Source organism: Gymnodraco acuticeps, unplaced genomic scaffold (assembly GCF_902827175.1).
Source record: "Gymnodraco acuticeps unplaced genomic scaffold, fGymAcu1.1, whole genome shotgun sequence".
Taxonomy (NCBI): Eukaryota; Metazoa; Chordata; class Actinopteri; order Perciformes; family Bathydraconidae; genus Gymnodraco; species Gymnodraco acuticeps.
The window spans coordinates 799,297-1,087,654 of record NW_022990037.1 but is presented as its reverse complement, the minus strand read 5'-3'; the positions used below and the strand labels follow the sequence as shown (position 1 = coordinate 1,087,654).

General features: G+C 41.4%; 6 protein-coding genes and 1 long non-coding RNA gene across 12 annotated transcripts; 2 read left to right on the top strand and 5 right to left on the bottom strand.

The window, feature by feature from the left end:
- The first annotated feature begins 86,268 nt into the window (after window positions 1-86,268).
- On the top strand, window positions 86,269-87,065 carry LOC117545397. The gene is made up of 4 exons (XR_004568827.1): window positions 86,269-86,286; window positions 86,405-86,516; window positions 86,727-86,795; window positions 86,890-87,065. It is a non-coding gene; the product is annotated as an uncharacterized LOC117545397 (long non-coding RNA).
- Window positions 87,066-99,579: 12,514 nt separating this feature from the next.
- Window positions 99,580-154,170, bottom strand: sdc2 (syndecan 2). Its single transcript, XM_034215130.1, has 5 exons — window positions 153,740-154,170; window positions 106,726-106,840; window positions 105,857-106,029; window positions 103,946-104,075; window positions 99,580-102,029 (listed from the first exon to the last, which is right to left on the bottom strand). Exons 1-5 carry the CDS (start codon window positions 153,797-153,799, stop codon window positions 101,866-101,868), a joined length of 642 nt encoding a protein of 213 aa, XP_034071021.1. The 5' UTR covers window positions 153,800-154,170; the 3' UTR covers window positions 99,580-101,865.
- A 3,990-nt stretch (window positions 154,171-158,160) lies between these two features.
- LOC117545402 (protein phosphatase 1 regulatory subunit 36) lies at window positions 158,161-166,848 on the bottom strand. Of its 3 annotated transcripts, none has more exons than XM_034215159.1 (11): window positions 166,760-166,848; window positions 166,422-166,486; window positions 166,175-166,316; window positions 165,364-165,500; window positions 164,893-164,962; window positions 164,686-164,784; window positions 164,323-164,463; window positions 163,940-163,982; window positions 161,887-162,116; window positions 160,211-160,411; window positions 158,161-158,640 (listed from the first exon to the last, which is right to left on the bottom strand). In XM_034215159.1, exons 3-11 carry the CDS (start codon window positions 166,273-166,275, stop codon window positions 158,364-158,366), a joined length of 1,299 nt encoding a protein of 432 aa, XP_034071050.1. In that variant the 5' UTR covers window positions 166,276-166,316; window positions 166,422-166,486; window positions 166,760-166,848; the 3' UTR covers window positions 158,161-158,363. The 3 variants fall into 3 exon arrangements, with proteins under 3 accessions (XP_034071050.1, XP_034071049.1, XP_034071051.1); XM_034215158.1 differs by having other exon boundaries at window positions 166,239-166,316; XM_034215160.1 differs by lacking the exons at window positions 166,422-166,486; window positions 166,760-166,848 and having other exon boundaries at window positions 166,175-166,378.
- A 728-nt stretch (window positions 166,849-167,576) lies between these two features.
- Window positions 167,577-170,794, bottom strand: LOC117545392 (probable thiopurine S-methyltransferase). 2 transcript variants are annotated; one of them, XM_034215144.1, is made up of 9 exons: window positions 170,467-170,773; window positions 169,770-169,895; window positions 169,365-169,457; window positions 169,062-169,194; window positions 168,684-168,736; window positions 168,524-168,598; window positions 168,193-168,278; window positions 168,063-168,107; window positions 167,577-167,884 (listed from the first exon to the last, which is right to left on the bottom strand). In XM_034215144.1, the coding sequence occupies exons 1-9, from the start codon at window positions 170,547-170,549 to the stop codon at window positions 167,766-167,768; spliced, it is 813 nt and encodes a 270-aa protein (XP_034071035.1). In that variant the 5' UTR covers window positions 170,550-170,773; the 3' UTR covers window positions 167,577-167,765. The 2 variants fall into 2 exon arrangements, with proteins under 2 accessions (XP_034071035.1, XP_034071036.1); XM_034215145.1 differs by having other exon boundaries at window positions 167,637-167,884; window positions 170,552-170,794.
- A 2,124-nt stretch (window positions 170,795-172,918) lies between these two features.
- Window positions 172,919-250,244, top strand: ext1c (exostoses (multiple) 1c). 2 transcript variants are annotated; one of them, XM_034215135.1, is made up of 13 exons: window positions 172,919-173,100; window positions 173,870-174,094; window positions 183,519-184,909; window positions 233,478-233,571; window positions 240,257-240,364; window positions 242,047-242,166; window positions 244,188-244,320; window positions 244,699-244,817; window positions 245,220-245,315; window positions 245,758-245,844; window positions 245,941-246,101; window positions 248,927-249,098; window positions 249,188-250,244. In XM_034215135.1, the coding sequence occupies exons 3-13, from the start codon at window positions 183,963-183,965 to the stop codon at window positions 249,371-249,373; spliced, it is 2,223 nt and encodes a 740-aa protein (XP_034071026.1). In that variant the 5' UTR covers window positions 172,919-173,100; window positions 173,870-174,094; window positions 183,519-183,962; the 3' UTR covers window positions 249,374-250,244. The 2 variants fall into 2 exon arrangements, with proteins under 2 accessions (XP_034071026.1, XP_034071025.1); XM_034215134.1 differs by lacking the exon at window positions 173,870-174,094.
- Window positions 250,245-250,688: 444 nt separating this feature from the next.
- Window positions 250,689-255,221, bottom strand: zgc:114119 (uncharacterized protein LOC619273 homolog). 2 transcript variants are annotated; one of them, XM_034215136.1, is made up of 5 exons: window positions 255,059-255,221; window positions 253,871-254,110; window positions 252,680-252,838; window positions 252,342-252,431; window positions 250,689-251,545 (listed from the first exon to the last, which is right to left on the bottom strand). In XM_034215136.1, exons 2-5 carry the CDS (start codon window positions 254,096-254,098, stop codon window positions 251,450-251,452), a joined length of 573 nt encoding a protein of 190 aa, XP_034071027.1. In that variant the 5' UTR covers window positions 254,099-254,110; window positions 255,059-255,221; the 3' UTR covers window positions 250,689-251,449. The 2 variants fall into 2 exon arrangements, with proteins under 2 accessions (XP_034071027.1, XP_034071028.1); XM_034215137.1 differs by having other exon boundaries at window positions 250,689-251,542.
- Window positions 255,222-272,806: 17,585 nt separating this feature from the next.
- Window positions 272,807-278,992, bottom strand: zgc:101785 (uncharacterized protein LOC450032 homolog). Its single transcript, XM_034215122.1, has 13 exons — window positions 278,792-278,992; window positions 278,445-278,484; window positions 277,779-277,875; window positions 277,541-277,629; window positions 275,988-276,101; window positions 275,816-275,906; window positions 275,596-275,675; window positions 274,707-274,745; window positions 274,229-274,319; window positions 274,024-274,119; window positions 273,871-273,926; window positions 273,312-273,419; window positions 272,807-273,135 (listed from the first exon to the last, which is right to left on the bottom strand). The coding sequence occupies exons 2-13, from the start codon at window positions 278,469-278,471 to the stop codon at window positions 273,076-273,078; spliced, it is 948 nt and encodes a 315-aa protein (XP_034071013.1). The 5' UTR covers window positions 278,472-278,484; window positions 278,792-278,992; the 3' UTR covers window positions 272,807-273,075.
- Window positions 278,993-288,358: the final 9,366 nt, after the last annotated feature.

Here is a 288,358-nt window from a genome sequence, read left to right as displayed (position 1 = left end):
CAGGAAGCCAGTGTAAAGACTTCAGAACAGGAGTGATGTGATCCACTTTCTTAGTGTTAGTGAGGACTCAGCAGCGGCGTTCTGAATCAGCTGCAGCTTTCTAATAGATTTTTTAGTGAGACCTGCAAAGACACCATTACAGTAGTCCAGTCTACTGAAGATAAAAGCATGGACAAGTTTTTCCAAATCCTGCTGTGACATTAGTCTTTTAATCCTAGATATAGGGCTGTGCGATTATGGCAAAAATCATAATCACGATTATTTGGGTCAATAATTGATATCACGATTATTTTGACGATTATTCATTGACCATTTATTGAACTTTAAAACAAATAATATTTTACCAATAAACAAGATCAACAAATATGTTGGAGCGCACTTCCAAAACCATACTAAACATATATTATTAATATGATAAATAAAAATAAATTAGACCAAAATAAATGAAATCAAACATGTTGCAGTGCACTGTCACAACCTACTGAAAACTCCTTAACATATAGCCAACATTTTGGTAAAACATATTCAACATATTCCACTCAGTTAAACGTTGAAGACTGGCCAACCGTCATGGTCCAGAAGTAACAGGAAATAAATACAATAAATACAATTTAAGACTAAATAAAAATGTTTAGGCCACCATGGCAAATGCTGGTAGGGCTGCTCATGTCATCTCTTAAAGATTGTTCGCAAGAAACACCAGCCTGTTGACATGGTCTGGTTTCAGAGATGAGCGCAGGCAGGTGACAATATTGCCACCTGTACTGAAGACCCTCAGCCACGCCCCGACACATGGGGTGACGCCGGCCAATCACAAAGCTTTGATGCATTATTCTGGCACAGGAAGATTATGTTACAGGACATTAACGATAAAACAGAATATTGTTGTTCTATTTTTAGACACATCTCGCGATCGACTGGTTGGGCACCCCTGGGCTAGACCATAGGTCTGTTGTGGTAGCAAAGTAGTCAGCTGAAGCCACATCTCTCTCAACTTCCCCACGGCATTTGTCATATAGCGCAGGCAGCGCAGACCTGCTAAAATAATACCGAGACGGCATCGCGTAACGCTTGTCCAACGTGTTGACAAGTTGCTTAAAGCCCTGGTTGCTAACAGTGCTAACTGGGCACATATCTTTAGCGATGTGAAATGTAATGGCACCTGTAATATCTCTGTGTCTCTGCGAGCTCGTCGCGTAGGCCGTTGCTCTGTACAATGCGTCCAGAATCGATGACTGTGATGATGTGGTGGATGAAGTCGAGCGGGCATCTGCTTTTTGTTGTATTATTGCCTGGTCGTATTGCACTTTGTGGTTGTATTTCAGATGATTAAAGAGATTGGTTGTGTTAGCGTGTGGTGCCAACACAACCTGGTAACTAATCCTGCACTGTACTTTGTTTTGCTCCACGTCGGACTCCTGAAAGCCAAAGTACTTCCAAATAGTGGAAATAGTTGTACCCTTCTTTTTAACGAGTTGCTGCTCTTGATCTGACATCTTCGCTCGCGCTGAACACTCACAACACATGTCACTCCCACGTGGCCGAGTGGGCTTTTAGGGAGGGGCGAAAGCGCACCCAGCAAAAATAATCGTATTTTGTCAATTATGCTGTTTTCATAATCGTCGCAAACCATAATCGTAATCGCGATTAAAATACGATTAATTGCACAGCCCTACCTAGATATGTTCTTTAGTTGATAGTAGGCTGATTTAGTAACTGTTTTAATGTGACTGTTGAAACTCAGGTCAGAGTCAATAGCCGCATTCACACCGCAGGACTTTCCCTGGTACTTTGGTTCTTTAGTTCCGTTAGTACCAATAATGTCGCGTTCACACCGCCGGGACTACTCAGTGCCGGGAACTCTTTTGGCCATTTTCAGTCCCTGCTAGAGAGGTGGTACGAACCTGGTGATAAAAGAGTGCCAATTTCTATTCTCTTTCTATTGGCTGGGCGAATTGTAAACCACGCCCCGTTAGACTCTGAATTGTCTTGTTTTAGGCAGTCATTTTTTTCCTCGTTACAAAACCACATCCACACCTGAGCGAGTAGTTTTGTTGTACTTTAAAGCAGTTATGACACACGTACTACAACACCGGAGCGGTGGAATGATGAGGAAGTGTCGGCGCTTCTGGCAATTTACTCTGAGGACGGGATGCAGCAGCTTCTACAGAAAGCAGTTCCCAACTCCAAATGTTTTGAGCGATGTTCGCAAAAGCTACTTGAGCTGGGAATCGTGCACAGTGCACACGGATGCCGGGTAAAAATAAAGAAACTCAGGCAGGACTATAACAAAATTAAAGACCACAATAATAAGAGTGGTAACGATTTTCTATTGTTATTATATATATATATTGCCACTGTTTTTTAATACTGACACCTAACTTGCACTAAGGTGTGTCTGCTGCTATATATATTGCCACTGTTACATTGTTTTGAAACTACTTACACTTTATTTTACATTTCACACTTTTATTTAACTTCAATTTACATGCATACGACACACCTGGAACAGCGTGATGCCGTTATTGTTATGTCTTGATTGTGCAATAAAACAAACAAACTGGCGAAGCTTTATTTATTGTGTCCCACCCCAAATTTGCAGAATAGAAGAATGTGAGAGCAGACAGGTGTCGTTGGTTGAATTTATCTACAATATTGCAACCTTGTGCAGCAATGGCAGGGGCAGAAACACAAGTCTTACACACATAAACACAAGTAATTTATCATGTCATTTGTTTTAGATAAATAAGGGAAAAACACCAAACAAGGGTTAATGTCCTTTTCCAAAATCAGCCTGAGGAGGTAATATATAATAAATACATACAGATAAAGTACATTGTTATAATGGGGTATTTTATTTGTAAATTACCCTTATGAACTCCATCATGTCTGAGGTCGGAAAGTAAACAAACGCCTCATACAGCGGGTGGGCTTTATACCCCCTCCCCCGTGTAGTTCTTCTTCTCTCTTTTTTTTTTGTACTCGCCGTGAAGTGGTTTTGCGGCCTGCCAGTAAACCCAGAGAAGAAGAAGACGAAGTGACGTCAGCGTAATCTTGCCTCAGGGAAAGTACTGCGGTGTGAATGCGATTGGCACTAGCCCCATGGCGGATTCAGTGCCGTGGTACTTTAGTGCCGGCACTAAAGTACGGCAAGTCCTGCGGTGTGAAAGCGGCTCATGACTACACCTAGATTTCTGGCTTTATCTGTTGTTTTGAACATTGCAGGCTGAAGCTCAGCGCTAACTTTTATACGTTCTGCCTTGGCTCCAAAAACCATTACCTCAGTTTTATCTTTGTTTAATTGGAGAAAATTCTGACACATCCAGTCATTGATTTGTTCAATGCACTTACACAGTGTTTGAATTGGAGAATAGTCTCCTGGTGAAATTGTTACGTAAATGTGTGTGTCATCCGCATAGCTATGGTAACTTATTTTGTTGTTTTTCATTATCTGAGCCAGTGGTAGCATGTAGATGTTAAAGAGAAGAGGCCCCAAGATGGAGCCTTGAGGTACCCCACATGTCATATTTGTCAACTCAGATTTGTATTTACCTATAGAAACAACGTTTTTTCCTGTCCCTTTAAGTAGGATTCAAACCAATTTAGAACTGTTTCCGAAAGTCCCACCTAGTTTTCTAGTCGGTCGAGTAATATGTTGTGGTCAAGAGTGTCAAACGCAGCACTGAGATCTAATAATACTAACACTGAAGTTCTGCCACTGTCTGTGTTTAAGTGGATGTCATTGAAGACCTTTACCAGAGCAGTCTCAGTGCTGTGGTTTGGACGAAAGCCTGACTAGAACACATCGAAACAACTATTTAAATGTAAGAAATTACTCAACTGTTGAAAAACAACTTTTTCAATGATTTTACCTAGAAATGGCAGGTTTGATATGGGCCTGTAATTGTTCATTACTGAATCATCTAGATTATTCTTTTTTTAAGAGCGGTTTAATGACTGCAGTTTTCAGGGCCTGTGGAAAAATACCTGAGTGAAGAGATTTGTTTACTATATGAAGTAGATCTGAGGCCATGCAACGAAAAATATCTTTGAAAAATCCTGTTGGAATAATATCAAGGCAGCAGGAGGAGAATTTCAGAAGTTGAATAATGTCCTTTAGGTTTTTATCATTAATCTGATGGAATTGTGTCATGGTGTTTGAATTGATTTTAGGTGGACACAGGGACAACACATTTGCTGTTCCTGATGCAGAGGCACTGACTGCTTGTCTGATTTTCTGAATTTTGTCAGTGAAGAAGGAGGCAAAATCATTGCATGCCCTGGTGGATAGAAATTCAGAGGCTACTGACACTGGGGGGTTAGTTAGTCTGTCGACGGTAGCAAACAAGGCACGTGCATTGTTTTTGTTTTTGGTAATGATGTCAGAGAAGAAAGACTCGTGCGTTTTTCAATTCCAAATTATAAAGGCCAAGTCTCTCTTTATAGATTTCAAAGTGAACCTGGAGATATGTTTTTTGACACTCTCTTTTTCTGCTCTCACGGTCATGGCCTTTCTCCATGGAGATATTTTCTTCCCAGTCACTTCCTTTACCTTAGTTGGAGCAATGGCATCTATAACATTTTTAATTTTTGAATTAAAATGATCTACTAGCTCATTTACTGAGATGTTAGCAGGGGCAAGTGTGGAAGAAAAATTCTGAGTAAACATTTCCCTAGTGTTTTCAGTTAAATATCGCTTTGTGGTTACCTCTTTTTGAACATTCTTGTGAACAGAAATATAGCTCTCAAAGAACACACAGGAATGATCAGAGAGTGAAACATCAGTCACCACAACCTCAGAGATATTCACACCCTTTGAGATGATTAAGTCCAGAGTGTGCCCCTTATTGTGCGTGGGCTCCGTCACATGCTGAGTCAGTCCATAGTTATCAAGAACACAAAACAGTTCTTTAGCCCCTCTGTCCTGGGGGTTGTCAACATGGATGTTAAAATCACCAACAATGACTAGACGGTCAAAGTCAATACACACTATAGACAGCAGTTCAGTAAAGTCATCAAAAAAGCTTGCACAGTATTTGGGTGGTCTATAGATATTTAGGAACAGAGCTCGAGAGGAGCATTTCAGCTGAAGGGCCACATATTCAAAAGAAGCAAAGTTCCCATAAGATGTCTTCCTGCATTGAATGGAATCATTGAACAAAATAGCAACTCTACCCCCTTTCTTATGCATTATTTCCTGACTCATAAAACTAAAGTTGGGAGGGGTTGATTCGATAAGAACAGCTGCACTGTTATTTTGTTCAATCCAAGTTTCCGTTAAAAACATAACATCAAGATTGTGCTCAGTGATAAAATCATTGATTACAAATGTTTTACCTGCCAAATACCTGACATTTAATAAAGCTAGTTTAAGTTTGTTAGATACACTATCAGTAAGATTGTTTGTGACAAGCTGTGGCTGACATGGAATCACTGCTAAATTTGATAAACTCACACAAACGTTTGAGCATTTCCTGTTTCTAAGATGATTCACCGCTCTTAATCTATTACCTATCAACACAGATATCGGCAAAGCTACTGGCAGACAGGGCCCTGGCATGTCCTGGAAAGAGTTGAGAGTGCCATACGCCCTTGAGCCTGGACCCATCACATATCAGTAAGAGTTTGTTGCATTTTGTACACACACATCATTATCAGGCTTCGGAGACTGCAGATGCTTTCTTGATGAAGACGGGGGAGATGGTGATTTTGGTGGGCGTCGTTGAGGAGCGGGGGTAAAGGACATGCTGCCAGCCCTGCGTATCGCCTTAGTTTGGTTATTGAACTCCAGGAAGGAATCGGTGCCAACCCTCTGTATCTCCTTCATGTGTTCAACAATCTCCAGGAGGGTGGGCGAGGGTGAAAGGGTGAACGGAGTATCCTCAAAGGCGTTGACAGGGGGGGTGACGGGCAGTAGAGACTCCTCCATGTGTCTCATAGGTCTCCCATAATCAGAACATTCCTCAGGCGGGTGCAGTGATACTTCTTCAGGGTTTTCTGCGCGATGTGTTGTGTCTTTCTCCTGTTTTGATTCCTCTTGCCGCTTGTCCTTGGCAGAGGGAACAGATTGATGACGCAGGCAGTTGAATATGTTAGAGATAAACAATTTCACTCCTGACTTGTTCAGGCAAACTCAATTTTCCTTGAAAAGATGTCTGCGATCCCAGAAAAAGTTAAGTAGCCTACAGTCCGAGGCACTGTGAGTGCAGACGTCGATGTGTCCCATTATCATTCGTATCACATCATATCACATGCATCATAATGTCCTTATCTGAGTCAGCCGAGCCGTATCTGGCTGTGCAACACTCACAGTGTCACATACTGTATGCAGAAGTATTATTTTAAGCAACACATTAAGTTGACGAAACACTCGAGTCAAATGTAATTAAAGTCAGATCCACTCGGGTCTTGGACGGGGCAGTGATATCATAAACCTGTTAATGTACGCATTCAAACACTTGTTGATTTACCAGAGCATATATTCACCTTGCAGGTGCAGCTATGTGGCTTTGATCCTGGATAAAGTGTTTATGTCATGGATGTTTAAAGTTGAACTTCTTCATATTTGACTAATATTATAGGCCTAGTTGACTTTTCATTCAGGAAGTATGACGCTGCGCTGTCAGTGCGCTTCTCCATGTTTGTGATTGGTCGAATGCTCCAGATACCACCCCTTTTATGTGAACGCGCACCTAACTAGATAGGACACGGCTGGCTTGAGCGAACGAGTTGATAGCCAGCGTTGTAGGACAGTTTAGCGAGAGCGGCTTTGTTTTGGATTAAGTCAACCGGATAACTCAAAACATATCCAGGATAGGTTGAACTAGATTCGTAGTATACCCCCCTGGTCGGGACCAGGTTAGGTTGCAGGCTAAGCTCAACTCAGTGAAAGCACTGCCTGCTGACCAATCAGAGCTCAGTGTGCGGAGTTTAAAGCGATCAAGTCATATTACAGGAGAAAGGAAATACAGAAAAGCTGCCGTCGCAGGAAAGACGGCCGGCAAAAATCACCGACTGTGTGAACGTGAACATTAATAGAATATCACCTCCCATCTTCAGAGCAATCTGACTATTATAACATTAGCGTTAAGAAAGCTTCTGCCACAACATAAGTAACCGTATCAGAGTAACATTAAGTACAGTCCGCGGCATATCACATCATAATGTATCATATATTTCCTTATCTGAGTCAGCTGAGCCGTATCTGGCCGTGCAACACTCGCAGTGTCACACTGTATGCAGAAGTATTATTTTAAGCAACACATTAAGAAACACTCGAGTCAAATGTAATTAAAGTCAGATCGTGTCTTAGACGGGGCAGTGATATCATAAACCTGTTAATGTACGCATTCAAACACTTTTTCTTTTACCAGCTGTATTCACCTTGCAGGTGCAGCTATGTGGCTTTGATCCTGGATAAAGTGTTTAAGTCATGGATGTTTAAAGTTTAACTTCTTCATATGTCTAATTCTTTCACACACACATACGGGTATTGGGCCGAGCGCGACACCGTACTTCCGGTCTGCGCCGTTTTACGCGAGGTGCAAGCAGCCGTACACCGTCTAGGTGTTGCTAAGCTTCCTGTACTGAATATCATAGTCTATTGCCTTAATCAATATCTAGTCAACTCTAAAATACCACATATATGCAATGGCATGATAATATTATTGTGACAAGTGGGGTATTCACCTGGTGTTTCCAGAAATTAGACGTAGATGCAGCCAAAATCGACGAAGGCCACTGTCGTTTTTCCATACATCTGCAGGCAGTCTGTAACAACCCACACAGCTCTAGTTTACGCTGGTAACGACCTAAAGCACACCCCTCAAGTCCAGAGATGTAATCCGAAGACATGCAGCGATTTCTTCGGTCGTTAATTCAGAAAAAAAACCTACTGCGCTCTGCCTGGCTAGTTAGCTAGCTGTTTATATTTGCACTTCCAGGATATTAGCACCTCCAGGAAAATGGCGCATTTATATATATTTATATGGCGCGTGTTGCATTGTGGGTAGCTCGTGACGTCACTGTGTGTGAAAGAAAATTATAGTTGACTTTTCATTCAGGAAGTATGACGCTGCGCTGTCAGTATGCTTCTCCATGTTTGTGATTGGTCGAATGCTCCAAATACCACCCCTTTCATGTGAACGCGCACCTAACTAGATAGGACACGGCTGGCTTGAGCGATCCACTTGATAACCCGCGTCGTATCGTTTAGCGAGAGCGCATATGTTTTGGATTAGGCCAACCGGCTAACTCAAACATATCCAGGTTAGGTTGAACCAGCTTCGTAGTACAAGCCCCTGGACTGTTGAAGAAAAGAGCGTTTTATTGAGTGTATGAAATGTACAAGAGCAGCAGCTGGCTTTGTTACACCCAGCAAAGTCAGACGGGATACAATTTGTCTTATTGAGAGGAATTAAATAACAAAGGAGCTTAAACAGTCAAGAAATACAAAATAATTTACTGCAAAAAAACAATGTAATTGCACAGTGTTCTCACAGAATCGTTTTTACAACCGCAGATGCATATAATGTCGGTATCGGAGTTGACACACACAAGAATCGTTCCTTGTTCTTAATAATGTGTATAATATGTAATACAATGTTGTAAACAAGGTGTACCACATGAAAGTCAAGTGCCTTTATCAGAGAGAATGTATTCAAGGCTCCATTATGATGATGAAATCATTGGTATGAAATAAAAAAAGGTTTGCACAAAGGGGAACAGTTTGCTCTGCCAATGTTAAATAGTCAAAGATCCGACAATCCTGTTTTTCTTTCCGCTGCTTCTCATAGTGAAAATATCACTCCCTTTACCAAATGTCATGACCCAAGCTCAACTCTCTAATCATGAAGCATGGGGCCAGCTATGGAACCTATCTGCTGTCATAGTGGCTGACACAAACACATGCTGATAAAAACTAAAATAACTTCCCCAAAAAGATAGACAAACTCTATCTTGACATAAACGAAAGCAACAAAGCTTTCCCTGTCACAGGTTTTCTTTGGTTGCAAGAATAAAGAGAGAAAAACAAGAAAGTAAAATCAATGACCGCAACAGACACATTCTTGAAGTGTCAAGGGTTAAGAGGAGACCTTTGGGTTGAGTGCACATGCTTCCAATTAGCCCTCAAATAGGCAAGAGGAAACAGTTGATTTAGGAATATTACTAAAGAATGACTTTAATTAGCTGAGAGACTGAGGGGCCCTGCATGCGGGCACCACTGTCGGCACCAAACAAGGCCAGACAGCATTAATCAGCAGCAGCAAGCTCATTGGAAACAAGACCTCTAGGGCTGACATTTGTTTATCATCGCCCTCCTGATAAATCCTATTCTTTGACAATAAGTTGAAGGAAGAATGATGAAGGTAAAGCAGATGGAAGAGTCGGTGTTGAATGAACAGAACAAAGGTTCAGCCCCGCTCGTTGCTTTTTACTCTGCAGCAGATTGTCCCTTCCAATTCAAATTCTGCAGAATCGAATGTCAATATATTGCTCCATGCAAAGCCTCGTGTTATTAGGTCGCGAAGGCTTTGACTCCCTCGCTCTGAATATTTTCACATGAAGTGTCGTGTTGATAATGTTGGGTAAACTAGGCTCTCAGATTTTGAGTTTCTCAGAAACTGAATCTATTTGCCTATTAGAATAAAAACATTTTTTCTTTTTTTTATGTTTTGCTATTGAACTTCTAATTGTTTTGAGACGTAAACTAGGTTATATAAAGTACGGTACGTTTAAAATGGTTATTAATCTGTCTTTACCGTCACGCCTTTTACCTACCTTACTTAAATGAATGAGATTCTATGTGGTTTCAGTTGCTTTTGTAGAAACATACTGGCTGTTCTATTGGTTCAATGCAGGAAACTTTGATTTCACATGCAAAGCATATAAACAAACTGGTTCTACAACTTTGATTTGGCAAATGATGTATCAGCTTCTTAAATCTAAGGATTTGTTGTTTTTCTCTTATATTTCAGTTAAAATGAACTGAATCTCTTTGCATGTTGGACTATTGGTTGGACAAACAAGCCAGGTAAAAGTGCCACTGTGGGCTCTAAATTATTATTTGCACTATTTTAAGTTTTGTTATAGGAGAGATAGCTACAGATTTCACTCTATAATATCGAATATTTAAAAAATACATCTTCAACCAACTAACCGAATACAAGAGTAAAATGCTTGATTTGTATGGTGAATCTAATAGTATAATATTCTAATATAGTTGTTATGTCTTTACTCAAATCATTATACAACGCAGGACTTATAATCATGTATTTTTTAGCTTGGTATTAGTGTATTTACTTACTTACACTTAAGTAAAGGTTCTTCCTCCAACACTAAGATCTCAGTCACAAATCAACTCTGCCATCCATATATAAAGCGCTTCACTGACTTTCTTCTCTCCCTCCTGCAGGTGTAATGCTAATCATGACTTTATCAATTCAGCTTTTTAATATGCACTGCGGCAGTAGCTCCCAGAGGAGTGGTTTGCTTTCAAACAAGCCATCTGAAACTAACTTCCATGACATTTATATTCAGGCGCCGATGTAACCAGGTAAAGATCTACCTGAGATGACTCAGTGTAATTATGTAGCAATTATCCAGCCAGTGGAAGAGGCGGCACATTAAAACCATTATGAGGCTTTGGCAGCTTCTCTTAATTGATTGATGCACACGAACTAGCAGGAGATTACCATGATGCTGTGTGCTCACGTGAAAATAAAATGCTCTAGGCCACACACTGCACTTTAGAGAGCCGCTGGCATGAACATTTCCAAGTAGCTTGGATTGTTAATGTATCCATGAATGTTCGAATATTATCATCATGACTGTGTGTGGGTGTGCATGCAGGTGTGTCTTTGTGAATATGCTTGTCCTTAATGTAAAATGAGCACAGAGAGTCCTGTCTGAACATCTTTTGTCTTTGCTTGATTCATACTATGACTATTTTATAAAGACATGCAATTTTCTTTGCATTACTTTAAGAGGTTTTGTATCGGAATACTGATTGAAGTGAGCAAGGAGTAAATGATTACAGAGGCGCATCAAACGTAGTTAAAATTGATGATCACATGCATAAAACAGGACATGACATGAAGAAATTGCTTTAGACGGTCCACTCCTTCTGATGCTGAGTGTGTCATTTTCCTTACGAGAGAATCAAATATGATCGTTTAAAATGTTATCAAATCTGACAAAAGGTCACAAGACTGTTTAAACCTTCGGAGGCCCTGTTGTTTCAGCTCTGTCATCAGGCTGACGGTTCAGCTGAAGTGCATGTGGTCAAGCAGGTCAAAGTATCATGTGATACTGTGGCATTCTGCCGTCAAAGGAATAGTTCAAATGTTGGGAAACAGTTTTTGCTTTTTTTACCGAAAGTGGGATGACAACATTTACACCACTCGTCTGCTTTATATGAAGTGACAGGCAGGAGATGGTTAGATTACCTACGCCTATCTATACAAATAACGTCAAAAACAAAAGATAATGTTTCATGGGGAAAAATGTGCCCCTGCTACTACACTGCCCTAGCCGTTTCCAGTCATTATGCTAAGCTACGCTAACCCTATCTTGCTTTCAGTCAAACGGACACAAGAGATGTATCTAAGACCTTAAACAATTCCTTTAAAGGCCCAGGATAACATTTTATAGCATTGCAAATACACTGTATGTTTGCTGTCCTCAAAATGAAAAACCAGTAGGTCTCATACATATTTATAGCCCATCAGGACAGAGTTAGATACATTGGTGTACAGTTAGGAGCCATATCCTGTCTATTCATGTGCACTTTGTCCTACATATTTGTATATTCCTCAGAAGACGCGGCTACTCGGAGCTCAACTGCTTCCATATGTGGAATGCCAGAGATAATCTGTCGCTTTGGATCTCAATGAGAGCAGGGTGTCTCGCAGAAGCTGGAGATCCGGCTCCCAGATTGTAGACATCCTACACGTGCATATGGTAAGAACAAATGCATACACGGAGGCACACACGCACACAGACGCACACACACATGTACAGTACATACACTCAGCCCTTAAGTCCCCAAACTCGGTTAATAAGTGAAAGCTATCAACTTACTTTAACTTAATTAGGGTTTACCAAAAGAGGAACCATGGATATTTACATTATCACAGGGTCCTAGCAAATCAAGGTCTAAATTATAGAAAGGAACTACACCAAATATTTCTGATCAAATGCGAACACAAATAGGGACTGGCTCCAACTCACACACACACCACACACACACACACACACACACACACACACACACACACACACACACACACACACACACACACACACACACACACACACACACACACACACACACACACACACACACACACACACACACACCAAATTCAACATGGCATTCGTTCACAACCAAACAAATGACTTCCTCATGTTTTTCTTTCATAGCGAAAAAGTCAGAAAATCTCCAAACACTGTCATGATGGTAAACAAGTGTTCCTTTTCCCAGCTATTTTATGCTTTGATTACTATTTATTCATTTCAGTCTAAAGCTTTTGAAGTGTCGATGGCTAACAGATGCTAAGGGAAGGACGGGGAAAGATAGGGAAGCTCTGAAAACTGGATGCCATTTGAACACTGCCTGTTCAATGTGCATCATCAACACACACACATTACAAACATGTCTCTATGAGCGATGTGTTGGCCAGTTCTATTTGCCAATAAAGCAAACATCGAGAATGCAAAGGGACGCAGAGGAAGGATTTTTGGTTGTTTAATATTGACATACTTTTTTACTTCATCTGAGGGGAAATATTTAGAGTAGCGTTTCATTACAGTTCCAGGGCCTGCCATGTCTCCCATAGCCTACATAAACATCCAGTACTGTAAGTCGGGTGCCAGCCATCACAGCAACCCAAAATGTGTATGGCAACATAACAGAGCAGAGGCCGAGCACTCTGGCATCTCGTCATCCAATCACAGTAACGGGGTCCAGACTGGAAAAAGTGTCCGACACAATAATCGTAGTTTAGAGAAAAGCAATTTAGCAGCAAACTGAGCAAGAATTTAAGAAAAACGGTCATTTGCAAACTTAAGCGAGTAGAGAATTAATGTCATTACTGTGTTTCTGCCCGCAAAAACAAAAGCTTGGCTTTGTCTGAAGGATGTTTCATGTTCAAATTTCCCCTGGCTCCAGAGCACTCATTACAATGTTTGGCAGCAGCCGGACTTTTGGACGAATGTTAGAGCAAGATCTAAAGATGGGAATACCACTCATCCCAAAAAGCTGAGCTGGAAACGTCCTAAAGTAGCTTCTTTAAAAAAAGCTGAGCCTGAAAATATATCTTCGGCCTGGACCAGCTGTATACCTTCGAGGCTGCACGGGACGTTTGTTATTGAAGGGTTCTCTTGTGGTAGAGATGGCAACGTGTAAATAGGACACCAGATTGCAGACCATAAAGCATAATAATCTCACATTTCAAAACACTCTGCTTCTGCTTGAGGGGAAATGGGAGCGTTTAGAGACGGACGAGGGGGGAAAACATATTCTGTTGGATGTTGGATTCCAGACCTCATGGCTCATTGTTGTCTCTGCTAGAAAGCATAGCAAGATTTGGGGCCCTGTTGCATAGTTACCTCCAAAAGACCAATGCCAAATAGTTGGTGGGAAAGTGTCCAGAACCAGAGTAGATGAGGTCTGACGTACAGTAAAAATGGCTTCCTCTACATTTTCCTGTAGTTTACATGGTAGTTTTGACATGGCTCTTAGCAACTGACCCTCACCCTTCTTAGTTGCCGTTGCTACGCCTTTAAAGCTTTCTCTTCTCCCACGGCATACTGTATGTTTTAAACAGTGGCAGATTAATCATTTACATTTTCACTTCTTGCATCTTCATTAACAGTCTTTTAGACAGATGGAAACACAAGTGGCTTTGCATCTGATCATTGCATTAGCATATTTGATCAGCTATAGATAGCTATTTAACCTCGACTTAACACTTTATTTTGCTGACATGTTAACTGTCGAGGTTAAACCTGGGTCTTGGCTATGCACTTGATGACTATATACATTATATTGTGCTAAAAGACCTCAACTAAAGCTACATGCCCGAGACCACAGCTGGTGCATAGACGCTGAACCCATTAACCAGCCTTGTTGTTTCCTTTAAGATACTTAGTCCTAGTATTATAAGTGATGATAAACAAGACATACATTAATTAATTCTATCATTACCCTGCTTTGTTTCTCAACTTCATTGTAAGTTTTCACTTTTAAAATAAGTCGTACAGGGAAAAGACGATATATTAGACAAACTTTACACCATCTCTGGAAACGCATTAACTCAATATTGTCTTTCCTGCATTCATTCCCTGTTTTTACCTCCTTTCACCTTACCTATCCCTGCTGCAATATATTTCAAGCCGTCTTGTAGTTCTTCATCTTTCCCCCCACTCTCCATGCCTCCTCTCTTAGAAGCCTTATCCTTAATCATCCCTGTACTCTCACTTTATTTTCCTCTTTTCTGGCTCCTGCCCTATATATTTCTTGCTCCCTCAACCCGTTTTACATTCATGCTATCATGTCTAGTCTGGTCTCATTTTATTACTTGCTCTCCTCCCTCTCCTCCCTCTCCTCCTTCCCTCTCCTCTCACAGAGATGTGAGGAGCACTGCCCCAGGTTCTGGCCTTAGAACAAGCGGCTGCCTTGTGAGGCTCTGTTTGCTTTGCGAGGTGTTTTCTCACATAGCAGCGTTTCACCGCCTTGCCTGGCAGATCACACCTCTGTGTGTGTTTGTGCGTGTGTTTGGGAATACTACTCGAAGTACTCCAAGCTTGTGAATTCATCTATAGTTTGTGCGTGTGTGTGAGCATTTGTTTACCGTACTGAGTTGTGTATGTTTGGAATGAGAGCTGTCCCTCGGGCGGTGCGTACCTAAAGCCTTGCTCACCGGGTAACTAATGAACCGAGGCATGCCTACCTTCCTGTTTTCTTAATCAACAAACATTAAAGGGAAATCAGCAGGTCTTTACAAGGCTTCATTAGAAAGACTGAGAGGAAAAACACCATCTACCTCAAGTGCTCTCAAAGGAATACTAGGACAAGTTGCTCGGGGAGAATGTGCTGCAAAAAGTGATCATATCTCATGCTCTCCAAAATTGGATTTTGTGCTAAAGAAAGAAAGATTACAATTCTTATTTTCCATTGTAAATGAGTTAAGCTACAGATAATAAATATATAATTCAAGGAGAGCTCCATTGAATAGATGGGCTGCCACGTTTGGTCCTGCTGGAATAGTTGATAAAGCTATGATTTAACATTCGAAAATGAAAGAAATTCTCGCAGACCTCACATGTAGGAATTCAGTGAAGTCAGAAAAGTGTGGTTTTCACTCCGAGGTACAGCATGACCCCTGCTGTTCATGTTGAGGTGACCATTAATGATGTGGATTAGCACCATGATATGGTATTAAAGAATGTTCTTTGGTTGTTCTGTTTTCATGTTGTTTAATACACTTATTTTCACAACAAAGCGCTGCAAGTCGAACAGACTTCTGTTAGCCACTGCTCATTAGACATTGCTGAACTCGGGTGTTATTCTTGTTTTGATCATTCACCCTGAGCTTGTTGTTTGGTGAACTCATGGATAATGGTTAAGCCGTGGTGTGTTGGGATTGAAAACCACATGAAAGACCTTTTATTCTTTCTTAGAGCCAGTTATAAGACATATTTGGTTTATTTAAACGTTTGGTCGGAGACAGCTCTATTATTGATTTTGCTCTTTTTGCTAACCCCTGTCCGGTTGAAGGTCATGCTGCTTATTGATTGTGCCACAAAATGTTGCCACAGGGTATTGAACAGTGACTCAGATGAAGACATACTGTGCTAATTATTATAAAATTGAATTTTGTACTGTAAACCACTGACCTCATCTTTGCTCTGGAATAAAGATACAGTGTTGAAGAAAACAGAGAGGAGGACATTGCCTAATATTTGCAGCCAAAATGTCTTCATATGGTCCATTTAACTTGAATTCTTGAAGAAACTTTGATTTTATTTCCATGGCTATATTGGGAATGAGGAATCGGAAAAAATGCAGATAATTCTTGAAGTATTGAATTAAATTGAGGATGTGTTTAACAACATCAAAATGTCCATTTAAAAAAGAAAAAACTATTCTCAAGCTCCCTATAGCTTATCGGGGTATCTGATGTCACATGTCTCCATTATGTCTTAAGATTGTACTTGTATTTTTATTTAGACTTGTAAATAAAAAATGCGCAGTATACTTTACGGTAGTACTTGTAACACAACACCTTTGTGGCCGCTAAACATGGCTGTCGAATCACAGACATTATTCATCGGTCTGGGCTGAACATACCAGAGACCCTAAGTGAGACAGTCATGTTAACAAACATAATACTGTATATGTCTCATTGAGCAAAAAGAATAACACATGACATCATTCCCAAGTCAGGACTCAGAGCCAAGGAGGCCTGTATCTTACAAAATAGCATTCCTGTATTAAGTTTGTTTATCACACCTGAGCGATCGACAGCGCTGGCCTCTCCTGAGAGGTCTGAGGCGATGCATTCAGCGATATTAGCATTCCCAGACTCCACTCAATCTCAGGACGTTGAGCACAACATGACCTGAGGGATGGGATTTCCCCAAGATGATTTTCGAAGCAGCAGAAGAAGCGTATATGTAAAAAGGCTTTTGCTCATCTCCATAAATGTTAAATACCTCTTATGTCAACACAATCCACTTTAAGAAGTCTCAATTCGATTTTTTTTTTGTGGTAATCTTTCATAATTTTTGCATTTTAAGAGATCAAAATGTTTATTCATCCCTGCACCCAAAAAGTGTTCCCCCTTAGACAATCCAACAAGTGCTCCTCCGATGTTATCACTGTAGCGATAGTGTCACGGTTCTTATGTCATGTCACGGTTTTAGTTTTGTGTCTGGTAATGGGTTTTGTTTTGCTGCTCCCTGTGTTTTCCTCCCTGTCGTTAGTTTCCCTGGTGTGTCTGATTGTCTGATTGTGTTCACCTGTTGCCCTTGTGTTTCTCCTCCCCTGCCCGGCTGTTTCTCGTCTCGTGACTTACCCCTCCCTGTATTTAGTCTTGTCTCTTCCTGTGTTTGGTGTCGGTTCATTGTTTGTCTTTCCCTTCATGTCACGCTCCATGTTTGTCCTTGAAGTTTTGGTCCTGGATTATGTACTCGTGCTCCCCTGTTTTGGTACTACTAAGTTTGTCTCTTGTTTTCTTTTGTCATCGGCTTTTTTTGTAAATTAAAGCTTGCTTTTTGTTAATACTGCATTTGGGTCCTACCTTTTCCACACATCCTGACGGATAGAGTTCATTGAAAAAGATAAAATCACAGACACTCTCAGCACCTCATCATCACAATCTCCCTCTCTCCTCTTTCATCGCCACAAAGAATGGCTAATTTGAACCGGACAAAGAGGACAAATCTGAGACTGGAAAAACACATCACATTGCATGTTTTTGAGTTTATCCCGATACCAGTTCATGCTCAGTTGAAGGTTAAAACGGATGGGCTTATGCAATGTCGAGTACAGAAAACATTGACTGCAAACATTGACTGCTGCTCAAAGTCTGAGTACCAGCACTGTTGGTCATATTGCAAAGAGTTTGCATCATATATTAACCTTGTGTTTTGTCGATTTTGGCTTCACTTCCTCACTGAGAAGCCAGATAAAAAGGCTCTGACAGAAGATGGAAATCCATTAAATCTAACCATGTTTTACAGCTGTCAATCCAAAAAGTAAATGCCTAGTTTATAGCAGACTTTTGAAAATAAGTTTTTAAGCAAGTTTCCATTGGAGAGGAGACTTCTGATCCTAACTGTGATCAACACATACACTAGATGTGACAGCTACGTACAGGTTGAGGCAACACATGTTCCCGTTTTAGAAACTCCTGCCCACACATTTTCCTTCACTCCTGTCTCACACTCTTTCTTTCTGTCTGTCTGCTCTCTCCTTCAAGCCTCTCCCTCTCTTGAACACACACATATATACACAGGACTTTTCATGTACTCAACTCCCCTTCCCCAGCAGAGTGAAGCAGCTTTGCTTTTATGAGATACCAGAGTTGGGGCTTGCAGCAGGATGACTGACTGACTTGTAGAGGGGACAGAGGAACCATTTTGTGCCCACCACGAGGGCTGAATCCCTTTTAAAATATTCATTCATAAACTCCAGGAGCCTTTTACTCCACAGCAAACACTGGACCCATAGGAAAAGCACTGAGTTGATTCATCCAGAGAGGAAAACAAAAATATAGGGTAAACAGGACAGAAATTCATCAAAATATATATGTGCTGCTAAATATACTCTGATGTATTCATTGTGTTTTCAGGGAAATTGTTTGGATAACAAATCAGTCAACAGGATTTTAAATTTGGGGAATTATGCAAAACCTGTTAAAAACTGCTTTCTTCATTTTGCAGAGCAGCTGCGTTCGTCTCCTGTGAAACTGTCCAAAACAATTGGTGTTTTCTTAGCAATACATCTGCATATCAAATAACAAAGCATTACTTAATGGAACAGTGAAGTTAAGCTGATAATTCATCACCATTTTTTATCAACAAGATTTGGTTTGAATAGTGCGTTCTATTTAAGCTGTCCAAAATGTCAACTTAAACGCAATTTGCAGTCAGTTTTCTGAAATGGAGGACCTCATTAACATTGACCTTCCAGTTAGTTTATCCCAGAATAAACAGAAGCGAAGCTGTAGTAATATAATGTTTAGCTCTTCTGTCTGATCATTAAATTGGAAGACATACCTTCCCACTTGCTGTCTGTGTTGCTATGGTGTTTTTATCAGCAACAATACGTGTAATTCCTTCTTATCAACTGGTATTGCTGGTTAATTGGATATAACCGGTAATTCTAACTTCAAGACTTGTTAAACTGAAACAGGGTCAACTCGGTTGTTGCATTATTCCCAACTCAGTATTTCAACTACCGACGGAAAAGGAAACTTGCATAAATTCATAAATTTTTTGTGTACAATATTTAATTATTAAAACTAGTGGTTTGTCAAAAATGATTGCACCATTACAAGTTGGGAAAAATGTTAGCGACTAAAGACCCGGGAAATGTCTGCAGTGCTTTCAAATCCAAAAGAATCAACTAAATAGGAGGTCACTATAGCCTAACTTCCAAAATGTTAAGTTTCAGGGGGGGATATGAAAAAATGAACTACAAACTTTTATTTGCAAAGAGAAACATTTGTTATTTAGTATATTCATCTAGTCTAGAGTACAGTATCATCAAGTGTCTAACATATCCATATGAGCCCTTTTACTACTTATTCTCAACGGGTCATTAATTAGCATGCTTTTCAATGTTTTGTCAATTGAGCCCATTAGCTTAGCAACACTTTTACCTGGCAGTGAAATTGTGGAAGCAAATGTTCCTAGGAATTTCCTAGGAAATAGTTTTCTTTTCTACAACATACAGTATTATGTTTGTTACCTATGTACAGAGCTAGGTTTCCCCCCTGTTTACATTTGTATGCTAAACTATAAGCTACTGGCTCAAATGTAGGGTTTACTTTACCCATAATTAAGATTAGTTGTTAGATGATATCAGAGAGATTCCTTTTCATGCACCTATGTATCGTGTATGTGCAGTCAATTTAGCTTCACTGTAGTAAATGTAGTCACTGTAGACTAAAGCGTTAAGAAGAGAAAAGTAAAAGAAACAACAAAAACAAACCCACTCTTTTTTACTCTCCGCCAGCTTCTCTGACATCTCGAATGTCCCCCAAACTATCTTCACGGCTGTGCAAGTGTAATGCCTCAGTAGGATCTCTTCACAGGAAATATTTCAATTTCTGTACTGAGTGTCACAACTAATAGACCTCGACATGACAGATTTATGAGCATGAGAGCAGGCCAAAGACAGAGAAAAGAAAGGAGGAAATGGGGAGGAAATCAGGAGTGATTGTAATTAAAGCAAGGCCTAAGATGAAAGGAAGTAATGCATGAGTGAGGGGAGCACAGCAGGGTGGGCACTGAACCTGACTTTTAAAGCGCATAAATTCAAGTGTGCAATTAATTAATTGTGCATGTGATGGAGACTTGTTTAGAAGTAAATGGTACACTTTATTGTCATGTAAAAGAAGAGAAAATAAAAAAAAGTGGGATGCACCCTATTTAAAATCTTCATTTCTGTATTTCCTTACATTTCCGTGTTCTTGAAAGCACCTTGGCCTATTTTTTTTATCCATGGCGTCAACAGAGTTTGTCACGGCAGGGGCACCGAACATACAGGCTGCCAAAACATCCCATTCTGGATGGGGTGTTAGATGGACTCCCCCCTCTCTGCACCCCTTACTCATCCCCCCCCCTCCCTCCTGCAGACACCATAAATCACTCTGCGAGGCTGACCTGCTGATGAACCACTCGCTTTAAAAAAAAGTCATTTGAATAGTTAAAGCAGGGGCCACACACACATACGTGCTAGCACTTCTGAGACATCTGAAGTTTAATATTTCATACGTTTTTACAGATACTTAAATGGAATCAATTTAAAGTGAAAATCTGGCAACAGAGACACAAATATAGCGCGCAATGCCATTTAGTTCACATTTCAATCAAACAGTATCTTTTCACGCTTTTTTATGAAGGCAATGTCTCGTAAAATGCTACATTATATCAGTTATCATTTCCTATGACTAAATCATTATTTATGCCGGTCAGGAGGGACTTGAGAAGTTCAGGTGGGTCAGCATCAGGTCTAAACAGAGAGCAGAGGAGTTACAAACAAAAGGTAAACAAAAGACAGACAGAGAAAGAAACATCCACAGAGACCAAGTGAGGAAAAGAGAAGGAATAGAAAACCAGAGGAGTGAAATAGCAGACATAAGTGTCCTGGGGCGAGGCCTGCAGGAAATGAAGTCAACGGTCTAGAGAAATGAGAATGGGAAAAGCAGCTGTGGGGCCGCCGTCTTCTGCTCCCCCAACCTGCAAGGCCTCTGAGGGCCAACTCCACTCACACCGCATGGGTAATGAGTCAAACCAGAACATTCTATAGTTGATGACAGAGTGAAACTAAATGCTGATTAGAGTGTGATTCAGGCTCTCCTTGTGCTACAAGTGGCTACAAACTGCTATGGAAAGTCAACCCATGTTAAGGACTGCAAGGTGCTCCTCATTGTGATGTTTTCTATCAAACATGGGAATGATTTTAAAATAAGAGCCTTTAAGGAATTTGAACAAGATGTATACATGTGGAAACAAATAGATTTGCACACACTTCTGGGTGGGGATAATTGGATTATTAGACTTAGTAGCTGTAAATCCCTGCTTAGGAGTTTTAATGTATCACACTGGAGGCAAACACTTCAGCAAAGTTCAATGTTTTCCAACTAGATTAAAGTCAAGTAGTCTGTCTCTTGGTGTAAAATCAAGCAGATTTATTTTTGCAACATTCTCTGCCCTTGATTCAAAAATGTCCAAAGAGGATTAAAAACACTGTTTGTAGCATAAAGGTAAGGGTCTTTTTGGTCGAGGATGAGCACACACAGATGGTGCTGGGACAGAGGGAGGACTGATTAATAATGAATCTACCTTGGCCACAACAGAGAAGATGCAAACATGGCCCCGGGAGGAGAGCCACTTCAAACTCTGGCAGAGAAAGGAGAAACACGGGCAAATATTCCATCATTCAGCATGCTCACTGGACCTTGTGCACAATGTATCCTTAAGTGATGGACCAGTGAAAGAGAGCTATTTAAGGCTGTACAGAAAGCATGCTTAAAGTGAGTGAGTGGCTGGGTGGGTGGGTGGGTGGTATATGTGCGTGGGTGTATATGCATGTGTGTTTTTGTGAGAGAAATTGAGAAATAATCAACCCAATGGGAACATACGTAACAGAGCAAGGTTGTGTTTTAATTATGCTTCCTCTGAGTTGCTTCCAACTTGATTGAGAGGCTGTAAATGAGAGAATATGTTCAATGTCAATTTAGATGTTCTGATATGATACAATTACATTTGTACCTTTTTATATTCCGTACAATACTTTACAGAATATCAAATGTTTAATATTAGTTAAAATAATACAACACTTTTACTATGTGCTGCTGTGAAGTTATGTTATAATATAATATCTATTCATCAGAAGAGTAAATTAATACCCAGTGAAGAAATACTCGTTTACAATCAAAGGTCCGCATTTTAAACCTAATTTACTAGACTAATAGTCAAATAAATATTATAATATTGGAATATTATAATGGATGCATATATATGTTTATTGCAGCTGGCATATGACCTTTATACTGCTGGATAGAAAAACCTATTATTATGATAAAACATCTATTTGTTGATTCTTTATAGTATTAAAAGTCACAAATGTTAATCAAACAAATGTCCCAGAGTAACTGTTATTTGTATATATTGATTGTTGTGTTTTTATTAAGGTCTTAATGTGTGTACATGTAAAAATGTGTCTTTGATTCTGTGTATATATATACACATATTTGCACACATATTTTTACATACATTTGTTTTATATTAGGGATTGTGGGAAACGGTATTTCGATCTCTGTCTGTACACACAAATTGGAAGATTGACAATAAAGTTGACTTTGACTTTGTAAAAAGTATAACATATCAAGTTATAGCATAATATTGATATAATCAGGTAAAGTATCGTATTTGTATTCAAGTTGCTCTCATCTCTTGTTGTTGTACGGTTATTTAGTCGTGAGTCCAGCAGGAAAAGAGGATAAGACTGAGTGTATCCATCGGTATCAATAAGCTGATTGGGTATTAAGCGTACATGACGGTGACAATCAATGTTAAATTAGAGCTGTAAAACTAAATCAAATAATGTCAAAACATTCTCTTGTTTCAGCTCTCAAGTATTTGCTGCTTTTCTTGGCCAACAATATAACAATAGAATAAAATATAAGGTATTTTTGTTGCTATAGGTCAAGCGTTAAGGTCAAGAGTGCAGCCCTATAATAAATACTTGAATATGCCAAGGTTGGGTTCTATTTCACTTGTAGGGTAATGAAGCCACTGGTGCTTCATATTGTTCCTGTATCATTCATCTGACACCACAGTGTTCTACAGCCGAGCTGAGGTGATATCCTGCCTAAGAGACGGACACAATCTGCAGATCATGAAGTGGCCCTGCCAGGTTAGGCTAGCAGCAGTGGGGAGTTGAGGGTGTTTTGTGTGTGTTTAAATGCAGGGTGCTTATACATGTGTGTTGATGTGGCGGCAGGGGCTTTCATATAACAGATTAAAATCAAAACAGAAAGACATTCAAAATGAAGCCGAGAGGATCAGTCTCCAGCGGGTGTTTGTGGTTTGATGGACTGTCAAAACACTTTGCGTGAGATTACCCACCTGTCACAGGAATCCTGTCATGGACGTTATACAACACTGATAACATAATAGGATTTCTGTTATGAGTTATAGCAATTCCCCCCCTCCAAAAAAAATGTTCACCATTATTTGACTGTGAATTTCTTAAATGAGACAGCCCTTTCAGGACAAACAGCAGCTGAGTCTCTCTGCTTACCTGCTTGAATCCCAACAAATTGCAGTTTATTCATACTGATTTATAACACCTTTTCATCACTTATTAGATCACCACAGCTCTCAAAATATAACTGCAGCTTTTTTTCACCTTCCTCTCTCTCCTTCTTTCTTCTTCCTCTCCCTTTCCATCTGTTCTCACCAGTGGCTTTGATCAAAGGGAGGAAAAAGCTGTTAAAACCAATATAGTCGCTATGTCAGCCCAGCGTGGAAAATGCCAGGAGCCAGCATCTCTATTAAGATAGCGTGGCAAGCAACTGTCACTCATAATAGTTCTACATCCTAACTTTGAAGGAGACATATGCCAAACTGACAGATGTAAACGTGGGAAATGTTGTGGGACTGAAAAATATGTAAACTGTTGTTCGTCGTCCCAAACAATCTAGAACATGTGGATTTTTATTTTCTGCTTTTCATTTAACATTCTTATTCCAATAATATGATTTTACAGCAAAGTTAATTCAAGAATATAAACATTGGAAGCAGCTATTATCAGTTCTTGTCCCATGTATCTCTGTTCTGTAGCTAGCAAAGCACTGATGTACCTATATTTACCTTTGGTTGCTTCATTGGAGTCCGTAGCAACAATTGTATCCCTTAACATAAAACAAAAAAATCCAGCAATACTGCTCAGTGTAGTAAAAAGCTTATTTATTTGGATTGTTCATGCCATTGTCAATACCCTATCCACTAAATAAGGCAAGGTTCTGAGATGCCAGTCTTCTGTTACCTGGCATCTGCATTTCCTGCGGCTAGTATATTCCCAACGCACTCACATAGGAACCTATTCAGGCTCCATGTCAACCCATGATCCCTATTGTGTTCTCTCTGAGGTTCCCATTGGCCTCAGCAGGTGCCTTCTATTTTCATTATTACTCAGCATTTTAGATCCAGTACCTCTAGCTTGTTAGTTGTTCTGCTTACCTTTCAATGATGTGCTTCCTACCTGAACATATGTGCTCACCACTTGGTTTCGGTCCTTATTACAGCTGCCAGCAGTGTTGGGTGTAACGCGTTACAAAAGTAACGGAGCTACAGTAATATATTACTTTTTGCTGTAACGAAGTAATGTAACGCATTACTAATGAAATGTGGGTAATATATTACCCGTTACAATGCTCAGTAACGCAGTTACAACACATTTTAACCCGAAATTAAATGGTGATTTGTTTTTTAAGAATGTACTAACATCGCGAGACATTCCGACACCATACAAATTGTGCGGGTAGATTAGTAAACCTGGTATGTTTACCCTTCAGGCGTCGCGTCGGGATCTTCCGGGCAGTTGAATGTTATGCACCCTCTATTCAAAAAAAGAGAACGGAGCGAAAAATACTAACAACAAATTGTGTCAGGTGCGCGTGACCTGCTCCGCTGCGTGTGCATCATTTCCAAGTGCTTCCACAGCAGTGACACACATCTGATCTGTGGATAAATCATTTATACGAAAATGGTTAAAGCAACCATCACTAAACGCCAGCAACACTGCATCTACTGCAGACAGTACAGGCCCGGTTCTACGGGGGTGCATAAGGGTGCATTGCACCCTCAGTTGAGTCGTTATGCACCTGATTTGAAAATGAAAAGTGAAAATAAATAAAAGTGAAAAAATAAATAAATGAAAAGTGAAAAATATTACATATATAATAATAATAATAATAGTAATAATAATAATAATAAAATTGAGTTGAAACAAAAAATATTGTAATTGTGGTTAAATAACATTGTCTGCTGCCTTTATTTGGTCAATTTAAACGGTAAGTAACGTTATTATGTCAGGTGTGCGTGACCTGTGCCACTGCGTGTTCGTCATCTGCAAGATGCTTACACAGCAGTCAGTGATGGACATCAGAACATGGTTAAAACAACCAGCCCTTATCGCCAGCAGTAACACTGCATCTACTGCAGGTAATAACAGTTCAGATCATGGGGACATTACGTTACCCGCGGCCACTGTCGTGGACACTAACACCCGTCTCGCCGGCTTTGCCCGCCTCGCTCACGGAGGCGGAGCAGCCGCAGCTGTCTTCGTTGCCCCAATCACCGCCACCCCTCAGCGGCCCGCAAGTGCCAGAGGACCTCGGCAAAACAGAGCCTGCCCAGGTATATTTAAAAAAGTACCCAACTCGCCTGTACAGTTGGGTAAGGCGCTCATTTTGCAGCTCATGGTTTCAAAACAGAGATTGGCTGGAATATAGAATAGACATTTCGGTTCAAGTAAGTCAGATGCCTTCACCACAACTGGCTACAACAACTAGCGCCATGCTCTCATAGGCTACGTGATAAGGGACTGGGAAGGCATGAATCAAGCAAAGAGCACATAGATCCATCGATCTCTTAATGTTGCTCTCAAAGTGCACCAGATTGATGCTTTTAACTTCAATATTTAAAAAAAAAAATCTTCCGGGGGAGCATGCCCCCGGACCCCCCTAGAGGAGCTGAGGACCCCCCTAGAGGGTGTTAGGTCCACTCCACACTTGTAAAAATAGCCCTTTACCACTGCACCCTCTCTAATCTCAGATGCACCCTGAGTCACTTTGTTCTGGAACCGGGCCTGAGACAGTAGCAACAGGTCAGATGGGGACATCACGTTGCCATCCGTTGTGGACACTAGCTTACTCCCGCCTGACTCGCCGCCCCTCGCCCCCGGAGCAACAGTCTTCGTCATCCGAAACTACGCCGCCCCTCTGCGGCCCGCAGGTGCCAGGATACCACGGCAAACAGAGCCTGCCCAGGTATATCTTAACAAGTACCCGCCTGTACAGTGGGGTTAGGCAGTCATTTTGCAGCTCGTGGTATAAAAATAGACAATGGCTAGAATATTCATGTGAAAATAGTGCCATATTCTGCCATGCCTGTAGAAATGTTGGGTCAAAAATAATGCATACAATAGCACAGATGCCTTCACCACGAATGGCTACACAACTATCTCATATCCCAAGCTTATCAACAAGCTAATGTTGCAGCTGAAATGTTCTCCAGGTCACAAAGTCAACCTCACATGATGGTAAATATTCTCTTCCCAGAGTATATGATGGGACCAAAGTGATGATGTAGTACATGGTTTTAATAATACTTTTTGCTTTTCAATGTTTGCCATTTCAAACCATGAGCTGGTTCAAATAATATTTGCCTTGATTTACAATATGTTCTCATTTGTTTTATCAGTACAGTTTTGAAGCTTTTGTGCTTTTCTTTGCCGTAGTCCACTTTGGACCAGCGGCGCCGGATTCATTTCAGAAGTGGGGGGGGCAAAAAGTGCGTGTGTATGTGACATAGCCTACTTGCCAACCCTCACGATTTTCGCGGGAGACTCCCGTTTTCCTCCCGGGGTCATATTTATCCCGCATTTCTCCCGATTTCTGACTAAATCTGATTTGTTTCATTCTAACATAATGCACCAAATGTTACTGTTTCCACTCGGACTTCAATACAGCTACACCATTGTTTGGTTTCCATGGTAACGTGTCTCTTTAGTAGCGCGAGCAAATTAAAGTCTGAGAGGGTCTTCAGGAGGAAGATAGTCAGAGAAAACAGAACAAGAATGGACAACTCAACCCTCTGCTCACTCCTTTCCTGTACATTAAACTATACAGACCAGCCCACATATGACAGCGCAGTTGCTCATTCCATCTCTTCTTTTTTCCTGCTATACGCTCTTGTTTGACAAGCTGAATGTTGACTGGTGTTTGACTGAAGTAAGCTCTGTGAAAAGTTCCAGTTATTAACTCGGTATTTACAAAGCTGTCATCTCCACATTTGGAGAAAGTTACAAGCCGTTTGACAGCATCACATCTGCATATTTCACAGAAGGCTCGTTTAGTGGTTTTGCAAATAATTAACCACTCTCTGTTTTTGTACCATTCTGCATTGAAGTACCTTCTCTTTGCCCAAATAAGCTTTTATTGGCCCGTCACAATGTCCCGACAACAAACCTCCATGCAGTCGGAACCAGCCTGTTTCGGTTCAACGATGCCGGCGGCGGCGGTTTTGACAGCCTCTGCGGCCGCAGAGCTGCTGCTGGGGTTCATCTGGCTGCGCTGGTTCTATGGTTGAAGGACCAGGCTCCGGAGCTGGTTCTATGGTTGAAGGACCAGGCTCCGGAGTTGTGGATGTCAGCGATATGACATTCAAGTTGTTGAATTTCAGCTTAGTTTGACTGTATTTTGTTTTCTTATGCGCCGGTTCTTCTGACATGTTTGCAAGTTTATCTATCTAGGTTAACGGCTGACACACACTGAACAACGTAACACATAACGTAAACAACGTAACAAATAAACACATCTAAGCTTTGTTATTGGTTGTAATGTACATGGATACATTTGAATGGTGTGACAATGTCCTATTTGATTGGATTAAAATGTACATATTCTTCCTGTTATGTCTGCCTGCTGTATTTTACCTAATGCAAAGTGACCTGCTCCATCGAAATCAGTCGCATTGATCCGAAGACACATTTTGAGTTGTATACACTGTTGGAAAGAGGAGATTCCTAGCTTTCTAATGATATCAGGATTGTTTTTGTACTATATTAAGCAAAATATGTCACATTATATAATGACTGTCACCGAGTCATCATTTTGAGAAAAAGGCCTTAGTTTCCTCTTCTCTGGATCGATCTGATTGATTATTAGCGGAGCAAATGATCAAAGTAGTACGGAGGGAAGATATTTTCGTTTGGATTGTGTTTGTGTATTTTTGCGTTTGTTTCCCGGGGAAAACTTTCAGGAGAAACACCGGCTGTTGTTATGCTTGCTGTGACGTCAAATTACTCCGTTCTCCGCTTGTAATTATGCCGTTAAAAGCTTCAAAGCTGTATTTATCATCTGAATTTGCCGAAACAAGTTTAATATTCTGAAAGCCAAGACTTTGTTTATTTGAAATCAGATGAAAACAAACTGTAATGGACCCTGCGGTGTTATCTATGATTACTATGCCTTACATTCATAATGTCAGCGGAGGGAGGGGAAGCGGCGCTGTAGAAGAAGCAGAGTGGCGAGTGAGAGGCGAGCTGTGTTCTTCCTTTACAAGCTTCAAAAATGCCTGTAGCTAATGAGATTGAATATAACAATCAACAATAACAAAATATACACAGCTAGATCAGATGGCGTTCTTTTTAGATGCGACTTTAGAGTAGAGGGGAATTATTGAAACGGGATGTGTACAGGGTTCCGCGGCATCCGCTGCTGCGAAAATGTGGGGCAGGGCCGTAAAGTTGGGGGGCCAATGGCCCCCTGGCCCCCCCGCTTCCGGCGCCCTTGCTTTGGACTATATGAAATATTTCAGGATTGCACTTTTAACTCACTTGAAATGTTCTCACTTGCTTGGTTTCAAAACATAACAAATGAAGCTTAGCGCAAGTTCAGACAGGAAGACCTATCACTCCGTATTGCACGTCATGGCAATACTCGCTCCCTGCATCTAAATGAGAGGGAGCGCCACTCCTCAGCTAACTTATCACTCCCCTCCATTTACAAGCCTAATCATCGCACCTGTTAATCCCTCTATATATGCTCTCCCCTTTCCTATCAGCTGTCTTCCAGGTGTCAACGCGCAAAAAAAACATTATATCGCAGTCTTAGTGTCGCAACTCGTTTCTAATATGCAAGACAACAAATGCGTCTATGATGTATTTTCGATCAGACGAGATCTCTCCCCCGTCCGTGTGCGAGGGGGCGGGGCAGTTTACACACACGCAGCTGCTACATGCAGCGGAGCACACTGCGGAGATGGCGGAGAGAACGCGCTCCGAGGTGTGGTTAAACTTTACCCGTCTCGATGTGGAGAATACTTGTTACCATAAGTGCAATAAGAGTTTAGCATGTAAGGGCGCACGAGCAATTTGTCTAAACATTTAGCAAAAGTGCACCGCATGCAGACGGAGGAATGCACCGGGTTCGACCGTCTTTCTAGCAGCTCTGTAGCCCCATCCACGAGTAACGTTTCCACGTCAGGTGTTATGTATGTTAGCAGCAACACACGGAGTTAACTACATTATACAAACATGGGTTAATGATTAGAGGAAACTGAGTTATTTAGTTTGTTAAAATGTCAGCTATTCTGTTTACTGTCTGTCATCATATTATTTAATACGTTTTGTTAAAGGCTCAGGGCAATCTCGATGACAAAGGTCAATGTTCCACCCTTTCTACGCACGGAGATAATGTAATCTTAATAGTGTGCAGGCCAAGGCTGGCTCTTCAAAGCAGATATTAACGACGCGCTTTAAAGTTCCCATCATCGTTCAGTGGAACTCTTTCAGCCTTAAGCGGCAGTCAAGTAAGGAGAAACTACGTGTGCACCGGCTATTCAGGTAAATAATATGAATAGCTGTCTCTCCCCAGTTCAAATCACCCACTGCTCAGGGAGATCTCCTCATGCGTTGCCTTTACGCATCTAGTGTTCAAATACAACATTACTAACCTATAACTCCGCTCAACTGGGAAAAGAGAAGAAGAAAGAAGAAGAGAATCCTCCAGGAGCACAGCGTTCCTAATCATGAGGAACTATAGGCCCAGTCACACACCTGGAGTTCCTAGGCATCACATCAAGCTCATGGTATTAACGTTCCTCTAACCAAACTGCGTGCATCCACATAAACGTCTTCAACGACAGTTGCTCTTCCTCATCGGGCAACCGTACTTTACATGCGGATATTCTTCGGCACGCCATCATCTCCCGTTTCCTGGACGTGGCATCCGTCGGCCTCACGACGACTGCGTTTTCCCCGACTTAAGGACGTGCACCGCACATCCTCTGTTTTGGGGGGGACATCTGCATGAGATCATCCGCATAGCGGCACACTCAGATGTCCACTATTGCTCCACATTTATTATCACACTCGCTGGATCTAACACCTCGAAAGAAGAAGTCAATCTAAAAGCATCCGGGGCCTCTTAGCAGGAGTGCAGTTTAACGTTCGCTGTTCCGATCCCGGCTTTCCCAGCTTGTTCGCAAACCAGTCAGTCAAACTCATCCTCAAAGGTCTCATTAGAACTTCTCCCCCCGTCTTAGACCGGAGACGCCCTATTACACTCTCCACTTTACACCTCATGCTCTCCAAACTTAGAAGTGGGGTATTCTCCCCTTATATCGATTCATTACTCGACGCTCTATTTCTCCTAGCTTTTTATGCCTTTCTCAGACCAGGTGAATTTACCACAGCTTCCCTTACATTCGATTCCAATCGAGACGTCAGCTTTTCTGACATATCCTTTCACGCTAGCCACTTTAGCTTATATCTTAAACACTCCTAATGCGGCGGCGCCTGCTCTGTCATCGCCGCCCGCATCGACTCCCAGTTCTGCCCTTATAAATCCATGATCAAATTCCTACAGCTTAGACCTACCTCTAATCCTCTCTCACCATTATTCCTTATCTCAGGGAATTTTCCTTTAACTCAACGACAGTTCAATATCTATTTAAAACAAGTCCTCATTAAATCCGGGTTATCACCCCTTCTATACACGGGGCATTCCTTTAGAATAGGCGCAGCTACTTCCGCTGCTAATCAAGGTGTCTCATCCTCATCCCTGCAACAACTCGGACGGTGGTCCTCCTCCGCCTTCTCATCCTACATTCGCCCTAACCTCAATGCCGTGCTGGCTATCCATAGGTCTCTCCAACCTTAAATTGGTACGTATGCATATAACTGGTGGTGGTGCATGTCAGCACGTATGTCGCCCCGCGGCTCATGTTTATTCTGCATATCTAACCCTGTATGTCCAGGTCGTAAAACCTTCGGGTCTGTATAATGTGTCCCTGCTAAGGCAGGTTGCCCCGCACGTTCCGGGCGCCCCGCACGTCGGGTGCGTCCCGCACGTCGGGTCGCCCGGTGCGTCCGGGACGCCCTGTATGTCCAGGATGCCCCGTACGTCCGGGACGCCCTGTATGTCCAGGATGCCCCGTACGTCCGGGACGCCCTGTATGTCCAGGATGCCCTGTATGTCCAGGATGCCCTGTATGTCCAGGATGCCCCGTACGTCCGGGATGCCCCGTACGTCCGGGATGCCCCGTACGTCCAGGATGCCCTGTATGTCCAGGATGCCCTGTATGTCCAGGATGCCCCGTATGTCCTGGACGCCCTGTACGTCCAGGATGCCCCGTACGTCCAGGATGCCCCGTACGTCCGGGAAGCCCCGTATGTCCGGGTCGTTAACCTCCGGTCCGTATAATGTGTCCCTGCTAAAGTCAGGTTGCCCCACACGTTCGGGAAGCCCTGCACGTTCCGGGCGCCCCGCACGTCGGGTCGCTCGGTGCGTCCGGGATGCCCCGTATGTCCGGGACGCCCTGTACGTCCAGGATGCCCCAATCAGGGATGCCCCGTATGTCCGGGACGCCCCGTACGTCCGGGAAGCCCTGTATGTCCAGGATGCCCTGTATGTCCAGGATGCCCCGTACGTCCGGGACGCCCTGTACGTCCAGGATGCCCCATCCGGGATGCCCCGTACGTCCGGGATGCCCCGTACGTCCGAGATGCCCCGTACGTCCAAGAAGCCCTGTATGTCCAGGAAGGATGCCCGGGAGGCATCAGATGTTTAAATTCTCACATGTATTAACTCTCATTTCCATCCATAGATTTCCACTGCATCCCACAAGGTAAGATCCTTCACGTTCAGTACTTCATACTTCATTCTTTTGGGGGTTGATCGGAAACGGTTCTTCCCTTCCCGATTGATATCCTACAAAACCTGGGCCTAATCGCCAAAACACCATTTCATTCACTTGTTATAAACTGTCATCATTATGTTTCATTTATATAATGTGACCGATAATAAATATGTATTCCATACATCACGTCTCTCCTGATTGAAATGCCATAGTCTGTTCATTGGGGACCATCAATGCTATTTTTCATTGCTGTTGCCGGCCACTATTGCTCATGTAAACCTGCTACTGCTGGGCCCCCTGTAAACTCAGAGGCACCCTGAGTCATTTTGCTCTGGAACCGGGCCTGTACATGGCTATATACTAAACACACTACGGAGCCCATTCCGTGTCCTGTTAGTGTTTACTTCCTCTCTGCCTTCTTCTGGTGATTTATCTGACGTCCAGCGCTCCGTCTTTTAACCTCTTTTCCTTTCTCTTTCTTGATCCTCCTTAGCAACCTTCATTATAATCCTTGACAGTGGTCTGTACTGCTGTATTAACAACGTGTCACATGTTAAGAATTTACAATCAGAATCGAGTATTCAACTAAGCCGTGTAATACAAGTTGTTAGTAGCCTTAAGGGCCTACACAGTTGTTATGCTATACCACATTGCCCTTTACTGGATGTCTAATGAGCTGCACTAAACTACATTTTAGCATTTAAAATACCTAGCCATTCTTTTGCGGTTATTTTGGTGAAAGTAACTAAAAAGTAGTGTAACTCATTACATTTCAGAGACAGTAATATTGTAATGTAACTTATTACTTTCAAAAGACAGTAATAAGTCATATGTAATATATTACATTTTGGAAGTAACTTGCCCAACTCTGGTTGCCAGTAAGGTGTTTCTTCCAAGTATGATTATGGAAAACATTCTATATGGTGCCTACAATATTTGTCTGTAATTCTGACCATCTCAGTCTTTATTTACCAATGATTTATAAATGGAACCAGCGCTAACTTAATTGAGTTGACAACTTCACTTTGAATACATAATGTGATCTTGAATCAGTTGCTTTCATTTTAAGTATTTTGTAATCCACGGAGCACATTGGTCCTCATACAGTACTCCTGCTCGTCTGCAAGGTATCAGTAAGCAGGCAGGAAATTGGAAGCGACAGAAAGGTGTGTTTGAGTCGTTGCAGGACATTTTATCGATGTCAGACATGGAATAAATAGGGAGGCAGACATAGGCCCCTTGGGATCCCTTTTTGGTGGTGTCGATTGAAGGAAGAGACACACGGCAGATCTATACACCAATACAGGAATATGTGTGTATGTGTGTAGTAAACGGAAACTCTTAAGCCTCTGAGCTCCCATGGGGTCTAAAGGATCAGACAAAGGAAACCAATGGTACCCAGGACACACACACACACCTCTGTTCACTGGGTTGTGCAAGGGTGCTGGAGGCAGACATGATGTACTAGACATCCTCCTTTTCATGGTCATTGTACTGTGACAGCACATTCACACATGGACACACTAACAAAAATATTGACTTGATCAATAGCCTAATCCTCTATCTAGACTTTGCTCCTGCAGCCATGACCAAAATCTGCGGTTTAATATAAAATATTGTCTGCTGGCTTTACAGCTGCACTATAATCAATAACTTCATATTAACAATGGATCACATGACATGTGGGGGCGCTATGTGCAACTCTGCCAACGACATGTCATTAATGAAGTCTCAAACTATTCTGTTTAGTCCTAGTAGCATGTTGTTAACAGGCATACTGTATGTTTTAAGTGAAAAACTTCAGTTGAGAGCACAGCTTAAAAGAAAGAGAATATTGGCTTTATAATGAATGAATATATGGTAATGAAACCCAATGTTGAGACATATTCTGACATGAGAGCTGTACCACACAGACTCAGTACACACCCTCAGAAGACCACCCTATATTATCTTAATGAAAAGACAAAAGCCTATTGATGCTTGAGGACAATACCCTCCATGTGGTGAACTCGTAAGCCAACCCCTGGCGGTGCAATAAGCCCACATCCCACATGTGGCATGAGGCGGCAGCGTCAGATCAAATGGGGATTCTCTCTATTGAAATTCATAGATTTAATATCTTCTTTTCTCTCCATGCTGCACTAATACCAATACTCAAAATACGACGCATTATGCCTCCCAGTGCGACATAAATAGAAGAAGAACATTCTGATAGAAAAAAGCTGTATTGTTGTGAGGCGGTAAATTGATGAGTCATGGGTCTGGGAGATTAGACAGGAGGTTCAGTGCTGCTCCAGAAGGGTTTATAGAGGATACATTATAGGTTATTGGTAAGAAACAAATTATCATGTGTAAAGCAAGACAGGCCTCTGCACTCTCCGTCATGACCCTTGGAGCTGTTCGAAGTGTCACCTTCCTGACAGCAGTCGCCCCTCCATGTGATTTACCTCACTCACCAAAACATATTTGACGGCAAAGTTCAGTTGGCGAAATTCAATCCTGCAAATCAGCCCTCCACCTCAGCTGCGCAGGGACACCGATATGCATGTAGGACACGTATACAAACATCCACGTATGCACACATGCATGTACATGTACAAATGTCACTTTCCAATCCCACACAGAGCTTTCACACCGCTACTTATGGAAGTGTTAACGTCTCATATTCAGATTAGCGGTGCTGCTAAATTGTGCTACTTTATTAGCTTATTCTTGCTGTATGCACCTCTCTGTTTTTAGCAACCAGCAGCACACCAACGGTAGAATGACAGCCCGGAGACAAAATAATCCGCTGTTATTAATGAGGACACTTTTCACCTCACTTACAAAGGTAAATATACCCTCTGAGTGTTAAGCCATATGGGCTTCTTCAGAGAACTCAGATCAAAGAGGATTCAGTGATTCGGTTTGACATCAGGACAGCCCTAAAATAACAGCAGAGAATAAACGCCCACAAATTGCACTTGGTTCAGTCTGCTTGCCACACTTCCCTTTGGCAGCTGCTAAACTATAACATTGTATTCATGGAGATGTATGATTATTTAAGGCAAACAAACTACAGTTAATATCATAACAGTTACTTTTAAGTCTTTCATTTTTCATGCAAGAACTGGAATAAATGGTTCTAAGACCATTTACTCAGGCAATCTGGTGGGTTCTTGAAATGTATTATGCATACTTTTATCATCATGAAGGACTGAGGATAATGGTTTATATTATCTCATGAGGAACCTTTTTAGGATACCTGTGGTAATCCAATATTAAAATATTCTCTGGGATATATGCTTTCTGACTTGAGGCCATGTGCTGTGAACAACCGACACAATGTACTCTAACCTGTTGGTTTGTCCTGAGCTGACTGTCGTCTGTCTCATGGGAGCGGGCTCCAACATGTTATATTGCGTGAGGCCCTGACTGCACACTTGGATGCATCTGTTTTTTTCTGTTATACCCAGAGACCCCAGTGTCTACAGAGTTTCAAATTCAGGTCTCTTTATTGTACCCAGTGTCTACAGAGTTTCAAATTCAGGTCTCTTTATTGTATATTGGATTTCTATGAAATATGTGAAATTGTAGGCACCACGGGTAAAATGATACAAGAACTGAAGCACAATAAAAAAGAGAAAAACATATTTTTGCCAGAAGTCATACAGTAAGTGGACATAACTGACAGTTGACAGTGGGACATAAAATGCCCCAGACTCTGCAAAGAAAGGTGAAAATGTCAGGCAGAACAAGGTGGTGTTTGTTATATATTCAGGACAAGTCACCCGATCTATTCTGAACATGTGCTTCACTGCACAAGGTAGTAGAAAAAAGCACATATCGATTAAGAGTTGTCATACTTGTATTCTCTGAGGCTACTCCAAATGTCCTGCTGTTTGTCAAGGGAGATTGTGCTTTTCTGGGAAGAGCCAATATGTTTCAACAGAGCACAAAGGCATGATTGAAAATATTTGATAGAATTGCTAATAAATTCCACTCCACTTATTCTTTTTGATGAAACTAGTACATTTGACATGTGAACTGCATTTAATAGCTGTAAAATGAAAACAATATGTAAAAAAATAGTTTTGAGTTACCTCTAGTGATGTCAGCTCCTGACTGTATAAACTGAAGCAGAGAACACACAGTGGAGCTCCAGGCCATGGTGACATTTTCATGTGTGCCATGTTACACATGGCACACATTGACCAGATCCATCTTTAAAGCAGCCCACCATCCCCACCAGCCCAAGGCCACATGGCTTCTCAACAATGAGACGCCTATTACAGCTGGGGACGGTAATAAAACCGTCATGGTTGTTAAATAGCTGGGGTAAGAGAGAATAAATGTTGGCTACAAATCTGGTAATGATGATGGTTTTCACTGTTTTTATTATGTGCTCCGATAACTCCTTGTAAATTGAATCAATTGAATTTGACAGTTGTGGACAATTACGTCAATGAGTATTGCAGTGAAAATTCGGATGGAAAGATATGCAGACAAATGCTGTGAGGGGAGTTGGAGCCAGATCAGTGTGGTTCTAGGAACAGACGATAACAGGATTGTGTGTTAGGTCGCTTTGACATTTCAAATTGGAAAATGTCGATGGAGTTTAACTGCATTTTGATGCTTTGTGATGAACAGAACAACACGACTTTAGGCTGGATATTTGTTCTATTAGTTGAGGAATGTGTTCTGCTTTTGAAACAGCCATGCCCTTTGCCAATTAGTACTTGAAATAGGTACATTTTCAGTGCCTTTCCAAACAACCCTAAACTGTTCCAAGAATAACCTACATGAGTCTCTTCTTAATTTTTGCACCTTAATTGTTAAAGGGGCCCTATTATGAAAATGTTCAGGTTCATGTATCTTGTGCTTCTACTGTGACATGTTGCATGCTTTAATGTTCAATACAAAGTGTGGGACATCTAACCAATAGGAGTCCAGTCTGCTTTTATTGGTTGGATGTCCCGCCCCTTAGCCTATCACATACAATCTGTTGGAACATTAGCCAATAGAAGTGCAAGTGTTACAAAATGATCTTCACTAAGTTACAGAAATAAAGTCCAATTGAGGCGTCTCAGGCAGGGGGGGAGTGTGTGAGAGGGAAACTACCTCTGGAGGGAACTTGGGGATTTTAGCCTTTGCAGACCATTTCCATGCACAAAAGCTATATAATATATTACACTTACAGGAAAAAAAAAAAAAAACAGTAACCATAATAGGGCCCCATTTTAAAGTTGTAGCTTCGTAGATCGTTTCAGCGTCTTCCAGCTCATTGTTTTGGTTTTACAGCCCGTTTTGGTTCACTCTCTCAGATCTTGTAGCGACATCTTAAACTGTGTTGAGTGCACATTACCTGCTCAGAAGCATTTGGCTGCAGAGAGACTACCAATGCTTTTGGTTTTCTTGTAGTCCTGTTTAGGATTTATAAATCTTAGAAGCCGAAATTCCGACAGGATTTTACATCTCTGGAAAATGATCACAGCAGCAAATATTATATTTCCTATTTTAGATCAGTTAAACTGTTTAACAGTTAGAATTCTGCAGCACCTTGCAGAATGACATCTTGCTGAGGGGGGATCTACTTTTTCAGCAAAAGCCCCGCTGGGTCATTGGACTGAGCTCATTTAAATACATTTCACGCAGCGTTAAGTCGGTCTGGAAGTGGCAGTCATGACAGCGACTGAGTAATGCATCGCAACGACAGACACGATCAAAATAAATAACACTCTTCCTGTTCTCCATCTCTGTCTCATGATCAAGAAGAAACTAAAATCCTCTCATTGCTGGTGATGACTAATAAATAATTAAACAAACAGCTGGTACCCACACAGAGTCAACCACGATGTCAAAGAGGTCAAAGTTCAAACCGGCTGGAGCCAAGAAGACACCCGGAGCCGGGGTCATCATTAGTCACAGCACAGGAAGGACTAATCCACATCAGCGAGCCATTTGTCGGTCTTTAAAGGTGGGGTTATTGGAGGGAAAATGAGATAAAGGCATGTGTCAACACAATGATTTAATATGATGATAGATCAGTCAGCCACACAATGATATCATTCCTCTAGTATATCCAGGGACAAAAAAAGATACAATGTGTTCTTAAGGCTTTTTTTTCAAAGAGTTAATCATTTGCTTGCATTGTAAAAGTTTCAGGAAGCTTTTGTAATCAGATGCCACTTCCATGTTGCAATGATTTTTAAGTTATTTTGGGGTGTTTTAGTTAAAAATACCATCTACTACAGATGGTACTACAGGCTCTCTTTTGCCGTTTGAAGATGTGCCACGGCAAATCCAATAACCTATTTTTTCCCAAGGCGCCACCCTGAGTTATGTTTATATCTTGAGTTGAAGTCATCCAGAGGTCGTGACCCCGGGCAGACGGCGGGTCACAGCCTTTCGTGACCCGTCTACATTTCCTCCATATACATGTTATTATTCAGGTATGCGGAGAGGAGACGGCGATCGGGTTACAGTGGTCTGCCCATTCATCAAGACGGGCAGCGAAGAGAGAGAGAGTGAGACAGCTATGGAGACAGAGAGACCACGGGATGATAGATATCAGCTGGAGCTATCCATGAACCACAATTGCAGCAGGGACCCAAAATACACAATGTTAAACACACAGAGGAGAAAGAGGGATACAAAACAGGAGTTTCACTAGAAGTAGAAGGAAATGAGAAAGCGATGCGGTGAAAAAAACACAGGTACCCAGCAGAGGACCAGTTGGATCTGAGACTTATTGGCACAAATCAGTGCCGTCAGCCTTCCACAAGACCTGCAAGCTAATTTATAGATCGGGTTGGGTTTTCCTTCCATGCCTGAAACCGCCGTCTATTATAAATTCCTTTGGGAAGCAAGCAGTTGTGATTGGAAAGTTATTAGCCCACTTTTTTTACCATACGAGTTGCCGCCCTACATTGTTACAGAGTATTCACATTGAAAAGGTTTTATATTCTTTAGTCCAAGCCACTATATATGTGCAAGTGATAAAAACCCATGAAATCATCATTTAAAGTGGTTGCTTATCTGTAATGCATATGAAATGCAATGACTTGAAGCAGTTTGGCTTCATCTCCGACATTATTGCAGTGCCTTTGAAAAGCTCCCAAGCTGCATATTCAGTCGCAGGTATATGAATATTCACGATCTGAACAATTGAACACTTTATGAATAATGCTGGCTATATAGAAAGCCTTTTCCTGACTCGTTGCCATTTGTCATACCCCCGCAAACCGCTCTGCTCTCTCCGCCTGCCTGTAGGGCAGATCCAGGGGCTACAGGAAGAGAACGGACAGATTTGATCACCGCTCACTGTCCTGGCTCAGTGCCCAAGCCCCAGGATGACTTCAGGGGCTGGAACTCAAAATCCCATAATAGAGACAGCGAGAGACAGCGAGAGACAGCGAGAGACAGGGAGGGGAGGAGGAATTAATGTCAGGTGCGAGGTAAAGACATAAGTGACAGAAGATGGATGACAAGGAATACAAATGGGGTAGGAAAGGCTTAAAACAAAAGGCTCTTTATGACACTTTTGACTGTAGCAGAAGTTTTAATATTAAAGTATATTTTAAATGCAGAATTTTGGAGCACAGCAGCAGTTATGCTTAACTCTTTTTTGTGAAGGACTTTGGTGAAAAGTGAGAAAGCTTGAAAAAAGGAAATAACTTCTTCCTCTCCACTCAGCTTCCTCTATCTCTGCGTGGTAGCAACATGTAACAATTAACAATGCACCCATCTTTCTATTCTCAACCCTATATCTCTTAACCCCTCTGCAGTTCATCCAAAACAATTGGAGTTTAGTTTCAGTCAAAATTACCTTTATGTTTTGGTTTTCTGAGGTGTTCCTCAAGCTATCACCATACTCGATTATAGTATGCTGTGACCCTATCCTCAATGTTCTCTGAGCATTGCATTGTGGGGGAAAAGTGTGTCCAGTAACAACACATTTTTTTTAGTAAACTCATAGACTCCAAAGCTGCTTAGAATTGGTATGTAGTATTCTAGTGTAGTAATGGTGTGACTTCATTTGAACGTCGTCCATGTTATTCTGGATAATCCTCAAAACACATTCATTTTTATGGAACTTTTTATTTAGTAGAAAATAGTTCCAAGTAGTTTGGGTGAACCAACACTTAAAAGTGACCTCAGATGGAGTTTATGACTCCACTTTCACGTACTGCACTAACAAATGCAGACAGAAACACAACATATAAATACATGGCAAACTGCACTACAAAGATAAACACAGTCAACAAACTGACATGCTAGTGGAGACAGAGTTGCCATGTTCTTTTTTCATTGCACAAAAATGATTACCTTACTATTTTCTTTAGAATAATATAAAGCTTGATTTTCTTATTCAGGTGCTTAGCTCTGGGATGATAGTATTAGCTGTTTACACACCTGCTGTATGAATCCTATAGCAGCATACTTTGCAGTACCTCTGTGCACAAGCGTTTCTATAGTGATGAGCATGCAGCGCCAACTAATTATCCATTGGAGGAATTATGTTTCCCCTAATGAATGTTTTCGTGTGTGTGCGTGTGTGTGCTGTCTCTCTAGGTACACTCTCTCCAGCTAGTGGTCCCTTGCAGTCTCATTAAATGTGGTCTCTGGCATGGAGTGTAGCACTGCACATTCTCAGGGTGTGGTGGTGCTGGCTTAAATTTCACATTTATATCAGTGTGTGTGTGTGTGTGTGTGTGTGTGTGTGTGTGTGTGTGTGTGTGTGTGTGTGTGTGGTGTGTGTGTGTGTGTGTGTGTGTGTGTGTGTGTGTGTGTGTGTGTGTGTGTGTGTGTGTGTGTGTGTGTGTGTGTGTGTGTGTGTGTGTGTGTGTGTGTGTGTGTGTGTGTGTGCTTATAAGCCGTAGATGCCATTCTAGGCCGTGATTGATCCCATAATTGCCCACTCTTTGGCCTTTCACCAAACTCTGGTTTTAATAACATTAATTTGACTGTGTGCATCTACAAGAGTGTGTCCTGCAAAGTGTTACAGTGTAGAAGGCACAGGTCTTTAAATAAAAATGTACAGCACAGTAAAAGGAAGCCAGGACATTAAGGTCAAGCAATGCAGCCGCAATGAAATTGAAAAAGCAGCGGAGGTAATTTGAGACTGGAGGCTTTGTGAAATGTTGGCAAGTGGGGAATTATTTAATACAATCCTCTTCCTGCTTGTGATCTCAATGATTTCCACTTCTGTTATTTTCCCACTTGTGTCTCTTAAAAAACCTTTCCCTCTTCTCTATCACTTTGTGCCCTCTCTTCATCTCTCCGTCTGGTGCACCTCAGTTGAAGTTTGTATTTTTCATGTGTCTGTGTGGAGACTGCCACTCCAGCGCTACTTGTTGGGAGCATCTTACAAAATGGAGACACAGCTGTGGGTGTCAAAGTTCTGTGATGTCTGAAGCAGCAGAGTATAAAGATCTCGGAGAGCAAGACATAGTTTGGCCCGTGACAGTGACACACTCAGAAATACTCAGTTTAGATAGGACAAAGTGACAAAGTGCATCCTGCTGAAATCTGGGTTATGAGAAAGTCAAAAATGGGCTTCTCTGATCTCTCCATTCAGTGTCTGCAAAAAGTTCGAAGCCTTTCAGTCACTTTAGTCTGCAGTCACGAAGGTTAATATTAGTGATATAACAGGCTGGTTGTGTGCGATTAAAGTACTAAACCTCCCTTCTTAAGTATCATTGTACAAGATGTTGACTCCCTGCCAGAGCCCTGAGCTGAAACCTCAAACAATTATATGAATAATGTGTTTTCTTTCACATACCACATAACCATTATGTTATTTTTGGAAGAGTTTAACATCAACTAATTAAAACCAGTGTACCATAGCACAACTTCAGAATACCTTACCAATTACCTAACCTTTGTAAAAGAAGAAAAAAATGAATCTAAACAAGCAGTGTATTTAAATGGCAGATTGGATCATTACATCTAAATATAGTCAAAGAAATGCCTCTAGCACCATGGGTACATAGCACAGGGGTGTCAAACTCAAATACACAGTGGGCCAAAATAAAAATAAAGGGTACTAGTCGAGGGCCGGACTGGTTCAATGTTTATTGCAAAACTTATTGAAATGAACTTATTGCACATATTAAACCTGGAACTAACAAAGCTTAAATTATTGCCTATAAAAACAACATTAAACGTGAAATAATCAGTTGCATTCATTTCTTATGGCTCTATCCGGAGTCATTTCTTTTGATTACATTTTTCCACAGGCCAACAACAGCTTCAACAAAACAATTTCCCTCAAAGAAAAAAACAAACATGCGGTGTTTACGCAAGAAAAAAAGTGCAAAAGGAAACATCCATTGAAACTCAGTTTGCTGCTCTGTGATGCTAGTTCAAGCAGATACTTTGCATCTCATCTTGGGTGCAAGTTCATCAATGTTTGGGCTCAGGCTCTGAGCTGAGGAGACCCTCAGGATTGAGAGAAGGTGTGCGTGCAATATATCGGCGGGACAGATCTAATAGTAATTAGAAATTATCCTGCGGGCCGAAATTAAATCCACTACGGGCCGGATTTGGCCCTTGGGCCTTGAGTTTGACATGTGTGCTCTAGCATGTGCATGACAGAGATGTTCATATAATAGAACACTGCATTGTGAATAGTGCAGATTTTTCCCAAAACCTTTTTGTCAAAAAGCAATATCCCGCTGTGAGCCATTGTCATTAATTACTGTATTTCAAAGGGTTATAACCAGAATTGTTAAATAAAAAAAATGCAAAATCATCCAGTATCCAGTGAATCCCAACCCTGTTTTTAGAACCATAGATACAAACTAATAATTCCAATGTGTTGTTTAATCCCACACACTGAAAATAAAACATTAAGCAATACACCAATAGTTGCTACTTTACACTCATTCTTATTCACCTACTATATACATCTGAATATAACAACTTAGTGCTGTCCTTTCTGTCACGATCTGTCTGTGTTGTGTTTTGTCTTGTCTAGATCTGTCTTTGGTTTCCTGTCTGTGTTCCCTCCTACCTGATTTCCTGATTGTGTTTACCTGGTGCCCCTGTGTTTTCTCCTCCCTCCTCACCTGTCTCTTGTTTCTTTGATTAGTCCTGTGTGCATTTATGTTCGTTTTTTCCTGTTAGTCTTTGTGAGATCCTTGTTTGTCTTTGACTGTGTTCACGGGGAAGTGTTCTGTTTGTTTCTATGTAACCTTGAAATAAATGTATTTTCTGTGAAATCTGCATGTGGGTCCTGCCTGCTTCACTCAACCCTGACACTTTCATTATATTTGTAATATATTTTTGAAATAATACTGGTATTTTCTTTAAAAAAGACAAATGTTGTCTTTCAACATATACAAGTCGTATCTGTAATATTTCATTTTAGGTCACTATATATACTGTGTACATCAGTGTGGGTGGTATGCACAGATGTTTGCACCCTTGAACTAATATAAACATACAGTATCTCATACATACCACGCATACAATCCTTGGTTAATTACGGTAGAGCAGAGGGAGTATTTTCATTATGGAGGATGGAGCAGTTAAAAAAACACATGAGCACCTAAAACAAGCTGGATTTGGTTCTGACTAAAGGAAGACCCAACGGCAAACATTATTAAATGAGGAACTGCAAGTTTGTTAGTTCGTCAAGGTCATACTGTACGTGAAGACGGAAATCAGTTTGTAACAGACACAGAGAGACGGGGGAAGTGCACTGCAGGAGTGGTTTCAGTAGTTTTAATTGACATGCATTCAAGATGATGGCCATTGAAGCAACTTGTGTTTAAAACTTTAAATGCAGATTTGGTGGGAGTATACCTACGAAAGGATTCAAAGTTGTGTGTATCAATCACTTCTATCTAAAAGCAGGGTTTTGTGTAAAACGGGTTAAAGGGGCCCTGTGCCCTATTAATTTCAGTGCGGGCCCTTGTACCAAAATGCAGTTTTCCCCCATACATTTAAAATAAATGCCAGTAAACCATTTTTTTGTTCGTCAAAAACTTTATAATTACAAAAAGACGGCTTTATCTTTACGGAGCTGCGAGGTTGCGTTGTCTATGTCCGCAGTGCCATATTTATATATCTTACAAGATCAGCGCCACAGTATTGCCCTCATACTACATTTTCTATAAAAACCCCTGTAAAAGCACACTAAGTTGCAATTTTGTTAATTACACTTAGCTAAAAGTAATGCAGTCTAGCACACCGTATTGCAACCTTCGTGAAGTCTCCCGTCATTTATATAAATGGGGACAAAATGTTACACTTCACATATAAAAGCAATGATCATAAATTGAATCTTGACAGTTCATGAAGGTAAGTCCTACTGCAGGGATGTTGACCCTGTGTACAATACATTTTTGTGTATCTATGGTATTATGACATTAAGACAGATACAGTGTCTGTGTGCGGCAGGAAATGCAGCACAGGTGAGTTGAGCTGTACAGGCAAGGTCAGTGTAAACAACCAGTGAGCAGCTGTGGCAAAAAGCTAACATGACTAAGAAGGTGAGGGAATGATGAGGTGAGACGACAGCATCAGGGCACATACACACATATAATTGGACACCCTAACCCTGAACAACCACACGTACGTACACATGCTCGTATCTGACGTGCACACCCACACACACATACCAGGTGTGCACTTGACACACGGTGATAATGGCGTGCAGGCATGACTAATACACAGAGCCATGCTGGTGAGAATGGGGCTAAGCCCGGGCATATGGCGATCATCAGTCACACCTAGAGAGCCAGCGATAGAGGTGAGAGAAGATCTATGGTTTTCAATGAGGGCCTGGGGCATATCACAGGCAATCACTTACTTTAAATAAGCACACCAAGAACTGATTAAAGGAGAGAGGAGGGAAAACTCTGATGGATATCTAAGAGCTGGAGGGAGTAAAACTCAATGAATCACTCTGAGGATTGGTAGGAAAGAAACTTCACACCTTTCGTTAATGGTCTGGTCGCTTAGTCATTTCACCCAGGAATCGAAACGAAGCAGGTAGCGTCTGATGGGACCAGAGCGGTGTCGTCCCAATTTATTTGACAGCGCATCGGCTGAGTCACCAGCATTTTAAACTTGCCTTTTATCTTCGGATCCGTCCTTTTCACATTGAAGCCCCATCGCTCACGACCTCCCTGAATAAGATAAGCAAAGGAAGATCAGAGTCAGATGAACAAGGGAGAGGCAAGGATGAAAGGATTAAAGGAGTGGAAGTTTTGGATCTATCTGTATAGGAAAGGTGCTGTCATAACACTACAACCCCAGATAGGAATATTGAGGGAGAAGGCGCTCTTACACCGCACTGCCGTACAGGTATAGCTTTGATTTCAAGGCATGAGATGTAATGCACTTTAACAAGCACTCTGCATACGAGACCATTTTTGCATGCTCATCATCACACAGCGAGATTATGTCCCAAGAGGTCTGTTCATGTGCAAATATTTAGATGTGAGAAAATATGCTTCTGCGACACTAACCCCAACTGTGAAATATCTTTAGATAGCCAGTAACTGCGGTTACTGAGTCGGAGTTTATATTGATCGTATCCATGCTAGCAGTGTGGCTTTATGGATCTCCATGTCTCTCAGTCCAACCATTACTTTGTTTAGACTGAGATATCTCAACAAGTATCAAATGGATTACATATAATTATGATATCTATGGTACTAAGATCATAAACTCTATGTATTTAATCATTTCCTGTTTCTTCCTCTTTTGCCATAAGCAAGTTTTCAGTTATTTTATACAATGCCTCAACATCTTCTAAATGCTTGAGCACAACATTGTATAGGTGATGTGTACGTAGTAATTGTCTCGTCACCTATTGGTTTGTGAACTATGGTTTTGAAGCCTCAAGTTTGGCATTTTGTCCGTTGCCATCTTGTTTTTTGAACTGACACGAGGGAAGGGAGGTTATTACAACAGAACACTAAATGCTAACAACCATACTGGTAAACACAATGGTAATGACCTGTCAATCCCAATGTTGCCACGCCCACCATCTTTTACAAATTGAACATCATGCTGTATTTTAGACTTGAACTAAATATTGAGATGCGATAACAATGTTTAAAGAGGTAATTAATCAAGTGAGAAGTAGGGTAATTTCTCATAGACTTCTACACTATCGCCTGTTGGCTATTAGAGAGAAGATCAATGAGAACGGAAGGGGAGCTAAATCTATTAGCTCCCCAACGTTCCACATCTGTTGAGTCAGACTACCATGAGTTTGACAGTTGTGCACAAGATTAAAATGTTTTGATTTTGAAATAAGCTAAACGTTGATATGTTAGAGTGGACATTCTGAGCATGTTAGAAAGCTGAATGTTTTTTTTGGGGCAAGAGAGTTCCGCAAATGGGCCACAAGCTGAGAGCTATCTGGCAGCCTAAGAAAGCTAAAGTTTGCATTTATAATCACAAAATCCCTGTTTTTATAGAATGACCTGCATCAACGTTTTTTTAATACTGTGTATGTATGCCGTGGCATTTTGGATGACACAATAGTTTCAACCAAAATAAGAACTTTTGAGTTAAGTTGAACATGCTTTAAAAGCAAACAATGTGTGTGGGTGGAGGGTTCTGTTTTTCTGCAGAAAGTACATTAACGTCTGTAATAAGTTAAAAATGACCTTTTCATGACACCTCATGTCCTCACACAACTAAAGCACATGCTTGTTCCTTACAGTATACTGTACATTATTGTATTAATAGCGGCCAGCCTACTGAGGGTCATAATGTGGGCTATTCACCATTTCCTCATTATCCATTTTGCATTCTGCTAGCCTTAATCTAATAGCACTGGCTTGTGAGTTTGTTCCGTACTAACTCCATTGCTTTAGTGCACACAACACATCATTCTTCCTTGTGACACACAGTCTTGATTGGTGCCATAAACCAGCAGCAGCATAGGCCCTGAGATGACGGTAGTCTTAATAGGAAACATCATTCTCCATCCCTGTGTTCAAGGGTGTGGCTTTTGTAAGCCAGTTGGCCTTAATGGAGTAATTGCATTTCTCTGACTCTCTTAACAATCGAGGAGTGAAATGGCTAAACAAAGCTGCTCTATTTGCTCTCCACAGAACTACTGTTACTGATTACACTTCTCATACTGTGAGTGTAGAGTATGAAATGAAAAAATAATGCTGCCAATTCCAGCATTTTCAGTGACGCATTATTCAGACATCAATGGAGCTTATTCCAGTAAACAGCAGCTTGTTATTGTGTTTACCTCATCTTGGCACATAATAACAATAATATACTGTTTTTATCTCTGCACTCTTCCATGAGGATGCTGTAAATGGCATACATAATGATGCCTGGTGATGAGGGTAAATAGTGTTTCTTTTCACAGTACACCCACTCAATATACACACAGAGATAGGCTGTACAACAGTTGTGTACCAGTTGTTGCACTCACTTCACTTTATCTTTAGCCTGTCTTACTTGTTTATCTATTGCCATCCTGTCATGTTTCTCAAAAACAACCTTGAAGTGTTTCTTTCTAGCATACAATCTGTGCCACAATAAAAATTACAGGGGTTATTTTCTGTGTTTCTTGTTGAAGAATATTTCTGGTATTGCTACTACGGTAGCTGCACATCTCTAAGGAGTCATGAGAGTAACACCAGAATAATTATAGACTTTTTAATTATGAATAATCAGTAACATAACAAAGACCCAATCTGAACGTAAAACATTGAATTAAATCCAATTCTGAAACCTTAATTAGATGTTTTAATTAAATTGCTTTCTTTCACATGTTAATAATCGTCCAAACATGTAGTTAAAGGTTGACCTTCTCATCTCAAAGATACTTTTCCAACTGTTGCAGTATTGAGATTGAGAGAACTCATTTAATAAAATGAGTCCTAACCCACAGAGTGATACATACTGTAATACCAAAACATGGTATGACATATATTTTTAAAGTAACATTTTAGTCCGTTTTAATTTTAAAGTCTATTATAACCTGTAAGCAGGAATTCTGAATTGTGTGTTTCCCTGCTGCATTATTTCAAATGTTGAATACAATCTATAAGAACAAAATGTAAGAAGCGTTTGTTGTGATATATACAAAACCACTGGAACTCTAATTCCAGGTGCTTTTGATGTGTCTATTTCTACAGGTGTATCACTGCGAACAGAGAGAGGGGAGCTGGTGGGGATTAATGTGCTCATTATGGGGAGGATTCACTTTATTACAGTTTTGACACTGATACATGTAATCCAGCATTCTGCTAAACTACCACCATCCTGATCCAGACACATGCATTTCCTAAGATTCGGTCTACCTATGCTGTAAAATGTATTATCTCTTCGATTTACACACGGCATCTATTGCACGTCTGTCCGTCCTGGGAGAGGGATCCCTCCTCTGTTGCTCTCCCTGAGGTTTCTCCCATTTTTTCCCCTTAAACTGTGGGTTTTCTCTGGAAGTGTTTCCTTGTACGATGTGAGGGTCTAAGGCAGGGGTGGGGAACCTGTTTCCTCTCAAGGGCCATTTCAATTTTTACAACATCCTCAGAGGGCCGTACAAATTATTGACCTCTACTTAAAAAAACTAAAATCATAGCCCATTCATTTCATTCTGTGCAAAGAAAAAGCAACCTCTGAATCCAGATATCTCACCATGACTCGCGTATGCATGCACGTGCATGGTGTGGCGTGACCACCAAAACAGAAAGATTGGACACAAGATGTGTACAAATGTATTTAGTTTCCTATCCATGTGAACATGATTTAAGTGGGGGGGGACCTAACCTCCTCTAGGGGGGTCTGGGGGCATGCTCCCCCGGGAAGATTTTTTTTTAAATGTTGAAGTTAAAAGCATCAATCTGGTGCACTTTGGGAGCAACATTAGGAGATCTATGGATACCTCTCTCAACACCCAGATGAAACAGAACTGAAGCAGATTTACTTTTCTTTATGAATATGACAAATCACTCCCCTTTCAAACTTTTTTTTACTGTCATATAGTATTTTATACCTGTTTACTTTATTCTCTTATTTTTTTTATAACTATAATGATCATATAAAGATGTGCCTTTACCTCACTGGTTGTAGAAAAAGCTTCTTATATTCGTTAGCATAGCTAGCTAACCAGATGCTAATAACAACAAAGTTATTGACTGTATGATCAGTATGACAGATGAACAGATCGCCACTGGGCTTTCAACTAAAGACACAGACACGCAGAAACTGCGGCATGTTTAAGGCTCCTTATCGGTACTGCAATTTCTGAAGTGCTGCGTTTTGGTGCTCTCCGTAAGAACTGCACCCCTGTCAGTCGAGACATATACCACGTGATGACACGTTAGGCTCGTGTTGTGTTCAAGGACCCTGACCTTGGCCAGGAAAAACAGGCACTCGCTTGTTTAATTTGTTTGCGGTCTAGATTTCTTTAAAAAAAATCTTTTTTGCGTGTGTTTATAAATTACCTTGAGGGCCGTACCAAATTGTCTCGCGGGCCGTATACGGCCCGGAGGCCGTATACGGCCCGGAGGCCGGAGGTTCCCCACCCCTGGTCTAAGGATAGAGGGTGTCGTATTGTCATACTGATATTCTGAACAATCTGTGCTGTTGTATTTGCTGTAAAGTGTCTCTACTGTAGGCTATTTTTATTATATGTACAGCACTTTGGCTCGACCAAAAATCGTTTATAAATGTGCTATATAAATAAAACTTGATTTGATTTGATTGGCTGTTTTTAATTACTCAGAAAACTGTAAGTACAATGTGTTCTAAAGCCTGCTGCTGTGTCACAGTCCATATCTGGCATCAATAAGAATGTAGCCATGAATTAAATGTGTTTACTGCTGACAAACCAAAAGACAATTATTGGGATTAGCTGCAGGAAATTGTGGGCCATAATGAATTAAATGTGCTAGATTCATGGTCAGAGTTTTAGTTTAAGGAGGAAAAAGAAAACGCTTTATGGGTGAGCTGTTGGTGGATGAGCTGCTACTTTATCAGTCTAGACAAGTGGATCATTGCTAACATAATGAACAAAAGGGCAATAGGAAATGTACAATAAAGACATATAAGGTCACCTGTAAGAACAATGAGCAACTTTTGAGAACATTTTCAAATAAAAGACCACAAAATGTGAGCTTTTTAATACACAAATATCACAGAATAAGTTGACATTCGCTATCGACAAAAATATGCTAAGTCTCATAAAAGAAAGATGCAGTAATAAAGAGAAAGTGCTGCTGACACATCTGGTATTTCCCTGATGGTGCAGTTTAACAGCAGGGTGATAACAGGGGTGGCTGTGGTGAAGGGGAGCGCCGCCGCCGGCAGTAGTTTATCAAGGGTTGAGGGGGAACAGCGGCAGCGATACAGAGGTGGTGCTGAGATTTGGAAGACAGAGGATGCAGTAGGAGTAAATGTACAACACGAGCACAAAGGCGAAGGAGGAGGACTGGAGTGTTGCGATAATAGCGGTGATGGTGGTACGGTGGGAGCAGGAGAAGAGTTTATCTCCGTCGCTGAATGTTCTCCATTGTTGGGCTCCTGGCTTTCTGGCCTCCACAAAGATGTGCCTCTGAGAACAGAGGGGGGGGGGGGGGGATAGGGGAGGAATTCGACAATCTGCAACGCTATCTCTTAATCTTCACTCGCAGCTGCTACCAAGCAGCAGCCCTCCTCCTGTCCCTTCACTCTCTGTGAGCTTGTGAAGCCATTTGAAGTGTCACTGCATTGACGTAGTTAAAACAAAGCACCCACAATGAAAAGAAAAAACTATGGGTGCTCAGAAAGGTTAGAATTTATTATTGCTATTTCATTTTTAAGGAATCCTAATGTCAAAACATCTTACATTTTTACAACATGTTCACCCCAAAGTTGTTTAAATTAAAGTATTAGTTAAAAGTTAAAGGTAAGTTAAAGCCTTTTATTGTCATTATAGAAAAAGTACAACGAGATTCAGAGTGCAACTCTGTCCCAGTGTGCAAAAACTAGACATACATAACATTAATAACACGGCAGTAGGACAGACAACATAAGCAATCATACGGGGGGAATAAATAGTTAAAAATATTGATGTAAAAATAGTATATCATTTTTAAAGTGCATTCAAAGTGTGTATATGTGTGGAGATGGCTACGGTTATTGCATTAAGTGTGGTGGTTAAGCAGCCTGACGGCCCAGGGGTAGAAACTGTTTGTCCGTGACTTGAAGCTCCTGTATCTCCTCCCAGAAGGCAGGAGAGAGAACAGTCTGTGACCTGGGAACTGTCCTTTAATATTTGATTTGCTCTGCTGAGGCAGCGGGAGGTGGAGATGTGTTCCAGAGAGGGCACGGGGCAGCCCACGGGTTTCTCTGCCATCCTGATCACTCTCTGCAGGGCTTTCTTTCATTCTTTCTGAACAGCCAGCATACCACACGGAGATGGAGTATGACAGCACGCTCTCGATGGTCGCCCGGTAGAAGGACACCAGCAGCTTCTTGTTCAGTCGGTTTCTCCGAAGCACCCTCAGGAAGTGTAGTCGCTGCTGGGCCTTCTTAACTGCTGCAGCGGTGTGTGCTGTCCAGCTGAGGCTCTCCGAGATGTGAACCCCCAGGAACTTAAAGGTGGAGACCCTCTCCACACTCTCTCCGTTGAGGTGAAGGGGGGCGGGTTCTGGACGGTGCTTTCTGAAGTCTATGATGATTTCTTTTGTTTTGCTTGTGTTCAGATGTAGGTTGTTTGCTGAACACCACGCAGACAGCTTCAGGATCTCGTCTCTGTATGCCGACTCGTCGTCTCCCTTATATATTTGACCGACCACAGTGGTGTCATCCGCACATTTTATAATGGAGTTGGAGGATGTGAATGGGAGAGCAGTCGTGTAGAGTGTGTAGAGTAGAGGGCTCAGCACGCAGCCCTGCGGGGAGCCAGTGCTGAGGTGCGGGTGGAGGAGCAATAAGGGCCTATTTTCACTGTCTGAGGACGGTCTGTTTGGAACTTGTTTATCCAGGCGCATATGATGGGGGGGGGGAAACCTAGGCTTGACACTTTTTCCACTATGTCAGGTATGATGTAAAGAGTTAGTTGAGAAAAAACCATCACGCTACACAGTAGGAAGCTAAATAATTAGGTTAACTTATTAGCATAACATAAATAAATAAATAAAGCACACATCTTTGTAAAACTGCATACATTTTGTTGTAACATTTTGTTTTGATTAAACATTAGGATATTGTGTGTCACCTAGTGAGCTTTTGAGGAGGTTGTGTACTTTTGTATTATATCTAGCTGTTTCCCCCAGCCTCGAGACGTGCTAAGCTAATCTAATCAACAGCTGTAGCGTCTACTTAACACAAAGATTTTGACTTTTTTCCTCCGTTTGATTTTCTGGCATGAGCTTGTTGAAATGATACTGTTTGTCAGCCAACTGACATATTTTCCTTTTTAGGACTTCACATATGAACACATCATATCCCCTATTATACAGTGATTAAAAAATTCTGCTGTTATGAAGATGCATCATTATGTTGGCTTTGCTTTTTTTAACTGAACCCAACAATGGCGTAACGGTAGCGCGCAGGCATTCTGGGCGCAAAGGAACCAACACGTGCAACACAACAGCTTTGCCATCTAGTGTGTGTGCATGTAGACCCACCCTGCTGTCCCTCTTTAACACAGACGTACATTTGGCTCCGTGACTAACTCCATTGTCGGCTTATTAGTGGAGTAACTCTGTCCCTCCATTCTGTGCCTTTGTATAAAGAATTACCTTGCAAAAATGTTGTTCATGTTGTACAAAAGAGGACCATGAGCAATAGTTTCAAAGAACCACTCAAAGTTAATAGTCAAGTGTAATTCAATATATTAGCCTTTGAAAAAAAAACCTCTTACGTTTGAGCACCAGGAAACAAATAGTTTCTGTAACAGAACAAAAGAAAACTCAAATTTCCTACAACTGGCAGCCTCAACCTCTGACTTCCTGTACCTCATATGCTGTCAACCTGTTTGGAAGAGGATGTGACAAATCCCATTGAAAAACCACCTGCCAGCTGAGTCCCTGTCCTATAATGAGAAACTTATTTTGTCCAGTTGCTATGGACACAGATGGCAGAGAGCAGGGCAGTGGTAATACACAGAGCAGGTTGGACGGAATGTGAATCTGTATGTGTGGATAAAGGCCTCGCACTGTGACACTGTGGCCACTGCTCTACTACAGCGAGAAGCTGGCTGCCTCCTAAAGACTTGTTGGAAACGGAAGCTTAGAGCTTTTTTTCCCAGCATCATAGTCAGAAAATAAATGTTTATCTAACAGAAAATGTACACTTCACTGGGTCAAGAGACAAGGAAAAGTCACCGATGATTTACTACAAAAAAAGAAAATTACAGTTCATTCAACCTGATATTTTGTATGCATATTTGTTACTAAAGGATGTTTATCATCACATTATCTGAACCAACCCCATGATCTAATTTTGAAAAAGAAAATGAAGAAAATTCTAAATAATCCAAATGATTAATTGTGCATTTAATATAAAAGTTTGAACTGTAATTGGCAACACTTCCAGTTGTTTATCACACACTTAACTGAATTGCTTAAACTATTTGACAATAGTTTATTTGCTGTATTTTAACAGTTGTATAATTTATGTCAACGAAATACAATCGTAGAACGTCCTTCTCTGCGATACAAAACAGTTCACTTTACAATAAGGGATTATCCTCTACATACTGTACAGTATTTGGTGTGTTCACTTTACAAATTCACTGATAAGGTACTATGTCTGAACTGTTGACTTGTATACAATCTGTCTGAGTGGCTTGCCTGTGTGTTGTCCCTTGAAGGACACTTGTGTGCACCCATTGGGAAATCATACTTTTAGCCTAATTCCACCTGCAATATCTGTGATCATTTGTAATTATCACAGGCTAATAACTGTGTCACCCCACCCCGAGAAATAATAAATTCTCCGCCTATGCTTTGTACCTTTTTTCTTATTCTATATTATCTTCTTCTCTCTATTCTGAGCTTTATGTTCATTTACTCTGCACAGGAAACTGTGTGGTTACAGCTGTAGAAGAGCATTGTGCTCCCTATTCCATATCGTTGTTGACTGGAGGAAATGCTTGAAATGAATCGAGCTTTGTAGCATGAGTGTCACAGAGTGTTGTACTGCAGGGATGATAGTGCTTCTCCTCTCTATTATACATGTGAAGTGCTGCTGAGAGGATTGAGAGGAAGCAGCATAATGGTACAATGTAGTATTGTTGTTAAATATTCACAGAAGTTATGAATATAGGTTCAGGTTATTTATTTGTACCCGTAGGTAGATTCTGTTTGCAGAGAAAAAGACAAGGGTTCCATCCTGACACTAAAAATAAACACAAACAACAGACACATCTCTAATAAAGGACTAGTAAAAGTACAAGTACAAGTATACCCTGCTCAACCAAATCTCAAAATATAAAAAAAAAAAAAAACATTTTAAGAAGGAAAAACACTAGTACAAACATGGACATTCAAAATTCACAATTAAATAAATAAATAAAAATAGGCATCTGTGTGACGCTCCTATGATGTGTTAATTTGTGCAATAGCTGCTGGGATAAAACTGTTTTTATACCGCTTCGTTCTACTCCTTGGGACAAGTAACCTCCGGCCCGAAGGAAGAAGCTTGAATTCTGAGTGCAGAGGGTGGGAGTCATCGTCTAATATGGAGCTGGATAACCGCTGTAACTGCCTGAGGTACAGGGTCTCCAGGTTTAGCTGTGGCTCACCAATCAGTCTGCTGGACCACTTTATGATCTGACTCAGAGAGTTTCTGCTCTTTAAAGTCAGGTTACCAAACCATGACATTAGTGAAAAATACAGAATTGACTCGATAAAAGCACGATAAAACATGATCATCATGGTTTTGTCAATGTTAAAATAGGACAATTTATATATATACTAAACATGGAAAGATTGATTGTTTCCTTTTTCCTATTTGTGCATGTATGATCATTTGTAATGGTGAGAACAACTGCTCAAGGAGATAAAGAAAAGGAGGCATTGTTCCTGAACTAACCACTGTGATTTAAATGTAAACCAGGAAGTGCCTTGGTCCTCAGAGCCCGTCACATGGTGAGCACAGTTGTTCCATTTACACGCTGTGGCCTCAGCGGAGGATTAGCTGTACAACAACAGACCCTGTGTTACGCACACACACATAGGCTACACCCAGCAACACACACACCGACACACCGACATAGGCATATCCCATAATGAGAGGAAAGGACAGACGAAGCATTGCCACCTGTTAAAGATCATTTCCAGTCACAGCATCACTCTCCCAGCAGCCACTCTTCCTTCTCTCTCTTCACATGGAGGAAAACAACTATTACCAAGTCACCTTGAGATTTGACACGTTCATAGACTCCAGTGATTTTAACGCTGACCTTGTGGCAGCACAGCTACTGTTGAACAATCCACACAAGCAGGCACTCGGCGGCATACGGTACGCACACGCTGAAAATTGGAGAACGAGTCGCTTTCACCTCCCAGCTGCTAAGCCTCGCTGTGTACATTACATTAGGGCTAATCCATGAGAAGCATTATGTTTGTGTGTGAACATACATCCACATCCACGTGTGTGTGTCATGCCACATGTTTTTAGCCTTGTTGCCACAGCTTTCAGAAGCAATTGACTGCTGCTGTAGCATGTGAGAGCACAGACACACAGATACCCACTAACCACACACACAAATAGTTAGAAAAATGAGAAATGGAGGACGATATGGAACAAAGAGAGGAGCAGATTGGGTGCACGAGGGGCTCGCTAAGCCACGGCGCTCGGCTCTTTAAGGGATGTGGAAATGAATATGAGTCTGCCACGTAATCAGCTTATCCTGGGACCTTGCTCGGCGCCTCGCTTACGCAACGCTCACACCATCTGAGAGCCTTTCATTTCGTTTTCATTTAGCGGGCAGAGAGGCTGATACACCACATCCACTGGCTGGCCCACCACAGCTGGGCTCAGCCACATACATCCTGCTCTAATCACGCCCGCTGCTGTAAAACTGTGCGTGTGTGGGAGGAATTGAGCCGGGCAATGGGGTTAGGGGAGGTTTTGTGTGGATTTGTGCTCAAGTGTTTTTATTGTTCATCTGCAGATGATCGCTTTAATAAATAACGAATCAGTCATGCTCCCTATGTTTATGTCTCTTAATGCATTTATTCAGTTTAAAATGTTAATTATCTACACCATGCTTTGAATTTTCAGAAAGTGGATCACAAGATAGCAACATCTGCCAGTTTATTAAACACAGAAGACATCTGATTTTCCCAAAATAGCTTTTTTTGTGACTAGAAGACATTATAATCCTGCATTACAGTTTTTCTCGATTGCTAACACACTAAAATGCTACATAAAGCACAATTATTTTAACTGACACTCAAAGAGCAAAACATCGGCTCAAATCTCCAAAACACGTTTTCATCTTTTCACACAATTTGCAAATCAACATGGCACTTTTTGCAAACCACTGCACACGTTTCTCCACGTAAGACACAGGAATCTGACATAAAGTCATGTGTTAGCAGGTTTAAAACACTGATATTCAAAATGCCTCACACATGGACCAATAATCAAGAAACACGTTCCACCTGACCAAACACCTGATGGCATAATTGTTGGCTCATCAATCAGGATGTTAGCACTATAAAAAGACCACAGGTACTTTCTTCCAGCAACAATGGAAGCCAACATGGAAGCATGAGCAAGAGGAAGAGGAAGAGCTGGGCTGAGAGTGAGAGGAGGAGGAAGAGGTGGGGTGGGAGTGAGAGGAGGAAGAATGAGAGGTAGAGGTAGAGCTGGAGGGAGAGGACGTGAACAAAGAAGAATACTCTCTAATGAAATGAAATGTTATCAACCATGACGATGAAAGAGGCTGGACAGGGTTCAGCCTAATCTAAGCCGACTGTCGCCTCTGTAATCCGGACACTTAGACTTGAAAACAGGTTAGTTACCAGTTTTCAGCTCTGCATAGTTCATGATATATCAGTGCTTATATCTGTTGTGTGAAACGTATTTACTTCATTACTGTAATTGAATTGTTAGCATGTTGCATACTATAACTGTACAACAATCCTGCACAATGTACTGTGGTAAACTCACTGTTATGCAACACAGACACTGACCGACCACTATATCTTTGTTGTTTATCTGAAGGATGAGAAACAAAGAGGTGGAAGGCCAAGGATGTTCAATGAGGCACAGGAAGCAGCAGTGACAAACTGGGTTTTGGCAAACAATGCATCACACTTAGAGAGATCCGAAGCATAGTAGCTATGTGCTGAGATGCATGTTGCACAATGTTATCTTTGAATAAAATGTGATTTATTTCAACAACTCATTTGTATTTCTTCCTTTACTGTATTTCTGTAAACTCAAGCAATCTTTCTCTGCAGAACCCTCTATGTACAGAGCATAGCCCATAACAGATGAAAGTGCTTTAGAGTATGCTCAGCAGTGTGTAGCTGGGTGGTCAAACCATCTAGTATTAAGAATGAAGTGTGTTATATTTGGTGCTAAAGTTTGCATTTGGAAAGTGTTTATGTAGTTTTGAGTGCAGTTCTTCATTTAGCAGGAGAAATGAGGTGTTTTGCACTTTGGGGGTGTGGTTTTGTGAATTGTGTTTAGTGTTCTGAGAAACTGAGCAATTAAAAAAAAAAGGTGTGTTAGCAATCGAGAAAAACTGTAACTGTCTTGTTTAAACCTTATTTAGAGTGGGCTATGCTAACTTTTTTTGACTGTCCGCCCATCGCTTCTTTTTGGCAGCAGCCTGGTTTAAGGCGATCCTCTTGGGATCAGATGTATTCCTAGCTTCAGCTGCCTTTTTCACTTTATTTTTCAACGAATTTGCAGATACATGGTTTGCTCCTTATCCCACTGAGCCACCCTGATCTTTGCTTCTACTGCTTTTATGAAACTCCTTGGAAGCTGTCTTGAGCCTTTTCCTCATCTCAATCTTTTATAAAACGTATCCCTCATAGCGCTGTCAACACTGTCATTTATATGGTGAACAGAGGTAAAAATAGAGGAAGTAATTCAGCAAAACAACAGAGCAATCTTTCTTTTGAATTTGGATTCAAATGTTATGTCCTAAGGTTACAGTAAACATTTTAACTACACAATAAAATGCATGCAGACGGCACAATGAATGTGCTCCACCTCTTAGATACAGTGAAAACAAAGATGTTTCTGTTAAGCACAGGCCGTAACGCACAAGCCTTGAATTTGAGTCATTTTTGTGGTATACAGTATGCTGGAATGGATAGGTAGCATGCTGACAGGAAGAAAAAAAAGTACCTCCAACTTGTATATATCCAGTTGAAATGTCTGAGTATATGCTCCCTCTTCACATTGCCCTGATTCATCATGTAACGCTGCCTCGTACAACCTCGCTGTTCTCCACTGCAGCAGTTAGTGTTTGGCTTGGTGGCATTAAAGTCCTTTGAAAGAAGTAGTGAAATAATCTCTCGTTACAAATAAAAAGTTGAATTCATAAGCAACCTTGCTCATTTAAAAACACACTCTTACTTACTAATGATGGGTAATTTTAGCTGCATCCAGATTATTTTCTTTGGTTATATTCTGAAAAAAAGTCAGGGATGGTAAATGAAAGATCATCATGAAGTTTAAGTGTTAAGTGCATATTTTCTCAAGGAACTGTGAACTTTCATAAACTATTCATAACCCCCCCAAACAATGTTGGCAAATATTGTGTTTCCACATCAGATATTTTGACGGAAAACTAATTAAAAAATACAATACGTTGTCAGTTACATTTTGCTGTTATATTAAGCATCAACATCTTTGCGACTTGCATTAAAAATGGAATATTTACATTAACATCTTAATTGAAAACATACAGGCATGACGTTTCCTTTAAAAGTTATTTAGAGACAAGTGAGACGGTTGTCATGTGTATGGGCGAGTGTGATGACACATATAATTAGATAATTAACTCTCTTATTTAGTACATCCTGCAACATGTAACAACTGTGGTCTGAAGGTTACAGATTGTACTCACAAATAGAAGCAGTTGCTATGGACACAGAGGCAAAACTGAGGTGTTCGGCCCTTTTTGCATTTTTTCAATCCGGCCTTGTTTTATTGTCCTTAAGAAAGGGGAGAAAACTTCACTAACATATGTATCAGACTAAACTTTTAGAGGAAAGCTCCACTTCCAGGTACACCTACTTACTTCTTTATGCATCTGCAATTTTAGATGCCTAGCACATTCTTTTTGGATGTGTATGATGATGTTAATCTTTCCCAGTACACCCACTTCACTTCAACCCTCCTCATTTTTCTTTCTACTTAAAGTTACATTTAGCAACATTTCCTTAAATGACTGTTGTGAGTCTCCAGAGACGGGGTGTGAACTCACTGCTTTCAATGAAACGTGGGTGTGAGTAAAACCAGCTTACCGCGATCTTTCCTCAAAATGTGTACACCATAGCTGCACTGCATTATGGGTTATTTTGGGCGCTTCTGTCAGCAGATATTTTGGTCTCTAAAGTATGATGTACTTCCCCTGAAAAGTGCAAAGGTGTGAAGCATTTGCTCTTTCTGTAATTAACTGAAACCCTCCTACAGTATTTTAAATATACAATGCAGCACTTAACGCTAGAGAAGCAAGATCAAATGCAACTGCAATGAAGATTTGTCTGCTTGTGAGCCAGAAAATACACCAAAACTTATCCAACGGAAATATTAAAGGCCCCCTATACACTGTTTTTCATCAATATATTATAGGTCTCAGATATATACAAAACATGTCTCTGAAGTGTTTGGCTCCAAATACCAAACAGATCGTGCATTGTAGAATCCCATAAACCCCTCTGTTTCAGCCCTGTTTCAAAAGTGCTGATTCTGTGTCTGTTACTTTAGATCAGCGGTCACCAACCTTTTTAAGCCCAAGATCCCCGACCTCGATCTTGGTGAAAGGCGAGATCTACCTATTGCAGAATTGAGTGGAAAAGAGAGCCCAGACAGTACTTCCAATTTGAGGCCTTTTATAAAGGCTAATTGCATCTGAATTACATCAAATCATTTGGTGCAATTTCCAATTTGATTAAACCAAGAACACGACATAACTAACATGTCAAAAAGGATAAATATATATTTTACATCATACCTATAATTTTAAGTTGCATTCATTCCTTCATTACAATCCTAAATATAAATGTATGTAGCTTATTTTCCATTTGTTTGAGTGAATGAGTACATTATTTTGTTGACAGCAACAACAACAAAGAAAAAAATAACATCTTGCAGTGAGCAGATAACATAAAGTGCCATTTTAACTGTGAGGCTTATCCACTGAAGCTTCATGCAAGTGCAACATTTAACATTAAAACTAGTTATTTTTAACACAATTCTTACAAATTCTAACAACATTCTTTATCCGCGCATAGACCATTGGTGCGTTCACACCGGACACGATGCGATTTTTGGGGGCGGCGCGATTACATGTAAAGTCAATGCAAAGATGCGACGCGGTTGATGCGAATGACGCATTCGCACGGTAGCCAATCAGCGGTGAGGATCTCAGCCTGCCGTCACTGACGTTGAATCAGAAAACCAAAACAGCAGCCGTTAGCAGTTAGCACACAGAGCTCACAGCTCCTCTTATCTGTTCAGAAACTGGACAAAATGTAAACATGTACAAACCACAGACCGTCTGTGTCATGGTGAATACAGTCACTGTTGTATCTGTGTCTGTAAGACGTTGTTGTGAGTTTGGACGGAGCAGATACAATGTTAGTTTAGCCTAGGGATGCATACCGGTATCCGGTATTACCGAAATACCGGTTACTGGTGGCTACGGTATACCGTACCGAAATTAGATCCGGTTTCGATACTTTCAAAAAAATAAATAATCATAATAATATATTTTTTTTACATTTTTAAAATTAATTTTAAAAGTGAGTCCGTGGCCCGTGATGGCGGGTGTTATAAATTAGATTGCATAATCGTTTTTCTTCATATTTTATGTATTTTTCATTGTTTGTTCAATACTAGAAAGGTAAAAGTCCCACAAATGAACTGTGATGGGATTTGTTTTCTCTCACCAGTGAAGGTAAATGTTGATTTTAAAGATGAGATTTGATTGTTTGTGCAATGCCGAGATCTCATGACCATTATTCTATTATGTATTTGTTCTCTAGTCGAATCTCAGGTTTAACATTAATTATAACGGTGCTATAACGGTCTGTTTGCATTGACAATATGTGCTATTCACGCGGCACACCTGATGGCGGGTGTTATAAAAGATATTCCATAGTCGGTTTTCTTCATATTTTTGATGAATTTGTCATTGTTTGTTCAGTACTAAAAGGTCCAAGAAGTCCCACAATTGAATTTAATATTCATTTGACATGTTAACTATATCGTAAAGCGCTTCATGGGAGTAATTGTGGTCAGAATTCTGAGATTAAAGTCAGAATTCTGACTTTTTTCTCAGAACAAAAATAAATAATATTTTTTTTCAAATCCTCACAAAAATGTTTTTGATGTGGCCCTAATCCTCTTCCGTATTGAAGTGATACTGTGACACATAAATAAAAAACAAAACGGTTTTAATTAGGTCAACTAAAATATGTGTCACATCCTGCTATACGGCAGAGTCCTGCATCGGGTCGGGTACCCGCGGCTACCCGACGGGTGACCTGCAAAAAAGGTGATTCGCGGGTGGTATTTTTTCAAACACTTTTTTCCGGGTTCGGTTCTGGGTAAAACAAAGATGATGCGAGTCGGGTCGCGGGTATTGCATAATAAATATATTAAAATAATAGTAATTTAGTTTAATGTTTAAATCCTCAGACCTCTCCCCCGCGGGACCGCGCATAATCATAACCTCTGCAGCGCATCAATCTGCTGCTGTGCGCGCCACATTCGAAATGGCTGAGGTGAAGCTCTCTAGCGGAGAATACAGCATTTTCAATAACACTTCCTCAAGAGCGAAATCCAACGTCTGGGAAGCTTCTGGTGTCATCCTAGATGGAGAAAATAACCAACATCCCACGCTTTTTGAGACAAATATGCAACTGTGTGTGTTAATAATTGCACGTTTTCACTGCTCATAGGCTATGCGGGTTCGGGTCGGGTTGCAGATCTTGTGCCGACGGGTCGGGTCGGGTTGCGGAACTAATTGGCAATATGTGCGGGTAGCGGGGCGGGTTCGGTATTGCACATCGCGGGTGCGGGGCAGGAGCGGGTCTTGAAAATCAGACCCGTGCAGGACTCTGCTATACGGTCCCGCGCTAGCGCCTTTTCTTGCAGGCGAATAACCTGACCCCCGGCTCAATGAGCGAGCTATGGATAAATCAAAGTAAAGAACCGGAGGAACACAGGATGTAATTCTGCGTGGACAGAGTTATCTGCTTTCACAGCAAACGATGCTGGTTTACCGGGATGTTTGATATGTAGAGAGAAGTTGTCAACGGTGGTGCAGCCTTTACGTTTCGAGGAACAACACGGAAGAGGAAGACAGCTGACGATCTTCAGTCATCATTCAATGGGGTATGTAATTTATTTCAGAAAACACTTGTTGTTATATTCCATGGAATGCTCTTAACATCCCGATAGTAATGGATATATTAAATGCTTTGACAATAAATACATAAAAAAATGTCATCTGTGGAAGCCGTAGTACTGTAAAAAGCACGACCAATCATGAGCCGGCCCGGCTAAAGTAACTGGATGGCCTACCTTCCTGTCAGCCTTCCATCTGTGCACAAACTTATCACGTGCCCTCATTGGTCATGTGCGCGTTCGTGTGTGTTGGAGGAGGGGCTCTGTGAGGAAGTCTGAAGGAAGGGGCAGATATTTTCCGGTTGTGTATTTTCAAATTCTAGCGCACTCAAGCTGGTTTCTCCATTCTTACCTACCTACCTTTAACTCTTTTTAGGGTGCAGCTATATGTTTTATTTATTTCAAAGTGGGCCCATTTTAATTATATATTTTTTCCTTCAAATGTGCAGAGGACTCCCCAAGTGCTGTGTTTAATTTATTTTAAAGTAGGCCTGTGTATTATTTGTAATTCTCCTTATAGGAGTTATTTGTTTCTTATTAGAGGTTAACAGTTTTATATAATGTAATAAATAGCCTAATAAATACAAAAAAACTGTAGTTTTTGTCTGATATAATAATAAATACAACGCCTTACGCTATCAAGCTATGAAATATGTTTTGCGGCTCCAGACAACATTTTTCTTGGAAAAAGGAGCAAAATGGCTCTTTTGGTCAAAAAGGTTGCAGACCCCTGGGTTAAATAGAACACAATGGTGCTCAAGGAGGAGATTCAGGTGATAAGGTGGGGGGGGGGGGGGTTACCTTGGTTGGTGATTGGCTAATGGTTACACAAGCCAAAACATCGTTATGACATCATAAAGTGGACAAAATCTGATCAGCTCATTTTCAGACAGGTTTTTATATAAATGGATCAGAACAAAAGGTGAGCAAATTTTTTTTCTGAAATGTTCAGAATCTCTTGAGACAGAGGGGACACATGTAACAGACTTAAAAAAGTTGATTTAGCATAATACGTGACCTTTAAGATATCAACAAAAGTGCAAAAAGTTATCTTTGATATGAAAGAGCGAGGCGTATAGATAGAAGTTCTTGCAGTATTTGACAACGAGGGAAAGGGTCTATTATGGACTTCCTGTGTTGTCACCTACAGAGTCCAGAAATAACCACACAGATTAGATTTTGCTGATGTCAGACTTCAATAGTCTTGTGTATTTCCATTTGATCCAAAGCGCGATGACATCCGTCCTCATTAGAAAGAGTCTCTGTGTGACATCACACATGTCACAAATCTGCTGCCCCAGCCCTGTCTGTCACACACAGCAGTGATTATGAAACCCAGAGAGCCCAAAGAGATCTATGTGTGTATTTGTGAAGCACTCTGTGTCCTCACTATGTTTATCTTGATTAATGTGTCGCCTTGCATAGAGACATGAATACCAACAATTCTCAATTACACACTTGAAGTCCTCCCTATCCTGATGTGAAAACACAGCTGTAGGCCTACTTCATGTGAAAGCACCCTGATAGATCAAGTAAACTGTTGTTCAGTCTGACGCCTCCCTACCACAGACCATTATAACTAGGGATGCACGATAATTATCGGCCCGATGATTATCGGTCCGATATTAGGGATTATGACGTCATCCTGATAAACCCGATACCAGTATTAATAGCCCCGATAATATACAATATATTTTTTGGGTAGAAAAAAATACTGCGGTGTGGGTGGATTGGGATGAGGGGCGCTTGTTTTTCACTCGGCTCCTCCCGTTTTGCCAGTACTGTGGTATTAGTGGTTTAGGAAGAGGGGAGTTTTTCACAAATCCAGCGCTCCCTAACTCGTGAAGCAAGGACAGTAAACAAACATGTCGTCGGTGGTATGGGCGTTGGAGCTATGTGCAACTCAAGGCATATGCTCGAACCGGAGCTGCCTGGACGCTGCAATCATGTTGCGCACTATCCGTGCTGAGTGTGCTGACTTTTCGTACAATGTCCCACTGTCTGGCTTCCTGCATAAAGTCAAGTGCTCGGCGCAGTTGTGGCGAAATGTCGCTCCTCTGTTTTCATTTAAACAGCTCCGTATATCCGTTAGCGCAGCTGGCTAGCACCAGATGCTAACAACAACAATGCACGTAAGGTCTCTCTCTCGCTCGCTCGGGCCACACATACACACACCCTCCCGGTCCTCCAGATGGCCAGTCGGTGCCTGCCGGTGAGCGTGGAAGTGTGGTCTGCCACAAGCGGGCGACAGGAGCGGGGCTGTCAGCATCAGCTTGTAGATGGTATTTTAAACTCGATGCGCTCTGAAACTACGGGGCGGCCGAGGAAAAAAAATACACATGCGTTAAAATAATTAGTGGCGTAAACAATTTTTTGGTATCGGTATCGGTCTTGAGAAGCAGGAAGTTATCGGTATCGGTTTCAAAAAAACAATATCGTGCATCCCTAATTCTAACACTTCTTTTCCAGTAAATGAGGCTACAGCACTTACCATAGGAGCTGTATAGCCTGTACTGTATAGCTTACAGCATTTTCCCTTAAATAGTAATCTCCGCCTCTTACCACGAAGCGCCAACGCAAAACACAGATGAAAGAGGATTAATTTGAGTGGAATCTCCCTTTTGAAGCTAGAAAAAGAAAAACCCAGACTCATCCTCTATCCTCCAAGTGTGTCTGAAACACACTCATGGTATGTTGATTGGGTGTAATTCAAAACCTGAGAGCTTTATTAGGGTCTGTTGGGTGTGCAGCCCAGACAAGGAGTGCTCCAAGTGATGATGGCGCACCCACATCTCTTGTCTAGAGGAGAAAACAAAGGTGCCTTTCTGCTCCTTGGGCAGTTTTTCCCCACTCTGGTAACAATAGCACCAACGCTCTTCATCTGTGTGTGTGTGTTAATAGGAGGCCTGTCTCAGTAGTGAGCCTCAGACAGCTGGTTGAAATGCATGAGGTAGTCTATAGGTAGGACTCCAAAAGAAGCAACAAAAACACCAATTCATACAGACTAGGGATGCACGATAATTATCGGCCCGATAATTATCGGTCCGATATTAGGAATTATGACGTCATCCCGATAAACCCGATACCAGTATTGCTAGCCCCGATAATATACAATATATTTTTTGGGTAAAAAAAAAGAAAAAAATACTGCGGTGTGGGTGGATTGGGATGAGGGGCGCTTGTTTTTCACTCGGCTCCTCCCGTTTTGCCAGTACTGTGGTATTAGTGGTTTAGGAAGAGGGGAGTTTTTCACAAATCCAGCGCTCCCTAACTCGTGAAGCCAGGACAGTAAACAAACATGTCGTCGGTGGTATGGGCGTTGGAGCTATGTGCAACTCAAGGCATATGCTCGAACCGGAGCTGCCTGGACGCTGCAATCATGTTGCGCACTATCCGTGCTGAGTGTGCTGACTTTTCGTACAATGTCCAACTGTCTGGCTTCCTGCATAAAGTCAAGTGCTCGGCGCAGTTGTGGCGAAATGTCGCTCCTCTGTTTTCATTTAAACAGCTCCTTATATCCATTAGCGCAGCTGGCTAGCACCAGATGCTAACAACAACAATGCACGTAAGGTCTCTCTCTCGCTCGCTCGGGCCACACATACACACACCCTCCCGTTCCTCCAGATGGCCAGTCGGTGTCTGCCGGTGAGCGTGGAAGTGTGGTCTGCCACAAGCGGGCGACAGGAGCGGGGCTGTCAGCATCAGCTTGTAGATGGTATTTTAAACTCGATGCGCTCTGAAACTACGGGGCGGCCGAGGAAAAAAAATACACATGCGTTAAAATAATTAGTGGCGTAAACAATTTTTTGGTATCGGTATCGGTCTTGAGAAGCAGGAAGTTATCGGTATCGGTATCGGTTTCAAAAAACCAATATCGTGCATCCCTAATACAGACTAATAAATATGTAGTTCTATTTTTTTATTTGTGTTATTATCCTGCTGGTGTGTTTGTGAGTTTGTACTAGAACGGAGGTTAAAGTACATTGTTATGATGATCTACCCTACAGGGGGTGAAAGCAAACAGGTTGAAGGTTGTGTTTGTCCGAGAGATATTTCCAATACCATCTGGAGTCAGTGAAATATATGTATTTAATTAGGTTATCCATGAAAAATGTATACTTTAATCAAGTAGTTTTGTTCTGTTATAGGCGCCTTGAGTTATGATCAATCAAACACAGTTTATACACTATTTATGGCTTCCAAATTAATAAATTACCTGTCTAATGATACAGCATGTTATCCAGCATTACTCTTTGTAATGTTATCTCATATCAATAGAAGTGTCCTGTAGTATAAAATCACATTTGTCTTTGTGTAAGGGTATTTCCACATCAAACACGATCATCACTTTTAAGCTCTTTTTCATAATCAGTGACATTTCTGAAAGTAGAGTGCAATTGCATAGCTCATTTTTGTTACTTTGTCTTAACAAAAAAAAACAACAACATTGATTTGAAGTTATTTGCGAATTTTTAAAATAAAAAAGCCTAGAACTGCAACAGATATCATTTTTTTGGAGAAGCATTCTATTTTCCGGTGGACCCAGATATACACCAACACATTATTTGAAGGCCCATAGGCACATTTTGACAATATGTTTTACAGACACGCGTATGTGTATAAATTGGGCTAGACAAGGGTGGGCTTGAAGAGAAATTGCAAGGCAGAAGATGTGGATAATCAATCACTCAAAAAGAATGGAGATGGCGATAGAGAGAGGAGAATTGAAGGTGAAGAAGGATGAAAATAAAAAGAACACATTTCAGTACAAACACCACTATGTTCTGTGACCAACATTTACTTTAGACTAAGTGGGTGTACGAACCCCCCCCCCCCCCCCCCCCCCATTTCCCAACACTGTGTAAAAACCTAATTTGGTGCTAATAGGCCACTGTCTGTTTTTATAAGCTGCATGCAACCACTAGAACTTTACAAGGGCGTTGTTTTCTTTAAGTGCTTTTGCAAGAAATGCAATTTTCTCTTAGAAGGCTATAGTTAGAGGGCGGTGGGGGTGAGGTGATTTGGTGCTACGGCTCAGGGTGGAGTCAAGGGCCAAACATAACGACTTTAGCAATTCTTGACTGAAAACAAACATTGAGAACATAAACAGAAAAAACAAGGCATTTGCAGGCAACCAAAGTGTTACAATAAATGAACTGGGGCCTCATTTATAACGCCGTGCGTAGGATTCACGTGGGAAGGTTGCTTACGTAGTAGATATCCAAAAAATAGGTACAGACATTTTCCGACATTTTCCGATTCACCAAACATTGCGCACCGGCGAGGAAAGTGCGTACAGCACTTCCTACGCCGGCTTACCTTTATAAATCACAACCGACTCGAAATGCGGTGCAGCTTTTGCAGGCTTCACGTAACGCCCATATTTGCCTGTAAATAGTCAAAGAAACGCCCATTCATTCATTCATTCTGACTGACTTTATGAAGAAGATCGCAGGAAATGACGACAGAACAGCTAAAAAAGACATCTCACACCGTGTCAGATTTTGGTTATTTTGGGGAGGTCGAGACAAATCACATTGTTTGGTGGATGCAGTTTGAACCAGAGTAGCAGCATGGAGGTCGGATCGTCACCAAAATAAATAAATAAGTGGTCCGAAAAAGGTTAATGACAAAAAAAATACACATAGCCTTCCTCAGGCAGTGTGTTTGTACCGGGGACAGGAGACACCCCCTTGATGAGAAACTGTAAGAAGTGATCGGGAATCCCTCCGGAGTGGAGTCATGACGACTGGATCTGAATTATGTTTTTGTATTTGGTGGTTTGTGTCCCAGCTGTCGATCAGCTGTGCGCAGCGTTGTCTCAACCCCCCCCCCCCCAGCAACCCTATATCCACCAGTTAAAGGAAATACAACTAATGTGTTGTGTTATATTAGCTGTACAATTGACCACATATGGTGTTCTTAGTTTCCATACCTCCTGTGTTTTACGAGCGACTTGGCAAACGGCATAAAACACGATTAAACGTGACAGTATATAAAACCATGCTCGTATCTACAACCCATTATTTCACACACACATACGGGTTTTGGGCCGAGGGCAACACCGTACTTCCGGTATCCGCCATTTCACACGAGGTGCAAGCAGAATATCATAGTCTATTGCCTTAATCAATATAGTCAACTCTAAAATACCACATATATGCATTGGCATGATAATATTATTGTGACAAGTGGGGTATTCACCTGGTGTTTCCAGAAGATAGACGTAGATGCTGCCAAAATCGACCGAAGGCCACTTTCGAGGATCGTTTTTCCATACATCTGCAGGCAGTCTGTAAGGGCAATCCGACAACCCACACAGCTCTAGTTTACGCTGGTAACGACCTAGAGCACACCCCTCAAGTCCAGAGATGTAATCCGAAGACATGCAGCGATTTCTTCGGTCGTTAATTCAGAAAAAAAAACCTAGTGCGCTCTGCCTGGCTACGTTAGCTAGCTGTTTATATTAGCACCTCCAGGATTTTTGCACCTCCAGAAAAATGGCGTATTTATATATATATATATATGGCGCGCGTTGCATTGTGGGTAGCTCGTGACGTCACTGTGTTAAAGAATAGAAATGCAACACGGCGTCAGTTTAGACGTAATTCTGTCCTCCTGCTTACCGCATCATTTATGAGAAAACATTTCATAACATTAACACAACATATTCGAGGTGGTTTTAAATAACATTTCCGTATTTATTTATTTCTCCAAGTTATGTTTTTGTGTGCACTGAGGAGTCTCAAACAGGCGTTTGTTTAATCATTTTAAGATTGGCTTTAATCAATGTTTGAAAAGGAATTCTTCATATATGATAAATGAGAGGTAACATTTTGTTTATGGTATTATTTCCACATATTTCTCTCCATTCTTCCTTCTGCCAACGCGGTGTCGCAGTTTCTCGTCTCTCCCGTTGCTGTGCTTAGTGCGTACGCATGGGTTAGAGTTTGCGTGGAGGACCGCACGTTTTCCCGTCAAGTTAGTATTTTATAAATCGCAAACATTGCGTAGAAACTGACGTACGCCATTTTTTGAGCGTATATCCCTTTTATAAATGAGTCTCCTGAATATTGTGTTATGTGAACATTTATGATAAAAACTCGGAAGACACCCAAATCGAACGGCACCGTGGTAGCATTATTGTCAAACACAAGATACACCAACTTCAAAGGGGACATGGAGAAGAAAAAAATTAAAATGTGAACAAAAAAAAAAGAAAGTTTTGCGAAATATCTCGCAAAACCCCTTTGCGAGATCTCGCAATACTTTTGTGATATCTCGCAAAACCCCGTTGCAGTTTGTAGACGGTCCCTAAGCACTCCTCTCCCTCCTCAAGCTGCAGATTGTGACCAATTCTTGATGTTTAGCTCGGATGACGGCGCGTATCGAACTGTTCTGATAAAAACGACTCTGTAGCTCGTTGTCTACCTTGCTATGATTGTAAATCAATGTTGTTTGTATTTTTTACAACGTTATGTTCATGAGTTATTGATCCGCGAAATTCAAATCTGTCAATAACTCAGCTCAGAGGGACGTGCATGTCCCCTCGCTCTGAGTGTTCTCTTGAGGTGTCTTCACTTATGCGAAAAACCCTTTATATATACAGTCTTTGTGTGAAACCCGTGCCTATTGCCAAGCACTGATGTTAGATCTTTATATTTAAGGCCAAGCTCAAAGTAAAATCGATGAACTACTCCATTGTTGTGGTTTCTGTGTTGCCGTAGCAGCCGAACTGACCAGGAAGTACATTGAGCTAAATGAAAAGTTTGCGATATCTCGCAAAACATTTTTCTTTTCTCCATGTCGCCTAGGGGGCTCCATACTATACAAACTATCCACCTGACAAAATAAAATCCAATATTCAGTTTTGCCCAAGTCTAGAGGGAAATATCTTATTTTTTAAGCGGCCAACTGCTCCATAATGTTCACCTGCTGTTTTAAGAGTTTTTTTCTTCTGCTGCCTTCGATGGCCAAGAATGACGCTACGATGAGTAAAGTTGCGTGCCAAACCAAAACTCTATAAAGCCGAGGTTGAAATTCTCTGTTAGTTTTTTAACAACTACCCACCCTAATTTAAGTCATTTAATCCATTGATAAAATAAATATATTCATGTTATCAGCTTTAACCATCAAAGACAGTATTTGTGAAGCAGTGTTTGCAACTCCACTTTTGAGAGATCTCTTAAAACAACACACTCTCACTCCATAATCGTCCAGGAGCGACGTTTGGTCAGTGTCCGTGGCATGCAGTTGTGACGCTCCTAGGCTCCTTCAGCTTCATAAAGGGACGCAAATAGCTTTCAACTGATTGCAATGTATTCCCATCTGCGGCGGGATTTGACGCTCATGGAAGCACGGCATTCGTTTGTGTCAGCTGCCCTTAAAGGCAATGTGAGCGTCCATTCTCATTGGATAACGGAGAATTGTACACCCGGAAGTAAGTATTCCCCTTACTGTCGATTGATTTTACAGTGATATCTGCACTACTCATCGACTAAAAAACACCAGATTATCCTTGTTAATTACACAACATTGATTGGTTTAAATTGTGTGCAATGCTTTTGTATTTTTCCCCTTCGATTCGGAGAAACACATATTTTTTCGGAGTAAAGGATGGCAGAAGACACTACACTACCCAGAATCCCCAGCTATCGTTTGGACTACACCATGTGCTCTGTTTGACAAACCCCATTTTTTTTCACCATTCATTCCAATGGCTGGCGTCTATGTTAAGTGATCTTCAAATTTCTCCCTGCAGAAAAAAAAAACATGGCCGTACTTCGTTTTATTCTCGGTGGAAAATGCCTATTTTAAAGTTAGTTTATAGAATATTTCTTCCTTACTCCTAAGATATTTAACCTTATTGCCTGTTGACGTTAATAACAAATCCTGTTCGTGACACCAGCTTTAAGGAATGTGCTCCAGCATTTAGTGTCAAGTTTTATGGCCTGCTAGGGGAGTTTACGACCGTGGGAACACTGGGTTTCTAAGCTCCAGAGATGTGAGAGACATCTCCTATAGCTCCACAGATGTTTACGCCTCCCCCAATATGCTCATTAACTCTCTGTAAACTAGTTAAAAGGTCTATCGAGAGATAGGCTGATCAGAATTGACATGAAAACCCACCAGTGCAGTCAGAACCTTTTGCTGCTGTGACTTGTGATATGAATTCTCGGGCCGTATCCTTGCAATAAACTATCATTGTTTGACATCAGAGCTCCAACTCTCCTCGTGTGTCTCTGAGTCCTGACTCTCCATTGCTGCAGAAGTTTCCCGTACACTATGTAAACATCAGTCAGGTTTCAGAAAGCAACATAGCACCATCACTGCCACAATGAAAGTGGTAAATGATATTGAGGATATCTTAGACAAAAGCAGAGTTGTGCAGCTCTGTTTATTGATCTTTCCAAAGCGTTTGATACCGTCGATCATCATATCCTGAAGCAGAGGCTGGCCAGTATTGGCATATCCAGCCATGCATTGGTGTGGTTTGTGAACTACCTCTGAAAGGTCCCAATGTGTTCAGTTTGATGGGCTGTCTTCTGAGTGGTTAAATGGTGTTCCCCAAGGTTCTGTTTTAGGTCCATTATTATTCTCCATCTACATCAACAGTTTAGGTCAAAATGTGGATGGAGCCTATCACAGTGCGCTGAGACTTGTCACAAATTGTAAAGCACTTACACATCACTGTACCCTGTATGCCAAGGCAGGTTTGCCATCACTTACTGTAAAGAGGCTCAGTCATTGGTACATGTTCATCTATAAAGCTTTGTTGGGTAAACTCCCGTATTATATCTGCTCTCTGATAACACAGAGAGTTGCAAGCAGCTATTGTCTGAGATCGCATGATGTAGTATTGTTAGATGTGCCAAGAGCAAGGACTGTCTTAGGTAAGACAGCTTGTATGTGCACAGCTCCACTTGCTTGGAACAATCTTCAGCAATAATTGAAACTGAGCAATCTCATTCCTCTGCATGTTTTTAAAGCTAGGCTAAGCTAAATGCTCGTTGATACTATGGGCACTTGTAAATATCTATAACTATGTAAATGTATCCTGTAAATATAATGTATGATGTCCTTTATTGTTTTATGTTTCATGTGGAACCTATATGCTGCAGGTCTCCCTTGAAAAAGAGATCTATGATCTCAATGGGACCAATCTGATTAAATAAAGGTACCATACCAAGACGATACCATGATGTACTGTGCAGGTCCGTCCATTAAGGAGGCTGTTGTTAAATTGCAGGCTGTTTTTAACATTATTCAGATGCAGCTCTCTGAGCTTAAGCTCATTTTAAATGTTGATAAAACCAAGGTAATGCTTTTTTCAAAAGTCAAAAAGAAACCGGAGACCACTTTGGATATTGTTACTACGCAAGGACAAGTACTTGAAGTGGTTGCCTGTTATGAATACCTTGGCATCTGGCTTGATCATTGCCTCTCTTTTAAACTTCAGGTCAATAACCTGCTTAGAAAGCTAAGGGTGAAGCTAGGTTTCTTTTTCAGAAACAAGTCCTGTTTCTCACTTGAGGCCAGAAAAAGGCTAGTCACTGTGACCTTTTTACCTGTGCTGGGCTATGGTGATTTGATCTATATGAATGCACCTGCCCATACCTGATCAAGTCTGATGCTGCCTATCACAGTGCACTGAGATTTGTTACTAACTGTAAAGTATTAACTCATCACTGTACCCTGTATGCCAGGGCAGGTTTGCCTTCACTAACTGTACGGAGGCTCAGTCACTGGTACATTTTCATCAACAAAGCCATGTTGGATAAACTACCATCTTACATCTGTTCTCTGATCACACGGCGAATTAAAAGTAGCTATTGCCTGAGATCTCATGATGTGGTTTTGTTAAATGTGCCAAGGGCTAGGACTGTCTTAGGGACAAAAGCTTTTATGTGCGCAGCTCCTCTAACTTGGAACAGTCTGCAGAAAGAATGGAAACTGAGCAATTTGGTTCCACTGCATGTTTTTATAGCTCGGATAGATGCTATGTAATCAGATACTGTTGGTACCTGTAAATGTCGTTCGGTATGTATATTGTAATCCCTGTAACTATGCTGTCCTTTTTGTTTTTCTGTTGTTTTATTATTACATTACATGTCACTTGATAGACAACGACATGCTGACTGCAGTGGGACTCGAACTTGCTATCCTCTGATTCAAAGTTCAGCGCACTAAGTTCAGCGCACTATTCCACTGAGCCACAGCCTCCTTATGTTTTTATGTCTTCATGTGGAACCTACTTGCAGCAGGTCTCCCTTGAAAAAGAGATCGATGATCTCAATGGGATTCACCTCCTTAAATAAAGGTTTGAAATTAAATGAAATGAAACTTATGAATCCATCGCAGCGCTGTGATATCACACCAGCAGCTATTCCTCTGAGAGCTCAGGCTGCTGTTGAAGGATTTATGGTAAACCAGTCTGTCAATGTTCTTCATGTACAGCAAGATGTTATCTATATATGGCCACAAACAGAGTTTCCACTTTCCATGGCATTCTTCAAACATTATGAGTGGAAGAAAAGGAGTTTTACGACTATAATATTGTGGTTTTAACTGCTCGAAAAACAACCTGTTTTCTTTAAAACAGCTTGGGCCTCCTAATATATAATTGTGTGATGAGTATTAGACTTGCTCATTCTGCTGAGATGTTGAGAGAGAGAGAGAGAGAGAGAGAGAGAGAGAGAGAGGAGAGAGAGAGAGAGAGAGAGAGAGAGAGAGAGAGAGAGAGAGAGAGAGAGAGAGAGAGATATGAGTAGAGGAATAAAAGATTATTCACATTTTACCACCCACTCTTTCCCACATTACAAATGTGATTTACAGTAAGTCGTTACCACTAGCATCGGGTAATAAGAAAACTGGGGAGCTCAGAAAAGCATTATCATAAATAGAAAAGCACTCGGTACCTGGAAACACAGAAAAGGATCATTAAAGAGTACAAATACTGCTGCTCGTCATGGAATTGTTGTCAAAAAGGACCAATGCACTTGGTCAGGAAGATGAATGTGCATGGCCCACCTTCAGCTCTCTGGATTATCTGCAGTCGTGTGCAAAAGTGTACATATTTATACTTCATGATGTTTAAGAGGTGAAAAGTGCACTGCAAAGCAATAAGTAAAAACGGGAAAACAGCAGTGCTTGTGAATGTGGATTGGCTGTGTCGTTATGCGTGTGACTGTGTGTGTGTGTGTGTGTGCGTGTGTGTGTGTGTGTGTGGCTATGTTTTTCTACATAACTCTTAGATTTAGACAAATCTATTTGACAAATTGAACAATTGGTGTCATCATCCTCGTTGCTGTCCTTGGTTCCTGAATAAAAAGTCCCTTTAATTTGACATTATGTTGCTCATTATTGTGTTTATCTGAGAGGGTGCTGCACAGTTTTCACTTGAGATTTATGAGATTGAGATTCATCTAGGTGCCCCAAACAAGCCCTGCAGTGTCAGCTATTTATTTGTTGCCTCATAATTGGAGCACTTCTATGGCTTGAATGGGGCATGGAACTCTCTGGGTTGAATCAGCAGTACAAAATATCAGAAACAAACATATTGTTCTTTAATAAAAAGTCAAAAGTACAAGCCTTTGTTCATAAAAACTTTGAGTAAGAAGTTAACGAAAACTCCGGAGGTGCAGTTCAACATCCAATCTCAGAGCATTAAAGCAGTCTGCAATGGCAAACCGACCAACAAAACTCAAGGGAAGACTTCTATAGTAACAAACTATTGAAGACATCATTGAAAGAAGATTTTAAAGAAAAACAGGGAAACAAAATGGCAAAAAACACTTTATTTACCTGTAACTCTATTTAGCAGCAGTTAAATAAATAAAACATACTTATTTACCCAGTAACATATGATAAAAAGCAGAAAAGCTAAAAGCAAATTCGGTTATTTGTGTCATTTACAGCCTTTTTTGTATCTATTGTTGATTTATATCAAGGCTAACAGTTACAGAGCGTCCACACAGCGTGCGTTGATGCTTGGAGGTGGTTGTATCTGAAGCTTGGGGATTTTTTGCGAGCAACGCGACCAACAACCAATCACATGCATCTCCCGCCCCCGACATACAAAGCAATAGCAATGTTAAAACGAAGTAAACTGGATATAAAATCCCCAAACAGGCGAAAACCTACCAGTTTCACCCACTGTCTCTGCCACCTCCCTCCATGCCTCGCTCCTCCGGTTTGTATCCCGGTAGATGAACAGAGACTGATCATACAGCACCGGGTGATTCACTACCGCTACAATGAATTTTCCCTCCATTTTTTGGAATATGAGGAAATGACCTGCGTAGTCTCTCCCAGCATACACGCGGTTTGATTGGCTAGCGCTTGTACTGGCAGATTTGCATAAACGGGATTTCATTGGCTGACGCCTCCGTCGAGGCGTCAAAAGTTGAACATTGCTCAACTTTTGAAGACAGCAACGCCAGCAACGCTCCACGTCGCTTCCCAAAATGCAGTTCGGCTAAAAGTGACGTCACCCCATTCAAAGTGAATGGGCAGAAGCGTTGGAAGCTTCAACGCACGCCGCCGTGTGGACGAGCCGTTACACCACATTACAGCATCTATCTGACATTAAGCACTTTTAAACAGCATGCATGTGCGCTCAGGTCTAAGTTGTACTTTGGGAAACGGATGACAAAAACCCTGTAAACTTCTAAAATCTATTTGTATCAAGAAATGGCGCACAGGTGACATTTGAGAGACAGTACAGGACACAAAAGCTGAAAGCCCCAGCCTCTGTTTGTACAGGAAATGTTCATTGACCATTCCTCTTCCACTAATCAATCTCTTATTGCAACATAAAGCCTTAGACATGAAGACCCTGCTGCCATTTTTTAAAAGACACACAACAGACTGCTTGGATGTCATATGTAACACCTGCCTTATTCAGGGTGAAGCTCTCCAAACAAGACAACCCAACTTCTTCATCCATATCATGAACCATACCTCCTGTTTTCATTCACACAGACATCCATTCACAGAAAATAGAAAAGGTGACTGAATGGCTCCGCTTTGTCTTACGTGTCTTCACATGTTCAGGTGTGTGTGCATCTGTGTGTGAAGCAGGTAATTGTGATGTTTGTGCTGGAAGGCGTCTCTTTGACACCTGACTTCATCGTGGTCCATAATTCTGGTGACAGCTACATTAGTGCCCACATACTGGCTCCAGGGTGGGAAACTAAACAGATCAATCATTTGGTCTCTTTGTGTGCAGCTTTGGACAAATGGTGTTCCCCAGGTTGTCTTAGCTTTGTAGATTACTCCTGTAAACCGCTCGTTTCTTTGAAGTTCGCCTCAGAGAAACCTCCTGTCAAAAACAAGCCAACAATGATACAAGGACAAATAGTGTTGGTGCTATAGGAACCATTAATGCCAACATTTGGAGAGGGGCTATTGTGCTTTTCAGTTTTGATTTCTCTTTGGAAATAAGCTAGTAAACTAACATGCTTTAATTCTGGCTATGGATCTATTTAGGAGAACTAGAGACCCTGCACTGAAAACGCTGTGTTGGTCCCAGTGAAAGCGAGCTAATTCACTAATAGCACTGATTCCCTTATTAACTTCACAATGTATACATGTATTTATTGGGCATTGGCAGCCCCCCACACACTCAATGTCCATTTTTTGTAGCTCTCTTCCATGGGTCCAGTTGTGACGATAGCAAATGATCAGATTTTTGAAACTCAAAGCACTCAATTAGCCCTTGTGTCAAACAACACAGAGTAACATTTGGAGCGATTTAATTACAGATGGGACCACACAATGGCTTACGTCAGCTATCAGGCTTGTTAAGTGCCTGTGAGGCAGTTGCAATTGAGGTGATGTTACAAACTATTTTTAGCTCCTTCCATAATCAAGAAGGCCAATAAAATCATTACTCTTGGTCAACTATAGTTTAAGAGAATCCAATTACAGATCAATACATAAAAGACAATAATAACACTCACATTTGTTGTTATACACCTCCTCCCTGCCTCCTAAAGGATTATATATTCACCAAACCAAGCCAGTGAAAATACATATTTGAAAACAAAACCCCAAGTTAAAATCTCATCTCTAGACACATTCATGTCTTCTCAAATACAGAGACATGCTGAACAGCTCACTTGATGAAGACATCATTCAAAATGACTCCAGCCTAAAAATATGAATCATTGAATCATTTATGGCTTGACAATCAAAGTTGTCTTCCAGGCATGAGGTAGCACGGCAGGACTCAAAACCTCAGACAGCCGCCTGGGTGAGCAGCTGAGAGAGACGGAAAATAAGAAGATAAAACATTACAAAATGTTTTGCTTAAACCAGCCTGAAGACATTTTCACTCAATGTGCCGTGTTTTTCCAATTTATGGTATTAGTGACCTGGGGTCTCAGACATTTGAGGTGCCGGTTTCGCAAACCCTAAGCCAGATTCTGCTTAAACTGGTTTTATTTGACTGATCTTGAGAAGTGGAAAGAGCTTTAATACTTTGCTGAATTTCTTGTGTAGGACACAAACATATTTTTTGTATTGCTTTGATTTGACTGTAGGGCGCATACGTTTGACTACACATGCACAATTCCCTGTCAAAAAGCAGGGTTAGCTTCATATTAAGACCTGGAGGGGTTGTGTCATTAAACTTCCTGCCTTGATCTCCTTCACACTGAAACACAAGTTCATCCAGGGTTGCTAAACTGGAGTTAAAAAGGAAAGATCAGAGGAGAGAAAAGAGCGAGGGTGGCACACTCGAGCAGGCAGAAGCAGAGAGGAGAGCGTGAACCAAAGCGTTGCTGCGCTAATGTTTTCTTTCAACCCATTAATCTCTCGCCGGCCACACCACAAAACAGGGCCTGGATGAGAAGGGGGCTGTAATCACACAGACTAAGCCTGCCAGTGGCTGACTGACCGTCCCCGGCCTCCTGTCCGCTCCAACAATCCAGAGTTAAATTCGCGCATGCCATCCTCTGCCCCAACAAACACAACAGCACATGACTGTCAGTTCTGTCATGATATAACCAAAGTCCCAACTAAACCAAATTCAGAACTGTAAGGGGCTTTTTTTATAGCCAAATAATTGTCAACATTCAGTCTTTCTGGTGGTGGACAGTAACTAAGTTCATCAACTCATGTACTGAAGGTATAGTTGTCACGTTACTTGAGTATTGACAACTACATATCATTACTTTTTCACAACTACATTGTTGGAGCATCTATAGTTACAAGTTCCTTTACGGATTAATATTTTAAATATGAAGCCAGTGATCAGCTTACAAGATGTTATATTTGCATAGGTTTGACAACCAAGCCATATACTATTAAACTACTATAGTAGTTTAACTTACGTACAGGATAATACTGTTATGGTTTAGGTGTTTTGCTTTCTCCTCCTCCCCTCTGTCTTCTCTCTCTCTCCTGTGCAGTGTGGTGATCGTTAGAAGGCTCAGCTGGTTCACAATGAGGAGCACCTGTACTCATCTAATCAACTCCTCCATAAAACCCTGGTCATGTTCACACTCCAGTGCCAGATAATTCCGTCTCACTCGGTAGAGCTGAACGTCGTAGTATCCTAGCTTAGTGTGATTTTCTCTTGCTGTTTTTGTTGAAGAGTAACCTTGTTTTTTCCTCTGTTTTTCCAGTGTCTGCTCGAGCCAGCCCGAGTCCTGCCGGCGTGAACTAGATCCACCTTCATTTTGTGGATTGTTTTTTAGTTGCTCCTTTTTTCCTTTATTAAACTTTGTTAAAAGACTGAATCCATCTGGTCTCTGCCATTGTAGGTCCTGAACTTTTGACCCAGCCCTAACAAATACATCAACAATAATGATAAGTTATATAATAATCAAATCAAGTTTTATTTATATAGCACATTTATAAACGATTTTTGGTCGAGCCAAAGTGCTGTACATATAATAAAAATAGCCTATAGTAGAGACACTTTACAGCAAATACAACAGCACAGATTAATATAAGACTAATGGGGGGAATTCTGCATGAAGAGAACTGTTGGAGCTATGTATAGCTTTATATTATTTAATAGTTAAACATTTATTTACTTGCTGTTTTTGTTTATTGTGAATGTATTATTGTTTTGGTTTTTTAAGAATATTTTCATTGCAGAAAATGGTTGTACAAACCACATTGGTATAACAAAGCAATCATATTTTCCATTTTCAATTACAACAAAACAGCGGATTCAGAACATACTAGTACAATTAGGCTATTGGCGGTTTTAAAACACATCCATGGGCGAGATAATAAGAAATGTAATATTCATGCTAGAAACAAGAGGGCAACGCAAGAGAGCACATCAGGAAAAATAAAAAATGTACATAGCAAATAAAAAAAAATAAAAAATGGTTACAGGATTAACATTATTGATCATTCATCCCACACCTTCATCCTCACCCAGACCTCTTAAGTGTCTCAACACTGGAACCCAGGCCTTATCAAACACTCTCCCCCTTCCTGCATTCTTGAATCTAAATTTCTCCAGGTAGAGGATCTCACCCAACTCTCTCAGCCACATCTCAAATGTAGGCTGAATGTATTATTGTTATGTGTTATTTAAGTGAGTTAAAATAGTTTATATGCTTTTATTTTTGAAGGTATCTTTGGTGAGGTAGAGCACCAGTGTGGCATATGGTTTTTACTTTGTAGTGGCCAAAATCATAAAGAAATAAACCAGACATTTTTACATGTAAGAAATGTAAAAAACAGCCGCTGAGGCACCAGTTAGCGGATCTTAAGCCGGGTGATTCAAGCAGGATAAAGAGGGAGCGCCATAGAAAGGCTACAGACAAGGAATATAGGAAACCTGTTTATTATATTTTTGTTTATGATATTGGATCAAAGGAATAAATTGAAACAAAACGACTCTTGCCTGGACTTGGATCATTTAACCTTGCGTAAGATCCACTAACTGGTGCCTCGAGTTAAATTACGTTTAACTCGTTATGATTTTGGCTGCTACGAGTACTTTTTACTTTAGACACTTATGCAACTTGTATTAGAATATTTTCATAGTGTAGTATTGGTTCAATTGTTAAGATTTCAACTGTAATGCAGCATCTTTCCAGGAATTTCACCACAGATACCCAATTTGTAAGACTGCATACTGAATAAATATTGAAATACGTGACCCATAAGCTCAGTCAACGTAGTTTTGCCTCCTTTGGCGATAGATGTAGACATTTGTTTTTAATGAAATATCTTGGAGAGTAAATAATTATTTCACCACTCAGTAATTCTCAACAAACACATCCTTGAGGCTACTTTTGGTTGTTGTTTACATCTCTGTTTTCCAAGCTAGTCACCTTTCCTTTTGCGGGCTCTTGGCATATTTTTCACCACCAGCTGTCAATGTGTTTGTGTGACTTCATATCAAAATAGTTTACATCACACACTGAAAGTATTCCAACAGATGTTCACTTCTCCTCACTTAAATGCGAACTATGTGCAGCTCCTATATTCCTTTTGATAACACATGGCTTAATACATTGCTTCAGGCAGGCGTCATAATGTGTATGACAGGAGCCCACCACAGTGGAGTGTAGATCAATTAGCCGGGGGAGGGGTAAATGGAAGGCCTCTGTAAAGGAGAAAGCATGAGATGAGGATGAGCTGCAGGACGAAGAGGAGGAAGAGCGTAGGAGGGTTGGATTGATGGGTGGACAGTGGCAAAAAAATCGCCCACGGAGCCACTTTGTTGAGATAACAGAGTAGTATCAGTGCCAGGGCTGATGGGAGGGGAATCACTATCTCTTCCTGAATGCTGTAGGCAAGCATGTGTGTCTCTCAATGTGTGTCTTTGATACATAAAGAAAGATACCACAGCACACACACACACACACGCAACACCACCCACTCTCAGTTTTTCTCTCAATACATCCTGCAGTCACGGGCTTCAAAGTCCTGAAGCTAACGGGATGGGACCACCACGGTTAGTTAAGTAGAGACATGATCCATGTCCTGATCACAGAGGAGGACAGGAGGTGAAGGGGGGAGGTGGTAGAAGGAGGAAGTTGCAGGAGAGAGAGGAAAAAGAGGAGGGGAGGAATTGACAGAGACAAAGGAAGGAAATCAGGAGGGAGAGATGGAAGAGAGAGGAAAGGATGGAAGGTCTTCGGAGAGATGTCCCTTTTGAAGAGGACACGGGTGCTGCTCAATCACAGCAAACTTCAAAGGCTCTTCATTAAAGCCTTGCCTGGAGACGGGAGCCCTCCCCTCCTCTCTCCCCTCCATCCTCCTTCTTTCCTTCACTGTCTGTCTGTCTGTCTCACTCACTCTCTCTTTCTCCCCCTGCATCCACTCAGCCGTTAAAAAACAGCAGGTAGAGAAGAGAGTGAATGAGAAGAAGAGACAACAGACGACAAAGGGAGGAAGATCAGCCATGCAGGCGGCAGAAAGCCACGTCTGTCGAGTGGAATGGGCAATGTCTTTTCTTAGAATCTATCTTCTTTTGTTGTTGCTCAAGCTCAATCAGCGATGTTGTCTTGCTCTTCTTCTTTCACGGCTTGAGTCGGAGGCGGATGAAAAGGTGCGCACAGGCTTGAGTGAGGAATCAGAATAGAAACAGGAGAATGCTTCACAGTGTTTGAAGCCCGCCGCGGCAGGGTGATGTGTCACATAACTTATCAGCTGTCACATGAAAAAGCGGTTCCCAAAAAGTCAATTTCAGGACTTAAATTGAAACGGCGCCTGTTTTTGATAAGATTATTGCATAGATTATATCATATGTCTTTGCTGCTGCTGATACGTTTGATCACTGCCATCATATACGCATTGAACTCATAATGTCCAATCAATGTCATGACGAAATGTACACCATGCTGAGGAGAAATGCAGCGAGCATCACAGCTGATCATTAGCAGGACTACATATATAGCACATCCTCCCCTGAGCACACACTTCAGTCGAGAGATTGGGAATCAAAAGTAAAAAGAAGCGTCTCTTTTCTCTGATTGGATATGGTGGCATGGACATCTGTCAGGTAAAATAACAACAAATCAGGCTTCCTTTGCAGACAGAGAGCCTGTCTGTCAAAAATGATTAAAACACATCCATGACGGAAGCTCTGACAGAAGTAAACAGAGATCATTTTTGCATCACTAGTTGAGTGTTTGCTCTGCTGTCACATGAGTAGCCATTTGGATTTATGATTCAAGAACTACAATAATCAGGAACACTGGCATCAAAGCTTGTGTCAACATATAATGTTGATATACTGCATTAAAGTTGCTTCAAGTTACAATTTGTATTCAGTAGACCCACCTGTATTATCAGCTTTGGGCTACAGAGCTTTTCTGTGGCTCGGGCAGGAACATAATTAGTTTTATATTCATGTTGAATTTACCATCTACTCAAATATGACTTTGATCTCTAACATTAGGTAGTCAAGTGAATGTTTGGCCATCATACTATCAGCATTTTCAAATGCTATACACTAAATCATTGATGCTATTTAAGCAAATTCCCTTTCATCCACTTCAAATAGTTGTGTTTAGACTTAGAGGATTTTCGAGGTTAAATAAAAAGTCAAACTGTCTAACCAAAATGCTTCTTACTGTTTAAATAAATGCTTAAAACATAATTATATAACTTTTAATCAACAAAATGAAACCAATTGATAACATATCACTTCTAAAATAGTGATTAGGCCAAGAAGGCAGAAAAGTAATTTGCTTGTAAACCAAGGTTCCTAATGCAATAGACTCGTTACATGTGGCTTTTTGTGGCATAGCTAGATATGCGATCTAAAACTGTAAGTATTATGAACAAAAACGAAATAGAATCACAGGGGTAACTGGTCTAAAATGACCTTGTCCATAAAATATAGCAGTGCTGCTTCCTGCGCATTGCACATGTGGTACACCCATAGAAAATTATTTGTGTATTTACTTTTATTTATTTTTATTTATTTTTGCTAAACAGTGAATTTATTGTTTTGAAAAGCCCAACATTATCTGTATTTATTTTGGTGACATTCATATAATGTTATGGTTTATCTGTAGGCCTACTGTTTGAGAAACAGTAACGGCCCGTCCACACAGCGGCGTGCGTTGAAGCTTCCAACGCTTCTGCCCATTCACTTTGAATGGGGTGACGTCACTTTTAGCCGAACTGTATTTTGGGAAGCGACGTGGAGCGTTGCTGGCGTTGCTCGCTTCAAAAGTTGAGCAATGTCCAACTTTTGACGCCTCGACGGAGGCGTCAGCCAATCGAATCATATGCCAGTACAAGCTCTAGCCAATCAAACCGCGTGCTTGTGTGTCTGGGGCGGGAGATTCATGTGATTGGTTGTTGGTCGAGTCAGGGGCGCCGCCAGGGATTTTGGGCCCCCTGAAAATATATCACATTGGGCCCCACCACCAGGCACAGGCCACTTTGTTTATAAATTACCTCGAGGGCCGTACCAAATGGTCTAGCGGTCCGTATATATGGCCTGGGGGCCGGAGGTTCCCCACCCCTGCTTTAATATAATAACATTAGTTTTAATATCATAGCCAAAATGTCGGTGATTAACATTTTGTTTACAGACTGATCACTCAATGCTTCAAACTGTCCATCATCCTAAATAGACTAAAAGCAGTTTTTTGTTTTATATAGATAATTGGCTATGTGGGAAAATACTGTGTTTGAAATGTATAATTTAAATGAGATGTTAGCTTTTTGTTATATATATATGTTTTGTATTCCAGTCTCCCTTCAGATATGTTAAGTGGCATTCAACACAATACTGCTCACCTCCTTCAGTTTGGAGAAAAGCTGGTTCAGGTTCAGCCTTATGGGGGGACAGGGCTGCTGAGCCTAAAGATGGATCTGTTGGACCTGGCACCAGGGGGAGGGACAACTGATTTAGTATGAATAGGCGCTAAAAATGTGCCTGCATTTATTAAAGGTAGGTAGGTAAAATGGAGAAACCAGCTCGAAGCGCTAGAATTTGAAAGTACACAACCGAAAAAAATATGCCCCTTCGTTCAGAGTTCCTTACAGAGCCCCTCCTCCAACACACACAAACGCGCACATGACCAATGAGGGCACGAGATAAGCTGTGCACAGATGGAAGGCTGACAGGCAGGTAGGCCATCCAATCATTTTAGCCGGCCTCAGATGATTGGTCGTGCTTTTTACAGCGCCACGGCTTCCACAGATGAATTTTTGTACGTATTTATTGTCAAAGCATTTAATATATTCATTGCTATCGGATGTTAAGAGCATTCCATGGAATATAACAAGTGTATCTGAAGTGAATTACCTACCATACCTTTAAATGTCAGCTAAAAGAGCAGTGAAATTAAAGACCTCTGCATTTTCTGTAAAGATATTAACAGTACTTGATGTCAGCTTAGTAAACAAAAAAACATTAGCTAACAGACTAATTTCCACCACTCATGGACCACACCCACCTTTTCTTGTGAAAAACTGAGAAGGGTCTAGCTGCGGCCGCGGCCAGTACACGATGGTACACGATGGTACACGACACGCCCACCTGACACGCCCACCTGACACGACACTACGGTAGCAGAAAGGGTTCTAGCTGCGGCCGCCGAAAAGTTGTACTTCCAAATATGGTCAGAAGAGAGCACGCCCAACACGTGAGGTTTACAGACAACAAATAACATGGAGCACCGAGTACAGGTACTTAACGTATTGTGGTTTTAGATATAATTACATACTATTTAGGTTCTCGTTTGTTTGTCGATGTGGCTGTTTAGCGCAGTGTAATTGTGTTTATTTTTATATCTTAGCTTGACATGCTCGACGTTCAATTAACTTAGCATATATGCTAACTGAACATGCATGTACTCTAATTTTTACAAGAATCTGATTTTATGTAAGTTTTAAATATTAATTGAAGGTGTCTTTCACATTGAATGTTTTTTATTTAAACATGTATTTAGCTCCTATACTGTAGACATGTAAATTTGTATAATTATTATTTTAAGTGTGGTTTAAAGTTAAATGGTAGTTATTGGGTAGAGCCAAGTAACCCAGGTGGATGCAATCAGGTAATTAGGACAGAGCCTCTGTTTTTAGATGGGGTTTATGCTGTAGGCCTGACATTTAAACTAGCTGAAGGGCTTTCTGTTCGAACCACAGTGAAATTTAGAGGTTGTTTGTGCATTAAAGGGTTACCTTCTGAAAGTGAGGAAGTTATGACCAGCTTTGTTCCCATAGGATTATACAGGCCAGTCCATTGCTGCTTGTTTAAGGAGTTAAACTATTTCCAATATTAAAGTCACTTAAATTGTATTCTATTTTATTTCACCTATAGACAAACAACACAACACTCCGTGATGGAGCACGCCCAGAGCTCAACAAATTGGACTCGGACACCTTCCAGTGTCCATTTTGTGAAAGGACCGGGTCACAACCCAGCCGTCACGTGTACATTATGTCTTGCATGTGCTAATAAAATTCTCATTACAGTATGCCTGGTAATTTGCCATGGAGGCCAGCTTTGACTTCAGCATTGTAAGTATTAGGGAAACGAAGTCACATTAAAATGCTATAACAAACTTAATGAAAATTGATGCTCTTTCTTTAGCATGACATGTCTCTCCTGAGAAGGTGGTGGTGTGTTTATCCTGGTGGAAACTTTGGACTGGAAGGGTATGCTGCAGTGCTACAAAAACATTTGAATTTGTAATTGTATTATCAAGAAGATTTGGGGGGAACACCTGGCTCTAAAATTCAACCTTCTGGTGAAGAAAATGTGTCTTAATTGCAGGTATGGAAAGAGGTTTGCTCACTATAGTGAGGAAGGCAGGGCGACCCTTAGCGACAATGTCCCACGTACATTCAGGATCAGTCGTAAAAGGACGCATGCAAGCAGCACCATGGTCAGTGTATCGCTCAACGTATCTATGACCCTGTGTGCCTGTTTCAGAATGGGTTACTACTCCTAAAACACATACTACATAGAACTTATGTACATGCAACATTTGTTTTTGTGTGGTACTGTGTCATTTCTGAATCGAGCCTGGATCATTTTTGGAGGAGTTAAACCGTGCATGTAAAGCACTGTCAAAATAATGGTTGACTGTCTACAGATGCCCCTGGACACTGATGAGGACCACTCCTATAACAAGAGGCCTTACAGCTTCCTTCCTAAAGAGTCGGTTAGTGAATGGACACATTAAAGTGTACAACCCCTGATGCATGTGATTTTTATAATATTACATATGACTTCTTTATACCATCTTGTCTTATCAGTAAGATGGAACTTTGTTCTCATGACCTCGCCAAGAACATGAGTGAGGAAGCGCACCAAAGGCTGAAGGACTTGTGAAAGATTCCGAGGAGTTTATTATTTATTCAATATTTTTTTAAGTTGACCAGCTCTGATTTTCCATTTGATGTTCTGTTCAATAAATGTTCATTGAGGAAAACGGTATCAGTGTCATATTTTATATACATCACAGTGAATGCTGAACTTGCCTGACCATATACTGCAGTTGAAAGTACACGATGAAACACTGGCTCAATCAATACAATTCCCACATGCTCTACCCCGGAACCTGCGGTCTTCAGACTCTGGCCCCCCGCACCAACCTGCGATCCTTCGGGGACAGAGCCTTCAGTATGGCAGCCCCCACTCTCTGGAACGCTCTCCCTGCGGAGATCTGCAACATCCCCACGCTTGATGCCTTCAAAAGGGCCCTCAAGTCCCATCTGTCTGCCAAGGCCTTTGGCCCCAAATCTATTTGTTGTTTTGTCTGACTGCCTTTTGTTATGTTTGTTTCTACTCCTGTTCTTCTTTTTAAAGGGACCTTGGATCTCATTAAAGGCGCTATATATATCCTATTATTAATACATCATTGGTAAGCATTTTTACAATATTCTGGCTTTCACTGTTCAAATGAGATGTCAACCATCAAAATGGGATAAGGGGTTCCAAGGGGTTCTCAAACGAATAGGTTATTAATTTATTTGCCTAATAGTTGCTTAAAACGGATAGGTTATTAATTTAGTTGCTTAAAATGCCTAATAGTTGCTTAAAACGGATAGGTTATTAATTTATTTGCCTAATAGTGGCTTAAAACGCCTAATAGTTGCTTAAAACGGATAGGTTATTAATTTAGTTGCTTAAAATGCTACAATAACATGCCATGTACGCAGGGCCGCCCCTCCCTACAGGCCCAATTACGCAGGCTGCATGGGGCCCCGCCTTGCGCAGGGGGCCCCGCCCAGAGGGCCTCAGCTGATGTGTGCAGTTCTCCGCTCAGTTCTCCGTGCACCCCCGCGAGAGTGAGAGGTGACAAGGGGAGCACGTCTGTAACCCGACACCGTTGCAATGAATCCACATCTGACCAATCACGGCTTTGATACGGCCACTAGTGCAGGTGAAGAGATGTCGGTGAAAAGACAGTTTTAGTCCGGCGCACAAAACATGAAGAAACTAGAGCATCACTCGAAGGTGGGTTATTGTATGAGTCAAATGTACAACTTACGAATGTTGTATAAGTCAAATTGCCAATTGCCATATTAAAACATCAGCTGCAATTCACGACATGAAGAAGGCAGTCTCTGCAGAGCATATAGGCTAATGGAGATGCAGTTATTTCCAGCATTCTTTATTTACCATTCATTCAAGTATGTTATGTCTTTTATCTGCTAATGTATACAGGAGGAAGAGTGATAAACTGTCTGTCTAGTTGGCTTACATAACAGTTAAAGTTTACAGCCTAAAAAACATGGAGAATGTTTTCCCGTTTTATTCATTTTTATGTCAATTTGCACATTTAATGGTGATGCTCAGCCTCTCCCCTTAACTGTTAACAGTCATCATCATGTCAACCACAACACAGAGAAATACTGATAGAAATGTGTGTGTAGTTGTTGATACATTGCTGACAGAGAGAACTAGAATACAGATTTAAGAAATATCAGTTTTGAGCATGTCATAAGCATGTTTTATCTTGACTATATTACAACTATATTATAATAAAATAATATAGTATTTATATTATTGAATTGATTATGATTATTAGTAAAAGTAATTTATTTGCATTAATTATATTTTAATCTTTCTGAGGCTAGTATTTGGCAGGAAATGCAGACGTAGTCACCTGTAAACGAATACTGAACGATATACATGCACATTTACCATTTACCTCACTGTATAAAAAAGTAACTGTGTTGATAATAATAATAAACAGGATTTTTTTTTTCACTCCTGTCGGTTGGGGGGGGCCTCATCTCACAATGTCGCTTGGGGCCCCAAGTTGACCAGGGGCGTCCCTGCATGTACGGTCTCCACCGTAGGCGGCGTAGTTGTCGTCAATTCGCTTTTCATCTGCCATGCCTCTCAGCCACCGTAGTGTCAGGTGGGCGTGTCGTGTACCATCGTGTACCGCCGTGTACTGGCCGCGGCCGCAGCTAGACCATATTGGAAAAACTGGGTGACATACTGTCGCTCTTTAGTCCCTCTCTTGTCTTTCTCTTCTTTTCTTAGAGCCTGACTTTGTTGGTCGTTGAAACATGGTACAACACACGTATGTAGGCTAAGTACTAGCATCCCTCCTCAGTCCTCACATGCTTTCACTCTGCAGTGCCGGTGCCGCACCGCGTTTGGAGGCAGGACCAAACCATTACATGTAAATAGAAGGGGGTGTACAGAGGCTTTGGGTAATTCACTTTTGGAAGAAAATAAGTTAAATGAATCGTAAGTTTAGTGAGTAATGTATCAATATAACGTTCTATTAATGTTAATTATTGAGGATTGATGAAAGGTTACTTAAAAAATGTTTCTTAATGTTCTGAACATTTTGGGGCCCCTGTCAGTCACGGGCCCTTAGAATCGTCCTAAATGTTCACCCCCTTACGGCGCCCCTGGGTCGAGTGTCAGACACGCCCGCCGTCAAGCGTTAACGCACGCCGCTGTGTGGACGGGCCGCGCCAAGGTGGAACCTTTGGCAGGTGAGCGGTGACATCTGGGTTATTTTAGTGGGGACACTTCCGCCCCTTGACGATCAACCGGATCCTGTGTCTAATTCTTGCTGCTGCACTTTTCTGTTTTCTACAGGTCAGTACATGATGAAAATGATCGATGTTAACTTGTATAAATTAGATGTAATGTTAGAGATGTTTAAGAGAGTGTGTCAGAAAGTTTTGAGCATGTTTGACATAGAAACGGTATTTTAAAAATACTAAATTGTTGGCAACTATTGATGCCATTTTCGCGGGCTTCAGCTATTTGAATGTGTACTTTTGAATTTTGAATAAGAAGCAATCCAGACGATCAACCGGATCCTGTGTATAATTCTTGCTGGCGAATGCTAAGGGCGCATCAACCCATAGGGGGCGCCGGAAAAAAAAAAAAAAAAAAGTTAGAAATTAAAAAGATTTTTTTTTTTTTTTTTCATAATACACAATTTCCCGATTTTGGATCAACAAAGTACATCTTATTATCTTATACTAACAGAACTACGCGTACAGCGCCCATAAACTATGGCACACCCCCCCAAAATCAAGTTGAACTGCCCCAGTCCCAGTAAAAAGGTTTATGTGAAATTGTTCTTTTTTTTAAATAATGGTTTTAGTGTGCAATTATAGGTTTTAATTTATTTTGTATTTGTATTTGTATTCATTTAAAATAAATCAAACTCCCAAAAAACATACACAGCTTCTGTGTGCTTTTATTAACATTGGAATTTACATTGTAAGCGGCCGCGGGGTGAGAGCTTTAGAGAGCTCTCTCCTGAAAGACTGAGAGGCTCTGATAACCTCAGCTCAGTGAGGTAAAGGCACACCTCTATATGATCATTATAGTTATAAAAAATAAGAGAATAGATGAAAACAGGTATAAAATACTGACAGTACAAAAAAGTTTGAAACAAGAATACAGTTTGAAAGGGGAGTGATTTTTAAAATATCCATAAAGAAAAAGAAAATCTGTTTACAGTTCTGTTTCATATGGGTGTTGAGAGATGTATCCATAGATCTCTTCATGTTGCTCTCAAAGTGCACCAGATTGATGCTTTTAACTTCAATATTTAAAAAAAAAAGTCTTCCCGGGGGCATCTTTCTGTTTTGGTGGTCATGCCACTACCGGGGGGGGGGGGGGGGGGGCGCCAGCTAAAATCTTGCCTAGGGCGGCAAATTGGTCAGGGCCGGCCCTGCTTGCTGCTGCACTTTTCTGTTTTCTACAGATATTATTTATTGTTGCTGTGGTACCCAAGCTTTTGGGACCCGTAACACACAGATTGTACAAAGTGCAGTGATGAGTCCTATAGCTGGAGTTTGAAATACATCTCCAAGCAGCATGATAATGTGGGTCAAGATAGGCCAAAGTGTCAAGGCTAAGCTAATGTTAGCGCTGCACTGAGAACAATGTTGGGAATACAGGAAAAAGCAAGGGATCAGCAAAGTTAATGGTCTGTGTTCGGCCATGGATATCTACAAAGTTCATGGCGATGTTGAGAAATGTCAGTCTGAACCAAAGTGTTGACTGACTGAAGGACTGCCATCCCTAGATCTGTGCTAGTATGGCCACCATAATTGACACATTTTCAAGTGTTCTCTTTGTGAGGTGCGAAAGCCAAACACCTTTTATTTTGGGCCATAACATACCGACATTCTAAAGGCCAAATCTGGTTTATCACACCTGGTTGCAGATGCCCATTAGATGCTATTTGGTATGTAGACATGACGTCAGCCATGGTGGTGCAACATGTTGTTATTAACGGGGCCTGGACGGATCGTTAACTCTTGGAAGGCAGCTGTGAATGATCTGTCCAGCCTGTCCTTACCAAAAACATCCTGCGTCACAGTAGGGTCTTGCAGTGTCGGACACACATCACTGCATCCATCACTAGAGGATCAATACGACTGAACTCCCCATCTGCCACCAACTGCTGTCGTCGGGACGGTTCCTTCACATCACTACAAATGTGTGATTAACTGAGTAATTTAAGCATGAACAAATATTGAGTCTGGCAGCTACGCTAGTGTACTGTACATCACCCCCTTCTGTTCTCCATGCAGATGTGACTTCAAAGATGCATCCTCTTCCTTGCCCCCTGGTTTTAACATCCTGGAAAGATGATTTATTTGGAGATATGAAGCTTTCATCATAATGCGCTGCAATGATTATGAGAACAAAGGCAACAGTGCAAAGCCAGGTCTACTCAAAGGTCTTCTGGAGTTCAGCGACTCAAAACTCTCCACTTTCTGTGATGAATATATAATCAAACAAAACAGAGGGCAAAGTAAGATGGGATTAGCATGTTTCGACTTCACTGAACTTTCTCATTGAAATGTATATGTGTTTCATTAGAAAGTTAATCACACATCTCAACATCAAATCTCAACTTTTCCTATTCTGCTTTGATCTTTTACGACAACCTTATGGATGTGTCAGAACTCATTCACTATTCACTGTAAGGCATATACAGTCAGTCAGTCACAGGGCCTTAACAATACTTAAAACCATAATTTAAACCATCACCAAAACATATTCCAGTCCCAGAAAGTGGAGGGTTCCCATGGGCTCCGAGCTGAAATCCATATGACTTTTCCTTCCCTAAGCTTCAGATCTAATTAGTATATAATGGTTATAAACGTTTCCATCACGGGCACTCTAATCAAAAACAAAACTTCCATTTCCCCTCAATGGACCTCCAACTAGCAGGCTGCATTTAAATGAAATGATGGTAATATGTTGCAGGCTATAGCTGGAAAAGATGAGAAGCGCGTGTGTGTGTGTGTGTGTGTGCGCGCGTGCGAGTGTGTGTTTGAGGGTGCTAAGGGAATAGTGTGATTTCCAAATCCTATCAAGTGGAAGCAAGGTGGCGCATTGGCATTCATTATCCGTCAGCGTTTAATCAAGAAACTCTGTGATTAAGTGGTAAAGTGAGCAGCTTGTCGTTTCTCTAAATTGAGTTTGTCGTGTGTGTGGAAGGCTATATTAGCCAATTCTACAGTTTCTTTTAGCAATCACCTTTTGTGTCTGGTAGTTGTGAGAGCACTTTTTTCAAGTGTTGGTCTGTTGGTTGGGCCACAACTTGGACCAAATATCTCAACAAATGAAGCTCAGCGTAAGTTCAACCAGGAAGACCGTCTTTTCACTATTCCTACGTTACTACTCTCTCCTCTCAATAAGTGATCAGGGGCGTCACTCTCCAGCTTAACCAATCACTTCGCTCTATTCCCAAGAGCCTATCATAGTGCTCTGCCAAACCTTTTAAATCTGCTCTCCCCCCTCTGACAGCTGTCATTTCAGGTGACTCGACGCAACCCTCCTCCACCCCCTTTTCACCTCCTGTCCCTCTGAATCCAGGGTCAAGCTAAACCACTCCCCTTCAGACCGACCCAACTATCCATTCACCACCACCAGTGTCTAGACCCCGGGGGGGTTTCATCGGATCGGTTCTACCCTCCCGAATGATACTTCCTGCACAACGGGGCCTAATTGCCAAAATCACCATTACATTCATTTGTGTATCTTTGCAATAAATATGTATTCTTACATCAAAACCGTCTCTCCTGATTGAACTATGATTGCTGCCTAGAAAATCAACCCAAATGGTTTTGGTGATCCCTTGACTTTTGCTTTAGCACCACCATAAGGTTTATATTATTTGGTCTTTATGAAATATTCTCAAGAACTATTGGATGGCTTGTTATGTAATTTGGTACAGGCATTACAGTGCACTGGGAATACATCCTAGTGCCATTGGCAATGCCCTAACTTTCCATCTACATGATTTCCAAATAGTTCAGCCACAATTCCAGTATCCAATATATGCCCTGAATTTGTATAGCCTTGATGGTTCCCTTGTATCTTAATGACTTAATAATGGTGCCCTGGCTTTTTCTAGTGCAACCATGATGTGAAAGATTGTGCTTTTGAGAGAAATCTCTAAAAAACGAATTTAATAACATTTGGTACAGACGTCCATGTCAGGACCAACTGTAATATCAACAGTTTACTTTGTCCAATTATTTGTGTTTAGTGCTAATTAGCAAATGTTAATATGGTAACACCCAGAACTAAGATGGTGAATACGATAAACATTATACATACCAAACCTAACGTGTTACTTTTGCCATTGATAGCATGTTATCGTGATGACCTTTGGCATGATACAGCCTCACAGAGCTGCCTGTTTGTGCCAAAATCCATTATTTGAGATGATTACAGGTTTAATCGGCTGTATCTTCACTTTATGTTCTGCAATCAATGAGAAATGGTGCATGAGTTGAGTATTTGTTGTGAGTTTTCCCACGTTCATCGACATAGGCTATGGAGTTGCACCTCTGACTCATGCCAGTAACTCTAAACCATGTCAGGAAAAGTGGAGCAGCTGGAGGATTTGGAGCAGAATGTTTATATTTCATTGGCTCTCAATTTTATGAACATTGTTGAAAATAATACCCTTTCTTTGTTTGTTTAACCAAGTGGAACATGTTTTGTCCTAGCCAGGGAGTGGTCATCCCTTGGGGTGATGCATATATCATACGATCGCAATTGGCTTTGTGAGCTCACGAGATGTAAAACTATAACATTTACCTTGATAAATGAATCTTAATCATTTCATTACTCCTTATCAAAAGGCTGACTCCGAGTCAACAACGCACAAGGCTGTTAAAATAAATCTGTGCAATCATGGAATTTAATCGAGTGTGACGTGGGTGAAATTGGTTTAATTTGACAGAATATGCTCAAAAGTACGACATACAAAGAGGACATGAGGCCAATCTTGTGAGGTTCTGTTCCTTGCATCCTTCATAGTCCCTGTTAAATGACACTGACCTTCATGAAAATGGACTAACAATTGAATGAAACTGAATCAAGATGTAATTCTGCTCTTTGAAAAGGTTTCTTATGAATCATGATTAGCTTTACAGACACTAATCTGTGATCGTTGTACAAGTAATCACCATATACAGTTTGTTTTAATGAACAAAAGTAAGAATTATGTCAAATATGTTGTTATATGGCTTTTGAAGGATTTCTGTATAATGTTGGCTTATTATTTCTCTTGAACAGAGTGCTGAAAAACCTCTTTTCTCATTATCTGACTGTTATCAGTAGTCATTACATTCTTCTTCCATCCCAAATGTGCTGTTCTTTATGCAGCTGCGATGACTTAATTGCTTTATGTTTGAAAAACTCATAACATGAAGTTACAAAAGCAGCCAGGCGTTGCACTCCTAACCTGGACCAGCTCTGTCTATGCTTTCCACCAAGGAATACAAATTGTTCAAATTCCCCAGTGGATCATCCCAACTAAGCGAAATTGTTGCATAATTAGTTTATGCTTCCCTGCCTAATGTAAAAAGCATCATTAAGCTTTAAACCTAAATTACCTTGTTTTTAAACATGACTCAAAGCTGTTGAGGAATAATAATGAAGGTGATGGAGAATAAGCCCACACAAAATTGGTATAAATTCAACACATTGTAGCTTTTTTGTAGTTTCCTCCCAACAGTTAGACATGATTTACCTCCTAATCATCTTGGAGCACTAACACCTCTGATCCTAAGCAGTACTCAGCCGAGCTAACCTCTCTTACAGAGTTGAATTACATCAGCTCTAAGACTGCCTTGCTTTCAGGAAAGGTCAGGAATTGCTGCTCATGCCATTATTTCCTTTGCCATCAGTGTCAGAAACAATTATAATGAATTCATTTGCCAGCTTGAAATGTTTACATGCTAATTGCACTTCCCTAACCTATAGTATATCCATTGTGTGAGAACAGTAACTGATTTGACAGCTGGAATCTATTTAGATTCAGCACGCTATACCCACCCAGTCTCACGGCATTTCGTGTTACAGTCACGAAATAAATGTAATCTATTGATTCGTGTTCACCAACACGATTTTCGCCTTTTTTTCGTGTCACACAGAACGATTTTAAAAGCAATGTATTTCTATTGGTAGTATGTTTCGTGCCTGCACCACGTCTTTTTGTCCGGTCGGGTCTTGGAAGACTGTGTGGTTCATAAAAACATGTTCTTACTTAATATCAATTGTATAATGTCGGACTTTGTTTGCCGTCCGTGAGGAAAATAAATGGGACTCAGAGCCTCAAAATACTGAAATCTGTATTTTTTAAATATTTTTTTCCTTCTAATTTGTTATTATTTGGTGCAGGCACAAAACATACTACCAATAGAAATACATTGCTTTTAAAATCGATTACATTTTGTGACTATAACACGAAATGCAGTGAGACTGGGTTGGCTATACAGATAGCAAGGCTAAAAACGTATGGCATCAATCTCATCTGTACAAAGTGTTTAGTGCTACTCAGCAAATGTTAGCATGCTAACCCGCTAAACTAAGACCGTGAACATGGCAAACATTATATCTGCTAACCATTAGCATGTTAGCATTGTTCTTTAGGGCATATTAGCACGCAGATGTGAGCATTTAGCAAATACCGCCTCACAGAGCTGCTAGCATTTATTTTCTTTGCTCAGTTATTCCTTTTTTATCCACTGTCAGAGCTTGCTTAGAAATGTGAATAAAGTCCAATATATATATATATATATATATTCTTGTTATCATGTCGGAAAAGCAGCACCTTTATTGGGTTTCAAACACTACTGTGCTGCTATTTCCCCTTACCACAATGAGACGGATATACAGTAGCTTACTGTGCCCATGTATGAACCCTATTTGATGTGAGCTTGTACACCTCAACCCATCCTGCTGTCTATTCTGATACCTTTCTCCCTCTCCCACTTTTACACTTTTTAATAAATGCAGAGTTTAGTTGGAAGCTGTAAAGCCTCATGCAGATGTGGCTGCAGCTGGTAGAGTTGAGACTGAGGCTTGTGGCAACAACAAACTATGAACCCTAGGCAAGAATATAGACTTGAGGTCGGAGCTTGGACTATAAACTCCAACTTCATCTTACTATAATTATCACAGTTATGTTTGCCATACAGGCTTGAGCTTGTGTATTGGCGTGGTGCGGTGCAGTGTTGTGTCTGCTAGCCTCGCTGCTGTACTCTGTGTTTGGGTCAGTGAGGTGCAACGTGTCCACTTCAGCCGGGCCCAGGCTTAGTCTCCAGCCAGGAGATCTTATGGGGCCTGACAGCCTGTTTACCTTGGACGCCATTTCCTTGACGTTTCTGCATGGTTTGGCGCTGACTAGCAGTTGATGGCGGACAGCTTTATTGAATTAGCTCTTCTGCTACAAAGGGAGAGACAAAGAGAAAGATAGAAAGAGAAGAATAGCAGTCTAAAAGCTGACCTTTATCTTTAACGTAGTGTGGTTTACATTTCTCTTACCTCTCATATTATTAACCCAAACAATCCACAAACAGCATATCATTCCTGGTTGCACTTTGACACAAACTAGAGAGGCTAGAAGTGCAAACACATGCAACATAGCTGCCAGTGGAGCAGACAGCTTGGGAAATGTTGGTGACTGCATCAGCTTCAATATAAACGGCTTCTCCTATTGGTTCCCTGCTGCACCACCCCCCTTGAATGGGTCCTATCCTGGTGGGATGTCTTGTACAAACTGCCTCTGGGCAAATATCACATACCATATTGGAACATAGTGACCCGGATCCTTAGAAAAGAGTAGAACGAAGAGTATTCACTTAAAAAAACCATATTAGGAACCAGAGGTAGCGTTATACTGTCCCCAATGATCCGCTTCCCCTCAGGTTCGATACAAGAGGTGATGCACATGGACACACACTCACACACGCACACACACTTTTGATATACGCACAGATTCATGCATGTTGAGTTCCTCTCCTTCCTTCTCATCTTCAAAGAGAACATCACAAGGTGGTTTGTGCACACATGAAGGTCTTTCAGGGCTTCTTTTTGAGTATGAATAACCCCATTGCGATGAAGCAGCCTGTGTAATCACGAGTCAGTATGGATCAAGTGTCAAAGAAGTGCAGATATTTTATGCATGTTTGCTTTTTCTTAACAAGCAGAGCTGAAACTCCTGAGAGGGAACACCGCGTTGACTTCCTCAGCACATTACGATACAAGGCCTCTGTTAAATGTGGTAACTCTAAATAAATAAACCTGTTAATGAGAATACACTCGCCCCCTTGGGAGTTTTGAGAGAGCTTCATGTCGGCCTCACTGATTTCTCATTCCACTCAAGATGTGCAATCCTGTGTGAGATTAATCCCCACCGTTACTCTATAATCTCTCTCTGTAACAGAGTGAGATTAGGGCACTAAAATGATATGGTGGACCACATAAAGATTACTCATCTGCACATTGATAATCCCCTTAGAGTCTAAGTAATGTCAAGAGAGCGAAAATGCTGCAGAGTATTAATGGCAGCCCTACATCTGAAATATTCTATCTTCTATTTTTGGATATAGATGCCCTTTTTTGACTGTAGTGTTGCTGCAGGGGGTTTCTCGCTTTGGGGTAACTAAGAAAGGCTTACCTTAAAATAATTTACCAAATAAGATCTTTGTTGGAGACCATTTCTTACAGGAGTTAATGAGCCGTTACACGAGGCTCCCTGCTTTCAACGTTTTAGACAAAAAGCACTTAGTGTTGCATTAGATCCCAGGAGAGATTGTTGTTTGAATGTGTTTTAGTAGAATAGAAAATCAGGTACTAAAGCCACTAATTCCCTGTAACGGAACAGAACAGCATTACTAACTTAAAAGATGAGGTACGTCTTTTCAAGTTCAACTTTTCCTGAAATGCTCGTCCACTTTCTTTTAGAGAAATATCTATACAACTCTCATGTCTGTTGGTTAAGTGTAGAGGGCCAGGAGGAGATTAGCTAGTTTAGTATTCAGACTGGAAGCTAGGGGAGAAGCCAGCTGTCCAAAGTTTTAAAAAATCTGCTTACCAACATCTCTAAAGTATAATTAATGTGTTTTTTTTCAAACTGTAAGAGTGAAGTTGTTTATGAGACACTGAGCCATTGGTTTCTGCTCTGAACACTCGCTAACAGGTCCCAGGACCATACACAAACTTAAAGTAAACATTACAAAGTTTTGATTGTCGTCTCAATATGATATTGTGTTTGTTTGCTTTCTTGCTTATAATTAACTAAGATGTGAAGATTGCTATCACTTTCATTTCTGAGCTGGCATCCCATATCAGGAGATGGGCGTTGAGTGTAGCTTAGCCTCAGTCTAGCATTAATACTAAACAGGGTAAACACTGAACGTCCAAAGCCTGAAAAGAAACTGCAACTTCCAGCAACTGTAAATCTATCTCATAAAGTACTTTTTTTTAGACATTGTTTTCAGTCTATATGCTAAAATAACATAATCTATCTTCAGCTATACCTAATATTCACACACAAGAGTGATATCAATCTTCTCCATTCTCATTAAGAAAGCAAATAAGCTTATTTCCCCCCCCCCCAAACAAATCCAGATACCTATCAATCACATAAAGGTTTGAAGGCTCAATAAACTTTGATCTCATTTGTGCGAAGCCAGTGATATGAAACTACAGCTGCTACTATATATTGTATTCAATTCAGATTCAAATGAATAATACAGCTGCAGTTATATGTCGCAAAACACTAACTTAAAATTCCCTGAAGCCCATTGCAACAACTCAACTGCATGTTTTGTCTGACCGACAAAATATCCAATCCAATATCCAATGATATAAAATGTTATAGGACTTTTTAAGAGGGAAACATATAGATATCCCTATAAGCTGCTACAAAGGAACAGGTATTTATGATTTATATATGGCTTAATCCTAAAAACTATTGATTTATTACATTTATCTGGACCCTTAAAGTAACAGTAACAGTTTTCTATCTGCTGGAAACAATAAACCACCCAGTGAGAGGTGAAATCACAACAGAGGTAGCAAACGGTTCAAGCTGTCTGCATCAGTGCCGCTTTACCAAGATACTTAATCGTTTTAAAAGATAGACACAATTGAGGGAAACCAAGCGTGTTGAGAAAAAGATGACACAGGCGGCTGGATATTAGGCCACAATGTTTATTCAGTAGTGTTGTTTCAACTTATAGGTACAATACTGTCAGCTTTTGTAAGACTAAAAAAAAGTTACCATTACAGTCATCCATGCTCACAGAATGCCAGTCAAGTCGTTTACACCCCTCCTTCGTGTACACACTCGCCTCGTGCTCTCCTTGAGCAAGAACATTTCCAAATGGTAGGCACTTTGAAGGTTTAAAACATTTGTGAATATACATTTATATATATTTATATATCTTTTCATATACTAATAAGCAATTAGACTCAAAGGTCAGGTCTCCTAATAGAGAGAAAAACAACTAAAAGAGTGAAGAAAATGAGAAAGAGGAAACAACATGATGTGGCCTTGGTGGGGGGGGGGAGGGCTGGGTCTGAGGGGGTGGTGGGAGTAGAAATACTGTGAGTCTTTGGGTTGTTCAGTATAATTCAGTACCATAGGTGCTATGAAAAGAGCTGGAAACAAATGGGGAGAAGGGATAGTGGATGACAAGAGGATCACAGACATATTTAAAGAAGAGAAGAAGAACAGAGGGAGGGAGATGTAGAGAGATGAAGAGCTTTGTGTGGGTGGTGTTAAGAGTTTAGACGATGTGACAGCATCTACTTCACAAAACTGTACAGCTGAAAAAGGCAACTTCACAAACCTGCCCGACAACACACGTGCGTCTCTTAAGAGCAAGTTCAATTAGACGTAACATTAAAAAAAACGACAGTAACTTGTTGTCATGTGACCTTAACCCATGTGATGTAGCTACGTGGCTATTTTGCAGTAGCCTTATATGCGTTCAAACTAAGGGTTTTAAACCTGGTACACAAACTCCAAACAGAAGCTCTTTTGAAATGCCTGCACGGACCACTAAAAAAAACACAGCCCTCAATGTGAGTGTCTTTTCAAAGACTATTCAGACGTAACACTGGACTCTTACATTTTCTGTGTAGCCTTATTTATCAATCCCTGTGAAAGAAACTAGGTTTCTTGCACTGGGGGGGGGGTTTGTGTGTTGTTTGCTGCAGAGGTATGTGCTCTGCATGTGGGGATTGGGCCCCTGCCCCGTGTGTTTGTGTCCAAGCAGTAGCAGGCGTCCAGTGAGCAGATCTCTGGGCCTAAAGCATCAACACTGGGACAGGGACAATAACACCAGGCTACACGGGTGGCTAAAACAGAGTTGAGGGGATGGCGGAGGTTTAGAACTCAACTGGCCATGATCCAATCTGATTAAAAAGAAGGTGGTGGTGAGGGTAAACAGAGAGGGGGAGGAGATGTTAGGGTGCTAGCATAGTTTGGGTGCAGGGACTAAATTCCAGCGACAGATCGGGTGGGGGGGGGGGGGCTATGGGCCAAAAACACCACAAGCCACAGAGAAAGAAAACGTCACCCCAAAACACTCCACATACACTCCAAGCAGCACGATAGCAGTGGAAGCAGAAAGCAGTGAATGGGCAATGAGAAGAGAATGCATTTAAATAGAAATTAAGTTGAGCGAGACATGAAACAGAAGCGAGAGTTGTGATTTTTCTCGCGCCTTGACACACTTATTTTTATCTTGTTCCTGGTTTGTAAATAAAACGCTGTTGAAAAAAAGAAGAGAAAAAAAGGCTACACTGAGAGAAAGAGAACAAACAAAAAGACATAATGAAACGGTCACGTTGGACTAAAAACTGGTGTGAGAGCAAATAATAAACATTGTAACCTGAAGGGAGGACATTTACATTGACCGTTAACAGCGTTAATATGAAGACCAAAGAGCTTCATCAAAACTACAAAGGCATTTTTTTAACATCAGAGAAAAGATAAATTAATGTAATACACCTTTAGAGATCAACAACAGACATGCTAGGACAAAAGAAAGTTGGATTGACAGAATAATTCAATTCTAGTATTTCCACGTTTACATTTTTTCTTTACAAATAACATACTGCTACAGTTAAAAGTAGTCAGCGAGTAGAAACCGCTCCTTTGACAGAAGACAGATGCGATACGTTTCCTCGCCTTTACAGATCCTGATTTTTTTGTTGTTTTTCAGCCTTTTCAAATAATACACAAAATGTTTAAATACACTGAGATTTGCCATAAAATGAGAAATGCTTGATTTTCATTTTTTTTAAAGAAGAAAGAAAAGGTCTTAATTACAATACTCTATGCAAAAGCTTTCCTTTATGCTATTATCCTTAATCAACTCAAAAACATTTTCTTGTTGTTTGTGTGAACAGGTTTGCTGTTGACTGTTGTTGACAGTCACTCGCGGTTTCGCTGATCTGATGACGGGATGGTTTTATGCATAAAACTCCTTGGTGGGGGCCTTCTGGTAGGCGGCGCCGGAGGGTTTCCTCTCTCCCAGATCGTAGCTGCCCTCGTCTTTCTTCCTCATGCGGTAGACCAGGAGGAGGATGAGGAAGATGGCGAACAGGAAGCCGATCACGCCACCGGCAATAACAGCTGAGAGAGGAAGAGACAGAAAGGTAAGGGAAAGTCAAATATCGATATCTATGAAGAACGAGACCTCGAATGACCTAAGCCAGCGTTTTTTAAAGTGTGGGGCGCGCCCGACAGGCGGGGTGCAGATATGTGATAGGTGGGTCGCGAATGGACGCGATGAACGGGAGATTATTATTATAATTTTTTTTAAATACAATTTTTGGACCTCAGGCCGGAATCGAACCTGGGTCCTCGTGGATGGTAGTGGACTGTTACAGCCGGAGACTCGCAACGGCGGTGGACTGCGCTGTGAAAGTCCACGGCCCACCTATGCCAGAGCGAGCGGCCCAATGTCCCGAATCATTTACAGACATATGTTAAAATCTTTCATACACACATGTGAAACACACACACACACACACACACACACACACACACACACACACACACACACACACACACACACACACACACACACACACACACACACACACACACACACACACACACACACACACACACACACACACACACACACACAACAGCGTTGCAGTCGGGAAGAAAAGCAATGTGGAGCGGCACCTCAGGGCCGACCCTTGGCATAGGCAGCAGTATAGGTGAATTCTAAGAGCGCATCAACCTATGGGGAGCACCGCATTTTTTTATTTAAAGAAAATAAAAAAAATAAAAAAATGTTTATTTAAATTTCATAACAAAACAATTTCCCGATTTTGGATCAACAAAGTATATCCTATTATCTTAGACGCTTTTATCCAAAGCGACTTACATACTCAATACTGTGGGCAATCCCCACAGGAGCAATTTGGGGTGAAGTGTCTCAGGGGTGAAGTGTCTCAGGGACACAACAACATGCTGACTGCAGTGGGGGTTTGAACCTGCTCCCCTGATCAGAACACTAACACACTAATCCACTGCGCCACACGCCTTGTGCAATCGATTATGTCATAGTTAACCGTCTCAGCTATTCTTGTTGCAACACATTCCAATACAACGCAATCCCCCAGCCAATTATGAAAATTGAGGGGTTAAATGTTGTGAAACCAAGTGGCAATTTTCTGAGCTGAATGTTGACATGAGTGCTGTTACTTCATGTCGATTGGAAAACTCTTTAATGTGTCTTGCAAAGGTTCATTTCACTTCTTCTATTGTGTGTCCTGTTGGTGAGTTTGGAAGAAGAGAGACGGCATTACAGTCATCAGAGAGGAATGCGATTTTCTCTCGGGTCATTTCCCTTCCATCCTCTTTAAAAGCGACACACGTGCACACTTTAAACACCCACAATTCTGTGAGGTCCCGCAGATGGACTTTATTAAAGATAATTATTTTGAGAAATGTAATAGGTGGGAAACCCTCAGGGGATATATTTCCTGTTCTGTCACAATAACTATGCTGACATTTTGTTACATATAAGAATTTGAGAATCATTACATGGCAAATTCAATAATTGCTCCCAAAGTGAATCAAATAATTAATTGGTGGAGCGTAAAACAGAAAAACACCTTAATTATGGACTAAAATATTAAGAAATAGTTTGACATTTTGGTAATATGCTTTCTTGTTGAGGTTAATTATACCGAGCTATACAATAAATATAAAGCCAACACTAATGTACTTCAGCTTTAAGGCTGGAAACAGGAGAAACCTGGCTCTGAACTAAATTATTTTGCCTAGTATATTATAATTTAGCAATTCCCTCCATCCTGGTGGTATCAATCATCCAATCAAACTCATCATATCTGTGCTCAGCTCCACATGAATCTGACCTGGGCATCATCTCTAATGTTAATCTGATATACCATCTATTGTCCAAATATTTAAAAAAATACTTAATTAGGAACACAAACCAGAGTCAAACAAATAGTACATACTTTCTCTACGTACTAAGTAATTTTTTTGCGGTTCTTTTTGACACATACCTGCCAACACCTCAGTCCTCTGGAAAAGGTTTTCAGTGCGGACCTCGACGGGCTCCTTGGGCGACCCGGGGGTGCTCGTTGTACTAGTCATCTGGTTCCTCTGCATGTCCTCTGTGACTGGCACTGGGACCTGAATGAGGGAAGAAAAGAGGATTTAGTCTCAACTGGCAGATTACTTCTATAGTCCTTCAGTTTTTCTTGTCTCTGTGTTAAGTAGACTAAGGTTTGCTTAAGTGTTATGGAATGAGTCCTTCCTGCAACCATCAAAACTGATAATATTTGAGAAATAGCTTGACATTTCGTGAAATATGCTTTTTGGTTGAGAGTTAGAAAAGAAGATGGGTCTCCATTTAATAAGGAATTACAGCCAATTACCTTAGCTTAGCATGAAGAGACAGCCTGGCTCTGTCCAAAGGTAAAACATCTGTCTACCAGAACCATTTAAGCTCAGCAATTTACATAACATCGTAGTGATATGAAAGTAATATCTCGCCTGCATGTTTCATCTCTACAAAACTAATCCGTAAAGATGTCTTTTAACAGGAGGTTATATTGTCGACTATTTCTTAGCCGCGTGCAGGAATTTCTGCGAGTGTTTTCATCCCTGTGAAGTTAACAAGCAGTCAGTGAAGGTTACATGACCCACCAAGAAATATTCTCACAACAACAAAAATATATAAATAACAACATATACTGTGTCCAATACTGAGCTTTAGAGGTCCTGGTGAGTGGATATTTTTACCTTTTGAGGGAACGAGGCTTTCTGACCCTCGCTTTGCATGCCAGTAAAGCCTATAGCCACTGTTCAGAGAGAACAAATTGTAAGGATCCAGATTGCCCAAAAATATCAGTTCAAGACCTGAGTTTTTTCTGGGGGTCAAGGAAAAGGAGCAAAGTATCTGGGCCCTTGTTTCCTGTGTATAGGGTGCAAAAGACTCAAATGGAACTGGGCCAGGGCATTTGGCTAAGGGGGTAGTGGTGACAGAGGCAAGAGGGGAAAAATGGAACTGGGCCAGTTAGGCTTGGCTTTGGGTTAGAGACCATGACGACTAATCCCAAACAGATGTAGTATCCAGTACAGTGCAGTAAGAGTGCATCCCACAGAAGTGAGATCTAGGATGCTTCCAAAATATGTGATTATGTCGGAGAGAGATCTAATCCTCCACGATTTGCAATGGAGCGAAAACATTGAGAACTGATGTGACCAGTTGATCTTTATCCTGAAAGCGACCTCATGTCTCTGTTATCACAGGGGATGTGATAACATACTGGGTCAGCTGGAGACATACTGGGGTACTGTGTCACTCTTTGTATTGTATTGTGACGAGGTAAACATGTTCCTGGATGTTTTTTATGTAATAGTCTCATATAGTTTGAAAACATTGCTCCTTTGCTTCGATAATCAATACAAATCTCGTACTTTGATGTTAAATATGAAACTAAAGCCAGGAGATAGTTATCCAAGCTTAAAACATATCGTATGCTAAGCTCAAGCTAAGCTAACTTCCTGCTAGTTTCAGCTTCATATGTAAGAGAAATTCATTTTATATTTTAAAAGATTGGATACTATTTCAAACTGGCTTTTATCAAAATCATCAGCCATCTTATTTTTCTTTGACATATCTTCTTCATTGTAGTTTAAAAAAATATATTGTTAACCTGGATTGGATTGGATTGGATTAGATATACTTTATTATATCTGACCTGAGCCCCACCTACAACTTGGTGATATCATACGTTTGGAAACATTTTCATTATTAGAAGCATAGAGAAGACAAGTTCATTTTTAAACTGTAAAACACTGCCCATTACATTTCATGGTCCCATTTGTTTCAAAAACGTCAGATTGAATTAAAGTTGGCTGCTGTATCAGGCTCAAACCTCCCGTATCAGACGGGCTGTTCTTCTTACCTCTGTTCTGAATGGTTTCCTGGGTGTGATGTCTCTGTCCCTTTCTTTGACTGTGGCGATCTCCACCCTGGGGGTGAAATCTTTGGTGGAGTCCTGGGTGGGTTCTGCTGCATTGGGCTCGATATAAACCATACTGACAGTCACTGTTTCCAGCACCACTTCTTCACCTACACCTGGGAGAAAGAGGGTAAATAATGTATCTTTATTAAAAGGCACAGTCTAAATCTGGTATTCAAATTCATGTGTAGGGACAAAATGTAAAGTGTATTTGTACAGATCGGTAAAATATGGGCATTCATGCCATCAAAATGAAATACCAAACTTACTTTCACGGCCTTTCTATATAATGTTGATGCATTTTTTACAGTTTAAATCTCCTATACAATACAGAGTGGAGTACAAGGGGTATATTCACAGTGTTGGAAGGGCTATTTAATCACAGTCCTGTCCTCTTTTTAACTAGCACAGAGAACAGTTACATCTGACCAATGAATGACGGTTGTTAAGGTGCTTGAAGCCGGCACAGCAAAGGAGCTAATAAAAAACGACATGTAAAATGTGCAGACTTCCCTCAGGCAGTCTGGGTGACAAGGCAATCTCAATTAAAATCTAGTGAGAGAAAGACAGAGGCGGCGATGGAAAGAATAGACAAAGAGAATAAGAGACGGGAGATAGATAAAGAGGACGGAGGGAGGTAGTGACACTTCAGTCTGCTGGTGAAAGATGCAAAGTCTCTACGTTCGCTGCAGCTACCTGCAGTAGACTTGGAAATGAATGTCATAACGCTTCTGGGTAATTGCCTGCTGAGCTTGCAAATGTGTCTGTATCTTCCCCCAAAGACTGAGAGTATGTGAGGATGTGGATCTTACCTGAGCCAGACCCTGAGTTAAAGTCATCATCGTCTTCAGGGTAGTAGCCTCCTGAGCCTGTGTCATCCAGGTACAAGTCGTCAGCCTGAGAGGAAGTCTTGGCTGCGTCTGCTATCTGCAAAACAACAAGATAACAAGGACGTGTCGTTTTAATTCACATGTCTGTTAATAGAAGCCTGCACCGCATCACATCCAGTGAAGACCTTGACTATTTTCACTTCCAACATCTGCATTTTAATGAACAGTCTAGTGGTTAAGTTTTTATTTGTGCTAGTAAATCATTTATTAAAAACGTCTTTGCTTTGACCAACACTTTACTAGATGATTATCTAAAAGAAGATAGATCAAGGTGTCTCTGTGTGTGTGTGTCCTTCGCATATCTCAAGAACTGTTCATCCAATCTTTTTCACACTTGGCAGATGTATTGCTCACGGTCCCAGAACTTGCAGAGTCAAAGGTTACATCCAAGTATTCATATTTTGAATAAATAGGGAATCAGTGCTCTGTGCAGCAGTTTGGACGGGCTCTGTTACTGCAGTTAGGCATGTTGTTCCCAGCTGGTCTGTACAGCTATCTGACAGCAGTTCATTTTTGCTGCTGAAAGCTTGATTAAGTACAACAGAACTGTAATTAATATTCCTTGATTCAACTAGCAACAGCTACTTTATCACTTTATTTAAAAACATTTTGTATTATTATTTAAATGTTGTATTCTATTTGTTCTTTATTTTTACCTTGTGTGAATCCTGTTTTTAACTCTGACCCTGTTGCAGCTATAAACGCCGGCACTTCCCCAAAGGGATAAATAAAGCAGATAGCCTTCTGGAAAAAGCCTGGTGGTGCAAAATGTAATGTTGTTGTGACTCTACATCGAAAATGTCAACCTGCTAGTGCTGAAGAAAGTCAGGGTATCAGCCTTATAAGGGGAATACAAATCAGATGAACAGAATTAACTCCAGAGCCACACAGTCATTTTAAATTGGACTTAAATGATGCACAGGTGACTGTCCAATCACAACATGTAGCTCCTCCCATATCATCGTTGTCTAGACCAGTGTTTTTCAAAGTGGGGGCCCCGACCCCCCGGGGGGCCGCCAGGGGGGTCACGCAAAGTTTGAGGGAAGCGGGATTCTGTCTTTTTTTTAAAAGTTTTTTTTTTTTTTTTTTTTTTAGATGTTATTAATAACTGCATATCTATCAATCTATGTGTCCTTTGATGCCAATCTTTTCAGATTTTTGTTTTTTGAATCACACGACCGCCCTTCAAGCCAATCAGAATCGGGCTGCCGCTACTGAGAGTGAAACTGAGTATCTGCTCAGCTTTTGGAGCAAGTGAGAGCTAGTGAATATTTCGCTCTGCAGCTGGATGAGAGCACGGATGTAGCAAATGTCGCAGTATTGCTTGCATACATCAGATTTATTTAAAAAGACGACTTTGTTGAGGAAATATTATTTTGCAAAGCACTGGAAGGTAGGACCACATGAAGAGACATTTTCCAAGTTTTAGATGAGTACATCATCTCAATTGGACTTGACTGGAGTGACAGCTTTGAACAGGCAGAAGGCCCCAAATGTAGTGGCAACGCACTGCATGTTCCATCGGGAGGCACTTGTACACATCATTTAAAAAACAACAGGGGGGTCCCCGCCAGAGGATAATGCTATATGGGTCCTTGGCATGGCAACGTTTGGGAACCCCTGATCTAGGGTCACACCCAGATTCCTTGCAGTCTGAGTCGGGGAAACAATAGAGGTGCCGATGTTGATTTTTAGGTCAAGAGTGGGACAATCTTTTCCAGAAGGCCCCAAATGTAGTGGCAACGCACTGCATGTTCCATCGGGAGGCACTTGTACACATCATTTAAAAAAAATAAAAAAATTGCAACAGGGAGGTCCCCGCCAGAGGATAATGTTATATGGGGTCCTTGGCATGGCAAAGTTTGGGAACCCCTGGTCTAGACAACAAGTCTGAGTGGTGGGAATGTTTGTGTTCCAGCTTAATGGAGTGATTGGCTGAAAAGACCACAGTTTTAACAGTGCCTGTTTGTTTTAAAAACACTTCCTCTCACGGTGCGTAAGTCGAGATAAATAAGATAAGAAAGAGGAGTTTTTGCTCTAAAGTGGCTTGAAGAGCCGCATGTATGCTGGACACTAACGTATAGCAGCTGTTTTACTGAGTGTGTGGGGAACATTATTTATATGTTGTGTTGAGTGTGTGTGAAGTCAGGTTGAGTGTGTGTGTGACCGGAATAGCTATAATGCATCCATGGCAACATCTATTCAACTCCTTCTCACCAATCTGTAGTCAGCTGTACTGGCCCTTCTCTACTGATAGTCCTGCTTTAGAACAAAAGAGTATAAAGAGAGACCCCCCCCAATATATCATCTGTGTGTGTGTGTGTGTGTGTGTGTGTGTGTGTGTGTGTGTGTGTGTGTGTGTGTGTGTGTGTGTGTGTGTGTGTGTGTGTGTGTGTGTGTGTGTGTGTGTGTGTGTGTGTGTGTGTGTGTGTGTGTGTGTGTGTGTGTGTGTGGTGTTCCAGCTCTGTTTTGCAGATAAACCCAGGGCTGAATGAAGGTAGATTGGAGAAAATAATCACTGTACTTGACAGGAAATAATAGTTGTTTTTGTTAAGGACAAAGAATAGGCATCCTGTGAGAAAGCCAAGCAAATCTGAATTCTCGTTTGGTAAGGGAAGAAAGGGAAGACTTTTTTTATGATAACAAAAAAAAAATAGAAAGCAATGAAATAAAATCCATCACACTTTTCCATAGCTTTTCATCTTCTTAAAAGCGTGTAATCTAACAAACTATCCCAAAAATGTTATAGAGTAGCTAATACTCCAAATCAAGATGCTGAAAATACTTTTTTTGGGATGTTTGTTTTATAAATGTCTTCAAAAATAAAAATAAATACATCGTTTACGTTTTTGGCAAGCAAGTTTTCTGTGAAAGTTTTTTAGCAATACATAACACAAACTTACGTCTCTGCTGCATTTCAGAAATGTAAATCACATTTGAGGGTATTCTGGTGAGTGTGTTCAGTAATTCTTTTAAGTCATTGTCTGTGCATGTGTGTGTGTGTCTGGAGTAATGAAAGAGAGGCCTGGCACTCTCCATAACAAAGAGTACACTCAGCTAACAACAGAGTGAAAGAGCCAAAAAGAAAAGAAAGACAGAGACGAGATGAAAAAGAACAATACGCATCTCCAGCTCTCCTCTCTCAACTGCCTCTGACTTCTGGAAGAAAGGCCTTTCACCGCTGAGCCCCCTGATCAAAGAGAGCATTTGTTCAAAGCAACTTTATCTTAACCTCTGCTGCCTTCTTCTGCTCCAAACACAACCCCCCCCCCCCCTCTTCTATCCCTTGCAAACCAATTCACCGGTCCACAGGTCTTTATGCATTGGCGATATGAACACAATGGCCCAAAAGAAGGCAGGCCACAGATCAAATGGTGACAAAGGACACTAATGAGATAGAGGCCACACTAGCATGCATGCATGAGTGGATATGTTTTACAAATGTATGCAAGCATTCACTGATTCCTTGATTATGCATACATTAGAGAGAGCAATTGAGCATGTAACAGGACACTGCGCACACACATGCATGGACCCGTGTGAGGAAATGCTTAAGTATTCACAATGAAGCTCAAACTCCCCTCTGGCCAATTGAACATAGATTTCAAAAGACATACTTATAATGAAAACAATTTCACCTGACTTGTTAAGTGAGTAAATTGTTATACGCACAAGCCATGAATCCCTTAAGATGCCAAATAAGGTCTGCAGATAATGATTTATTTCATTATAGATTGATCTAGTGATCATGGGTCCTAAAGTTAACATCATCTTACTTCCAGCACCTCTTAATCAAATCAAATCAAATCACGTTTTCTTTCTTTTTTATTTATTAATAAGCTTGAAAAGCGCCAATGGGTTGACTTTTGATAGCCCTGAAATAGTCAGGCTAGCTGTTCCCTGAAGTCTTCAGTCTTTATGCTAAGCTAACCTTACCGGCTACTTGCCTTTACCATAAGGAGATGCACATTGTATACCTATAACTCGCTGCAAAACAATACGCTCATTTTCCACAATATGAAACTTTTCTTTTAACCATTACAATGAGGACACATCCAACCAAGAGTATACTTTTCAGATTAGCACCAAGGTAAGTGTCCAGTGGCTCTGTTGATTTTAGACTTGCAAGTACACCGACTCTCTGTAATCTTCATGTTTCAACACTTTGAACAAAGAGTTTGGATTAGAGAGGTTCAACTGTAAACACCAAATCAGTCCATATCTGAGAGGAGGAAATGGTCTGTTTGACCTCGATAAACTTTACCGACTTAACTTGCCACAAAGAGAAACACCCAATCTAGCAAGGCAATGTGTAAACTTGATAAAGTAGACTGTTTTTCACTTACAGAGGCTGTCTGTGCACACAGCAGCTCAGATTAACTTCCTCTCCTTATCAATGCATTGACATCTACAGGTAGTCTCTGCCTTAGGCCCTTATCGCAGAGATCATATCCAGACATCAGTCCACCAACAAATAAAGCAGAGCGGACGCCGGACACCAGTCAGCTGACAGATGCAGCCTCGCAGAAGTCCACAGTTTGCATGGCTGCTCGAGACTAAGGAGCAATTATTTGGAAAAATCTTGGAGAAAAATATTCAGGGCAGGAAGCTTGTAAAATGGATCCAGTTGGAAAAATGTAATCCAACAACTTTTTGCCTCTAAATGTTGAATGAACAGTTTCAGAATCCCATCTATTATACAACAAAAGTATATTGATTCTTCCCTCTTTAGAAACAAAGACAAAGCAATTTGTCTCCCTTTTGTCGTCCGCATTGACTACATCTAATGTGATATGTAAGAGCCAGAGAAAATGGAAAACGTAACATCTGCAGCAACTTAATATTGAATCAAACATTGTAAATCGTTTTTTATAGCAGCTAAAACAATGACATACCATTTTGTAATGAAGGGATCATTGATAGTAAAGTTACCTTTTGCGGTTTAACATTTGTGAGGGATGTATTCCATGTTAAATCATCTAAAATAACACACTACAGAGTAAAAGATGTTGACTTATACTTCACTATGACAACCGGTATCAAATAAAGAGCGTTTTCTGGGAAATTCACGCGTCAAAGACTCTCAGTAGCTCTTCATAAATGAGGCGTAACTTTCCACTAGTCTTGCTTTAACAAGTGTCATTTTTCGAGCTCAAGCTGTACACCTCGCAGTGGGTTTAAAAAAAGAGCATGCTTGAGAGGGAGGAGGCCATGGAGCAGTGTAGCAGAGAGAGAAGCCGACAAACAACAATGTTCCTACTGAGTAAACAGCAAACATACACAAAGGCACACATTCTCAATGGGACAACACACTGCAATCACTGTATCTGAACATCTTCTCCAGGTTAAAACAACAACACACACCATGTGCCAGGCTTCTTGGGCAACGTTCATATTTCACACTTAAGCTCTCTTCAAAAGCAGTACATTCATTTCAATGAGGCCACTGCCTGAGCGCTTGCCACAATGCAATTCAATCTGTCACCCTTTAAAGCGCTGTGCTGGCAATATAAACCAGTAAATCACCATATTCCAACAGCCATATTTACGTGGACATTTGCCACAATGACATATAAGATGATTTGGCCGTGTGATAGCTTTCCCTATTCTTGCTGATCATTCAGACTCATGGTTATCATAATCATATTGGAAATTCTGACCATATTAATTAGAGATGTCCCGATCCGATCACATGATCGGGGATCGGAGCCGATCACGTGATTTTCAAAAGATCGGAATTGGGAGAAAAAAATCGGGGATCGGGAATTTTTTATTTATTTTTTTTTTTTTAATAAAATATTTTATAATTTTATTTAATGTTACAAAACAAAAATGACCATGTTCACGTCTTAAAGTCATCCTGATGACTTAGTTTTGGTTTAAAATTACACAACATCATGTATGTGTTGCTTTCTTTGGGCTTGTTTTCAGACCTGCTTATTTCTCTCAAATCTGGCAACAGAGTGGGCGCAGTGTCTAATAGTAGCAGCAAGCTAACGAGAGGCTACGTTCAGCTGGTGACTCGGGAGTCGGGACAGAGAAAATATCAGGAGTTTGGAAGTATTATAAAATTGAAAGCGAAGGCAGTGTAACAGCCAGATGCAATGTTTGCAAGGCGGAGGTTCCGCGTGGTGGAAAGAACAGAGCTACGTTCAACACGACCAATCTAATACGCCACCTGAGAAACAAACAACAACAACAACACGACGAGTACACAGCGGCCACTCAGGTAACGGCACTGAAACAACCAACACTTTCAGAGACTTTTAAAAAGGAAAGAGAAACTTCCCCAGAACAGTAAAAAGGCCAAAAAAATAACAGCCAAGATAGCTGAATTCATCGCGTTGGATGACCAGCCGTTATCTGTTACCTTTTTTTTCTCTTAATGCATTGCATAAAGATCGGATTGGGAAAAATCGGTATCGGCAGATTGTCAAAATCAAATGATCGGAATCGGATCGGGAGCAAAAAAAGGTGATCGGGACATCCCTAATATTAATCGTGTCATCAGTTCCCTGAAACATCCGACATTGTCTAACCTTCTTGCTTCGTTTTTTTTTTTCATACACATCACCGATCTTTTTAACCTTGAGCACAAGTTGAATATGCGTTATTTAACATCATCAAAGCATATTCTAGAGACCAAAGAGCACTTGACCCCTAGAATGTATTTGAAATGTGAAATCTAGTTACATATGGCCTTGTTTGAGCTTTCTAGTACTTTTCATCATTAGGGTGATTATCTAGTCAATTCTTCCATGCAGATTCACACTCAAGTCACACACATACACAGTCATTTTGATACCCTAACAAGCAGGTCCTACATAGTCTGACTAAGCTCAGTGAGAGGGACAGACACAGAGAGAGAAAGTGAGCAAGAAGGAGGGCGAACTGCCATAATGAGCAAGTAGCCAGCCATGTATGCCCCTCTATTAGCTGGTAGAAGAGCTGCTGTTACTGGCATGTCTGCCTTCTAATGAACTAATAAGCCAGGGGAGGGGGGAGAGAGAGACACTGTCTCTCTGTCTGACTTTCTGTCACTCTCTCTGCTGGACATGCATCCTCAGAGAAGAGCTGCGGACCAAGACTGAACAAAACATAGATGGCAGAGAAGGATTGACTAAGAAGAGGAGAGTGTGAGATAAAGGAAAGAGTGGGGGTGGGCAAATAGTGCGAGAGGATGTAAAAGAGAGAGGAGGGGAGGGGGGAAATAACTCACCGCTGCAGACAATCCCGTAGCCTGGGGGTTGCTCTGCTAAAAGCCTGTCAAAATCTCAATGTCCGTGCCTAGCAGGGCTTGAAAGGCACTGTGTACAGTCAGTGCGAGTGTATGTGTGTCGGTGTAGTGTTTGCGTCCTTTCTAAAAGAAGATGGATGGAGGTGACGAGGGGATACGTTTGGAGGGAAATGGAGTCATCTGAACTAACCCTGGGCTCCTGACTTCCTACTGTTGACACTCCGCTCTCACTTCTAACACAACAAATATTAGCTCAACTCCCAAGTCACACCGAGGGGGAATGGTGTTCCTCAAAGGAGTGAAGACGCACATGAACATCTGCGTGGCCATGAAAGCACCCGCGGGATTCATCATGTGTGTGCCAACCAACACACACACACACACACACACACACACACACACACACACACACACACACACACACACACACACACACACACACACACACACACACACACACACACACACACACACACACACACACACACACACACACACACACACACACACACACACACACACACACACACACACACACACACACACACACACACACACACACACACAGACTGATCCTCCATCGCCGGTCTGCCGTCGTCTACGGTTCTTAACCATTTCCTTAACCTGTTCAGCCCTGAGCCTGTTTTTCAGGTCTCAGGCTCGAAAATAGCATTCCCAGAACAAATGACTATATATTCACTTCTAAAAAGGGGTAAATTAATAATCTTTTTTCTCAAAGCAATGATAAACCTGTGAGTTGGATGTAGAAAAGTCACAATCAATACAGATTTTTTTTTTTTTTAAAGTAAATTCAGATTGAACATAGTAAAAAAAAAATGTAGATTATACTGTCCGTCCAAAAAAAAAACATTACTTGTAGTGAAAACCACCCTTGAATGATGGGATCGGAGACTAAAAGCTTTCGGAATCCAAACTATAATAAGTACCCTTCAAGACTGATGAAAACAAAACAAGTGACATTTGACCTTTTTAGAGAGGTTTAGCACAACAAAAAAACACTTCTGGGTAGGGCTGCTCGATTATGGCAAAAATCAAAATCTCGATTATTTGGGTCAATAATTGATATCATTATTAAAAACGATTATCCATTTACTTTGAAAACATCCATTTATTGAAAAAAATATGTTTTTAACAGTTGATTACCCTGAACTTTAAGTATAATTCAACTGAAAAACCAATAAAAAAAAAATTCAAATGTTTAAATAAAAATTATTTTAAATAAATAATCGTTTTATTTCGATTATGTTGTTTTCATAATCGTTGCAAGCCAAAATCGTAATTGCGATTAAAATACGATTAATTGAGCAGCCCTCCTTCTGGGGTCATTTGGGTGCATTTGACATATGGCCCCCCTCGGTCGATTTTGATGATTGACACCTCTTTTGAACCGTTAGAGCCAATAGAATCGAGAGGGACGTTCCTAAAATCCACCTACACATTACCATTGAGGAGTGCGAGTGATGCGCACGCAGTTTGCCCAAACCGAAAGTGTTACGCTCTGAAAACTGAAAACTAGGTTATAGCCATAAATATGAAGATGGATTTTATCAGTACACAACTTTTGATCAGAAAAACAGCAAAGGTAAGACATATTTGCAGTTTTGGCTCCGTAAAGCTACGTTGTGTGTTGTCTGGGTTTGCCTTCTCTGCCCTTTGATCACACAGTGATGATACTTATACCCAGGGGTGCACATAACTGTTTTGCCCTGGTTCTCAAAGGAGCACCTGGAGATGTTGCTTGGTGCTCATCCTTAAAATGAAATAAACCGTAACTTTTGAGGGGGTCTTGACTTTATTTGCCAGACACACGGCACTGAACACACATGCAGAGGTGAACACAGAACACACATGCAGAGGTGAACACAGAACACACATGCAGAGGTGAACACAAGACAACATTAGCACGACCAGTAATCCTACAAGCTGTCATCACTACCCTCCTGACTGTTCTCCTCACTGTCTTCCTCTCTGTCTTCCTCTCTGTCTTCCTCTCTGTCTTCCTCTCTGTCTTCCTCTCTGTCTTCCTCTCTGTTCTCCTGACTGTTCTCCTCACTGTCTTCCTCTCTGTCAGACATGGTAGCTGATGATGTCGGCCTACTACTTTCTCTCTGGTTGAGTCTGCGATTAGATGCTTGCATCCACAAGTCAACAGCTGGTTTTGGGTCGAAAGTCTCTGTTGTCATCTTAGACAAGTGGATGTAATCAAATAAGTATGTGAACATAACCAATAACCTACCATAGCCAATAACAAATGAATGTAATTTATTTTATTTGTGTTGTTCATTCATATCTTATTTTACCTTAACATTTATTTATTTATGCATTTTTTTTTATCTCTCCAGTTTTAAAGGATATTTTTGGTTTACTGTCCTATAGTATACATTGGAATGATTTGAAACCTGTTTATCCCAATAATTATAAAGGAGTGCCTTGGAAATATGTGTTTACATAAATTGTGACCAAACCGTTTGAACTTAGACTAAGAGTCCTTACCTCACTGAGCTGTAGTTATCAGTCTGACTGGAGAGGACTCTCCCTCCACATTATTGTAGAAACATCTTCTTCTTATATCCGTTAGAGCAGCTAGCACGGCACCAGATTATAATAACAACAGCGCTGGTACCACCCTCCCTCTCTCCCTCGCTCACTCGCATTTTGGCTGTGAGCTGCGGGCGCCAGATAAGCCAACATCCCCCATTTTCATCACTTACAGTGTCCATCGTACAGGGCAAATAAAACGTGTAACCGGGGTGAAAAGGGTGTTACATTTACTTAATTGTGAATATTGTTACATCAAGGCCGAAAATTAGGATGAGCCCCAACGGTCAAAATGTTTTTTTCCCTCCCAGAACTGCCAGCGCAGCGACTCCCCAGATCTGGCGCCCAAGGCGAACATCTAGCCAGTGCTACGGGCCGGCCCTGAGTTCATATCATGGTTCATATGCAACTCGCAAATATCTTTGCATGCGCACCTGCGCACCAGTTATGTGCAGCCCTGCTTATACCCCTATAATCTGTGGAATCTCAGCTTTACTCTGATATCTGTTTGTGCAGATCTGTTAAGTAATAAAGTATTTATACCGTGAGTTCTGTGCTAAGTGGGCATGGGGGTCAACTGGTTAAGCCTACCTCAGAAGTGCATTCAGTTTAGATAGAACCACAACAGATAAATATAAAACCACCCGTCTCTGTTTTGTAAGCATAGTGACTCACTTAAGTCATTCTTTCACACACAGTGACGTCACAAGCTACCCACAATGCAACGCGCGCCATATATATATATAAATACGCCATTTTCCTGGAGGTGCTAATATCCTGGAGGTGCTAATATAAACAGCTAGCTAACGTAGCCAGGCAGAGCGCACTCGGTTTTTTTTCTGAATTAACGACCGAAGAAATCGCTGCATGTCTTCGGATTACATCTCTGGACTTGAGGGGTGTGCTTTAGGTCGTTACCAGCGTAAACTAGAGCTGTGTGGGTTGTTACAGACTGCCTGCAGATGTATGGAAAAACGACTCTCGAAAGTGGCCTTCGGTCGATTTTGGCAGCATCTACGTCTATCTTCTGCAAACACCAGGTGAATACCCCACTTGTCACAATAATATTATCATGCCAATGCATATATGTGGTATTTTAGAGTTGACTAGATATTGATTAAGGCAATAGACTATGATATTCTGCTTGCACCTCGTGTGAAATGGCAGATACTGGAAGTACGGTGTCGCCCTCGGCCCAAAACCCGTATGTGTGTGTGTGAAAGACTTGTGCTTCACTACCACCCCTGCTTTATATTAAAAGTGAAAAATCTACAGTAGATGCACATTAGCCTTTTTAATTGCAAACATGCCACCTCTCGTATTAATGTTATTCAAACACGCTTCTACTTCACTAATTGATGCGATTAGTCAAAACAACACTGCAGTTTTATAATTGATTTATCTTTTGACTCATTTATGGTTAACTTTCTCACGATAAGTTAAAGAAAGTGAGACGATTGCTACTGATCTCATATCTGTACGCTAAGTATTAAGCTACAGGACTGTTAGCTTAGCTTAGAACGGAGACTAAAAGCAAGGGGGAAACAGCTTTGTTACTTGTTCAATCAAAATGTAAAAGCGACAAGTTTGAAGAAGGGTTATATGTCAACTTCTCACAGTTTTGTTTTGCTTGGAAATGTAAAACATTAAGGTTTGAAACGAGTTTTCAGAAAAATATAGCTGTTTGAAACTGTTACATAAACTTCATAACTTGATAATATACACAAATCCTTTAGTTTTTCCGGTTTTACTATCATTATCATGCTAGAGATTATTTAGCCTCTATATTTGTTTTCACTTTGCCAAATTCAAGGTTCTTGATATACATACTGTGGAAGCATAAGACTGGATTGTCTGCTTTGTTCTGTCTTGTGGAATAAATCAGTTCTCATGATCACAATCAGGTAAATCTGCATATATAAGAGAACACAATATGTGAAGGGGAGGGTGTGTGTGTGTGTGTGTATGTTTGTGTATGTTTGTGTGTGTGTGAGAGAGACAGAGCTTGTTAATCCCTAATTAACAAAGTAAAGGTGGCAGATTGGCCTGCTGTCATTCACTGTATCTGTTCTTCTTGGCCTTCCACAGATCCATGCACAAGGTCAATACAGCAGCACAGAATAGCTCGGCCCCTTTCCACTCTGCTGTCAACAAACCAAACTCCCTCTACAGTCCCTCTCTTCCTCCCACCGCCCCCCGCCCCCCCCCTTGACCTGTACTTTATCACTGCACCACAGACAGGACACTTAACAACTGCAGAGAAGAGGAGGGGATATGGGCTGTCACAGGCATTCAAGAAAAGGGACAGAAGCGGTAGTTTTTCTAAAGTGGTGAACTGGAGTTGCCAAGTGGGCCGGGCTGCTTGACCAGAAAGTATTTGTCCTCACTCTGAATTTCCTTTTTTTATTTCTTGTTGTGATATCTTGTTCCCAAGCATAGAAACACAGGATAAAAATAAATAAATGAATTGTGTTATTGTAACATAGTTATTAACTAGGGATGCCAGCGATTATTCGATTATTCGATTAATCGTTACAGTCTCCATAATCGAATATTACTTTTAAAAATCGATTTTATTTATATATTTTTTTATTATTATTTATGTTTTTTTTTTTTTTTTTTTTTCTGGCTTAGTTTCAACCAAAATATAGACTAATGCTAATAATAGTAATAGTATTAACAATTGTAAATGGCCATTGGTCACACCACCAGTTTGTTTTACTGTAAACTTGGAGGAAGCCTGCGTGCAGAGCAGACTGCTGCTGCAGCACGCTACACACCGACCCCCCTCTCCCTCACACGTGCGACTAAAGATGAACAAAGCGGCAGGTAAAAAGAGTTCCTCCTCGTGGAACTACTTCGAACTTATAAGTACAAAGGAAGTGAAATGCAAGCTCTGCGAAAAGACGTTGGTCTATCATAGCTCAACCTCAGCAATGCGTTCACATTTGACAGCCTACAGCCTGTATTAATAACAGCATTGCAATAAATAAATTGCTATAATAATATTTATTGCAATGCTGCTATCATTAACACAAGCCGTAGCCTGTATTTAATAATGGCAGCATTGCAACAAATACATTGTGCGCGCATAGCGCATCTCCAAATAAAGGCAATGGCAGGCACTTTAGAAAATAACAAAAAATAAACCAACATCATGTTGATGTTGTTTTATTTGTCGCTTATTTTGTTTGTACTGTTAAACATGTCCCATGGGGCGATTAATCGATTATTATTCATCAGGGCTGCCGAATAATCGATTTTGATCATGGTCAGTTTCTGGCAACCCTATTATTAACGCAGAATCAGAAAATACATGAATTTAAAATGTATTCAACACTGATGAAACTACAGATTACGATTGGTAGACACATCATAATACATTCAAAAGTTTATATCAGTTACATTTCGCGTTTATTCGCATCACTGCCCAATACTCCAAAAATACAACTTGTTGAGCTGGGAATTAAACATGCACATGCTTGCCTTTTTGACAAGATCGTCAACGGCCTTACCTCACCTCCTCTTAGACAGTTTATTAACATACAACTGCAACTAAGGTAACAAGAGGTGGAGATTGCATTATTCCACTCAGAAAAAGTTCTTTCAGTCAGTCTTCATTTTCTGTTAAAGCTGCTCAGCAATGGAACTCAATCCCACCTCCAATCAGAGACCAAACTACATTCAGTTCATTTCAATCCAAACTCAACCTGGTTAGTGAGGAATCAGCTCTGCCAACACTGACACAATCCTCTGCTCCTTACAACCCACCGCCTGTGTTTTAACATGTTCTTTTGTTTTGTTTTATTTGTTTTATTGTTCTGTCTTTTGTTGTTTTATTTAAGTATTCCAGTAATGTATGTTGCTTGTTTTAAATTGATTGTATTTACTTGTTTGAAATGAAATGTGTTTTAGGTTGACTTGTAAAAACTGTCCAGGGACTACAGATGAAAAATGGCCTCTTGGCTAACTGTGGCACGTTTACAGCAATGTTCATGAATGTGCACTGTCCCTGTTAAAACATGGTTTATGTAGTGAATGTTGAGGTGGTCAGCTTTGTTACAAATTGCCCTGACAGTGTTCAGATGTCCTGTGGCTCCCTTCTTCCACTGAGGCTCATTAGTGTGACATTTACAAATGATATACCCAACTAACAAGAACAAACTCATGAAAGGATATGTAATAATAACAATTGATGGACATAATACACTCCCAATGTCATTGCATTGATGTTTGGAGAAGTGGAGAGCAGTGACTGGAAAAGACAAGTCCAGGAGAGTTTGGTGGCAAAGTAGGGCGACACATTGGCTCCCCTGGATCCATGCAGCATCACCCATCAACAGAGCAGACAGCTGCTGCCATCAGGGAAGAAGTATGAAAAGCAGCTGGAAACATGATGGTGTTGTCATTAGAGACAGTGGAAATAAATCAGGATAGGAAGACATTCAAACATTAACTTTGTGCCGGAACGCCTGCTGATGGCTCTTAAAGCTGGAGGCATGATAGAGAGAAAGAAAGTTCTCTGAGTCATGCATGGGGGGGGTGAGGATTGTTTGGAACATGTAAATAGTAGAAGAGCAGGCCATAACAACCACCTTGGAGAGGATGTCCAAACTGTAACTCTAACAGGCCAGAAACAAGTATGTTTGTGTGTGTGTCTGCCTCTGTGCTCTTTGAACCCACTCTAACTTTGATTGCCCTCCCAGGGATCATACTAAGGAACTAATTGATAGTCTTTGAGCCGTGGGCTAAGGGGAGGGGGAGTTCCTGCAGGAAGTCAACACAAATCAAACTCTCTCTCTGAGCCCTTAAGGTCTGGAGCTGCTCCAGCCGAGTTGTGGCGGGTAACAATTGCTGTGTGCAGAAGTGTGTGTGTGTGTGTGTGGGTGGGTGGGACGGAGACAGAGTTGGAGAGGAAGTGCAACTGAGCCCAACTGAGAAAGAGTGTGGCGCTGTCATCTGGAGTGGAGATGTACGGTTTGCACACCTATAGGCTGTTATTCTATTCAAAGAATGACAGTAGTCTACCTACCTCACTTGTTAACTTATAAATAGCTTGCATCCATTTCCAAAAACTTGAAAAAACATGGCATAAAGTCAACACAAAACAGCTTTACATACATTTGCAACAAGATGGTGAGTTCCTTTTTTTCAGAGGATCAACACCATACAATTACTTGGGAATGGGAATTTCATCCCGCCTCCCCCTGACTCTTTCCGTTTTCTCCCTGCGCCTAAAGGATTAGATTATGTTGCCTCTGTAGGTGACCCCCCGAATCCCCCCCTGCTCCCCCCAGCTGAGCTTGTGGGTGTATTCGGCTCAGATTCATATCGTCTCCTATTCCAAAACAAACGGCCGTCTGACATAGGAAGGCATACGCCACATTCCACAGGGCTCAAGCCCCACCATAAGGGGCCTGGCAGGAGCCGGAGGGGTTTCCAGCTCAAACTTCCAGGGGTTCCACACGAACCTTTGGTGTGTGCAACTTATGGCCCTTCTAAATCTGAAGGTGGAGGTTAGACATGTAAATGATTTATGGGTAGTTCTCTAAATGCGTCTTATTTTCAGAAAATCCCGTCTATTTCAAACACATCAATAAACCACACATTGCAATGAACATGGGATCTGTCGTTTATTCTCAGTCAATCCCACACACACCATCCTGCTGCCGTAAATACTCTTAGGCGCATCAAATGTGTATTTATCCGCAGCTTAAAATAGTCCCAAGCAAAAACACGGTTTACTACTGCTGGGAACTACACAGCTGGGTTGTTTAGGGGAAGGCATTTCAAAATACATTTATGATGAAGTATATATTCTTGGCCAGTTTTAATGGACTTGGGGTTCAGAACCACAGACGAGGGGAAGTCAGAGAATATTGAGAGACAGACTAACACATTGTAGGTTTTGGTCTGAAAAAAGGTAAATACATCTCATCATTAGATCAACTTATGAAAGTATTTAGCTATGTTTTTAGAGGATGTCTTGGCGACAACGAGGACTTCCTGTAGGAATCCTAATAATATAATGCTTTTCAAGATACGTCTTTACATGGGTGAAAGAAGACAAGATGAGTTATCCATTTGTTCTTCTGACACTGGCCTGCACACTATTAATAAAAGGATGGGAGCAGTCTTGAATGGTTACATTAGCACAAGTTTATGTCCTCATAAAGATTAAGTAAACGGTCTGCAGGACAATTAAATACAGCAGACATTTCTACAACTGCAGCAGATCAAACGGGCGTGTGGGCTCGCTGGCTCAGCCTTTCACTGAGCAGCGAATACACTGACTTTCAGAAATATATGATAGATCATCTACTTTCTCAATGTCAGAGCCTTTTCTGCCCAGAGAAGTGCATCGAGAACACGAACGGCTGGTTGTTACAAAGGCTTTTTGTTGATGGACAGACGTCAAATCCACATAATTATTTTTGCCATGTTAGATTTGTGACTCTCGGCGTGACAAGGCCGACTACTATCGGATGGATGATCACACAATGTGACACCAGTGCTCTGCTCAATGCTCCGACCTGAGCATTGTGTAAGTTTATGACCAAAGTCCTTCTAATTAGCAAACAGTATGATTTCAACTACATATTATACTTGTTAACATTTAGCTCAGAGCGTTGCTGTGTCTAAGAATGGCCTCAGATTTATACTTTAGCTCCTTAGTTTTTCTTGATACTTTCTAGATTTCATTGTTGTTACTTTAGCTAAGAAGTAACTTAGTAGAGCCTAAGAGGGGCTATCCGACTCAGCTCTAGTTGTATATTGCTCTAACTCCTAGCATGTTAACAGTGCATGGGTAGATCTGTAACCCTTCCCACCATAGCGTGCTGCTTTTGAACTAGCACCACATGCTCCATTGTTTTTCCCCTTCCCATAGGCCAGATAGACACAACATGGAGTGTCTATGATTTCCTCCCATGCAGTATTGCTTCCCAACAGGATGAAAGTCAATTTCGTGGGTTCTAAGAAAAGCAGATGCATGCTGACAGACCACTGACGGTGCCAGAGGGAACAATGGTGCTCGCCTCACTCTCACCCCAACCTGTCTAGCTGTGTTTAGAAGCTAATGGAACAATGGAGAATGTTCAATTGAGTAAAATAACTGTAACATTCTGATCTCGTAGCCGCTTTGTGTTCTTCTAAGTAGGTCTCACATGCTGCAAGACATTATAGCTGATTTACTCCATCAAAGACCACAACATATTTCAGCACTCTAATTAAAGGCTGTCTGATTCCGTCAAGAGGCTCTCCGGAGGCCCTGATCAGATTGAATGTAAAGTTAATGTAAACCTTCTCACTGTGAAGTTTCTCCCTGAGCGCTGCCAGGACTCATAAAGAGGGGAACAATGTGGAGCTCATGTGGCTTCAACATGGCCCTATTTAAAGAATACCTCAGTGCTGTGGTATCCAGCCTCATGGACCGTAACTGGCTTTCTTTCTGCGTTAAGCACCAGAAGGAACTCTGAAGATTCCCAGGCCTAGTGGGCTCTGCTGCGGATCACTCCCTCTTCCCCTTCCCCTGCTTGCCCTGTCCAGCGATCGGGAGCAAGGGACATTCCTCAGCACCGTTAAACTACCTCTGATACGCTCGGGAAAGCCTAGATTCTTTGTCAGCTGTGAAACTCTAGACACTGGGAAATGGGCTTCACCTTCTAGTCATCTCTGAGGCTGAGGAGGGGGAAACAGGAAGATTTGGTGCAGCACGGTAGCTTTCTTCCCTCCAGACAGGGGAGAAATGTGAAGCTTAAGAGAAAAGCTTGAGCTGAGCAGTGTAGAGAAGAGCACACGCCGAAAGGAGAGGGAGAGATTTAAGTGTGTTATATAAAACAGGTTTCATATTCAGTATCTCAAAGACTTCAATAATCCGAAAGCACTAAGGCGCAGCATGGGAACAATCTGGAGGTTCTCCATTTAGCTGGAAGTGATAGCGCAGCCCACATCATGAATACCATATATCAGAGGCTCAAACCACTCGCAGACTCAAAATGGAGTCGAGTCACACAACTGGAGAGAGAGCTGATAAACAGGAGCTGATAAACAGAAAGGAGTTTTCCTTTGAACCGTCTGCAGGAGGAAGAGAAGATCCTTTACCATCCCCAACTGACCAATCACCTGTTGAATCTTAAATGTCGATTCCTCTATTGAACACTAGGTGTAAGTGTATTTACATCTTGAAAACTCTTTAATAACAAATCATGTTGTTATCTCTTAATTGATGCCTCTTTAAACCTGAATTAACTGCTTTCTTTGGCCCAAATAATACAACATATTGTGTAACAATTAATTAAAAGAAAGAAAAAAACAGTAAGTGCTCACATTTGAGAAGTTTGAACCTGATCATATCTGGCTTTTTCATCAAATAAGTTTCAAATTATTTGTGTATATCAATTAAATCAATTAGTCAACTAATTGGATCAGCTCTAATTTAGTTAACTTTCATTTACAAATGTCTAAGTTAAAAATGTTTTCATGAAAAATGACCAAATCCGAAAATATTGCTCAATTATTTTGTGAAAACTATATTTGATGGCCTTTAAATGAGGTTTACAAGGACTCTGAGAGCCCAAAGGTAGATAGATGAGGAAAAAGAGAGCCAACAACAAAATGAGTGGACATATAAAAGCCTTAAGTAAGGCCATTACAGCCGACACAAACAGCAACAGAATTGTCATCGACATCATTACTTTCCTCCTTTAATTAAAAGCCACCTTTGGCTCCCATGGCAACCTTTAGCTGCACTAAAAAGCTCCTCTATTTATTTATTTCCCTCTCGTGGCCGACAAATGACAAAGCCTGCAATGCCCACTTAACCTGGGGAGAACATTAGCATTGTGACAAAAGCGTGTTCTGTCAAAAAGGTCTCGGTGACCCGTCGCCACTTTGAATAAAACATGAAACTAAGCGGGCATACGGCCCTTCATCGGTGCCACATTTATATTTTTCTCTAGCCCCCAGAACAGCAGATTTTCAGCCCTTCACCTGAATCACATTAATACGCACTTAGCTTAACGTTAAGCCCACAGGTGCACATTATACAAGACACGGGCCTTACGTCTATGCGAGAACAGGAAATGAATAGTTATGCTGCTAACTTAGAAAGTATTCTCCCAGGAGCTGCAGTGCATATTAGAGGAAGTAGAATAAAGAGCCTGTATAACATCCCCCGTAGCTGCCTGTACAAGACTTCTCATCTTTCAGGCCTGCGATGCACTTCTCGGCTCAGTGGGCAGGAATGTGTGCATGTACATTCGCCTCTATTTAAATGCATGAGCGACTGTCATCTACCTCTCTGCGCAAACAGGCTGCCTGCTCCCTTGATGCGAGGGGTTTGGTTGAGTAGCATGTGGCCCAGAACTGAAGCTCCGCTGTGCTCAGCTGCTGTCGGCCGCCAACAGACAGACTTCTGGTTGAAAAAGCTGGGAAAGTGGAATACTAAGAGAGGGTGCCAAGACCATCTGTAAGGGAGTGTGTGAGAGAAAACAGGTCTCTCTTTATCTCATGTCCTTGGACCGGCCTGCTAAGCGGACATGGGGCGGATGGATGGAAACAAATCTTTCAACAATTATTTGTGGAAGCTTAACGTCAAGCTTATGGCACAGTGTACTGTATATGAGTGTACACATAACTCGTTGCCAACTATTTGAATGATAAAGTAATCTTATAGGACATTGGTCAAGCAAATTCCACTCTGTTGGTCACAACAAGATAGCCGCCATTTAATGACGCAACTGGGCTCTGGGAAGTATTGATGTATATGTTTGGGAGTTCATTGATGAAAATACGAAATAAATTCACAGACAAATCCATATTAATATATTAAAATATATCAAGATGTATTAGCTGCAGCCCTTTGCTGACATCATTGGTGGATAATGTCAGCAAAGGTTAAGAGTATTTAAATAACCTTGCTAATGTTTGCTTTGGCTTGTGTAAATATTGAATGCGGAAAAACCAGGTGCATCATTGATATGCATTGGGTTTGTACAAACTAGCCACTGCACCTGCATAAAACAAAGTGGACTGTAAATGTGCATTCCTCTACAATACATTTGAGCCACATATACAAACATTTCTCTGGGACATTCCTGAGAACACATATCCAGGCCTAGACAGTCATGTTCTTCTGACAGACCACATACAAAAGATAAATTGCTAGTGAAATGTTTGCAAAACACATAATGGAGTGCCTCTGATGAGGAAGTCTCCAATTATAGACACCAGACGCTCGTGTCCTCTGACCCCCACCATTGACATCAATGCTTTGCTGGTGGACGCGTCTGCACTGCTTGGTATTTGACTTTGATATCTGACCACTTCCTTTTCATTTCTGGAAATGTTCAGCTCCCAAAGCTAGCACACTTACTGTAACATACTGCCAAAAGGACCCTTTAATGGTCACACCAGAACCACGGACACAACAAATAATGCTTCCTGCCTCAACCTTATTCACACACTTTGCAGTTCCCTTTTTGGATTTCTGGTCTGACTTTTTGGCCGCTTTGCAAATAGATCTTTTAGCAGTTTTATTTACAATGTTAAAGCTCACTGGGAGGTAGAATCATGGCTTAAGTATATGCAAAACATTTCCCGCTCCGTGATGTGTTTTGGAGGCTTTTAAAAATGAAGATATTACTTGTCTTGACAGATTAGGTGAATCATTCCTTCGTTCCTTCTAAATAAATAGAGCGATTCATTATTTAACAGTTAATACTTCAAAAGCTTTTTTGGGGCTCCCACCTGAGATCCATCATGCTGTGTGTTATGTAAAGCTCTGCTGTGCATACACACACCTGTGCCACAGGCGAACACACATAAGTGCCTTAGGTACACACACACACACACACAACTGTGATATACATGTACAATTTAACACATGAGCTGCTCCCATTCATGAACACTCAAATGATAGAATATGTTGCTATGACCTGTGCATTGACCCGACCTCACACACACACACACACACACACACACACACACACACACACACACACACGGTTGCCAGTGTGTCAGTCAGTGCTCTGGAAAGGGATGAATACAGTCTTTCAAGCCACAGCAGGCCTACAATATCAACCATTCCTGCACTGCACACAGGTGCTGCTGCTCAATAGAAATGAATATGTGTGTGCATGTGAATCAGATATACAAGTGTGTGCGTGGTTATCTCGCTACACCTTATATACACAAATACACTATATCATTATCACATGAGGCACGTGGGGTCAGTGAGAGTCCCGTGTTCTGCACCGCTGACTGAACTCTCGTCATGTGTTTGGTTTGAACCCTATCACTATAATTAGGCTTTGCGTATGTGTGTGTGCATTTGTTCCATGATGCCTGTGGATGCTTTGTACTTACACTCTTTGTTCTTCAACTGAACCTTTGTTCTGCCAAATGCCAGTCACGTCAAAATGACATGCTGAAGACGGCATTGTGCGCCGTCTTGTTGCTCCTGAGTTCAGTTTGATGGAAACAATATACACCGTTTATTCCTGTTTGCCATTAGCAGCTCTACCTCTGGCAAGCACACTATGTCTAACATGAAGGGGTAAGTGTTTTAAACTCAGTGCCCTTAATCTTTGAAACAATGCCATGCACATAGTTTAAGGTTCAAGAGGGGGTCAACGTCATTAATCATCAATCATGTGCTTCAGACTAAGAGCTAAGCTAATCAACAAGTCGTATAACAATCGAGATGCAGGGGCGATTCACATTTAGCCTGAGAGAGTAAATAACAGATGTTTTGTTCAATACAAGAGAGGCCAATCACTTGTCTTTAAGTTCAATACCAATCTATGGATTCTCAGTGTTGTTAGGGGTCCCCTAGTGCTCGGTGTCACATAACAAGTCTGTCACACCTCACACAGTCTGGTTTTCTCCGTCACTTTGTCAATGGAAGGGCATGGTTTCCATCACCGCTGCCTTTTAAAAGCCTGTGTGTTTCCTATGGTGTTGTAAAACCCTCCCCAGGGCAAGGTGTGTGCGATGGTGTGTTCAGCATCATGTGTCTGCAGTTGTGCTCACATACTGTATGTAGAAACACATGAAAGGGGGGCCTGCACGTTCGCTTGATGGATGAACTACGCAACCAGTTATTAATGTAATACAATCCAGCTTTTTTCCACATTCAAGCGCCTCTGTGTCTGTGTATACGTGTCTCAAACCAATGGGTTTCCCAAATACAAAGGGGGAAACCGCTGAGCTCTCCATTGACAGGTCATTAACACCACAACATGAAAGCTTTTAAGGACTATAGGGTCAGAGTTCCTCACCACATCAAATACAGCAGTTACAGGATGGATTGGAGAAGGGAGAGGATTTGCTGGTTCTGGAAGCTTAAACTTGCCAACAATATCCACCAAAAAGGAAACTCAATATCACACTACAATGATTAACCTTAGTTTAGATTTTTTGTTTAGTTTTTGACCAATTGTTGAATCAATAAATGTCAGTTCAACGTAATAAAACACTGACAAACTCAAGCACAGTTCAACGACACAAAACGTATTCCCAATAAGTACATTTGGATGTGTTAAAATTGCAGCTGGCGTCTTCTAAATACTTGCATTTTGCTTGTGTTTTCTTAAGTTAGTATACTGAGCGTTCATAGCCACCTTAAGAATGATATGATAACAGACAAGCTAGGATTTTAAATTCAGATACGTCTTCTGATTGATTTACTCAAAACTTTTCCATTTTCAATCTTGTTTAAGAATAGATAAACACTATAGACGTGGAGTGGAAATCTAGATAACCAAAACAAATGTTTATGCCTGTAAAAACATGTGGCTCTTTATGCATTTATCAGCGTGCGGGGGGGGGGGGATATGATGTGCCACATTCCTCCATCCAGGACGCCAATCTCTCACTGCTGCAGCTCTGACAAATAGGCCTTTATCACCTGAGATGAAAGCCAGAGGGGAGCAGATGGGGCTGAGCTAAGAGAGAAGGGGGGGGGGCTTGGAGGGAGGAGAGCGATTTTGCCACTTGGTTGGCTGATCTGGTTCAATCCTTGCGCTGCAGCGAATGAATTCCCATCCAAGCCTTTTCCTTAAGAGGATTTGGACTCAAGGGAGTCTGCGAGCCACAGGACGACAGCGTGGAGGCAGCAACCCGTGATGGGATGATGAAGAAAGAAAGACCGGGAAATTACAGGAAAATAAATAAGGATGTTCAATAAAAAGAAAAAGAAAATATCAGGATAAATCCTGCCTTCATTCGAGGAATGCGTGGTATCACTTGGAGCAGGGGTAATGTGTTCTAGCTATTTAAAGACAGGAAGAGAGTAGAGATGATGAGAAATGAAAGAAGTCACAAACATTATAACTGTCAGAGAGTGAGGGGACGTGAAAGAGAAAGGGGACAGTAGCGATTTAAGCACAGAGATAAACAGAAGGAATAGAGAGGCATCGGATGAGATGGTGGTAGGAAAGCGGCAGGTGGTGATCTCTGATCCCTGATCCCATTATCCAGGGCTAATCCTGACCAGCAGTGAGCGTGTTTGCATGTGCCGTAGTGTATGTGTTGTTTTTGTTGTTGGCATGACACTCACTCACACATTAGGGCTGTATGTCAACCTACACACAGAATTGATGAAAGAGTGAGATGTTTGCTTCCCTGGGTTCATACCACATTTGAAATAGCACATGTGCAGAAAGGATTAGACTATCCATTGCTAAAGTACATTTTTTATTATGTTTTAACAAGATTTGTCATCACTTCATGCTACTTTTGCGTCTGCTCTCCATCTCAGCGCCAGACTTCAGACAGCTCGCTGCCTGTCAGATGACAAAGAGTACGTCTCGGCTTTCATCCGCAAAATAATAAAAACATGGGTGTAAACTTTCCAGAGTTTGAGAAACAGCAGATAGAAATATGATTGGGTGAGTGAGAGTTGGCAGCCTTGGAGTCCAAAGGGCCGTCGCCTTCGGTACAGTATGCCCAGGGTGTATTAATAGTCAGCTAGACAGCATGTCTGGGGCACAATGTGTTTGTGTAACAAGATGCACCGAGACTGATTCAGAAACACACTGGTGAAATGTGAATGGTTGCAATAATAGATAATTAGATTCTAGATACATTTGAAATACTGTCAAAAAGAGAGCACAAGTGAGAATGGAACTTCCTGATTCTCTTACAGATGCAAAAATGAATCAAAAATCACAGTGCCATTTATATTAATGCAAATAACTTAAAAGTCCAGCATTGGAACGGCTATAATCAAAAGACATGTGGTTCAATACTTCAAGGTTAGATACAATCTAATATCTTTATGAAATCAGTATTTCAGTTTTCTAGCATGTACATGATTTCCCATAAGGCTTAGCAGGACACCATATTGACAAAGACGCAATTCCATGGGCCAGTTCTATGGTTTTAAACAGCAGAGATTACTGCCATAAGGGGAGAGAGTTGGTGGACATTTGAATGGGACCTGAATATGTGCAGTAAACTGAATATTTCACTAATGCCATAAATGCTGAATAACATTGAATAGAGTAGCAGAAGCTAGTGGATGCTAGCTGTGACGTCAGGTCATCTGTGCAATAGGACTTAAACACACTGCAGGTCACGAATCAACTCGCTTTAATACTAGTTCATAATCTTAGCAGTATGTATTATTGCTTTAATGACCCCAGGAGATCTACTGCCGTCGGTGCGTTGTCATGTTTGAAGAGGGTTTTATGTTCCAGCTGCCTCTAATCCAGTCTGGGTCACCATGTCACATAATGTCACATGACTTCAGTAACAGATGTAGATGTGCTGGTCATTATTGGCGTCATGTGAAGATGTTAAGCCTCAGATGAAAAAAAGGGTCTCTTCCAAAAACACTGTAATCCCCCTTTGTTCAAACCAAAGACATCACGTCATATGAAGCCCTAAAGACTAAATTAGTGACGTATTATCTGAACAAACATTCTATTCAGTGCCACTAATGTAAGGAGCTACCTTGAGTTCATTTTCAGAAAACTGTTTATAAATGTGCTATATAAATAAAACTTGATTTAATTTGAAAACAGATAGTACATTCTTTATTCATAGCAGAGATGTTAAAAGTAGATTTATTTGGGATGACGCTCTGAATAAGCATTGTGTGATTCTAAATGGTGTTATTGCGCTAAAATAGTTTGGATACACTTTATGACCCCAAAGCAACAGGGCAGACCTCACGACTCAATAACTTATTTCAGGGTCTTCAAAACCATTTCCAAATAAAACCTCTTGCTTTTAACGTAAGAGCAAGCGGGCATATAAGCATTTCAATGGCAGGGCATGTCTTTTCAAATGAGTTGAAAATCCTGACAGAGGGAAAAAGTGCAGCTCTCAGTGGGCTCCAGTATGACTATGCAACGTGGGCTTAGCATGACTCACGTAATTGCACATTAATGATGTTAAATTATGGGGTGCATGAGCTTAGTTGTGTGCCAGACGTAGGGTCCACAACCACACAGGTTTTTAGTCTCCATCACAACGCACACTTCAACCTAAAATATATTTAAAAGCGCACAAAGAAATTCCTTTCATTTAAATGTGTTCTTTGCAGTTTTATTAGTGTAGGTTTATTTCCTGAAGCAAGTTGTAACTACCGTTTGGCCCACCATGATAGAACTAAACATACTGTCTACTAGGGCTGTCCCGAATACCATTTTTCAGGCTCCGGATATTCGGTAGTAGTCAGCAGCGAATATTCGTATTTTGTACGGACATGCTTTTTTTTTTTTTGAAGGAGAGTTAGCGCAGTTGACAGGAAGTTGTTGTTGCTATGGAAACAACGTGACGGAGATTAATGGAGAAAAAGTCATATCTACATATAAAGACGGAGAAAGTAAACAATAACGTTTATGGTTAAGTGTTAGCACCCCCCGAAGAGGCACAAGCTCTTACGTTGATATTGGAGATTTCAATAAATTCAAAAAAAACAACGAATATCCGAATAACGAAATTTAAACCCGAATAGTACTCCAACGAACGGATATTCGGGTACAGCCCTACTGTCTACACACTGTTGTTGAGTTTTGCAGTGATATTGCACATCTATTGAACCTTGTAAAACCATGCTTAGCTTAATCAACGTAGTCATGACCATGTATTTCTACATAAAGCACTGATTGTAGTCACACCAAAGTATCTATATGTAGAACAAAACGTATATGTTTAAGGCAGCATGATGCCACAGGGCACCTTCCCACCATGACACGTTTACCTGTGTGGATTCCCAGTGCTAAAGAGTCACCTGAGGTTTAGCCAGCAGATACTAAAGATTAGCCTGCTATGGGCTGCAGAGTGCTTCAGACTTCTTAGTAGTGTAGCTCCAACCTTAATTGAACTTGGCGTGGACATACTCACAACAACACAAGGTCTGTTCATTTAATGGCGTCCAGTGTAACTCGCTTCTGTATTCGGACAATTGGCAGATTAAGATTCCACCGCGCCCAAAGAGAATAATTAGAGTCTCTAATGCATCACTGCTTATAAACTCCAACATCTAAATGTTAAACAAGCAGTGCTGAATATTTATGATTCAAGATGATGTTACTGCCTTTACAACTGCCTCAAATGTTTTCAAAACATGTTAAAGTTAACTTTTTAGCTGTGAAATGAGCTGTCATGTTAAAAACCAGACTCAAAACGTTCCAATTCAAAAGCTAAACAGTACACTTAAATATGTTTATTTTGTCTCTCAGTTTAGAAGCAGGAGGCAATGAAGTAACATCATCTGGATTCAGATTTGATCCGTTCTGCCTAGTTTGACATCAGTGATTGACACTGGGTAGTCTCCTTGACTCTGATTGGTTGTTTTCTTTCTGTAAAGATGGAGTGAACGTTTCATATATAAAGTTACCATGATCCTTTAATCAAATGAATCCCTGATTGCACACGTCATATACAATAAGAAATAGTAGAACCCCAATGTTAACCACAGATTTTGGTGTATACTAGTTTGGTGAACAATATATTAGACGGGACATGATGGAGCCATCTAGGCAAATCAAGGCACTTCCTTTTGCTCATAACCCCACCATTTCACCAGTGGGAAATAACACATTTGATTTTGTTTGGAGAGTACAGCCCGCGTTAGGGATGAAATACCAAATCCAAAAGAGGAAGCTGATGTGATGTACGTCTGTGTACGAGTGCTGTTTGACAGACACACCACAACTGGGTCCGCTCAGTTCGTGTTTACCGAAACAAACAACAAAAAGAAAAAAACCCTTCCGTGTTTTCATTATGCAGACCAGCTGCTCGATGCATTCTTCTCTTATCAACCAAACAACAGAAAACCCACAAATAAGCTCATACATATGAGTAAACAGCTCACATTCCCGATTCAATCCTCTTGGGTGCATTACATGTTGCATTTCTGCTTTGATAAATGAAAAGACTCTTTTGAGGGCTGCTTGCTTTTTAAATGATGGTAATTATATTCAAATGAATGCACACTTCCACCCTCATAAGGATGATGTGTGCATCCCTAATGTCAGAGCAAACCATCATGTTTCCTGGCCATATTTGTGGGACTTCATTTTTTTAAGAAGTGTTCCAGACTGTGGCTCATCAGAAATGATGGGGCGAAATTCTTATTTATGCTCCTTCCAATGTAAATAATTGAATTCTGGCTACCAAAATAGGCCCAGTGCTCCAACCACAGCTAGGCTGCATTTTCAATCTTTAATGACTGTGTGGAAGAAAACGCAAGGACTTTGAAAGAGTGCCAGCCAATGTCAAGACAAAAACACAGTTTCAACTGAAGGACCATACAATTAGAAAGATCCCAGTCTTTCTCAGAAGAGAACCATTTTGTGTTGTTGGGCCGCTACCTCCTTTAGCTGCAGGACAAATATCACTGATACGTCATTCACACCAATGGTGTTTCAGGGCCGGTTCGGAGCTGGAGCTTGAAAAGCACCGGGTTTTCATGCACCGCAGCGGAGCAGCCTCTTAGCTCCGGAATCCGGTTCGTTTCAAGCACCAATTTTTTTTCGGCTAGAGCAGGGGTGCCCACACTTTTTTGGCTGGTGAGCTACTTTTGAAATGACCAGCTCACCGAGGTCTACCAACCAAAAATAAAATCCCAAATTGCAAGGGTTGCTGAATAACACGTTTTATTTATACATGGGACAATAGGGCTGCAACAAAGGACTAATTTGATAATCGATTAATGAAACGATTAATCGACTATTCGGACTATTACTGTATGCCTTGCACAATTTCTCAAACGCTCTTATTTAGCCATCAACTTTTAGATTTAGCTTGAGGTTGTTTTAGGCATGTGGAAACTAGCAATGAAGACAAAGATGAATACTTGATTCAAAAATACATATATTATTAAATTAACTTAACAAATTGTTTACAAAATTGACATTGCTTTTTATTTAAATTAAATAAATAATATTTCACATCAAAAGAAACAACAATGTTTTAACAAATCATATTAAATAATGTGATGACAGAACTGTGAACAGAATAGCTGAAACTTTAACAAAATAAAGAGTAACTCAGTTTCCTCTAATCATTAACCCATGTTTGTATAATTGAGTTAACTCCGTGTGTTGCTGCTAGCATACATAACATACCTGACGTGGAAACGTTGCTCGTGGATGGGGCTACAGAGCTACTAGAAAGACAGTCGAACCCGGTGCATTCCTCCGTCTGGATGTGGAGCACTTTTGCTAAATGTTTAGACAAATTGCTCGTGTTACCGCCCTTACATGCTAAACACTCTTGGCAAGGAGCATTGTCCACCTCAAGACGGGTAACATTTAACCACACCTTGGAGCGCTTCTCTCCGCCATCCCCGCCGTGTGTTGCTGCATGGAGCAGCTGCGTGTGTGTAAACTGCCCCGCCCCCTCGCTCACAGACTGGGGAGAGAGATCTCGTCTGGATTGGAAAGGTCGAAAATACACCGACCATTGTAGAGTTATATTTGTATTTATTCATGTTAGCAAACTATGGATAAGCTTAAAATGAGAATAATTTGGGTAAAACTGTGAGCTGCATTTGGGGCCTGTTGACATGTGTTTTTGAGGACAAAGGAAGATGGGGGAAGGGGAGAGCATGTCCTGATTTGCATTCAACTTAGATCTAGCTGCAGTGTTTGTGAGGTTAAGAGAGGTCTCTTGGGTTTCTCTGGTGCTTATCAATAGTAGCAGTTAAGTGAATACTGTTCAAACAATACCTGTGTTTGTGTTTTATATTGATTTCTCTGTTTTATCCTTTCATAAATGTAAGGACTACAAATGGCTATAAACATTCTGGGCTGGTTGGAGTAAACAGGGTTTTATGGCTCTGTGGGGGAGGTGTAGGTATGCAGGCCTTGAGACCTTTTGTTGTAAAGTGAGCCTGTTTGGTTTCCTGCTGCGTTGCGTCTCCCAATGAGATGACCTGAAAAGATGACCAGCTGACCTAACACCAAACCCCTCCTTCTTACTCTGGTATATCTCCGGTGGATCCCTAGCGTTCGGCCTCTTCTTCACATGCTGCGCTCGGGTGAAAGTAGCTCTGCAGTATGCGGACTAGAGCAGGAGTAAGCCGGCATTACTCCTTAAGCATTGCAATATAACTGTAATATATCATGTTGTATTGTAATGATTGTATTGCATTGTCATATTGCCATTAAAGTAGATTATTGTTAACGGTTACTTTGTAGCTATGGATTCCTTCCTGTATTATAACCAGCTTCATAGGAACGCGCGGAGATTTGAAAAGCGGACCAGATATCCCTTTAAATCCCCAACAAAATGGTGACCCGACGTCTAGAGATAACGAAGCGGAGGAAGAATTCAGACGCTTTCAAACATCTCAGACAATCAGCAGGACTCTGCAACTTTGCAAATAAGGTAAGCAGACGATGAAAGTCGCCTGTCTGTAATTGGATACGCTAAAACTTTAGGATTGTCTGTAGGCGTTTCACAGTGTTTTTATAGTTTAAATGGAATATACAATGCATATTTTACTATGTTAGGAAAGTTATATACAAAACGTAAACGTGGATCGACAGGTAGACGGAAGTCCTGCGTGACGTAAATAGAGCAGTTTGGCGCGGATCTGCAGGTGAATATTCCTGAGTGGCGTAGAAATGGTGCAGTTTGTGTGAATGCGAGGTTTGAATCCTGCACGGCAAAACCTGAAAACTCGATATATCAGATCGAGTCGCCGTTTAAAACTGGGGTTTAAATAACAGACCAATGCTAAAAGCTTAAAGCCAGAGGTCTGTTATATATTAAACCAAGGTAGAGCGTTTCCCTTTGTCTGGAAACTTCTGCTGCTGCCATCTAGTGGCTGAAAGGGGGTATCACACCCTTGAAACTTCTGCTGCTGCCATCTAGTGGCTGAAAGGGGGTATCACACCCTTGAAACTTATGCGAGCTTAGAGTTTAATCATTACATTGCTGGCCGGTATTGTTTGGTAAACTGGTACAAAACAATAAGGGATTGAACATTTTTTACAACGACAGCACCAGGAGATGAGTAAACTCAAGAATCTGTAGAGTGTAAATACATTGTGCAAAACACATTTTACACTCGAACTGTTTGCAAATGTAGACAATATAAATAAATGTTCAGAAAGAAGACATAGGCCTACACTTGATTCAAATTTCATTACTGTGATCCGATTGGTGTGCTCTGCAGGTTTACTATTGTTCGAAGTAACAGTGGGATTTAAAATGAGAGAAGATATGGAGATGTTCTTTCATAGTGTGTGGAATATGTGATGCTGGGAACATGTAAGTATTTCAGAGTTGTGTTGGGTAAATATGTAACAATGGATGAAACAATTTTTGGAGTTAGTTTTTGTAATATCATAAGTAGACATTAATTATGTTGTTTACATGGCATTTAACAACTAAGACAGATAGTATGATTAGAAAGAGACAGAGTGGAAAGGGTTGGATTTATTTAACATCAGTGTGCTAGACTTCTTATAGGTAATGTGTACCGAGACCTGGACTCCCCCTCTGAGTTAGAAAGGCTTTGATCCCGACCCTCCAAGCAGACAACGAGACCTAACCCAACAGGAGACTCCTCCTTCTCCATCGTACAGACAGAGAACCAGAGCTGAACCAACAACAACAACAAGACTACATCAAGACTGCAGCCAGAACTATCTCCACCTGTGGCATCCAGAACCAAACCAGCATGCTGACATACAGAGAGATACTCTCATCAGCCCCTCAGACAGGACATGAGAGCAGAATCCGCCCTCCATAAAAACAGCAGAGAGACTGTAAAGGAGGAGTGCAACAACAGTGGCATGATGGGGCTGCAGATGTGACTGGGCCAATGGCTGCCTACAAAAGTTACAGCGGATGGATTCAACAGCTGATGGACTGAAGAGAAGACAGAATCAGAGGAGTTGGCATGGTCGATTAGAAGTGAGGAGGCCGGGGTCACGGCTTGAGAAAACCAGGGGAGGAGGAAAGGAGAACGGGAATGAGTGAGTTACACATAAACACACTTATTCACGAAACGCACATTTAAATAACTTGAATTAACTTCATAAATACGTAAAGACAGAAAGATTTATTAATCAATTGGTAAATTAAAAATAGCAGTAAAGAGGAAACTATTAAAGTAAAATGATAATCATCCTAAAACACACTGACAGAGTAGAACCATATTCTTCAATATTTTCATCATGTTAACAATTCATTCTTTAAGACATTTTTATTCACGTGTGAATAAAGTAGTGATCTCATTGGTTACAATATTGATCACCATTAAAAGGATAGTTTTAGGAACCACTCTATAGGACAAATCTTTGTTTGTATTAATGGCTAGTGCCAAGCCACATATTAAATTCCAATCTAAAGTGTTGATTTCACCATTGTGGCATAGTTATTACCAGACTTCGGTTTTAAATCCTTGATAAAGGAGGGAGTAATTGTTGCATGTTCGGACACCCAAGGTTCCACACACTGCTAAAGAGTTTAACATCGTTTTTTAAGTAGACCAGAATTATAATGAGCTATGAAATGCAGAGCGACACAGATCCTAGTAATGTTTTGACTCAAGATAATAGTTATGTACAAAAGTTTCTGAAATAGATCATTAGACATTTTAATTAGTAGTGGTACTCGAAGGAAGTGAGTTTGTACCAAGTTTCAGGAAAAGTGGGAGGCAGAAGTCCCAATGACAAGTGAGAATCATCTTGAAAATTATAGTTGAAAATCGTGACATATTTTTGTAGACAAAGGCTACTGGCCTATGCTGAAATGTCAAAGTCTCTGCAGAGCACGACACATGGCCAAAAAAGACGGAGACCAACTGACCTTTGACCCTGACCGACAGTGTAACTTGACAAGGCACTGTGGATGACTGACTCTGGGGTGAACCTGACCAAACTTGACATGACAACCAGACAGTGTGAGTGTGAATGTATGCCGGCATGTGATCAGTGTAACTGCATGATTCTAAAACAATAACTAACCAAGCATGTTTTTGGACTAACATATTATTTTGGAGCTCCAAGGGGAAACGAGAGGTTTCCTAAAAATTCCACAAAAAGGGGAAACCGCACATGTGATATTTTCCTCTCACATGAGTTGGCGGTTTGCAAATGTAAAAGCTGAAGATTCTGTTTCTTTTAGGCCTGAAGGACGGAGAGGAACACTTCTTTTCACTGAAGTGTTCACTGTGGAAATAATGATAATAATGTTCGTTATGTTCCTAACCAATTACCTGACAGTTTTTGTTCCCCTCCCATTACAGGCTTTTGTTACACATGATTTCATGTGTAAAAGGGGGGAGTGAGTATAATGTATAAATGTCAACATGGCTGTAAAATTCACAATTTACATTTTTTAAGGATTGAGCATTGAATGTAATTAACCTGCTCCATATCTGGGGATAAGATACTGTTTGATGAATGTTGAGATGTTTCTAAATATTGATTTGAATTATAACAGGTAACACAGAAGCAGTGGCCAAGGGGCTACTGTGAAACCGAAGAAGTTGACCTGTGATAATGAAACAATTTTGTAATATTTTAACAGACATTAGAGCAACTGAGGTTTGAAATGTAGAAAGAACATATTACAGTTAAAGCTAAAACATAGTAGTGTATTGAGACAGAATTTAATTTAGACAACATCCTGTAACTAGCCTGGTAAAGAAGTAAAAGCCATAGACTTTATTATTTAGGTCATTATAGGGATATACATTTCATCTAAATTTATAATAGAAAGACATTTGATGACAGTTTGTTGGAATTCTGTATTCATTTTTTCAGCGTGATAATATCTAAGCACTGACAGGTAGAAGCAGTATCACCAGGAAATCATTCACTTTGTTAGCATCGTGATTTTGGTTGTTTTTGAATCCATAACATTAGTGTGTTTCTTTACCAGAAACATTAGCAGTTCATATTAGATTTGGATTTTAAATAGGATTTCATTTAAAAATAAACACAGATGCTTGTCAGAAATTCAGAGCTATTGAAATATGTTATTTAGTTTACCTAAAGATGTTGAGGTTCTTATTTAGTTGGCACAATCCAAGTATTAAGATTCTGAAGCTGCACTGGCAGATAGGAGGTCTACAATTAATTTGGAAAACCTGTTCACAGACGGCTGTTGTTTCAAGACACCCCACCAAGAGGCTCCAAGTGGGTCAAAACAGCTGAGCGTAGGCTTGAGGGAGTTTGTATCAGATTTCTCCACACAGGTCACCGGCGCCAAAAGGGGGACCCGAGAAGCACGAGGACAAAGTGGCTCAACCCCAGGCTCTCCGACCCCCGACCGAGTGACCCAGCGGACCTCTTATGCCGTCTGCCTGGGAGAAAAGGGGGACAGCTCGTACCACGGGAGCCAGTGTGCGGCGGGGGAAACCACCTGCTAGGACCAGGGGACGACATCAGGACGGACGTGGCCCTGGCAGACGTGGACTACTCGGAAGCAGCAGACTGGAGGAGCAGGACCCTGGAGACATCCTTACAGCAGACGACCCGGGAGGCATCATCAGCGGGCCGGAGAAGGAGGACCCTGGAGACATCTCTACAGCATCGACCCGGAAGCCGCCATCAGCGGGCCGGAGGACGAGGAGGAGGAAGACATCTCTCTAGCAGGCAGCCCAGAAGCTGCTGTCAGCGGATTTGGGGAGACAAAGACACGGCAAGCCGGGACGGCGCAGCAGAGGAGTCTACTTTGCTCTGATCAGTTCTACCCGTGAAGGGAAAGCTGCATCTCCCCCTCCCTATTAGCTGTCCTTGTGGGCTATTCCTCGGGGGGGGGGGGGGCTGATGATTCTAGCACTCAGCTACCCCCTCATGGTTCCTTCACTGCCATGGAAAGTGGTGTTCGGTCTCCATGAAGGTTTCAAGTACTCTGAATACCAGCTTCGGATGGATTTACGGACACAGTAGAAAAGAATGACCGTGGGTATATTTCAAAATGCCTTGTCTAAGTTTATCTCTGGAGAAGGAGATAAAAAGGGGGATTTGTAGAGTTATATTTGTATTTATTCATGTTAGCAAACTATGGATAAGCTTAAAATGAGAATAATTTGGGTAAAACTGTGAGCTGCATTTGGGGCCTGTTGACATGTGTTTTTGAGGACAAAGGAAGATGGGGGAAGGGGAGAGCATGTCCTGATTTGCATTCAACTTAGATCTAGCTGCAGTGTTTGTGAGGTTAAGAGAGGTCTCTTGGGTTTCTCTGGTGCTTATCAATAGTAGCAGTTAAGTGAATACTGTTCAAACAATACCTGTGTTTGTGTTTTATATTGATTTCTCTGTTTTATCCTTTCATAAATGTAAGGACTACAAATGGCTATAAACATTCTGGGCTGGTTGGAGTAAACAGGGTTTTATGGCTCTGTGGGGGAGGTGTAGGTATGCAGGCCTTGAGACCTTTTGTTGTAAAGTGAGCCTGTTTGGTTTCCTGCTGCGTTGCGTCTCCCAATGAGATGACCTGAAAAGATGACCAGCTGACCTAACACCAAACCCCTCCTTCTTACTCTGGTATATCTCCGGTGGATCCCTAGCGTTCGGCCTCTTCTTCACATGCTGCGCTCGGGTGAAAGTAGCTCTGCAGTATGCGGACTAGAGCAGGAGTAAGCCGGCATTACTCCTTAAGCATTGCAATATAACTGTAATATATCATGTTGTATTGTAATGATTGTATTGCATTGTCATATTGCCATTAAAGTAGATTATTGTTAACGGTTACTTTGTAGCTATGGATTCCTTCCTGTATTATAACCAGCTTCATAGGAACGCGCGGAGATTTGAAAAGCGGACCAGATATCCCTTTAAATCCCCAACACCATATACGCATTTTTTTGTCTTTTTGCATATTAGAAACGAGTTGGCGACACTAAGACTGCGAGATAATGTTTGTGTAGCAATAATACATGACCTTTCTCTTTCTCAACTCGCTATTCGGAGGGAAGTCGCTGTCATACCTTGTGAACACTCCGATAATGCCTCTCCACGTTACCTTTCTTTGGCAGAGCGACGCTTGCTTTACAAATAAGGCAAATAACCTTTGAATGTGACATCACAACAAAATATTCTTCCTCCCATTCTGTGTGGAAGTGGTTTGTCTTTAGCTTCTTGCTCGGTCCCGCACTCATTTTGTTGTTTGTCTCTTTAATTTCATTTGAGTTTTCCCGGCACTTGACTGATTTTGTATCGCTTTGCATTCTGGGTTAACAGACTGGAAAGCGATAGGTCGCTTTTTCTGTCAATCAAGTAAACTCCTGAATTAAGTGTCAGGGAGGCCAAGAGAGGAGGGATCAAAACCTGTTTTGTCTATTTTAACCAGATTTTAACGGAGCTGGACTTTTTTTTTTTTTAATGACTCGCGATCTACCAGCATTGCCCCCGCGGTCGACGTACTGGGCACCTCTGGGCTAGAGCAAAAGCACCGCATACGTCACGCTTACGTCGAGGCAGGGGCAGGGGCAGGGGCAGGGGCAGGGGCAGGGGCAGGGGCAGGGGCAGGGGCAGGGGCAGGGGCAGGGGCAGGGGCAGGGGCAGGGGCAGGATCAACTCCTGAACAACAACAAAAAGCCCGCGTTTTATCCAGTTTGTACACAATGATGGAGAAACTTAACAAGCAGCAGTGGTCCACTGAAGAGACCAGCTACCTGCTGGGAATCTGGTCTTCCGAAGAGGTACAGAGGAAGCTGGAGCACAATCGGCCATTGTTGTTGTTGTCGGTGTCAGCTGTGAGGGGTTTCCCCGCGGTTTGGCTTTATGAAGCAGGCACGCAAACGGTTACGTCATGACGCAAACGATGACGCAATGATGCAGCACCAGTCGGACTCTGGGCGGTGTGAAAAGAGCCGGAGCTAAACCGAAGAACCGGTTCTGAACTTGAAAAGCTCTAGCACGGAGCTTTAACCGGAGTTGCGTGTGAATGAGGTATAACAAAACTCCTGCAGCTAAAAATTGCTCTTATTGTGCCTGCCAAACCTCTGGTCCTTTTCTCACTACGCAGCCTTTCCCGATTCTTTCCCTATGCTGTAATTCTACAAGAATGTGTGGTTTCTGAAGACCATACTCTGGCTTTCCTGAAAGGTCCTAAAACAACACGAGACGCTCGTCGACTTGCGCTCCACCCTGTGCTTCAGGTTTTATTTTACCACCTTTTAAATGATGCCTGCGTCTGCTCGGGTCTCAAGAGAGCCATGGTTGGAAGAAAAAAAATCAAAAGACACGGCAAACAATAAGAGAGATGAAGCACTGAGGGTTGCCAATGGTATGCGTATTAAATCTATAAAGAGTCATCCTTCGAGTAGAAACAGACAGAGATATGCTGTGAAAGCTGGGGGGCAGAGGTTGTGGTGGTACATCCCACAGTAAAGAGGAGCCTCTATCAAAAACCCACCAGCCAACACATGTTTCCAGCACACTGCAGGTCTAACAAAACGTGTCATGAAAGCCTCTCGTGGTCACAGAGTCACACATAGCGGCGCTCAACCACACCAAACCAAAGCAGCAAAAAGCCATCTTCAACAGACTCTTCCAAGTCAGAGTGTTGATGCAGAGAATGTGTAGGCAGCTCTGTACCACACACAGATGTGGAGAGGTCGCTGGAGTTCATTAAGGCTCGCTGTAAAATGGGATGACACAATGTCAATATAAAGGGAGCCTCTAAAGCGGGAGAGAGCTAACCACAGTTTAAGAGAGGATCCAGCAAGTTGTGTATTCCTGTCATCACAGTGCAAACATAGCTTTGGTCTTGGGTGAAAGAGAAACCTTTTGATCTGAGCATTAAGACCTTTAGTTAAAAGAGTCATCAGGAAGTTATTATAGCGTTACAAATTGTTAGGAGAGCTTAGAAAACTTTAAAAACTAAAAAGACGAAGGAGCTGGGGTCGATGTTTCTGGGGTTTGTATTCCTCGATGTTTCTCAGTCGCACAGTTGTGTCCGATTTCTCCTCCCTGCCTAACTCAAATATCCATATCCATAGTTTGTCAATCAGGTTTTGCAAGCAATACGAGATTTGGATACACTTAACAGTGGTCAAAAGCGTAACAATGTGCCTGGGTGTAATGATGACACTGAGAAGATGAAGAAATGTGCTCCTGTGTTCACGGTGTAATTGAGCAGCACCACTGGACATAGAAGCGAACGCTTACTTAAGCCAAAATGTTACAAGGCTATGAGGCTTAAAGCTTCACACGATCCCTCATTCTCTTTCTATCCACTGTTTCATTCTTGGTGATGAATGTGGAAAGCCAGGAGACTCCCGCTCGGAGAGGATATCCTGCTGACTCTGGAGGACAGCGGTCATGCAGCCATTCCACTCAGCCACCCAATCACTTGATTAAACAAATTATCATCATGAAAGTAATCAAGCTTTGCACCCTGCCGGCCTGATTCCATTACACCATGAAAACGGCGCAGATTATAAGTGAAGCTATGACCTTGGCTGATGTCACTGTCTAAAGGGATTTTATTTTATGTCGGGTGGAAGTAAGACACAGGGAGGAATCCCAAAAGAGAGACAGACTTAAAGTCGTTTCATGTCTTCAACAAAGTTTTTCATTTGACACTTATAATGTGTTTCGAATCTCCGAGCACAATAGTGTGTGAATACTGAACAGGCCAAGAAATATATTTCCATTAAAGGGGTCATAGGTTGTATCATGTACCTGGCTGTGGACATGACACATTCTGACTGGCCGCCATTGTTTGTTTTGATACCTCTCCCTGAAGTTTTCCACCCACAAAAGAACTGTGTGGTCTTCACTCCGTAAAGAGAGCGCTGGCAATGAGCGTGTCAGCGGTATTTGCATTTCAAATCAAAATGGGTTCCATCTGACACGTTTTCTCTGGTCTAAAGCCTCTCTGGGCTGAATGATAAACCCAATCCCTTGGCGTAATGGAGGCCTTACTGCCGGGGCGCTGAACGCAGCATCATGCTCTGCTGAAAGGCTTTGCAGTCGCAGTGCAGATCACAGATGGCTGTTAACAGAATGCATTAGTAAAGATTAACTCGCCTGGTAGAATCGCCACATTAGTGCCTCTGATCATGTTAACAACCGAGGCACCGAGACAGTGTGTGGTATGATAAGGCGTGCAATTTGACCTGGGGCTGAGCAGTTCATTGTAAACATCACATTTACTGCCTGAAATGTGTTGTTTTAGAGAATATTGGCAATATCAAAATATCCAACAGCGTTGCAAACAGCCAACCAGATGTTGGAGAGATGACAGCTGTAGCAGTGTAATATAGTTTGTGTTATTAAATCACGCACAATGTACAATACTCCTTTTCCATTCCTGTAAGACAACATGGACTGGAAGAATAAACTAGTCTACCAAACAGAAATATGAATAGACTCATATTTTGACTTGTTGTTTGCAGTGTGATGATTTGCCATTTTCTTAACCTTATATGCCAATAAACTAAACATGTTTATACATTTAAAGATGCCACTTTACAGGCTATAGAACTTCTTGACAGGGGTTTATACTTTCATACAAAACATAAAATGATTCAATAAATTAATTAACTGGCATTGAATAAGTAACATATGCTTACTTTAAAACTTTTCATACTATTTTTATACTTATTGTGAGATAAAAAACACTTTAATTTAAATAAAACTAAAAGAAAATACTTGTATATGCAGGTGATGTTCAATCTCAATTGCGTAAATAAAAATGTTGAATGACTAGAACTAAAAGAAAGCAGCAAAAGTGATACATGTATACAAACAAAAGGAAGGTTAGAGTTGCTGGCACCATTCATAGAGCACAGAGCGACCTGTGTTCATAGCTTGGACTTGTTTCCACTTCAAATCTATTTAGAAAAAAAAGAGTTTCATGTGCGTCAAAATCCCACATGTTTTTTCAGATTACCGACTATAAATGAGTTTCAGACGTGGTGTGAAAGGCCCTCAGTTTGATCCTGTGTGTGAAAGTGTTTTCTTTCATTTAGGGCCCAGCTATGTCCCTTTCTATATTTGCCCCCTTTTCACCGCTGTTAGCTCACACAGTCCTACAGTGTGAGTCAGTGTCTGGACCCTTAGGTGATTTGGTCACAGTTTACACTTTCAAGCACCGGATGTCCACAACTGTACGCATGAACATCTGGATAGGGTCTTGACATCACGGTTTCTCCAAAACAAAAATGTCAAACCGAAGCAATCTTCAGGAAAAGCAGCTCTTTCCATCGCCTTTAAAACTAAACTAGGCTTAAAAACTCGGACATAAAAGTACTGCTTTGTTTTTGCCAAGAAAATGTAGTGTTGGAGACACATGCACATTTTTTCTAAGCATGCTATAAAACTAGCCTATTATTGAATTACAGGTTATGTGCTCATAAGGAAATGATTAAAAGCTGGAAGCATTCAGGGGTCTCCTGAGACTACCCACGTAGACACAGCGATGGAAACACTTCCTCTTTTTTTTGGGACCCATTACAATGACGAGCTCATCTCACTAATGAATATTCATGAGGGCTCAATTGCAGCCTTTAAAGTCACTGCTTTTCACTAAAACAAGATGAGTTTACACAGCAGCATGCACAGGGGGAGAAGTGTTTGTGCTATGTGGGGAGTTCACTAATGAATTTGCCTCTCCAGCTCAGCACCCTCCCCAAATACCCTCCGGAGTCTCAAGAGTTTTCTCATGAAAGCAGCTCCAAATGAAGTGACTGCATGGAGTATAATTTGCGGTTGGTAATACGCCCTGCATAGAAAGCATGATTTACACGCTTTAGCTCATTTGGTGCTGTTTTGATTCGAGACAGGGGGAGGGGGGGGGGGGGGGGGGGTATAATGGAAACACCAGACATTAGAAGTACATTTTTCTGCTTGGAGGAACGCCAGTGCAGATATCAATTGGGTGCCTTTTAGAGACGATAAAGTGTGCTCGTAAATAGGGGTGAGCACAGATGTGTTAAATGTGCCGTGCCATTTTCCACAGCAATCTCTGGAGTCAGATGGAAAAACCTTCAGACGTCATGGCTTCAACTTTCTTTTTGGATAGTGTACACATGGAACACATGTGCCCCTAAGATCATTGTCTATTCAGCAGAACAAAGTCAACCGAGAAAGTTTCACAAGCAGCATTTCATTTCATCTTTTTAACAGCCGACCAACAAAACCTGAACAAATGATATTTAATATGACTTTAAAGGATGTATTTGTCTTAGTTGCAGTAGGGCGAGCTGTCTAATGTCTACTTCAGCTTTGCGGTAAATTGCAGCGACCCAACTCTGTACATTTCTTATGAGGATTAGTTATGTGCTTTGACGTCCCTAGACAGTATGAAATCCATCCAACAGCATTGCAATAAAGTGCCAGATTCAACAAAGCAGAGCTGAAGTGAAGGTTTCGCATTGGCTTGGAAAATGCAACCAGAATCAGAATACTTTATTTACCCCGGGGGAAATTGGGTAAAGTGACAGAATGCTCCATTTTGGAAATAAATAAAAACCTAATCAAAAAGTAGAACAAAAATATTCATGTAAGAAAGTGTGATTAAAAGATAAAAACAATTAAGACATTTATATAAAAAGATAAGAAGTTAAAGTAACATTTCTATTACAAATAAATTAAATGTAATATTTATATAAATGTAAGAAGTCAAAGTAAACGTGCACATTGTAGTCCTATACAATATATAGAGTGGTGTATTAGTATTAATGAGATATTAATGCTTCAATGCAATTTTTCTGTTTAAATGTGAACCTCAGGAAAAAACATTTAAAAGTTAAAATGCATGAAGTTTATTTTGCCGTTATAACAAAGTAAACAGCAAAAGGTTGACTTCTTAAATGCTCACAAACTGTTGCAAAAGGAAAGCAGTCCAGTAGTCCCATACCAAGTAGCACTAGTAGCAGGGTCGGCGTCATGGGGGGGTCATTCGCGGGCCATGCCCCCCCAAATGAGTCACTGTGCCCCCCCCAACGCAGGGTGGGCAAGCCTTGCCACTTTGCCGTTTTTTTTAATTTTTTAAATCATATAAGTGAAAACGTTTTGTGTGAAATACATCAGAAATAAAGAATACAAATATAAAACACAGCCTGAGGTGTGCTCAATGCTGCTCTCTGATTGGTGTGTTGCTTGACCAATGACCCCAGACCTTTGTTTTGTTATCATTACGTGGCTGTGTGTTTAGATGAAAGCCCAGTGGCGATCTGTCCATCTGTTACACTGATTATACAGTAAAGCCATCGAAAATAATATGATATACAGTACAGTACAAGTACATGGGTCTCTGTGTTTCATTCAAACTCGGCTCTGTGTGTGTGTGGCACGAGCGCATTTTGTGAGTGCGCGAGCGGTAACGTGGAATGTTGTTGTTAGCATCCGGTTAGCTAGCTATGCTAACGGATATAAAGAGCTGTTTCTACACCAAGGTGGAGGAGAGTCCTCTCCTGTCAGACTGAGAGGATCGTATAACCTCAGCTCAGTGAGGTAAGGACTCTCTCAGTGTTTAGATAGTTCACTTTAGTGTAAGTTATCTCAGTGGGTCTCAAACGGTTTGGTCACCATTTATGTAAACAAGTATTTGCAAGGAACACCTTTATATGATCATTACAGTTATTAAAGAATAAGAGAATAAATGAAAAACGGGTATGAAATACTATAGGACAGTAACACAAGAATACAGTTTAAAAGGGGAATGATTAGTAAAATATCCATAAAGAAAAAGTAAATCTGTTTACAGTTCTGTTTCATATGGATGCTGAGAGATGTATCCATAGATCTCTTCATGTTGCTCTCAAAGTGCACCAGATTGATGCTTTTAACTTCAATATTTAAAAAATAATCTTCCTGGGGGAGCATGCCCCCAGACCCTCCTAGAGGAGGTTAGGTCCACCCCCATTTAAAACATGTTCACATGGATAGGATACTAACATTTGCACACTTTTTTCATATGGTGGCCTATGTCCATATGTTTCTGTTTTGGTGGTCGTGCCACAACCGTGCATGTATGCACAAGTCATAGGTGCGCTATACAATAGCACTACACCCCTGCAATGTGTGTGAAAGACAATAGACTTCACAGCATGTTTTTTGAAGTTGCGTTGGTTGTTGACGGCAGTGTGTGCCCCCCCTTGGTAAATGTGTTCTAGAGCCGACCCTGACTAGTAGCCCTCAGTTTGTCTCTTTCATCCCCCCCCCTGCCAAGCTAGACACTTTTCACACCTCAAACAGCAAACTGCAGACAGGTCCTGTCCTGGGAAAACCTGAGCCCCAAAAGGGAGGCAGGGATCACACTCCCCCCCCCCCACTCCATCTCCTTCATCTCTCTTCCCCCTACCAACTGGAACTGGAAGGCAGTAAAAAAACACACGTCCCGACACAGGGTTTTCCCCATTTCTCTTTGTCACAACCACAATCCCCTCCACTGCACGTCTGCCAAGGAAGTTTCCATTTGCTAAGCTAATTAGGTAGACGAAAGAGGGTGGGAACAGAGCAAAAAGTAATGTTCCAGATCTTATATGTCTAAATGTTTTCACCCAGATTGCCACAAGCACATGCAAAAATGGCTTTTACTGTGCGATGTCATAGCCTATGATAGTCGGCTATAGCCAAGGTGGCTGCGGCCCAACATAAACCAGCAGCCACAGCTCCCTAATGTGTTTTCCCCATGCCTCGGTGGCTGAGATGACAGTGTATTTTAAACACGTGGCTGTACCAGAGGGACATTAAAAGGCACGGATGCACACACAAACACATGCACAGTCAACAGAGCTGGACTATTTGAGAGTCTTTACGAGTGTGCACAAGTCCTCGCCAAAGTAAGAGCCAACTTTGTGACAATGGCGGAAGAGGAGGAACTACTTTCAGACACATACGACCCGCAGATGTCGGCAAATTCAATGCAGGGATTTGACATCTGAAGGGACAAAAAAAGGGGGTGTATCGTAAGTCAGATATACTCTTGCCCTTCATTGCTTCCAGATGCCTGAGAGGGAGATATAACGCCACTGTTCTCAGCCTAATCCGTGACGCTGTGGTAATAACAGGCAGCTTCTTGACCACGCTGGCAGCGGGGCGCAATGTACAGAGAACAACAACACGGGGGAGGCAGGAGGCTGTGTGTGTCAATGTGTGTTTATCTACTTGTCGTGTGTGTGCCTGCATGGTGACAAAACAGGAGTTCATGCGTGGACTGGACACAGATGGATTCAGGGGAAAGAGAGGGGGGTTGGTGGCGGTTGTGCTTTCAGTGGTCCGGGCAGCCGCGGCCTTCTGTAGAGTCCATTAGTGATTGCATAATGCTTGGCAGGGACAGGGACGAGTGAATGCACCCCCTCCCCCTCCCCCGATAGGGACGCACACCAGCGAGGAGGCACAAGTTGGTCCGCAGAGCAGGAAACTCTGTGCTCCTGTGTTTGTCCGCGGCGGATTTATTACAAAAATAAACGAGAAAACACAGTTTATCCAAAACACCAGCATGCAGGGGGGCTGTCTGCAGTACGAGGAACTCTAGGGTAATGCAAAAATAAAAGAGCATCATTAAATATACAGCAGGAGAAGCTGCAGTCGCTGCACAGCATCTGCTTCTATGTGGCACTACATCCTTTCATTTTTCAGCTCCGTTATGACCTCGACTTTTATTACATCCGTTATTTTTGTCAATTGTTCCTTCCTTTTTATTACGCACTACTCCCTTTGTATGTTCTCCTCTTGGTTACAGAATGGTGGAGAAAATAGTGTAACATGCGTTTTCCACCCACAGCAGACAGGCATTTGACTTATTCATTATATAGTACATTTCAAATGAAGTGCTGTAGATGAAGCATACTGCTTTTATCGGTGGAGAATAAAGAGGGAATTTGAACACTCCTCATTCAGGTTCAAGCCATAAAAAAGGTGATGGGTTGCGTTTAGCTCAGGAGAGGCAATAACATACTTTTAGGATTAATATAGCCAATCTGCGCAGAGGAAATAGAAGTGAGGGTTTTATAATGTTCTTGGTGTATCTAGGTTGAATGACGTGTGAATGTTTTAGCGAGTAGTTGTCTGGGAAAATGCTCGAGACAGCCTTAAGTTGAGAGGAAGGTCAGTGCGTCTGTGCTGATCTTTTCATTACCAACTAATCATCAGAAAACGACCGATTCAAGCAAGAAAATGAAACTGGATTAGCAGATAATATATCCCTCACAATACTCGCTTTGCACTTCCATGAGAAGTAATGAAAGACTTCCATTTGAACGCTTGCATTTGCTGCGATGGCCTTTTCCCCCTTGAAATACTATACAGGTTTTTTCCTCTGGCTTGAAATGTATTTTCTTTTCTAGCATTTGAGGGTAGTTTATCAGTAAGCTGACCTCACTTGCCCTTTTGAGAAACAACTCAGACAGCTGCATCATCTACATGAATGGGGTGAGTCCATAACAAATGCCCATGAGAGAGAAAATAAACAGACCTTCCTTGGGTTGCCTTCAGAACTCCTTTGAACTTGAACAGAGACATTCCATGTCATGTTGAGTCCGTCTCCTCCATCCTCCCAGTTCCTTTTCTCTCTGTTCTGCCACACTCCTGGTTTCCTCCGCCACCCTGACACTAATTCCCTCCCTCTTCTGAAGTTATCCTTTAAACGTAGCATCAGAGAGCGAGACAGCACTCAGAGCCCCCTTGTAAATCACAGATGCAAAGGGAGGTGAACAACACCCACGCTTCCCACCACAACATGACGCAAATTACAGACCACTACATCTGGTGAGTGGCGCACACCGAAACACGACGAGGTGGCCTGAGTGCATATTAGCCAAGCCAAACTGTTCCAAAAGTTTTTGAGAAAGACATGAATGGAAAATGGGACAAAAACAATGTGAGAGAAGAGAAGAAAGCACACTGTTACAGTTCCACATTCACTTGGTTGGCCTCATCTAATGAGAGATAGGATGATGATAACAACACACCCACATAGCTCGAGTGAATTTTGCTTCAACATGTGCCGAGACCTCACATGTTGCGTTACACTCAGAGCGTTACTGACCAAGCAAGCCAACACAAATAAAACTACAAGTCAGAAACATAAATGGTTTCTAGACAAAAGCACAACTGTTTTAGCCCAGAAATGATTGTGGGGGGGGGGGAAAGTGGTTTATCAGCAGTGAAATAATGTTTTCAAAAGCAACTGAGTCACACTGTGCTCCTGTGTATGCAATGTGCTAATTAAAACACAGACAGATGTTCCCAAAACACGTTATCAAGTCAACCACTTGTCAACACCAGAGCCAATATTGAGAATCAATGTCATGTGTCCCAGTGAGGCCTTCAGGGGACACAGATAGAAGGGAGGTAGATATCGTCGATTGTGTGTGTGTGTGTGTGTGTGTGTGTTTGATTTATCTTGTTTATAGTCAACTCAATCATGATAGTCAAGCATCCTGCCACGTTTTTGTGATTGATTAACTCATATTTTGTAAACATCTGTTGATTTAGGGTAGGATTTATACTCTATGTAACCAAGAGAATAACTGTGTACATTGTACTGCAATCAAATGTAGTATTGCAATAAGTGCAACCTTGGTGAGACTTTGAATTTCCTTTGACACTGTCATACAAGTACTGTACTTTCATATTTCCCATTTTATGGTCACTTTGTGCAAATTGGGCCATTGCATACACAGGGTCATTTTTGAATTGCTGTGTACAGAGAAACACAGCCCTGGTGTGAATAACATGTAAAAGTGCACTCTGAGGGTCACCACATGCAACACAATGAGTCATTAAAACAAGTGTCTGAATCAGCTAATCAGCGGCTCTAACAGGGGCACTGCGCCAAGCGACAAGTCACAGCCCACAGAGAAACAACAGGAGGGGGCACATGGAAGTGCCAAAATGTGTCATTCCAGCAGCCAGGCCAATTTTGCAGAGCCATGCACACACAGTGAGGAGCTCAACACTGACTTCAACCTGCAACTGGAACAAGGACACAACAGAGATGAAAGGTTTAAGTAAGCTGGTAGTAACAAATATTGGAAAGGACATTTGAGGATATTAGATCAGAAAACCATTTAATGCTTGCCACCAGAATGAAGACTTAAATACATAATCTGTTTAGTAAGTGCCAATAATAATAATACATGCATTTCAGCAAGCATAGGAATCAAAAGCATAACAAATCACTACAATACTGCTCATATAAAGGAGCTCTGTGTTCCCTGACAGTCAGTGTGGTAATACTTTATTTTAGACGTCATGTAGTTCCTATGTGATATTTTCAAAGCCTCTCTATAACATATGTCTTAATAGTTATTACCTTATAGATGTGAAAGAGTGTTTTAGGCTACAGATAAAAGCATCCCTTTAAAGTTGTTCCCCATGTTTAACATATGCTGAACATCTACAGGGAAGCAGTGAGAGAATCACATTGACCTCTACAGACTGTACTTAAGCTTCATGCATATTTCAGTATATGCTTTAAGGACAATTGCCATGGGCTCGTGCAAAGTAGCAGCAATAGGCCTGTCTGCTTGGATGTCAGACAGAGATTCAATGGAAACTTATCGGGGAATTACGCATGCAGCGTTTTTTCTTTTTTAATCCCGCATAGTAAAGCAGTGCATTGCACACACGATGAGTACAAACATGTAACTGTTTCCATTGAACTGCTCGGGTTTTCTCAAACAAACAGCGAGTGGTCCGTAAAGTTGCCGTTCACCCCCACAGCTATCACCCCGTTTTTAAGTTCCAAAAAACTTACCCTTTCCCCGGAGAGGAAGACGGTCAGCCCGAGAGTGAAAATTATCCAAACGTTCCTCATTATTCCTCTTTGTGAATTAAAACGCGTTGTTGCGAGTGAAATGTCAAATGTTTCCCCTCTGCTTCTTCTTCTGCTTCTCCCTCTCGCTTTCCTTGCACCCTTCGCTCCAACTCCTGCCGCTTCTCTCTCTCAGGAGTGGATCCCACCGGATACGTGTTGCGTTTTGGTAATTCCTCCCCCCCTCTCTCTCCAGGCACTTATTTTTTCTCTCTCTTTTCTGTGTGTAAACCTGACAAAATATTTACAAATACGCACGGTTTCAATTGCAAAGTCCTCCCTGCGCCTTGTGTTTGGTGAAATCCGCACGAGGACGGTAGCTCGCTCTCCTCTCTCCTTCAGCGCTCACTCGAAATAACGACGACAAAAAGCACGAGCCCGACTCACGCGCTACTGAGTGCGTGCGCTCTTTACGGCCATGTCACCGCGAGACAGAAAGAGAACTTGCGACAAGTAGCACAAATAAAGCCTATCATTAAAACACTAGCATCTTGGCACTCATGACAGACCAATTATGATGAGCTCAGGCTTGTATTCCGTTACAATAACTAAATACCTGTAAAAATGTAACCAGTAACCCAAGTATAACAACATAAAAGTATTGTAACCTGATTACTTTCTGTTACTTTTGGATGTTGTCAAATGCAATGGCAATACATTATACACATGCTGTTTTGGTTTAGCACATGACTTAACTAATTCGATAACTTGTAAAATGTGTAATATGTAATGTGTGATCATGTGCTTCGCAACATATCGTTCTTGTATTGTAAAAGTGTAATTTTGATAGTAATCCACCTTGTTTGAACTATACCAGTAATCTGATTACGTCTTTTTCAAGAAACTGTAAAGGAATACAGTTACCTTTTTTGTATCCTTATTATCCCGTTACTCCCCACGCCTGGTTTTGCTGTAAATATATAGATTATCATTATCTATTGTCTTTTTTCTCTACTGGTGAGGTCGGATAACAGACTAATTGAGCCATTTATTTCTAAATCGAGATAACGATCTTTAATTGCACCCTAATGAGGATTCCATAATTTCACTCAGGCACTGCACTAAATTACAATCAAGTATGTTTATTATGCAGCTGTGGAATTATTAACATATCTGATTAGTCCCTCATTGGTGCTGTAGGGATGTCGTGAAATCTATGCACCACTCTGTATTCTCTTTGTATTGGAATAGAAAAGGCCCACTACATCTTGTTAGATATACCACATTTCATAGTTCAGCCATGTATGGGCAAAGTCTCCCCCTGCTGGTATAGTGAACAACTTCCCCCCTTTATATACTGAATAAAAAGTAATTCAAAAAGGTTTGCCTGAAATAGAGTTAAGTAACTGTAGTCCTTGTTGTTTACATTTTATTTTTGCATCTCTAAACTGTGAAATGTATGTTCAGAAACATGCAGAATTAGTTTTATACCTGAATAATCTCAAGAATCCTCTTTTTAAAGCACTATGCACAAAACGTCTGTTCACCTATAGAATACAAGTGTATTTTTGTTCTACTGAATACACATTTACTAGCAAAATCTTCCACCTCACAGTGAAATCTCATATAACTCAAATCCATTCAAAACAGCGCAAACTGCATTTCCGCAGAAACATTTAAAAACCTCTAATCCCACCTGGAAACACTCTGCCCTTTGTGTACCCGACGACTCCCCCCCCCCCCCCCCCCCCCCCTCTGATCACAAGTACTGCCAAACAAAATTCCTAAGGCACCAATTTAGCCACACATATTACCGGTGAGTTCTGCAGATACAAGGTGACTTCCTCCAGAGCAACATATACGTGTGATACGGTAGTAAAGAGGTCATTGAAAATTGTTTCAGTGCTACCCTAAAATCTCACAATTACCCATAGTAATTTGGTCCTTATCAGAGCAAGTATACATTAAGACTGCTGATCTTAACCACATGATATCCCATCCCTCACATGGTTGAACTAATTACCCTTTAACACTCAAATGGAAAGAATTGTGAGTCACATTCTAATTAGAAAACATTACCAATTAGTGCCACTGCTGGTTCTCTAATTTTTTCAAGAAAAGTAAAACTTTTGAAAGGAATTTGAAAGGTCTTTAATAATTCTAACAAGAATATTCTGTATTCAATGATTCATTAATTGCAGCTTTGAATAATTAACTTGTTTCTACAGTTTTTTTTATTTTAAATCTACCAAAAAGCCAGCCATTTTAATTATCTTAATGTTGAATTGTCCTTTTGTTGATTGTGATTTCCTCAGCAAGAAGGAATGCAATCAAGAGATAATGACACTGATTTTGTTCAGTTCCTGGAATATTTGAAACCCAGCATTTCAGTTTCAGGGATAGCACCAGGTGGTTACAATTGGGGAAAACATTGCTCTTTTGAGAGTTTACTGGAATGAAATCCTGGTGTATTTATTGATTAAGACTAGAGCAGCGCATTTTCTTTGATATCTTCACCGCTGATGAATGGAACCAATTCTGAAACGTTGACTTTAATTAAATGTATTATGTCAACAGATTTCTCATAACTGTATTAGGTTAGTTGAAAACAATACTATTACATTTAAATCAAAAGTATTAGGTTCAAATAGTATTGCTTTCAACTAACTTAATACAGTTATGTGTCATTTGTTGACATAATACATTTAATTAAAGTCAACTTTTCAGTTTTTTCAGAGTAGGGGCTACATAATATATGTAAAGGTAATATGGCAACAATGTGCTAATTCCCTTTTCGAGGAGATATAAATGAGCAAATAGATACTACCCTAACATGTGTTCTGAAGGTATGTAGCTCTAAGGTGAATTGATGCAGTGCTTAGCTTAGCATCAAAACTTAAAAAACAGAGAGAAAGCTAGCCTGTCCAAAGGTACTGTATCAACAATAGGTAACATCTATTAACAGCTAATCTTACGCTCACTGCACACATTATATCTTGTTTTAATAAAAAATGTGCACAATCTGAAGTGTAAAAGCAAATCATGTATTTATGAAGGATTGTGTAAAGGACCTTTATTAGCACTGACCAGAAATGCTGGCCAACAAATATGCTCACACCAACTCCCTCGTAAAACTGTGAATTGTTGTTTAACACCACATTTTGTATACAGATGAAACAAATGAGGTATGCGTAATAAAGTGGTAGCCTATGCATATTGCTTTAACTTTTGGAAAGACCCAGGCTAACTTTTTACAGCCTTTCTGCTAAACTAAGCTAACCGGCCGCATTCAGAAATGTAACTTGCAGACTTGTCAGTGTATCAGTATTCTCAGCAAAAAAATACTAATCAATTGAGCGTATTTTAAAGGAGTAAATTAATTTCTACCAGAAAGACTTGGACAAAACGGAGGACCGCTTTGATTAAAACCAGTGTAAACTTAAACCAACAGCACTTTAAATGTTTGAAACTAATTTAGGATATAACTTGTCACCCATCTCCCACCGTGATGCACAAGATTCCCAGGCTTCCTCCTCCTCCTCCTCCGAGGGCTCAACTTTACTCCTAGTGTCCAGGATTACGTCGCCAATTAGGGCAAAGGCAAAGCCCCTTATGGTAACAAGCCTGGGCTGATTATAGTGTGCATGTGTGTGTTGTGCGTGTGTCAGTCATGTAACTCCCTGTTGTGAGGAAGCAGAAGGACACACGAGACAGCGGAAGCCTTCAATGAAAAAAAAGTGAACACTGTTCTGGGTGACAAACTCTGTGTGAAAACTATATAATTTAATTTCCCAAGTACACATTATCCAATGTCAATAATGTATGCAATGTGCTTGACTTCCTTCATTTTCACATATGAATTGAATATATTTCAGACTCTATAGAAAGTGCAGACCTTCAAAGTTTTTATGGATTCCATTATATTTTATTCAACAGCACCTCCAGCTGGCAAATAAGAAACTGATTAAAATGCAGGTGCAAATAGTGTGTGTGTGTGTGTGTGTGTGTGTGTGTGTGTGTGTGTGTGTGTGTGTGTGTGGTCTAGCATTACTATACTTGTGGGGACCTAAATCTGTTTACATAGTCACGTGTGGGGACTGGCTTCCCTTATGGGGACAAATTGGAGGTCCCCATGAGGGGAATCATTAATTTTAGGGTGAAGACTTGGTTAGGTTTAGGATTAGGATTAGGGTTAGGGTAAGGGTAAGGTTAAGGGTTAGGGTTAGGCGTGTGTTGGTTATGGTTAAGGTTAGGATAAGTCTCCAGGAAATGCATGTAAGTCAATGTAATGTCCCCTGAAGTGATGTATACATGGTATGTGTGTGTGTGTGTGTGTGTGTGTGTGTGTGTGTGTGTGTGTGTGTGTGTGTGTGTGTGTGTGTGTGTGTGTGTGTGTGTGTGTGTGTGTGTGTGTGTGTGTGTGTGTGTGTGTGTGGTGTGTGTGTGTGTGTGTGTGTGTGTGTGTGTGTGTGGTCCAGGGAGGTATTTCTGAAAATGAGCCGCACAGCAGAAAGAAAACTTGAATCGTTCTCTTTTTCTGACCCCTGTGTGCTGGAGGTTGTCTTTGTTATACCAATACAAATGCACACTCACACTCAAAACATTCTGCCACTTTCACACATACACATCATTCAGTGTGTGAGGTCAGTGCCTGAACAGTAGCTGCAGAGCGTCTTGTGTGTGAGCGGGGGGTGCTGCCATATCTGACACGGCCTGTGGACTTGGCTTCCATGAAGGATGACCTGCTACCTCCAACATGGACGCCAGGATGATCCTCACTGTTGTTACTAACATCACTCTCTGGTTCATGGCTGTAATCCTCATCTTTGTTGTTCTCTTGCTCTCCATAGGGTGTCAGAGTGCTGCGGCTGAACTGCATCAAGGGCTTGCCGAGAATCCCGAAGCTGATTTAAGAAAGAAAGTCATTTTCTGAAAGGTATAATGGCACAAAACACACATGAAATAAACGTAATATCTCCACATATGTGGAAAGTAATATTCTATGAATAATTCCACTCTTTAGGTTGATTGATGATCTGGTTAGATGCCAATAAAGATCCCTTTACATATGAAATCTTAGATTATTTGGTTAAAAACCAGACAAAGCGTTCTTTAACACAATATGACCCCAGGGAGCTCTGAATAGAGTCATGGGGAGTGGGTTTTCCGGCACCTAATCACAAAAGGGTTTAGTTTCTCTCTCACATTAGTTCCCAATTTCTAAGAAGTTGAAACAAAACAGACAGGAGAAAGGAAATACTTTCAATGCAATCACAGCTACGTGTCCTTTAAACTAATCATTACTAGTATCCAAATACATCTATAAAGCTTCTCTATTCTTACATTTACACAGTATCAAATGAGACCCTTTAATGCAACAAGGGTCACTGTAGTTCTTCACAAACTGCAGCTTTATGAACATGTACAGTAAGTGTATGTTTTTGAGGTTTTTAGCCACACATACTGTACATGGTTAAAGGTATGAAATATGAAAACGGTGGGAACCCTTTAAAGCAATCAAGTGGCTGGGGAAAACAGTGAAGCATATAGTAGGGTAAAACACAGATCCTTATTTTATGAGTTTTGTTGACCACACCAGAAGTGCCAAGCATTTGACACCAATAGCATCCACATGTGGCTCTTAGTCTGCCACATACTTATGACTAAGTGCATAAGTATTGGCTAACAAGTTAGCCACAAGCACTTGAGAAGCTAATAGCTTATCAGTGGTATCCATTAGTTGTTTTTGGAATATTTCTCGGCCCCTTGTGGTCATTTATGTATCAGACATCATAGTCAGAGATGGCAAAAGTACACACATTCTTTACTCAAGTATAAGTACAGATACTCGTTTTAAAAAATACTCTGGTAAAAGTAGAAGTACTGACTAAACTTCTTTACTCAAGTAAAAGTAAAAAAGTATGGGCTTCAAAATGTACTTAAGTAAAAAGTACCCATAACTAGCAGCTGTTTTAAAGAGTACCTGACCGGCCTTTATATTAATAGAACAATGATGTCATTGTTAGCTAATGAATGTTTCCATGCTGAACAACGGCAACATGACAACGTTTTCATTGGTCGCTCTTCTTTAGAGAAGACCAGGAAATGATGGATACACGGATCGTGTTCAAATCAATAGGCACGCAATGACTCTAAATAATAATGATCACGCCACCAAATGCAGATTAAAACTAAAGTAACAAACCTGTTGTGAAAATGTAAGAAGTAGAAAGTACAGGTATTTGTGTTAAAAATGTAAGAAGTCAAAGTAAAAAGTCATCACAAAAATAAGTAGTGGAGTAAAGTACTGATACCACAAAAATGTACTTAAGTACAGTAACAAAGTATTTGTACTCCACTACTTCCCACCTCTGATCATAGTACATATAACAATAACTGTTGCTTTACAAATATCCTTGATCAACCTACACACATCACATCCTGTGTAACATATTGGGTGATCTTTTACACCACCTGAGAGTTGCCAGCTGCTGGTTGAGCTCCTCCATCAGGACCTTAGTGTCACAGGGGCCGGCCTGCAGCGGGCTCTGTCCCCCGGCCTGGTTGCCGAGGAACAGATGGGGGGAGCGCTCTTTGGGCGAGGGCAGCAGAGACATCATCAGTGGGGATCGCTGATTAACTATACTGCTGAGGGAGGGACGTCTCTGAGGCATTCTGGGGGGGGAAAGTCAGATCAAGAATATATAAATACTCAATGGAAACATGCATAATGTGAACAAGATATATTCAGAAAAACACACAGGGCAACACATTCATACTGGCTTGACTGGTAGTAAAAAGTAAGAGAAAACTTATTCAACACCAACTAAAGATCCATCTGTATAGTAGTTCATATACACCCAGCCAGCTGTATAAGCATTTTAAAAAGAAGAAACTCTCCATGTATTCCATTGTGTCATACATACCCTTAGTTAATGGTTAAGCAAATATCCAAGACTAAACAACCAGGAAAGCTATAATGGGAGCCACATTCTCAAAATCCAGGTGCAAACACAAAACATATATAGTGTAATGTTTTTTTTAGACCATATTTTTTTTATTTCTGCAACATAGCTGGAAGCATTGCTGATTCTGCTCCAAAATCCTTTGTGTACAGCCACCCTCAGGGGGAGAGCGAGCTTCAAACGTCAGATTATTTGGTCTCGACCTGACAGCAGGAGAGAGCTCTGACAGCTTACACTGCTGTCAATCTGGTTTCAGAAACAGCAGCAACATAAAACAGGCTGTCAGACATTCCCTCCTATCGGACAAAGCTATCCGTCTACATCAATCATCATGTTCCAGCTGGAGGTTTTGACATGACATCCATCAGACAAAGACAACTTCACTGCCTGAGCCATGAAGTTATCTAATCCATGAAATGTTGAATGTCTGCTGGACTGGTTACACAAATTGGTGATTAGACAATACATTATATTCGTTATAACATCTACTATATATATATTTATATCAACAATGGATGACATGTTTACTTCTACAGTATATGAATATCAGAACCAGAATCATAATCTGAATACTTGAATTATCCTGGGGGAAATCAGGATCATTACAGTGTCTCCAGTTTAAAACAAAAGATAAATAAATATAAAATACAAATATTATTATAAATAAATTGACTAAAATATGAAATGCAATAACAAAGATTAGACGTATAAATAATAAATACAATTATTTGTATTAACATAAAGTAAATGAATACAATATGAAATGCAATACAAATATTATTTATATATAAATATATGTATATATATATATATATATTTACAAACATAAGAAGTTAAGAAGTTGAAGTAAAATGTTTAATAAAATGTGCAGTTAAATTAGAAGTGTGCACATTGTACTAAAATATGCAACATGTATACTACAATAACTATGATGTAATACTAAGTATTACTAAGTACTAAGTAAAAGGCATGCTGTCACTCTCCAGTCACCTTCAGCTCTACAGAGCTTCATATCTTTGTTTAGCTTATTGATCTGGTTCTCAGGGCTGAAACTCTGTTGCTTCACCACTCTCATCAGTAATGTTATTGGCAGCAGCAGGCAGGAGTTTTCAGAAACAGAAAAGCCATAAAAGCCCACTGTGTGCCACCTTTCCTTGACTCAACCTTCCCTTGGCTTTAACACACCTGTGCTTAAATGAGCTATTCCATTCCGTCTCCTCGGGGTCAGCTTCTCCCGTCTTCACTGAACCATTAACAGCAGTGAAGGTCGTCCCTGAGTCCCCATCAGTCCTGTTTCTCACTGCCATGTTAAAGGTGTCAGAGTACAGAAGACGCCCCACCTCCTCTTGGATGTCCCTCAGGTCCTTCCTGCCAAACGTCACCCAGGCTGCATAACAGAAGAAGCTGTACAAGCACTAAAAACAAAGGGGGAGGGGAAGAGAGGAGGAAAGATGAGGAGTTCTACACTCAAATAAATGTAGTCCTTAACCCAATAGTTAGACAATCAGGCCATTTCAATGGCCTTTTTTCGCCACGTATAAGATGGTATTTTAAAAAGGTCACATACAGAGCAGGCATTAAGCTGTTGGCTGCTGGTGTTTGTTTGATATTTCCCTCCCTGTCCACCCACCTGGCTACAGTAGAGAGCCTGTCAAAGCAAAGCACCTGTGTTGAGTCAACATCTCCTCCCACTAACTAATTCATTAAGGCTAGCAGGCAGAACCGGCACTCAATGTCTGTCTGTTCTGCTCACTGCCGTCTGTATTCACAGATGGTGAGCCGGCCTTCACGCTCTCGAGCTGAAGGCTTCATTTATTTCCCTGTACACATGAGGCAATACAGTTTCAGATGTTTCAACATGCTGGTTTTGGGGAAGAGATTTCAGGTCAGTTACAAGTCAGATTTATCCTGGCATTACGTTTTTATTTTTTATTTGAGGGGTTGGAAATGGATTCATTCCAGTTTCATATTTCCCTCTTTAACTGAGCAATTCAGCATTAATACCTTTATTGATATCGATACACCATTGCATATATACTAGGGCTGTCAAGTTAACGCGTTAATAACGCGTTAACGCAAAAAAAAAAGAACTCCACTAATTATTTTAACGCGATTAACGCATGTGTATTTTTTGTCCTCGGCCGCCCCGTAGTTTCAGAGCGCATCGAGTTTAAAATACCATCTACAAGCTGATGCTGACAGCCCCGCTCCTGCCGCCCGCTTGTGGCAGACCACACTTCCACGCTCACCGGCAGGCACCGACTGGCCATCTGGAGGACCGGGAGGGTGTGTGTATGTGTGGCCCGAGCGAGAGAGAGAGAGACCTTACGTGCATTGTTGTTGTTAGCATCTGGTGCTAGCTAGCTGCGCTAACGGATATGGAGCTGTTTAAATGAAAACAGAGGAGCGACATTTCGCCACAACTGCGCCGAGCACTTGACTTTATGCAGGAAGCCAGACAGTGGGACATTGTACGAAAAGTCAGCACACTCAGCACGGATAGTGCGCAACATGATTGCAGCGTCCAGGCAGCTCCCGTTCGAGCATATGCCTTGAGTTGCACATAGCTCCAACGATCCATCACACTCACACACACACACACACACACACACACACACACACACACACACCACACACACACACACACACACACACACCACACACACACACACACACACACACACACACACACACACACACACACACACACACACACACACACACACACACACACACACACACACACACACACACACACACCATTTGTATTGTATTATTGTATGAGAGAGGTTCCAGGTTGAATTGAGGCGAATATTTGTAATGTTCAGAGGTTGTTGTGTTTAATATTCATGAGAATATTTGTCATTGTTCAAATGATAATAAACATTAGCATAAAGCATATTTGTCCACTCATATGTTGATAAGAGTATTACAAACTTGAAAAATATTCCTCTAAGGTACATTTAGAACAGATAAAAAATGTGCGATTAATCGCGATTAACTATTTTAATCGACTGACAGCCCTAATATATACACATATTTTAAACATTTATCGTTACATATCATACCCTGTGCATATTTTTACTTTAACTTCTTAGGTTAATGTCAATATTTTATTTTATTCAATTCTAAAATGGAGCAACTCCCATGGGATACAAATCAAGTATTGTATCCATCTATTCAGATTCTGATTCATTTAGTACATTTCCTGCACATTGTTGGATTATTCTGCACTTACCGCATGCAGCAGCCAGTCTGTGCTGTTTGAGAACATCCGGCCCCTGCAGAAACACAGCAGAGCTTGGTATGTTGTGGTGAGCTGTGATTGTTTAACTTTTGTTGTGGTTGATATGATGTTTTGGGGCACTGGGTCTCATATCTGGTTTCACATTTTTTGTTTTGCATGATTATGTGACTATATTTTATATTTTTGCACCAAGTATACCCCCATCTGGCAATTTATAAAAGCAGCAATGCAACATCAGACCAGTAGCTTTAGCAGAGCTTCTCAGTTTCTTAGGTCTCCTTCGGCTATGCATTGGTATCCAGAAGGTATCAATACAACCGAGTGAAAACATTGCAATGGGAATAGTTATTTTCTGAATCTGAACAAATACTCACTTTTGATATGCTGTGTGTTGATGCTGTTCCATCTCCAGGTCCATCATTAGGCTGAAGTAGCAGACAGCCAGCTTCTTTTGTGCTATTTCCTTTTTGGCAAAAGCCTCTGCCATCATCTTGTGCTCTGTGATGCGGTCGACACTGGCAGATTGTTGAGAAAGGGAGTGAGGGTGTAAACATACAGGACAGATACAAAAGAAAATTGAAAATATATATAAAGAAAGATAGCTCACAGGCACTGGTGGATAAAGACAGGAAAAACATACAGACTGGTAAGACAAACATTACAATACAGGCAATAAACACCAGCCATAGGACACATGATGGCAATGTAAGAAATAGACAATTTATTGTCGCACGTACGCCATTGAAGATTTGGGCATATCCTCCAGAGACTTGTGTTCAAAGAAACAGGACAGGTAAAGGAGAAGGGCAGGCAGGACGTCATCAAGAGCTTTACACCTAGGACACAGACAAGCAAATAGTATTGGTGAACAACTGATCTTGAAATGTGAAACAATGGAAACTATGCGCATGTAAAAATAATCATCATGTCTTTGTATTCCTTACTTTAATACAGCCATGAAGCTGAATGGAATTGGAAGCAAGTAATTCTCCTGTAGCAAACTCACAGCCACCTCTGCAACACAGAGAGTTTGTCAGCAAAGGGTTAAAGGTCATCCAGCATGCAATGAGTATACAAATATGTCTCTCTTTGGCAAAAATAAAACCTTCATAGTGCAAAGTTAGGTATAGTTTTGTATTTGATATTAAGATCAATAATTCATGTTTAACTTGATTTGGGAAATACCAAATGTATGAGCCAATCTAGAAAATAATGTATAGTCTACCCCAAAACTTCAATGTTCTTTGAGTGTCACTGTTGGGATAAAAGCACAAGCTCTGACAGAAATGGAGCACGTAATCTAATGCCAAAATGCATCAGTTCAGCAAATTACCAATGTTTAACATGACAGAAGCGTAGCCGACCCAAGTCATACAGTATTATTGTCAGGACTTCAACAACATATTGAAACTTGCGTTTAACATCATCAGTTGTAATGCAGTCTCCTCGCCGCCTCATCACAGAGGACCTGTAGGCATGCAGATGAGCAGGACGCAGGCTCTTTCTAATGCTCTGGCGCCCTCTATGGTTCAACGTGCAGATCTCAGCCAGCCTGAGCAATAGGAAATATTAGCAGTGATGAACATGTGCAGGTTTGACTGTGAAAAAAGTGCATTGCAAAATATTGTATGCACTTACAAAAACGATTGGTTATTATAAGGCTACATTTATTTTGCTTTTCGAACCACTATAAACAGTTATATAACGTAGACTTGAATTTATAAAGAAAAACGTCTGAAAGCTGCTTGTTGTAGACCAGGGTTGTCGAAACTACGGCCCTAGGGGCCAACTTCGGCCCTTCGTCAACTTGTAATTGGCCCTCAGTTAAGTATAATGGGGTATGGCCCACACCTGAAACTTATGCTAGTCTTATATTTTGATTCTTAAATATATGAAAAAAATGTATATTACATGATATTCATGTGTTAATAAGCCCAATTTTCAAATAAATTCAACCAATTAAAGTTGAACACATTTTCTAACACAACTTAATTATAAAAAAGCCAGATAACTTATTTGCATAACAAGCTTATAAAAAGCAATCTGAGGCTTCTATTTTAAGGGATGAGCAGCCAACACTTTTTGTAACAGAATGAAAATAATTCTAAATAAATCTGTGATGTAGGCTGTTTTTCTTTTTCTTTCACCATGTTCAATTATTATTATTTAGAATATATTTGATTGATTTTGCTAACTAATAACTTAACTTATGAGGCAATACCTCACCTGTAGTGAGTGGCCCAGCCCATAATATATTTTTCTGTATGTGGCCCCTTGTTGTAGACCTTACCACTCTGCTCGCTGTTGAAGCTCTTTGAAATTGACATTAGTTTGCCTCCTTTTTCTCAAAACACACTCCTCTGCTGGACTAGAACAAAAAGAGAGAGATGTGCACGAGACAGTTTAACGACGTCTCGTGACTGTTAGCAGGTGCATGCTACTGTAGCTGGTAATCAGGCCCAGCTGCGCTCACCTGACAAACTCCACTGTTCGACTTTCATCCCTCCACACCCAACGTCCTGAGGGCTGTACACTCAGCTGAAAGGTATTTCCCAAAAGTCAGACATCACTTTTAAACGTGCCACTTTAATATGAATTGTAAATATTGACTATTAGCATTACTACAATAAGATACTTGGACATGTTAGACGGTTAACGTGAAATAAAAGCGCTGCACAAACACCGGTAGGTAGTAGGCTAGCCAGTTGTTAACAGTTGTCTGAAAACTTGTAAAGTGTCGTGTCTTACGTTCTGCTTTTGTCTCACAACGTTTGTAAAACTAAGTGTGTCCATCTCAATGCGGCTACTTACGTGTTGTAGCTCCTCGGAATGTTTCGACATTGTTGAGTCCAAAACTTTGTACAAGTTAGTTAGCATTCCTTCCTTTTAGCGTTTGCTAATGTTAGGAGTACTGTTTCCAGGCAACGACCAATAGTGGAAGAGGCTGCATCCCGACGTAGTGATACATGTTATTACGTCAATATATAACCTTCAAAATCAGCTTGATACGAAATGACTTTGCTTCATTTTACAAGTTGCTTACATTTTCCTCTGCAGTATATGACACATTAGTTCTGTCTTGGGGAAATCGCAGCTGTAAAGCATGGTCGAAAAACAATATAATTTCCTATAGCCTATGTGATTAGCATTGCCTTTTTTTTACACTTTTCAGCACTCTAAGATCCCAATTAACACTTACTAGGATTTATCATACTAAAGTTTTTATAGCAATAATTAATCATATAATAAGAATAATAAGAATGTTTTTATCTAAACTGAAATGTGATGCTTTTGTGTAGAAGGTAACACTTTAATTCATCTTTTGTCTGCACCTGCAATGACATATGTGAGACTGATAACTCTTGATTAAAACAAAGATTGTCTTGTCACATTAGGTATTATTAACCTGCTTTTGAATTAGAAACTACATCATATCAACAACAGGATATTTTCCAACCAACTACATTTATACTTAATATGTGCAGTTCAATCTGTGACCCCATCAACCTGTTATCCTTGCTTTGACTGTAGTTACATTCATAGCCTTTTTAAAACGTCCTATTTTGAACTGTTAATATAGTCAATAATACACAACAGCTGCCCAACTGGTTTAAATAAAGCCAAAACATCTAGTCATAACATACGTTTTATTTAATCAGGCATTCAAAAATATTCTCTTGACATGATATTTCTTTGCAGATTTGTTCCCCCACCAGCATTGCATGTTACTATTAAAAAGATGTGTAAGCATTACAAAAAATAACAGTTTTTGCATTTAAATGCCTAAGATCTGCTTTTCTAAGCTCTCGAAACTTGTTTAAATGCTCTTTGGAGTGATAAGATGTACACGTTCATCTAGATAGTCCAGCCCCCAGCCTCGCTGTCTGTCTGTCAGAGAATCAAAAGACTCCAGCAGTTCCACGTCACAGCTTTTCCCTGAAGAAAAGAAAAGCACTGTTAAAAGCTGAAAATAAATGTTGGCCCCAAAGTCTAACATGTAACACATTTAAGTACCACTTTTGACTGCACCCCTTTTCATTTCCTAATTGATTTGGTGCCTCATTGATAGTTAATGACAGTACAGAAACACTCGGTTGTTCTTAGTAATACTCACCAAACAGGCTGTTCACTTGGTCGTCAGGCACCAAAAAGGGAGGACCTAAAAGACAAACACAGTCACAAATATATCTTATTTTTCACCAAACTCACCAAAAAGTTAATTTAGACACAATCTGGACATTTACCTTCGTACAATTCAGGATTGTACAACATCGTATCCAAAAGGTATCTGCAGTCTTTGGCCATAAGAGAAATGATGAGTGCAGCATACCTGTGTTATTGTGAGAGAGAATAAAGTCAGACAACATTGAGCATGTGAAGTTTTATTCAAAATTGGACCAAACTATGTTTTCTATAATAAACTACCTGAGGTCTTATAGCATTTGTTATAGAATTATGTAAATGATACAGTGCTTTTCATGGGTTTCAAATGTAAAAGGTCAAACTGTCACATTTTTCAAATAAACAAAATGTTTTTTGAATAAAACCAATCTGATGTGTTTTTCCTCATCTTACTTTTCTCTGTCTCTTGGGTTGATGGCCACTAGAGATCCCCTGTCCCAAATGGCCCCAAAATGACCCCCAATGGTGCTGTGCAAAGGAAAAGAACATGTGTTTTAAAAATTCACCCGTACAAATAATTGAACATCTTCAAATGTAATAAACACACGCTAACCTGGAGAAGTTGTACAGGTCAGATTGATACAGGGAGATATTTCTCTCTGAGCCCTGTGGAACAAAGACAAAGGGGGGTTATCCATTTTGTCAATTTGTGTAACTACAAAATCCTACTTTTGGGTCCAATAACTTGATTTATACTGGGACATAAGGTTATGATTTTTATTTTGTCAAAGTTTTGTCGTTACAAAGTGCAGACTTTTGTCAACTATTCTTATTTCCCATTCAACAATAACGCACATTTTACCAACATAAAAGAAGACATGATTAATTATGAAGTCTGTTTAGCCCCTGAATAGGATCCTCGCGTTTGCAGACCTGGAATTAAATCCATTCTTCTCTTACAATGTGTCAAAGAAATGTATTGATATCCTACCTTGAAAACCTTTGCTCCAGGTAGGGCAGGGACAGGCTCCTCACTGTAGGTCATATTGTTGTCCTCAAAGAACTGTTTTATAGCCTTTTCAGATATCTCCACCCCAACCACCGAGTGGCCCATGTCTGCTAGCCTGAGATTCAAACAGTAGAAGGAATTCAGGGGCATGCTGAGCTAAATGTTCTCACTATAGGGTGTATACACATTTTTAATAGGAACTGCCTTTTTTATTTTAAGCAGAAATGAAAACTGAAAACACCAACTGCAATTGTTCTAATTGGATAAAGTACATGTGTTTCATACCACTTCATATCTACAGCTTTCCCACAGAGAGGGAAGAAGAAGCGAACTCCAGTTCGTCCTGCAAGAACTTTATCAATGTGGTTCTCCAGCATCCTGTCAAAAGATAAACAGCTGTTAACAGCCACACAAGCCATTCCTGCATACGTTGTTTTTAAATAGTTAGTGTTACATCAACACTTGCATTTAACTACTAAACCCTATAAAAAACATCCAAACATTTAAAAAAGAAACATGTAATCAATGTTGATAGACCTTATGTGCTCCTGTACAAAGCATTTTTCTGGGATCACTGAAGGGAAATTGTGCATTTACAGTAAATGTCACTTTGTACCAACACATAAGCGTTTCAAAAACGTGTGTTTTCCCTTATCCCACCAAAAAGACAGATCAAAGTGTGGCCTTTACTTGTGTACATGAGGCTGATGGAAACCAATTCTGTCCTCCTGCCAGCGCTCCTCCCATTCTCCGAGTGCCATGACCCGATCCGCCTGCTGTGCCAGCATGATGCTTACGTTTGACAGACCACAAGTACTACATGGAGCCGAGAGAAAGCAAAGAATGGAGAGAACAACATTCATATGTGGCTGGAGACAGGGGTGAGTGTCCAACATTCATACAGTCATATGTTCTTGCACATAAACACAAATAAAACAGGAATGGAAGTGAAAAAACGAGGCTTCTGAGCAGTTAACAAGCTTGCAGGGTAATACAAGTCTGACCCTTCTGGTAAATGACAGTAGTATCAGCTGTAGTCAGAGCAGTTGGTTAAAGGTCATATGGCCTATTTTAGAGGTATATGTTCTCTATATTGTGCAAACATATTGCAAACGTGTTCAGTTTCATCTTTTAGCCTGCCTATGAGATCTCAAAATGAATTGGTGAAGCTTCTTGTAATATAATAATTTGTATCTGTTACGTGACTATTCAAACTGACGTCACGGGTATCTTACCAAACATCTTGCATTACAGAAGTCATTCCTAATGTAAATAAATGGGAGTTGAATACTTTGGAACGATTAGTTAAACCAATCCAATATGACAGATTATGAACAGAAGCGATATAATTGTAATACTTAACAATGTCATGCTTGTCCTCGCTTACCTAGCAGCAGCCTGAAATAAACCAACATTAGTTTTAAAGGGGAATCTGAATCCCGCTTGTTTGCAAGTTCTAACGAAGAGCATACCTTTCCTTAATGAAGACAGCTAATACTTGCTCAGCAGCACACCAGCGACTGCATTGATCTTGTAAAAGATTCAATCAATACACAGTTATCTTTGTGTGTATACGTTTCCTGAGTAAAGTCTGTCAGGTGATCTTTGTCTCACTGCTCGTCGACAACCGTTGCGAAAGTGGCAGGATAGTTATGAAAACATTGCCTGACAGGCGGAGCTCGCGGATTTCTATAGCAAAATCCATCCGGTTTCACTTCTGGTTTGGGAGGAGCTTTATGCTGCATTCAGGTACAGGGGAAATATTGGATATAATAGCATTCCATTTCCATATGTGAACCCTTTGGATTCTCCACACATAGCGTTGTGTGTTCCTTCCAAACAACTCAACTTTGGTTTCATCTGTCCACAGAATATGTTGCCAGTAGTGCTGTGGAACATCCAGGTGCTCTTTTGCAAACTTCAAACGTGCAGCAATGTTTTTTCTGGACAGCAGTGGCTTCCTCCGTGGTGTCCTCCCATGAACTCCATTCTTGTTCAGTGTTTTACGTATCGTAGATTCGTCAACAGAGATGTTAGCATGTGCCAGAGATTTCTTTAAGTCTCTTGCTGACACTCTAGGATTCTTCTTCACCTCATTGAGCATTCTGCGCTGTGCTCTTGCAGTCATCTTTACAGGACGGCCACTCCTAGGGAGAGTAGCAACAGTGCTGAACTTTCTCCATTTATCGACAATTTGTCTTGGACTGATGCACATCAAGGCTTTTAGAGATACTTTTGTAACCCTTTCCAGCTTTATGCAAGTCAACAATTCTTAATGGTAGGTCTTCTGAGAGCTCTTTTGTGCGAGGCATGGTTCACATCTGGCAATGCTTCTTAAGAATAGCTCATTCAAAACTGGTGTGTATTTTTTATAGGGCAGGCCAGCTTTAATCAACACCTCCAATCTCGTCTCATTGATTGGACTCCAGGTTGGCTGACTCCTGACTCCAATTAGCTCTTGAAGAAGTATTTAGCCTAGGGGTTCACATACTTTTTTCCACCCTGCACTGTGAATGTTTACATGGTGTGTTCAATAAAAACATGAAAACATATAATTGTTTGTGTGGTATTAGTTTAAGCAGACTGTGTTTGTCTATTGTTGTGACTTAGATGAAGATCATGAACACATTTTATGACCAACTTATGCAGAAATCCAGGTAATTCCAAAGGGTTCACATACTTTTTTGTATGGCCCTATATATTTTTCAAATATAGCCCACTTTAAATAAAACCACAACATCTTTCACAAAATATGTTTTATTTAATCAGGCATTCAAAATATTCTCTTTACATTATATTTCATTGCAGCTTCGTTCCCCCACCAAAAAGGAATTGTATCAAAAAGATGTGCAAGCATTTCACACGAACAGTTTTTTCATTTAAATGCCTAAGATCTGCTTTTCTAAGCTCTCTAAACTTGCAAGTGAGTGAGTGTTTAAATGCTCTTTGGAGTGATGAGGTGTAAATGTTCTAACGGTTCTAAATTAACTTTCTCCATTTGTCTCGCTTTTTTTATGGTAAGGTAAACTCATTACTAGGTATATTTCTTCATATTGTCTGAAGAGGACATCTGGAGCATGGCTGTTAGAGCTTGACAATTAATTATTGACCTTGGGAACTGTAGTTATATTTAAAAAGAAATCCTTACTCAAGGTGCCTACATTATTAGTTATAAATCCGAGGGAAGGAAAGAAAGAAGGATGACTTAATCCGCACACAGGGCGGCGCAAGAGTCTCAGACATGTTTCAAGGCGCTCAGTCACTCTCTCTGTTTCCCGGGTATGTTGTAGCCTACCCACGTTGGCAGTCACACATTTAAAAGACACTCACTACAACACATAGGCTAATACAGTTGACTATATTAAAATACTTCTGCTAGTGGTGCATTTCGAAACGATCTGATTCCTAACATCCTTTTTGGCTTGTTCAAATCCTTAACTTGAGGCTAAATTGGGGTTATTTATTTTAGATGATTAATGTGTTTAGCTAAATATATGCCAACATATTGCCATTCCAAAAGTGCTGTTTTATAATTTAACAGCTAAAACAACACAACTCTCCCACATTGGTCTCCCTGATAGTCATCATAATGATGGCCCAGTGTTTACACTGATGTATTTGAATAGTTTCCGCAAAGGTGACAAGATATCTATCTAAAGTTCAGCCCGAATGAATAGTCTACATTTAAATGTCCCATGAGAAATGTGACGCCCATCCATGTCGGTTTAATTCCTGTGCGTAATTCGGTGTTTCCACAGCGAGTTGCGCGCGGTTGCATCCAGATGTGTGTGTTTTTCTTTACGCTGAACGAAGACGTCGAGCAGCCTCTGGACCAATCGCTGCCTCCCGGGGGCGGGTCGTGTGTAGACTGTTGTGGATATGGAAAATGGACAATTTAACCCGCACATTCATCATTCATATCCCGACGGGGAGACCTGCACGCTGAATTGATTCGCAAATGCCCGGCCGTGGTGTGAAAAGGAAAATTACCAGAGAGGGGAAGAGGCTGCTTCGCCACCCGGTAAGAGAGCTCTGTGTCGGGGGGGCGGGGGAAGTCGGTGCTCAGCGGTGCTCACACTGTGTTATTTCTGCTCTCTGTGTTTGGATAATGTGTTTCTTGTAGATGTATCGGAGCACTGATAAAGGGAATGATGAGTCTGTTGAGATTATAGATTGCATTTCTATATTCGGAGTTATAGAGCATTAAGGCATGCTAATGTAAATACAACTAAACGCGTAACTGCCCGCTGACACATGTCACAGCCTAGGTTACTATTATAACATGATACAGTGCGTGTTGCCACCATGTAACCTTAAGTGCCTTCAGCTCCTGGTGTATTGTTTGCCCCGTCGCTCAGCAGCAGCGCACCTTTGTCACTCACGCTGCTCGGTTGTGGAATTGCAAATGTTGGAGGCAACCCTCACGATCATACAAAGACGCAAAACAAGAAATAACCTTTTGTTATTCTGTTGCTTTTATATATAGATGGAATACTGCTATACAAGGTCACCATAATCTGAACTCGGTGTAGGTGCAACAGGGACACTTTAATTCGCCACTGCCTGGTTTATTTATTATGAGGACTGCCAGGTGGCTGTTGGAGCAGCAGGGAGTAATGATGTGCGATCCATGGTGCTCTGAGTGAGAGAGGTGCATGCTGGATAATAAAGGAGAACCCGACAAATCAGCAAATGCGAGATCTGGGAAATGTTGATAACAGACACGAGGGGGCGGTGGGACATTCAGCCTTATTATTTGATGGACGGTGGGTATGTTTGCGCTTTGTCAGCCTCATAGGCTCGTAAATCGAGTGATGGGTCGCCCCATGAGGAGGATAAGTTGGTGCTTTGAGCCTCTGCAGCTGGTGTCCTCGGCGAAGTGAGCGGTAGCAGCTCAACAGTTCAGTGCGCAACTGTTCTGCTTCAGGGGGACTGAGGGCCGGAACCACCCTACCCACAGCTCCATGAACCTGCTGCCGCCACCTGCATCGGATCTCTGTAGCGTTCTGTAACAGGTAGGCTGAACAGCTTGATAGAGAGACTGTCACATGTTAAAGTAGTTGTAAAGTAGTATTCAAATACTGTGTCACCGTGACTGATTCACTTATGGACCTAAATAATTAACTGTAATTAACGCTTTGAAGATAATTATTCATTATCTGGATCCGTTCAAAGCTTCCGTAAACTCTCTGAGCTTTTGGAAAATATTCAGCACACGTTTGAATCTTTTGGCAGAGGATCATCTTCTCCCACTGCTCAGATGGGCTGTGGGCTGCACATGACTCTGCCACATCCAAGAATATTAAATAATGTTGCCACTTGTTCAGCTGTCATGCTGTTTCTGAGTGCAGGATGGTGCGAAGAACATCCAACCAACCAGGGGCGGATCTAGAAAAATATTCATGGGGTGGCAAGAGGGTGGCAGGAGATTTTGAGGGGTGGCATCCCCTTGCAGAAGTATATGCTGATTTAATCACAGTCATATCAATCAATGTTAACTTGGAAAGCCACAATATTTATATTGTAACTCAATAACATTGGTGACATTATTGTGGCACATCAGTAAAGCCTTAAATAGAAATATATAAGGTGGCAGACATAGTTTAATGAATTTTAACTGAACAGTAACTGAAGGAGTTTGTTTCACTCTTAGACCAGCAGGGGTACCAAATATATGCAGACTGCTGCAGTGCTGCAATAAGTACATTAATTAACTGTCTCATCAATGTTTGTCTGAATTAATATGATAATATTAACAATCATAATATTCCTATCAGCTGTCAATCACTGTTATGATTCACATATTCATTTATTATTGAATAAACTATATTTTTTGGAGGAGTTAATGATGAATGTTCCTCAAGATGCTTGCTCACCCTCCTTCAAATTTGAAAGACAAATTACTATCATATCAAAATGCATAAGAATCAAAAGAACAGTTCAGCGCCCCACAACTTTACTGCAAACAGTTACAACCTTGACTTTACATCAGAAAGAACAAACATTTTACTTTTGTTTGGCTGGGCAGTGTAGTTTTACACACTGTCTCACTTTCTCAGGACTTAAAACTGTTTTTTCAAAGAAAAAAAAAAATTCATAAGGTCATCATCTTAACAGTTTTTTATGCTCATCCGTGAGCAGAGCATCAAGTTGGCATTCCCATTACAGCTGAATGCGGCGATTACCATCTTGTTCAGCAAAACGCCTCACAAACTTATTAAGATCCAAAGCTTTAGTGCGTTTTGATTCAATGCTGAGTACAGCCAAACTTGATAGTCTCTTCTCTGTCATTGTAGACCGCAAATACCTCATTCCTTCCGTCTACTTGGGTCCGAATCATAGACTGTTCGAATGCTTCTCGTTTTGCGCCGTCCCGTTCAAATGAAATCGCCGCCAATCATATTTCCACGCTCGCGCCAGGGCCGGGGGAGGGGCTACAAGACTCGCGTCTTGTGCTGCATTCACTTGCACTCAGACATTAGGGATTTTCTCTCATAAATGTCCGATGAGCCACAACTTTTATTTCAAAACAAAGCTGCCAACTGGGGTGGCAAGGCTATTTTTTAGGGTGGCAGTTGCCACCCCATGCCACCCCAGTAGATCCGCCCCTGCAACCAACTATGATCTAAACGTAAACTGAATGTAAAGTCTACTTTGCAGAGATATGTACTGATGAATATAGTTACTGCCGCAATTAATTACACCTCTCTAGTTATTTTCATTTGATCCTTTAGTGATCCTAAATAAAGTGCTGCTATTATCAGGGATGCGGGTAAAAGGCTCTCTGGGGAGGCTGAATCCTGATGGCAAGCTGTACATGGATCTCATCTGATTTATGAAATGACTTTATTGTAATGGCAACCCCCTCGTCTTAATAGGATTTTGCATTCGTGACGGTTCTCTAATACTCTCCCCGGTGATTAAGAGAAGCACAAATCTTGTCTTGTCAAAGCATTTGGCCAATACAAATACTATTCATATCCCAGATGTGGTGGGCATTTCCGTTATCAAGGCTTTTAATAAAGGGGTTGAGGATGTCAGTATATGACCTTTAAATGCTATTAACCTTGATGGGTCACTGTGCATAGTGATGATCTATTTGCATGCACTTTTGTGTAATAATAACCAAGTCTGGGAGTAAAGCCGTGGCATTAAGGATGACAAAATTACAGTTGTAGTATCTAGTATAGTAGTATAATATAGTGTATAGTAGTATTAATAAATAATACAATGATTGTTATATGTAATATAGAGGGAGACATTGGAGTCTGAAATGTAGCCTATTTATTCTCCTGAATCTTTTCAAGCCAAATTCTGAAAAAACTCCTATTTTAATCTCCAGTGTCAGGGACATTCTACTAATTAAGCCCCCATCTGGAATGTGTCCCTTCTTCCTTATCCCAGGGTCAGATCGTATATCATCCCCGTGTTGTCAAGGTCGGATTGTTTACAGGTCGATCTGATCTGAGTCCTGCGATAGGAATGCCTTCAGCCTGGAGCTCCGGAGATAATATGAGTTGCAGGTTGCACTGCGAGCAGGAACAGTTAATAAGGCAGATGGATTTCACTACATGCTGTGTGTGTTGTCAGGTGCACAGCCAGGCACCCTGAACACAGAGAAGCCCACTTACTGTATCAAAAGCTTTCTCACTCTATAAGCTCAGCGCTCTGTGCCACTGGTTTGTGTCATGCATCCTAGTCTGCATGTTTTTTTATCACATTTTTCTGGAACGATCCACTGCTTTGCCAAATTCCGAGCATGAGCTTGAACCCCCTTAATAACTGTTCCTACCCATCTTGTTCATTCTGTTAATTAGCCCTTGTGGCGTTGGAGTGCAGCATATTGTTGAGACATAATTAATCAACCCGGCTTGTAATTATGCTGAGTTTGGAATGTGAGCGCGGTTGGGAGGCCGGTTGCGTCGCAGGGCATTCAGCTTGAGGTAAACATCTTATTAACCGTGTCAGAGTTCCACTGCCCACGCGGAGCAAGTCTTTTTATGGTGCTTTATTAAAGTGAAAGAGAATGTGCTGTTATACACATTATGAAAATGGACTAGTTAAAGAACCACCTTTATGGTCATTGGGCTTCTGAGGTGGTCGATCTAATGGAAATATACTTCAGTAGCTGCTTGTGGACAGAGTGTTTTTGTATCCAGTAAAAAGCAAATGTTCTCAGCATACACCAAAATGCACATAGGGCTTGTGTATGTGTCTGCTTCTGCGTATGCTGTGTGGGAGTGAAAAGAGCATCTCAATTTCAAAGGGCAACTAGTAGGTGAGGACAGAAAATAGAACTTGGATCACATACAGGTTGTAAGTCTTTAATGCAGATCTGTCAGCAGGCACAGAACTTTTATTTTGATGCCTGCAGACCTCATTGACAGTCAGTGACTCCCGCTCAGGATCTATGCAGTTAAAAAAAGATAGAAATGCAACCTTGCTTTAATGAAGGAATTTACACTCGCACTAAAAACACACACACATTCTTCACTAGGCTGGCCACTAAGGTCACTTTATCAAGGAAACAATAGTTTCCAACCTAAGGGTTCAAGACCTAATATTAGATTTTTGCTGCTGATTTAGATAACTTGATATCCTTTGGCCTTTAAAGTGAGGATCTAAGATTTTCAGGAATCGAGTCCGCATTTACCACAACGTCCTTATCATGCATAAAGGACTCAAAGGAAACAATGCAGCATGGAACCCATTGTAATTTCATTTTATTGATAACCCTGTTCATCTCTTTAGAGCTAACCAAAGCTTTATAAAAATATCACTAATGCATTCCCCACATTTCTTACTGCTGCTGCTTTTCATTAAAAGCATTCAACTGGAAAATCATGGGGTGGCTCCATTAAAACAATGTGAGTTTGTTTTGCTGCACAGATACACAGTTACTCTTGTTGAGTAGCAGCTCCCTCAGCGTTCACTGCTTCCATAATGCTGAGACCTGTATTACAAACTGCACTTGACTCTTTGTTCGATCTTTCCTCCAATCAGAGACATATTCAACCTGAATTGAGGGGTCACAACTGGAAAGAAGAATCATTTTGAGGGGTCACAAGCGAAAAGATTTGGAAAACTACAATAACACAACAAATTGCAGTGCGGCTATCTTCTGGTCCCAGGTCACGCTGTCACATCTCTCAGGCCCGTAATGACAGAGTCCGGGATTTAATTTTAGCTCGACTGAGGCTTTCACCTCACCACAAAATGTGTGTTTTCTTCAGAACACTTCATTTTACTGAACTAATATGTCGCCAGAAAAAACACACTTGCCAGATGTGTGTATAAGTATAGATCAGACACACTCAAGCACACTCAGCCATAACAAGTCACTGAAAGGCCTGGCTACCACCGAACACTGGTATTTGTAAATGCAGTGCATCACCCAGGAGTTATCAGCGTATCAGCTTCCATCATCCGTGTGGTCATAAAGACCACTAAAGCTAATAAATTCAGATGGAAAAAGGAAATATCATTTTACCAGACATTTAGCCCATCCAGTGTCAATTTACAACCTGGTCTATGATACTACCCAAACAATGTCAGACATAATAATGGTGCTGCTTCTGCTTCTCCCAGTATCAGTGGCTCAAACCTGCAAATGACTTAAATAGCAGTGATTTGTATTTTGTGCATCCACAATATTGTGCTCAGAACTGGTGCTGTGGCCAGGAAACCATCAATTGAACAACTATGAAGAAAGACAATCTGTCCCTGAAAGGCAAAATATCTTAATAAAAAATATCCCATTTTGTGGAAGAAAAACGCAAATTGACAAATACTCAATTTGCTGCAGAAGGCCATCACCGGAGACATCCATTTCAAAACACGTCAGTTTTCATTTGTTGTCAAAGACTGCCTAACCACAGTTGAATAAGCTGCTGTGTAAACAGAATTCAGGAGAGACAGATGGGATGACAGAATTCTATTCCATTTCCCCGAATGACTTAATAGTGTAGTTCTGTGGAAAACTCACAGCAGGTAGAAACAGTTGAGGGAAGCCCTTAGTGCCCTCAGAGTGGAGAATATCTAGGGCAGGAAGTAAAGGGACTTGGTCCAGCTGTCATCCATGACATATGGATCATTAATTCCCTCTCCCACTTGTCATCCTCTCCCTCCATGCCTCTTAAATGTCCTTCATCCTCCCCTTTTTTTTTTCCCCTTGACATGATTCTTTCCTGTCCTTTTTTAATTAATGACCTTCCGTTGCTTGATTTGGGACACTCGCGGTTACTAGAGGTATCGGAAATAACGTTTTAATACTACAGCACATAAAACATTTTTCGATGTGAAGAGAGTACCTTAAGTATCTGTTTACACCACAGCGAAACAAACATTGTATTTTAATAAAATAAGTCATTAATAATAGTAACTGTGATCTGATTTTACACTGTACATGGTGTAAGTAGGATCCATACAAGAGCAGTGTAAGGTAAAGTTGTTGACTTGCTATTAATATTGGGGTGTGCAGCATGTTTTTTACTGAAAATAATGCATACCATACAAATAATCAAAAATAGCCCTTGAGTTCGTTGACATTGGGGATTCTATTTTAAATCCAGTGTGTTCACTCGGAGAGATTATCGAAATGGTTCCATTTTAGAGATGTGAGCAAACAATCTGAGAGGTTCCTCCCATTGCAGTGAGATTATGGAACATTCTCCTGCTCTGCTTATACAGTACATGCTACACCTGCCACTTTATATTATCTGATTTGAATGCAGCATACATTATTGCCTTTCCATTTGCGGTGTTCACACAATCTCATTGCTTGCTCAGTAAACTCGAAATGAACCTGTCTGGAAGTTTCTTTGCACTCAAGGCAAACAAATGATCAAAGAATTGTTGGCCTTGCTGGGAGGATTCCTCGTGTCTTTTAAGTGTTTTGTGCTCACCTCCCCCAGCCCCATTTGAAGCTGAAGCAGGAATAATTAAAAGAGGAGAACAGTGCAAAATGCTATTGTTTAGTAAAAACCCTCCAGTCAGGTTAGGTAGGAGAGGAAAATTAGGCAAAAAAGAAGGCGAATGATGGAGTGCAGGAAAATAAGTTATAGAGGGACTGAAGAGCAGTGGAATTGTTGAGCTCTGAATCCTGCTCTCACCTTTCCTTGAACCCTTTCCTTCACCTCTGGCCCCACAATTCAATGAGCCTTGTGGCTTTTTCCAGTGCTAGTCACCCAACCATAATGATCCATCATTGATCCACGACAGAGGGACTTCTCTCACCACTTAAAGCCACTTACGTGTGTGTATGTGTGCATCCATACGTGTGTGTCACCTTGCTGATTTGTATCTCCAAGGTTGTTGTCAGGTCCAGGCATGCCCGAGAGTTTCTCTGAGTTACATTTATCATTATAGCCGGTTGTTAATGGCCTCACAAGGACCATTGTACAGGCTGTCCTTGCACACACAAATTAGGATGGTAGGGAGCAACTTAACAGTCTTAAACGGGAGCTGTTGTGAAGTGAGAGAAGGGTATGAACAAATAGATATTATCATTCCCCAATTTGATATATTCTTTTGCTTCTATGATAATATTAATGTCACATATTATCCCCTTTCCTCCTCTAAACCTGAAATGCTTTATTGCCTCGGAAATATCTCTATAATTTTGAAATCAATTCAAATGTGAGCTGCTATTATTTGATAAGTTAAATCAAATAAAGGGTGTAGTGAAGTGAAGGTGTTTAAAACGATTGTGTTTGATGGTGTTATTGCAGCTTAAGCAAGGACATGGAAGCTCCTATTGTTGATCCAGCAGTAATAGAGAGACTTCAGTGCACCCAAATCAATGAGGATATCTATACAGGACAACTGCGGGAAGACAAACAAAAGCAATGGATTTCAATAGCCTTAGATGATATAAGGCAATGGAATAAATTCTGCGTGCCCATCATCATTACCATCATCATAATGATACCCACCATCACTTTTGTATTACACCTTCTTGCCAACACCATCAATTATCCCCACAACCACAAATCATCAGGACACAGCTCGTTCTCATCACATACCGGAGTGTTCCCTGAAGAAGAGTGAGGTCTAATTGTGCGCGTTGGTGGCAGGGGATATAAAGCAGGAAAAAAAATTAAGAAAGAAAAATCAATTCCTTAACTAAAGGAGCAAGGGAATTATTGATGAGCAGAATGTAATGGGATCCCAAGTGTCTATGTCTCTAACTTGGACTGCTTGCTGCTCACGCTGCTACAGTCACAGCCAGAGAAGCAGAAACAAGGAAGGTGCCAAAACCACCCACTTACATCACCTCTGGCAGATTAGCCGGCTTGAAGTATCTGGTCCAGTTTGGCTGACACTACCAGCTGTAGTGTTCACACGCTGGCACTGTAAGAAGCTCATGTACAGATGCTTCTGCTACAGCCAACCTACAGTTAAGTAAAGGGCCTATCACCTTGTCAAGTTTGAATAAATCTGAACTATCATGTCTTTGAATGCTGCCCACAGTTACTGTCGCTCCATTTGTTTGCAGTGACTACTCTGCGTTGCATGAGGGACGAGCTATCTGTTTTTTAAGGCAGTTGCATTTCAATTCAGCATTACCCATGGCTTTTTCCTCTATCTATGGGATCAAATCCAAAATCCTTCCACACATGAATTCTCCGTTGCTTCGGTGACAGGATTATCTGTTTAGCACAGCTTGCTAGGCTTCTCTGTTTCGCGTTAGCAAAGAGAACAACAACATATGAGTGTGAGAACATTGAGGGATGAATTCATGGCAGCCGCTGATAGCATCAGCACATCATTGCAACAGCAATATGACCCGTCTTGAGTTCCCATTCTTTAAATGTAGTGCACTAATGAAAGTAATGAGAGTGTAATTTGCTATTTTAGTTTTGCATGTGATTGCATGTGGCAAAGTATAAATACGCTTGAGGCCTATGTGTCGGTGGTGAGGGTCAGAGCAAGCTTGAGATAGAGGTCTTGTTAGGAGGCTCACTTCCCAAAGCATAAAGTGGTTTAAACTAGGAGCAATAATATCTTTGAATTTTGCAATGAGGCTCATTAGAAATGGGCCATTTTGTGTGCTTTATGTATGCATTTTTAAGTTATTTTTGATGCATTCAAATAGAGGTTGTAAGAGACACAATACTCTATTTTCTTGGAAAGGCAGTAGGGGGTGTTAAAGAATGACGCAGTTTTGGAAACACTGAGCCGCCACAAATCAAATTAATGTTTTTTTGTGAACTCCCCCCTAAAATGATGAGTTTGAACAGATAATAACAGACTGAGTATTCTAATTTTGAATGGTTATCCATCTTCTGACTTTCAAAAAGTTACAGCCTTATTTCCAAAGCTAAAGGCATGTAGGGCTTTTCTTGACCGATAAATATGTGAACGGTTTAGTTTCAGGGATTCCGTTGAAAACCAGTTATAGATAAACAGTGTTCATGCTGTTTTCCTTTATTTCTCTGAAGCTGAGGTTTTCCCGATACAAACTAGAGTATATACAGAACAATCACGAGTAGAAGCCATTCAATTCACACGTTAACCCTCACTTCCTGTAACCTTTTGAGGTGGGAAAATCAGAACGTGCATTGTTTACGCTGGTGTGCTGTTTGTTTTATGGCAAGCAGAGAAGGCAGGCATCACTTCTGCTTGGCTGGAGAAGAGGCAGACACGGGGAATGTGAATGAGAGGTAGAGAGCGAGAGCGGCCAGGTGAGACCTGAAAGCTGCCTTTGTGTGGCAGCTGGCAGTACGAACACTGCCCTTCACTGTGAGACGATCTCCCCCTACACACACTACGTTTAACTGTACATGTTGGGGAGTTATAGGGGGGATGTTTGGCAAAAAATACGAGGCTGAAAAACCGTTACAAGTTTTGGGGATGTAACACAGAAAGCCTTCACTCCAAGGTGAACGGACGTTTTAGGGCTATAACGTTGCTCTGTTTTCACTCTGCGTTTCCAAAATCTCCATTGGAGATCTTTTATTTTCTCCTTCACTTCACCTCAACTGTATCTGGCTCGGTTGAACTGGAGCTTGAAGAGCATGATAATATCTAGTCCTGTCTAAGACTCATCCAGAAGTTAACACATATACATATTTTTACTGGAATGTGGAGGCCAGAGAGAGACGGAGATAGAGAGAAGTTGGACTTAATGAACAGATGGTTCTGAGTTATACTTATCTCTTTATGAGCTCAAGCTACAGATGGATTTGAACAGTTTTAAATCCTCTGCTGCAAGTTAAACAGTACCCAAATGTTCAGTATTGTTGTTTACATGTGTTAGGAGTGGCAGTCGGTCCAAAATGAAAAACAAATTAAAGCTAATACCCATTGGACAAACAAAGGTGTAAGTTATGGGATCTCTGGAGGCAGTAGTTTTATGATGTATGTCTCTGTATTTGTCGAGGGGCAGCAACTCTGACTGTGTACTGAGCTGTATTGTTTTTGTTTACTTCTCCCAAGGAGGGGCACTGCAGGAAGCGCCAGGCACCATGAGGCAGCAAGCTTGGCCCGAGAGAGTGCAGAAATCACCCTTCATCACCCTCAACCCGGCTGGGCAGCGGAGGAAATGCACACAGAAGCAGCAGCGCATGCCACAGCAGACACAGGCTAATTCACAAATCTGAGAAGACAGTGGAGAGCAAATGGGGGAGGCAGGAAGAGACTGAGAGAGGGGAGTCAGTTACTCGGATTGCGTTATCCTAAATGGCAAAGTGGACTGGGCCACCCTCAGAGGCAGTAATGTCCTTGTTAACACATTGTCCTTCGTTAGACCCTCCTTGTTAAAAAAATCACAAGTCAGTCCCCCCCCGCCCCTGTGAGGCTACAGAGCTGAGGGGCAGAGGAGAGGAAAATCAGAGGACGAAAGAGAGACAGAGCGGAATAAAGAGACAGTGACAGGCCCCCATGCAGGCCCGTAAGAAGTATGTTCTGCTGGGCTTGTGTGCGTGCTGCTGGCTGGTCCTCTTTTACTGCGGTGGAGGAGCCCAGCTACGTGTGCTCCGCCTGCTGACACGCCAGCGGGGTGAAGTGATGCGCCCCTGGCCCAACTGGACCGACAGGGCCTTCCTGCCCCGCTATGCCCACCTGGATGAGCTCCAGACGGACCCCGGGACGATTGAGTCGCCCCGCCAGCGACGCCAGGCGTGGTCGACCATTTATAAGGACAGTCGCTGCCGTATGGAGACCTGTTTCGACTTCTCGCGGTGTCGCCGTAGAGGAAGAGAAGGGTTCAGGGTGTATATATATCCGACAGAGAAAAATGACCATGTGTCAGAAAGCTACAGGAAGATCCTGATGTCCATAGGTGAGTCCCGGTACTTCACAACAGACCCCCGTGAAGCGTGCCTGTTTGTGCTCGGGATAGACACCTTAGATCGGGACCAGCTATCAGGACAGTTTGTGCCCAATTTGGATGAACGTATCAAGGGTTATCCGCTCTGGAATGACGGTAGGAACCACCTGATCTTCAACCTGTACTCGGGCACCTGGCCTAACTACACAGAGGACCTAGGCTTCAACATTGGCCAGGCCATCTTAGCCAAAGCCAGCCTCAACACAGAACATTTCAGGCCTGGCTTTGACGTGTCCATCCCGCTGTTCTCAAAGGAACACCCACAGAAGGGCGGAGAGCGGGGATGGCTGGTGAGGAATGCCACACCGCCACGAAGGAAGTACCTGCTGATGTTTAAGGGGAAGCGCTATCTGACGGGAATCGGTTCAGACACCAGAAACGCTCTTCATCACATCCACAACGGAAAGGACATTGTGTCGTTGACGACGTGCCGCCACGGGAAGGACTGGGAGAAGCACAAGGACGCCCGCTGTGACCATGACAACCTGGAGTATGAGAGGTAAGAAAGGGGCTGCATGTCCAGCGGGAAGGGCAGTACTGAGGTTATGTTTAAATGAGAAGGAAGGCGTGAGCGAGTGAGGCTCTGTACTACACAGGGAGTTATGGGAAACTGTGTCAAGTGTTATTTTAAGTGTTTTTATAGGAAATGCACAGTGGTGTTTTTCCTTTTGACTTTGAATTTGAACTTAATATGCTGTTTTATTGGTCTTTTATTGGTGTAGAGATATCACTGGTTTCTACATGCACTGTTAGCAGTAGCCTTTGGTCCCAGTGGTAATTTTCATGACAGCAAAAGTTTGACTCTTTAAGTTTATGATGTTTGCCATTGTGGAGATCTAAGGTTTTGGAGACGGACTCAAGTCTTTGGACATTAAGATTCAGGTCACTATTTAAAGCAATAATTGTATTATATTTCCTTAGTAATTGCTCAGCTTGTAATAACTGACCTTGAGCTCCTCCATTATTCAGAGTGTAAAATATTTTACAGGATGATAGATGAATAAATAACGCACTCCCACATTTTGTATTTGGGTGTGTACTTCTATAGGACAGATAAATGAACAGCCACAACTAATTTATAACAACTGACATTACATTGCATAAAGAGCCAAAGCAAAGGTCACCACAAAGAATGGCTTTGTGAAATCTCTGATTACCTCAGAGAATAACCACTGCTGGTTGTTAAGTGTGAATAATTATTCTTTTTTTAATTCAGCCCCTTGTTTCTTCAGGTTTTCTTGCTGTTGTTATTGCGTGGAGAGATAGCCTTGCCATTTCAACTTTGGTTTTAAATTAGCTTACTGATTAGACAGGGGTTGAATTGGGTACAAAACACTTGAAAAGGAGAATCCAGCAACATCTGCAAGAGTAAGAGCAATGATTTATTATTCAAACCAACCAATTTAAGCATATAACCTTAGCTGGCATTTGAAAACATTTTGTACAACGGCACATATATATTTCCAGTTCAGCCCCTATGTGTTTTACAGGCTTTTTCACTGAGTGGTTTTCAAGTATGTGAGAGCCATTGTTGAGTTAATAATGAAAAGCTTTATGAAACACACCCATCTGCCTAATACATGTCGCAGCAGCAGCTTGGTAAACACGTCTCATCCACTGAGCACTTTTCTCCTGCTGGCTTATTCGAGTTCAGACAGTGATTTAAAAACAGATTGAAATGGACACATGACCTCAAAATACACAATAGAAACAATTTGATTGTAAAATAGTCTTTTAAATTCTCAGAGGATTAATACAAGAACTACAATATCTCTTACATCTTTTATCTAAATGCAATTGTGAAGATATTTTTAAAGGGGTCGAGGTAGTGAGAAAAAGGATGTGAGAGGAAGTTCAGTTTATCACAAGGTTATCATCTGTAGTAGTCATTACATCGTTTTTACAGAGGAGATATACAGCAGCCCCTCTGTTCTTGCTTAACTTACACTTTGCAATAAAAGTCTCTGAAGCTGAAGTGCTGACAGAGCTCCTCATTATAGAGTCTGAGCCTGTCCATTCATACCCAGTTACCAAGGATAGTCATGGTGCAGAACATCCAGACAGGACAAGATGCATATCAGTGAAAGAGAGATCGGCTGTGTTCCAATACTAAAGTACGGCACACTAACGTACCACATCCTTACGACACACTCAATTTATATATTGAATACTGCCTACTAAATAAAGGTTTTACTCACTTGCCGTTCCATCCCTCCATCCACCCACCCACCCACCCACCCATCCATCCATCCATCCATCCATCCACCCACCCATCCACCCATCCATCCATCCATCCATCCATCCATCCACCCACCCATCCACCCATCCATCCATCCATCCATCCATCCATCCATCCATCCATCCATCCATCCATCCATCCATTTTAGGTTAGCAAGCTAGTTTGCCCGGTTGCTAAAGCCACAATAAGTTCAAACAGACACATTTTAAATGTCGTCTATTGTCTTAAAGAATTCAAATTAACTGGGACTGGGATTTTCCTTTACTATCAATTAATTTGCTAATCTTTTTTTAAGTATATGTTAAGTCCATTCTTTGTCAAGCTAAGGCCGAAACCACAACATTGTATTTCCAAAGTGAGTTAAGCAATAATTGGATTATAGTTGAAGATTAATGTTGTCAGTACGCTAATGAATTAATTAATTGAGTAATTATTTTAGTCCTACTAAGCAGTTCACTCATTCAAGTCATAGTGACATGTCAGGACTCATGGAATATTTATAAGTGAAATAAATGCTAGAAATGTTAAGTTACATTAATAGAAATGTGTGTAACTAAATTAAATGATGGAAAAGTAGTTCCTTTTTGATAAATTCCTGTATAATATTAAGCAGATCACTAATTCTGAACTGCCTCTGCTTCCTTGAATCGCCTCTCCTCTGTTGGGCTGACCCAACTGCCTAACCACATTTAAATCTAAAGCAGCAGGAGTTGGAAGTTGTTTTTATTTGCCATCAAATGAACGCTCGAAGCGAGTATCTATACAATAGGACTTTTTAAATATCCTTTTCCCCGGGAAGTTGGCGGGAACAGCAGTTGGATGATGGTCCTGATCCAGACACACTCCTTGCTCCTGTGGCTTATAACCAGCCACCTTAGGCTTGTTTACATTGGGCCGGGCAGCAGAGGGATGGAGCTGCTCAACACTGTATGAATGAGCTCATTTATTCCACACAGCCCGCTACTCACACCCGGGTGGGCAGGGGGTGTGTGGGGTGGGGAGGATATTGGGGGAGGTCCCATGTGTTATTTTTCAGTAGGTTTGGATATGGCAATGGCTCTGAGGGTGTAAGGGTGTGAATGGGGGAGGCAACGTGAGAGACAGCTGCCGTTTGTAAGAAAAACACAAAAAGCTGGATGATTTGTTTTTCCCTCGCTCCCCTTTTGTATGAAATCCCTTTCTCTGGAAACGGGAGGCCTAGCCTTGGAGATAGAGGTGTGAAGCAGCAATGTGGGGTGGAAAGGGAGAGAAGGTGAGAGGCAGTGGATGTCTCTGTTTGGATCCTTTGAACGTCCTTTTGGGGAGAGAAGAAGGGGAATTCAGAGGAGACACACCCTCACCTCTCCATCTGTCTGCTGGCATATTCTCCCTGTGTCTTTTCTTCCATCTATCTATCCTTTTATTTCACTAATTTCTCTTGTCTTTCTGCCAAAAACCCTGCACCTGAAGTATGCTAATAATACCATTTTGCCCTGTGTCTACCTGTGTGTGACCGCCACGGCTATATATGCATGAGATTATTTCTGTGTTTTCGACTGTGGCACGGTCTGTGAGGCTCTTAGAAGGTGGCACCAGGTTAATGAGCGCATGCATCTGGTACACCAGCAGATTAGCCCTGAGGGACCCGGACAAGCTGACAACAAACAGACAAAAGGGCACGAGGAGGAGGGGGGGGGAGCAGGAGCAAGGGGGAGTCAGACGGACAAATCAATAGAGCGTCATGACATGATTTTACTGACCAAGTAAAGACCTTAACACCCCCTCACACATAACAAACAAATTGTGTGTAGGGTGATTACTCCCTACTATTACAATAAAGTTTGACAATAATATTATTAACTTAGTTTGGTTGAATTTAATGTCAGATTGTGAACACATTCTACTATATCTCTTTACCGGAGACATTGTAGTGCATACACCTACCTCAGTATATTTCGTCCTGGTTATTTTAATGATCAATACATCTGTTTTACCCAATTAATGGATTAATTGTGAATTCCAAAACTCATTAAAAGTGTTTTAATGAGGATGTATCAAAAGAGCCTGGCTCAACTTTTGCTGCAACTCAAAACAACATCATCCAGCATCTTCTGTCCAATCAAAAAGGAGCAAGCGCACATTCCGGATGGATTGCTTTATGCTTAAAACCGCCAATTCCTGCTTCTACCTGTGCAGTGTTTCAGTGTCAGATAAGCCTTCGGAAGCTAATGTTCAGTCCTTGTTTGTAGGAAGACCCACATTGATGTTCTTCCCTTTGGTGGTATCTAGCCATGCACATGCAGATAGTGATGGGTTCATTTGCAGAGGTTTTGATCTATTTTATACCACATGGGACCTCCTCACAGCATTAAAACAATCATGGATCATACAGCATCCTGGTTACTGTATGATCCACACACCATGCTATCAGCAGGCTTCCTTGTCTCTATTTCTTTGGGTGAAAAAGACAAGATCTGTTCTCAGTGGGGTCTCTGGATTATCCTGGATCATCCCTAACAGACGCACCTGTTCACAAAAAGTGAATGTTCTGCAACTTGTGTTCATTCCTTGTTGGCATGAAGACAGAAATGTACCCATTTAGACTGACTGTTGTTGCAGGTTCAAACCACATGACCTCCACTCAGTACCAAATTGACATCAGTGCAAAGCATCGTGAAGCTGTTTTGTGCTGTATTGCTGCACTACGAACACTCTTCTGGCTTTATGAAACAATGATAATACCTCTATGGTTATTATCTTTTTTTTAAAAACGGATTAAGTTTAAATACTTTTGTCCCCCCTGCCATTTCTATTAACTAAATGTCACTCTTTTAAAATATGGAATGATTGGTAAAGGGCACGCAAAAATCCCATTAAAATACACCAAAGGGGCAAATAAATCAGAATGGGAACAGAAGGTGCCTGGAAATACTTTTCTCGGGTCTATTGAATTTGGTGTGTAATTTCTGTGTGTGTGCAAGTGTGTGTGTGTGTATGTGTGTGCATGGATTATGAATGATAGAAGAGAAAACAGAACAAAGTAGCAAAGAGACAAGTTGGAGGGAAGACACAGTGGTACCCAAGGCAGTAAGAGCAACAAGACAGAAAGGAAGAAAAGGCGAATGTCATGCGATAAAGATGATGAAAATGGAGGAAAAGAGCGAAGGATACCGCAGGCAACTTAAGGAAAGAGCGCAAACGAAACGGGGCAGCAGGGAGGGGGAAAAAGTGGGAGAGAAAGAGTCGGGAGAGAGGGGATACTTGAAGCAAGGGAGAAGCTGTGCTGCAGCCTAATGGCCTAGTTTCCCTCACTTTAGAGAATTCTCTAAGAAAGGGAAGAGAAACGTGCATTGTACATAGAATGTAAATGAGCAAGAGTGTGAAAAACAGAAAGGGGGGAAAAAGAGAGGGATACTTAGGAGATACAAAGATACCAAAGAAAAGTTCTCAGGTTCCTTTCCTCTAAGAACCGAGAGTGTGTTTGTGCACAGAGATGGGCAGGATGGGAGAGAGGACTCGAAGCGACGGGGAGGACGTGTAATGGCAAAACGCTGTACCTCTCTGTTTATCTGAAATGGCCTCGGCCTCGGTGTATTAGGGCCGGTGCAGGAAACCGATGGGTCATTATTCATGACCCTCCTTGAAGGAACTCAAGGTTGCTGAAAGAGAAAGAGAGCAATCAGACTTTAAAACCTCGGTAACAGTTCAGGATGAATGCAGCATACTAATCAGACACAACACAACTGTGGGACTGCAACAGAGACAGCTTTAATAATTTATCAGCTACGGTAAAAGTTTGAAGGAAATGCTTTCATAATGCTCTCATGCATATGTCATTCCAACAGGAAATGTGCAGACTTTTATGCCGTATTGTGTCCAAAACTCGTATAGTAATTTAGATTTCAATGTGCGTAGATCAGGGTTGAAAAGGAAACGAGCTCATTGTTATCAGCTGGCAGACATAAAAAGCCCCCCCCCCCATTGGTGTGTCGTTACTACTTCCGCACATGCACGATTTGTTTTAGTTTGTGTGTGTGTCTGTCCCTGTAATAGCTGAACGTGTGTGTGTGTGCGATTTTAGATTTTGGCAAACCAAGTAAGAAACACTGCAGTCCACGGTAATTAGGGCCTGTGAAATTGTACCTCTGAAGATGCTGTGGTGTGTGTGTGTGTGTGTGTGTGTGTGTGTGTGTGTGTGTGTGTGTGTGTGTGTGTGTGTGTGTGTGTGTGTGTGTGTGTGTGTGTGTGTGTGTGTGTGGTTTATGAGGCCAGTCTCTGCTGTCTCTGTTTAGAATACTTGGAAAAAAGAGGCGGCCTTCTCTGTCACTTTTACACTCTTTCCTCCGCTCTTTTTCCTCGTATCTTTCCGGTGTATTTCTACACATCAGTAAATCTCGTTTCCACAGTGCCTTTGTAAAAACATATCAAACATATTCATAAAGTCACAGAGTGCTCCAACAGTTCATCAAAGGTTCGACCGAGGGCATGAAATCGACCGGATTTCTCAGTCACCAGCGTAGCTGATTGATTTAGTTTTTCTTTAAAGTTGCTCTTATCAGAAATATCATATTAGCAATGGATCAAATGAAAGCACGCAATGTGAGGGGGGGCGCTCATAGTGATAAACCCACAGATGATTATCACTCTATTATGCAGTTCCTCCCAGCTATATGTAGCTGTCATTTCAGAGCAAATTTACATCACTCTTTCATCAAGATCCAGACCACAGTTTTATGTTGCTTTGGTGTTCTGGTTGACGAATGAGACTCACGCCAAGGAATTTTGGGTTTGACTTAATCTGAAATTCCAAGTTTTCCATTATTGTTTTAGGCGCAACCACGAGAGGGATTTGATTTACAATCCCACAGTTGTGTTTTCAAGGTCACAGAATAAATGTTATCTTCACTTCAACTGATGGGAATGATTTCTTTGGCTGAAACTGACTTATTCTGTAGGCAAACAAAGGAGTGAACAGTGTTGGCAGAGGTTCTTACAATCTCTGTGAGTCCTCCCTGCAGTTTCCCAGAGTGCAACAGCTTCATTCCTTAGTCTTGAGAAACACAATATTCTTAGTAAAAAAAACAACCCAACCCACTTATCATATCTTACTACATGGTTGTGGTCAAATCTCCATTGCTTCATTGTTCTCTCAACCACTGCTTACCGTCAGTCTTGTTCATCTATTTAAAAAAACAAAAGTCTGAGGGAGGGGCAAACGTTTATAAGTCACACGACCTCATGAGACAATAAAGGTCTCAACGGCTTTTTTTATTTTTAACAGACTGGAAAATGTCAACAGTGTTTGTCATACTGAAACTAAATTGGAAAATGCTACATGAAAAAAAGCCTGCTTGATACATCAGCCACACCCGGACTTAACTATATTCAGGACGTCTTACCTCTAATCCCTGCATTGAAAACAAATCTAATTGCTGTAATAGATGCAATACATACATGTACATTCTTCGCAGCTTCCAATATGTATTATTTCTTTAACTCGCTATTAGCGTGAATCTCTCCACAACCCCTTAACTTTTCTTGTCCTCCTCCTCCTACTACTACTGTACTTTCCATTCCTACAGTTGAGTGCAAGCCTCCTACCATTTTCCAGTGCTCCAGTATGCATGATGGTATGCATCATTTATCTACACAGCCCTGCTTCTACATAAAGACACACTTTTTCAGACAGCACAGCTTTGGCTGTAGTGTTGCACACAACTGTCTGACACGCCATTGTGTTGTGTTACACGCACAGGGATGCACATACTGTATGCCTGCTCACAACAACTTCAAGTCCCTTCCCTGCTCTCACCTGTTAATCTACGGATCACTGCTCTGACACCACTCTCCCCTCCCCCCCATCACTCACCCTTCACGCGTGTTTTGATGAGCCGGATCACATCCGGAAGGTTACCAGTTCTTAGGCTCAGAGTGTTAAATAAGGTTACATCTAATCCACTCCCTAAGAAGTGATACATTAGGACTCCTGACTTTGCTAAAGCATGTTAGGCTCGATAATCAGCTGAACTTTTGATCTAGTCTCGCTCTGGGTAGGGATGGATTGATTACGTAACCATAACATTGTAACAAAGAGGACGTGTTAAAGTTACTTAAATCATTTCCTGAAGCTTTATAGATCTGTAATAAAACACTTTAGATTTGCAGCTTGCGAAAATTTGACTATTTGACCTTTCGGCACTTAGCCTCTGGAGAAGGGTTGCAGAGGATTACAAATTTAATTTAAATCAATTTAACACACATTTATTTTTTACATTTTACAAACAGAACAGATGAAGATGCCAAAAGGATTGTGTTGACGATTTTGGCAATACAATAATTAATACTTCAAGGATTAGATTGACATTTTGGCAAACATAGAACAATTTCTTGTCTTTGAGAAGTTTCCAGGCAACCAGCGGAGACTCCAGATAATTAATACACAGAGGCAAATATTTTGTCACATGTTTTTGTTGTTAGAAAAGAGAAAAAGATTACTATTAATGAGTAGCCTTGAAAGGGTGGAGGTAGCTGGCTTGTGTTCGCACTTTACTTTTCTGTTCAAGGCTATGCTACCATGCTGCTATTTTTCTGTATTAAATGGACTATTATAAGAGAGATTAAAATCTTCCCAAGTAACTATTTTAGTAGAACTATTTGATTAAAAGTCCACAATGTTAAAATTAAATATTGGAACCCACTTATTTCTTATAAATTGCTTTTTAAATAATGTATTTACCACTCACAAAGCCCTTAGTTACAATTTATTATCCCAGTATAAAAGCTTGCCTGATTATCAAGTGGCACCCTTACCCAGAATCCTCTCTGCTACCTCAGTGCTTAAACTAGACCCAAGCATTTTCAGTTCTCAATGCATGATGTATCATTTTCAGATGAGAGATTTGATTTATCAGTAGAGGCCAACCTTCATTTTTGAATTATTTCCATCCTAAAAAGAATCATACATTTTTTTCATACAGCGTAACTAATACAGTCCAGCTGCTTCAAAGGAGATCACCTTCCCTGCAATATCCTCTGTCTGTTGGTTGACCTAGCTGTGTTCACTTATTACAGACATATGTGGAAACAGTGATGATTTAAAAATACATATTTTTCGACTGATCTTCTCAAGGAAGGCAATGGTCGCTCAAAGGTCACAGACGTTCAAACCAAATAACACGGCAGGAAACACCTCTATTTATTTCATATTATCTTAATCTATGTAGACGATATAAGTGGTGCTGTGCAGTTACTGTAGGGGCTTATCGTCTCACTGATAATGTCGGAGATTTGGTTCAAAGTTATGTCATGCCATTATGTGTGAGTAGCCATTTTCACTAGAAAAAGTGCAGATTGGAAGGCTAACAAGAGCCAAATGTAATAACAGAGAGGACAAGGTCTTTGTGAAAGCTATGAGATTCAAACAATTTTGCAGGATTTCATCATTTTTGGGATCAAATTAAATGCAGACACCATATTGACATAGAAATATAACTTTTGTGTTGTGAGATTTTTCAGGAAAGGAAAGGTTGGGAAGTTTCAAATTTGGTTTGTGAGGAAATTCTGAAAATAAATATGCAATCTGACCAAGGCTGATGGTCTGTGGGGTCGGTTTTGGTTCATCTGCATACTGAGTGTTTACAGAGAATATAAAAGAAACGGTGCCAGTAATAGTTGACAGTTTATCAGGGTCTGGATGTTCTGTTCTTCTTTGTGAAGATTTACAGAACAGATGTGAACTTCCTCTTCGTCATTGTGTTCTTGTCACATCCGTGTAAAGTGATGAGTACATTTTGATGACTGATTGATTGTTTAGTATGCAAAACAATATTGGTTTGAGGCCGGCTAGCTTTGGGCCAAGAATTTGTGTTAGCAATGACTCTGGCATGAATCCCTCCTTGAAATCTGAGGGCCTGCATCGGAAAATGTATAACCGACAACCTGACACTCACTTTACAAAGCAATTGGCCAGGTGTGCGGAGGATGTCAAATTCTCTCTCATAGCTCTTTTCTTAGTTTTTTTTTTTAACATCACATCTTCTTTCTCGGCTAATATTTTGGCCACACACAGTGATATTGAAAGAGACCTCACACTATGAACAATGTTCAGTCCCATTCTGCATGTTTGGGTATCTGAGGTTAGGGTAAGGTTTCAGTGTACTATTTGCTGACATACGGGTGTAAGCCAGCTCCTATCATTCTTTGTTTTCTCTTTTAAAATATCGAGTGGGCGGCTCCAGTCTGCCAGGTGCCTATCAGTTTTCCTAGGAAGGCCGTTTGGCCCCGGGCTCTCTCAGTCGTGTGGATGTCCTCTTAATGGGTGCCCATTCAGCGCCCTAATGGGCCCTTTATGAACCCCGGCTAACACCACAGCGATCATAGCAGGAAAAGCCTCTGGCGACCTTGCTTGCTATTGTCCAGGCCAACTGGAGCGTAAAAAAGCTTTGACAATGACAATGAATGAGAGAAAAATAGAGACGAGGGGGGAGACATTTCTCATACCTTATGCAGTGAAGGAGCCGAGCCTCCTCTCAGTGGCCTGGATTTCAACTGTTTACTGGTTTTTGATAGCATCTAGTTGACCTTTGACCTCCCCACATGATGTAAGACTATATGGTTTAGAGATGATGGAGCTGAGAAAGATGAGAGATTAGTGTTATCTTTGTGCCTTTCTTGAGATAATGCATGCAGGGGGGAAAGTGGAAGGCATGATTGTTAAGGGATAATTAACTTTTTGGATATATCTTTGATTTAATGCCCAACCTTATCAGAACGTAAGATATGCATAAACTTAGAAGTTCAAAGCATTAATTTGAAGAAAAATCCAGCAGCCAAACACACAGCACTCAGACAAGATTTTGCCTCAATTAGGCTGTCCCAAACACACTCCCAAGATTTGTCTCTAGACCTCCTCACAGGACCCCCAATTTGCCTCCGATTTATGGGGTGAAATTAGGTCAAAAAATGTTGTGTAGTAAGTTTGCAATAAGATGAAAAGGCTTTTTAATAACGGCTTTTTTTGGCTCTCTTTGATGTACAGAGCAGTCCTCCAATTGGCCGATCTTCAGATGAATGACAGATACATATTGATAATCCCCACCACTGGAGGGTTCAAAGGACTCACTAATATATGCTGCTCTATCAGCATTAGCATGATCTACGTACGCTGCTTTTTAATAACGCGGTGGGGTATTGGGGTTAAACTGGGATTTGGATCAGAGCGTGTCCAAGCAGCCTCAAGTATTTTTTTAAATGCAAACTATTTGATAACCCTTCATGTATATTGCTTCATTATTACGCTCATACATCCTCCTTTTATGGAGTTTTTGTCTGTGCAATGAATGTGTGTTTTTCTCCTTTTTGAAGCATGTATCTTGATGTATAATAGCCCTAATTGAGGTTTTTTGGCACTGAAAAAAAGACTGTTTCTCTCTGAATTCATGGTGTACCTTTGCAGAATCTATTTAAAATGACAGAACAGGCTGTCTTCTAATTTCTCACACTCAAGCAAATAATTCATTGTCACTTCAGGTGTTTGAAAGGGTGATGGTAAAACAGATTGTTTAGATACTTTGTTGGAATCTGTCTTCCATGCCATTATCAAAGGAGTACTTATTGTTCTATTTATTTTAATATTAGCCTGGGAAGGGCACCTGTTGTAGCTAACTGCACACACATGCAGCACACACTTTTATTTCAATTGTGCAATGTCAGAAAGGTTTTGAAATCAGACCTATTGTGTTTCTTCTGTTGTGCTTTTAAGCCAACACCTCTTGATCCAATACGGTTGCTTAGGGAGGGTGGAAACAACTGCCTGAACTGAACAAAGTGGAACTTACAAATAATCAAATCCTCATCACGTTTATTTTCTCTTGTAGTTTTGCCTACGTACAAGAGAAAGAATAATACTTAATTTTCCATGAGCCTCACCTTATTTCTTGTTTCAGTTTAAATGTAATACACTCATCACGAGTTGGAAAGTGCGTGCCAGTGTGTGTTTGTGTGTGTGTGTGCTTCACTGTTGCCAAGCCCAACAGCAGACACTACGGTATGTGTGCCCCAGATAAGGGCTTTTATTCTTCTACCTAGCAAATGAAGAATGTGTTGAAGATCATGAATTACTCATGAGCTCTGGTGTCGAACTCTTATTTAATGATAGCCGTGCCGGGACCGATCTGTACCTCTCGCCTGTCTCCCTTCTCATCACCTTTGATGAATTAGAAACAAGTTGAGTGGGAAAGAGAGAGAGAGTCAAAACTTCCCCTGAGTTGCTCTCAACATGTATTTAGTTCTAGTCTCTCTGAAAGTGCTCCATAGACACAAACCTAGCCGCAGTCGCACTTCAGAGTGTATGATGTATGGCATGCTGCACTTCCTTGTCAGATGGCCTACTACACCCAACACTCACCTACAGCACGCTACAAAACAGCTTTCCTCCAAATATACACACACTTTGTCAGGTCTGTGTGTCGTGTGAACAATGGGCTTCATGTTGCCTCCGCCTGCTCAGCCTAAAAGTCTCCTCTCTAGATTAAAACCTCAGCAAGCCGAGCTCCTTCACACTACAGCAGGCCCTGACTCATTCCAATCCACCACTCATTTCAGTCCTCATTTCCTTTACATTTTACACACCATTAGGCTTATTAAGTTCAATGCCTGCCATCGCGCTGTTCCTTGCTTATAATGATAAAGCTGTCTGTGTGCATCTCTTAACCCTCCAGCTAGATGGTGCGTCAGGGCAGGTGAGTGTGAACAACGCCACGGTTGGATAGTCTAGAATGTAATGTCATTTAAAAAGATTAAAATAAATGAGACTACACAGCCGTGCTAAGCAGCTCTGTGGAGTGCAGTGGTGCTTTGTGATTAATCAGCAACATTCTCAAAGTTGGGACGACGCTAATAAGCTGATGATTAGTTTAGTATGTGAGCATACTGAAGTTGGCTGATAAACATAAAGTAGAGTCAACTCTGATGTGAAAGCCTTCACCTTTAGGGTAAATCATCTTCAGTACCAACGTTTATACACAAATACCAAATGAAAGTTGAGATGTATAAAAGTAAAAGCTTCGAAAGTTGAGCAACAAAGTCATTATGGATCATCTTTTTGCGAAGAGGAAATGTCTGTATAAAATGTCATTGCATTCTTTATAGCTTAGAGATCCAATATGGAAGTGGTGGACTTACAGATGTAAAATGTCATTCCTATAGCCATGCTGCTAAACATGAAATATATGTATTCCCCCATGTCGTACCTTACCTTCTAACAATTTCCAAGGAGTCATTCATCTCTGGTTTATTTATTGCCTACAGTGATATCCTTATACCATATCTGCTGTTGGCATCTACTATAACGACCTCTAAGAGTCCGGTATTGGCATCCAGTGACTCTCCCAACCTTTCACCCAGTGCCAACACACATACCCAACCCTCATGTCCCTACCATCTCTTCCTCTATTTCCTGTCTCTGCTGCTCCTCTTTCGTCGACTCTCAACACGCGATGCAGGGAGGCACACACGCCCCTGCTCATGTTTCCCGCCGTGTGCCCGGCCAGGAGTTACGCTGTCAGCCCTGCTGTGTTCCCAGCTGTCCCCTGGTTATCACTCTCTCTGTCTCTCTGGCCACTGGCTGCCAGTAACCAGAGCGCTCTGTCTCTGTCCCCATGTAGTGACCTTCCCTTACTGTAAGATGAGTCTTCACATACTTCCTTCTCTTTGTTGCCTCGCCCCTCCACTCTTGACTTCTGTTTCATACCCTTAAGGAAAAGTGATTTACCTTCTCTGCCTCTTTTACATTTATTTCTCGAAAGTATTATTTTGCTCCTCTGTTGTCTTTTATTCAGCTGCTACTTTATTCAGTCCCTCTTGTCTTTCCGCCCAAAAGGATGTAATGTGATCAACTGCAGTGTGAGTGTGAACCCTCTTGGTTATATTCACTTCAAAAAGTAGATTATGTCTGTGTCTTCTCCCTTTCTTCCTATTCCCTCGTGTCATTTTCTCCATTATTCAACTGCTGGAAGAAAAGTGGTGGAAGCCGTATTCAGATTTACCAAGTGAAAGTATCCTAGAGGTAAAACTTCAGCATTCAATCTATCGTAATGTATTAGTGTATCATATATTTCCCTATGTAACAACTCAATTTGTAACATCTTCCACATTTAGTGGATTTAAAAGCACGATCTTTCCTCCTAAAGTTAAGTAAAGTAAAGTTGTAAAACATAAATTCTCAAGTAAATTACCAAAGTAAGAACAAAAGCTTGTTTAAATGTACTTTCTTACCAACCGTGTTCACCTCATCCTTCATGATGCAAAGAAGGTGAATCTAGGTAAACCGTATTGATTTCTCAATAACAATAAGAGCAGTTAAGTGGTACTTTAGACATGTCGGATACTAAGAAGCAATTCCAGCAAATCTAATATTTTGCATTCTGCTTCCTTCACCCGCCCGCACCCAGCCTGCCTCTGCTCACTTACTATGCACATGCAAGCACTTACACACACTGTGTCACACTCCATCATGGCCTCTAATAGGGTATAGGCTGATGGAGCAGCCAGGCCTGCTCAGCAGACAGTGGAAGAGTGAATCCATATTCAGTCTCTGCACTTCCTCCTCCTCCTCTGGAGCCTGATAAACTCAAGGGAATCCATGGAGCCAATAAACGCGCTGTGATCTATCGAGGCACCGTCCCTCGAATGCAATCCACACTCCACGGGCCACGCACTGTTTTAGAGAGTCTGTATGTGATCATTTTTTTACTTCGGTGTCTGGTGGTGAGCAAGGTCCAGTGGTTGAGAGGAGGTTTAGCGCATGTGTGCCAGCATTAGTGTAACGGAGAGCCACTAAGTGAAAGTGACACAGTCGGAGAGAGAAAAAGAGGGAATGGATTAGCTGAGTCTCTGCTTTCTCCGTGTTGTGCCTATCGCTTTAGTACAGGTCGACTGCAGCAGATGAGCAAAAGGGAATTATCACGTTAGCGTCCCATCAAATGCAACTTTCCCTCAGAGGGCCATCACTGCCACATCGCCTCTTAAGTTAATGCAATGATCATTAAACAAGGGGGGGCTTTATTGATCCCCATAGAAACATTCTCTTCCTTCAGAGGTCAGGAAGAGCTAAAGAACGATGCGTCCAAGCTGGCAGTATCCAGTGTCTTAATTCAGCACGGTGATCACTTTTCTACATCGTTCTTAAATAAGTACTTTAATTAACTTCCTTTTCTCTCAAACTGCTTCATATAAGCATTTCAGATTGTGGTTTGGCTTTACTATTGCTGCTATTGTCATTCTCTGTGTTATTTTTGCACATTTGATCTATTGAAGTCTTTACCAAGCAAAGCACATTACCAAAAACATTGCTTCAACAGCTGAGGATGTGTTTAAATGATACACAGGGCCTGAATTAAAGAAGTAATGTTAAGGACTGGAAAATGATAGACTGGAAAATGAAACACCAACCACTAATGTCAGTGACTGGTTAAGACATTGTTGGATTTACTGTTTAAATGTCAATACAGATAGGTGACAAAAAAGGAATATAATAAAAAAATGTATGTATTTATTTATTTTATTAGAGTTTAACAACGTCTATTGCCTCTATGGAGTAAATATGCATAGTCTCTGGTGGTTTCCAAACCCTACTGGCTGAACTTGTGTACATATCCAGATGATATACTTGCACTTATTTAACTGTTGTCAAGAACATTGGTGTGTAGATCAGCTAAAAGACAGCAGTCTCATCCTGAAAGGCTTTCGTATGCAGTTAGGACACAAAGTGTGTGTGTGTGTGTGTGTGTGTGTGTGTGTGTGTGTGTGTGTGTTTCCCATGGGTGCACAAATAGTGCTAATAGCCATTGGTACCCTCTTCATTCATTAAGCCTATAATCAGACCTTTCTTTGTTTTGAAATGGTTTTGCTCTTCGGTTATAGGCTGGAAAGCTGCCATAGTGGTGCTGCGATCTCCCTATTTGATTGGAGATGTAACAATATGGTTGGAATTGAAAGTGAAAGAGATTTAGAGAAAGGAGACATGCTCATAGCAGAGACAACTATTAGTTTGTAACTGGCTCTCTATCTCTCCTGGTCTTTTCCCTCCCTCTTTCCATCTCCCCTTCTGTCTTACGGTAATGCTCCATTGATCTATGCTGGGAAGAGATATGTTTTAATTCACTGAACCCTGCTCAGTCTCTGCTCTGCCTTTGGCTGATTGCACTGGTTCATCCCTAATGTTCCCTTTCTCTTTGAGCTTTCGGACACGTTTTAACCCCTTCAGCCTTCGATGCAGCAGGGGGGCTGCCGGCTAAAGTCGAGGCAGACTAGTCTCTGCAGCAAGTGGTGCTAATGATGACAGCGCCGGAGTACAAGTGCCAAGTGAACTGAGTTTGTAAAAAGAGATGATTTGATGAGCGGTGCTCGGAGCAGTGTGTGCTCACTAGGAACGTTTTTGGAAAACTTTTGGCTAAAGTTGACACTTTAGTAACTTTAACTACAGACACATTAAATGTAACGATGACTCCAAACTTGTGCTTCTTCTTTCTCCCACTCTCCTCATTCTTCGGTACTTTCATCCAGGGAACCATATAAGTGTATACATATCAAATGAGGCCCGGGTTCAATAATGGAGCTGCTCATTAAGTCATAGGTAGCTCTTGATTAGAATCCTTCAGCTGCAACAAAGCTGCGATTGATGCAAGTCATAAAACTGATACGGAAATAGAGAATGGAGGTTATTTTAGATATAACGTGTGATACCAACAGCTCGCAGGCAAGTGGAAATATGGCCTGCTAGACAATATTACAGGAAAAAAGAATAGTAAGAACAAAAAGGAAATATTGTATAAAGAAAGGATACAAGGAATGTCAAGGGGCAAAAAATAATACATTTTGAATTGAAATATTAGCTGCCTGGTTGAGGTATCTTTATCTTGGTTTCTCTCACACACACACACACACACACATACACACAGGCTCTCACCCTCTCCCCCCGGATGTCCCCTGTGCGCTGCTTCCTTACTGCAACATAAGGATGCGCACTTCTTCCCTCATCCATCATCTGAATGCCAGGTGGGGCAACCTCTGAAGCACAGTGCGATTAAACTGAACACATTATAACTGAGTTAACTTTGCCAAGAGTAGAAACTTTTAAAAAAGCAGCTCACGTTTTTTGTATACAAATTCAAGATAGATTTAATTGTGCACACAAAGGAGGACTGGGGGGTGAACAAAATATTAAGGCTGAAAATGCGTGTTTTCTCCATCTGATCTCATGTTTTGTAAAATATTTTACTTTATAAACTTCGAATAAACTTTTAACAAGATGGATTTAAGAATTATTTTGGCATTTAAGAGGAAAAGATGAATGCTCTTTGACTGATAAGCTACATCCAGGAGACAGTTAGCTTAGCTTAGCACAAAGACAGGAAACAGCTAGCTGGGCTCTGTCCAAAATGACGTTTTTTGGACGTTTCCTAAAAAGTATATTTTGTCAGACTACTATTTCATTGTTTTTGCCGTACAACTTAAAGGGCCCATGTCATGCTTTTCCGGTTATTACCCGTCCCCTTGTGTGTTATGAAGGTGTCCATGCATGTAAACGGTCTGCACTGCAGAGTCAAAAACCCTCAAAGTACACCCTGTAGCGAGTAAAACTCTAACACAGTCTATGCTGCCCCAAAACGCCTCGTTGGAGATTTCTCATTTCCCATTGTTTACTTCCTGGGTACTGTGACGTGTGAATGGCCCAGAGGCTACACCCTCTGCCAGCATTTCACGAAACAAAGCTTCCCAAACCTTTCAGTGATTCATGCCGGATATGTACAGCGTAGGGCACTGAAGAACGATGCTGTTCCTACTTAGTTTGGACCAGCGGGAGATTCGGGTACACAACCTGTAAGTATTCATTGTTGTTTGTGTATTTATGATGTTTAAAACAAACAAGGTATCTACCACGACTGTTTAAATAAATGGGTAAACGTTTTTCGGGCTGCTAAGTTGGGATCGCGGAGAAATGCTCTCCGCAGACCCATTCTCACAGCGTTATAAACCTTTTTCTTACTCAATATCAAGCCACACTTATTGTTTTTACTTCGGCTGTGAATGTTTGTGTGTGCTCAGGATGAGTTTCGCTTGTTCTCGCTGTATCGCCGACACGGAAGCCTGTCTGCTCCTCGCAGCAATGAGCCTCGCAACTTCCCGACCAATCAGAGCACACTGGGCTCACAGGGGGGGGGGGGGGGGGGGTGCAGGAGCTCCAACAAGCCGTTTAGGACAGAGAGTGAATACCGGTGAATACACATACTTTACAGAGATGCTGTATGAGAAACCAATGTGAGTTTGGATAATTGCACAATATCTATTTTAGTAGACCTCAACAATGGAATTATGATCAGTAGAAAGGGCCATGGCATGGGGCCTTTAAGTCGACCATAGAGCTATTTGAAAACATTTTCATCGTCATGACCTTGCCTTAAGCAGAACTTCACTCGCCCAATGCGATTTCCATGACCTCTTTGATGCTTTTAAGGGGCTATTTACATGTCTTTCAAAAGCAGAAAGTTATCTTTGATGGATCTATCAAAGGGGAAAGCTGTTGTGTTTATGTTGAAAGGTTTGTATGTGTGGTGGAACGTCTGTCCCCTACCACAGAAATACTGAAGTGTGTGTGGCGAGTTTGGAGAATGGTGTTTATGGTCCTACTGAGTCGTGACATTTAAAAAATGCTCCATGCAAATCTCTTTTCCCCTGTCTGTCTTTCGTCTCCTCTTTCAGTCTGCAGTCTCGAGTGTCACATCGTCCAACCCTCCCCTCTTCTCGCTTCCTCTTCTTTGCATTCTTCTGCACCTGGAAATGTAAATTGACATAGCTTTAAATGTGCACATTGCACACGAGGTGTCAATCACCATTTTGTTTTCATTACATGTTCCTTATCTAGCCTCTCCAGATGTGTGAGAGGGATGACGAACTGGGGAGTAAGGAAGCATTCATGCTGCTGTTCGCTAGAGTTGAGTTTCTCGCAGTGAGCTCTCCCCAGAGGCTACTGTAGTTCTGCTCTTGTTTTCTGAGCAAGCGAAACCTCTGATTGGCTCGAGGGCTGTTCCCCGCATGCCAGTCAACTCTCCCGACTTAATTAACCACTAATCTCTCAACTGTCAGCATCTGAGGCGGAAGCTGGATTGACTTCAATCTCCAGCTCTTCTCTGTACCTTTTCCCATGAGCTTTAAGGTCCCTGTTGTGAGAACCCCAACATAGACCGCCACGCTCAAACCAGAGAACTCCAACATCAAATACCCGGCGTCATCCCGCTCCGACAGCCAGCAGACGTCAGCCACCCACAGGAAATTGAAATCCGGGTTGGAGCGGGTGAAAATAACTGTCGTATTTTGCTAACGTTAGAACAAATAATGCAAAGCAAGTCAACCCTGCCAGGAGGGATTGGTTGATGGACAGGCATGTAATGAATTTCTCTCTGAAGCAATGATGGAGGGGAGAAGGGGTATTGATGTCAGTGTTTGTTACAGAAGCAGGATAGTTAATGATTCAATAAAAACTGAATGCATTACTTTTCTGTTATTCTATATCATGTATCTTTTAGTTGTTTCCCCCTAAAGGGTTAGATCTTCCATTGAGTAAATGATCAATAATGTTTTACTGGCTAAATCAATGTTGCTCTCGGACAAAAAACAATATCCTTTGGTTAAATGTATTCTGCTATGCTTGCCGTCGTCATGACAGCACAATGGATGCACCCACATTCTTTGGCCTCCACATCACATCATTCACTTTCAACTTTGTTTCCCCTGAGGGGACAACTTGTCTTGCAATTGGGGAACAAATAGACAAAATCACAGATCTTAACACAAGATACTGTACGTAAAGCATACCAAGATAGAAATAATAAGAGGGAACACAGTAGCAATATGTAAAAAGATTGTAAAAATCCACTCAGCAGAAACCCCAGAGAACAGCCATCATCATCTTAAATATATATATTCAGTGGTTGGAACAACTTCACCGTCACCTGCTGCTGTGCCGGTTTCAGTTTCTACAGTATTTAAAGTAATTATTCGCTCACATGGTCTGTTTCAAACTGGTGTCTCTGAGACAGGAATACGCCTCACACGTCAAACCAAAGACTGACGGTTGTCGGCTTGCACTGATTTAAGGAGGTCACATTGAGAGCAAAACATTCCCACCACTTGTACACAGCAATGGCACTCTTTGTTTAAAAACGTTATCTGCATGAGTTCATTCCATGCATTCGCTTCCCTTTTTTGTGTCCATTTCCTCTCCAACTTTCATCTTAGAGTTGGTATCAGTCCTCTTGCTTCCAGCGATTCACAAACGATGCATCGCCATATTTTTGAATATGCCCTTTTATGTATGATTGTACATATCGTCTGCACCTCTATGAGCCCACTAGGCGAGTTCAGTGGGAATGTTAGCTCCAATATGTTGCTCTAATTAGATGCAATGTGTCGTTTTTAGGGTGCTCAGCAGGGAGCGGTATGAGGACTGTTGTAGTGCAATGCCAAATATAGTGCGCAAGTCTTGTTGTTTAATTACTGGATGACTTCCCCTGAGCTCCCTTTGCTGCTTCTTAATTCCTATTTCATCCCTTCTTCAGTCCTATCCTTGATATTCTCTCCCCCACCCTCACTTTCTTCCTCCTTCTCAACTTCCTCTATCCATTCTTTTTTCAAACCCTACAAGACCACTTATCATTTCTCCTCTGCAGCTATTCCCTATCTCCTTCCCTCTTTTCATGCTCGTCTCCTCCTTCCTTGTAAAAATCTGTTATCAGAGATGGCTGCTGGCTCATCTGTGGCCCAATTAGGCATAAACAAACATTTGGACATCTCCCTCCTGAGCCCCTCCCCTGTTGCTTCGTTCTTTTTCTTCAATGCTTCTGCTCACTCAAGGACAACAACATGAGTTTCTTTCTCAATTATAATCGGTGTTCTCAGTGACCCTGACCAACTGAACATAGACGAAATGAGTAGCATAGAAATACAATTTGACAGTTGAAAGAGACAGAAATAAAGAGATGGAACCAGGGAGAATGTGCAGTTTTATAGCAGAGAAGGAATAAAGTAGGAGACGGCAGGATTAAATGGGAGGGAGAGATTTATCTGCAGAAACTGTCTCAGGAGCAGATGGCAACGTATGCCTCACAAGTTTTTTTTAATTTGTATTCCTTATTGTATTTGTCTTGCTCTATATACTGCAGTTTCATAAACACTTTGTTATTGAGATACCTTTCAATGTGGTGTGTGTGTGTGTGTGTGTGTGTGTGTGTGTGTGTGTGTATGCCCACCTGTGCTGGATGTTCATGCGTTTCAAATATCTGTGTGCTACTTTCAATGTAGATCACAGTGAGATACAGCAAGTGTTTTAATACTTTTTTTTGTTATTGACAGTGAATCCCATGTGATGAAGAAAAACAACTTTGATTTTGTTTTTCTCTCAACACTTGTTAACTTCCCCAGCCAGGCTGCGGCCCATTACCCCAAGCCTAGTCAGTTTCACCAAAGCAAAGATCAACAACTAGGCTGTAGTTAGCAAACATGACTCAAACCAGAGCAAATAGTGTTTGTTTGCTCTTGTTGGGGACTATCTTTAGCTATTGATTTATAAATATTTGGTTATTTGGTATTTATGGCAATTGGATGTGTATTTGGGATTCAAAGGTATATTTGTGACACACAAAAGTCAAATGTGTTATGTAGAGTAAGTGCGTGCAACATAAAAATATATATTAATACTTATTGACCATTAGTATAAATACAAATGATCACCAGCCTTATCATTAGCCTTATTTAAATCATGTTTAAAATGCTCTTTCAGAAACATTGACCGTGTCACTTTTCAAATGTTTAGTTAACAATGAGGAATAGTTTGTACACACCTTTTCTTTAGTTCTTAACTGACAACTGAGGACTGTTTTTATGAGAAACCATGAACATCGTTTGAAAATGTTCAATGCTTGGTGCAGCATGAATGAAAGTCCATTCACCTCCACTGTTGTGGTTTGCAGACACAGACAAACTTCAAACCACCCTTTCGCCTGTCTAACTCTTTGACATTGAGGATCCAGACAGACACACATACGCTCACACACATACGGAAACACACAAAGGTGTTGTGGACTGAAAGAAGCTGCTCTGAATTCAAAGCATGGCCGAGCTAAGGCTCAGCTGGGAGAGCAGGGTAAACAAAGCAAGATCACTAGATGTGTGTGTGTGCGCGCTCGTGCTCAGATCCAACCAGGACGATGTTGGACAAACCGGCCGTGGTCTCTCTTCACCTTGATCCAAAGACAGACAAAAGAGGTTGAAAAGGAGGAGGTAGAGACAATCAGGCAGTTTATGAAGGCTGTGATGAGTTAGTGTCAAAGTATTGACCTTAATATCTGTGGTTTCCTCTTTGTGTGTGTGTTGATCCGTCCAAACCGATGCATATCATGCTGTGTTTCTGCATGCATTTATATGTGTGTTTAGATGTACATACGCAGGCGTGAGGGTGTACTTGTGTGTATATTAAGGCTCAACTACAAATACTCCCAACCCCTCTCTCCCCTAGAGGTGCTGGGAGGATGATTGTGTCGCAGCAGGAAGAGGCTCTCTCTCAGCTCCATGTCTAATTAACTTTACGCCTCATTTTGTGTGTGTTTGTGTTCAGCGCGTGTGTGGGCTCGGCTGCACACTGTGGCTTTTGCCAGCTCTAAAAATGAGAGCGAATTATTTGAAACGAATGTGAAATATTTAAAAGGAGACTGTAATATTGGCCCGGTATTGCCGCAGAATATGGGAGGCGGAGGATTGACGGGAAAAGAAGAAATGATTGAGTGGTGAGGAGTGTGTGAACCTCTGGGTTCAGAGACGAAGAGACAGAGAACTGGCGTGTTATTCTTTTTGTGGGGTGTTGGTGTGAATATAAATATGAAGTTGTAGAGATTCAATGATGAAGACGCTGTCACTGTGTGCGTACGGCTTTTTCTGGGATGTTCCAGTTGTGTTTGCCTTGCTTTCAAAGGACAGTCCATATGGTTCACTGATGGAACCAATAGAGACACCTATTCTGTTAATTTATTGGTTAGTTTTCACGCGTTTGTTGGCCCACTTTATATTTTCCGTGCATGCATGGAACCAAGGTCTGTGCAATGTCATCTTGTCACCTGCCCATTACCACAAGGGTGGTCATACATTTTGGGCTCAAAGTCAGAAAATCTACATTTGTGTTGGCGAATGATCAAATGTATGAACACATTTGTGTACACAGACTTACATAAAAGTGCATTCGACTAGTATCCTTCAGCAAATAGTACTTTCCTGTGATTCTCATCAAATACTGGTGATCTCAGTCCCATATACGCTCACCTGCTATCACATGACCACAAACCTGCTCTTAGCCCACTTGAAGAATACTGTTCCTTTTGCTTGTATACTATGAGAAGCAGATAATTGGATCTGTATCTGAATCTATGAATGTGGAAAACAATTCCAAAATGGAGTTAGACAGGGTAAGAAACATGGGCAGCCGCACAATTGGAACATTATAAACTGTCTTTTAACAGTTGAGCATGATCATCTCAACCAAGTATTTGGTTGCAAACAATAAAAGGTGGGTACACAAATGTGAGCTAAACTACCTTATTTAGACCCTCCAGAAAAACGCGGGCTAAAATCCTTGATTATGCGATTAAACATGCAGAGTTTTTATGTGATTTTATGCGGTGAAATTGCGGGAAGTTGCGAAATATGCGTAAAGTTGCGAAATATGCGAAATATTTTTTTGGGAAATATTGGGCTGTCTTATTTATTCTCTCTCACACACAACCTGCCACTAACGTTAAACCCCTTTACTATTCAATTAAACACATTCAATGTTTATTTATTGTAAAAGCAATTGGGCTATTTTAATCACACTCTCTCACACACACACACACACACACACACACACACACACACACACACACACACACACACACACACACACACACACACACACACACACCACACACACACACACACACACACACACTTCTCCGCCTCATTCTGTTTTCATTTACTCGTTCGTTATCTGACCAGCTTCAATCTTGTAGGCTACTCACTTCGTTTCTTGTAGCCCTCGAAAGGGTTTTGTAGGTTGATGCCTCGGTGAACGTGAGTTGTTTGGCTTTCTTGTCCGCAGCAGCAGAAAGCATTTTCGAATGTTTGAATGAATCAAAGTGGGTCGTCACCGTCGATGTTCTCTTATGCTCCAACACAGTTGCACGGGGTGCAGAATAGTTTCCCCCCACTTTCGTGCAAGACATCGGGGTACTGCTTTCTGCTTTTTTTTTGTCTTTAGCAGAAATGTTCGTCGGTAAATGAGATGGATTAGATTTTTTCATTTTGGTGTTTTCTCTCTCGTGTGAGTTCCACACGTTCACTCTACGGTGTTGTTTACCTTCTGTGATGCGCGAGCTGATGACGTCGCGTCATCATCATCATCATCATCATCATCATCACTACTTCACGTCAAGACGAGTTAACTTTTTTTCCCCTCAACTTTGTGTGGAAAAATGCGGGGATTATGCGGCCTTTTGATAAATATGCGCCATTTTGCTGATGATGCGGTAAATTCTGCGATCGCAGAATCGCGTTTTTCTGGAGGGTCTACTTATTGTACCATTACTACAAAGGAGTAGGTCCAAGTTGAACCAGAATAGTTTGGGTTCGCCTTTGTTTGCTTGTCCAATTAAGTTCAGCTATCCTGGAGGTCATGTTTCCTACTCCATTAAAGTCATTTTGACTGATGGTGCCACATTCCCGGATCTCAGCAATACACCGTATGTGACTATATGAACAACAATATCCAATTTGTTATTAATTAAGAATGATCCTTTAATACCTGACTGTGTGCATGTCAACAATTCACTTTCTTTGATCTTGAGGTCGTAGCTGAGCTTTCTGACAGGACAGATGTTTGAGGGGCGATAACAAGAAGGCAGTGTGATCATTGCGGTGAATGTGTGTGTGGGGTTTTGTGGTAGAGAAAGTGGGAGGTCTGTCGATAGAGGGCTCACGCTGAGTGGGATTATATCCTGAGTATTACTCACTGAGACACACACACACACACACACACACACACACACACACACTTAATATTAACTACAGCAAACTCAGTGGGGTTCAATCATTCACAGGGCCTCCTGTTGTCACTGGTGTATTTACTCAGTCATTAATCACACGGCCCTTATGAATTCAGAGCACCTTAGACCCCTTGTCTGCCACACAGCACCACGGTGGGTAGTAAATACTTCTTACCGGACATATTCATAGAAACAATGACAAACCATGCCTCAAACAAATAGATATGCATTAGAATACAAATAATACAATGCATTCATGTATTATGTCGATGCATTCTAACACATTTTATGAGAAACAATGAAATACAAGTAGGCTATCTAAAAACATCAGTGAGCGGATACTAATTTCCATTGACAACTCTATTATTGTAATGTATGTGCATAGTAACAACTCACACAGTCACCCGCACATTAACATGCACCACGCTTCTTTGGCTCAGGTGCTGGTGAATCAATAAAAGTACGATTCAATCTCTCTTAACTTGCTATTGATGTTTCATCTCTCAGTGTTTTCTGCAGCAGACGCCTGTCGCAGCGGCAGCTCGGCAGCAGGCTCACAGCCCGACGTGCCGGCTGTACACGGATGCCGTTTAGACACATCTCAGGAAAATAACACATTAAGACACAGTCAGTCATAGCTGCGTGTCATCTGGTCCATCCACGCTGCACAGTTTAGTATTCACCAGCACTGTATTATCGTTATTAATGTTTTAATTGCATGTGTATCAGAAGTTTGCAAAATGCGTACATCAATTGATTAAATGGAAAGGATGACAATATTATTTTAGTAAAGCTGTAGTGTAGCCATAGTTAAACAACTGCTGTCTTTTTGTGACTAAGAAAAGAAGATTGAAACCAACCTCTTGTCTATACATTGAATTAGAAACCTAATGCCAACCACTATTTAGATTAGCATAGCATTAAGACTGGAAACAGGGGGGAAACTAAATTGTAACTTCAGCCTCAGAACTAATAAAAACAATCCTGCATTGTTGTTTATTTAATATTGAAGTTTTAGCGGCCTTTAAATAACTGCATTTAACATAAGCCCTAGGTTTTTGTAGGTTTCTAGGTTAAACAAATGAGATATGACTTAGCTAAATAGCTGCTAGCTGTACCTTCATATTGAGTGTACAGAAAGGAACGTGGTATCAGTCTTGTCATCTAACGCCCCAACAAAAGAGCCAAGTATAGCCCAATTTTACAAAATATTTATTTAATAAGAAGTATCGTTTGCCTATAAAGTATCTTCATCACCCTCGTTGTTTATCTTGTCCGTAACAATACCTTTGAATAAACCCTACCAGTATTTCTATAGTAAACTGTCATGGTAACCAAAGCGTTTCTTTTTGCTAAAGTGCACAGCTATTTAGACACATTATCTATCCAAGTTGAAATGGCTGTCAGTGATTTCCACCCACTCTGTGCTGTTTCTGCACATTATGACATGATTGATGTGTGTTGACTGTGGACTAGCAGCGGTTGGTGTGGAGCTCCAGTCAATCAGATGCTGTCAATCGTGCAGAGGTCAGCTAAACTCAAAATGACTGGGCGAGTCTTTGTCGGATTAGTTTAATCAATTGAGATTTAGTGGAAAATGTGCACTAAACAAAAACAACAGGCACTTACATGAAGCCGTTTTTGAAGTAAATTAATTGCTTGTGTAGACTGCTCATTAAGTCTTTTTAATGCTTTTTGAATCTGCATTTGTCACAAAGCTGTCATTATTGCAGGCTGCTGTGAAACCCTGCTAAATCAGAGCATCCCACATAACGATTCCTCATTTAACCCCTGCTGCTACATCATCAAGTTATCAAACAGATTTGCATGAATTGCTTACATTTAAAAAACGTACTATTAAAAAAGAAGCAGACTAGAGAAAAATCGGATGCTGTATGGTAGACAGCTGCCGCTCGTGGAAAACACGGATAATTCATTATTTTAGTGGCGGCGTTAAACAGCATTTTGTGACTGGAATACAGCTGTACCAGTAGGTAGAGGAGGTTTCACGTTTAAACAAGCAAAGCATTCATTACAGTGCTTACGGTCGGGAACCATAAAATGAACACTTATCCCAGTAAAATGATCCCAAATACTGTAATAGATTCAGCTGAGCTGCTCTCCACTGATTGCATAATCGAGCCTCTGAGAACGGCCTTTATTTAAAATGTACAAATTGTCAGAGATTACATGAATAATATGCGACGGGTTAATCCCATTTCAGAGTGGATCTTTTTTTCCCTCTGTAGGAATTACGTGGAGCCGGTGTTTGTGTTTGTTGTTTAGCTTGTTTACCAGCAACCATCCAGCCTGCCAGCCTGCGCTCTCTCAAAGGAATGTTCTGGAGAGTTACTGGAGTGAGGCCAGTCCCTCCACACTGCGCCCACTGTCTCCTCATCTCACTGCACTCAGTGCTGCTCAGGCTGAGGGTGGCACGGCCAATAAGGAAGCCTGAAAGTGTGGGCATGAGTGTGAGCACTCATGAAGTGGCAGTGCATGTTTAACCGCTGCTCTTTCAAAACCAAACAACCATTAGTTTACACTAGCTGTAATGTATTATCTTTTCAATTTACACACGGCATCTATTGCACGTCTGTCCGTCCTGGGAGAGGGATCCCTCCTCTGTTGCTCTCCCTGAGGTTTCTCCCATTTTTCCCTTTAAACTGTGGGTTTTCTCCGGAAGTTTTTCCTTGTACGATGTGAGGGTCTAAGGACAGAGGGTGTCGTATTGTCATACTGATATTCTGTACAAACTGTGAAGTCCACTGAGACAAATGTAACATTTGTGATATTGGGCTATATAAATAAACATTGATTGATTGATTGATTGATAGCTTTGCATGTGTGTGTTGTGTTTAGCAGGCAGTAAGAAATACTTAAAGACACTCTTAGGCTTAATTTTTATTTATAGTATCAGTAATGCACTTTTCAAACTAAGCCCCATTCAAATTGCTACTTCATTCAAAGTGCATCCTTCAAACCCTAGGACCCTAGAACAGTTTAAAAAAAAAATCCCACTTAAATTGTACTGCTCATGTCCAATAAAAAATCATTGAAGTCATATTGTTCACTTGAAGGCGTCAGACATTATTTCCTCACAAGGTAGTTTACAATATTTCTGACTCCATAGAAGAGATATTTTTGTCAAATGAGTGTGCAGTAAGTAGAGAAAGTGAATTCCTAAATATTTAGTGAGGACTGGCTGACCCTGTCTGAACGTGCAGAGTGCTGATATTTGTTAATGAATGGAGGCTTTGAGTGCTGGTGAAAATGAAGGCCTGCAGTTCGATACACAAATTGTTGCACTGTGATATGACAAGTCTTTCTTCGCTTAAACCATCTATTACTTATGACCGGCAGTTAAACAAATATATTTTCCAGCTATCCTACAACTTATCCATGTCAGGGATAAGCTTCATACTTCTTATCAGTAAGACAATACAGAACAAATTCAAACTTTCTTAAGCAAGAAAGGGTTACATTCTAAAATGTGATGCAGGAAAAAAACGCCTGCCTTGGCCATACTGTACATCAATATCTCAGGCTTGAAACGTCTTCCTCTAGCAAGTCTTAAAAACATTCATATTGATTTTCATTTTAGACTGTCAGATGAGAATCTACCTCATTATACTTTTAAATGTATCCAAGCAAACTCAACTTGTGTAAGTACTTCTATAATACATTTGTGTGACAGTTAGCACTATACAAATAATAACAGGAGGTAATCTATGCAAGAGCAACCCGTGTTGTTGCTATTCTCAGAGGTCCGGGGTGGAAAGGGGAGCATATGTTTGTGTTAGCACCAGGCTCAGCGTACGTCCAGGGATCTGACCTTTAGCCGTCCTTCAGGAGGCAACATGCTCACATGTTAACTTTCCTGGTTCCTCACCAGTGGTGCTGACAGTTAGCACCACAGGTGAGGCGAAAGCCCACTATGAAACTATATTTACATTACCCCACATATGGTTCATCAGAGGGCTCTGTCAAACAGATTTTTGGTCTCTACAAAAGGATACTCTGGTGCTAGACCCTGGAGCAAAGGTTCAGTCAGCTGGCAGAAGGTGACCCTAACTTCAAAGTGATGTGACTGGAAATAGCATACTGTACATGTAATGGCTCAACACATCATCTGTGTTGACAGATTGGGGACTGCATGAAAATTATTGGGGGTTGGTGGAAGAAAGGCTATTGCTTAAAGGCCCAACTGGTTTTTGGAATTTGACCTATTTAAAGGGGACCTATCATGCAAAATGCACTTTGTGATGTATTTTATACATAAATATGTGTCCCCGGTGCGTCAGAAAATAAAACCCTCTCTTTTCCTCCGTACCCAAATCTTTTAAAAACGGGTGGACAACGAGCGGATACAGATTCCATCCGAACCGACGTCAAATCGGCAGCGGACCCACAGAAAGTTGCTATCAGAAACAATGCCGTGTGACGTGTTTTGGACGTCTTTGTTTACATTATTAGCAAGCCTCGCTAACACTCAGAGCTAACCTGTACTGTAAAAAGCAGGAAATACAAAAGGACTCACCTTGTGATAAACCCGCAAGAGAAAAGGCATTTTAGCTCCATACTATTTCAGAAATAATCCTTGACGTGGTTTAAACAGGATGGCGTTTTATCACGAATTTAACTTTATCTCTGGTAGAATTCTGATCAGGCATTAGCTCCGCCTCCTCTTCTTTCTTTTTTTCAAGCTAAGGACCCAAGATCCGCGTTTCTCTAACAGGGCTTCAAAAGAGGGGTTTGAGCAGTATGAGGGATGGCTACAATGGGTGATCTGTTTGGTATTTTGAAATGGGTATGGCCCTACGGCCTACAATATATTTTTCAAATGATGGGTCCAGTTTAAGTAAATCCATGTCTGTTTGGGGTTATCACTGAAACAGCCAAAAAGTGATATGTCTGGGTCATTTGATGATCATTTTGAGATACAAAAATCCAGTTAATAACTAAAAAGTATATCTTGTGATATATCTATTATGTGAGCTCTTTGTAAAATACACCTATTTGTTTTTTTGGCAGGAAGTCAATGATAAAAATGTAACTTTTAATGTATCGCAGAGACAATGGGTATTGATCCTAAAATCTAAATGTCCTGAAATGTCCCATTATTCTTTTAAATTATGCTGTTCTCTCAGAGGAAGAAACACTTTCTACATTTGAGTTTTCTTAAATAAGAGTAAGGTACAACCTTTAACAGAATACATAATCATGACAACAGGAAGGACAATGCATTGGACACACACGAGGAATTCCACAGAAATGCCAATTGCTGGCAAATGCTTAACATTGTTTAAATGCCTCCCATAGAGACGTGTGTTTGTGTGTCTTTGTGTGTGTTTAGAGGCTGGCGATATATGGTGGGTTCAGTGAAAAACAAGTGAGGTCTCAGAGTCAGACTGTGTGTCCAGCCCAATTGAGGTCATGTACTTTATGGCTTACTTCATTGTGTGTGTGTGTGTGTGTGTGTGTGTGTGTGTGTGTGTGTGTGTGTGTGTGTGTGTGTGTGTGTGTGTGTGTGTGTGTGTGTGTGTGTGTGTGTGTGTGTGTGTGTGTGTGTGTGTGTGTGTTGTGTGTGTGTGTGTGTGTGTGTGTGTGTGTGTGTGTGTGTGTGTGTGTGTGTGTGTGTGAGTGTGTGTGTGTGTGTGGGTGGTGTATTGTGTCGTCAGGCTGTTTTGAGTGTGTGTGTTTTGTTGTGATCGAGATAAGCTAGCGACTCCGTAAGGGTCAGCAGCCGATGGTGTTTGTGCCTGGAAGCAGTAAAACTGTCTGAGGGAGCATGAATGCCATTAGACACATGCACATACCTATCACGGTTGCCCTGAAGCACACACAACACACACACACACACACACACACACACACTCACACACTCACATACACACACAGTTAAAAGGCTACTGGCTCCACTGACTTGACCTCTTGTGTCTGCTATATATCTGAGCAATCTGTGTTTAGGCAGGTGTCACATACACAACCCCACAGACTCACCCATGTCTATGTGTTATAAACGCATGCATGCACGCACACACACACACACACACACACACACACACACACACACACACACACACACACACACACACACACAGATATATGGATTTCTTATGTCTATTTCTTGCCTACATTTCATTCTGACAGACATGCATGATGATAACCTGCTTTCACTTTACATAAAACACTGGATGTTCTACATTTACTGACAATAATGTTTTTTTATTGTTTTCCAAATGGGGGTCGGGACCCCCACAAGAGGTCATGAGATAAATCAGAGGGGTCACAAAACACATACTGGGGTAGACAAGAAGAAAAAAGGAATGCTGCAATCAAAAATTGTATTTGTCAGACCATTTCTCTAATCTTTGCTCTTTTTTCTTCTACCGTCTATTTCACCTCGAAACAGTCTGAACCCACATAACTCCAAATACACACATTCACTGTTGCAATCAGAGTAATTGAAAGGCCTGGCAATCAGCCCACTCTTCTCACCTCGCACTGAGCTGCTCCTTAAATGACATGGCTTCTTTCAATCGCGGGAGACCAGAGGAAATCACCTCCTTACCTGCTGTCTGGCTCTGGAAACTCACACATGGACCAATGTTCATGCACACATAGGGACTTGAATTATTAATGTCCGCTCGTGTTTGCTCTGCTTAACATTGCAAGAGATCAACTGACGACATTCTGAACAGCTGCCACATCCCTGAAAAAGGCTAGAAGATCCAAACGCTGAAACTTAGAACAAAGTTGTTTGAATTAAATCCTTTACTTTTCTGAGTCTATGGTCAACGAACAGGCTTATGTTTTGACAACGGTGGGGCTTTCAGAATTAGGAGAGGAATTATTCCAAAAAGGGAAAGCAGGAAGGCAGGTGGTGACAGTTTTCAAGATTTAGGAGTCAGGATTAAGGATTCAGGATGGCAACAGAGGAAGAAGACGTAACTGTGTGAAACTTTGCCATTCCATTTGACTTCAACGTGGATTCAGACATGTTTTCTTATATTATGTTAACAATGGAAAAATCACTCAATAAGGTATACCCTAAAATATCTGACTATATGGTGTGCATATGCACTTATTGTGCAACGTCCTTTTGTTGTGCAAATCCTGTTTTTCTTTTTAGCTCAAGTCCATCTTTACACTTTGTTTGCTAGAACAAAATGTTGAGTACAGAGATCTATTTGTATGATCTTTTTTTTTAAAAGTATTTGATTACAATTTATACAAAGTAGCCAATATATAGCAGAAGAAGTTCAATGAAGGAGTGTCCGAATGAGACTGGCACTTTGACACTGTCCAGGAAATCAGAGTTATATCTTAATATGTTTCTGAATCATTCTGCTTGTTGGGTTTCTGGACCGTTAAGATAGCGGAGCAATAATACATGTCGCTTTAGCCTTGCAGCCATGCTTTTACATTCAGATAACAAAACAAACAGGAATCTAGTTTTCAGCTGTTGTTACATGGAATTAAAAGTTGCCACATTTGCTCTTTAAACACATACACCTTCGAAGTCTTTATTTATTTCCATCTGTAACTTTGCTGTTTTGCAGTGCCACCGCTTGTGTTTGTGGCCCTAATAAACACCCGTGGGAGATCCTTTGGGAAATATAGCTGCTTTCCTTAGAGCATGAACAATTAGAGTTTGAAATACAAACTGCTCGGAGCTGCAAGGCCCGCACCACAGAGGAAAATCTAATCTGCCACGCCAGAGAACAAAACAAAAACCCTCGGTTGCCTCACACTGAGGTTCTTATGTAGATTACTCGAGTATTTTAAGGATTTAATCAGGGGCCGACAATGCTTCTGTCTCGCTTCCCCCCCCCCCCGCCCCCATCTGCAGTAGCGTCTAGCTTGATAATCTGTAAAATCTGTAAAATCACACACACACACACACGCGCACAACACACACACACACACACACACACACACACACACACACACACACACACACACACACACACACACACACACACACACACACACACTGTGTCAGATATGCAGATGCACCGATCTCCTCGCCCCCACACATCCGCCTGTTCATGTGCGACTCCCTAGGGTAGTGTCAGGGCCCTGACTGATGAAAACACAGCAGCGGTGGCGGTGTCAACGCCATAAAACAAAGGCTGCTGTGTAGATGAGTTGCCATCCAGTGATGGATTTCACCGCAAGCACATTTGCTGCTTAAAAACAGACCATTTTGTCTTCCTCGCACTCTTTTATCTTCCCTTCCTGCTAACTTTAATTCTTCCACTTCTGTAATGTTCTCTCGCTTCCTCTATCACAGAGCGCTTTATTTATCTTTTGCATTCGCCAGCCTCCTGTTGGCGAGCTCTGATTTGTCCCTCTACCTCCTGTCCGCACACTTTTCTTGACAATTGTTTGTGCCCTTCAGCCATCTTCAAAGTTGAATGAGTCATGTTTATGACCCTTACAAAGGAACACATCTGTTACCTGCCAATCCCACGCTGTCTGTTTCTCTGTTGTTGGTCCTTTTCTCCTCTCCGCTCCACTTGTCTGCACACGTCTGCACCCGACCTGCCTCAGACTGTCTTTTGTCCATTCAATATCCTTCACAGGTGCAAGGGTCACCGCTAGCCCCGATATCCTGTAAGCCCTTTCTGAAATAAGGGTGTGTATCCAGCAAATATCCGCCACAGGTGAAAAGTGTCAGCCAGAGATTTGTCACATTTGTGCTTTATATCAACAGAAATGTGTTTGTCGTGTGGCTTTAATATCCGTTCTGGAGAAGGTCATTTAAAGTTGTCGCCATCCTGGGGAAGTTTCAGATTGTGTCTGTTATTTACTGTTTTTAAATCAAAATGTCACGCTTTGGCGTTAGTCAGATTGCTTAGCAATAACAGTCCACATGAACGGTTCTTGTTAACCCAGGCTTGATCATGACTCAGAGATTTCTGATGGTTTTTGGGTGCAGAATGCAGCTCTGTGAAATATGCAAAAGCTCCTAAACCGTGTGACTATTAATAGAAGATGATGAATATCACGGAGACAGATTATGTTCACACCAGGGAGTTTCAGCAGGAAATGTTGATCAACAATCGTTTGTAGCCCCACTCAACAAAGCATTACAATCTCCCAACAACAATCTAGGTTAATACGATGCAATTACAGTGCTTATGTTTCATTTTGATGTTTTCTAAGCAGAGGATCATGGAGGATGAATATTAAAGACGCACATCAGGAGGTTTCCGACCTATCCTTCATGTGTGAACCAACAAACATACAACACTTGCTTTGATGAGAGATATTTTGACAACTAGGCCACCAAAGCTCACATGCATTTTATTTTGTATTTTTTTCAGTCTTCATCAAATTCGTTGGGCTGTTTAGGTGTTCAATGTGCAACTATGTTCCCAAACCTTTAGCAAGCTGAGGCTGAAAGGGTTAAACAGCTGCCTCGCTGTGTCTCAAAACAACAGAGAGTGAACCAAAACAGTGAAGTTACGCACCATAGATTGAAAACAATGAACTGACAGATCCTCAAACGCTCCACAGAGCAGAAGCAAACTGGAGAGTTGGATGATCATTTTGGTTTCATCACATTACACATTGTCATTTGAGTTTTTCTTTATGAAGATTTTGATTAAGGCACATTTAAAGATGTTCTTGTCGCAGTGTACTCATTGAAATTTCATATTAATGGTATTGGAGGAAAGTTCCCAAACTAAACACATTTCCTTCTGTAGAAAAGGACACCAACCAGTGACATTCAATCATAAGTTAAGTTTGCCCAAGACTCAACCCCATTAATTTGACCGTGAAGGTTTATGATAAATGGGCAGACTTTATGAATAGCGGCTCTATTTAGAGATGTCTCCATAAAACAAGCAGCCGTCCACTGTTTTTATGTTTCATCGTAAAACCTAAGGTCAGTGCCTTTTGAAGTCCCAAAGGTAGATTTATACTCTATTATCTCAGAGTGGTAGTTCATCTCTTGTGGCATAATGTTCATTAAGGTAGATAATAAGTATTTAACCTGAGCCTGGACACTTCTGTGGTTGGGATCTTTTAACAGTGCATTTGAGCAGGGAACACCCACAACGTCTTTATGTTAAAAGAGGAGCTCTTGGGGGCTTTGTATAGACATAAAAGGGGGGTTATACTCTATATATGACTAATGATCCCTAGAGTCTCTGCAAACTCTCACTCTGACTTTCCCTCTCGTTTGACTTCAAAAGGAGCCGCCACATGACAGCCATACCTATTGTGGCACCACCTGTGTATGGGCGTTTCAACCACCGCTATTAGTACAGCTGCCTGTCTATATGTGGCACTATTTGTTGAGTGCTAAAATAGCTTTAATGGCTGTGTGTTTACCACCGTGTTCTTCAAAAACAGCCTCATTGTCAATGATATAATGCCTGTTGTCTGGCTCAAAGGCCTATAGGTGGTCCAGCAATGACGGTGGTGCAGTTGATTGGATTTGTCTGCGTCCGTGTGTGTGTGTGTGTGGGTTGGTAATGGACTACCCAGTGAGCTGCCAGTTGGCTTGCCTCGTCACAAGGTCCAAAATCGGGCAATTCCCCGACAGCCAGGAAATGAACAAAACATTGGTTGGAGCCATCCGGGTGTGAGACAATTAAAGACACACGATGACACATTAACACGCGTTCTTTTTGTCTGTTTCTCTGTCACACATGTGCCTGCTCATCTGTACGAGTCCCCAACACGTTTTATTTTCAGCATGCAGCAGAGAAATCATAGGGGGGAGAACAACTGTCATTGATGTGTAAATTCACGACGAATAATTCCTCTGCCGCCTCATCCAAAAGACCGTCTTGGCGCGTGTTCGTTGCTCCTGCTTTCAGCTTACGTCTATCTCTCTTACCCTCCCTACCGTATCCATCCCTAACAGCATCCTTGCTTATGAAGCGCAGTAATGAAAGACTCTCATTTTCAGTGTTTTCCTCTGTCCTCCCTCCCTGTGATGGGCATATTGGATAAAGTATCCAGCCGCAATGGAAAATGAAAGCAGGGTTATGGCCTACGCACTGGCGCGGTGTGAAAAACAGGGGAAGTGGAAGAGCCCTCGCCTTGCTCAGCTCTATATTTGTAGGCAGAAAACCTGATTTCAGATCAGTCACGCTAGCCTTGCAGCAGACACCTACTGCACACCGGGGAGGCAGATAGACAGGGAGCCTTTGCCAGTTCTTTCTATCTCGACACTGTTGCAAAGAGTGTATGCAGTGTTTTCTTTTTTTTGCGTTCTCTCTTTGCTGCTGTGCGTCATCATTTACCTCTTTCTCTATTCATTTATTGATCTTGCCGCAGCATTCTTCCCTAATTGTTTATTCTTTATGATACTGATGCTCATATAAAACAGATTGCTTCCTGCACAGTATCCTCATAAAAGAGCAAACAAGCAAAAATAAGTGAAAGAAATAACGTTTTTTTTTCTTTTCCCCCTTTAATATTTGTCTAAGAACTACAGCCTGTTAGCATAGCCTAAAGACCTAGCTCTGTCCACCTGCCAACACCTCTAAAGCTCACATAATTGCCAATGTAATTTGATTTATCCATTTAAAAGATTTCAACTCATCTAATCCGCCCTCCGCTGCAGCTTTGTATCTCCTGTTCAGACATGAATAGCAATACCAATGTGTGTATCTTAATATCAGCATGAAAGAAAATAAGAAATTGTGGAACTATTCCTTTCCTTTATTCCTCTTCAAAGCACAGATTAAGATTAGATTTAGTAATAATACTGGACTGGCCTTAAGACATTTGCAATTAATGAAATGAACTACTAGCAGCTGACATGCAGAGAGAATTGGCTTTTGGGGCCTCAGGGATGTGGCCCCCTTGCACTTTGTACTAATTTCTAGTTCCTCATGTTGAGTCAGTTAAGGCTATTTTGTTGGTTAATACTTTCATATTTTACTAGCTTGCTTTAAACTTGATGCAGAATTGTGTTTTCCACTTCTGCTCGCCTTTTCCTTGAATCCTTTACATCCAGCTTCTTCTTCTTCTTCAGGTGTTAAATGTTACACATCTACTTACAGTAATACAAACCCAGCTCTTCTCACTGTGCTTAGCTCTATTCTCCCTCCAAGTGCTCTCATCATCTATGTTAAGACTTCCTTTCCCCTCCTTTTCACTCCTAGTCTCCTTGCCATACAGAGGCCATTGACTGCAGGGTCGTGTTCTGGCACTTAATGGACAGACAGCTGCTCTCCCATTTCTATATATAACCGCAGATGATGAATTTTGTCACACCCCCATCCTGTATCTGACCACTATGTTAATGTACAAGAAATACTGTACGGGTAAGAATGTGTGTTCCTATGGGTTCGTAGTGATGAGGCTGTAAATGCGCAAATATAATCTGCAGTCTTTTTGAGGCCTTTTGCCAAAAAACGACACTTTAATGCTGCTTATTATTTATCAATTTGAGCCAAACGCGAAAATGGTGGGTTGTTTTAAATAAATAAAGCTACATTAAATAGATTTAGTGAAAGGCACTTTGATAAGCCTAGCTGGAACTACTTAAAATACAGTAGTTAATGTAGCTTAATCTGGATAAAAAGCCTTTTGATTCTCTGAGATTTCAGCAGATTGCCCACTTTATTTTCATGGGAAAGAAGCAAAGAATGTAGTCATACTGCAGTTATTGTTCACTGATATCATCTTTGAATCCGAGGTTGTTTATAAGCCTTAAGAAGTACACACGCTGAATCTTGTTATGGCACCTTCACCTTTCTGCCCTTCATTTTGTTCAATGATTCGAACATGATTAAGGATACAAATCCCCCTTTTATTAATTTTATATTCACACGCATTAGTGTGTTTAGCTGTCGATCCTGTATCTGAGTTTACGAGAGATGGATTGAGCTATAAGTAACAGTGTTAAAGGATCATCTGCTGCCGGGGTCATATACGTTCAGATTAGAGAGCTTTGTCCTCCCGTCTCTGTGTAATTAACGAGAGACGGAGAGAGAAAGAAACAGATAAAGACAAAGAGGCAGAGAGAAGAGTAAGTACTCATGCAGAGTGGTATTTAGAGAAACCAGCACACACTCAGGAGCACGCTCAGCACAGGAGGGATTGTATGTAATTATAGGGTCTCCGGCGGTCAGTGTATTTGTGTGCATGATGAGCATGTGTGCAGCAGAGCACCACGTCCAGAAACAACAACAGATAGGATATAAAAGGGATGTCCTGGATGTGTGGTTTGTCTAGTAGAGTTCAGGACCTCTATAAAGAGAACAGGGATAATAACTGCAGGGTGGCAGGAATGCAGCCACACCAATCTGCATGTACAGAACGCAAACACACACAACATCAGCAATAACGGAAACATTTAGTTGTTTTACATAACAGGGCTCGATAGTTTTGTAATTGGTGTTTTTGTCACTGAAACGTTTTTATTATTTATTATTTTTTCTTCCTCAGATACTTTTTCATTTATTATAAAATGGCAACATTTTACTTCATGAGTGTCATGTAATAATGAGAAAGGTTGCTTGCCTTTTTTGCCCGTGAGATAAACTGATTGCATGAAAATACATTAACTGTAGAATACAGCAACAAAATAAAGTTTTAGAACAAGTATTGTTTGTAAGAAGAAACTTGATTGTGTATTTGTAGAGCATCATTTAACAACAATTCAATATGCCTACCACAATATACAAAAGACTAATGTATTTTATGACAAGATATAGAAGATAGATGAGGAAATACAAAACAAAATACGAGCGAAACGCAATAAAATAAAACACGTTGGCAAACAGTGAAGGCTTAAGACTTGATTATCCCCGTAGCAGCTGTTAGCCGATTCTGGTGCTATTTATGCTGTGAAGGCCATTAATATAATAATTGTTGATTTAAAAAGGTGAACATTAAAGAATTAGAGTGGATGCCAGCCTAAATGAGACTGTTAAAAGATACAATACCACAGAGACAGGGACATTGCTGGAACATTATCCTGTCTGCTTGTTAAAAGCTGAATACCGTGTGCAAATTGCAAGTTTTTGGATGAATGAACATTGTTTGTTTTCTCTCACTATGACCAATTTATTTTTAATTGAGTTATACAGCATTTTTGAACATCTCTTTAGGGAACAGTAGTTTAAAAAAAGGCTGTTAAAGCAGGTTGTAAAAGTGAAATATGCACAGATTTGTTATTGCCGCTCCTAATGAAACAATGACGCACTGTCTCAAAGGGAAGACAATTGCATAATGACTGCAAAGGGAGACAAAAATATCACTTCTCTTTAGCTCAAAACTCGAGCTCTCTACAGTAATGACTCTTGATAATTGAGGACGACAAAGCTGCGTGGTAGAACATCCATTAGTGAGTCTGCTGCTAGAGAGCAAAGACACACAGAGGAAAGCTGGCTTTTGATACTGCAAGGCCGACGGTAACGAAGGCACCAGGCAGAACTGCTTCATCTTTTTGTCTGCGTGAGTCTGAGAAGTTCACCCCCATGTCTGACTGAAAAAGACTTGTGTGGAGCCCAGGTGTGTGTTTGATTCGGGGTATGGCTGGTGCGTGGGACCGAGGGAAGAAAGGGGTAGAGAGACAAACAATTTAATGAAATGTTGCACCGGTGCCGCAGCTCAAAATCCAAGACTGTATGAAAGATGTAGTCACGGTGACGTCTTGCATTGGCTTGTAAACTACTATTTTGAGGGGTTGTGTCGGGCTATTTACCACTAGCAACTAGCGCTCTCTAGATGTAGCTTGATCAGCAAAGTGCATCTGTAATTTGCGATAACGATGATATTAACTGAGATTCTAGTTTGGTCAGCAAAAAACAGCCCCAAAAAAGGGACAGCCGACGCCTTACTTTGTATTACCACCAAACATTGAACATTAGCCTAGTAGCACTAGCAACTTGTCAATCACAAAGCCATGCCTTAAAGCCTAGCCTGCTTAATATTCCATTCTACTCTAAATGAGACCATCATTTACAGATTTTACATAGGTAAATAATCTAGTGAGAAGAAGGTTAATTTTCTCATAGACTTCTATACAACTAGACTTCTTTTCGCAACCAGTGTAGCGTCCCTCCTGGAACTTGGATTCATTTCCGATACCAGAATGTTTTCTGCAGTGCTGTTTCAGTCTCTGACCTTTTTAAAGTCTCTGCTGAACCTGTAAGCAGAAATGCTCCTTGTTTCTTACTAAATATAATTCACATTTACCAGTTTAGTTTCCCAGAGATTCGCTTCAAGATGTCATATTAAGCTGGCTCCTGTAAATACTCACCGCAGCTCTGTCCATTTGAATCCTTCCCAGTTCGCTTTGATATCTTTGCTGGCACTATCTGCCCATATAGTATTCTGCACCCCGTAAAGATGTGTTTTTATCATTTGTCATTACTTTTTTTGATAGTCACATTAGATTGCCATCAAATTGCTGAAAGATGAGGGAAGGAAACAGAGAGGAGAGGCGAGAGAGCAGAAGATTAATAAGAAGGGGGGATAGAAGGAAATGGCTTATCTGTCCATCTGCTAATATATTTCGATGAGGCTTAGAAGTGTGTGTGTGTGTGTGTGTGTGTGTGTGTGTGTGTGTGTGTGTGTGTGTGTGTGTGTGTGTGTGTGTGTGTGTGTGTGTGGTGTGTGTGTGTGTGTGTGTGTGTGTGTGTGTGTGTGTGTGTGTGTGTGTGTGTGTGTGTGTGTGTGTGTGTGTTGGGGGGGTAGTGGTAGGAGAGACAGTTGTAACAGTACAACAGCTGCAGGATAGGGTTTAGCATCTGGATCCACCTTCTCTTTCTCCTGTCACACACACACAAGTACACACGAACACCGGTCCATTTTCCATCCTGACCCGGAGATTACTGAAATGAAGACAGAAGGGATGATGATGAGGAGAAAAAGTGAAGATTATGGGCACAGTTGCTCCCATGTGACATCTCCGAGACATCCTTCACACTCATCTCTCCCTCCCTCTTTCTGTTTAATGTAAATGGATACTAGAAGACCTCATTCCTCTGCATACTGAAACCTGAACTGTCTGTTTAGCCTCGTGCCTTTTCTCTGTCTCTTTTCTCATTCTCAGGATTTGTGTTCCCTTTCTAGGGCTAGTCGATTATGGCAAAAATCATAATCTCGATTATTTGGGTCAATAATTGATTTCACGATTATTAAAAATGATTATCCATTTACTTTGAAAACATCCATTTATTGTAAAAAAAAATGTGAACAGTATGTTTTTAACAGTTGATTACCCTGAACTTTAAGTATAATTCAACTGAAAAAAAAAAAAAAAAATCGTAATAAAAAAATTATCGTTTTATTTCGATTACGTTGTTTTCGTAATCGTTGCAAGCCATAATCGTAATTGCGATTAAAATACGATTAATTGAGCCGCCCTATCCCTTTCCATGTCCCATTTTTGTTATAATAAGATTTAAAAGTAGCTATTTGGTCTAAAAAAGAAACAGCATTTATTTGTTTCCTCTGCTTCTGTTTGGTCTTATATGTATTGTAGGTTATATCCCAGTGCCTGACCTATTGCCTGCAGATAAAGCTGTAGTTTTGTGACTCTATCTCCTCCAACCCTCCGAGCCCCAGAAGCTGCAGCAGCTGGCTACACATTACTCTCCCTCTTTATCATTTTCTGTCCCTTCTCTCCCTCGTACATATCTTTTATAGCAGGGAGAAAACCCACAATATGCGCCTAATGTGGCCCCGTAGAGTCATATAACTAACTCTGTGTAAGTTTCTCTAGAATCTAGAGTCTAGATAATAGCATCAGCAAAATATGAGTAATTTAAAAATAAAAAGGAAATAGAGTTAGGTTGCCCGCATGCACCATATTTCCACAACTAGTCAGTATCATACATGAAAAGCAGTTAGCATAAGGATAACTTCCTTATAATTGATGTTCTGTGTGTAATTCCAAGAATATGCAATGAAATAATAATTGTGGGGGAAACATCTGAAGCAATTGGAAACAGGACTCAGAGAGACACGAGGAGAGCTGGAGCTTTGATGGCAAACACTGATGGTTTATTTGGAGTTACGGCCTGAGAATTCACACGACATATCACGGGCCACGAGTTGACCACACGGTAGAGATGCCAAATCAATTCTGAAGAACTCTTCTGTAGTTCCAGGTGTTATAGTTCGGAGTGTAATAACCAACATTCTTTATCAGCGAGATTAAACAAATATGGACCCTGAATCTAGAGCTGTCGTCCATAGAAAATAATGTGTGCCAGGGAACCTACGTTCCAAATAAAAGAAGGGCCTCTAGATGTCCCTGAACAATAAACGATCTCATCTCAGCTTGTGCTCGGTCATAAGCTGGCAACAACAATGCGCCCAAGCTGCCCCTCCTTAAGAGAGATAGCAGCAATACCCAAGGCCGTAGACCTATGCCATGGGAAAAGAGACAGTGAAGGGAGAAAACGATGAACTGTGTCAAAGGTTGAATACCTGAGCAAATTATTCCCTAACAGTAGTAATTATACTTTTTGTTAATGAGGGGGGGGGGGGGGGTTACTGCATGTAGGGGTGATGCAGTGCTTCCATATGAAACTGCCCTGTGGAGTCCAACTTAAAGTTATTTTGAGGATTTTTTTTCTAAAAACATCTTTAAATTTCCATATTTACACTCATTGATAAACAATATCATTTTTTAGTAGCGCTTGTTCCTTGTTACTCTTAATTTTTGCACTTTGAAAGCAAAACGATTAGAAATGCCCTCGTTCAATCGTTCAATGCACCTTACAAAGACAGGGCAATTGAATGTCATTGTACAGAAGCAGTGATTGTTATCGTTGAAGCTTATTGCTTTGTCCATGATTACCCATAACATGGATGTGTGTATCATTCAGGTCTCTTTGTGCTTGATGAGGTATACATGAGAATGAAACATATTGACAGTAGCCTGTTAGTGCTGTGGCAGCTAATCTATAACCTTAGTCAACCACACATTAGTACTCACCAACAGACACACACACACACACACACACACACACACACACCACACACACACACACACACACACACACACACACACACACACACACACACACACACACACACACACACACACACACACACACACACACGCTGGAGCCCTCACTGTATTGACACCTGACCTTTACAGGAAGCAGAGCAAAGATCAACCAACCAGAAGCTGCTGTCACTCAAGGAGCATCCGATCCTCCCTCCCTCCCTTTCATCCCTTACCTTTCCGATTTCACTCAATATTCATTGAATTGTCAGTGTTTAGTATACATGAGGAATGAGGCAGAAAAAGAAGGAGGGAGTTTAGTTAGAGTAACAAATAAATAAGACTTAGAGGAAAAAAGGAAGGTGAGAATAGATATACTGAGGGGGGGAGTGTGAAGCTGATGGGTGTGTGAGTGAGAGAAAGGGCTCGGGAGATGATAGGGTGGAGGAGAAACAGATTTGCTTATCAGACAATTCAAAATACACACACACACGCACACACACACACACACACACACACACACACACTAAACAGTCGGTGACAAAGAATGGTGCCATCTTAGTAAACACAGCTTTGATGATAGCGCTGTCACACTGAGCCCAATGTCTCGACATGAAGAGAGAGAGCCTGCTGTGTGTGTGTGTGTGTGTGTGTGTGTGTGTGTGTGTGTGTGTGTGTGTGTGTGTGTGTGTGTGTGTGTGTGTGTGTGTGTGTGTGTGTGTGTGTGTGTGTGTGTGTGTGTGTGTGTGTGTGGTCGGGGGAAACCTCGGGTGGGTGTGAGAAACTCTGAGGCCTGTGTCTCTATTTATGTCTCTATTTACTGTGGCTATCAGTAAATATGAAAAAAAAGTATAGCAATATGAAGACATAAAATCCTTGATCCAAATTTGCTCCATATAGGATGTTTAATATTTAACTATATCTATCCTCATGGGGCACAGGACTGATTAGTGCTGACGGATAAAAATGTAGCACCATCAGTCTTTCATCAGTAAAACCCAAACATGATGTGCAATCAAGAGCAAATGAGATGGAGATGTATTCAGACAACACCTTGTGTCAAACATTAGGTACAACTTGTTTTCTGTAGATTGTACGCAGGCCCAAACATCACAAGCTGAAACAATGTCTAGTACTAGAAAAGCTGACTGATAATCAATTAATCATTATTATTATTATTATTATTATTATTTGAATAAGAAGAATGGTTCAGTCTTCTTAAACCTACATTAGCTGTTTTTGTAACATATTTGAGATGGTGACCTTGTTATGAAGTTGTTTACACATATAGCAGACACGCAGCAGTACTATTCATTAGGAGCTGTATTTGGTGTTGAACAGATAGTGGGTTTTTTATGTGTGTTTTAAAGCTATTTCTGGCAATGATTCAGAGAAACGGATGCGAATGAACCAAAACAATAACATGAATGGCTCTAAAACCAAAACAATTAGCTAAAAGACTCTAAAATAGCTCCATAGAGTATACATTTTTATATACACAAAGTCATTTTTGTCTATTGTCACTATTACATTATTGATTATAGCGTCTTAAAATGTAAGGAATTGCTGCTTATTATATTATGGAATAATTTGGTCTTAAACTACTGGTTGAAGAAAAATAATCGATATAAAGATGTCATGTTTTGCCCTAGAAAATTGTTAATATTTTCTACAAATCTGCAGATAGTGAACATAATCCTCACTCAGTCTAAAGTATATTGCATTCTTATTTGCATGCTTACACAGGAAGTCACTGTATTCATTGAAGTATGCACTTTGACACGACCGTAATCTACTATCTGTTTAATAATGCAATCTAATGTGATCCACATCCACAAACAACAGATCTGAGGCTTCCAGATCACAATCGTGCAAAGTGCCACCCAGTGCACACAGCATTCATGTAAACCTGTAGTATACTGTAAGAGCAGGCATGTACATTACAGGACTGATACTGTATGCATGCTCTCCCTCATTAACATGCAGGGAGGCTAGTGCGGTACATTCCCTGCCATGCACGATATGAAATGACACACACATGAATACACAGTGACTCATTGTTATTTAGCTGGGTTTTACCTACAAGCCAACCCCCAATCAAAGGCACACTGACTCAGTTATTCACTCATGCAAATGAAAATGCTCTTTTGTTCTTGTCTGTATAATAAGTCAAATTAGCATTTAAAGTGTCAGTTTACCCAAATAAGCTTGCAAAGCCCAAGATAGTATCTTCAGAATCAAGATTCTACTTAACAGAATTTAATTTAATTTGCTATCAACAAAGTAAATTGTTTTTTTTTAAAACGCTGGAACATGCACATTCTTGGCATTTTCCTTGAAAAATTACTTAACTTAAAAAAATGGCTGCTGTTTGTATTGTATCTGGCTACAGCTCTCATGTGGGCGAACCATTCCTCTAACACAAACACACACATTCACACTCTGACGTGGCCATTTGGCATAGTGTTAAGATCCAGGGCATATCCATATGCATTAACACACATACACTATAACTTGTTATGTATTCCTGTTCAATCTTACTGACAAACAACAGCAACAAACTTGCACACTCAAAGGCAAGGAGACAAGTAGGAGAGAAGCAGCAGGTCTGCTCTTATGTTGTTGGAAACAAAGTGCTGTTAAATGATTTACTTGTCCGTGCATTTAAGTTAATTCCCTCATTAAAGAACAGCAGTCGACAGGCAGGCTAGACAGACTAACTTGTGCACATACATACTCTAATAATTCATGCACAAGCTGACTCCTAGTTATGCATCATCAAACTGAGACAAATGCACAAGCAGCAGAAGTGGGTCAAGCTCACCAGTTCAGTCTCACTATGTTTGCACTCTCACACTAGATACTATACATGTGAATGGACACATGGTAATGTGCAGCACTGGCAATCACACATAAGGAAAACACGAGTGCATTCTCACACCAACGTGCCCAAGCTAAATCCATTTACTTTAGGAGATTAAACATATTTACTTTTTTCAATGCAGCCCACATCCTCCGTTACACATTAATTTACTCCCCACACACACACACACACACACACACACACACACACACACACACACACACACACACACACACACACACACACACACACACACACACACACATACACATACACATACACATACACATCCACATACACTTACACATACACATACACACACACATACACACACACACACACACACACACACACACACACACACACACCACACACACACACACACACACACACACACACACACACACACACACACACACACACACACACACACACACACACACACACACACACACAGGGGACTTCTTCTAGATGCAATCTACAGATGAATTTACTCATGCATATCTAAATGAATGTGTTTACTTAAATCCCTTACTCAGAACAAGATTTGGACTCAAAATCCCTCAGACATACATTTAGTAAATCTCTTTAGCCGCAGTGACTGTTATTTTGGCTCGTGCGATTCATTTCAAATGTACATCACAGCTGCACTCTGGGACATCGTGCTGCGGCAGATGCTTAAGGTTCCATCGCACACCCACACGTGGATGTGCATTTAAAGAAAAGGCAATATAAAAGCTATTGTTTGGCTACCTCTGCCTGCTTCATGTTGAAACAATGCTGATGAGAGCGAACGAAAGCATGAACATTAAAGGTTCTTAAACCAAAACAAGAAGCTGAAAGACTCTTTAAATCTCCCTTGAGCTGAGATCAACCTTTTTTACAGTCATTTTAAATATGTACGTGTATCAGAATCCAAATCCGAATACCTTTATTAGTCCCACAGAGGGGACATTTACAATGTTACAGTAGAAGAGAGCCAAAGACTGCTTAATACCTAACCTAAGTAGCATGCATACAAAATAAAAATTAAAGATTAAAAAACAATTATAATAAAAAGTTACACAATTTACAAAGAACACATCCTGTATCAGTTCTGAGGATTTAGCAGCCAGGTATATATTGCACAGTTATTAACGGCATATATATATATTGCACATATTGCACATAGTTGGAGGTTAACAACAAGGGGTGTTATAGTCTGTGTTATTGTTTGTGTGGGGCTCTACTAGGGGCCGATGTCTATTTGATACATTCCTATTGAATACACACCCCTCAGTGACATCCATTCAGATTTTGAAGTCAACCTCTTGAGTGTGTTCATTGATGCCAACATGAGCTATGAAATCTCCAGTTTCAAAGCAAAAGAAAATCCTGTGTCTCGTCGTTCATTGAGGGTTAAATACATGGCTAAGCGAGGGTGAAGATTAATAGCAGGAACTTGTACTCCGAGGTCCCTTTTGCAAATAAACAAGAAGAGAGCTGGATGCAGAAACAAGGGAGGGCTGAGGGAGATGTTGAGCAGGACCTAAATGAGGGGGGGTGAGAGCAGAGTGTAGAGTGAACTCTCCCATAAGAGCCGGTTTGTTTCCCCATCTGTTTACTCCACTGTGCAGTCCTTTACCATGAGACCGTTACACCACTCCGGCCGTTCCACTGAGCGGATGAAGGCGAGCATTGATGCAGAGGTTTCCATTTGGCTTCTTTTTCACAGCGCGTGTATGAAATATGAGCGCGAAGTGGTGGAGCTCACCCAGGCAACGTACCGCGGCAGTAGTGGCACCAGTTCAAAACGTCTTGTCTACAACACAAATCAATGGAGAACAGAGATTAGGGCATATTTAGTTATGAGCTTAGTGATGGATATATTTCCAACATACAGAAGCTATGTGTAGTGGTGCCAGCATGTCAGCGGAGGTGGGGGGAACTCGATTTATTACAGCACATAATCCCAGCCATTACGACGAAATATCTTAAATGAAAGGCCACATAAATCCTGGTTTATTTTATGTGTGACAGATGTTAAATATCATATATCAAAAGAGGCATGTGTAACCATGCTGGAGAGGTTATTTATTATTATTATTATTTATGGATTTGTATGCTATCGTTTAGTTATGTTAGTACTACGAGCTGGTGCCTTTCTGTTCCACTCATCATTAAATTGTTTGTTTACATATCAGAGGACATTGGTTATTTTTTCTTGAAGGTTCAGGTTCAGGTTATTTATTTGTACCCGTAGGTAGATTCTGTTTGCAGAGAAAAAGACAATGGTTCCATCCTGACACTAAAAACAAACGCAAACAACAGACACATCTCTAATAAAAGGACTAGTAAAAGTACAAGTATACCCTGCTCAACCAAATCTCAACATATTTTAAAAACATTTTAAGAAGGAAAACATTAAACATGGTTTTACTACTTCTGCTTGTAATTGATTTGAAAGGTACACAAATATTTAATTTGTTAGCTTAATTTATTTTAACATCATTAACTCTCTTCTGACTTCAATTCATTATTCAACTCCTTATTATTTAACTGAGTTTAGGCACACCACCTGACTATAAAACTCAATAGAATTAACGTTTGCATTTCTATCAGACAACAATGTGTTGGTTTTAGGCCATCATTTTACCCAAGCAGAGGATCACTGATTGCAGGACCTTTTTTAATATCTTATCTTAACACAAACAAAGTGCATATTATGAGACGTATAAAAAAGCTGCACAGGAAACTATGTATTTACAGACAAACCTATACATCCAGTTAAACTCCTATATGACTATCCTATTGAACCAGTTGTCAGACATTCCAATAAAGTTTGACAATGTCATCCGACACTTGAACTCCATGCTGTTTTAAATGCTCCTCAAATATACAAATAATCTTTTTATGTTTAATAATTATTCTTCTCGTTGTCAGGTTTGATTACCAGGAGCTCCTCCACAACTCCACCTTCTGTCTGGTGCCTCGAGGGCGACGCCTGGGCTCTTTTCGTTTCCTAGAGTCACTCCAGGTAAATATTTATTATGCAATGTAACGAAAACCATCGGTGATATTCATTAATGATGATGTAGACTTGATCGTGCTGTAGACTTGCATTCTGCGTCAAGTATAGACACATAACACTGAAGTATTGTTGATTTATATTCTTTGTAAAACTGTGTTGTTTATCCTGCCTGAGCAATCGACTGCTCTCCAGTTTCTTTGAGGGCCACAAAAACAAACGGTTGAAATCTCCACATGCCAACACAGCAATCATCTTATCAACATTAGCTGCAGCATTTCTTTCCGGATAACGCTGTTTGAGTGACCAAATTACTTTTCCAGGAAACTGCTTCAATAAGATCATGCAGCGTTCAGTCAACAAGGAAGTGCACAGTATGCTGAATGTCTAAGTTCCAGAGCCGTGGTTTATATAGTCTTTTCGTTATTAACACCTTAATGGTCACATCTGCAAGTGTTTTCCCCACCATTGTGTTGTGTTGAGAGCAGATAACCATAAAGGCTTTATTTGCTATTTGCTGGGCCTTTTAAACTCAAATGGGTCCATTAATTCACCCACACACACGTACAGAAACACTGGAGTCGTTCATTTAAGTCCATCAGTGAAATGTGCAAAGTACAAACAATGAAGTACCCACAAAGGCGGCGGAGTGAACAGAACAGTTTAAACCAGACCGTCTGTTCTCTCTCTGCCACCCAAGTCGACAGTCGCACACCGTCGCAGGAAGCAGTAGTGGCTGTTTTTAGATTTGCCGTACACTGAACTCTCTGGCTGCTAGTGTTCCCTGGCCACACTGCTCTCTGGGGTGTGTGTGTGTTTGTGTGCATGAGTGCTCCGGAAGCATCCATAGAAGTGGCAACCTGCCCCATGCACCGCTGATGTCTGCTGAATGGACAAATCCACAACCCACTTGGCTTGGCAGCATTCATGGTCTTCTTTCTTTGTCCTCTCTTCCTCCTTCTTAGTCTTCTCCTCCCTTCAGTCTTCTCTCTTGTCCATCCCAGGCACTTTTTGAGACTTTTTCAGTTGTGTTTTTTTTTTCTGCCAGCCAATCCCACAAAAGAACTGGCAATTACCAGTAGCAGTGTGGTAGGAAACTTGCTGCCAGCTTTCCAATATACAGACAGACACATATTTCTAAATACAAACCTTCTCAAAGCCTCCCTCCTCTCTATCTCCCAATGCAAACAAACCAAAAACAACTACACAGCCTTTCATATTAACCTTCCTCCAGGCAGGGGGGGGGGCTTGAGATGTTTGAAACTCACCCTCACACAGCCTCATCTCTTGGGGAGCAGACTGAGGCGAGCCTGGGGCCGCATTTCAAATGTAAAGGCCTTGGATTATCACTATGGGAGTCTTTGTGTGACCTTGTTGTAACCTGGGGCTCATTCTGACACATACACACTCCTACAAACCTCCCTATTTGTTCGAGTGTCCTTCAGCAGGTTTATTCTCGGATGAAATGCAAGAGCATGGAAGCCCCGTTGGGCCAGAGAGAGCGTTTGATCTCCACCAATTTCGCCTGCTGCTGCTGCTGCTGCTGTTCTCTGGTGGTTTAATTAGAAAAAAAGTGGGGGGAAAAATAACACACAGACCTATCAACACTCGAGACCACAGAGAGAGAGAGAGAGCAGGATGGGATGAGAGTGCAGTGGAAATGGAAAAAGGAGTACAGAGAGAGTAAGTGAGATGGGGAGACCAAAGGAGGGCTTGGAAAGCAATACAAAAAAGTGGAACAACATCAAAAACCTGTCAGTGAACGAGCGAATAAGACAACATCAAAAATCGACTAATAAAGCATGATGTCTCCACGTATCAACTGGCTCTTTCTAATCTCCTCCCATCCCCTCATCCCTCTCTTTTTTTCCTTCAGTTTACCCTCCTCCCCTCATATTCCCCCTCCGTGGTTGTTCCTAATTAGTACACAAGGAATCAGCCACATCTGCGTTTGCATGTATATGAGTGGCAGTCGTCTAGGGCTTCCTGGGAAAGGAGAGATAGGAGGTATAACTCACTGCAGCCACTGTTTAGGGGTCTTACACACGCTCAGCTGCACATACATTTACACACAAGGGTATTGACCACATTGTCTGATCCTCCTGGGATGTCACCGTGCCAAGCAGCTGAGACTGAACTCCTACAGTGTATTATATCCACGCAGCTGCAGTGTCATGTTGTGTTGCCAAAGAGAAGCTGGCAACAAGGGAGAAACCAAGTCAAACTACAGCTGATTGCAATTAAAAGTGATATTGTAGTGCCGTGAAAAGAGAGTCGGAGGCGGTGTATTAAGAATGGAGTTCCAATCTTTATTATCCATTACTTTCAGAGAGGTTAACACATGCACTGCTCTGCCTGATGAGCTAGCAAGAATGGCAGCTAAAGCTACAGGTGTTCCCCACTAAAGGGTCCGTGTGGCAACACAATAAGCAAGGTGAATTATGTCCAATAACGTGTCACCACACAAGCCCCCCCAGAATTCACACATAAACAAAATCAGCATGGCGGGGAGGAACGACACGCCGACCCCCACGACTCCTGAGCACGGGAGTCGGAAAAGTGACTCCCGCCTGTGCGGCCCCCGGAAGGGGAGGGACCGGAACAACAGGTCTTAAATCCGTGACAGGGGACGAGGCCGGGGGGCGGCCCCGTCGCGGAGGTCGAGCCAGCACCACAGGCTGGTCCAAGTCCAGGTGAGCAGCCTTCACCCGGTCCACCGAGACGTGCTCGGCCTTGCCACCCAGGTCGACCACCAGGTGCTTGTCCCCGTGCTCCAAGACCCGGAAAGGCCCATCATAAGGGGGCTGCAGGGGGCCTCTGTGCGCATCGTGCCGGATGAACACGTGCTCCGCCGAGCGGAGCTCTGCGGGAACCTGGGACACCTGAGTACCGTGCTGAGTAGTAGGGATCGGAGCAAAGGCCTCAGCGGCGTCACGCAGGAAAGCCCGCTGGGCCGACGCCGACCAGGGAGCCGATGCATTTGGGAGGAAATCCCCCGGAACTCTCAGCGGCTGACCGTAGACCATCTCCGCTGTAGAACACTGCAGATCTTCCTTAGGTGCGGTCCTCAGGCCCAGCATCAGCCAGGGCAGCTTGTCGACCCAGTTACCGTCCGTAAGGCCGGCCTTGAGGGCCGCCTTCATGGAGTGATGAAAGTGCTCGCAGAGGCCGTTAGCCTGAGCGTGGTAAGCGGTAGTCCTGTGCAGCTTAACCCCCAAACCGCCTGCCACAGCGTTCCAGAGCTCGGACGTGAACTGAGAGCCCCTGTCTGAGGAAATGTCTGACGGGGTGCCAAAACGACACACCCACGTTGCAATGAAGGCCCGGGCAACGTCTGCGGCTGATGTCGAAACGAGCGGAACCGCCTCCGGCCAACGGGTCGTTCTGTCCACCATGGTGAGGAGGTAGGAAAACCCCTGAGAGGAAGGCAACGGACCAACCAGGTCAATGTTGACGTGATCAAACCTCCTCTCAGGCACCAGGAAACGCTCCAACGGGGCCTTCGTGTGATGGTGCACCTTAGCGCGTTGACAAGCCACGCACTCCCTGGCCCAAGTCCTCACGTCCCTTTTCAGTCCTTGCCAAACGAACTTCGCCACTACCAAACGCACCGAAGGTTTAACGCCGGGGTGTGACAGGCCGTGCACAGCCTCGAACACAGGACGCCTCCAGCTGGCAGGGACGACAGGCCGCGCCAGGCCCGTAGAGACGTCACACAGGAGAGTAATGCCCGCGTCGCCGAACACCACGTCCTCCAAGCGCAGCCCCGCGCTCTCCACCTTCAGGGCCTGGACGCCGGGATCTGTGACCTGGTCTGCCGCCATGCGAGTATAGTCCGGGCCCAACTGGACGGCACCGATGACGACCCTGGAGAGGCAATCAGCAACCAGGTTCGACTTGCCAGCCACGTGCTTAATGTCCGTAGTGAACTCTGATATGTAGGACAGCTGCCGCTGCTGACGTGCCGACCAAGGCTCCGCCACTTTTGACATGGCGAAGGTGAGCGGCTTGTGGTCGACAAACGCCGTAAATTCACGGCCTTCCAGCATGAAACGGAAGTGCCGCACGGCCAAATAAAGTCAGAGGAGCTCCCGGTCAAAGGCGCTGTATTTGCGTTCTCTAGGCGTCAGCTGGCGGCTGAAAAAGGCGAGCGGCTGCCAAGCGCCCTCCACCCACTGCTCGTGCACTGCGCCGACCGCGTAGTCTGACGCGTCCGTGGTGATGGAGATGGGAGCCGTAGATGATGGGTGTGCCAGCAAAGCCGCCTGAGCCAACGCGGTCTTGACCTCAGCAAAAGCGCCGTCCGCCTCTGCTGTCCAGTCGATCTCCTGGACGGGGGTCTTGCCTTTCAACGCTTCATACAGCGGCCGCATGATGTGTGTGGCCCGGGCGATGAAACGGTGGTAGAAAGTCACCATCCCCAGAAACTCACGGAGCGACCGGGCTGTGAGCGGGCGAGGAAACGCCGCAACAGCCTCCACCTTCGCTGGCAGAGGTGTCGCACCGCCCTTGGTGACGCGGTGCCCCAGGAAATCGATGTCCGACACCCCGAACTGGCACTTTGCAGGATTGATGATTAATCCGTGTTCGTTGAGCCGTGTGAAAAGGGCTCGGAGGTGGGACAGGTGCTCCTGCACTGAAGCGCTGGCGACGAGTATGTCGTCGAGGTAAACAAACACAAACGGCAGGTCCCGCAGCACCGAATCCATCAGGCGCTGGAACGTCTGAGCGGCATTCTTGAGTCCAAAAGGCATCCGCAGGAACTCAAAAAGTCCAAAAGGCGTTATCACTGCTGTCTTGGGAATGTCCAGGGGGTGCATGGGCACCTGGTGGTATCCACGCACCAGGTCCACCTTGGAAAACACCCCCGTACCGGCCAGATGCGCCGAAAAGTCCTGAATGTGCGGCACCGGATAGCGGTCAGGCGTAGTGGCGTCATTGAGTCGGCGGTAATCCCCGCACGGGCGGAACCCGCCGTTCGATTTGGGAACGACGTGCAGGGGGGAAGCCCAAGGACTGTCGGAGCGGCGGACAATGCCCAGGCGCTCCATGGTTGCGAACTCCGCCCTCGCTACAGCCAGCTTAGAAGGGTTCAACCGCCGGGCCCTGGCGTAGACAGGAGGCCCCCCGGTAGTGACGTGGTGTTCCACGCCATGCTTAGTGGTAAGCGCAGAGAAGGTGGGTAGCGACAGGTCTGGAAACTCGGCCAACAGTCTGAGAAACGTGTCTGCACCTGACAGCGAGCCTGACAGCCGACGGGCTGTCAGGTGACGCAGGTACGCTGCGCTGCCAAGTGTGCACACGAGGGAAGAAAACGTTAAGGCATCAACCAAACGCCTATTCTTAACGTCCACTAAGAGTCCATGAGCACACAAAAAATCCGCTCCGAGGAGGGGAAAATAAATGTCCGCTGTCACAAAATCCCAGCTGAAACGCTATCCTCCGATGCACAAACACATAGGCCTCACGCCGTACGTGCGAATGGGACTGCCGTTAGCCGTCGTCAATCGCGGTCCGTGCCCCCCATGGCGACGTCTTCACTCGACGCTGGAACTATGCTCCGTTGAGCGCCCGTGTCACACAGAAACAAGCTCCCCGAAACGCTGTCGCTGACGAAGAGGAGCCTGCACGTGCCGCCGACGCTCAGAGCCACTACTGAGCGCCGGCCCCTCCGTTTCCCGGGGGTTTGTAGCTGCACGGAGCGATGCATCTCTTCGCCCCTGTCCCGAAACGTGCGTGGTAAACGCACTCTCCGGCGTCTCCACGCCGGCTAGCCACAGCCGTGTCCGGCCTCCGCCACGCTTTCTTGACTGCCGGTGGGCCGCTGAGCGTCGCGGCTAACGTCTCTGCCCCGGGCTGTTGCGTAGCCAGGAAAAAACGATCCGCTTCCTCAGCCAAAGCACGGGGCTCCGTGACAGGCGTGTTGGCCAGCGCCGTCTGTACCCGGGGAGGCAAGTGACGCAGGAAAATCTCCGTGAATAAAATCCGGGGATCTTCCCCCCCTAGCAGATTTAGCATTTTCTCCATTAGCTGGGATGGCTTGCTGTCTCCTAGGCCTTGAATGTCAAGTATCTGGCGGGCCCTCTCCTTAGCAGATAAGCTAAATGTCTTAAGGAGAAGGGCCTTAATCGCCTCATATTTGCCATGATGTGGGGGGGCTGCGATGAATCCCACCAACCTGGACGACGTGGAGCTCCCCAGCGCTGCTACCACATGGTAGTATTTTAGGTTCCCGTCACGGACCTGTCGGCAGGCGAAATGTGCCTCCACGTGTGCGAACCATGCCTCCGCGGCGTGCTCCCAGAATTCCGGCAGCTTTATGAAAACATCGCGCTCAGCCATGTTCGTTAATTTTCCGGAAACATTCTCGGAAAAGTCAGGGTCACCAGTGTAGTGCCGTGAAAAGAGAGTCGGAGGCGGTGTATTAAGAATGGAGTTCCAATCTTTATTATCCATTACTTTCAGAGAGGTTAACACATGCACTGCTCTGCCTGATGAGCTAGCAGGAATGGCAGCTAAAGCTACAGGTGTTCCCCACTAAAGGGTCCGTGTGGCAACACAATAAGCAAGGTGAATTATGTCCAATAACGTGTCACCACAATATACTGTATAATATATGTTTGTTTCAATTTGCTCTTCATGCCATCAGTGTCAATTTGTCTCTGAGACTGTGATTGTGAATGTGTGTGTCCAGGCGGCGTGTATCCCAGTGCTGCTGAGTAACGGTTGGGAGCTGCCGTTCTCTGATGTCATACAGTGGAACCAGGCAGTCATTGAAGGAGATGAGAGATTACTACTACAGGTAACACACGCACACACACATACACACACACACATACGTTTGCTCACTTTCATTTACAGATGCAGACAAACACAGACACACAACTAGAAAAGGCTGGAGGGTCTTCCTCTCACATCCCAAACTAAGAACAGTTTCAAATCTTTCAATTGCCCCTCCCTGATCGATTAAAGTCAAAATACCGGTGAAAATAACAACATTGGGGATTTTCTCTTCACCTCGGTATGTGCCTAATTTAAGTGGATTATAACATTTTGGACTTGGTAGTAAGTCATCAATGGTGCCCCTTGGTAACTAGGTTAGGCTTGTTTTTTTTAAGTTGCAATGAACGCAAACAAGAGGGCCTTGAGTATACAGTCAGAAATGTGCACAAAGATATCAGGCAGATCCAGTAGTATGTGATATTAGCTACAGACAGACAGACAGACAGGTACACACACACACACACACACACACACACACACACACACACACACACACACACACACACACACACACACACACACACACACACACACACACCAATGTAATAATCAAATGCGGAATGAGAGATTGCATTGAGGAACAGATTCTAGTTGGTTTAGCCCAGACGAGGCTTCATCACTGCGGCTCTCTGTTACCTGTATCAAGGAGAGTGGTTGCAGGTTGGGGCCCCTTGACGTTACACACCCACAGAGACCTTAATCCAGAGTCAGTTCAAACGCTCTCGCTTGCTCATCCTGTGTATGTCTCTTCTCACACATCCACAAACACAATGGGAAAGCAAAGCCGGCTCACCCTCAGCTACAACCTTTATCTCTCTCCCTCACACAAAGCACACCATGTCTGCTCTGCATTGATCTCGCCCAGTAGAGGACACACATTGGCATTCAGCTAATGAACACGAACCAGACCCCGAGAGCTCGGAGCAGGGGAGACATTTACGAATCAGGGCAGAAATGGACTGAATGAGCCGACCTCATCAGTGGCATTTCTGCACACCTGCAAAACTCTATAATACGCACACAAATATTCTGCCTGTCTATGATCTGAGGGTAAGGAGTGTCAGGTTTTTTGTAGAAGAGGCAGATTGAGGGTAGACCCTTCAGACAAACTCTAGTGAAGCTGGATAGGGAGAAAGTGGGAGCAAGGTGAAGTCTGGAGAAAGGGAGGTATGTGAAGAGAAAATGTGAGGTTTAAAGAACAAAGACAAGAATGTGTGAATAAGAGAGAAAAAAGAGATTTAGCGGCCTCCCGGATTTTTTAACTGGCGCTCATTAGGAAATGTGTTAGCTGTGTGGAGACAAAAGGGTTTAAAGAAGGCAAGAGCTCCCACTTTTCTCAGTTCAACGTGGCTTTTTTCCACTTTGATTGAGCCGCCGAGCTAAACTCTCTAAGTGATTTAATCCATTTTGGGGATTCACTTGAAAATGAATGTCGTCTTTACTAATTAGAGTCTGATTATCTAAACAACAAACCCAAATAAACTCTGATTAAAATGTGTTTTTAGGGGGCTAGATTAACCAACTACTCAATTTAGTTAATGCAGTTTTGATCACTTAAATGCTATTTCCTCCTTTTTCTTTTTTCTGTTCTATTTGAACACAACTTGCTTTAAAAACCAAGTTCAATTATTCCCTGTTCTTCTTTTTCATTTTGTTTTCTCACTGTCTGGATGTTTTACTCTTCTCATCTTTTGTCTTCAGGTGCCATCCACAGTGAGAGCCGTAGGGAATGAGAGGGTCTTGGCCCTCAGACAGAGGACCCAGATGCTATGGGAAGCCTACTTTTCCTCTGTGGACAAGATAGTCCTCACCACACTGGAGGTGAGCCTCAGCCTTAACACTCAGTAATAATGGCCCCATGTGACAGAAATATGTTTCTACTGAAACTAACTGACACAGGGAAAACTGCAAGGACTAGTTGGTAAACTGTAGCTGGTGATCTAACCTCTGACACGCTTAAGCAAATGGGAAAATGTAAGCACTATATTTACTGTACCAGTTTTTTTTTGGATTGTATATTTGGTACTCATTGGAGAGGGGAAAAAAGCTTTCTAAGCCATCAATCTGGCTGTAGGTTACCAACAAATAACAATCGTCATCTAACCGACAGTACAATAAGATATGAACTAACATTTTTGAAAAAATATTCAGGTCTCTATTTATAATTTCAAGTTTGAGATATTATACATTCCTGACAGAAACTATTTTGCCCACTTAACTTTAATGAGTTCACACATTTATGGTGAACTGTCACTATTGCTCTGTTTTAAAATCAAAATTGGGTTTATCGCAAGGTAGTTTTTCAAATTCCAGAAATTAGCTTTTTTTTCTAAACTGTTAATATATCAACACAGTAAGAGGAATTACAATGTAGAATAAGCATAAAAATAAAACATTGAATTGTTGATAATACAAGCATGTTGAGTTAATGTTGCATTGCAATGTAGTGATTTTAAATGCTACAGTAGTCTTAAAGTCAGAACAACTCTAAAGGATCATATATAATCTTAGCTTTTTGGCCTCCTCCGGACATCTTGCTCCCACAAATGCATTTGGATAATGTAGTTTTTGGCTGCTGAGCATTGCCTAGAAACCAAATGTTTAAACGCTGAGAGTTTCTGCTACCACACAATTCTGTTTGGGAATGTGAGAAGACATCCAGTGAAAACATCTACAAATGCAGCCACTGCAGTAAACACAGGTTTCCTGTTGAACAAACAGCCATAGTTGCTACCTCTCTGTGGTTTACTGCCTGTGTGCTATCATCAGTCCTCTCAGAAAATCTTTTCACATTTGAATCAAACCAACCTTCTATCATTATGATTATGGGGTTGGACCTTGGCCTGTGCTCCATAGTCCTACCCTTTTACTATCTGTGTGGCACTAAAGGTTTGAGGGAGCATTTCAAAGCAGCCCACATCCGATCTGCCTGAAGTCTCAGAGAAAGTCCCCCGATGTAAAAAATGATATGTCATTACTTTGCAAATATCAGTCTCAACCTGCCAGTTTCTGCCTCACTGCTTGCTATTATCAAACTGTTAGAAATGTTACTTTTTCACCAGCACAGTTCAGCAATTTAAAAAAAATCTCTTATTCAGTAGAATCAGAGAGCTATTTTCTGTGATCTTCGCAGTTCTACTTCTCCAAATGTTGTTTTGGCCTACTATCTTTGAATACGCAAGTGTACTTCAAAGGTAGTTGTTCCACTAAATTCATGTCATTTGAAGGTTAGCCTAAGGGTTAGATGATGAAACGGAAAAAAACACCTCTTATAAAAAGCTTTTCTGCACACTGCCAATGTGAATTTTAAGCAAATAAAAAAATGGTGGAACAACAGATTTAACCCCTCTGAAATCTGAAGAAATCACACAGTGAGTGGTAGGATTTGCACTGGGTTGTGTATAAAGGCGAGTCTGTATTTTGCTTCTGGGGATTTATGCTAGAGATAATAAAGGAGAGGTTCTGGAGGTTGGTGATAAGCTGCTTATATACATACAGCATGCAGAGGGGGACCTCTCCCCATGGGAGACAGCTGTGCAGTCAGCCTGAGGTCAGCGAGGCAGAGGCTGTTGCAGTGTGGACACCTCCTGTTGGTGTAGCATAGGAAGTACACAGTGTATACATTTGGGTTGCTATAATTTGCAAACACAAGTGTGTCAGGTCTCAAATTGCAGTGGAGTTTACATTAAGCGCTAATACTCTCATCAACCAGTTTAGAGGGAGAAAAAATGTGTTGCAGGATTATACCAGATGAGCACAACAGCCACTTTAACAACGCTAAGGAAACTCTGCTTCTCACATTGCAGCCCTTCTGGAACATTGTCCTTTTTTCCCTTCCACAGATTATTAAGGATCGTGTTTTCTCTCACATATCGAGAAACAAGTACATGTGGAACTCCCTGCCAGGAGGCCTGCTGGTCCTGCCAGAGTACTCCACTCACCTCGCACATTTCCCTTTCTACTACCTGGGATTAGGTAAACACACTCTTCATTTAAATCAGTGTGCACAACATGCAAATCTTGATTGCACACCGAGGATGTTGGTGAGACTATTATGTCAGAGCTATGGAGGTGTGAGTGGAGCAATCAACTGTATTTACTGAAGTACTTCTATGTAGTTGGAATTTTCTTTAAACATGCTAAAATATGTTAAGAATATAGGGTATGATTATTTCAATTTATTTAAGCAGTATTTTTTTTAATGTTTTTAAAGAAACTTGTAACAATTCTGGAAAAACTTGTTGCCTAGCAGCAGCATGTGTGTTACTCTCTTACACAATGTTTTTTTGACACCGCCAATGGGTGTGCCAAACACTCGCTTACCCTTTGTATTTTTTCTGTGACCTTACACAGGGGTCAGTCCAGGTCAAGAGTTTACTGCTGTCATCAATGCAGTGTCCCCATTGGTCTCCCAATCTCAGCCAATCATGAAGCTGCTTCAAGTTGTCTCCAAGTCCAAATACTGCTCGCAGGTACACAATTTAATTAAATGAATAAGCAAGAAAATAAGTAAAAGAAAAATACTTGTGAGAACCGTACCAGGTGATTTATTTCTCAATATGTAGTTGTCTATATCCCTGGAATTCATTAATTTATGTGAATAAACTACATGAAACTATAATTTGTTAGTTTTGGATTATTTTTTAGGACATATATTTTTTTTTTAACCTGACGTAATAAGCACAGTTAAAACTTGAACAGAAGCTATAATAAGAGCCGTCCCTTTATCATTGTATGAAATAAACATATGTCAAATGTCAGTTCAATTAATTGTAGAACAGATGTCCACTATGGCAAGACAATGGGAATCACTGATCTTATATCTCTTTCCCTATACAGTATGAGTAATACTAATTTACTTCCTCCTGCTCCAGATCATCATCCTGTGGAACAGCGAGAAGCCCCCACCCAGTCGCAGCAAATGGCCTCCGATGCCCGTCCCCCTCACTGTGACAGACGGCAGGAGGAAGGTGAGAGCCAAAGCCCCCTCACAGCTCACACTGAAGCCCGCCCTGACGTCTGAGTGACGGCATGACAAACTGTCGGCTGCTCAGTCGCTCTTTGTCTTTCTTCCTGTTACCCCATTTTCTGCCCCCCCCCTCATTGATGTCTATTTTTCTCTGTCTTTCTTCCTATCCATGTATATCTGACATGTCCACTGATCCGTGTAGCATTCGGTTTCATAAATGTCACTCATCCTCAATATTTCTTCTCCGTCTCACTTTCGCTGTCTGTCTCCTTTGTTTTTCCCAAAGGCAGAATCTGTTGTGATTCAATCATCTCAGTCACTCTACATGATTAACTGTTACATGATCATCTCTCACTCACTCTCATAATCTCCCTAAGCAAAGACCAGACACCATAAAGCCCACAGTACCAGAACTACAATTCACTGCTGTATTTCTCTCTCAGACCACCAGTCGGTTCCTACCTCATGTTGCCATAGAGACAGAAGCAGTGCTGAGTCTGGACGAGGATACAGTCCTGCTGACCAGTGAGGTGCGTGTACAAACCAGCAGAACTGCACTCATGTAGATGTCAATATTCCTGAAAAATAAGCAGCAATATGGCTAAATTCCATGTCTGTCCTTGTAGGTGAACTTTGCGTTCTTGGTATGGCGGAGCTTCCCTGAACGCATCGTGGGCTACCCTCCCAGGAGCCACTTCTGGGACCCCCTGAAGCGTGCCTGGGGCTACACCTCGAAATGGACCAATGACTACTCCATCGTCCTGACTGGAGCTGCCTTCTACCACAGGTACACCAACAGACTGAATAAATAGAAAGTACCATTTGGAGCCTGTTTTTATTTTCATGTTCTCCCTATAGAAAGGATTAAAATTGCATATTTGAAGTAGGCTTGTATGAGGTATTTATCCAGAGGCTACCTCTGCCTTGGTCTCATTACAGACACATGCATTTCCTAACATTCGGTCTATATGCTGTAAAATGTATTATCTCTTCGATTTACACACAGCATCTATTGCACGTCTGTCCGTCCTGGGAGAGGGATCCCTCCTCTGTTGCTCTCCCTGAGGTTTCTCACATTTTTTCCCCTCAAACTGTGGGTTTTCTCTGGAAGTGTTTCCTTGTACGATGTGAGGGTCTAAGGACAGAGGGTGGCGTTTTTCTCATACTGATATTCTGAACAATCTGTGCTGTTGTATTTGCTGTAAAGTGTCTCTACTGTAGGCTATTTTTATTATATGTACAGCACTTTGGCTCGACCAAAAATCGTTTATAAATGTGCTATATAAATAAAACTTGATTTGATTTGGTCAGTTAGTTTTGTTATTTCAGAATCACCTAGTTCACATAATAACAACATAAAAACAATGTAACCCATCGAGGCAGTGGTTGATGAGCAGCTGCCTTGTAACTTAAGGTGACATTACAGTTTCTTTCCAGAGAGTGGCATTGAAGAGATTGTAGATAACCACTTCAGTTCCCCTTTGAAAAAAGTTATAAAGCTAAGTGTTGCTTCGAGCTAGGGTCATGCTAATCCAGGTAACAATTTTAAATTTAAGTCAGGAGAATCCTCAGTAATTAGGATGCATCTATAACGATCCATTTTACAGTAGTTGAGACATTTCAGTCTGGAGAAAAGTGGTGGACTGACCGAACGTACTCTTATTTGTCAGATTGCCAGCATTTAAGACTGCATACGGTTTGTTTTTGAATATTTTTCATCAGATATTTAACTCATTAACTTCTAACAAGTTTAATATATTCTTCCCGGGCGCCGTACATAATGGCAGCCCACTGCTCCTAACACTAGGATGGGTCAAATGCAGAATGTACATTTCCCCTTTGTGGGACGATTAAGGGTATATAAAATAAAAAAATAAAGATATGCACGCACCTTCATTTAGACATGCAGACTTGTAACCCAGATCAAAAGAAGATTACCTGTCAGACATCAACGACTTAAAACAAGGGACAGCTTTATGAATTGCAACAGCAGCGATCATAATCACATAAGTCTCTGCACGAAAAGGGAAAATCAAACAGAAGGGAGTAATTATGTGTATGGGTCAGCGTGAGAGAAAAAGGAGGGAGGATGTTTGACTCACTCAAGATGCTTGATTAATTTGAGAAGCCTGAAGTCGATATGTGCGATGGCAGAGCGATGCAGTAAGCTCTTATACATTATGAATGATTATGAATGTAATAACTCCACAGGCAGGGCACTTTATCAGCTGTTGAAACCATGACACGTTTTCACAAAGTGGTCATTTTTGTCAGCAGTTTTATGAAAACACACTTTTGTCATTTTAATTTGAATCCATAAAGCAACTGACATTTGCAAGGCACATTTGCATTACCACAAATGCCTGTTTCATCATTTATCAGATAAATGAAAATGAGAAGTCAGTAAAATCCTGGCTTGTTCATTCTGAAAATGCTCAATTTAGTATTGTTTGTCAATTTAGGCAAATGTTTTAATCGCTTATTGTATTGGTAAAGGGAAGGCATCAAATGGCTTTTCTCAGTGGCCTACACAATACATTTGACAAAATAACATAGATAATAATTTCCCTGTAGAAAATGTCATTAAGTTATACATCGTTATTTTTACTCCCTTTGCAAAATTAAAACTAATTTAAAAAAGAACAATACCAGGTACTACGTCACAAAAATCTAATGCAGAAATACCAGATACAATCTCCAGTATTGTAAATTAAAGGAATGTAGAACATATGCATTGAACCACAGTTTGTTGGGCTCTATACATATCAAATCCCACTTGCAGGGAAATTGTTAACTTGTCCCAGATACATATCATCAACATACATCACACCATCTTCACATTTCTGTCAAGCTACCATGCCTATTAGCATACAGGTGCTGCGTGCCCGGCCCCCACCTGAGATAAATCACATTGCAGAGATCTCTTTTTGTCTCTATGATATATACTTATTTTAGGTGCTTATCTGAGGTATTGTCTAAAGGGATTTTCTGTGCAAGTGCAAGTAGCTAGAATTGTGAATGCAGACTAATAATAGTGAGACAGAACTGGCAACAGATGTGACAAAAATATTCCTGCAAGATGAATAATAGATCAAGGTGTAAAGGAGGTCCTTTGTTAGAAAAATACATGTTTAAATCCTACTTTTTTTCACTTGAAAAAGTTTAAAATCCTGTAGATATTTCTATGAAAGTAGAAATCATGGACAATTAGTTAATTAAATCAACAGTATCTATGAAAAACGTGTCTTTCTGATTGACAAAGCTGGTTTATCTTTATGTTGACAAGTCTTTGATGTCATTCCAGACCTTTTATTTTATCAGTACTTATAGTATTGTATCAGTTTGTGTTCTCCTCTTGTCGTCAAACAGAGAGAGGGTGTTTAATGTCTGCAGCAATATCAACAGAACATTCTGTTCTGCAATACAAACAGTTGTTAAAGAAAGCAGAGAAAACATTTACACTCCTCATTTAGCTAACGTTTTTTGTCAATGTAATCTGTGATGTCTGCGTAGTTATTGAAAGACATACGTTTTTATCCTCACTACAAATGTTCTGTCCACATTTTGATAACATGACACCTATGCCTGTATAACGCTCCCCCTGCTCCACAGGTACTACCACTACCTGTTCACACACTACCTGCCCCAGTCTCTGCGCACTCTGGTGGACCACACCTCCAACTGTGAGGACATCCTGATGAACTTCCTGGTCTCCGCGGTAACCCATCTGCCGCCAATCAAAGTGGCCCAAAGGAAGCAGTACAAAGAGTTGCCCAGCCCACAGGTTGGTAGCCATTTATCTTCCTCAGGTGTGTTTATTGCTGTTGACTCTAATGTCAGGTGATGATAAATGTGTCTCGTCCTACCTCTCAGGGCACAAAGACCGTCCCCTGGGCCAACCCGGAGCACTTCAACCAGCGGCAGGAGTGTATCAACACCTTCGCCAACTGGTTTGGCTACATGCCTCTGGTCCACTCTCAGTTTCGCCTGGACCCCGTGCTCTTCAAAGATCAAGTGTCTGTCTTCCGCAAGAAGTACAAAGACCTGGAGAGGGCATGAACATGAAGGATAGAATCGAGGTATGGTCTAGTAGCCTTTTGGACAGACAGATGGACCAATCAGAGGTGATCAGAGGTTGGAGTGGGTGGGATTTTGCCCATTTCTGACATGGACAAAGTACAATCATTCAACAGACCCTGGTGGACTGTTAATAAACATATGAAGAGAAATGTCCTATAAAAGTTTGATAAGAACTTTAAAGGATTCTCCCAGTGTGGTTGGACAACAAAGGAGGACATGTCTTGGCCATGAAAGAGGCCCTGTGATTGGGCCTCCAACCGAGGAACATCCCGATTGGACAGCAGAGAAAGGAAGAGTGTGTGTGCTCTTCAGATGTCAGTGCTATTGCTTTGACAATGGGAAGGAAAAGGCTATTTCATGCCAGAAGGGACTGGTATTGGTGCCATGCACTCCAGCTGTCAGTGTGTGTTTCAGCAATCAGTGAAGGGACTGTTGCCATGGAAACAGATCATTTCACATCAAAATGCTATCTGTAAAATCAATAAAGTGATTTATAAATGCAAATTCTGACATCATGCTGCATACTTTTCAAGTTGTTTCCCGCTAACTTGGAACACCCTTTTTTATTCAAGGAAGACCAAGACACATTTTTTTCAGCAGAGATTAATTATGTAAAACACATATTTAGCGAACAGGCAAAAAGAGACATTAAACTAGTCCTGTATACATTATTGAATAACATATAACCATCCTATTCTTTCAGTCTTGACTAGCACGGCAGCTAACCAATCATTTAATTTTAAATGTGCCACCACACATTACTGAAAAGAAAGCACTAACTAGTCAAGTCTGAGAAGCCGGAACAAGTGAAGTTTTAACAATAAAATAAATAAATCAGTTATCAAAAGTATTTGCCAATTCATTTTCTATCAAATGACTAATCATTTTTATTAAACAACTGTCAAAACCGTTTAAATAATTGTATTTTATTTCCTTAGCAAACATTTGGTTGAAAACCCTGTTTGGACAAATGTAATTGGCTGCAATTTATTCTAAAAAATACAATAACAGCAATCAAAAGAACTCCTCAATCACATGCCCCATGCTTTTGTGAATGTTCTTTGTTGCCTTGATGTGATGTCGGAGTGTTAAACTGATGATCTGTTGGTGAGTAACGACAGAATACAAAAGGCCCGGGTCAGAATATGCATCATGTTGTGTTGGTGGATATGCCTTCATACTTATATATAATCTCAATTGTAAAGCAGATCATGCATTCCCACACCTGTCCTCAGGGTTGGAATTGAAAACAATGACGCAGTGAAACAGTACATGAAAGTATATGTTCAAAAGATTTGTTCAAAAAAAGTTTATTTTATAGAAAACGCAAATTACCCCTTTAGGCCTACCTTCATCCCAGTTTACAAAAATAAATTCACAGGCAAGCAAGTCTGCACACCCTCAGGGTAAACAGGTGTGTAGCACTCAGGAAGCCAATCTCATTAAGCACATGCACACACACACACTCACTTATGTACAAAGCACCTGAGATGCATAGCTGCCAAGAGGCTAATTTCAATTCTGAACTCAAAGTGTTTCTCCAACTGACGGAGCATAGTAAAGGGGGAAATTGTTCCTTTTGTAAACACAGTCATCAGATCAGCTCCTGCACTCTCAGAATCACCTGCGATGCATTCAAGTCCGTCTGCTGCTGAGTCAGCACCCGGGGGAAAACACTGAAGAGACCTGAGACAATACAGGTTTTAAATAGTATGAAAACATTAGTCCATTTGAGTAAACACCATGACAAACAGTACAAACCTAAACCTGGCAGCTGCCTTGCAAAAAAGACAATGTTGGAGTTGGAGTGCATCAGGTTAACACATTGTATCCTTTTTGCTCTCATGAATCCTATCTAAATCATATTTCCCCTTTAACAGCTTAAATATAATACATTATTAACAGCAGAAGCACTTGGTCGAACTGTGAGTGTTTCAGTGATGAAGTGCCAACACAAATGTCCTGTATTCCAAATCCAGCTAAATGTTCCCCTTTGCCTTTATGCAGTCCATACGTCTACAGAGCAATGCTTCTCCTCATGAGAGAGTGCATGTGTCACTTCCTGAGCGTCAGCATGGCGTTGACGTCCCACAGCAGGTTCCTCATCTGATCCATCAGCACCTTCATCTCCTGGTTCTTCTGACGCACCTTCTGCAGGAAAAGACACATGACGTCCATCAAGCTTTTACCTTACAATCATCAGAAAGAACCTAATATACCCACCATAAAAATATATATATTATTGAGGCTTCATTTGATTCTAGCCGGAGGACATTCAGGATTAAAATATAGATTTCCTACCATGTAGTTAATAAAACAAACAATCTAACAAGCCTCAGGCAAACTTTTCCTATATTATGCCTATGGCTGCCCGACGGCAATTTCCAAACATCCCTGAAATCTTCATCCCAATGGAACTCTAAATCCTCTCTTATGTTTACAAAAACACGAACTGGGATTTAAATGTATTTAAGCTGCACACGATGCTTGTCTTCCTGCATTTCACCCACAAGACCAATGAGTAGCATCTGCCTGTGTCTGCACTGCCACCTAGAGGAAGTTGCAGGGAACTCTAAAAGCTACATATTTTGGTTAAACTCAAATCCTAATGAGAAGTCAACTGATGTCACAAATGTAAAAAAAAAAGTATAACAATGTCAGACTTCACTAGATCACATTGAATTGATTTAGAAGCTCATCGGTGTTTGCTTTATTTTGCTAGACCGAGTCCCACTGAAATATCTGGCAATTCGTGGCACTTTCTTCCAATTTGTAATCACCTTACAGCATGAGTTTTATATAATAGTGCAATATAACGACTAATGGGCAACCTGACAGCAGCATAGGGAGGTGTAGCTGTCACACTACTCCTCTCTGTGCAGTGAATACGTGTGAAGTAACTGCTGGGGATTAATACTTGTGACGAAAACAAAAAACAGGAACACACCTCCAGAACCTCTTTCCTCTCCTGGTTGACAGCAGGACTGCAGGGCTCCACTTTGACAGAAAGAAGCTCCTCTCCAACGTATGGCAGAATCTGAGGACACAGAGTACATGGAAAACAGTTATTCCCTCCTGAATGCATTGGGTTTTGATGCAGACAGAAAAGAGGTTTGATAAAAGGCAGAGGATAAACTGACTATTTTGCAGATGCATTCACTCTTGCCCTGATGAAAGGATAGCAAAATGTGTTTCAAGATATATTTATCATTTATTTCCTTCAAGAAAAAAGGGAAATACACATCAAACTAATATCCAAGCAGGACTGAATGGTCCCTTCCTGACCTCTGCTGGTCCTTCCTGGAGGTCAGAGGTCATCTCCACACAGCGTTCGTACAGCAGCCGCAGCTTCCTGAAGAGCAGGGCGAGCTGCCTCAGGTGTTCCTGCAGCTTCCCAAAGCGGTCCTGGTACATGGCCTGGCTCTGGGTCACACCGTTAGGAAGCTAAGGAAACAAAACACACAGAATCTGTTTCACTATCATTTACATGTGCAGATATCAAAAATGAGTTTCTTATAATCAGAAGAGTCTGAAGACAGAATACAATTCAAGTTTTTACTCTTGGTTTTCTGTGTGGTTAAAAGCTGAAACTGTAAAACATTGTCAAGAATTCCACATTTTTTCAATATTTTAACGCCGTATTTGATGTGATAGAATGTATATGGTGTTGTGTCGAGTGTGAAATGCTTGAGTCCAAGGTCCTTTGCTGTTGGAGTTTCATTAGAGAGAAAAAAGCTTGCTCAGTTTAAATGGACAAGGACAAGCTGGGAGAGGTGAGAGAAACACGGTGAGAGACAATTAGAGACAGAGATGAGGGGAGATGGAAGACTTAGTAAGACAGATGCTGAGGAGCATGCTAAGCAGATACGCCAGGGAAGGGTGATAACGCAGACTGACAGAAGAGAAAGGATCCCTGTAAGCAAAACACAACAGCCATAAGGTTAACCTCCAAACACACAATACAGGAAGAGCAGAGTGAAGTTTACTCTGTAGTGAAACCTAAGTTAAATTAGGTGACAGTAAAGTCCTGCATTAAAATGTTATGGCCCGCTCATCAATGTAGATAGAGGTGGACAAAGCCTCTCCCATCCACTATTGATTACTCCATTCTCTCTCACAGGAAAACATTTCTCTATTGTAACTGTTTGACCATCATATGTGAGCTTTTGCTGCTATTAGAACTTTTAAAAAATGCTTCTTGGAATTGTCATGTTTGAATTATTATTCATACAAAATAAGCAACACTTGAACACCCGAAACAACACCCTATAGGCTCTTAAATGTGTCTTTATTACACTACATTCATAAAAGGAAGTTTTTTCTCAAAAGTATCCACATGGTTTTACTATAACAGGTGATCCTACTAAATAAGAGACTATGTGCTCTAATGCAAAACCAGGCATTCACACCACAGTTCTCATACAGTTCTCATACACATGGAGTAAAACTGTTCAGATCAGTCCATATATCCAGTACCTGCGTTGCTCGTGTGATCTGGAAAATCTCCATGGTGCGAGCGACGATGTCCTGGACGGTCTCCTGTCCGATCCTGCAGAGGAACACCGGGGAGATCTCCCTCAGGGCTCCCTGGGGGGGCACGGGCTGCTGCCCCACGGCCGAGGCAGCACTGGGGGGGGCCAGGTGGGGCTGCGGCTGGGGGGGCATCCCTGCCATCCCTGGCTTCTGAGGCAATGAGGCTGCCATCACTCAGCAGGTCTGTGGGAAAGGGATGAGAGGGACACTTTAAATGCACAATAAACAGTAAAGTAAGTACCAGTAAGTTGATTTACTCAAGTAGTAATTTCAGGTAATTGTACTTTGCTTGGAGTATTTCAATGTGTTGCTACTTTGTACTTCTACTCCACTACAATTGAAGGTGAATTATGTACTTTTACTCCAGAACATTTAATGAATACCTCAAGTGACTTTGCAGATTTGGATTAATGATGTGAAATATAATCAACTCTTAAATCAGACTTTAGTTCCACCTGGAGTACATTCACAAGCTACCCTGCAGTATACAAAGTCATTCAAACTAGCTGCACCTTTACCAGCTTTGATAACACTTTAATGCATCAATAATTATAATGAAAACATGCAATATATATTATTTTGAAATAGGCAGATCTGCATAATGACTACTTTTACTTGTGGTACTTTAAGTATATTTTGATGCTAATACTTTTACTTGAATAACATTTTGTATGCAGCAGGACTTGTACTTGTAACAGAGTATTCCTACACTCTGGTACTTCTACTTTTACAATATCTGAGTACTTTTCTCACCAGTGCAATACATAATGTGATCTTAGTACTCAGAAACAACTTGATGCCTAGAATGGGACTAACGTACTAAAGTTACTCACAAACGTTAACCCGGGCTAGTTCATTATAATAACCGGGAGTTTCAAAATGTACTTTTGCACAAAGTCCTGACGGTGTAACGTGTCTCTACACTATCTACTATCCTCACACTGTTATTGATAACAAACAGGTATATGATTGAACCACCCACTAAACCAAAGGTACTACAGCAACAAAGGCTAGTCTTGGTGGCTTAACAGGATAGCCGAAACAATGTAATGTTAGTGTAAAGACACTGAGGCTAGCTAGTTAGCCGCTAGCTAGCTATCTACCTGGCGGCGAGTGCAAATAACTGCTTACCTCAATAATCTTCTATCAGATAAATGCTGTCCAAATATCGCCCTCTTTCTCCAGTAATGGCAACAAATAGTTTGAGTATTTATTATTTTAAATAAAACATAATGAGACCTCTCCACTGCTATCTTTCAGAGAGCACTGCACGTTATTGTTTTCATTACGTCACTTCCCGTTAGGACACATATTTCACCACTAGATGGAGACAGAAGTTGTCATTATAAATACCAACCTTAACCATGTGAATGTCATCTTCTCTATACTGTTGTTATGTCCATGTTTGTGTCTCCGGCCTGTAGGCTACTGTACTAAATAAAAAAACAGAACTACAAAACACATAAATACAGCACAGTAGTCTTGGAAGTATTCAGAATGATATACATTCTGTTAAAATTGACAAGTTGAGGGGACTTCCGGTCTGCTCTTCACGTGTCTCCTCGTAGCTCCGTGCGTGAGGCTGTGACTAAAGTCAAACTACGAGCACTACTTATTCACAGAAACTTGTTGATACCTTTTATTTATTTGCCTTAGCACAGGTTTATTGTATTTTTTTGCACTTTTGAGCCAGCTATGTCGCCTGCACCGAAGACGGATAGGCCTACATCGCGAGGAGGCCGCTCCAAAGCCTCGCCCTCGATTGAACCTGACCCCCTGCCGAAGCTAGATGCTAATCAAGCTAACCCCCCCGACTGGGAACGGCTTGAATCAATGCTCGCTTCCATGAAGGGTGTAATATATGCGGGAGAATTGACTCATTGGCCTCTGAACTTCGCTCTGAGATAACTTCAGTAAAGCAAGAATTAGAAAATACAGTGTTGAACCCATAGACTGTATATATAAGGTTGAACCCATACGACAGCGGCTTAATTCCCATGACCGGACCATACTTGAGCTGGAGCGGGTGAGCACGGATAAATGTAGCCAACTGTCCGAGCTGGACACGACGATGAACTTTCTCAAAGCTCAGGTGAAATTAATGAGTGACAAGTGTGAGGACTTAGAAGGGAGGTCGAGGAGGAATAAGATTCGTCTTATTGGAGTGCCAGAAGGCTTGGAGGGTACTCGGCCGACCAACTTTGTTGCAGAGCTGCTACGAGACACACTGAAGCTGGATGAGACGCCCCCACTCGACCGAGCCCACCACGCTCTCCATGCAAAGCTTATGCTGCGTTCACACCGGACGCTCTAATCGCTCCTATCGCATCGCTCGAAACGCTCGAGTTTCACCGCGGCTGTCAGCTGTGTTTACTCGCATCATTCAAACAAGACTCGCTCGCAACTACAACAAAATGAACATATTTGACCGTGATTTAATTGTAATACACGTTTTGTTTTTTAAATGATGCCGAAGTAACAACATACTGATACCGGTTAGTAAAAACCATGAATTAATGCTTTGACAAGTCTGCAGACAAGACGGCGGGTGAAAAACCTTTTTAAAATGCGTGTTTTCTGAATGGAGATCAGAGGCCTGTACTACGAAGCTGGTTCAACCTAACCTGGATATGTTTGAGTTAGCCGGTTGGCCTAATCCAAAACATACACACTCTCGCTAAACTGTACTACGACGCGGGTTATCAAGTGGATCGCTCAAGCCAGCCGTGTACTATCTAGTTATGCGCACGTTCACATGAAAGAGGTGGCATTTGGAGCATTCGACCAATCACAAACATGGACAAGCTATAATATTAGACATATGAAGAAGTTAAACTTTAAACATCCATGACACTTTAAACACTGCAAGGTGAATACAGCTGGTAAAAGAAAAAGTGTTTATGATATCACTGCCCCGTCTAAGACACGAGTGGATCTGACTTTAATTACATTTGACTCGAGTGTTTCGTCAACTTAATGTGTTGCTTAAAATAATACTTCTGCATACAGTATGTGACACTGTGAGTGTTGCACGGCCAGATACGGCTCAGCTGACTCAGATAAGGAAATATATATCTTTAATGTTACTCTGATCCGGTTACTTATGTTGTGGCAGATATTTAAGTAAGCTTTCTTAACGCTAATGTTATAATAGTCAGATTGCTCTGAAGATGGGAGGTGATATTCTATTCTATTCTATGTTCACGTTCACACAGTCGGTGATTTTTGCCGGCCGTCTTTCCTGCAACGGCAGCTTTTCTGTATTTCCTTTCTCCTGTAATATGACTTGATCGCTTTAAACTCCGCACACTGAGCTCTGATTGGTCAGCAGGCAGTGCTTTCACTGAGTTGAGCTCTTAGCTCTAGACTCTCCCTACTCAAATAATGTAATAGTTAAATCAACACTAAAAAAATATGGAAACAATTCCGGCGATATTTTGGCCTTCAGACCCCCTCTTTCCTCGCTCCACTAGCAGCGAACCCTTTCTTTCAACCCTCTTTATCAGATGAAATATTCTCCTTCTGGCATGCTTGTGGTATCAAATCAATAAAAGACCTGTACGCAGATAAAGTATTCTCATCTTTCCAACAGCTCTCCGACAACTTTATTCTTCCTAAACGTGATTTGTTCAGGTACTTACAGATTCGTAGTTTTATTAGAAAAACATACCCTAATTTTCCTAACCTACCAGCAGCTGCTATTGTCGACCCCTTTTTGACTCCACTACCAACTATGAAAGGCAATATCTCTGTTTTGTATGCTCTCATCCACTCTCTAAACCCTGTCTCACTGCACACTATTAAAACATAATGGGAGGGTGATTTACAAATTGAAATTGAAGAAGATGTTTGGAATGAGTGTCTGAGACGGGTTCACTCCTCCTCCATCTCTGCTAGGCATGGATTGCTTCAGTGTAAGGTTCTTCACCGCTATCACTTAACTAAGGTCAAGTTATCCAAAATATATGACGGCGTTGATCCTGTCTGCGACAGATGCTGTCAACCTCCGGCTACCTACATCCATATGTTTTGGACTTGCCCCTCTCTGCATAACTTTTGGTCTGAAATATTCAATACAATATCACAGGTTATCTCTGTCGAGCCTTCTGCAATCATTGCCCTATTCGGAGTCATCATTAAGCCTGCAATGCCAAATTATAAGAATAACTTTGTAGCTTTTATTACCCTCTTAGCTAGATGCTTGATTCTACTCAAGTGCAAATCCCCAGCTTCACCTTCCCATCAGGACTGGATTAGAGATATATTTTTCTTTGTTAATATGGACAAAATTAGATGTACGCTGAGAGGGTCGTCTGCTAGTCTTAAGAAGACATGGGGACCATTTTTTGCATATACTGATAAAATGACCTTTGATACTATCCCGGACTGACAAACTCTTAGACACGCCTAATTAGCTGGAATGTCTTAATTGGTGTATTACTGCTTTGCACTCAATATATATACGAGTATATGTGAACTCTCATTTACAACTGCCATGTATCAAGATAATTTCTTAACTGTCAGAGGTGACCTATCGTGTTTGTTTTGTTTGCTTGTGGCTGTTTTTGTTTTACCAGACAGGTGCGCTGTTTACTCTCCTTCTCTAATCTTGTATTTCTTACCTGTTTTTGTATTACCTAAAGCCCAATTTGATACTCTGTATACTACTGTTGCCTGTTATTTGTCAGAAAACCCAATAAAAAAAGTCTGAATTTTTTTTTCTGAGAAGACATGGAAACCACAGTGGCAAAGCCCCGGGGGTGGATGAGATCCGCCCAGAAATGCTGACGGCTCTGGGTGTTGAGGGACTGTCATGGTTGACACGTCTCTTCAACGTTGCGTGAAAGTCGGAAACAGTACCGAAGGAGTGGCAGACCGGGGTGGTGGTTCCCCTTTTTAAAAAGGGGGATCAGAGGGTGTGTGCCAATTACAGAGGCATCACACTACTCAGCCTCCCCGGGAAAGTTTACTCTAAGGTACTCGAAAGGAGGGTCAGGTCGATTGTCGAATCTCAGATTGAGGAGGAACCATGCGGATTCCGTCCTGGTCGTGGAACGACGGATCAGCTTTTTACTCTCGTAAGGATCCTGGAGGGGGCCTGGGAGTACGCTTATCCGTGTTTTCTAGACTTGGAGAAGGCGAATGACCGAGTTCCCAGGGAGTTACTGTGGGAGGTGCTGCGGGAGTATGGGGTGAGGGGGTCTCTACTCAGGGCCATCCAATCTCTGTACTCCCAAAGCGAGAGCTGTGTCCGGGTCCTCGGCAGTAAGTCGGACCCATTTCCGGTAAGGGTTGGTCTCCGCCAGGGCTGCACTTTGTCACCAATCCTGTTTATAATATACATGGATCGGATTTCGAGGCGTAGTCGTGGGGGAGGGGGTGTGCAGTTCGGTGAACTAAGGATTGCACCACTGCTTTTTGCAGATGATGTGGTTCTAATGGCTTCATCGGTCTGCGACCTTCAGCACTCACTGGATCGGTTCGCAACCGAGTGTGAAGCGGCTGGGATGAGGATCAGCACCTCCAAATCTGAGGCCATGGTTCTCAGCAGGAAACTGATGGACTGTCCACTCCAAGTAGGGAATGAGTCCTTACCCCAAGTGAAGGAGTTCAAGTATCTCGGGGTCTTGTTCTCGAGTGAGGGAACAATGGAGCGTGAGATGGGCCGGAGAATCGGAGCAGCGGGAGCAGTACTGCAGTCGCTTTACCGCACAGTTGTGACGAAAAGAGAGCTGAGCCAGAAGGCAAAGCTCTCTGTCTACCGGGCCATTTTCGTTCCTACCCTCACCTATGGTCATGAAGGATGGGGTCATGACCGAAAGAACGAGATCACGGATACAATCGGCCGAGATGGGTTTTCTCCGCAGGGTGGCTGGTGTCTCCCTTAGGGATAAGGTGAGAAGTTCAGTCATCCGGGAGGGACTCAGAGTTGAACCGCTCCACCTTTGCATCAAAAGGAGCCAGTTGAGGTGGTTCGGGCACCTAGTAAGGATGCCACCTGGGCGCCTCCCTAGGGAGGTGTTCCTGGCACGTCCAGCTGGGAAGAGACCAAGGGGTAGACCTAGGACCAGGTGGAGGGATTATATCTCTTCGCTGGCCTGGGAGCGCCTTGGGATCCCCCAGTCAGAGCTGGTTGATGTGGCCAGGGAAAATAAAGTTTGGGGCTCTCTGCTGGAACTGCTACCCCCGCGACCCGACCACGGATAAGCGGGAGAAGATGGATGGATGGAAGGATGAAAAAAATAAAATAATAACAATAATTAACAAGTTAAAGTCCTGCATTAAAAAATGTACAAGTCCCCATAGTGTTTTATTTGTACATGTCACAAAGGGTAGACAGTAAGCTAGTATTTGCATGTTTATAAAATATAAATATTATTTACATTTTGAATATCTATATATATTTTATTTACCTCATTAATTAAAATTACATAAATGAGCGTGCTATGGGCTATAATATTGACTTGTTTGGGTAAATGAAGGTCATTTGAGGGAGACTTGAAGCAATGCCCGCCCAGGGAGATTCAGTAAAGGCAAATCATTTATAATGTGTGCTGACCTGCTTTCTTTATTTGTTTAATCAGTGTGGCTGACTTTTCCCGTGGTTTACATAAGAGCAAAGGTTGTTCGATGTGCTAGACTTGTTAAGAAAGTACATCATGTTTTTTCGTGCATTGTGGTTTGTAGTTTAAAATGTCTCTTGACCTTTAAAGCAAAATACAATAATTTCAATGGGTCCAAGAAAAAATATATATCTCTAATTGCACATTTAAATGTTCTCCAAGGTCGGATTGATAAAATTAGGCGGTCTGCAAAGACACTGGCAAGAACAGGAACAAGAAAAGGAATAAAACCCTACACAATCGATTGCAATGCTGAAAGCTGCTCTGTGAAACTGCAATATTTTGTCTGTACAGTGCTTTACCTCTGAACTGTTGGACGTTTATTTCTGCCTCCCTTTTTTTGTTTATATAATTCATCATTTTCATAAAGGCTGTGTGAGTTAATTCAGTGGTGATTTAACTTAATAGTATCTTGAGGCAAATTTGGTTTTCATACAGGCATTAAAGACAGACGTCAGAGGAAGACACTGATGACAAGGGAAAGCAAGGACAGTGAATAATCCATGAGTAGAACTCTTACACACATCCTTTTTCAGTTTATGGTTTTCAAAACATTTGATGATTTGATTTGACCTTCTTAAACATCATTCATTGCGATATACTGTCCTCCTCCTTCTTATGCATTCTTTCATGTTATGGCTGAATTCCACCAAAGCAATTAAACATTACTAGCTGAAACCAATCACTTTGATTATCAGACATAACATGGATTACAAGAGAAGTGAATAGCATATTAAATATCAGGAGGGGGCAAAGAATAATATCTTGATTCTGAGCAAATCCAACACACAGATATGTAGATACACATCACAGTGCCACAAATGAACCACACAGTAGCACTGATGACAGCATGGGCTTATCTGAAGGGGTATTTGAATGTCTGATACAACGAATAAGTGATAACACAACTGATAAAACATTAGAAAGACTCTGCTCCGCGTCATAGCTACCAGAACGTCCTGTTACACACACAGGGTTGTTTCCCTCTCTGTCCTTCAGGTTGTGTGGCAATGATCAGACTAAAGTGGGTTGTGGACTGAATAACTGAATTTGTGGGTTGCATTTGTGGACAGTCAGTTAAAATCTGGAAGCTAAACTCATGACACACAGAGTGTAAACTATTTGTAATTTCACTTCCTCTCTGTCACACCCTTCCCTCTTTCATCTTCAAACGAGTATACAGTCTAAATGGAGAGCAATGTCTGTTTTCTTTTGGCAAAAATAGATATGTTTAAATGTTATTTGAGGTGAAACAAATACCAACATTTTAGTCAGTGCTCTGTTTCTAACAAAGTGATAGGGTGCCAGGTAGGGAGCAGAGTAGGATTCTAGTCTATGAACTATGATTAATTACAGTGATTAAGTTATGATAACCTCTAAACTTTAGTTTCAGACTGCAAGAACAGAACTTGTTTATTCGTTATTATTCGATAAAATCTCCTTATTACTAATACTATAATTATTAACTTTTCTGTTATCGTTAACTTTAAAGTGGTATGAATATTGTTAGCTTATTATTAACAACATTTCAAACAAACGGTATGAGAGCAGCGATAGTGAAAACCAACAGAAGGTTTAGGGGCTTGAAAACCAAATAAAACAGAATATAAAACATTAGGTAGGACCAATTTAAGCCCAACACATTTTAACACAATGTAAAGTGGTAACGTTTCTTTGTTTATTTATTTTCACCATGTAGACACGCAACTCTAAAGGGAATACCTTTATAATTATCTGCAAATACTACCTAAGCTGGGATAAATACAGTGTTAAGGTTTAAGCCATTTTTTTGTAATTTCACATATTTGCCAAAGCTCTAAAAACAAAATGTAAATCTAGCTAAGGTAACTTTGAATATCTGCTTTTGTTAAAACTCGGTGTGAGATTTAGTCTCAGGCCCTATTTCATGTCACCTGACCTCTCTCAGTATTAAAACCACAGGGCAAAATGGAAAAGTCAAGCACATGATTTGTTTTTCCCTCCATGACGACCTACAGTTATCAGCATCAGTGTTATGGAAAGCTGGCAGGTACAAAAGGACAGATTAAAGGGTGGGGACGGCTGTAAAGCACACCTGAAGATGGAGAACACAAAGATGATGGTCCTCTCCGCCTGTTTGATCTTCATGATACGGGGCTGCACTCAGGTGAGGGACTCTTTGATGGACCTGACTATTTCAGAGGGCTGTGATGGGCAGAGATGATTAACAGTTCAGCCTCTCTGATTGTTGACACTGTCTGGAAAGGGAATTCATGGGGAGGTCAAAACACGCACAGCTGACTCTTGTTTTCTAGTTAAAGTGGTATGCCAGTCAAATTAGTCAGAGGTGAATGCAACATGTAAATGCATCCCAAAGTCTACGCAAATGGAGGTAAATGGAAACACTTAAGAAAAAGGTTTTGGAATAAATATATAGTACATTTTTCTGTTTGGATTTCATTTTTAATTGAAACAAAATGTATTTCTTGCAAAACTTTAACACTTAATGAAGAGTTAACAAATATTTGGCTCTTGGCTTATTTCATGAGTTTAACCTCATCTTTAAATAGCATGTCAAATTGCAAAAGTTACGAGGGTTAATCATTGGCTTAGATGAACCTTTGGTACAAATTCCTCGGAAAACTTTGGTCACTTTAAATTTCAATTGTTCCACAGCTGCGTAATTATGTCCAGGAAATGTATTTATAGCTCCTCCACTTCTATAAATCAGTAAAACTGAATACATTAGACCTAAATTACTTTGTCACCCTACATTAATCCTTTCTTTTTGCTGGAGGGATCTTTTTGGTGTCTGCCACTGGAGTTTTAGAAAACTGCTGTTAGGAAAAACAAAGTTTAGATTTGGGCAAGAAAAACAACCAAGAGACAGATGCAGATACACTGTGTGCAGTCAGAGGACAAGCAGTCAAGGGCAGAGATGTACTGCAGGTTTATTCAAACCACAGCACATGCAAATTGTGGTTAATCTCCTCCTGCAGGTGCTTGTATGTCATCGGCTGATGACACAGGCAGGAAATAATAGCAGAATACATCGGTGTCCTTTAAAGGCAGGGAGAAAGAAGGATTAGCCAAGTGATACAATGTAGTCTTCTTATTACTGTTATTATAAAAAAATTGTCATGCCTATAAATAATGTCTGCTTCTGGAAGCCATTTTTTAAAGTTTTAATCTTTGTTACATTTGTGAACACGTTACATTTCTGTTTCTCAAAGGTTAATTCACTCAAGTAACCTGTTTCCCTGCTTATTAGTGGTATAAGGTCTACTGTAAGTCTAGGATTTCTGCCTCCTGTACAATGGAAGAATTTAATAGGTGTGTGGCGCAGTGGATAGAGCCTTGGTGTTGGGATCAGGGGGTCACATGTTCAAACCCCACTGCAGTCAGCATGCCATTGTGTCCCAGGGCAATACACTTCACCCCAAATTGTTCCTGTGGGGATTGCTCACAGTATTGAGTATGTAAGTCGCTTTGGATAAAAGCATCTAACAAGTAACATGTAATGTAATACACTGTAGGGCCCAATTAAAAAGGTGAACACTAGCACGTAGTTTACTGGAATAGCTTAACATTTGCGGAATAATTAAATGTGAAGTCCCATATCAATCTCATGGCTGTGCGTTTTTTAAAGAGCTAAAATCAGGACAGGTTAGGGATAGACAATTTGTGGTTTTAGAGGAAGCCACAGGCTGGAACTATAACCGATTTCCAGTTAGCCTTAATAGCACTATTTTTACGAGAGAAATGTTAACATATTCCTTTTTCTGCTATACATCTTTCCTTAAGCCCATTATGGTTTAGGAATAGTGGTTATGAAAAGACACATGAATGAAAGGCAAAACTTTTTTGACAATTAAACCTCATCCATTTAAAATGCAGTATGCCATGCAATAACATACCACAATGGCTGCATCCAGGCACAATTTGCAGTAAGCCAAACTACATGCTTTGTAAGGGCGGCACTTTCAGTACTACATTTTTTTTTTTAAAGTATCCAATTTAAAACCCACAGGTTAATCATTGCCCCCCTGTGTTCTTAAATATAAAGTGACTCTGGATTTATCACATCGACACATGCAAACTGTTGTTTTCTTTTGATAGGAGGAACCTGTAGCAAATGCAACAGTGACCTCCAACAACACCACACCACTACTTGGTCACACCTCTGGTCCTCTTATCTCCAACAACTTGTCAGCACCCATCACCGCAGGTCTCCCCCCGCCCACTACCACTACAACCACCCCCATCACTTCATCACGGCAGCCCACTAAGTCCTCTGGAGCCTCGTCACCAGCTCACACCTGCCATCATCAGTCTTCAGCTGCGACGTCTGCCTCTTTCTTCGGGCCCTGCAGTCAAGTACTGTTGACTGTTCTGATAGGGTGTGCCTTGCTCTAAAAATGTAAAAGAAATCACAGATTCACCCTTTTTCTCAATGGCAATATTGTATTCCTCACTCTTTGTATCATAATAATGCTGTGCAGTGTTCTGTTTTGCAGAGATTTTTCACACTTTTGATCAATAATGTTCCACACAATTTCAATAATGGGTGTATAACTCTATGCCTCAGATATAAAAACGACTCTTAATCAAACATAGCAAACATGAACACAAGATATGGCAATTTCCTAGATTTACATTTTAGAACATATCAGCGGCTGAGGGCGGCTGTGGCTCAGTGGATAGAGTGCTGGACTTTGAATCAGGGGGTAGTTTGAGTCCCACTGCAGTCCGCATGTCGTTGTGTCCCTGGGCAAGACACTTCACCCCAAATTGCTCCTGTGGGGATTGCCCACAGTACTGAATGTATGTTAGTCGCTTTGGATAAAAGCGTCTAACAAATGACATGTAATGTAATCAGCATCTAGTATGAAAATGTTGGGAGTTTTTTGGGGTGCAGCGCTCAATAAAACTAGGTACTGCCAAAGCTGCCACTTTATTTGCATCTTGCTTTTAATATTAAAACGATACCCCATTGTATATTCAAACAACATCACATTCAAATGAAGGCTGCTCGTCTTGAACAGCATTTAAAGGTCTGTTTTTGTTTTCTTATATAACTCAGTTTTTGGGCCATTGACAAGAGTGTATTTCAGTTTATCTGAAGATTATTGCAAACTGTTGACTGTTAAAGTATGAGGATGACTTACACTTTGGCTCGAGTAGTCTATGTGCAAAATCAATTAAATGTGACATTATATTAGAGATAAAAACAACAGGGGAATTGCTATCGTGGAAATGTAAAGAAAGTCATTTGTGTATTTTACATTTGAGTTGGATACATTTGCTAAAGTGTGCTGATGCGTACCCAGTGTGTGGTTTAAATGCAGGAGATGATCACCAAGGTCTCATCAGATGTTTATCATTGAACTCAAGTTTTTCAGGTCAACAAATATGTTCCTGAGCAATTTAAATAAAGAGTGTGATATATTTAACACTTCATTCAAGGTGAAGCCTTTATAGACATTATCTTGAAGTACCTGTAGCCTTTTTATCTGTGATTTGCTCACTTCTAGATTGATTCTACAGATAAATAAATACAAAACCCAGCAATGAACGGATACCACACACTGCAGGTATTTAGATAAAGGCAGTGACAAGTTATGTCTTACATCAATATCTTTGTTGTTTTCAATTGGCTCACTGTGAAGTTTTGCATTTGTGGTCCATAGCCTGGGTGGAGACTGAGGAAAAGCTTCCTGGATGGGAAAAGGTATCACGTGAAATCTGAATGCCTTATAAAAGGCAACACTCTAGAAAAACATCTCTTAAAAAGCTCTCAGCAAGGATACACAAGTTTATGACTGACCTGACCTTGAAGGAAAAGACAAACGTTTTTATAACTGTTAAAAAAACAGAGAGGCTTTCGAAAGATATCTCCAGCTGTCTTCTTGTCCTCAAAAGGAAGTCATCTCTTTTCCAACATGAAGTATCTGGTCCTGGGGCTGTTCTCACTGACTCTGCTGGGATTCATCCAGGTAAACATACTCTTTACTGGCTGTATAATATAGATATAGGGTAGAAATTAACCATAGCCTGAACAAGGAACGAGGAAACTTTGAGTTGAAAGATGAAATAGGACAATTTCTACAAAAAGTTAATAAATAAAACAAATTCATCAAAGTGAAATGTCAAAAATCTTTCAATATTCTCCACCTGTATTCCTCATTTAAATTAATTGGAAACAACATTTAATAATAGGCAGGATTATGCTACATTCTATTTACTCTTATGTCTTAAACCTCTGTCTCATCCTTTATCCTTCACACAGAGATCAAATGGCCAGTCTGTCACACCAATGCCATCCAGAAACAGCACCACTAACATCAATGACAACACCACCAACAGCAACAACAACAACACCACCACCACCAACAACACCAACAACAACAACAACAACAACAACAACAACACCACCACCACCAACACCAACAACAACAACACCACCACCAACACCAACAACAACAACAACAACCACAACAACAACCACAACAACAACAACACCACCACCAACACCAACAACAACAACACCACCAACAACACCAACAACAACAACAACAACACCACTAACAACACCAACAACAACACCAACAACAACACCACCACCACCAACAACAACAACAACATACCGACTAAACCCATGACTATGGTTGCCAAGACTACAAAGAACGGACAGAACCACATCTTCACGTCTGTCAGTCTGATAGTCGCATCATTTCTTCTTCACACTCTTTGGCAATGAGCTCCTTCGTGAGTCTTAATAGTGCTGTTGAAAAATCATTGCAAATCTGATTATTTTAGAATATTTGCTATAGAGAAAATATGATTTCAGTTGTGTGTGTTCAACAAGGTGGTGGAATATGAGATTAGGAAGTGATTAGCGAGTCTATAGCCAGCTTGTTAATTAACTGACAAATAAACTTTCCACAGACTGTGGTTTAGATTGTGCTCTGATATGTATTACTAACAAGTAACATGTAATGTAATATGTGATAGAAATGACAGATAGTTATGAATGTTTATTTGTTAAGATGATTGCGGCTTGATCTGCATTCGAGTGTGGCGTATCCTTAATCACATTCACACTTTATTATATACAGTGGCATATTAAAATATCTTAATCCAACATTGTTTGGTAAATTGCCCTGAAGTTCATGATAGAAGCAACGCAGGTTGAATCGACATCGCAGGTGCAGTGAAAAAGATGGATCAGCAAGTCATTCATTCAGTCAAGTGTGATTCATGTTTTTGTGCTACTGTTCCTAGTGGAGGCTCCAGATGGTTTGATGAACTGCATGTTATCATATGAAATGCATGTCTGCTGCAAAAATGTAAAATAAATATGATTTATATACTGTAGATAGTTAGAAAACATAAATAAAAGAGAATAACTGATAAAAACAACTCACTTGGACACTGTCTCCCTCTGCAGGCTCAAACATTTCTTTTGTCCAACATGGAAAGGTGTGGCTTTCGCAAATACTCTCACACGTTGTAAAGACATGGAGAGATGATACCAGGAAAAGTCTGTAAAGAAATGCTAAAGAAAAAGGCGGGCTGGTAATGAGCTTTAGAAAAGTAACCATGGGATTTTCTGGAACATCAGTAAAGCGTTTCAGGGAAAAATCAATACAAGATCAAATCAAATAAGAATGTACTTTATTGCATCAGAGGGGATTTTTTTGGGGGGAAAGTATTTCAGCTGCATTGAGCTTAAAACAATGTGTAGCCAAAGTATTAAATAGGCATTCAAATACAATGAAAGCTGAAACAAAAACATGATTAAATATTACACATGTGCAGTAAGATAAAATTGAAGTTGTCTGAAGTCCTTACCACCAGCTGCTCTTGCAGTAATAAGTAGTGCACCTTTCTTACTGTCCTAATGTGCACAATGTAGTGACTGCTTTTTTGTCTTTTGTTTTCTTAGTTATGTTCTCTGTATTTTATATGTTTGTGTTATGTGTTATGTGTAACGTTGCTGCCTTCTTGGCCAGGTCAGCATTGCAAATGAGATTCTATCTCAATGTTTTTATCTGGTTAAATAAAAAAAATAATATCAACACATTCCATATCACTGTATTAGGTTAGTTGAAAGCAATACTGTTAAGTTATAATTAAGACATATAGAGTGCCACAGTGACGCATCCTAAAACCCGGAAGTAAGTTAGCATTTTACCACGTCCGGTTCCTTCGACAAAAACCAATGCAATTTCTCCATATGACTTTGGAAAATAGCTCGAAATAAGGTCTGTGGTTGACACAAATTGAAGAGACAGATCACGTTTTGTTCAGCCGGATAATCTCCACATGTCTACCTTACTTTTATAATTTTCTAATCATAAATCTAATCGATAGATTTATGATTAGAAATTAGAAAGTTTTAGGATGCGTCACTGTGGCACTCTATTAGGTTCAAATTAATATTATTGCTTTCAACTAACCTAATACATTTAATTAAAGTCAACGTTTCAGTTTTTTCAGTTTTCATGAAACTGTGCTTTCGCTATGTAGCGGTTGTTTTGGCAGTTGCTGGCTCTGTAACATGTACCTGAAGGTAACATTTGGATACAGTAAGATGATTGGTCCTTTAAATTCTTTAGTTTTTCAGGGGAGAAATATTCTTCCCTGCTTGAATATTTCATTGCTGATTTTACCACATTCTCCATTTTTGATTTGAGACTATAAGGGAGCCATACCAGTATGCCATTCCAAAACTAATGATGCTTTCCATCACAGCATTATAGGACATTATCATTATAAAATGATCTAAAATCATACACCAATATTCTTTGGAGCAAGTCTCTTAGCACACAGAAAATGTAAGTGGGCAGTCCTTTTGAGTTTATAGCCCATTTGTATTCACAAGTATTCATTGGGGGCACGCTGTCCAATTTCACTATTGAGAATGATTAGACATTAACTTTAACCTGTTGGGACCAGTTTGTTAAGACGGAATAGAAAAGGTTTAGAACACGAGGAGTCATTAACACAAGTGTGTTGTGATGTGGTTGGTTTATTAAAAGCAGAATGTTAAGAGCAGCATGTTGGTCATTGCTGAAATAATGTCATCCAAGGTTTTTATTATTCAAATGTGGACCAGTAGACAGCCCCCAAATGTAATAATTAACATGTATTAATCTGAATTTGAAACATAATTGAAAAACAGATTAAGTCAAAGTGAGTAATGGGTTCTGAAACAAAATAAGAACTTATCATGATGACAAACAAAAAAGACAACATGTATTGGTCGATCTCATGTCGGATGCATAGGGAATATTGGTGCTGTGTTTGGCCAGGTGCAGACATGAATGCTATCGAATGCTGATTAAAGCCTTTCAGTTGCAGAGTTTGAACAAAAACCTGAAAGATTAAAATGTGACAATGATTTCTATCCTGCAACTTAAGCTGTCACGCATGAGGAAATAATATTGTAACCGGTTTGTTAAGCAATTAGTCAATCATACACCAGGAGGAGGAAGGTCATTTCACATTTATTTATTTTCTGATTATTTACCTGTATCCATTGATTATGACTGCTCGAATGAATGTCTATTGACACACATAGGGAAGTACCTTTTTAGACACTTGTCTGTAGTTAAAAATTAAACCAGAAGTTCAGTCACATTGAGGAAGTTGGTAGAATATTTCTTCCCAGTACAAAACTAGCATATCTAATATAAAATGTCTTCTTCAGTTTCCCAGGTGCTAATAAATGCACAGTAAATATATAGTATAGTATATATATTCCAGGAAGTCATTGAGGGGTTTGCTTAAAGGGATGTGCAGCCAATAATCCAAATGTATACTCACACACACACACACACACACACACACACACACACACACGCACGCACGCACGCACGCACACACACACACACACACACACACACCACACACACACACACACACACACACACACACACACACACACACACACACACACACACACACACACACACACACACACACACACACACACACACACACACACACACACACACCTCCCCAGCCAACTTCTTATTGTACGTCATCATAAATTCACACCTACCCCTCCTGAACCGTGCTATTGTATAAAGGATCATCTCAGCAGAAGTAGACCAGGTTACAGTGGGGAACTTCACTGCACTATAAAACCATCCACATGCTTTCCTTGCATCAGGACACTTTCAGCAACATTTCTGGTACATCTTTGCCTCCTCACCACTCAACACCATGAAGTTATTTTGCATTATGGCTCTGCTGACATTGGTAAAGGTAACAAACTTTTTTTTGCTTCTCAAGAAAGTATGTCAAAGTATGTATATTGTTTTTGCAAATGCATTATGAATACAAATATTTAACGAACAAATAATACATACATAATCATTATATCATCTAATAGATCTTGAACAGCCATCAAATGATTTTTGTAATGTGTTTAGCTGTTATAGTCATGATAAAATAGTTATTTTAAGGAACATTTTTAATCAGAAGGAGTTCCAGAAAAATGCATGTCTTTAAGTTGTTTTCTTTTTGTTTATGTTTTGAGTGGTGTTGGAATAAATTACAAGTGAACAAAACAAATATCTCTGCAACATGAAAAGAGAGCTAACGTCTTAGCATCTAACTTTAATAACAGGACAAAAAAGACGTTTAGAAAAAGTATAAAAGCAAGTAGTCTCTAATGGAATGACCTGGATAAATCGCGTTCATTGATGTATTGAAACTATGGAAAGTCGTATTGCTGTACACAATCAACTGATTTTATTATTTTCTCCATTTATTTCAAAGCAGGCACAAACGGAGTCTACAACTACAACCAAGTCCTCAACCACTTCTACAACTGTTGCCCAGTCTAGGACTACAACTGTTCCCCCAAGTTCTATGACTACTGGTCGGACCACGACCACCCCTACGCCAACAACTACAACCAACTCCACAACTGTTTCTACAACTGTTGCCCAGTCTCCAACTACAACTGTTCCCCCAAGTTCTACGACTACTGGTCGGACCACGACCACCCCTACGCCAACAACTACAACCAACTCCACAACTGTTTCTACAACTGTTGCCCAGTCTACGACTTCAACTGTTCCCCCAAGTTCTACGACTAGTGGTGGGACTACCCCTATGCCAACAACTACAACCAACTACTCAACCACTTCTACAACTTTTGCCCCATCTACAACTGTTCCCCCAAGTTCTACGACTACTGGTCGGAACACGACCACCCCTACGCCAACAACTACAACCAACTCCACAACTGTTTCTACAACTGTTGCCCAGTCTCCATCTACAACTGTTCCCCCAAGTTCTACGACTACTGGTCGGACTACCCCTACGCCCACAACTACAACCAATTCCCCAACTGCTACTACAACTGTTGCCCAGTCTACAACTACAATTGTTCCCCCAAGTTCTACGACTACTGGTCGGACTACCTCTACGCCAACAACTACAACCAACTGTTCACCAACAACACCTAGAACTGTCGTCCCAACCAAAACGACCAGTGGTGTGACCACCCTTACGTCAACGATTGGAACCATCTCCTCAACCACTTCTACTGTTAGTGTTACTGTTACCCCAACCATTTCTGTGACTGCTACAATCAACCCTACCACCATAAGACCAAGCTCCTCTCCAAACACCACAACAACGCCAACAAAGACTTCGACGACCCAAACTACCACCAGTGGAGGCTCAGGAGTCGGAACCTCTGTGCTGTTTTCTGTTGTGCCATTGTTGCTCTACACGCTCTGCCCCTGAGCAGCAAATCTCACCTAAGGGATGAAAAGAGGAAGAGAGTTCCTTGAGGTTTTAATGTTTCTAAGTGTAAATAGGTAAGTTGGAATGAATGCAGATCCATGTAGGGACTGAATGACCAAGTTACATCTATTCACAGCACAGCATAACATTTTCAGATTGTTCTTTAATTCCGTTACCATGTTTATTAATTAACTTAAGGTATGTATGATCAGCAGGTTAACATTTAACATGTCATATAATGGATCTAAAGTATATCTGGCATCAGGAATAACTATAAACTGAGAAAATTAATGGGATGAATGATGTTACTTGTAAATGTGTGTTTCATATGATTAAGAGCTCCCTATTAAAATGTTTGGTCTGATGGCTGCATGACAATCATATTAGACAGAGTAAGTACAGTACATTCCTTATAGGGTCTGTATACACACATTTATACATATACTGTACCAAACATTGATTCTAAATGTATAACATTAATGAGAAAGAGAAAAAATGGGTGCCATTGTAACTTTTTGAACAATATTTTATGTAGATAAAACAGGATGAAAAGAGGTATTGTGGCAGATACTGTATACAGTACAAAGCAATAAAAGCAAATGACCAAACATAAAAATAATACATTTATACACCATTTAAAAAGCATAAGCAAATCATGCAATTAAATGAGATTCAACTAAATTGTAAAGATGCAATAAAGTATCAAATTATTTTTACATTGCCATGTTCGGGGCAATTCATATGCAAATGAAATAGAAAACATGCTGTAGTTTATGTTTAATCTTCAGATCGACAGATGGCCAGCAGAGCCTGTAGATGATCTCCTTTGAACTGTTTCTGTTGGAGAAAGACGTTCACATGTATGAAATTAATATTCCTTTCATTTAATAATACAAACTACTTTTCAAAATGTCACTGTTCTGATTTAAATGCATAATTTGAAAAACATTATCATGTCAAGTATTCAGGTCTTGTGTTATAATGTGTAATACAGTGTAATGAGTGGGACCCACCTGTAGAGCGGTGTAGAGGGACGTGCCTGTTAATTTGAGGTAGGCTGTTCTGATACACAGCAGATCCTCCTCAGAGTGAGACACCATTATCCCCTGCAATATGGGTGTCTGCAAAATGGAAATGTTTTCTGTGTGAACCTTTTTGCGTTTCAAAATCATAGATGTGAGATGATCTTTTTAAATGTATAAAAGTGAATAATAGGTCTGCTTTCAATGGGAGTGATCGTTTAACTTGATCTTTGTATTATTGACCGTGGTCTAGGCAGGGCAAAAATAACTTTTATCTGTACAGCGTAATCCATACAGGAAGTACTTTTCAGAAATTAAAACTCAAAAACCAGTTGAGAACAAACAAACCACTATAATATATAGCATACAAGACAACGTTACCATTCTATTTAATTTGTTTTTATGTGTATATAAATGTCTGTATAAGTAAAAAGGATATCATAAACCCGATTAATATTTTGTACAGAAATGACAGAGAATGATTAGTAGTGCAATAATATAGGCAATCAGTCACTCACAAAAGAGACAATTCATTATAAGGGCATTTTACCTTGGTGGCAGTTAGTCTCTTAGCGAGGTAGCTCTCAGGGCTTTGAATGCACTCCACTGTAATAACACAGATTAAAAAAATGTGAGCAATCAAGATGGACAGCTAGTCAGCACTTAATACCCAGAAATAAGAAGAATCTTAAACTATATTTACCTAAAACTTTCAAACCCAGTCGAATGTCTCCCGAAAACTTTTTCTCCAGAGCCTGATCCACCATCTGCCCGATGTTCAGCTCCAGTCCCATCAGCACTGTGAGATACAGATAAACCACATACAAGGTCAGGGGAATAGACTCTAATGTACAGAAACAAATGTACAAGAAAGACGCATAGGTTAGATAAATATGTTACAGCCTCACCTTTGTTCAGATGGTCCGAGTCTCGAGAGGTCAGTATGTCAATCCACGGTCCTGCCTCAGTTTTTTTCCCATTCAGTGTGGCAGAGAGAGCCTGGAAGAATAAAACACAATCAGAAATTGGGTGACATAACAGACTTGTGATGTAATATGTTACAACTACTACTATACATGCGAGGCCCACATGTACTATGCCAGTTTAGGAACCACATTTTCACATGAAGCAAACAGACTCTGATACTGAGTCAGAGTACTAGGAAATGTATTCTTTAACACAGTAGTTTATTGGTATTTAATTGAGTCCTGACCAAAATGAGTGATGGTCTGGATAACTTATTTTAGATGACTGAGATTTTCATTTGAAAGAACACTCATTATCCCCAGGTTTAGTAAGGGTACATATTGCTACTAGCCTTACTATCATATCATATTAAACCTAGACTACAATATTTGTGTAGAAAAATATCATGGGCAATATTACCTCAATATCTCTTCGAACCCCACCAGGAACCTCATCTTTCTGTTGGGAGAGAAGTCAGAACACATTTTTAACTGCTTTATAAGGGTAATCTTAATTAAATGATTACCTGTTACAGATATCATAGACATATTTTCTCTGTAACGGTGCACCACTAATATTTCATACCCAAGATACATAATTTCAATTATATAAAAGGTGGGGGATTAACACCCACTACAATATTATCCAAGGGTCAGCTGGGATTGTTTGAATGTAGGTTGTACGGTTGTATGAGATATTTATCCATTGTCTGCGTATAACCTACAGTAGAAGATGGTTGACACACCCCCAGATTGGAGAAACACACTGGAAATACAGCACGGAAGCAAAGCAATATTGTAGTGATTTCAACGGGAGTAGAAGTAAAAATATAATTTATTATCTGTGCTTTCGCTAAATCACCAGAACCCATAAATTAGAAAAAAGGAGGCATTAAACCTTCACAGTCAAATAGTGCAATCTACCTTGATTGTGTGGAGGCTTTAAAGAGAGCATGGACTAATAGAACGGCTTCTGGTCCCTGTCTGGCGGCAGGGTAAAACTGTTAAAATATTTTATATAAAGTGTAAACTTAACCTCATATGGATTTTTTGGATGGGCCTTTTTTGAGGTGTCTAAAATATGTTTTACTGCAGGTCCCCTTCCACAGCAGTCCATTGCTTAGCTTCCTTGCAAAAACTCCTATCTGTTTTTCCAACCTAGGGGTGTGCAGACGGCCATCTACTGTAGGTAACTGACTGACTATGGATAGGTACCAGAAACAACCCCAGTTCAAACAATCCCAATAAAAGGTCTATTTACTTATTTATTAATTTAAAATTGATGGTAAAAGAAACAAAATTAGGATTACATTCAACAAAGCCACGAGAAGCTTGTAAAAGTCTCCACTGGTTTCTCCTTTCAGTTCCTTATCCAGGTCCTTCTTATAAACTAAATAGGGAGAGAAAACAAACAAAATGTCACAAATCCCGGGCAACAAGACATTATAGGATTAGGGATAAGGCTTTAAATGTCCATGATAATCAACCAAACAATTTTTAGGGAAAGACTTTACAAGATTTGTGACTTACTTTCTTTGTATGCAGCACTGATGTCTTGGAGCTCCATCCCAGAATGTGTACACAGGATCTCCAGTAGTGTTTCCTCATCTGTTCCTATACCCTGCACACACAACACATGTTATTCTTAGACCCTGGGATATGACAGGCAGGAAAAATATGTAAACACAAACAAGCCACTCACCACCATGGCCTGCTGCAGGCGATATGCCTCGTACTGCAGAGGAGGCATCAGCAGCTCCAACAGGAGGACCTCCAGCTCTCCAGACAGAGCCTTCTTCAGAGCCGCTGCCAGGTCCTGGAACAGAGTCACAGTAAACACTCCTGTTTTCAAATTTCTTAGACATTGACTTCATTTTTCCCAAATGAATATCAATCTATCAGAACAGACGAAAATAACTCTAGGTTTTGTAGGTCTTACTATGCTTTGCTTTGGTAAGACTTTTAGGGGAATGTCCTTCATTTGAGATCTTACTTAATCACGTACTTAAAGTACCAAAGTACTCAAAACTCAGAATGATTGCCCTACTAGAAAATTGTATATTACATTTCTGGGCAATGCTTAATTAATGTATGAGTTTTTAATAATGGTTAAGTTGCAGCAAATGTTTTTATTTCTCATAAACTGCCGGGTAGCTTGATGCATTACAATACATCATAATTATTAGTTGATTTACATTTTGTATTAATAAAGTGAATCCATAGAGATGTTAACATTTCATTATTGGAAACAAATGAAGTGGCATTAAAAGTATAATATTGGCTGCCAAACTAAAGAGAACTTAATGTAGAATAATACTAAATAAATATAAGTCAGGTACAAGTGCGGTAACATTTGTAACAATGTTGTTTGTAGATAAACGTTGACACTGCAGCATCATATTCATCCTCTACCACAGTGATTCTCAAATGGGGGTACGCGGACCCCTGGGGGTACGTTGGGGTACTGCAGGGGGTACGCGAGATACAAAAAAAAAAAAAAGTTAATTACAAAAATAATCTTAGTAAAATAAGTTAAATAGAAAACACAATTGTATATAAAACATTCCTAGAACCACCAAGTGGGTCCTCATATAAACATGTCAAATGTGTGTATTCTATTTGATAGTTTTTCACAATAACATATTACTTAAATAGAAAAACTCCTTGGAAAAATCTGTTTTATAAAAGTATTATGTTCTTTTTTTTCATGCATAAAGTCAAAATATCCTTAGTTTGTTGTAATGCATACCACGAAGGAGTTAATACATCACACACTGAGGGAACATCACTATATTGTAATTATTTATATAGGCTTTTTCGATCAAACATTTTCTGGATCGGTCAGGGGGTACTTGGCTGAGAAAATATTTCAAAGGGGGTACATTACTGAAAAAAGTTTGAGAAGCACTGCTCTACCACACACCTCATACTACTCCTTCTGTAAACAAGGGTGAGTTCCAATCCTTTAAAACCAGTTTAAATCATGTTTGTACAGCAAACACTTGGAAGTGACAGGTGGGCAAACACACATTTGCAACATACTGTACAGTATTGTCATTGCAACTCCCCATTCTCTTGTACTGCATAGCATACATTTTTAAGAAATATTTCACAAGGGGGGCTGCTGTAGCATCGAGCATTTAAACTATTCTTTTGAATGTAACATTTACATTTCCTAAACAGGTTTTTTTTGTGCCTTTTTTGTCTTGTTATATTTCTTATTCTATGTGTTTGTCAGGTTGTTTGTTTCCTTACCTTGTGTGTAATTTCCTCAAAGGCCTTGGCGATCTCTTGTCTCTGAGCATTGGTCCGATTGGTCAAGATTCTCACCAGAGTCCCTGCATCTGAGAAAAGAACAACATGTATTCATACTAATATTTAACGATGGGGAGAGGCATGGTATGAGGCAAAACAAAAATGTGAATTGTATCCAGCTTTACTCAACACTGATGGTCAACCAATTCAAAGGAATGGTTCTAACCATTTGAAGTACCTTTCATTTCCAACGCTTTCTGGATCTCCATGACATCCAGGTCAGAGTGGAAATTGGCGAAGGGTCGCACCGTTCCCAGGGTGCCCCAGCACATCTCCTGTATGGTAGGAATAGTAGAAAGTGAAACTGTTATTTAGGGAATAATTGCAATGATCAATGAAAAGAAGGATTGAGCATAAATCCTGACACTGGATATTGATTCTGTCTAGTTTATTATTGTTAACATATCAACATATAATAAAAGTTTGTCAGGAAGCTAGTGGAATGTGTGAAAGGAAGCTATAGGTGTTGGCCGAAGATAAGCGAAGATACGTTTGGTATCTTTGCTCATCTTCTGCCGAGAAGAATGCCAAATATTCTATAGTGCTGCTCTGAGTTTTGCAAGTGTGTGCGGGTGGATGGGGGTCCAGGAAACACAATAGTAGATTGGGTAAGAGTTGAACTTATTCATTCATTCAGAATAACTTGATGAACATGATGAACTCATTGCAGCATTCCAATAAACATGTCATGTACATAGTGACTTTTGTAGATATCGTTAAAAGGTATGCAGATAATCAGAGAACACGAGACAGCAGATTGCATTATCTGGAAATGTGGCGTCTTGGCAAACAGAGTCTTAATGCAAAGGCAGAAAAAAAGACAAGGAAGAACATGTCTACTTACATAAGATTGGAAATACTCAGGGTCCATGGCTTTGTTTTAACTGCAAGAAAGAATGTGAGTAAGTTACAAATGGTCCATCCAGAACAAATACAGAAATATGCAGTCAATGACACACACAGGCACATGGACACAGTATAGAAAGTATCCAATGTGATGGTGTGAATAAAAGGACATCTACAATTGAAGTAACCATACTCTGAATTGTTGTGTCCCTTGATGACAATGTATTCATGACTCATACTTATCCAAACAAAACTAAACACATAACTCTGTGTTTGCCATTGTAGATTAACACAAACAGCTTACAGAATTACACAAGAACAACATTTTTAAATAGGTGTCCTTACCTGTAACAGGATATAGTGGCAGCTGTAGGAAGGTAAGAATGGAGTGGAGTTTTTGTTTTACAACCTTCTGTAATCAGTTCTGTATCACCGCCCCACCCTCACTGTGCCACACCTGCTGCAGTAACCCACCTGACTGTAGATCATACAGCTGACCAATCGCTGCTCAGTTTCTTCACAGCTGTGTCAACACTATTGGTCTCTAGAAATACTGAGACAGCCCACCTGTAAACAACTGACATTCCTGTCAGAGGAGGAATGAAGACAGGCGAGTTTGTTTACAGGTAGCCTTTGTTGTGAAATGACCATTGACTGTTGATCTTGTGGCAGATTCTGAAAAAAAGAATAAGTATTGTTGTTTTAGGCAATTTAGGGTATATAATTAACACTTTTATTGAAGAAAGTTTGGTTTTCAGGTTTTTAAAGTACAGGACTGCTTTGACATTTTTCAGCTGAAATACAAACCCACCAGACAACATGCCTGACAGGGAGTGAGGGGCGTACTCTGGTTTCAGGGTAAAACAGAACTCCATAAGAATGGTGTGCTCACTGCTCATCAATAACCTTTAAAATAATGTATCTTGTTTCCAAAACCTGAAAACTGAATTGTGTCTCGATAGAAAACAAAGGGCTATTTACTACCAGTAGTACTGACAACAATCTAAAACTCCAAAATGCTTATTTGCCCTTTTCCCTTAGTCGTGACAGAGGGTCAAGAGTGTAAGAGGCAAAGACACGCATATCATGTTCACTCTCAAACTCAGCAGACACAAATTATAGACCAGACAAGTTACAGAGTAGTTACATTGAGTAGAAAAACATTAAGGTAATGTTTAACAGAAAAAACAGTGACTGCCTTAGCAAGATAAAACCATTGACCAAGTGTTTTTTTAATCTCTCCAATCATCTGTGCTGCTTCACTTCTACCTGCCGAAACACGACACCTGTGTGAATATTACAAACTGCTGATCAACAGATACCTCCTTCGCCTTTCGGTAACATGAAGTATGATGTGCTCAACATGCATTTCAAAATAAACACATTGGGAGAATGGGGGTGTTCAAGTTCATGTTTAAACAATGAATGAACTTTAAAGGTGAGGTAGGTAATTTTGGAGAAACCAGGGTTGCATTCCAATAGTCCATTTAGCTTAACCTTCCTAACGGAGTGAAATGACCCGGAAATACGTTACTGGCAGCCATGATAAGTGCCGTTCCAATTCTCCAAATTAAAGGAAAGGAGGTTTCAAACTTCCTTTATAACCTCCTTTAGCTTAGGAACCACTGGACCTCCCTAACCGAAAGGAGAGGAGAAAATGCTGCCCCACAATGCATTGCAGCCGCAGCATTTGCCATCACAACAGTCGGCCGTTCACGGAAACAACCGATTATGACCGAGAAATGATATCATGAAAGTTACGGTGCTTATTAAGCATTTTAAAACGTATGTGGTAAGTTGCCAAAGTGCTTTTTTCTGAACGTTCATCAGTATTATAATCAAAAAGAGAAATATGAACGTTAGTTTTTACTGAAATGATCAAATAAAGTCAACATTTCACAGTCTTTACTGAGCTGTGTGGGGTTTGTTCAACTTTTAAAAGATGTTTGAATGGTGATATACACAGTGATAGATGTTAAGGACTAACGTTTATAATAAATACAGTATTTATGTTAAGATCTTTTCATACAATCATACGTATTGGGATCATTTGTATTAATGTGGACCGGAGGGAGAGGGTGACGAGCATAAGTTTCACTTTCCTTTTTTATTTCAATTCCAACTTTGGTCATGAAGAATATGTTTCTCTGTTGTCCACGTTCATAAAGCATAAAGCAACAGCATCAGAGCACGGTGCAGAGTCTCTAGATGAGTTTACAGTAGTCCCTCCTTATTAAAACATCCATGTTGTAGTCCGCTGTATAGAAAACTGTAGTTTCCATAGTTTCCCCACAGCAGCAGACGCACATTCATGACGTCCGCTGGCGCATCATAAACACGTCGGATAGTGAAAGTGCATTCGGATTCTCTAAAGTACCGCGGTCTCTTCTCCTAAGTCCTTTTGAATTCTCCTATCCACTATCCCTTAACCCCGTGACGTTTCACTCAGAGGTCAAGGAATAGGAGATAGGGTTAGAATTTAGGAGCTGATTTTTGGATTATCGGAACGCAACCCAGCTCGAGTGCGCTAGAATTTGAAAATACACAGCCGGAAAAAATGTGCCACTTCCTTACAGAGCCCCTCCTCCAACACAAACGAACGCGCATGACCAATGAGGGCACGAGATAAGTTTGTGTACGATGGAAGGCTGACAGGCAGGTAGACCATCCACATCTATTTCGTCCCTACTGACCGCCAGAGGCGGTGCTTTCAGCACTGGATATGTCCATCGCGCGCATGCGCAGCTCGAGTACCAATACCAACAAAGTCACCTGTGATCCACGTGACACCGGCTATATCAGCCGGTGTCGTCAGAGGATCTGTTCCTTTCATCTTCTCGCGGCGCGAGGGTACCGCGGCTACGTTTTTGTAGCCTACAGCGTTCAGGTTTGAACGTTTGATCTGAGGGATTTCTCTGCAAGCAGCTGGCCGCGTGCAGCTTCGTGACTGACAATCGGAGCTACGGGTCGTTAACGCGTCCTCCAGGAGCTGTGGCCGGCTGTGCAGAGCCTCGACAGACAGGTTTGTGTCAGCTTGTTGCTGGTGATGGCTGTGTCCCCGCACCCTCTCCCAGCCAAGTTGTCCTGATTGCTGTCTTATTTTTTGTTTGGCTTAGACTTTCTGGTGACGACAGTGTTCCCGCTTCCTCTCCCATAAAGTTGCCCTTATGCTCTTTTGAAAGTTCTGCTTGTGGCGTTGTGCCCGAGCTATCATTAGCATTTGAGTCCCAGCTTTGGCTGTGTCCCTCATTCAATTTAACCCATTTTTCGTTTAGATGCAGAGAGTAAGGTAAGTACTTTCTATTTCTTAGAAGCTATTATCTGGTCTTAACATTTGTGTTCTGACTTGGTCGCTTGATTGTTAGCAGCAGCCGCTTGGCTAACACCTTGCTGTTAAGCTTAACTATTAACTCAGCCGGTGAGGGCAGCCGCTCCCGGTAACATAGGGTTTGATTGCAGTAGCGCTAGATCGTTGTATTACTGCTCCTAGTACTAGACTCCTAGCACCAGGATGATATGCAGAGAACATCTTCACTGCGGGTGCTGTGTGCTCCGCATGTGCGGTTACTACTGTAACCATGGCCTACGGTTCTATGCGGGCTGTTCTCTTTCTTAGAAGCTAATTATCTGGTCTTAACATTGTGTTCTGACTTGGTTGCTTGATTGTTAGCAGCAGCCGCTTGGCTAACACCTTGCATGTACTGTTAAGCTTCATTATTTAACTCAGCGGTAAACGCATGGTATGGTTGCAGTAGCGCTATATCGTTGTATTTACTGCTCCTAGTACTAGACTCCTAGTACTAGACTCCTAGCACTAGGACGATATGCAGAGAACAATCTTCACTGTGTGCTGTGTGATCTGCATGTGTGGCCATTAAGGACGATTTCATCCTCCCAATATTATATTATCTAGTGGGCAGCCGTTTGGCTGACACTTTTAGGCACCGGCCACAGTTACTACTGTAACTAAGGTTCTAAGCCGTAAGTACTGGCCATAATTACTACTGTAACTACGGTTCCAAGCCGTGTAAGTACTGGCCATAGTCAATACCGTAACTACGGCTCTATGCTGTGTAAGTACTGGCCATAGTTACTACTGTAACTACGGTTCCAAGCTGTGCAAGTACTGGCCAGAGTTACTACTGTAACTACGGCTCTATGCTGTGTAAGTTCTGGCCATAGTTACGACTGTAACTACGGTTCTAAGCCGTGTAAGTACTGGCCATAGTTACTACTGTAACTACGGTTATATGCCGTGTGAGCACTGGCCATGGTTACTGCTGTAACTACAGCTCTGTGCTGTTCTCTTTCGAAGCTAGTTATCTGGTCTTAAACATGTGTGTTATTTGACTTGATATCGCTTGATCGTTAGCAGCAGCTGCTCGGCTAACGTCTTGCGTGTAACGTCTGTTATTTTACCCAGCTAGGTGAAGGCAGTGCTCCCGCTCCCTCTACCGGTAATGCGGATGTAGCTACATCCCTTTTTCTGTTCGGTGAGTAGTAGCACCGCTCTACTCTTCCCGTTCAGCAGGTAGCTGGTGAAGGCTGTGTTCCCGCACCCGCTCCCGGTTACGCTGCGTCTGGCAGTCGTCTAACTCAACCAGTGAAGGCAGTTCTCGCCCCCGCTCCTGGTAGACGCTAAACTGCCTCGTTTTTCCGTTAAGCAGCCGGTGAAGGCTGTGTTCCCGCACCCGCTCCCGGTTACGCTGCATCTGGTATTCGTCTCTAACTCAACCAGTGAAGGCAGTGTTCTCGCCCCCGCTCCTGGTAGACGCTGAACTGCCTCGTTTTTCCGTTAAGCAGGTAGCTGGTGAAGGCTGTGTTCCCGCACCCGCTCCCGGTTACGCTGCATCTGGCATTCGTCTCTAACTCAACCAGTGAAGGCAGTTCTCGCCCCCGCTCCTGGTAGACGCGGAACTGCCTTGTTTTTCAGTTAAGCAGGTAGCTGGTGAAGGTTGTGTTCCCGCACCCGCTCCCGGTTATGCTGCATCTGGCATTCGTCTCTAACTCAGCCGGCAGTGTTCTCGCCCCCGCTCCTGGTAGACGCTGAAGTGCCGTGTTTATTAATCCAGCCAGGTGAAGGCAGTGCTCTCGCTCCCGCTCCCTCTGCCGGTAACGTGGGTGTAATTACATCCCTCTTTCTGTTCGGCGAGTAGCAGCAACGCTCTACTCTTTCCATTAAGCAGGTAGCTGGTGAAGGCTGTGTTCCCGCACCCGCTCCCGGCTACGCTGCATCTGGCTACCTACGGAGTGGCTCATTCATGTAGCGCCTGTATGGCTTCTTTTGAGCCATTGAGAAATGTGAGCATCTGAGGGAGGTTCTCACGGTAAACGCCTGCATGAGCTGTAGCTGCATGCCTCGGGCGCTCAGAGTGGCTAGAATCACTGAGGTGGAACGTCTGGCAGCAGCCAACAGACACCTCTCCTTGTCACATCCTCCTCCAGATCAATTCGGCCGTTCCCGGCGACTTGAGGGAGCGATGGCTATGTGTGCTCCCCCCAATAGAAGGACTAGAAAAGCTGTCCTCTAAAGTGGATCGGCTAGCTGCCGATAGGGGCATGATGAAGTCGCCTCTTGGTCCTTCAGCCTGGGCCCGGTGTAGGGGCCTTCGGTTGACGCCCCTCCTTCGGTTGGCGCACCTCCTTCGGTTGGCGCACCTCCTTCGGTTGGCGCACCTCCTTCGGCTGATGCACCTCCTTCGGTTGATGCACCTCTGTATGAGGAGGCCTTGTCGCTGGTACAGACTCGTCGCCAGGTTTCGCTGGCCCAGTCACCACTAACGGAGGCATGTAGGAGAGTCCTCCGTAGCGTACCAGTCGAGCCAGGGGAGCTGTTTAGGTCAGCTGCCCTGGAGGCACTGGAGCGTGCCGCCCAAGCTAAGCAGACCAGGCAGCAGCTCTCGGGTCTTCGCAGACCTGTGCCCACTCCCAGCAGGCCCAGGGGCCGCTCTAGCAGCCGCACTCAGCCGCCGGATTACAGGGGTGGTCTGCAGAGGTCTTAGCAGCGCGACCCAATGACTTTCGTGCCCCAGGTCGCCCGCCTTCCAGACAGCCTTGTGCCCCAGTGCCCCCCCGGTCGTCGGCTGCTTTCCCAGCAGCAGCTCAGTTACTGGGCGGTCTGTACTTCCATCCCTTGGGTGGTTTTCACCTTAACCCAGGGGTACGGACCGCAGCTCCGGCCCCTAGCCTTCGACTGGGTCTAATTGACAGTCGTCAGCGATCCGGCAGGGGCCCTAGCTCTGGCCCAAGAGTTGTCCGTCCTTCTGTCCAAGGACGCAATCAAGCCAGTAAGACCCTCTGCTTAGCCCAGGGGGTTCTACTCGGCGTACTTTCTCGTGAGCAAGAAAGTCGGCGGATTTCGCCCGATCTTGGACCTCAGAGGAATCAACAGATTCCCGAAGGTGCTGCCATTCTATATGCTGACCACTGCATATGCACAGGTGGAGTGGTTCTCAACCGTGGACTTGAGGGATGCCTACTTCCACGTGGGCCGGGCAAGATGGTGCCTTATATTCAGTTCCTCCGGCCCTTGGGCAGACTGGCAGCTGCCTCGGCCGCTGGGCCCTTAGGCCCGCTGTCGTTGCGCCCCATGCAGATGTGGCTGAACAGCCTTCACTTGGACGCCAAGTGGCACAGGGAAGTCAGGGTGTCGCAGCATTGCCTCCATTCTCTGTCACACTGGAGGGGCAGGGCCTATCTCCTAGTGGGCGTGCCCATGGGCGCCATCCCATCCCGCCAGGAGACCATCACCATAGGTGCATGTCTCTCAGGGTGGGGTGCAGTGCGGCAGGGCAGGACCGTTCAGGGTCAGCGGTCTGCCCAGGAGAGTGCGCGCCAGGTCAACGTGCTAGAGCTTCGGGCTGTGCAGCTTGCACTCACGCACTTCCTACCCCAACTGGGGGGCAAGAATGTGTGTGTTCCTTGGGGACAGCATGTACGTTGTTGCTTAGACAACAGTCCCTTCTAGATGGTGGACGTTCTCACTCCACTCTGAATTTATGTGGCTGCGATTTCTGCCCGACATGTTCGGGTCGACGGCGCCACGGCGGGGTGCCACAGGTCGGTGTCCCTCTTTATGAGAGGGGCTTTACGGCAGCGTCCCCCTAGCACCCCGAGGGCTCCGGCTTGGGACCTGCCTCTGCTGCCGGATGCCCTATCATCTCCTCCCTTTGAGACCCTGGCCCAGGTGGGGCTTAGGTGGCTGCCCACGAAGGCAGCATTTCTGCTTGCCATAGCCTCAGGGAAGCGAGTCGGGGAGTTGCATGTCCTCTCCATAAACAATACATGCCCGAGGTGGGACTCTCAGGCGTTGCCCTTTGGGCAAATGTGGCATTCCGGCCCGGAGTCCTTCCACAAACCCACTTCAATCAGCCTGCCCAGCTGGCACGCTTTGACATTCAGGAGTACGGCACGTCGAAGTTGCTGTGCCCTGGGGGTGCCCAAAGGGCGTATATCAAGGCTACTGCCTGTATACGGTAGTAGGAGCAACTCTTGATTTTGCCCTTGCGGCACTAAAGGAGGTTATGCCCTCCAACCAGTGGCTGCCCCACTGGGTTGTCGATACCATCTCACAGGCTTACGGGGCCAGTGGCCGCCCCCTGCCATCAGGCTGAGATGCCACTCTACAAGGAGCATCTCAACATCTTGGGCTGCCCTGAGGGTGGTGCCCCTGGAGACCATCTACGCCGCGGCGTCGTGGGTGTCTTCTGGCACATTCTCCAGTTGTCATCAGGTCAATGTCGCCACTCCCCATTCTTTGGGCGTGGTCCTTTCCGCTGTTTCCAGTGGTGAGCAAGGGCTTGGATTCTTCATGACATTGTTGGTATAAGTCATCCAGTGCTGAAAGCACCGCCTCTGGCGGTCAGTAGGGACGAAATAGAACGATAGTTACGGCTGTAACTACGGTTTTTTGAGTCCCGGATGACCGCCAGAGTTCCCTGTCACTCAGAATTCTTGTGTGCTCGCGAGAAGATTCTGGGAACAGATCCTCTGACGACACCGGCTGATATAGCCGGTGTCACGTGGATCACAGGTGACTTTGTTGGTATTGGTACTCGAGCTGCGCATGCGCGCGATGGACATATCCAGTGCTGAAAGCACCGCCTCTGGCGGTCATCCGGGACTCATAGAATCGTAGTTACAGCCGTAACTATCGTTACTTTAGCTGGGCCGACTAAAATGATTGGTCGTGCTTTTTACAGTACCACAGCTTCCACAGATTACATTTTTGTATGGATTTTTTGTCAAAGCACTTAAGATATTCATTGCTATCGGGATGTTAAGAGCATTCCATGGAATATAACAAAAAGTGTACCTCGAGCCGGTTTCTCAAACTTACCTACCCCACCTTTAAAGGTGCCCAGTGTTCCAGGGAACTCACCAAGTGTCAGAAAACACAACCCTCTCTCTTTTCCTCCATACCCAAATCTTTAAAAACGGGGCTGCAACGGATCTGATGCAGACTGATCCAGATTTTAATTATTTTCTACGTCACAGAAGTGGTGCTCCGCCTATATGGCCAACTCTCCACCTATCAGGGGAATGTGGGGTTGGGCCACCGCCGGCCATTGACGCTCGAAAGCGCTGGAGACGCTGTAGTACATATGCCAGGCCTGTAAGTGGCGCTGTAGTCTGCCACAAAAGCAGTGAAGAAGACTTCCCGTGCATGGTTTCCATGGTTGCCCTTCTGTTTATTCTCCGCTGTGCAGTGGCGACTGGTCATTAGGGGCAGGGGCACAGCCCCACCTAGTGTCAGCAGAAAGTATTAAAAATAATGATTACAAAAAAATGCAAAAAAAAAATAAAAAAATATATTAAATATATTTTAAGATCATGTTTAATCATCTGATTCGTCTGTACATTGCTGTATTAGTCTGTTTTCTTCTAATTAGTGTCTACAGTGTGTGCCTATGAGCTGTTTAGAGCCATGTGGGACAAAACCCGATCCTGCCCCTCCCTCTCACTGTCTAAGTCAATGGTGACTGTAAAAACTACACTGCACATGCTCAGAATATTTTCCTATTTAATGTGTGGCAAAAAAATAATGACCATAGGTGCATAGTGCTGCCATCCCCGTCATCTCACATAATTCAGAGCTGATTGGCTGTAAGTACGTGTGCCGCGATAAGTGTGACGTGTGAAGAGACGAGAGAGCTGCAGTGACGCATCCTAAAACCCGGAAGTATAAGCTGCGCATGGCTTCCCTTGACAAAAAAGCAATGAGATTTCTCCATAGGATTTTAGAAAATAGCAACAAATAAGATCTGTGGGAAACAAACCTGTTAGATAAATGCACGTTTTGTTCAGCCGGATAATATCCACATGTCTACCCTACTTTTATAATTTTCGAATCATAAATCTATTGATTAGATTAGATTTATGATAGACTTTTGAAACTACAAGAACATAAGGAGGACTTTTACAAAAAAGTAATAGAGATTTTTGTCCAAAAGGATAGGCAAATGGACTTAATCTTCAAGTCAAGGTAAGACTGCAATTTTATTGAAAATGGGATCTTACTAAGAGAGAACAATTCAATATTTAAATGATAAAATTACATTTTTTGGGTATCCTTCTGTTGAACTGTCTGTTTAAAATTAATTGAAGCATCAGACAAAAAAAGCTTTTGAAAATAATATTATATTTTGATTTAGGTCAAAATATAATATTTGTAAACCTGAAGAGTCAGTGCCAGTGCCTCACCAGCCATGAACCTCACTGCAGAAGCTTATAGACATCTACGTTTTTTGTGACCCACCACTTTTGTACATATAAAAACGCCACTGCCGCTGTGGCTCTTTTTCTCCCTCCCCGAGGCAAGCTTTTGCTCCTGCTGCTGTTATTCATTGCAATCCCTCCCTCGCTGTAATTCTCTCCGGTAGTCCACCAGCAGATGACAAACACCCACCTCTC

What these genes read in the sequence shown, in the direction of transcription:
- sdc2 (XM_034215130.1), bottom strand. Translation starts at nt 153,799, where the DNA reads ATGAGGAACGTTTGGATAATTTTCACTCTCGGGCTGACCGTCTTCCTC. An exon ending in TAACTCAGGGTCTGGCTCAG is followed by an intron (nt 106,030 to 106,725) that starts GTAAGATCCACA and finishes TCTTTCTCCCAG; the next exon opens with GTGTAGGTGAAGAAGTGGTG. An exon ending in GAGGACTGAGGTGTTGGCAG is followed by an intron (nt 102,030 to 103,945) that starts GTATGTGTCAAA and finishes TTCCTCTCTCAG; the next exon opens with CTGTTATTGCCGGTGGCGTG.
- LOC117545402 (XM_034215158.1), bottom strand. Translation starts at nt 166,825, where the DNA reads ATGCTAACTAACTTGTACAAAGTTTTGGACTCAACAATGTCGAAACAT. An exon ending in TACAACTGATGATGTTAAAC is followed by an intron (nt 164,963 to 165,363) that starts GCAAGTTTCAAT and finishes TCTGTGTTGCAG; the next exon opens with AGGTGGCTGTGAGTTTGCTA. An exon ending in AATAGCTCATTTAAGCACAG is followed by an intron (nt 160,412 to 161,886) that starts GTGTGTTAAAGC and finishes TTCCCCCCCCAG; the next exon opens with AATGCCTCAGAGACGTCCCT.
- LOC117545392 (XM_034215144.1), bottom strand. Translation starts at nt 170,549, where the DNA reads ATGCTCTTCGTTAGAACTTGCAAACAAGCGGGATTCAGATTCCCCTTT. An exon ending in CAATCCTGAATTGTACGAAG is followed by an intron (nt 168,108 to 168,192) that starts GTAAATGTCCAG and finishes TTTGTCTTTTAG; the next exon opens with GTCCTCCCTTTTTGGTGCCT. An exon ending in CCAAGTGAACAGCCTGTTTG is followed by an intron (nt 167,885 to 168,062) that starts GTGAGTATTACT and finishes TCTTTTCTTCAG; the next exon opens with GGAAAAGCTGTGACGTGGAA.
- ext1c (XM_034215134.1), top strand. Translation starts at nt 183,963, where the DNA reads ATGCAGGCCCGTAAGAAGTATGTTCTGCTGGGCTTGTGTGCGTGCTGC. An exon ending in ATGAGAGATTACTACTACAG is followed by an intron (nt 240,365 to 242,046) that starts GTAACACACGCA and finishes TTTTGTCTTCAG; the next exon opens with GTGCCATCCACAGTGAGAGC. An exon ending in CAGTCCTGCTGACCAGTGAG is followed by an intron (nt 245,845 to 245,940) that starts GTGCGTGTACAA and finishes CTGTCCTTGTAG; the next exon opens with GTGAACTTTGCGTTCTTGGT.
- zgc:114119 (XM_034215136.1), bottom strand. Translation starts at nt 254,098, where the DNA reads ATGGCAGCCTCATTGCCTCAGAAGCCAGGGATGGCAGGGATGCCCCCC. An exon ending in AGATCACACGAGCAACGCAG is followed by an intron (nt 252,839 to 253,870) that starts GTACTGGATATA and finishes TTGTTTCCTTAG; the next exon opens with CTTCCTAACGGTGTGACCCA. An exon ending in AGAGGAAAGAGGTTCTGGAG is followed by an intron (nt 251,546 to 252,341) that starts GTGTGTTCCTGT and finishes CTTTTCCTGCAG; the next exon opens with AAGGTGCGTCAGAAGAACCA.
- zgc:101785 (XM_034215122.1), bottom strand. Translation starts at nt 278,471, where the DNA reads ATGGACCCTGAGTATTTCCAATCTTAT. An exon ending in GAAAGCGTTGGAAATGAAAG is followed by an intron (nt 277,630 to 277,778) that starts GTACTTCAAATG and finishes TTCTTTTCTCAG; the next exon opens with ATGCAGGGACTCTGGTGAGA. An exon ending in CAGTGCTGCATACAAAGAAA is followed by an intron (nt 275,676 to 275,815) that starts GTAAGTCACAAA and finishes CTCCCTATTTAG; the next exon opens with TTTATAAGAAGGACCTGGAT.